The sequence below is a fragment of the Gopherus evgoodei genome, chromosome 14, assembly GCF_007399415.2.
Source record: "Gopherus evgoodei ecotype Sinaloan lineage chromosome 14, rGopEvg1_v1.p, whole genome shotgun sequence".
NCBI lineage: Eukaryota > Metazoa > Chordata > Testudines > Testudinidae > Gopherus > Gopherus evgoodei.
Genome location: NC_044335.1, coordinates 27,154,676 through 27,443,033, shown reverse-complemented (window position 1 = coordinate 27,443,033; position 288,358 = coordinate 27,154,676). Strand labels below are relative to the sequence as shown.

The 288,358-nt window shown below is 45.5% G+C and overlaps 4 protein-coding genes across 6 annotated transcripts in view; 3 read left to right on the top strand and 1 right to left on the bottom strand.

Annotated features, from left to right (window-relative positions):
* Nucleotides 1-6,916, top strand: part of ASIP (agouti signaling protein) — a 19,500-nt gene extending 12,584 nt beyond the window's left edge. Inside the window, exons 3-4 of the mRNA XM_030533433.1 lie at nucleotides 1,992-2,053; nucleotides 6,740-6,916. Coding sequence (XP_030389293.1) covers nucleotides 1,992-2,053; nucleotides 6,740-6,916 — 239 coding nt within the window. The remainder of the gene's footprint in view (nucleotides 1-1,991; nucleotides 2,054-6,739) is intronic.
* Nucleotides 6,917-58,736: 51,820 nt separating this feature from the next.
* On the bottom strand, nucleotides 58,737-109,116 carry AHCY (adenosylhomocysteinase). Its single transcript, XM_030533185.1, has 10 exons — nucleotides 109,009-109,116; nucleotides 102,502-102,692; nucleotides 99,758-99,833; nucleotides 96,321-96,473; nucleotides 82,057-82,169; nucleotides 77,779-77,986; nucleotides 76,872-76,959; nucleotides 75,835-75,952; nucleotides 72,928-73,122; nucleotides 58,737-59,684 (listed from the first exon to the last, which is right to left on the bottom strand). The coding sequence occupies exons 1-10, from the start codon at nucleotides 109,034-109,036 to the stop codon at nucleotides 59,553-59,555; spliced, it is 1,302 nt and encodes a 433-aa protein (XP_030389045.1). The 5' UTR covers nucleotides 109,037-109,116; the 3' UTR covers nucleotides 58,737-59,552.
* Nucleotides 109,117-130,569: 21,453 nt separating this feature from the next.
* On the top strand, nucleotides 130,570-250,304 carry ITCH (itchy E3 ubiquitin protein ligase). Of its 3 annotated transcripts, XM_030533805.1 has the most exons (24): nucleotides 130,570-130,700; nucleotides 163,231-163,321; nucleotides 176,400-176,541; nucleotides 191,218-191,342; nucleotides 192,683-192,820; nucleotides 197,545-197,587; nucleotides 200,737-200,906; nucleotides 202,622-202,856; nucleotides 209,673-209,768; nucleotides 212,072-212,246; nucleotides 219,822-219,888; nucleotides 223,194-223,278; nucleotides 225,170-225,298; nucleotides 226,115-226,187; nucleotides 228,159-228,230; nucleotides 232,410-232,498; nucleotides 233,627-233,786; nucleotides 234,072-234,205; nucleotides 236,401-236,541; nucleotides 238,266-238,386; nucleotides 238,988-239,092; nucleotides 243,403-243,499; nucleotides 243,947-244,019; nucleotides 247,694-250,304. In XM_030533805.1, exons 2-24 carry the CDS (start codon nucleotides 163,252-163,254, stop codon nucleotides 247,791-247,793), a joined length of 2,640 nt encoding a protein of 879 aa, XP_030389665.1. In that variant the 5' UTR covers nucleotides 130,570-130,700; nucleotides 163,231-163,251; the 3' UTR covers nucleotides 247,794-250,304. The 3 variants fall into 3 exon arrangements, with proteins under 3 accessions (XP_030389665.1, XP_030389666.1, XP_030389667.1); XM_030533806.1 differs by lacking the exons at nucleotides 130,570-130,700; nucleotides 176,400-176,541 and having other exon boundaries at nucleotides 163,254-163,321; XM_030533807.1 differs by lacking the exons at nucleotides 130,570-130,700; nucleotides 163,231-163,321; nucleotides 176,400-176,541; ... (4 more) ...; nucleotides 202,622-202,856; nucleotides 209,673-209,768 and adding an exon at nucleotides 223,369-223,435 and having other exon boundaries at nucleotides 212,221-212,246.
* Nucleotides 250,305-274,089: 23,785 nt separating this feature from the next.
* On the top strand, nucleotides 274,090-281,662 carry DYNLRB1 (dynein light chain roadblock-type 1). The gene is made up of 4 exons (XM_030533413.1): nucleotides 274,090-274,190; nucleotides 278,531-278,606; nucleotides 279,972-280,139; nucleotides 281,117-281,662. Exons 1-4 carry the CDS (start codon nucleotides 274,188-274,190, stop codon nucleotides 281,158-281,160), a joined length of 291 nt encoding a protein of 96 aa, XP_030389273.1. The 5' UTR covers nucleotides 274,090-274,187; the 3' UTR covers nucleotides 281,161-281,662.
* Nucleotides 281,663-288,358: the final 6,696 nt, after the last annotated feature.

The window sequence follows — 288,358 nt, the reverse complement described above, 5'->3', positions numbered from 1 at the left end:
CTATTAGTTATTGTACACGGGCAGAGAACTCATAGGCCATGACAACAGTGTATAATAATTAGAATGTGCAGCAAGCATCACAACACTAATAGCTTCATTAACAGACAGTGTTATATTCATCAATGTATACCAAGTACCACACAATTCCTGAGAGACCTCCAGACTTCAGAGCCACGTAGAATACAATCCACCTCACCACATTACTGCTGGCTGACTCTTAAAATGCTCTTCCCTAAGCCACATAACTTCACTCTGAGCTCTTCTAATGGACCTTGTGTCTGGCTGTTCAAAGTCAGCAGATAGCCACTCCACCTCTGCTTTCCACACCGGAGGCAACTTGTCCCCCTTTGCCTCACAGATATGCAAGATACAACAGGCAGCTATAGGCATTGGGATATTTTTCTCACTGAGATCCAATCTTGTCAGTAAACACCACCAGTGGCCCTTCAAGCTACTGAAAGCACATTCATCTGTCATTGAATGTTTCCTCGGTGCTGTCAAGCTGGCCCCTGTATGACTTCATGAGCTTGGGGAGCAAGAGATAGGTTAGATCCCCCCAGAATCACTACGGGCATTTCAACATCACCAATGGTAATCCGCCAGTCTGGAAGGAATGTCCTGGCTTGCACTGTTCTGAACAATACTGTGTTCTTAAAAATGCAAATAACATGCACCTTCCATGACCAGCTCACACTGATATCGGGGAAGCATCCCAGTGATCCAACAATGGTCACACTTTCTGTTGACAGTCAGGTGGACTGAGGCCAAAATAGGGATGTGCATACAAGCCATCTATCACACTGCTGCTGTTTAGGAACCCCATTGCTGCAAATCCATGCTCTGTGTCCTGCACATTATTGAGAGTCACAATCCTGTGTAGCAGAAGATGATTAATGGCCCTGCACACATGCATGACAACAGCCCCCACTGTGGATTTTCCAACTCCAAAATGATTTCCCTCTGACCAGTAGCAATCCAGTGTTGCCATTCCGTTCTGTGCAGTCAGAGTAGCTCTCATCCTGGTGTCCTTGTGCTGAAGGGCTGGGACGAGCTTGACACACAGATCCAGGTATGTGGCCCTTCTCATCCAAAAATTCTTGCAGCCACTGCTCATCATCACAAACTTGCATTACAATGCGATCGCACCAGGCAGTTCTCATTTCGCAGGCCCAGGCATGGCACTCTATCTGCAACTGCTCCATGACCACCACTGACAACCTTGAACTGGTTTGCGCAATGTCCCAAGCAATCTGTCCTCTGCAAAATGGTCAGTTCCCCATTACTGTGGTTGTCTTCTTGCAGCTCTGAATATACTGGAGGCGCATTCACCCTGTGTTTGCAGGGCTCGTGACAATAGTGCAGAGCTGTGCGGGATCCAAGCTTCAGTCAGAAATGTTTCCAGCAAAATTGCCATCCAGGTTTGTGGGACTTTTAAAAAAGATGCAAAAATTATGGGCTATGGATGGCATTATGGGATGGAGAAAATGCATGATGGGAACTTGACCCCTAGCTCTCAGTCACCCTTGTATGCCTAGTTTCTGTCCCACCATGCACTGCAAAAATTTCCCAGAAGACAGTGCACGAAACGATGGTGAGTTGCACACTGGGATACATAGCCACTGCACTATTCATTGACAAACACACTTGGTGAGTACATGCTGCACTGACATAACCAGCCAGATATGCATGCACACAAGCGATATACTAACTGGCACCATATGCTGATATAACTTGCATCGATCACAGTTTGTAGTATAGACATGGCCTCAGAGCTCAGACCCACTATGTTTATATAAGGATGGCTCCTACAGAAGGGCTTCCTGAGTTTACAAACACTGTGCTCTGAGAAGATAAGTTAGTGAAGCTACTTTATTTCTTATCAGTAAAGACATCAGCACAAAACAGTGTTCTATATCTAAATTAAACAATCACATATGCCTCACAGTAAATATACACTTAACTTCATGCTATGTTTTATTTTCTCTTTGAAGAATTAACCAAAACATCCCGAAAAGTAAGCAGGAAAGAGGCAGAGAAGAAGAAAGAATCCAAGGTGCGTGACTATTCTCTTAACACTGTAAGACAGTGGTCTCCAACATGGTGCCCATGCACCATGGCGCCCACTGGGGCATTTATGTGCGCCTGCCTAGTGCCCAGCAGGGGAGAGAAGCCACAGCCCCGCACCTGACGAGGACAGAGAACTCAGGCTGTGAGCACGGTGTTCTCTGTTCCCAGCAGGCACAGGGCCCACCCAGTGCCAGAAGGGAGACAAGCCGCGGCCCCACGCCTGATGGGGACAGAGAACTCTGGGGCTGCAGGCTGCGGGCACTGGTGTTCTCGGCTCCTGGCAGGGGCAGGACCGCGGCTTAAGCTAGAGAGAAGCCATGGCCCCACGCCTGCTGGGGGCAGAGAACTCCAGGGCTCCAGGCTGCGAGCGCTGGTGTTCTCTGTCCTTACAGCTTCTCTCCGGCTTCTCTCTTCTCTCTGGATTCATATATTATGTTATATTAAATATGATGTTTTTCGTATTATTTAATGTACAAATACAAAATAAGCCTTGAAAAATTGTTGGTGCCAGCCACACTCTTCGGAAAACATGAATGTGCTACTGGCCACAAAAAGGTTGGGGACCACTGCTGTAAGCTTATTATGGCAGAAGTAATAACTCTATACTTTTCCTCATTGTATGTTTTTGATAGATATCCGTGGCTCCTGACGGTACTAAATAAAGTCAATTCAATAATTGTACAAAACCACTAGTACAATTCTAAGTAAATTAAATAAATGCAAGAAGACAACACAGATAAAGGAGAAGTATTATATATTATTTCATAACTTTTCACCGTTTTTAGAAAAAATATTGTGCAGTTAGCACAAGGTCTAGGAGAAATTAAATCATGGCACAAAGGCTACAAAATTAACAGAGAGAGAAAATGTAAACTTACAGTTAATACATGTGTGTGGTGCACAGTTGTTCTGCAGCCCCCTTCTGAGAAGTCCAAGAAAGTTTAAAATATATATATATATATATATATATATAATATATATTATATATATATATAGATATATATATATAGTATATATATATATATATATATATATATATATATATATTCTATATATATACAGTATATATATATATATATATATATATATATATATATAATATATATAAAAAAAAAAAAAAGCAGCTTACCCAACCAATCACCACAAGTCAAAAGGCAGAAAGCCTGGTTCTGGGAGCTTTTAACTAACGCTGATTCATTGAGCCAATCAGAAGGTCGTTACCAACCACATGGCCTATTGTGGAATCATATGAATCTTAAACTAGATCATGTTTTCCTGAGCCAGTCTGAAGAGTTTTCTAACCCCATTTTATGGAATTATACATTGCAGCATATTACGGTATAATACTGGTATTGTTAAAACACCAATCTAAAGAAGCATGCAAATAGATTTTTTATCAAAACTTTTCAAAACCTATGTAATTTAGCAGTTAGACTTATTTATTTATTTTATTTCTGGACCAGGAATCAAACTTCCTTTTCTACACAATTCCTTTAGCATTTGACCTTAAAAACAGGTAGACACACCCAGGCCTGCCAACAGGGGCGGGGGACGACGACAAAGGGGGCAATTGCGCAGGGGCCTGGGCGATTTAAAAGGGCTCTGGTGCCCCTGGACCCTTTTAAATCACCCAGGTGGGCCGCAGGGCTCCTAGGCATGCACAGGGTGGTACTGGCAGCGGCGAAGGCAGCCAGGTAGGCATGTTAAAGCACTGGCAGTGCCAGAAGAGCGCACCCAGCAGGCCCATTGACTGTTCTGCGCTGGGGCCCAGAATTGCTGTTGGCGGCCTGGACACACCCTAATGGAGTTATATGCCTAATCTTTATTCCAATTTCCTTTATTCCATTTATAAAAGCAATGTATGTCTTCATCATTTTTATATTCATTTTAAATTAGTATCAATTGACTTAAGCTGTATAAGAGGACTGTTAATTTTAGTAAAGCTTTGCTTTTACTGTGATTAATCAACAGCCCTACCTCAGATCCTAAACTAAACCCTAACTCTGATGTAATCTCCAACTGTGAACCATAGCCTAACCCTAATCCAGATCGGAATAGCTCCTCCTTGGCCTATCTCTGCCAAGAGCCAATTAGCAGGTGTAAACTTAGTTCGGTGCATGAATTGATGTGCCCAAAGGTTTTCAGCAAGGTATAAAATTCACATCCAAAATTAGACCCATATCCTGAGACAAGCTGAGCTGCTGCCACTTAGTCCAGGGCATGTGCTCAGCATCTCTCAAGATCAGGCCCTTACAAAGGATTATTTTTAATGAAAAATGCGCACTTCTATAAACTTTGAGGCATGGGAGAGGATGTTAGCTACTAGGATATTAACAATAAACAGGCTAGTGAACCATTGGCTCTCCTCTGGAAGGAATCAGAAATGCTCAGCTGCGTATGATAGCCCCTATATGGCTAACAGTTTGAGGGAATTTATCTTTCACTTAGGGCTCAAGGAATTTTTTTACTTTCATAACTGACGTGACAAGCCCATAAAGCACTGGCTCAAACCACGCACAGGTTAAAGTTAATGTTGAGACTACAGCTCTGTTGCTAATTAAGGTAGCCTGCCCAAATTACAGGTGATTAGGAATTAAGCTCTGCCCCACAACATAAGGTTACATGAAACATTCAGTAAATTTTAGGATGGCAAAACTTGTTAATTTCAACAAGCAAACAAGAAAGTAGATAAAAATAGTTTCAATATACAACTCCTAATCCATAAAATACATAGGGATGTATTCTTTCAGCCAGCGAGGCTGTTTAACCTAGGGCTGGTTTAGAAATTTATGGAACTATTCTAGAGGTGTCATTCTCAGATAAATTCTGTGCAGTCATTGCACACATGCTCTCACACATGTGTGTGCACACACTCACCACCCAGAGTGAAAAAAGCAAGTGCGAGAATGCCGAGGGAAAGGCATCTCAAGCAGCTCGTCCGTGGTTGAAAAAATTAGCCAATGGTTTTCTCATCGCAGCTGATTAACGTTGATGGACTTGCTGCTTGGCTGGAGGTTCCTTGCTTGTAAATGTCAAGTCTTAAATGTTGGACATTGCTGGATACCTACACCTCAGTGGTAGCCAGGAGGAGGGTAGAGAAAGGACAGGCCTCTTTAGCAGGCATGATGGCTTTTCGTGGCATAGAGGCCAGAATGAAGCTAGGGTATTTGCTTTTCCTTCCGTTTTTATGAGTAGTGGCCTGCCTGGTCCCTCCCCCTTGGAACGTCTCCTCAGGGGTTTGTTGGTGAATTCTTGTGATTTAACTCTGTCAGTTAAGTCTTTTGCCTCCTAAAAATCACAATTTGGGGGGTTCCATTTTCATATGCAGCTCCATTTCCTTTCCAGAGTCAGAGCCATCCCTTGGATACCATGAATCAGGGCGATCGCCCCAGGCTCATGCCTCGAGGGGCCCCAGGCTTCAATAAAATTGTGAGGAGGTGGGCGGGGAAGTGAGGTGGGAGGTGGATGGGCAAGCATGGTAAAGAGGCGAACGGGGAGACCAGTGGCAGGCAGGCAGGCAGGCGAGGGGAGGCGAGGAGGAGCCCCCCTACCAGACCTTCCCCTCCCTTCCCCCAGCACATCCTGCCCACCAGCAGGCCCCGCCAATCAGCACCTCCCCGTCCCTCTCAGCGCCTAACGCCTGCCGCGGATCAGATGTTTTGCAGTGTCAGGAGGCGCTGGGAGGAAGGGGAGAGGAAGGAGGGCACAACTCGGGGGAGGGGGCACAACTGGGCCGGGAAGAGACAGGGCAGGGGAGGGAAGAGGGGGCAGGTGTGGAGCGGGGGTAGGAAGAAGCAGGGTGGGGATTGGACCTTACAGGAAGGGAAGGAATGCGGGAAAGGCCTAGGTGGGGGTGGGGCCTAGGCAGAGCCGGGGGAGCACACACCCCCGGCAGATTAGAAACTTGGTTCTTATGTTCCGGGTCCTGCACCCCTCTAGGGACAGCCCTGCTAGAGTAAATAGGATGTAAGCTCCTAAATTACTTAGGCACTTCTGAAAATTATACCCTCAGTCTTAGCTCTCTGAAAAAAATTGAGGGTTAATAATGGGAATGCCACTTGTTATGTACCTGGAGCTTTGGGGTCCCAGATGCCTCCCCACTTTTGCATGCTGGGACAGAAAGATTCTGCTTGTATTGACTCATAGACAAGAGGAGTTCTGCATTTGCAAAATATCTCCACAAGTAGGCTAGAAGATTTGCAAGAGATTTTGTCTGCTCACCTAAAAACTTGCATTTGTTCTTGCAAATAGGGGTTTCCATGCAGGAATTGGGTGCATACTTGACTAGCAGTTTGCACATGCCTACATGCAGGGTGGTGGCTGTTTTTTTACCCTGCTCTTATGGAATAATTTTAGAAGACTAAAAATATAGCTCTAAAAATTGACAAACTCTCTTAGAGGGGCGGTTAGATTTGTGCTTAAAGCACCAGTTTAGGAGTCAGAAAAGCTGAGTTTTATTCCCAGGTTTCACTTCACCTCTCTGTGACTCAGTTTCTGTGTTTATAAAACAGGGCTGATATCAACATTGTGAGGTTTGAAACATATTCTCAGATCTTCACATAAAAAGACATTGTAGATGGGCAAAGTATTATGAGCACCCTCAGATATGATGCTTTATTCATGATCTAGGATTGCTGTAGAGTTAATAAAAGTTTTCGTTTCTGTCTTGCAGAGAAAGACCCAGAAAAGAAAATCCCGCAGGCCCCGGCCCACACTCCCAGCTAATTGTGTGGCTACTTGGAAAAACTGCAAGCCACCCTCTCCCCCGTGCTGTGATGTCTGCACCTTCTGCCACTGCCGGCTTTTTCAGACTGTCTGCTACTGCCGAGTAGGAAATCCAAACTGCTAAACCCACAGCAGGAAGGCAGTGCTGGAACTCTGTCATAACTGCTCCAGAGTTTGTTTCAACCTGTTTTTCTTGTGTGTATGGCAAGCAAAGTATAGAGTCTTTGAAGCTTTCTCGCTGGCTTTATGTTCCCCAGACCTGACTGAACGCTGGGGTTTACCTCATGGAACAAGCACTGTGGCCCACAAGTAAATCATTACAGGGAGTGTGAGGGAGGGGAGAAGGAGCCTGAGGGGCTGACAGAGTATGTAAAACAGAACTGAAGGGGAACAGGTTCCAGTTCAAGGAAAATTTGTTTCTTTCAGAAATGTGACATCTCACCACAGGCTGCAAGTGTCTGTGAGGAGGACTCACGCTGAATGCCCTAGGTTGTCAGTGTCCATCTACAGTATGAAACTGGCCGCATTAAAACAAGTTTGGTTAACACAACAGTGGACCTAGTGTTTATAACATAAGAATGGCCACACTGGGTCAGACCAAAGGTCCATCTAGCCCCGAATCCTGTCTTCTGACAGTGGCCAATGCCAGGTGCCCCAGAGGGAATGAACAGAACAGGTAATCATCAAGTGATCCATCCCCTGTCACCCATTCCCAGCTTCTGGCAAACAGAAGCTAGGGACACCATCCCTGCCCATCCTGGCTAATAGCCATTGATGGACCTATCCTCCATGAACTTATCTAGTTCTTTTTTGAACCTTGTTGTTGTCTTGGCCTTCACAACATCCACTAGCAAAGAGCTCCACAGGTTAGCTGTGTTGTGTGAAGAAATATTTCCTTTTGTTTGTTTTAAACCTACTGCCTATTCATTTCATTTGATGGCTAGTTCTTGTGTTATGAAGAGTAAATAATGCTTCCTTATTTACTTTCTTCACACCAGTCATGATTTTATAGTCCTCTTCATATCCCCCCTTAGTCATCTCTTTTCCAAGTGGAAAAGTCCCAATCTTATTAATCTTTCCTCAGATGGAAACCATTCCATATCCCTAATCATTTTTGTTGCCCTTTTCTGAACCTTTTCCAATTCCAATATATCTTTTTTGAGATGGGGTGACCACATCTGCACGCAGTATTCAAGATGTGGCCGTACCATGGATTTATATAGAGGCAACATGATATTTTCTGTCTTATTAGCTATGCCTTTCTTAATGATTCCCAACATTCTGTTTGCTTTTTTTGACTGCCGCTGCACACTGAGTGGATGTTTTCAGAGAACTATCCACAATGACTCCAAGACCTTTCTCTTGAGTGGTAACAGCTAATTTAGACCCCATCATTGTATATGTATAGTTGGGATTATGTTTTCCAATGTGCATTACTTTGCATTTATCAACATTGAATTTCATCTGCCATTTTGTTGCCCAGTCACCCAGTTTTGTGAGATCCCTTTGTAGCTTTTCATAGTCTGCTTACCACAGCACCATGTTGTTTACCTGTGGGGATAGCACCACATGTTATATTAGAACCAGGATACCATGCTGTAAGTGGGTTAGCCAGTTCTCCACACATGGAGCATAGACCAGGGAGTTTGGAGTAAAGCCGGGATATAACATGGTTTTGGTCCTATCCTCCCAGCTAGGACCAGGCAGTGTTATGACACTACTCAGCACCAGCACAGCCAGTTCCAGGGATCCCAGACTTCTGGGGATCTTACTTACCAGCAGTAGTTCAGTGTAAGGGGAACTCCTGTTTAGCTTTTGATCTTAGAGATCTTCCTAGTCTTCGTGTCTTTTCTGGTGACACTCAGCAGCATAATGCTGTCAGTGGGGAATCATCCTCCCCCATATCATCAAGGATAGACCTAGGAAGTCATGGTGGGGAGAGGGAGCAGGGCTGGAAACTGGTTTTAATCTGAGGGTGGTCTTCACCCCACCTCAGCTCTCTATGTCCACCCGCTCTCTTCTCTGACTGCAGACTCTATGTCTTCCACATCTTTGTCTCTTTTCTGCAGCCCTTTCCCTCCTCTCATGGACACCGACAGTCATCAATGGACCACTGGTACCATTGGCCCAACTAACACTACCAGGGCTTCCCCCCCGGCCCCAAAGTGCTTGTATGAGCAGTCTGTCAGCCTGCTATATCAGAATGCAGGTCCGTCCAGCATGCCTCACCCTCGCCTGCCTGCCATGCCTGCTTTCCCCAAACATATGACAGCTGCCTGGAGAGGGTCCTATGCCTACATCTGCTCATTATCTGCCTAGATGCCAACAGGGGTAACATTACTCTTTTTCAGCCAATATTGCCAAATACAGGGCTGAATGATGTTCTATGGCAATCAGAGAAAACGTGAAAGACATAGATGTTCTCTGAAGCCATCCTGGCAACATCTGCTCATAAATTTTTGCCTCCCTCTCCCAACCCGAACTTAAAAATCCAGAGCTCAAGACACAGGACAGGTGTTGACAGAGAGCAGGTGATTAGTCTGTCAATCTGTCTCTCTATAAAGTTAAAAAAGAGAAAAACCTAGGAGAGGTTAAACGGAGACAGACCAACCCCCAGGGTGCATTCCTTCGCCTACTGGCTGCCATAAATCTTGCAAGGTTGGAGTCTATTAAAATGTTCATAGTTGTTTCTTTTAATCTGATGTACAGCTTCAGGAGTTTATACACAATTTGGGCATGGAAAAAAAGGAGTCCAGAAAAAACATACATACTAGATGCAGGCACATAGGGCCAAATCCTGGCACCCTTACTCACATAGAGGATTACCTTACTCTGCTATAGACCTACTCAACGTAAGGTTGACAGAATCTGACCTATAATGTCCCTAAATGGTATTCCCACAGACCAGAAGAAAATGTCCTAATTGGCCATTACAACCACAGTAATGGTCAGATGACATTTTGGAATGTGGAGTGCAAAGAAAATGCTTTTTTTGAGTGCAGTGCTCAGATACAATGAGAACTTGACAGAGCCTTCACCCAGAACTTTTACTAAACCATATCTACACAGTAAGTTGCTGTGCAGCAAGCCAGGATCTGAATGTACAGCACACTACCTTGCCACGCAGTAACATCTTGTATGGACACTGCTAGAGTGCAGTGAAAGTCCTGCAGTGCAGCTTGGCTCACCACGCTTTCAAGGAGTAGTTAGCCAAGCTACACTCCAGGACTTCCATTGCACTGCAGCAGGGTGCACATGGGATGTCACGGTGCACCAGCTTGCTATGCAGTATCTTCACAGTGCAGCATAGACACCAGTTTGATAAAGAAATGTACATGCATGTGCTTCTTGATTGTTATTGTACCTTTTATTTACATTTTAATACTCTTGAGTGTAGATTTCCACAAAAGGCCAGGGTTAGAAACTAATTGGAAAACTATGCATATTTTCCTCTAAAAATGAGGAAAGACATGAAATCTATATTTATTCACTTATTTTTAATGATTCCCAAAGGATAAATTAATTAAAATGGTTTCAAAAAATCCTCTTTTTTAAAAAAGGAGCTGTATGGTGCCATAAAGGTATATTTCCCAAAATGAAACCAAGAAGCGCTGGAAAATTAAGAAAGGGTAGGAGAGACTTCCAGCAGCCCACACCCATATACAGCTACAGTGTACCCAAAGGACAATCCACATTGGGGGTGGAAAAAGGGCCTTATGTCTCTCCACGGTGCCCCTTCGGGCTGATTAAGGATGCACATTAATGGCTCTGAAGGGAGTCCATGTGGCCCTTTGGCTGAAGGATGATGGGTGACTGCCCGAAGAATGATGGGTGCAATACAAAATGCACTGGTATGGAAGGATGAAAAACAGGGAAAGTAGAGAACATCCAGAGCTTTAACAAGGAGGCTGAGGTTTCACCATACAAAATCTGATGGCTGATTTATGATCTCCCCAGAACCTAAAGCTGATCGGAAAGCCCACTGTTTTTCCTATGAAAAAAGTTAAAGCGTGAAAAGTGGCTTTACTCATTTTCACTCACTGTCTTCTAACTTTCAAAAATTGAAAAACAATAAATATGTATTAAAAATGGGTATCCCCTACTTTCACACACTGTTTTACCTTTCATCCCATTTTTCTGGGGGGGGAGGAAGGGGAGGTGAAAAAAAAGGAAAGGGAGACAAAAATTCAAAAACCGAAAACCGAAAACAAACTTTCTGAGTTTCCAAAAACTGAAATGATATTTCAAATTGAAACGAAACACATTTTTCTGTTTTAAATGCTGGAAAAATCAAACATTTTTGTCTAAATTCATATTTTCAATGTAAATTAAACCACGTTTTCTAACAGGAAAATTTTTCAGTTGAAAAGTTTTACCACCTCTAGCAAAACCCAAACATGGAATTCTGACATTGTAATCTGTAGCTGCTTATTTGTGGTTAGTGGAAAGGTAAAGGCTCATATCTTATGCATAGTTGTTTGTGTATGTATGTGTGTATGCATACTTTATAACAAAGTATTTACAGTCATTATGACAAAATAAATAGCGGCTTGATTGTTTTTATTAATGGCACAAATGAACTTGACAATGTAATAATATTGATTGTATCAGCCTTAATTACATTACTCTTTCAGCAACTGCTCACATTGAATGAGCATTTATAGAGTATGGAAACGAATAAAACACATACCTAGCAATTACTTCCCATTTCTTTGAAAAGCTTTTTTTAAACAGGGAGGAGGGAAATTAATGCCATTTTCTCTGGGGTGGAGGAGCCTCATTCATAAAATGAAGAGACCAGAGTGGGATGTTTTGAAGACACATGGATGATAAAGTTTGTAGATTGACAGAGGGTTAGAGCTGTAAATCAGCCTATCTCCTTTGATTTACACCTGCTGAGAATCTTCTCCCTGACGCAGAGGGCAGGCAGGGAAGTTGTGCTTGAAAATCCTTCTGGAGGTCTTTCAAGATCTGTGCCATGCCAAGTAGAAGGAGCGAAGTACAGCTTTTCAAAGAGTTTTGACCAGTTTTGGCCAATATTGGGGAAGAGTTAAATGAGATTGCTCAATGGAAAACTAGTGGGGAGTCACAAATGGACTATTTTCAAGGTGGAGGGGCAGTTACTCCAGGACACTGTTTTAGGTGGATTGTTACATGCAATTTGGAAAAGTAGCCAAGTTTGGAGCTGATACAGAAGTTGGAGGCTAAGTGAAATATGAAGAAATAAGGCTCGTATACTCCAGAGAAGTGGTTCTCAACCTTTCCAGACGACTGTACCCCTTTCTGGAGTCTGATTTGTCTTACATACCCCAAGTTTCACCTCACTTAAAAACTACTTGCTTACAAAATCAGACATAAAAATACAAGTGTCACAGCACACTGTTACGGAACAATTGCTGACTTTCTCTCAATTTGTCTGTATAAAATTTTAGTTTCTACTGAGCACTAGTGATTTTTATGTAACCTTCTGTAAAATTAGGCACATAGGTAGATGTACCCCCTTGAAGACCTCTGTGCAGGGCCACCCAGGGGAGGGGGGGCAAGTGGGGCAATTTGCCCCGGGCCCTGCAGGGGCTCCCACGAGAGTTTTTCGGGGCCCCTGGAGCAGGGTCCTTCACTCGCTCTGGGGGCCCCGTAAAATTCTCATGGGGCCCAGGCCCCTGGAGCTTCTTCTGCTCCAGGTCTTCGGCGGTAATTCGGTGGCAGGGGGTTCTTCTGCTTCGGGACCTGCCGCCAAAGTGCCCTGAAGACCCACGGGGGGGGTCCACACTGGGACTCGCCGTCGAAGTGCCAGGTCTTCGGTGGCAATTCGGCAGCAGGGGCCCCCCGCCATGGGTCTTCGGGGCACTTTGGCAGCGGGTCTCAGAGTGGAAGGACCCCCCGCCACGGAATTACCGCTGAAGCAGGGGCCCCCCGTCGCCGAAGACCCCAGGCCGGCGCCCTGAATCCTTTGGGTAGCCCTGTCTCTGTGTACTCCCAGGGGCATGCACGCCCCTGGTTGAGAACCACTGTTTCAGAGAATATGATTTTGGGAGATGACTCAGCTTTTCTTTCTAGCAATTTCCTCTTCCCTTTGGTATGCTCTCCCATGCTGCGTCCAGCTGCATGGCTTTGAAAAAGTCTCTACTTTTCTCTGTTCTATGTTGCTGCTAATTCTTTGGCTGCAGAAATGGGATGCACAAAATTTGTGTCACCTCTCATCAGTCTAGGCAGATATATTGCCAGATTGGTTTATACAGAACCCGTTAGATACTGGGTGCTTGATGCACCACTGCCTCCCACTTTGTGATATCATTTAAACCAGTGCAAAGTGCGTGCAACGTGCCACCCTTCTGACTTTGCAGCATTTGACATCCACTTTACATTCTATAACATTGCCAACCTCAGGAGACAAGTTTTCCTGAGACAGGTAGAAAAAGATCCCAAAATCACCAGTCAGCAATATTGCATTCACTTTGCACTGGTGTAAACAAATGGCTAAGGTGCAGGGCAATGGAGGATGTTCATTCACTGTCTGGGCTGTTCCCTCTTATGTCTACATTGAAATCAGGGGTGTGACTGCGGCATGTGTATTCAGACCCACGTTAGCTTTGCTATATCCGATCAAACCTAGCTCAAGGAACCATAGCCGTGGAGCTGTAGGAGTAAGCTGGCAGCCACACAAGTATGTACCCAAGGTTCTGGGGAGGCAGGGCTAGCCCATGATGCTGCAGCTTCACTGCTACTGTTACTGGGGTTACCTTGGATCTCGCTAAATCAAAGCAATCGTGGTTATGTCTACATGCGCTGCAATCACACCTCCCGAGGGTGGTGCAGCCAGCCCCAGTTACTAGCGTTTTCTGGGTAGTATTGGGTTTACAATGGCACCACTGGCAACGGGCCAATACTCAAAAGGAGCCCGGCCCAGCCTGCTCCACTTGCGCTGCGCCCAGAGCAGCTGGCTCCTCTCTACCCCCTGGCTCCTGCCCCACCCCATCCTGCCTCCCTCCTCTCGACCAGCCAGCCAGGGCTTCTCTCTCTGGCCCTGCCCCTGCCTGCCAGCTCCTCTCCACACCTTGACCTCTGCCGCCTGCCCACTGCTTGCTCCTTTCAGCTGGCGGCTAGCTGAGGGCTCCTTTCTGCCCTTGTCATTGGCAGGCAGCCGCAGGCAGAGCCGGGGCAGAAAGGAGCCCTCAGCTGCTGTTGCTCCAGCTGGTGACCATCCACTTTGGGCTCCCCAGGGGTGGGGCCCACCTCTCCCTGCTGCTCTGCGGAAGCAGCGGGCTGATGAAGTTGGAGGCTGCCCCCCGCCCAGGCAGATAAGGAAATGCCTCCTCCATCGCCAGGCCCATCAGCGCCAGGTGGATAGGTTTGGGGGTGGCCCCGGGGGATGGGGCCGCTCTCTGTTCCCAAGCTTCAGCTGTCCTGCCCCCTTGCACCGTGCTGGGAGGGGGGATCCCTGCTCTGTGCTGGCTCAGCAGGGCACGGGGGCTGTGATGTGAAAGGGTGGGAGGTGCTGGGCAGTGGGGAACGATTGTATTTCGAGGTGCTAGGCGGGGGTCTTGGGGGGGCACTGTGCAGTTGTGGTGCAGCTGTGGGGAAGAGTACTGGGCAGTGGGATGGGGCAATGTGTGCGTGTTAGAGTGCCGGGTAGGGAAGGGTCTGTGTGGGGTACTGGGCAACTGCGGTGGTGTTCAGGGCACTACGCATGTGTGTGGGATGGTGCTGGGCATAGCAGGTCCAGGCATTGAACCCACCCTCACGGGGAAGGGGCACGTTGGTGGCACAGGGCTGGGTGAGCCAGTGTGCATCTGGCGACTGCCAGCTTGTAAACAGTGCCCTCGCAGTGGGTGGAGCAGGGCAGCCCCATTGCCCCAGCTAGCCCCTTGCTCCAAGGACCCACCTCCCCACACCATGTTCCATTGCCCCCATAGGGGTGCACGAATATATTTGGAACCACGCCCACAAAAAGTTAACGTGGCCTGGTTTCTGCATGAGAGGCAATAGCTGTGCCACGTTTCCCTCTCTCACAGGAGTAGCTGGAAATCCATTGGGTGTATTGTGTTCATCATAGCATTTAAAAGGACATGATCCAATAAGTTATTTGAGAGAGCACAGAAATGGTATGACCCAAATAAAGAAGAGGTAGAAGAGGTCTAGAGAAAGGCAAGGACAATGACTAGAGAGCTGGAACGGCTTCCTTATGATGAAAGAGTGAAGAGATGAAGATTGTCTGCTTTCAGGAGGAAACGAATAAGAGAGAATATGACAGAGGTGTACAAAACAGTCGGGAGAAGGGAGCATACATTCCTGATCACTCCTCATTAGCAGCAAGAACAAGAATACAATCAATGAAATCAAAAGGCATTTATAAAAACACATTGCCTGTGGAACTCATTGACACAAGACACCAGTGAGGTCAGAGATTAGTAAGATTTGAAAAAAGGTTCAGCACATAGATAAGCACATCTGTACTTACATTGGACAGGATAAACACATTGGGGGGTTATAAACTCTCAGCATGCAGGGCACAAGCCAACCACTAACTGCCTAGAGGCAGGAAAAAAAATCCCCTATTGTTTGGTTATTCCACACTGTCCATTTATGCTGGTTTTCACCTTCCTCTAAAGTACCCTGGTCCTGGTCCCTGTCATAGGATACTGGATTAAATAGGTCATTGGTCTCATCCGGTCTGGCAGTTCCTATGTTCTGTGGTAAGTTATGTCTCCATGAGATGAGTAGGGAAGTGAAATATAATATTCCTAAGCACTGCTGATCATTGCCCAGTTGCATTTGCTCTGTTAAGTAGAAATATACTCCTTCCTTTCTTATTTTAAAGACACTTCGGGCTTTCTTTCATACACTGTCTCAGCAATTTACGAAAGATTAAATTCTCTTCCTGCCTGGGCCATGATTCTGGAAAGCATCCCTGTTCAAGGCAGTAAATAAGTGCACGGTAATCTCACTGAAATTAATCACATTTCAGCATGAGTCTTGCACTTATGTACTGCCCTAAACACACGCTGAAGTGCTTTTTCCTAGTCAGCTTGTGTGTGTGTGTGACAGAGTCATCTGCCACTGGGTACATGAGTCTGCAAGGAGATGTGTTGCCCCTTTTTGACTCAAACAGCTAGTCAAGCTCAGGACTGTTATGCAATTGTGTGTTGGAGGGCGGGGGTAGTTTATCAGTAGAAAGGGAGATTGGCAATGGTATTTGGAGCTGTGTTGGTGGATAAGAGCACCTAGAGATAGTGTGCACCGGGGAAAAGGGAAGACACCCACTCCAAAAGTAGGCATGGCCTCATTTTGCACTAGCTCCAGCTTCTGCCAATGGTGACTCTAAGCAGGGCCAACGCACTTTCCTGGAGGTGACAAAGGCATGAATAATTCTGGCAAAGTCTATGGTCACAGTCTCTGGGCAGTAAAGCACACTTCAGGCCTTCAATGGTCTCTGGAAATCCAGACATAGAGATGAACCGAGTAAAACTCCAAGACAAAGCCTTATTCTGCTCCCATTGAGGTGAATGAGTTTTGCCATTGCTTGACTACAGTTGGAGTTGGATTAGGCCCAAAGAGTGGGAATGCCCTTTGAAGAGAGGGAATGCTCATAGGTATGTCTCCATCTCTACCAGATGTGCTGTCCTGGATTTAAACCAGATGCAGTAGATTCCATCCAGGATCCTAATTAGCTTGGCACTGGGGAAATCATGAGACCAGGAAATCTAGCCTCAGTGGTAAAGACAGCAGAAAGCGCATGTAACAACCATCCTAATGGTCACAGTAGCTCCAAAGGTCTTGCAGGTTTTGCAGCTGTAGCAAGGAACCCTGCCAGTCACCACATGGGAGAGGCCAACAGAAGATTGAGCAATTTCCCATTTCATCCTTCAGGATCTTCTCAGAAATGGAGTCCATGGAGTCAAGATGCAATAATCCCTGCTAAGCCCTGCAAACGAGGCATCGTCTCTTGTGCAGTTGCATCAAAGGCTGATTTAGGGTGTAATAACCCACTGTCAGAGGGATAGGTCAGGCACAAGACAATATGGAGGCCTGCAAGGCCAAACGGAGGAACCTAAGTGGCCACTTGTATAGCCTGTGTCCAAAACTGATCCTGAGGAAGCTCTGTTTTATGGTGGCTAACTGCCTCCCTCCACCTCAATGCACATGAATGTGGCCATCATATAGGACATCTGGGACCCAATCAAGATTTGGGGCTTCAACCCTACCCCCTCCAAGAATTTTGATTCCCTGGGTTCCCTGCACTATGAAGTCTCTGTTCACTGATGGGTTCATCCAGTCTCAGAGTCACCTAGCCATCTCCATCAGCAGCTGCTTTCTCCTACACATTAAAAATAGCTGTCTCTGAGACAGCGTGGTGATTTTTCCCCTAATGACAAAAACAACCACCAAAAACACCCCCCCACAGTTCCCCTCAGTGTAAAACCATCCAACACATGGTGTGATAGAAAGAGAGCCTGAGACATAAGCCCTTATATCAGAGGCCCGGAGTGAGGCCTGAACTAAAGTAGTGGTCAAGCCTGCTAATATAAAGCAAAGAAGCAAAGCAAGCAGAAGTCAGGCTCTGCCTGCCTGCAGGCTCACAGAATCTGGCAAGAACAGGGCTCATATTGCAAAAACACACATTCCTAAGAAGTACTGGGCATAGGACACTCATGTAAACACATTCCAGAAAGATGGTACTAGAACACCCCAATACCAAGTGGGTACAAACACATTCCCCAGAGATAACAGGAACATATTGACCCCTGTTGAAGATAAAGTCAGGATGACAGTGTGATGGATAGAGATATTTTGATCAAACCAACACGTACAAGGCAGAGGGTGGTAACTGACCATGTCAGAGGGGCAATACATAACTTGTTTGTCTTGGTGTATAAAATGGAGTCTCAGAGGAAGTGTCTTTGGCCAGGCTAGGGAGCAGTGGAAAGTCCCGCCACTGACTGAGCTGGTCCGTTGTGACGAGCATACATAGTCCTGTAGAGTCTTTGGGATACTAGGACCGTGCTTTGTTAACAATAAACCTGACCAAGTTCCTTCACTACTACAGAATCTGTGGTTATTGGGCAGCTCGAACAAGGTCTGCTGTGCCAACTACCTGCACAGAGCTGGGACAGCATAGAGGGGACACACACAGGCAGACCATCTGATGACAGATGGCACATTGGAGTTCACACGGCCGGTCTCATTGGGAGGTGGCAGTCAGGTGCCAGTGAGGCCATGTATGTTCACAGAACAATAGCTCCATATCCAAATTACTGGAGTCTCTGCAGAGGCATAAGGTTCTCTGGCTGCTCTAACTGTGCATTTCATTACATGTATTTATAATAAATTCAGCCTTATCTCCAAATTCCTTGAGTTTGTGCCACTTGTTTTGGGCATAATTACAACAACCTTGTAATATATTCTACCCTAAATTACTGATCTGGCTTTCAGCCCTAAATCCATTTTAATTTAGCAGTCAGACTGGGAATAGAAAAAAAAAAATAAAGTGTCCACATAAAAATGTGTCATTGTGGCCCTATTTCTTGCACGGGTGGTGGCAGAAGCAGCTCTTTTGGAGGTACGTGAAATGAGATGAGGTTTTGTTACAAGTTTAAGATTTAAATATCTGACACCATGAAAATCAAGATTTTAAAAATGCTATGACCATGAAATTTACAAAAATGGACCGTGAATTTGGTAGGGCTAGGGTTGCCAGGTGTCCAATTTTTAAACGGAAAGTCCAGTTGAAAAGGGAACTTGGCAGGGTCTGGATAATGCCGCTGACCGGACACTAAAAGTCCAGTTACGTGCAGTAACCACCTGCCTCCACCACCAGTGGGCAGGGCAGGAAGAGCAGCAGTTGCTGCTGGAGCCTGGAGAAACAAACACTCAGCAATGACTCCAGCAGAAAGAGGTACTGGCTGCTCCCGTCCTGCCCCAAGAATGGCTCTCCCTCCGCTGTCCTTCCCCAATTACCCCCCACCTCCAGAGTGCATCTCCCCCATCTTGCCCCAGTTACTCACCCTAGGAGCATGGCTTTCTCCAAAATCCTGCCCCAGTCACCCCCCCCGCCCCTTGAGCCCTGCTCAGCTGGCCAAGTGAGGATGGTGGAGAGAGCAGCGAGTGACAGTGTGGGGGAAAGAGGAGCGGGGGCAGGGCCTTGAGGGAAAGTGGTGGAGGCCTTGGGGGAAGAGGTGGAGCAGTGGGTGGGGGAGGTTTTGGCAATCAGTGTCTGGTTTTCACAAATTAGAAAGCTGGCCACCCTAGATAGCACCCTCGCTAGAGTGTGCTGAGAACCTGCTCACGCAGCCAAGTCACTCCCTGTCCCAAAAAGCTTCCAACCTAAGATCCTGAGGTCTTCAGAACCTCTCAGCCGAGCACCCCCAATGCCCATTGATTTCAATGGGAGTTTAGGGTACCGCGCACGCTAAAGTTAATAGGAATGAAAATTGCTCAGCCCATTGGCTCCTAACCAATATCTCCATACAATAAAGGGGCGGGACAGAGAACTTTCAGTCATGCATGAGGGGCGAGTTTAAGCCCTTCTATATATCACTTGACTCTCCAGAGCCAGAAATGGGAGCTTTCTGCCTCTTCTGCCCAGGCTTGTTCAGCTGCATTCCAGGTGCTAAACGAACCCGGCTTTATAAGACAAGGGATATGAAAACCAATCATATATTTTGTAACTAAAATGTTCACCAAAAGGTGTCATATACAGATTACACAACACGGTGGTATATTCTGCATAATGGGACTACACCACCATGTATCATTCATTTAATGTACATAAAGACAGAGAAACATACATATGTATTCACTAATGGCTCAATCCAACTCCCACTGAAGACAATGGAAAGACTTCCATTGATTTAATGAGCTTTGAATCAGACCCTAACTGACAGCTGTATTGGATGGACTGCACTCACTTATCTTTAACAATTTTTTAGGGTAAAATCTGGTCAAAAGCATTGGTAATCTCATGACCTTAATTTCTCCAAACTGACAGTGCAGTTTGCCATCCTCTGGGAATTTCCCAAGTAAACAACCAGTTGTGGGAATCAGGATTTGAGGGAGCTAGGGACCTTGCACACATGAATTCTCCATTACCACCTACATCCAACTTAAGGCAGCTCTGCAATTCTCAACCACTGAGGAGGAAATACACTGTTTGCTTTAACTGCAAAACATTCTAACGGTGACAATGCAAGATACTTATAGGCTATTTTAAAACCAAGAGAGAAAGACAATAAAGCAACTCAGTTTGGTCCATTAAAAAACAGTGTAGCACAGAAAACAATGGTGCCTGTAACATGGCATATGACATATTCACATTTGACAAAACTGCAAGCAGTCATGGAATTTACATTGACTCACACGTGGCTTGTAAGTGTTTACCAATTAGTCCGCTATATGTAATAGTAACTGTGGACTAAATTTTGCCTTGACTTGCACTCAGAGACTATGTCTACACTGCAATATGGCTACACAGTGGCTGGCCCAGGTCAGCTGACTCAGACTCACGGGGCTTCGGCTCCGAGGCTAAAAATTGCAATGTAGATATTGGGGCTTGAGCTGGAACCTGGGCTCTGAAACCCTACAAGGGGGCTGGGTCTCAGAGCCTAGGCTCCAGCCTGACCCCCAGCTCAAGCATCTACATTGCTATTTTCAGCCCTGCAGCCTGAGCCCTGTAAGCCTGAGTCGATTGACCTGAGCTCAGAGAAATTGTTTTGTATTGCAATGTAGATGTACTTTCAGTAGCCACACTGATGTCAGTGCAGTGTATGTGCTTCCTTTGATGCCCGACATGAGCCGTATAAATCTGGGTTGTGATACAGACATGTTTAGTCATTGTTTCAGCATCAAAACTACACTGCCTTCAAAATGCCATACCCAGATTTATTAAGGGTCACTCTGTCCAGGGAATTCAGAGAATTCTAGGGGTCTGGTTAATTTCAGCCGAGCCTGGATATGAGCCAACAGATTAGTGAAAAGGAGAGCCCAGAGCCCTGTCCTCTTCATTAGCCATCTTTCCCTGCCTGACAAGGTGTGCTACCTACTTTGGAGCAGCAAGAAAGAACACATTCAACTAAAATTAAACTCTGGCTAATGTGCTGTTCTTTCCAAAGTGTGCCTTGCTTTAGCAAAGGATTTAATTAGCCTTGCTTGCAGATTATAGTGATCTGAGCCCAAACCCCCTGAAATGCAATTCCTTCCAAGTATATGCTCAGTTGAGACATAACTTGGTGTGCAACCAAATGTAGTAAGAAGAGCACGGAATGGATTTTATTAGCACTACTGGTGACTTTTTTTCTGAATGTCACTGTAAGTGGCAGTGAAAGTCACTAGATGTGTCACTGGTCACTTATTTTCTCACTAGGGAAACCAAAAAGTCACTAAATCTAGTGACAAAGTAGCTAAATTGAAATGCACCGCATTTCAGAAAGCATTACACAGAGTTCAGCCTCAGGGTCATTGTACAGAGAACCTTGATAAGTAGGTGTTAGTAGTTCCCAGTGAACTTCAAAGGGAGAGTACCCTACAGCAGTGCTTCTCAAGCTATCTGATGTGGGGGACCGGCAATTTTTTTTTTTCCAATGTGCCAGGGACTGGTGCTATATTATTATCCTATTCGACGCTCTTATGAGGAAACTTGTCACGGACCAGCAGCCGATGGCTCGCGGACCGGCACCGGTCCGTGGACCACCACTTTGAGAAGCACTGCCCTACAGTTTCTTTAGTAAAAGAAATGTTTCCTGCCTACAGAAAACATAGTAAATAGTATTCAGAATACTATGAACAACTTTTAAACAAAAATTATTAGATAGTAAATCTTCTGGTGTTCCTCATACGTACTCCCCCCCTTCCCCTTTGTTGCTGTCACACACTTCAATTTTCATTGGAAGGGTTCCATGTAACACTTACACTTCTGTGCTTTAGCACATATAAACACATTCCCCTCTGATCTTCCCTCTGAGATGATTTCTCAGGCTTCAGCATGACCATAAGACTCATCACCTGGACTCTTCAGAGCTTGAGAAAAAAGCAGCATCTCAGGGCAGCCTTTCAGACATTTCAGAACCCTGCTAGCAAACAAATGCTACAGTGAGTAGCATTCCAGCCTTTAGGAGAATAGCTGACTGGTCACTCCATTGCTAGTGAAACAGGAACTTGTAGCCTGTAGTCAAAGTGGTACAGGGATTGGGCTCAGTATATAAAATACATGTTCCCTGGATCTCTATAAGACTCTTGCTCTGTAGGATGCTATCTTCATCCCATAAGGGTATTTTTACACAGCATCTGGGAGGGTGCATTCCAGCATGGGCAGACAATACAAACTAAAGACAGCAATGTGACTACAGAGGCCTGACAACCTGGGTATGTATTCAGGCAGCTAGCCTGAGCCACTGCCCATGCGGCCTTGGCCACACTGCTATTTTAAGCATGCTAGCTCAAGCAGAGCTAGCATATGTACATCTACCTGAGCTGGGAATCACTCAGGTAGATGTACATAGACTTCTACTGCTGCATAGACATATCCTGAGACCAGGTAAGGCTGTACAAACCCTTCCTTGCTCAGCTCTGCCTGGTCACTTTAAGACCGAATCCCAGTTTAAAGCTATTGGCCAATAGTTAAATGTATGTTCCACAAGCTGAGTAGTTCCCAGGACTACATCTAAACCACAAAACTGCAGTGAGTCCATGGTAGCACAGGCTAGCTTGCCCAAGTACATATCCAGGGAGGATTATACTTGTGTGACAAGGCCGGGGCTGCTACCATGCTGTTATTGTAGCATACTTGTTTAAGTAGAACTAGTGCATTTGTCTTCCCCACTGGGCATTATACCTCCCCAACGGTTGTGTAGACATAACCTAGGATTGACATATGCTCCCCTCCCAACTCTCCCTCTAGGTACATAAAATACACCACAGTGGACCAAACATTAGCCTAAAGGAGAGCTTCCCTTAGGAAAGCTGGAATGACACTCACTTATATCCAGAGAAGTACAGGCATTGGGAGCCACCCCTCACAGCAGACTCATTTCTTGGTCCTGTGTGGACCAGCCACTGAACCCACAGAAAGGTCTGTAACTCCTATTAACCTTTCCCACATCCATCACTACTCCTATGCTCTCTGACTGGCTCAGCTCTCGGAGGGTGATTGGGTGTGACCTGCCAAGTGGATTGTCCACAATGAAAACTTTCTACAGCGCTTCAGAAACCACTACTGAACACATCCAGTAACTGCCATGCCTGACTTCTATATGTTTCTGGGACCTTCTAGCTTTCTTGTTCTGTCCTCTGCACATGTACAGAGATGCAAGGATTCTAGCCTGGAAAATTGTGTCTCCTTCCTGCTGCTTCTTTCCCTTTCCTTGAGGGGGAAAAGAATGAATCATAAGAACGGCCGTACCGGGTCAGACCAAAGGTCCATCTAGCCCAGTATCTGTCTACCGACAGTGGCCAATGCCAGGTGCACCAGAGGGAGTGAACCTAACAGGCAATGATCAAGTGATCTCTCTCCTGCCATCCATCTCCATCCTCTGATGAACAGAGGCTAGGGACACCATTCTTTACCATTCCTGGCTAATAGCCATTTATGGACTTAGCCACCATGAATTTATCCAGTTCCCTTTTAAACATTGTTATAGTCCCAGCCTTCACAACCTCCTCAGGTAAGGAGTTCCACAAGTTGACTGTGCGCTGTGTGAAGAAGAATTTCCTTTTATTTGTTTTAAATCTGCTACCTATTAATTTCATTTGGTGACCCTTAGTTCTTGTATTATGGGAATAAGTAAATAACTTTTCCTTATCCACTTTCTCCACATCATTCATGATTTTATATACCTCTATCATATCCCCCATTACTCTCCTCTTTTCCAAGCTGAAGAGGCCTAGCCTCTGTAATTTTTCCTTGTATGGGACCCTCTCCAAACCCCTAATCATTTTAGTTGTCGTTTTCAGAACTTTTTCTAGTGCTAGAATATCTTTTTTGAGGTGAGGAGACCACATCTGTATACAGTATTCAAGATGTGGGCATACCATGGATTTATATACTGGCAATAATATATTCTCAGTCTTATTCTCTATCCCCTTGTTAAGGATTCCTAATATCCTCTTTGCTTTTTTGACCGCCTCTGCACACTGCATGGACATCTTCACAGAACTATCCATGATGACACCAAGATCTTTTTCCTGACTCGTTTTAGTTAAATTAGCCCCCATCTTATTGTATGTATAGTTGGGGTTATTTTTTCCAATGTGCCTTACTTTACATTTAGCCACATTAAATTTCATTTGCCATTTTGTTGCCCAATCACTTAGTTTTGCGAGATCTTTTTGAAGTTCTTCACAGTCTGCTTTGGTCTTAACTATCCTGAGCAGTTTAGTATCATCTGCAAGCTTTGCCACCTCACTGTTTACCCCTTTCTCCTGATCATTTAGAATAAATTGAATAGGATTGGTCCTAGGACTGACCTTGGGGAACACCACTAGTTACCCTTTTCCATTCTGAGAATTTACCATTAATTCCTACCCTTTGTTCCCTGTCTTTTAACCAGTTCTCAGTCCATGAAAGGACCTTCCCTTTTATCCCATGACAGCTTAATTTACATAAGAGCCTTTGGTGAGGGATCTTGTCAAAGGCTTTCTGGAAATCTAAGTACACTATGTCCACTGGATCCCCCTTGTCCACATGTTTGTTGACCCCTTCAAAGAACTCTAATAGATTAGTAAGATATGATTTCCCTTTACAGAAACCATGCTGATTATTGCTCAACAGTTTATGTTTGTCTATGTGTCCGACAATTTTATTCTTAACTATTGTTTCAACTAATTTGCCCGGTACTGACGTTAGACTTACCGGTCTAATTGCCGGGATCACCTCTAGAGCCCTTTTTAAATATTGGCGTTACATTAGCTAACTTCCAGTCATTGGGTACTGAGGCCGATTTAAAGGACAGGTTACAAACCTTAGTTAATAGTTCCGCAACTTCACATCTGAGTTCTTTCAGAACTCTTGGGTGAATGCCATCTGGTCCCGGTGACTTGTTAATGTTGAGTTTATCAATTAATTTCAAAACCTCCTCCAGTAACACTTCAATCTGTGACAGTTCCTCAGATTTGTCACCTACAAAAGCCAGCTCAGGTTTGGCAATCTCCCTAACATCCTCAGCTGTGAAGACTGAAGCAAAGAATCCATTTAGTTTCTCCGCAATGACTTTATCATCTTTAAGCGCTCCTTTTGTATTTCGATCGTCAAGATGCCCCACTGGTTGTTTAGCAGGCTTCCTGCTTCTGATGTAGTTAAACATTTTGTTATTACCTTTGGAGTTTTTGGCTAGCCATTTTTCAAACTCCTCTTTGGTTTTTCTTATTACACTCTTGCACATAGGCTGGCAGTGTTTGTGCTCCTTTCTATTTGCATCACTAGGATTTGACTTCCACTTTTTAAAGGAAGTCTTTTTATCTCTCACTGCTTCTTTTACATGGTTGTTAAGCCACGGTGCCTCTTTTTTAGTTCTTTTACTCTGTTTCTTAATTTGGTGTATACATTGAAGTTGGGCCTTTATTATGGTGTCTTTAAAAAGGGCCCATGCAACTTGCAGGGATTTCACTTTAGTCACTGTACCTTTTAATTTTTGTTTAACTAACTCCCTTATTTTTGTATAGTTCTCTCTTTTGAAATTAAATGCCACAGTGTTGGGCTGTTGAGGTGTTCTTCCCACCACAGGGATGTTGAATGCTATTGTATTATGGTCACTATTTCCAAGTGGTCCTGCTATAGTTATCTCTTGGACCAGCTCCTGCGCTCCACTCAGGATTAAATCTAGAGTTTCCTCTCCCCTTGTGGGTTCCCGTACCAGCTGCTCCATGAAGCAGTCATTTAAAGTATCGAGAAATTTTATCTCTGCATTTTGTCCTGAAGTGAAATGTTCCCAGTCAATATGGGGATAATTGAAATCCCCCACTATTATTGGGTTCTTAATTTTGATAGCCTCTCTAATTTCCCTTAGCATTTCATCATCACTATTACTGTCCTGGTCAGGTGGTTGATAATAGATCCCTAATGTTATATTTTTATTAGAGCATGAAATTTCTATCAATAGTGATTCTATGGAACATGTGGATTTGCTTAAGATTTATACTTCATTTGAATCTACATTTTCTTTCACATATAGTGCCACTCTTCCCCCTGCACGACCTATTCTGTCCTTCCGATATATTTTGTACCCCGGAATGATTGTGTCCCATTGATTGCTCTCAGTCCACCAGGTTTCTGTGATGCCTATTATAGCAATATCCTCCTTTATCACAAGGCACTCTAGTTCACCCATTTTATTATTTAGACTTCTAGCATTTGTGTACAAGAACTTTAAAAACTTGTCCCTGTTTATTTGTCTGCCCTTTTCTGATGTGTCAGATTCTTTTTTATATGACTGTTTATCATCTGATCCAGCCCTTACATTATCCTCTTCCATCCTCTGTTCCTGACTATAACCTGGAGATTCCCTCTCATCAGACTCTCCCCTAAGAGAAGTCTGTGTCCGATCCACATGCTCCTCTGCAGCAGTCAGCTTTCCCCCATCTCCTAGTTTAAAAACTGCTCTACAACATTTTTAATGTTTAGTGCCAGCAGCCTGGTTCCACTCTGGTTTAGGTGGAGCCCCTCTCTCCTGTACAGGCTCCTCCCATCCCAAAAGTTTCCCCAGTTCCTAATGAACATAAACCCCTCCTCTCTACACCATCGTCTCATCCATGCATTGAGACTCTGAAGCTCTGCCTGCCTACCTGGCTCTGCGCGTGGAACTAGGAGCATTTCTGAGAATGCCACCATAGAGGTCCTGGATTACAGTCTCTTCCCTAGCAGCCTAAATTTGGCTTCCAGGACATCTCTCCTACCCTTCCCTATGTCATTGGTACCTACATGTACCATGACCACCTGCTTCTCCCCAGCACTATACATAAGTCTGTCCAGGTGCCTCGAGAGATCCGCAACCTTCGCGCCAGGCAGGCAAGTCACCATACGGTTCTCACGGTCATCACAAACCCAGCTATCTAAGTTTCTAATGATCGAATCTCCCATTACTAACACCTGCCTTTTCCTAGAAACTGGAGTTCCCTCCCCCGGAGAGGTAACCTCAGTGCGAGAGGCAACCCCAGCACCATCTGGAAGGAGGGTCCCAACAATGGGAAGGTTTCCCTCTGCTCCCATTGACTGCTCTGCTTCCCTGGGCCTTTCTTCCTCCTCAGCAGCACAGAGGCTGTCTGAGCAGAGGTGGGACAATTCTACAGTGTCCCAGAAAACCTCATCAACATACCTCTCTGCATCTCTTAGCTCCTCCAGTTCTGCCATCCTGGCCTCCAAAGTCCGTACGTGGTCTCTCAGGGCCAGGAGCTCCTTGCACCAACTGCACACATACGCCACCCGCCCACAAGGCAGGTAATCATACATGCTACACTCAGTGCAATAAACTGGATAGCCCCCAGTCTGCTGCTGGGCTTCTGCCTGCATTGTCTCCTAGTTAATGAAAGGGTGGTTTAAAGAAAGGGGCTTTGGAATATGGTTTGGATTATAGGTTTTAAGGGGACTACAGGGGAACAGGTAGGACTGACAAGGGACCCCCGCTCCCTTCTCAACTCCCTTGCAAAACTCTCTGTTAGCAGCCCCTGGTTGCAAGCTCCCTGGTCGCTTGTGCGTGGCTTTATAAAGCCCTGGCCTGAGTTAACGCCCCGCCCACTGATTAAGGCTCAGCCAATTACCAGAGGCTTCGAGCTTTCAAACCTTCCATTGAAGCTCATGGCCTCCAACTGCCAGCCACAACACAAGGTCCTCCAAACAAACAGACTGACAAACACAAGCTCAGCACACAGCAAGTAACCCCCAAGCACAAACGCACACACACACTACAGACAGTCACTTACCCCACAGATGCTGTATTTGCTCCTCCTTTACCTGGAGAACTCCCTTGCAAAACTCCCTGTTAGCAGCCAGTGCTGCAATATAAAGACATGTGGGTTACATTTGGAACTTTAAACACTAAGGGTGTTTAGTGCACTTTTAAGATCTCAAACATCCCGGATGCTGAGCTCAAAAAACTTTTGTCAGTTGGAAGCAGCCACAGCTGAAGCTGGTTGAAGACTGAACCCATAAATTGAGACTGGATGTACTGTGTAAATGACCAGTTCTCTCGGATTATAATTGGATCTTTTTTGTAGTCTGGATTTATTTTATTATTGTTGTTATACTGATCCAATTAAAGTCACTATAGGTAAATTAAAAAGCACAATTAGATTTTTTAGAGCAACTCTTAACTGTCATTTTCAGGATTTATGCACTTCCCCACTCTCAGCCTGAGGTGTCTTCCTAATGATATATTTCCTGTGGCTTCTTGTATACCTGACTCATCCCTAGGTCATAAAACAATAGCAGTGTGTCTTCAGCATCTGGCTTTAAAATGAAGCCATATTCCTTATGCTTCCCGTCTAAACTATCTTTCTTTTTCTGACCTGTTCCTCATTTCTCTGAGTCCATGGGGAATCATCTTCCTCTCATTTCCTCCTTTTGAAATGAACCTATATGGTCTCAGCAGTTGAATGAAAACATTTTCATAGGCCTGTCTCCAGCGACTGGTTTTACTATATGTACTAGCAGCCAGCTGCTGTGTTTCTCCACAGCATAAATCTGGCACTCTCAGGGACGTGTTTCCATCTCATTTTCATCCTGGCTATAGAGGGTTATTGTTGAAGTACAGGATTGTAATTGTTCGTCCTTTGTGTGGGCTCTCCAGTGCTCAGGCACATCGTCCCTTTAGTTTTAGTGCTGGTGGTGCACAGGCACCTGCAAAGGAAGAACAACCTCGGCAACAATTCTGAGGTGGAAAAGGGGCAGGTCAAGGGGAGTCCTCTGGTCCAGTTGCTGCTGGAGACTCCAACAGCTGATCAGGAGACCCGAGTGATCTTGAGGTTATCTGGAAACTGTGATGCCTACCCTTTATCTTCCCTTGACGCAGTCCCTGATAGCAAGCCAGGTGCATCACAACTGAAGCAAATGCTGGAAATCCCAACATTCATCCCACCAACTGTCTTCCACACCACACTCCTCCTAGGGTCCCACTCTGCCTCACCCCACATGACCCCCTAGCTGCTGCAGAACATTCCCCTGCTGGTGATCCATCATCCTCCCGAGCAAGAGGGAAAGAGCAGCGGACTCACCACACTGACCTCTGCTGACTCCTCACCGTTCAGTGAGGGTGATAGGGAGTCAGCTCTGATTCAAGCTTTGTTTTCTTCTGGCTTCTAGCCCTGGGATTTCCAACTTTAAGTCAGTCTGTCTAGTGGGCTGCTGAGGAGCCAGGCAGGCACGCTGGCAGGAAACCAGGCAAGTTTCCCATGGAATCCTGGCAGGCAGGGCTTTGTCAGAACTTTGGCAAAATCAAACCTTCTAAAAAATGGTTTCAAATTCAATGAATCTGAAAAATCTCATGAAAAAACCTGATGGAATTTTTCTGACCAGCTTTGGTTTACTGCCTAATTGTTTGGATGAAGAAGTCATTTGAAAGTATTCCAAATACTGTTTGTCAATGTTTGTGTATGTATTAAATGTTTGTTCACTAAGGAATTGTATGGAACTCTCTCCTTGAGGCTGACTGGCCGTTGTTATTAACACTTACATTCAGGGTTTGGCATCCCATAGCTTTGAGATTTAACTCCATGTTCTACTATTCTCAAAAGACAGAACGCTAAGCTGTGCTTCAGCAGAGAGGTGAGCTGACGGGGAAAAAAAGGGGGAGTGACAGGGGTATGCATATCACCTCAGCATCACTCTTGTCTGTTACATCCTCGAGAGCCTGGTTACCATCCAATTGGAAGCGTAGGTCAAATGGTTCCCATTAGATCTGAGAAGGGACGACAAATGCACAGAACAAGAGCAGAAAGGCTTTTGGTTGGAGCAATGGGTGTAAGTTTGACCAAACTCCCATATATGCCTGTGAACAGTTTGCTAGTGAAAGACATGAACAGAATGAAAAACATGTTCAAGGAAAGCAGAGACTTGGTGTTAATCTCTGTTTCAAAGCACTGTCTCCAGATATCTGCAAGAATTTTTAGCAGGTCTTTAAACCAGCAGATTCTCTTTAGTAGAGTGGTCTTGAAGTGCACAAGTTTCCTGCAGATTTTCCTACCCATCTGGACTGAGATAAAACATTGTCAGACTGGTTAGCCACACCCCAAAATCTGACTCCCTGAAATACAAGCAGCCAAACCGTCCAGAAAAATGAAAGCATTTTGCAGAGTTTTGCCTGAGATATATAGAGAGGCCGTAAAACCAGGACTGGGCCACAGGGCAACTGGGCGTTTGCCTGGTCCCTAGAATGGCCAGTGTGGATCCCTGCTGAATAAATGCAATACTAGGCCTTCCACACCAAAAGCACAGACCTCTACCATTTTTGCTGAAGACAAACTCCTTTATCTCTACAAAGAATAGCAAGCAGCATACCTGCTGGGATCAGCCCCTAGACTAGGGAGCCAGCTTCACTCACACTAGGCCAATGCATTATTATTACAAACATGACATTACTACCAATAAATCCCTACACAATAGTTGCTGTAGTTAGTATAGTTAAAAATACAAACTTAGGTCTACGTATACTTACACAAACCTACCATGTACCCAACACACTTTGTAACATCAAACACACCAATTCAATTTTTATAAATATTCTTCCCCACAATGAGGAACCCTACAGAACTCAGGTGTAACCTAATACATCCTAAAGCTCCCCTGCTTGCAAAATCTACATACTGAATAAACAAAATATAAACTCAGTGGTATCTGGCTTCTGGTATTTATTACTGATGGAAAAACCAGCTCAGAAAAAAGAATGCTCCTCGACACAAACACACATTTCCCAAAAGCTTAAAACAAACCAGAAACTGTTTTTCTTTGCAAAACCATTGAGTTACGCAACCATTGAGTTAACTCTTTTCCAACTCCCCTTATTTGTAAGTTGCTGTGCCTCTGTGCTTCTAGATTCCAGCTGGGAGAGGAAGCAGAAGTGTTAGAAGATGAAGATTTCTATCTAATCCACTGGTTTTCAACCCCAGGGGTCCACAGACTAGGTCTAAAATTTCCAAAGGGGTCCGCACCTCCATTTCAAATATTTTAGGGGTCTGCAAATGAAAAAAGGTTGAAAACTACTCATCTAATCAATTTCTACCACACCTTCAATATAGCAACCAAGAACTAAACAGATACATTACATCAGCATAGTGAAAACCCTATTCTTGTAGACAAACCAACTCAGTATTGATGACCCCACAAAGGATCAGATAGGCAGTCACAACTTTTTGTTTTGGATCATCCTGTTCTTTTGATATTTCCCAGTATTTAATTGCTCAAATGATTTAAGGCTCAGTTTTCAACTAATAATCAAAAGTCTTTAAAACCTCTAATTTCCAGATGTTATTCATAGGGGTGACATATTTTTTCTTGACATTTTAATATGCACTCACCAAGAGCAATGATGTTTTTCTGCCTGTATTGTTCAGCTGGCCCTGACTACATTGTATTAGCCTCACAATAGTGCTCACTCCTGAGTGTGAAACTAGCTGGGAGCACCATAAACCTGACAGAAAAGCTGTGGGGGGTCATTGGTTTGTGACACTATTTTCTGTTAACTGCACCTTTAAAATGTAGAAAAATCTGCTAGATGCAGCTGCCATTTTGATTTCAGTTCAAATACAGCTGCTACAAAGGAGATACACATACTGTGCTCTCTCCTGGAGACCTTGCTTTCATTCTCTCTCATTTTGTTGTTTTACCTTAAGCTGTTTTAAAAATCACAAATACTGACTCGTTGCTCTTTGTGTATGGGAACACACTACAGTTCACACCATTTGTTTGCAGGATGGAGAGGGGAAGTATTTCCATTACTTAAATTAGGACTGAACAGTGAATCTATGGGGGCAGGATGGTGGAAGCTAGTAAGGATTTGCTATTGAATGTTGGTTACAGATTACAAATGGAACTCTTAATGAAGACAGGTGCACTCTTGACAATAAATTCAAGTCAAGTGACAAGATTTGTTGACCTCCCATTATTATGGGCTGGAATGCCAATTAAGATGTTAGTAGAGATTCAGGACATGGTGAGAGAGAACAATTGTCTTTTCAACAGAAAACAGCTGCTCTTCCAAAGACTGTATTTCAAAGTTCTCTCTGCTCTGTAAAGCTTCTGGAACACAACTGGGGTCAGTGAGGTGGTGTCAGCGTGAAAATAATTCAAAATAACCCAGGAAGAGATGGCGAGAAGCACATAACATTCAAGTTAAGAAACTGAACTGTGCTGCTTCTGATTTATGGTGGCATGATACTGGCCAGAGTGCAGACTGCTTGCACTTATTTATACAGGCAACAACGAGTGGGAAGGAGGGAATCAGCTCTCAGGGGGAGCTGGCTGGACCTGAAGCACAGCACGACGCTGGCTTGTGTGAGAGGGCAATTTAGTCTAAAGACTTTGTTAGGCAACACAGGCTTTAGCTCAAGAGATTTTAGTGATGGCAACTGCTGCAGTATGACCTGAGGAGAGAGGCATCTCCTGGGTAAGCAAGTCCTCTAAATCATTTGGGTTTTATGGGTCAAACCCAACCATTTACATGAACAAAATTTGAAGATACAGGATACAAAATTAAGAAAAGGCAAATTTAGACTAAATAAAAATCCTGAGTCAGTATCTAGGGCCCTAGATTAGACTAGACTGTTAAACTATGAGGATAGTTTCCCAAGAGAAGAGGTAGAAATTTCATCCTCAAGACATTTGAAACTAGACAAAGCACTAGGAAAGAACTAGATAAATCACTGAATATTCTACAGGCTGATCAAATATACTAGCCGCTATCAATGTACGCCATACTAGGTTACTACAATAGATACTTCAAACAGACTGTACATTAGCTGGTCTTTCCATCTTTAACTAGTGTAATTCTTAAATTCTGTGATACTTTAAATATTTGTTTCTATGCAGGCTGAGGAGCAGGGTTTGAAAGAAGCGAGGGATGAGGAGTTCCCCCACTGCGTTTCCAGACTGTGCCAAGGACCTGGTAGAAAGAGGTTTGAACTGATGAAAGGAGACTTCTCCTGTGGTGAGGACAATGATTTTTCCTGTGCAAATCTGATGGGAAGAATTAAACTGACTGGGATAATGCAAGGAAATATCTTGATGCTAATTAATTACTTATGAAAAGAAGCTGTTTATGTCTGGCTCCGTATTTGACCCTCCTGGCCTTTAGTGCTTAGCCATTGGCTGTTTGGGAGCACCATCCCAAAAGCCCTTGAGGTATGAAAGAGGCCATCTCATTCAAGAGCACATTTTCAGAAATCGGGGCAAAGTGGAGAGGAAACATGGATTCCTTCACCCCATGAGAACTGCAAAATTAGTTTTAGCGCTAATGGTGCATGGGCACCTGCAAAGGAAGAAAAACCTTGGCAACAATTCTGAGGTGGGAAAGGGGGAGGTCAAGGGGAATCCTCTCATCCAGCTGCTGCTGCTGGAGACTCCAGAATCTGATCAGGAGACTCAAGCAATCGTGAGGCTATCTGGCAAATATGATGCTTATCCTTTATCTGATCCTATAAAGGGAGAGGCCTCATATGAGGCTGGGAGCTCTCCACTGAATGATTTGAACTGTGGAGCCAAGCTTTGGGTAAATAGGGTATAAAATACTGAGAGGGCAAGAATATTGGAGTTAGAAAACATCCAGGTTTCTAAAACTGTGCTTACTGGTGTTTCTTTTCTGAAAAAAATCTCTCAATAGCTGGATGACGCCTTTCCAGACACCCCAGAGAACCAGGATGGCATTAGATCAATACACAATCAAAAGGACCAAGTTGTTTTTTCTAATTGCCTAGACAGGATGTTACAGAGGTCACTGAGAGCAAAGCTGAGGAGGGATCTCTCTAGGGAGGGTAATAGCCATAGAGTTATCTGAGTCTGAGGGTATGTCTACACTACGGGATTATTCCGATTTTACAGAAACCAGTTTTTAAAAACAGATTGTATAAAGTCAAGTGCATGCGGCCATATTAAGCACATTAATTCAGCGGTGCGCGTCCACGTACCCAGGCTAGCGTCGATTTCCGGAGCGTTGCACTGTGGGTAGTTATCCTGTAGCTGTCCCATAGTTCCTGCAGTCTCCTCCGCCCATTGGAATTCTGGGTTGAGATCCCAGTGCATGATGGTGCAAAAACAATGTCGTGGGTGATTCTGGGTAAATATCGTCACTCAATCCTTCCTCCATGAAAGCAACAGCAGACAATCATTTTGCACCCTTTTTCCCCTGGATTGCCCTGGCAGACGCCATAGTATGGCAACCATGGAGCCTGTTTTGCCTTTTGTCACTGTCACCGTCACCGTATGTATACTGGATGCTGCTGACAGAGGCGGTACTGCAGTGCTACACAGCAGCATTCATTTGCCTTTGCAAGGTAGCAGAGACGGTTACCATCCCTGTTGCACCGTCAGCCATTGTAAATTGGTGATGAGATGATGGTTATCAGTCATTTTGCACCGTTTGCATTTGGAAATTGGCGATGATGGTTATCAATCCTTTTGTACCGTCTGCTGCTGTCATGGGTGCTCCTGGCTGGCCTCGCTGAGGTCGGCCGGGGGCGCATGGACAAAAATGGGAATGACTTCCCAGGTCATTCCCTTCTTTATGTTTTGTCTAAAAACAGAGTGAATCCCGCCTAGAATATGGGGCAAGTGTACTAGAGAACCATAGAGCACAGCTGCTCCTTGTCAGAGCCCCAGAGATCCCACAGAAATAAGCTGCATGCCATTCTAGGGGGTGCCCCTGCAACAACTCCACCCGTTGCTTCCCTCCTCCCCCAACCTTCATGGGCTACTGTGGCAGTGTCCCCCCATTTGTGTGATGAAGTAATAAGGAATGCAGGAATAAGAAACACTGACTTTTTAGTGAGATAAAATGAGGGGGAGGCAGCCTCCAGCTGCTATGATAGTCCAGGGAGTACAGAATCTTTTCTTTAGACATGAAAGGTGGGGGGGCTGATGGAGCTCAGCCTCCCGCTGCTATGATGAGGATGATTACCAAGCCATTTGTACCATCTGCCGGGAATGACCAGGAGTCATTCCCATTTTTAGCCAGGCGCCCCCGGCCGACCTCACTGAGGCCAGCCAGCAGCACTCACGGGATGATGAGGACGGTTTTCCACCATTTTGTACCATCTGCCATCAGGAAAGGAAGGGGAGGGGATGCTGCTGTTCAGCACCACGTTTACCAGCAGCATGCAGTAGACATACGGTGACATTGAAAAAGGGCGAGAAACAATTTTTTTCCCTTTTCTTTCCCGGGGGGGGGGGAGAGGGCGGTAAATTGACGAGATATACCCTGAACCACCCCGGACAATGTTTTTGATCCTTCAGGCATTGGGAGCTCAGCCAAGAATGCAAACGCTTTTCGGAGACTATGGGGACTGTGCAATAGCTGGAGTCCTCAGTCCCCCGCCCCCCCGCCACCTCCATGAGCATCCATTTGATTCTTTGGCTTTCCGTTATGCTTGTCACTGTGTAGCCTGGAGATTTTTTTCAAACGCTTTGGCATTTCGTCTTCTGTAACGGAGCTCTGATAGAACAGATTTGTCTCTCCATACAGCGATCAGATCCAGTATCTCCCACATGTTCCATGCTGGAGCTCTTTTTGGATTTGGGACTGCATCGCCACCCGTGCTGATCAGAGCTCCACATTGGGCAAACAGGAAATGCAATTCAAAAGTTAGCAGGGCTTTTCCTGTCAAGCTGGCCAGTGCATCTGAGTTCAGATTGCTTTCCAGAGCAGTCACAATGGTGCACTGTGGGATACCGCCCAGAGGCCAATACCGTCGAATTGCGGCCACGCTAACCCTAATCCGACATGGCAATACCGATTTCAGCACTATTCCCCTCATCGGGGAGGAGTACAGAAATCGGTTTTAAGAGCCCTTTATATCGATATAAAGGGCTTCGTTTGTGGACAGCTGCAGGGTTAATTCGGTTTAATGCTGCTAAATTCGGTTTAAACACGTAGTGTAGACCAGGCCTGAGCCTGTGTCGTGCAATGAGCGTAAGAGTTACGCGGTCTATCGTGTATGTTTCTTACCATGGATACTTTTACAAAGGGTAACCTTAAGCACTGTCTTACAGAGAAGCTTTTGGAAGACTGTGAGGGGGTGTTTTGGGGAGGGATAGCTCAGTGGTTTGAGCATTGGCCTGCTAAACCCAGGGTTGTGAGTTCAGTCCTCGAGGGGGCAATTTAAGGATCTGGGGCAAAATCAGTACTTGGTCCTGCTAGTGAAGGCAGGGGGCTAGACTTGATGACCTTTCAGGGTCCCTTCCAGTTCTAGAAGATATATGGAGATATACCTATTAGACATGGCAGAATAGCAGCATCAGGACTGCAGTTTATATTCTCTGAACTGCAGTTCACACAAACGCCAGTGTCTTTGTGCTGAACTGTGCCTGGAAAGCTTATTAAATGTTTGTGCCCCTCAGAGCCCCTCCCACCATAATCTAACTCCTATCAGGTCTGACACACTCACTACCCCAACACGCTCTCATAGTCCATATCAAAAAGTGTCATGTAAAGTAAACTGGTGTCATGCAGGTCCTGAAAATCATTATATGATGCATGTACAGGTTACATACAAAGAGTTACATTTGGGCTGGAAATATGTTCTTAAAATGTGTTTGGGAGCCAGTGCATAAACTCAGCCTGCCCAAGACAAAGGAATGCAGATTCACCTGCGTGACTGGCTTGATTACAGGCTGAGGACAATGAAAGTACAGTTACACAGAAGGTAAACAAAGCAATTACCAGCAGTGTAGATCTTGATGCTGAGCTCACTGGTAGAATTGGCAAAGCAACCAGGAACTATGGTCCTTTGCAAGACAGAGCCCGGAACAATAACAAATTGTCAACTAAAGTGAAAGTCTGTATTTATGAGCTGTGTGCTATCTACTTTTCTACATGGCTCAGAAACACAGACAGCTTACATCAAACATATCAAAAGACTAAACAGCTTTCACATCAGATGCGTGCATAAAATTCTTCAAATAAGATGGCAAGACGGTGTGACAAATGTGGAAGTGTTAAATCATGGTGGTATGTCATTCATGGGAACATTGATTAGTAAGAAGAGACTCAGATGGCTTGGAGATGTCAAGTGAATGCCAGATTACAGGATCCCAAAGAGTGTGCTGTACTCTGAAGCTCGTGAAAGGTCTAGAAAGAGAGACAGACCACTGCACAAATTTCAGGATGCTTGCAATGATGATTTAGTATCCTTTGGAATCTCTGTTGATGATTGGGAAAGGAGTGCAGAATGCCACGCTGGTTGGCGGAGTCAGCTTGTAGATGGGGCGAGGTGTTGTGAGGTGAACTGGATCAGGCTTGGTGATGACCATCATCAGAGGAGGAAAGAATCTGCTACTCGAATTCAGAGCACTGCAACTGCGTGGGTGTGCCTTACCTGGGGATGGGACTATCATTTGCCCATTGGACTCAGCAACCATCAAAGAATTCAAAGAGCTCTGTAAAGAGCAAATGTGCCACTGATTGATTGAAATGAAGCAATCAAGCTAACATGCAACAGAGGAAGGAGTTCAGTGGAGGTCCAAGACTGCATCCCCAGGAAGTCTTCCTGACTCTTGAGACAAAGACAAAGGACTTTAACTATGGCATGTGTTTAATGATGTTTTGAAAAAAATATGTTTTAAACAGGCTGCAGCTGGGTTTGTGTAAAAAACATTAAAATAAGCATTTGGGGGAATACTGCTAAAATTTTGCTTGCTCATTAAGCTAAAGACAGTTGAGGGAACCAGAAGAAACATGTATTATGTCTTTTTCCTGTGGTAAATTTCTGAAATGTTACCCTTTCAAAAACACTTGAACACATGCACAAAAAGTAAGTTGGTTTATTGCCTTGTTTATATAATGTGCGCGTGTGTGTGTCCATTCCAGAAAGGAGGGGTATGTGTTGCTTTTTCAGGGGCTAGTACAGTGTATTGATATTACATTTGCTTTGCTGTTTTTCTCTAGTACAAAACTCTAGTGATTCATCCCATTTTAGGGTAAAAGTGTGTAAAGCAAAGGAGCTTTTTCTTTCTTTCTTTCTTTCCTTCCTTCCTTCCTTCCTTCCTGTGTGGGGGAAATGGGGGAGGGGGAATTGTTTGCATGTTTTTGATAATGGGTGTATGGGGAAACATGTCAGTATTAAGTGCCTGTCTGTGTTTTGGAGAAGCATTGTTGGTTGGGGTGGGGGGCGGGGAGAGAAGATGGTAACCTACCTTTCGTAAGTGTTGTTCTTCAAGATGTGTTGCTCATGTCCAATCGAATAGGTAAAAACAACGAGGAGTCCGGTGGCACCTTAAAGGCTAACAGATTTATTTGGGCATAAGCTTTCATGGGTAAAAACCCACTTCTTCAGATGCATGGAATGAAAATTACAGATACAGGCATTAATATATATTGGCACATGAAGAGAACGGAGTTACCTTACAAGTGGAGAACCAATGTTGAAGCCCAATTCAGTCAGGGTGGATGTGGTCCACTCTCAATAAATCCAATAGGTGTGTGTGCGTGCGCCATGTGCACGATTGTCGGAAGCTTTTACCCTAGCGGTACCTGTCAGGTCGGCTGTAGAGCTCCCTGGAGTGGCGCTTTTATGGTGGTGTATATAGGTCCCTGCCAACCCGCTGCCTGCTCAGTTCATTCTTGCCGGAATACTCCGACAGAGGGGAGGCAAGCAGGATTTGGAATGGACATGAACAACACATCTCGAAGAGCAACAGTTACAAAAGACAGGTAATGGTCTTTTCTTTTGAGTGATTGCTCAAGCCCATTCCAATACATGACTCCCTAGCAAATTTGATGGAGGAGGGGTCAGAGTTCACCGAGTTGCTGATTGCAGTACTGCAATGCCAAAGGCTGCATCATCCCTTGTCTGTTGGGTGATGGCATTGTGCAACAAAGGGGTGGATGGAAGACCACGTTGCTGCCTTGCATGTGTCTTGGATAGGGACCTGTGCAAGGAATGCGGCAGATGATGCCTGCGCTCTTGTGGAGTGCACCATTAACGGCAGGGCTGGAATTTTAGCTGGGTCATAGCACGTTCTGATGCAGGACGTGATCCATGACGAAATATGCTGGGTCAAGATGGGGAGCCCTTTCATCCTCTCAGTGATTGCAATAAAGAGCTGTGACTTATGAAATGGCTGTGTGTGTTCAATATAGAAGGCCACGGCATGCCTGACCTCAAGGGAATGGAGTGCTTGCTCTTTGTTGCTGGCATGAGGCTTAGGAAAGAATACCAGGACATATTTCTACTGATTCACATGAAAATGTAGACTACCTTAGTTAGGAATGCTGGGTGTGGGCGTATCTGCACCTTGTCTTTGTAAAAAACCATGTAGGCGGGCTCAGAAGTAAGTGCTCTGAACTCGGAGACCTTTCAGGCTGAGGTTATGGCCACCAGAAAAGCCACCCTCCAGGAGAGGCAGGATAAGCGGCAGGTCACCAGTGGCTTGAAAGGGAGGCCCATAAGTCTGGAAAGAACCAGGTTAAGGTCTCACTCGGGAATAGCCTGCCTCACCTGGGGATAAAGCCTATCCAAGCCCTTAAGGAACTGGCCCATCATGGGATTGCCAAAGACTGACCTGCCCCCCACATCCGGATGGAAGACAGAGATAGCTGCCAGGTGCACCTTAATAGAAGATATAGCCAGTCCTTGTTGCTTCAGGTACAAGAGGTAGTCAAGCATAAAGGGAACAGAGGCTTGTTGCAGGGTGGGGTGGGGTGGGGGATGGGGCTGTTATCTTTCTGTAGAGACCAAATGCAGAAATGCTTCCACTTTGCCAGGTTTGTTGTGCAAGTGGAGGGTTTCCTGCTTCCCAACAGAATTTCCCTGACCGAGTCCGAACATTGGAGTTCAGTTGGGGCTGAAGTGCAGACTCCATTAAGAGGACCTTGAGGCAATAGAGAGAGAGACACAGACAGACTCTTACTTCTGGGCTTGAATCCTCTGCAAGTGGTGCATTTGTCTTATAAAAGGCCCTCTCCTAAACACTTCAGACAAGCAGCATGTGGATCCCCTTTAGGCATAGGCTTACCGCACCTCTTGCACAGCTTAAACCCCTGGGGCCGCAGCGTGCCCCGGTTGAGGGGGGGAATATTTCGGGGGGGGGCATGTCCCCACAACTTAAATGTACTAATAAAACTGACTAATGATCTAGTGAAAAGTAATAACTATATACACAGAAAAACGCTAGGAAACAAGCAAGAGACTAGTTGCTCCAACAACCATCATTGGCGGTAAGAAGGAACTGAGCAGGCAGTGGGTCAGCAGGGACCTACATACACTGCCATGAAGGCACCACTCCAGAGGGCTCCACAGCCACCCCGACAGGTACCGCTACAGTAAAACCTTCCGACGATCGTCCACGCAGAGCATGGACACACCTATTGGAATGGACATGAGCAATCACTCGAAGACAAATGGAGACTGAATAGGCATTCTGGTTTGGGTACATGTACGCTAGGAATATACATTCAGGTTAGCTAACATGATGTACACCCTAGAAGGTATAAAACTGTGTCTTCACTAGGGAAAAGAGCAAAGCTCCAGCAAGGCAGCTAACGTCAATGTGCATTCCTAGTGAAGTAAGCCCTTGGTGCCTTTTATTCCAGAGGTGGTTAGGTGCTGGATGTCAAACACACTCAAGTGGTTCAGTATTTAGCCCCAAATCTCCAGCACAGAAAGGGGTACAGTAATGAGCAGCCCTTTTTGAACAATGTGACTTTCATAAAGCAGTTAAAAATAAAATGAAGAAAACTACTGCACAAAAAGAAGTCTTACACAAATGGATTGCAAAATGCCCATATTTGGGCTACATATTTGTGCTCTGGGACTCCTTTGACTGGTTAGGACGTACAGCTTCTCCTGTAATGAATGCAATTAACAACTTCTGTTCAAGGAAGACTTAAAATATCTTAAAATCCTAGTAGAAAAACAGAGGAGAAAAATATACAGGAAGTGGAAGAGGGTTTGAAAAGTAGAGATGAACAAGTCACCAAAGTATGTAAGTGTAAGTGGACGCAGACTCACCCGGCAGCGCCTCCTGCTGGTCGTCTGTGGGAATTAGCTCACCAGCCCTCTGGGGCACCCTCTGTCAGCCAGTGATCTGCTACCACTGGACTCCCATGTCCCTCCTGGACCTCAGTGCCCCTTTCTCTGGGTTGCTGCCCCTCTGGCAGTACTCCCACACTCTCAGGTTCTGGGTTTCCCCACCCAGTGGAACCCCCACCCACTAACTCCACCTCGCCTCAGTCTGGGCTACTGCCAGCCACCATCTATCCCCACTCCCTGGGGCAGACTGCAATATAAGTCACTAATCACAGGCAAGGGGGTTCGGACCTGCTGCCTTCCTTTACCACCCAGTACCCTTTTAGGCTTAACTAGGCCGTGCCGCCTGGGGAGTTGCCAGCCAGGAGCTCCCCTGCTCCTCTGGCTTTCCCCAGCCCTACTTCACTCCCAGTACCTTTTCTGCTAGGCAGCCAGGCCCTGCTCCCTCTCACATCAAAGAGAACCTATGTGTCTGCCCCTGGCTTCCCTGCCTTTATAGGGCCAGCTGAGTCTGTTTGGGGCGTGACCACAGCTGAGGCTGCCTCCCAATCAGCCCAGCCTAAGGCTCCAGCCCCAGCCCTCTCCAAGGGCTGGCTTTTAACCTCTTTCAGGCCAGGAGTGGGTAACCACCCCGCTACAGTAAAGGAGCCAAGGGCACGAAGTGACAATGCTGTGTAAGCGAGTCAAAGGAAATAAAGATCTAAAAAACAGCAAAAGGAAAGTTAGTGAAGAAAACAGCAGTTCTAGAAGATTTAAAAGGTGAGGAGCTAATGGCACCAGTGCTGCGAATGGCTACAGAATTTGCGCTGAAGAAAAAGAACTTTCTGCAGAGATGTTTGTGGCTGTAACTGGGGAGATGAGGAACAAATGGCAATACCACAGATGAAAGAAAACCAAAATAAATCCATAGCAAGCTACAGTCCAGATAAAATGCATCTGAATATCAGAGGAAGGCACAGACTGAAAATAAATCATGGGCGACGAGAGCTATTTGATCAATGTAAAAAGAAGTAAGTGTGTGTGTGTGTGTGTGTGTGTGTGTGTGTGTGTGTGTGTGTGTGTGTGTGTGTGTGTGTGTGTGTGTGAGAGAGAGAGAGAGAGACACGCACACACACACACACAGCCTGAAATAGATTTTGCATAGCAATACCTTTTATATGATTTTAAACAGCAAAAATTACCCTAATTAATACTTTAATTTTAAATTTTACAAGCTGGTTATATTGTTGTGACATCATCCACAGTATGGTCAAAACAAGAGAGCTCTTTAGACCACAGTGTTAATATGAAAGAAAGTAATCAGAAAAGGAAAAGTCTCTAGCCCTATCGGCTGAGAGACCATCAAATACTAGTAAATATATTTTGATTGATTGTTTGTCTGCATGGTTTTGTTTTTAAGCAAAGAAGTAGAGTGTGGAGGAGGGGGGCGTAAGATTAGGGAGTTGAGCTTTTTCTGGATTTTGAAAAGCTAATGTTTTATACTAAATTGGAACATCTCTGTTTCCTAATCAGTCCTGAGTAACTCTCCTAATAGCAACATAGTTGAAGCTCCAGAAACACCAACCAAAGACCTGGGAATCCACTGAGATGCATAACACCACTGTCACAAAGAAACAGGAGAGCACAGACAGAAAATCAGGACAGTTCAATGCTCAGCTAAATCAAGCCATAGGACAAAGCAAAAGAATCCCAGTATAAAAAATAAAAATAAAAAGACAATGCAAACCCAGCTCCAGCTCCTCAGTGGTCAACACAGCACCAAGTCCTGCCAAAGTGGAGGGTGAAACTCTCAAAAGCTGCTATTCCAGAGCACTTGCTTGGAAGATTGTGAATTTAAAAAAACCAAGGTCTGAAAGCTCCCACGCTACCAGAAACGCTACAGCTATGGCTGGCTATAACATTGTTGAAACAATGTCTCTTTTAATGGTTGTTGAGTCACTTGTTAATACTGGTTGCAAAGATTATGAAAATTGGAAGCAAAATTTTATAATGGATGTTACCTGCTTAAGTACAGGCCCTTTGCATGAAACTGAGAAAGTGCCCAAGCTACCAAGGCTATGCTGGCTTCTGTAAATAAAGAAATAAAAATGAATGTCTTTTGTGATGGGAGCTGGGAGCTCTGAAGAAAAGCGATCATTGTGGAAATCAAACAAACAGTCATGGAGAAGGGTTGTAAGTGGGGTTCGAACATAAGCAGGCCCACATGTGATTTGAGAGCTGAATGGGCTGAGGGGAGAGTGAGGAAGCATAAACCTTGTGGGGAAAATAATTCAGGTAAGAACAGGGATTTAATGTTATTGGGGAGTAAGTGGTTTGTAGGTAAACAATTAAGGGATTGGGTATTCCTAAAAGTTTAAAAGGCTAAAAAAAATGCTAAAAAGTTCGAGAGAAAAAAAAAACTAGAGGTCCTGTAAAGTGACACCACACAAATTGCCAGCGTAGCAGAAACTGACAATATGTTGTCTGAACCTGATGACCTGGGGCCAGGGAGGATGCGTGAGGGGATTATACATAGGCACAAAAAGAGGTTATTGATGACCTGGTGGAAAGAGAGCCAGACAGTCCAGAAAACATGAAGGCAGCAAATCCCCCTGAGGTTATTATGGAGCAAATAGAGCAGGCATAGAGAATCATGAAGGTTTAGGGCCACTTTTGTATTATTTAGAAATTTTGCTTTGTTAACTTGGATCATTCATGCAGGCTCTGGAGGCTGTTCACAGGAGTTACAACCAGTGCTTGGTGGTGTAAAAGCCTAGGTAGAAGCAGATGATTTTGTACAGCTGTATTTGAACAGGGGCGGATCAAGCAATCTTATTTCCAAGGGGTATGTCTAGACAGCATGCAGCAGTGAGTCTCCCTGCCCAGGGCAACAGACTTGGGCTTGTGCTAGCGTTCTAAAAATATCGGTGTCGCTTGAGTCCTGGTTTCTTACTCCAGTTCCTGGCCCTCTCTCCTGCTCCAACCACTGGACCTGGCTGTCCACATCCCAGGCGTGATGTTTTCACCATGGCTTATGTAGATTGCCACATACTTTTACGGGCGAAAGAAAAATGCAGACCTGTTATTTACCAGGCTGCACGTGGCAATAGACTGTATAGGTAAGGGATGCAAGGAGGGTCTGGGTCACGATGCAAACTGCAGGCACGCACACAACTAAAATTAATTAATTTAAAGTTTTATTGGGGATAGTTACAAGGGGTAGGGGAGCAGCGTATGATTAACTAATAGGCTTAATGGAACTTAAAACATACAATGGCTAAAGTATTTACTATCAAACAATGTTTATAAACAAAGATGCAGTAAACAATATTTATAAACACAGATGCAGCATTTAGTAATAACCAATACTTACGAATACAAACCAACTCATAACGACCGGCAAACGTAGAAACTCTGCTTAAAACACGTGAGCTGAGAGAGGCTTCGAGGTGATCAGGCTCGGTTACGGGTGTGCACAAGGTACACAGGATTCGTTTTTCTTTCTCCTCTTCTGCCTGCACATGGCAGACCAGCCTAAAATACCCACTATGACATCATAGAAGTGTCATAGGGGATGGGGCCCAAAAACTGTGTGTGTTCGTTTCTGATTGGTACAGGCAAAGTTTACATCAAGTAGGGGAGCAGGTGCCTGAAAGTCTGGCTTCGCCCCCAAAAGGTAAGGAAATGCATATAGTTCAGAATGCGTTTAACACTGAATGACAAAAGAAGAGGCCAGGACAATACCGGTATGGGCAAGTTTTAGGATGCAGACAGGAACTTATCTTAACAGCCTACATGTGTCTACAGCTGTATGACTTGTGAGACAAGTTACAGAAGAGCTGCCTGTAGCATGACACAGACTCTGTGATATCTGAGAGTCATGAGGGGGGAGGAGAATCTACCTCCAGGTTATTAGTTAGGGGAGTAACAAGGGAGGTTTCACCAGATCAGCACACCATGGTGTTTGTGTCAGCAGGGCTAAAAAACCTATAGGTACAAGTTGCCAGGGAGAAAATCCTATATGAAAATTAAGAGGGATGCACTGAATGTGAGGACTGGTGAAAAAATTAACTTTGTACGTTCGAAAGATCTAGTCCAAGGGCGGGCAAACCTTTTGGCCTGAGGGCCCTGTCTGGGTATGGAAATTGTATGGCGGGCCATGAATGCTCACAAAATTGGGGTTGGGGGGCAGGAGGGGATGAGATCTCTGACTGGGGGTGCAGGCTCGGGGGTGGGGCCAGAAATGAGGAGTTCAGTGTGCAGGAGGGGGCTCTGGCTTGGGGCAGGGGGCTGGGGTGTGGGAGAGGGATCAGGGCTGGGGCTCAGGGGTGCAGGCTCCGGGTGGTGCTTACCTCAAGCAGCTCCTGGAATGTCCCCCCTCTGGCTCCTACGCGGAGGTACAGTCAGGTGGCTCTGTACACTGCCCTGTCCACAGGGGCCACCTCTGCAGCTCACATTAGACTCTATTCCTGGCCAATGGGGGCTGCGAGGTGGTGCTGGGGACATGTGCAGCATGTGGAGCCCCCCAGATACCCCTAACCATAGGAGCCAGAAGTGGGACATGCTGCTGTTTCCAGGTGCCTCAGCTTGCATACGTGGAGCAGCCTTCGACCCTGCTCCCTGGCTGGAGCATGGGAGCAGGGCAAGCCCCAAACCCTGCTCCTCAGCAGAAGCTCAAGGAGTGGATTAAATCAAATGGAGGGCCATAGTTTGCCCACCCCAATCTAGTCCCTGTTGCCTGGACCCTCACAGGTAAGATAGTAATGCAACAACAGTCTATTGTCTAGAACAAAAGGCAGTGGTTGATAGAAACAAAAAACACTTTAAAAAAATCCTAGAAAGTCACTTATGCCAAGAGAGTCACCACTGAGGGTAATACTCAACAGGATTTTAAAAGGGACAGCTGTTGGAAACACCCTTTATCATTTATTCTTATGGGGCCCAGTAACCATGGGAGGAAAGTTTCTTCACAAAAACTTACCGGAAAATTCCAGTTGAATGTAATCAGTTGTGCCTGAGAATGACAGCTGGTGTTGCAGCTGTCAGCTGCCTTTGTGTCAAGAATTTCTTTGTAAGTATTCCTTTACCAAGGGTTTGGTTCTCTAATGCTGATCAGCTGTTTGACTGTGAATGTGCTGGAAAGTGAACAGGTGAGCCAGCCTTCTGATCCCTTAGGTACCAATTAGATTCCCTGGAGATGGCTGACTAGGGGGTTGATGACACAATTAGCCATCAGCTGATGGCTATAAAAGAAGAAACTAGATGATCATGGCTTAGACTAGATCAGCAGTTCTCAAACTGTGGGTCAGGACCCCAGAGTGGGTCATGACCCCATTTTAATGGGTTTGCCAGGGCTGGCGTTAGACTTGCTGGGGCTCGGGGCTGAAGCCTGAGTCCCACTGCCAAGGCCAAAGCCCAAGGGCTTCAGCCTTGATAGAAGGCCTGAGCCCTGCTGTCTGGGGCTGAACCCATTGGGCTTTGGCTTCCCCGTCTAGGTTGATGTGGCTTTGGCTTTGCTCCCCCGACCCAAGGCAGCAGGACTCGAGTTTTGGACCTCCCCTTCTGGGGTCGTGTAGTAATTTTTGGGGACATGGTGCAATGAAGTTTGAGAACCCCCTGTACTAGATGATCATGATGGCCTCTTCTGACTTTGAAGTCTATGAGGTGAGGGAGGAGAGAAGCAGGTTAGCTGAGCCCAGTATACTTTGAGATCCCAAGGGAGAAAGCTCTGTTCCTCTCTGACCCTGTGGGAAAGGGCAAGAACCCACCGAAATACTCTGCTGTACAAGACTGTACTGGGGTTCATGGCAAGAATGTAAATAAATAACATGGAGGCGCCACTCACTGGAGAGTCCAAGAGGTTTCTCGGCACAAGAGCATAGGGACAGTCCATTACACTGACCAGCTAAGTCAAGATGATTATTGTTGTTGATCTGATGGACTTTGCTCGTGACAATAATGAAGTAGAGGAAACCCTTCACAAAGTATGTGTCACACTTTATGGCACCTGCACCTATATTTCCCCTCAGTAGGCGAGCAAAGGCACCTACTTTCAGGCTTTTGGCTACTCAACTGTTTTTCTTCAGTGGAGACATGCATCTTTCTCCCACCTAACCAGGGTATTTCCAGGGTGGTCAGTAGTATGCCCTCATAGTATTATTCCCAGCAAGAGACAGTCTGGCTAAGCAGGCCTGTTTGTTTTCTCTTCAGAGACTAAGACAGTTGTAAGTGACACCACAGTTCTAAGCAAGCAGAATTGATTCTTAAGGTGAAAGCATTACAGAGAAAACAGCAAAAACAGTACAAGAACCTGAACACAATAAACTTACTAGAGAACATGGCAGGAGCAGTCCCTCACAGGATTTTCCTAGGGTTTCGAGTTCATCACACCATTTGCACAGAACAAGAAGAGAGTTTTATAGGGCTTCAGTAGGCCGAAAGTTATCGGTCCGTCCTCTGTTAAGTTTTGCTATCCAAAAATGATATTTTTAGACTAATTGATAATGGAGTATGCAGAAAAAAGTGTGCCAGATGTCTGGCCACCAGCTGGAGCAGTTAAGGGCTTCCCCTCCAATGGAGAAAAATATAACTATAGTAACTTACTTACTGGATGCTGAAATAATTAAATCTGTCCTTTGGAGAATATTCTTTGACCACCTTAATTGGCTCATGCTCCTGATCAGGCTTATGAGGAGACCTAGATTGAGAACAGCTGGTGTAGAGAAGCATAAGCAGGAACAGAAGGGATCCAGGGGTTGTCTAACCCCCATAAGTAAAAACAAACACCTGTTTTGCATACCTTCTGTGGCAGGGTCTCAGGATACAGCCATGGGTGTGATTTCAAGACCTATCCCAGCATTTTCTATCCTGGAAGAATTGTGAAAACTGGCTGACAGCTCTACAGCAAGTAGCAACAAACTGAATCCACTGTAGGCCAGTGTAAAGATTCTGGTTATCAACCCCCACCAGTAAATCCACACAAGAAACCTCCAGGCATTTCACTAGGGATGGAGCAAACGTCAACCCTTCGGAATGCTTCTCCGTACCAGTCTGGACTGGGCGCTCCCTACGAACAGACTCCCTGTGGGATTTCCCACATTGGCTTGAAATCCCAGCAACAGCAAAGCGAATGATTACGTTGGCACTCTCCCTGGATTATTCTGGGGCTAGAAGGTTTGGTTTGGAGAGTGTTCCAAAAATTTTAATTTGTTTTTGAAAGCTAAAAATGACTAGAAGACAAAGAAAAAAGCTTTGAAAACACCTACCAAAAACCACACAGCAGTAAACAAAACTATTAGGAGAGTTTGTTTGCTGTGTTTGTCCCAGGACATTAGAGACAAGGTGGATGAAGTCATATCTTCTATTGGACCAACTTTTGTGTAGCTCAAAAGCTTATTTCACTAACAGAAGCTGCTCCAATAAAAGGTATTACCTCAACCACCTTGTCTCGCTATTTTGAAACAGGCAATTAACACCCTAACATTAAGTAAGCCACAAAATCATGGCACTTTGTTCCCAAATAGCTGCATCATTAACACAAGGCGGCCTGTTTGAGTAGTAGTAGTATTGCTTTTTATGCTGACATTGGGGGTTCCCAGAAGGGGCACAGGATTTCAGAAGGGATAATTCAAACTTTTTTGTTCCAGGAAATTTGAGAGGCTGTTCCATGGGAAAGTGCTGTGGACTGCTATTTATCAGAAAGTGCTGACATCCATTCACTGGGGGCTGCTTAGTGGTTCTCCAACCTCCATATTCAAACATGGGCAAGGAGGCCATGCCAACGCCTTGGTTAATGACTTAACAACAAGACCACCTGCTTTTTCCATGATTCAGTTACATTTCAGGGCTCAAAACATCCCAGCTGCCAAACCCCATGACTCTCTGAATCCTCCGTGGTTGATGTAATGGAGTAGTTACAGCATGAAAGGTCTTTCCTCACCCTGCACTGATGATGCTCCATCTCTCCTGCAAAGAAGTCGGGCTGCAGGACAAGGGCTCTGTGCTGTGAACCTCCTGGGGGTGGGCTGCCACCCAGGGGTGGGCAGCTGGGATAGGGGAACCCAGGCCTTCCCTACTCCACTGGGTCCTAACCCAGGACCTTATCAGCGGTGATCGTATATGCCACCAAGTCAGCGGGGATCTCTCTGAAACACATTGACTCTGTTCCTGGTACCACAACCAGATCAATATCTGGTCTCCCTGGGTTACTTCCTACCTGGTTTTCCTGCTCCATAGTCCACAGGTCCTCAGGTTCTCTGGGGTAGTTGGAAGGCAAAGTTCCCAACAACACCTTTCCCTCATGGGCTTCTGTGGACAGCTGAATATTCACCTGGGTCTCGGTGTGCCTGGCCTCTGAGGTCTGGGACTCCCAACAGCTTCCGGGCAGGAGCCTGCAACACATGCCTTCTCTCCTCCTCAGTCAGGCCAGGCCAAGCTGCCCCCTTTATACTGTAGTTCCAGTAGGACCATGCCCAGCTGGGAAGAGGGGGCATGACTTCCTCCCTCCATAGAATGGGGTTAACCCCTTCCAGCCCAGTGCAGGGCAGGTGTACCCTGTCACACCCCTCTATCAGGACTTTGCCACCTTCTGAGGCAACCTCAGTGCCATAAGCATCAGCACCAGCCCTGAGGTACCTGCATCCCGGCATTCATGCTTTGATCAGTTTCAGGTGATATGTTAATTAATTTAACATGGATCCAGCCTGCCTCCTTCCCTGGCTCAATGTGCTTTTGCCTTCTCTCAGTCATTTCAAGCAGTGAATTGCTTAGAATAGGGGCCCGGGCGCTGTCCTTGTATGTAACAAAGCATGAACAACAAAACATTTCCGATTTCCTCACTTTTGCAGTGCACTTTCCTCTCTGCAGGTTTTCATCCTGGCTATCAGCAGGGGCTGAACCAGCATTTCTTATTGAGAGACCTAAAAACCATCGTACTACCCTCACTTTTTAAAAAAATATCACTGACCCCCAGGAAAAAGGACAAGACACAATGTAAAAAATAAAGGACAGCTGATTTCTCCTTCACCCTTCTGTGTTCCTTGAATACACAGGGAGGCAAAGGCAACTTCCAAGTAGCACATCAGCCTGTGACCTCATTAGCTTTCCTAAACTAAGGGACAGGCCTGGCCATTGCTTGGGACAGAGCCTGCAGAGTGGAAGTGGTATTGGCAGCTCAGCATACAGTATTTCACACCGCACTGACACAGCAGGGGTTGCCTTCTTCTAGTAGAGAGAAGACTTGGGCCACTTCTGCTACCATCAGAGCCAGCTGGACTCAGCACTTTATGGCTGCCAGTAGGAATTCAGGAAAAAGGAGCGCTGATTTGTTTAGGCATGGTGATGATCAGTACTTGTTTCTCGCCCATTACACATACACCATGACCTTTAGAAGCCATGAGTTAGTAGCTATCATGCTGAGAAATTAAACCTGGCTAATCTAGACACGAACAACAGGGAGAAGCTCTATCAGGTTTACTGTTATTGCTTTCTAAAGCCCTAAGCCCCCAGAACAGTAAAAAAAAAACTGTTACCTATCTTTTCATAACTATTGTTCTTCGAGCTGTGTTGTTCATGTCCATTTCACATTTGGTGTGCACATGCTGCGTGCACGAGTGTCGGAAACTTTTCGCTTAGTGGCACCCATCAGGCCGGTGGGGCCCCCGCCTGAGTGGTGCCACTGCGCCGTGCATATATACCCCCACTGGCCCGACCTCCTCCAGTTCCTTCTTGCCAGCAACTCCAACAGAGGGGTAGGAGGGCGGGTGGTGGAATGGACGTGAACAGATCTTGAAGAACAGTTACGAAAAGGTAGGTAACCGTTTTTTTTTTCTTCGAGAGCTTGTTCACATCCATTCCACATTAGGTGAATCACAAGCGTACCATAGGAGGGTAGGAGTCATGGAGCAATTGATTGGAGGACTGCCATGCCAACTGCCACATCCTCTCAGGCCTGCTAGTTGACCACATAGTGGGTCGAGAAGGTATGTATCGATGACCAGGTGGCTGCTCTGCAGATCTCCTGGACTGGGACCTGTGCCAGGAAAGCCGCTGAAGCTGCTTGCACCCTGGTCGAGTGGGCTGTTACCGCCGGGACCAGAACACCTGCAAGGTCATAACACGCCCAAATGCAGTCTGGGGTTTGGGAAAAAACACCGGAAGACAACTGTCCTGGCCTAGATGGAATTGTGAGACCACCTTTGGGAGGGACTTGGGGTGTGGGCAGAGCTGCACCTTATCTTTATGAAATATTGTATATGGCGGCTCCAAGGTGAGTGCCCTCAGCTCAGATACCTCGGCCAGAAGGGTAACGGCCACCAGGAATGCCACTTTCCAGGAAAGATGGAGGAGGGAGCAGGTAGACAGGGGCTTGAACAGGGGCCCCATGAGCTTCAGATACTGCATACAGATGTGGTCTCATCCCAAAAAAGATATACTGGCACTAGAAAAGGCTCAGAAAAGAGCAACTAAAATGATTAAGGGTCTGGAGAGGGTCCCATATGAGGAAAGATTAAAGATGCTAGGACTCTTCAGCTTGGAAAAGAGGAGACTAAGGGGGGATGTGATAGAGGTATATAAAATCATGAGTGATGTGGAGAAAGTGGATAAGGAAAAGTTATTTACTTATTCCGATAATACGAGAACTAGGGGTCACCAAATGAAATTAATAAGCAGCAGGTTTAAAACAAATAAAAGGAAGTTCTTCTTCACGCAGCGCACAGTCAACTTGTGGAACTCCTTACCTGAGGAGGTTGTGAAGGCTAGGATTATAACAGCGTTTAAAAGGGAATTGGATAAATTCATGGAGGTTAAGTCCATAAATAGCTATTAGCCAGGATGGGTAAGGAATGGTGTCCCTAGCCTCTGTTTGTCAGAGGATGGAAATGGATGGCAGGAGAGAGATCACTTGATCATTGCCTGTTAGGTTCACTCCCTCTGGGGCACCTGGCATTGGCCACTGTCGGTAGACAGGATACTCGGCTGGATAGACCTTTGGTCTGACCCGGTATGGCTGTTCTTATGTTATGTTCTTATGAAAGGACTAAGTTGAGTTTCTGTGGAGGGACTGTGGGGAATAAGGGAATACCCTCTCCAGTCCTTTAATGAACCACTCCACCATTGGGTGGGAGAACACCAAACCCCCTGAAAACCCTGGGTGGAAGGCGGAGATGGCCACCAGATGCACCCTGATGGAGGACGGGGCCAGCCCCTGCTGCTTGAGGTGCAGTAGGTACTCTAGAATGGTGGGCACCGGAGCCTGGCATGGCTGGACCTGTTGGGGCCCACACTAGCATGAGAACCTTTTCCACTTGGCCAGATTAAGTCGCCCTGTAGAGGGCTTCCTACTCCTACTACCAAGTAGAACCTGCTGCACAGAGAGGGAGCACTGGCTCTCCAAAGCGTTCAGCCACAGAGCTTCCACGCAGTCAGATGCAGTGATTGCAGGTCGGGGTGGAGGAGCCGCCCTCCATCCTGCATGATGAGGTCCCGGTGCGGGGTTACTGGGGCTTCCACTGATAGCTCCAGGAGCGTGGTGAACCAGTGCTGGTGGGGCCAGGCCAGGGTGATGAGGATGACTGCCGCCCCATCCCTGCGTACCTTGAGCAGGACCTTGTGCACCAGAGAAAGCGGGGGGAAGGTGTATTTTAATTCCCCTCCCCACGGGATCACGAATGTGTCTGCTATTGAGCCCGGGCTGCAGCCCTGGAATGAGCAGAAGTGCAGGCACTGGGCGTTGCCCCGGCGGCAAACAGGTCTACCCAGGGAAACCCTCACCTGCAGAAGAGCGAATTCAAAATGTCCACTCTGAGCGTCCACTTGTGCATGCGGTACGACCTGCTGAGGTAGTCCACTAGTTCGTTCCACACCCCTGGGAGATGTGACGCCTCGAGGTGAATGGCGCGGGCTATGCAGAAGTTCCAGAGGAGGAGAGCCTCATGGCAGAGCGGCAAGAAGCAGGCTCCACCCTGCTTGTTTATGTAAAATATGACGGTCGTGTTGTCCATCAGAACTGTCATGCTGTGTCCACTCAAAGTGGCGTGAAAGGTCTGGCAGGCTAAATGAACCGCCCTGAGCTCCTTCACATTGATATGGAGCAACCGCTCCGCTCCCAACCACAAGCCATGAGTCTTGAGGTCTCCTAGGTGAGCACCCCATCTGAGGTCTGATGTATCTGTCACAAGCGTCGGTGGATGCCTTCGCAAACCACGGTCTGGGACAGCCAACACTGTAGAGAGTCCAACACTTCCCTTGGAGCTGTCACTACCAAGTCCAGGGAGTCCCTGCCTGGGCGGTATACACAGGCAAGTCAAGCCTGCAGTGTCCTGAGTTTCAGTCTGGCATGCCTGACCACGTGTGCATGCTGCCATGTGGCCCAGCAGCCTCAGGCAGTATCTGGCCGTTGTAGTGGGAAACTGGCACAGGGAGTTCACTGCTTGCTAGATGGCCAGGAATCGCAATACTGGGAGGCTCACCTTTGCCTGTACCGCATCTAAAACGGCTGCTATAAATTCCACTCTCTGTGTTCGAATGAGGGTGGACTTGGGGATATTGACCAGAAGCCCCAGCATGCAGAATAATCTCAGGGCCACTTGCACGTGGGACTGAACCTCCTCTTTGGACTGGCTCACCAGGAGCCAGTCGTCAAGGTATGGGTAAACTCAAACCCTCTGCCTCCGTAGGAAGGCTGCCACCACTGCCATGCATTTTGTGAACACCCGTGGGGCCGTAGCTAGGCCAAAAGGGAGAACTGTGAACTGGTAATGTTCTTGGTTCACAGTGAAGCACAGGAATCGGCGATGTGCCGAGTCGATGATGATAGGAAAGTATGCGTCATTCATGTTGAGGGCAGCGTACCAGTCCCCACCAATCCGAAGAGATGATGGTGCCCAAAGAGACCATGTGGGACCAAGTCTTGACTAGGAACTTGTTGAGCCCGCACAGGTCCAGAATGAGACGAAGGCCTCCTTTGGCCTTGGGAACGAGGAAGCAGTGGGAGTAGAACCCTTTCCCTCTTAGGTCCTTTGGTACCAACTGTACTGCCCCCACCTCTAGGAGCGTGTGAACCTCCTTTTCCAGGAGGTGTTCATGAGAAGGGTCCCTGAAGAGGGACAGGGAAGGGAGGTTGGGGATAGGCAGTGAGGAGAACTGCAGCCTGTAACCGCTTTGCACTGTGTGTAACACCCAGTAGTCTGACATAATACTGGACCACACACGGGAGAAGCGGGACAGGTTGTCCAGGAAGCAAGGGGATGGGTCCGGCGATTGGTCCAGTATGCTGTCCTCAAGCGCATCTTCAAAAGCCTGCTTTAGGGTCAGGCTGAGACTTGTGGCAGCAGGTTTAAAACAAATAAAAGGAAGTTCTCTTCATGCAGCGCACAGTCAGCTTGTGGAACTCCTTACCTGAGCAGGTTGTGAAGGCTGGGACTATAACAATGTTTAAAAGAGAACTGGATAAATTCATGGTGATTAAGTCCATAAATGGCTATTAGCCAGGATGGGTAAGGAATGGTGTCCCTAGCCTCTGTTCATCAGAGGATGGAAATGGATGGCAGGAGAAAGATCACTTGATCATTGCCTGTTAGGTTCACTCCCTCTGGGGCACCTGGCATTGGCCATTGTTGGTAGACAGATACTGGGCTAGATGGACCTTTGGTCTGACCCAGTACGGCCGTTCTTGTGTTCCTTTGTTTTATGTTCTTATGTGTTGGCCTTGGCTCCAGCCTGGCCTATTGGATCTATTATTATTATTACACTGCCTCCTGTTATCCCCATTTTGCCTGCAGTAGGGCTTCTGCTTGAGACGAGGTTGGTAGTGATGCTGAGGAGGCTGCAGCTTGAAGGGCTTTCTCTGGGTTGCCAGGGTGTGCATACCCAGCAACTTGAGTGTGGCCCTCGAGTCCTTGAGGCTATGCAGCTTTGCATCTGTCTGGTCCAAAAAGAGCCCAGGCCCTTTGAAGGGGAGGTCCTGGAGCGAGTTCTGAACCTCAGGTGGCAGAGCTGACTCCTGCAGCCACACCGAGCATCACACGACCATGCCAGACGCGATTGTCCTGGCCGCTGCGTCTGCCGAATCCAAGGACGCCTGGAGAGAGGTCTTCGTCATGGCCTTGCCTTCGTCCACCAGTGCCGTAAGCTCCCGTGGGAACTCTGCAGGAGGCTGTCCTTAACTTCCCCACTGCGGCCCAGGAGTTGAAGTTATGTCTGTTGAGGAAGGCCTGTTTAGCAATCCTCAACTGGAGGCCCCCTGAGAAATACACCTTCCTGCAAAACACGTCCAGGCTCTTCGCTTCCTTAGCCTTAGGGGCCAGGGCCTGCTGTCTATGGCGCTCTCTCTCGTTTACCACTGAGACTACCAGGGAATATGGGCTTGGGTAGCAAAACAAGAAGTCATACCCCTTTGACGAGGCGAAGTACTTGCATTCCATACCTTTGGCTGTTGGGGCACTGGAAGCCGGGAACTTCTGGCTCAGGCCCATACAGCTAACCCTGGGGCGGCACCGGACTCAGTGCCAGTTTCTCCGGTCTCTCACTCGGTGACGGCGCAGGCAGTCTGGATGCCGTAGCTTCCAGCACAGAGGAGCGTGGGTGCGGGGACTGGGACCAGTGCACCGAGTAGCTGGCCCTGGAGGGAGCCCCCTGCTGCTGGTGGTAGGCCCAGGGGGTCCAGAAGGGCCAGTGTCCCAGAGGTCCCCATTGGGCTTGCCACCCAGCCAAGTGTTCTCTGCTGTCCGGTGCCTGATGCAGGTAACTGTACTGGCCCGAGTCAGCAATGGATTCTGGCGACACCGAGCGCAAAGGCCACAGCGGTGCCATCGATCTGTGCTGGCGGGAGGTCGACGAGCGGCTTCTTGCCGATCAGGAACAGGACCGGTACCGCTGCTCATGGGACAGGTATTGGTGCTCCTGAGACCTGGACCGGGACCAGTGACTTCTGGAAGACTTCGGCGATGGCCGGCTCACCTTCTCTTGGTGCCGGTCTCTGGAGGGTGCCAGAGAGCGTCGGGTCCCTTGTGCTAACTCCGTGGGCTGACTTGTCTCTGGTACTGAGGCTTCCCTCTGCGTCAGGGGTAACAGAGTCAGCAGACTTGACGCTCGACCGGGACCAACACTAGGAGCGATGCCGGGACGGTGACCTCAAACGGCACACCATTGCTGGCTTTCCCCTCAACAGCACCACGGGCCCAGGTGTCAGAGGCTTCTACCTGATTGGGAGGGGGCTCACTGCCAACAACCCAATGAGGTCCTTTTCCGCCTCAGAGGTGTCAGGCGCGCAGAGCTGATCCATTACTCCCTCAAGCCCGTTGTCCTCACTGAGGTCACTTATGACCGGACTCAGAAGGACTTGTGGCGCTGGTGCCACTGGTGCCGACCCCACTGGTGCCGGTGCCGGTACAATGTCCATTCTGCTCTTTCCAGTGCCCGGGCCCTTAGATGGTGCCAGTGTCCTTTGTGAAGAATGTCCATGCCCTTCTTTTGGTTTGGCCTTCGGCTGCACCAGGGAGGGTAAGTGGTGCTGGGGCATACTTTTCTCCGGGGCTGATGGCTTGCCGTGCTTGTTCAGCACCTGGTCTCTTGATGAGTCCAGGGCACTCCACACTGAGGAGGCTGGAGCAGCGTCTGGTGCTCTGGGCCAGATGGCTGCAGTGCTGCCTCCATCAACAACTGCTTCAAGCAGAAGTCTCTCTTTCTTTGTTCTAGGCTTAAACACCTTGCAAATCTTACACCTCTCTGTTTGGCATGCTTCCCCCAGGCAACATAGACAGGGGGTCACTAACCGGCATAGGCTTGCGGCACGTGGCGCAAACCTTAAACCCGTGGGCCTGCGGCACGCCCTGCAGCCCGGGGCAGGTTCTGGAAGCCTCCAAGCACCTAATCTACCAAGTGTCCACAACAATAGAATGCTAAGGAACTGATAGCAGCTAAGTACTCTAAAGCTAAGGGATTGCTTCTCCTACGAGAGCAAGAGATTGTTTCAGCGCCACCATGGACAGTAAGAAGGAACTGGAGGGGGTCAGGCCAGCGGGGGTATATATGCACCGCGCAACGGCACCGCTCAGGCAGGGGTCCTGCCAGCCCGATGGGTACTGCTAAGGGAAACGTTTCTGATGCTCGTGCATGCGGCGCGCGCACACCTAATGTGGAATGGACGTGACAAGCACTCAAAGAAGTATGAGACTCTACCTGTACTTTTCCAGCTGCAAGATACGGGTACCTAAGGTAACCAAGGTTACAGAGAAACCTCCAAGCTAAGAGCAGAACTCAGCAGGCCCTGGATGCTACAATCCAGACTGCTAAATCATACCACTCATCTTGAAGTTGAGGCCCTGGCTCAGTAAAGCACTTGAGCAAGGCAGTACTCCTGAGCTTTAAGTTAAGCATCTACTTAAAGGCTTCGTTGAACAAAGCTCTATGTTTTTAAGTGGGAATAATTAAGACCCTCCTCCTTTGAGATTTGTCAAATGCACACAATGGCACAGGCTTCCTCCAGGCCCCAGGGGTGCTCAAGCCCCTGCTCTGCCCCAGCCCCCGTCCCCACCCAACCTTTTCCCCAAGGCCACACCCAGCCCTCCCCCCCCAGTTCCCACCCCACCTCTTCCCACCCCCTTCCCTCAAGCACACCCCACTCCTATTCCTCCCTCTCCCATCCAGCACCTCCTGCATGCTGTGGATTGGCTGATTGCAGTGGGCGAGAGGCACTGGAAGGGTAGGAGTTTATTGGCAGGGCCGCCAGCAGGTCGGAGGTGCAAGGAGGGAGGGAGCTAGCTGCCAATGGATGCTAAGCGTCCATTAACGTTTTTCTGTGGATGCTCCAGCATTATTCTATTCCATACAAACCTGCTGGTCTTGTTTCCTGCTACTGTAACATGCAGATTCACAAAGTTGCAGAACCTCATGCAAGAAATGAATCCTGTCCGTGGTGATCTTGGTTTTGAGGCTCTATTTCACATTTGGCCTCTAAGCAGAGTAGGAGCTGAGATTATGCATAGGAATCCAACCTTACCACCTTTCTGTGGTGGATATTCCCTCCCCTAGGAAGGCACTGTGCTGGAGGGCTGATGTAGGTTTCTCTCTCCTGCACCTTCGTGAGCTAGGAGTCACTGATTTTAAGAGTAGATAACCCTAGCATGTTGAGCTTGGTTTGTTACGGTTTATTTAGGCTCTACCTTCCTATCCTTGCATTTAGGAAAGGACTGTTATATAAATGGTGTAGGAATATAAATGTGGAACAGTCACAATAAAGCACAAACTGGGAGCACTGAGCACTTGTAATGAGAAGATTAAAAGGAAGGGTGGCCAGCACGTCCCTCAGCCTGCGCCACTTTCTGTAGCCCCCATTAGCCTGGAGCAGTGAACTGCGGCCAGTGGGAGCCGTGATCAGCTGAACCTGGGGACGTGGCAGGTAAACAAACTGGCCCGGCCCAGCCCAGCCCACCAGGGGCTTTCCCTGAACAAGTGGCGGCCCAAGTTTGAGAACCACTGCTATAGGAAGGCTTGCCTTGGCCAACAGTGAGCGAGCAGGTCTCATTCTCCAGATTCATACATCTTCTGGGAAGATGCAACGGGTTAAGGGCAGCAGTGCTGAAAGACTTACAGCCAGGAGCAGCAGCTCCGGCCCAGCCACCGTGCTGTGGCTAGCACCGTGAATGGTTTGAGTTAGTTATGATGAAGAGCTAACAAGAGTACCTGCAGATGCACACTGACACAGGAGTGAGAGTGGGTTGTGAGGGCTGCGTGACGCAGTGCAAACAGACAAAACAGATGCAGCCATGGCACAGAAACAGACCTCTCCCTCCCGCAGCGCATGGACCAGAATGATATCAGATCACAGTTGTGGGTTTTTCATAAAAGCACTTTAAGACACCATGACAGGCACAAGATACATCAGACCTCATCACTTCACAAAACCAAATCAGGGCAGGAGCACACTACTGGTGGTTTCAGAGAACCAAATATCCTCCCCTCCACCCACCCCTTCGACAGCCTTTCGGAGCCAATCACATCACAAATGAAAAGGCTGCTGAGTCACCCACGCCCCTCTAGAATTACGAGGGAGGCTGAATACAGAGGGATGGAGGCAGCTGGACCAGACCCAGGAAATCAACTCCCAGACTAACATCTTTGATTAAGTAGACAGGCTGCTTCCAGAATAAGCGAACCACGAAGTGTCACGCTAACCTCAGGGGACACAGAGTGCTATGGAATGCCCCAGGGCCCACTGGGTATTTGTCTCATCCATCCAGCTTTCATGAACTACTGCACAGAACCAGAGGACCGTCTCTGTTACAAGTCACTGCTTAACCCTCACTATTATCGGTTAAGCCTGTTCCCATATCCAGACTGCAGGTTACTAGCAGTGCACATCTGAAGGACTAGGAGCCCTGTTTTAGAACTCCCAACCCAGCCCCCCTCACATTACAAGGCAATACGAGTGTGTATGGGATCTGCTCGACTAATGCATTAGCTAAACAACTGGTTCAAAGAGAGGATGATGCCTTTACTAGAAAGTCTCCATGCCTGAGTGGGTGTGTGGGGAGAGGGGGAAGGGGAACAGCTTGTTCTCAGAATCCCAACACACGGGTGAGAGCTTTGGAATATTTTTATCCCTGCATTGTTCTTTGGGTAGCACTGGCTGCTCAGTATCTGTAGTGGTCTGGCTTGAAGGGCCCTTCTTTCGGCAATCCCAGGTACTTGGCCTGCTTGTCACTCAGTTTTGTCAGCTTCACACACAGTTTATCCAGATGAGCGGCTGCTACAGCTTCATCCAGCTGAAAGACAATAAGAAAACATTAATCTCAGGAGGTTCAGCCCAGTGCTGAAGGCTGGTGGAGTCCGTGAAGTGGTGCCCACTGGTGGCCATCACACCAGGGAGGCCCAACCACCAACCCTATGGGTTAAGTGTAACAGGATCTGCAGAGAAGTGAGAATGAGACAGTCCTGCTCTTCTCAGGTTCCCCTGTGTCCTGAGTACAGTGACCTCTTTACACCAGAGCAGTCAGTAACAAAATCATTCAGCTGCAGCTTCCCCCACATCACCTGGGTCAGTCAATCTAAAGTCCAAGCAGGAGACAAGAGATTAACTTCTGGCAGACTTTTCTGGACTATGCATGTTTGAACCCAATGTAACATTCACGCATTATCTCGAGCAGGGGGCAAGCTAGTCAACTAAAAGCAAAAACAGAAAGTATCCAGCCTGGTTGTGGTAGACAGAAGAAAAGTTAGGCTGGTAAAGCCAACCGTGCTGCCAGCCTCTCTTCCCCTGGCCCTAACAGCATTTCAACAGAGTGCTATAGTGTCCCGGGGGGAGATTTCAGATAAGCCATAAGACTCACAGAAGAGCTCCCCAAAGAAAAGACAGTTACCTACCTTTCATAACTGTTGTTCTTCGAGTGTTTGCTCATGTTCACTCCAATAGGTGTGTGCACGCACTGCGTGCATGATCATCGGAAGGTTTTACCCTAGTAGTATCAGTCAGGTCAGCTGTGGAGCCACCTGGAGTGGTGCCTTTATATAGGTCCCTGCCAACCGCTGCCAGCTCAGTTAATTCTTGCCAGAATACTCCGACAGAGGGGAGGCGAGCAGGATTTGGAATGGACATGAGCAAAACACCTTGAAGAACAGTTACAAAAGGCGGGTAACCGTCTTTTCTTTTTCTATTGATTGCTCATGTCCATTCCAATAGATGACTCCCTAGCAATTTCGACAGAGAAGGGGTCAGAGTTCACCAATTTGCTGATTGAAGGATTGCCATGCCGAAGGCCGCATCGTCCCTCGTCTGTTGGGTGATGGCATTGTGCAACGTAAAGGTGTGGATGGAAGACCACCTTGCTGTCTTGCATATGTCTTGGATAGGGACCTGCGCAAGGAATGCGGCAGATGATGCCTGTGCTCTTGTGGAGTGCGCCATTAACGGCGGGGCTGGAATTTTAGCTAGGTCATAGCACATTTTGATGCAGGACATGATCCATGACTAAATATGCTGGGTTGAGACAGGGAGCCCTTTCATCCTCTTGTCTTTGTGAAAGACCAGGTTGCGGGGCTTGGAAGCAAGTGCTCTGAGCTCGGAGACCCTTCTGGCTGAGGTTACGGACACCAGAAAAGCCACCGTCTAGAAAAGGTAGGATAAGGGGCAGGTTGCCAGTGGTTCGAAAGGGAGGCCCATAAGTATGGAAAGAATCAGGTTAACGTCCCACTAGGTAACAGGCTGCCTCATCTGGGGTAAAGCCTATCTAAGCCCTTAAGGAACCGGCCTACCATGGGGATTGCCAAAGACTGACCTGCCCCCCACGCCCAGGTGGAAGGCAGAGATGGCCGCCAGATGCACCTTAATAGAAGATATAGCCAGTCCCAGTTGCTTCGGGTACAAGAGGTCATCCAGCACAAGGGGAATAGAGACTTGCTAAGGGAGGGGGGTGGGGGACGAAGGCGTACTTTTCTGTAGGGACCAAATGAAGAAGCACTTTGCCAAGGTACGTTGTGCGAGTGGAGGGTTTCCTGCTTCCCAACAGAACTTTCCTGACGGAGTCCAAATACAGCAGTTCAAGCGGGTTCAGCAATGGAGTTTCAACACCATGAGGTGAAGGGACTCCACGTTTGGGGTGTTGCAGTCTGCTGTGATCCTGTGTGATGAGTCTGGAAGCGTGGGGAGGGCCACCTGGGAAGCACCACGCTGGAGTCCTGCCTATTATTCTTGGCAGGGGAGCGGCTCCACTCTGCTGCCTTCTTCTTGTGCAGCACCGGGGATTGCGAATGGTGCTGCACCAATAAGCCAATCTTCCGCGCGGGGAAGTGGCCTTCAATGATCCTTATGAGAGTCCTTCCTCGGTGCCGAGGTGTCCCGCACAGAGGCCGGTGTGCTAGACACTGAGGCTTCCAGTGCAGACTCTTGAACCAGTAGGGGCCAAAGAGCGGACTTCATTAAGAGGAGCTTGAGGTGATAGTCTGTGTGTCTCTCTCTCTCTCTCTCAGTTCTGCGTTTGAATCCTCTGCAAACAGTGAACTTGTCTTGCAAGTGGCCCTCTGTCACGGAGTCCCTGAGGCAATGCTCTGGAACTGCTCCCTACGAAGCCAGTCAGGACTCTGGTGAAGTCTCCTCTCTGTGAGCAGACTGTCTTCAGGGCAAGAAGCTCACATGGCTTCCACCTTCCTGGGTCTGACGTTGGAGCATTCAGCTTCCTCTGCCCCTCCGTGTCCTTCCCACAGCGAGTCCGCCCAGGCAGGGTCCTGGTAAAGCCAGAGGGTCCTGCACCCCAACTTCGCACTCAGACGTGACTCTCAGCCAGCCAGTAAAACAGAAGTTTATTAGATGACGGGAACACGGTTCAAAACAGAGCTTGCAGCTACAGAGAACAGGACCCCTGAGCCAGGTCCATTTTAGGGGGCAGTGAGCCAGACAACCATGTCTGCACTTCACTCCACATTCCCAGCCAGCTCCAAACTGACTCACTCTCCAGCCCCTCCTCCTCTGCGCTTTGTCCCTTTCCTGGGCCAGGAGGTCACCTGATTCCTTTGTTCTCCAACACCTTTAGCTATCACCTTGCAGAGTACAAGGGCCCAGGCCATCAGTTCCCAGGAGACAGTGTTGGCCATTTATGTACACGGGTCCCTTATCCCACCACCTAGAGACTTAACAAATGCATAGGGGAAACTGAGGCAACCCAACAGTATTCAGAAGAAACATTAAAAGCAGTCCCAGTTCGTCACACCCTCTCCTAAGCACTTCAGACAAGCAACATGCAGATCCCCTTTGGGCATAGGCTTACCATACCTCTCTCATGGTTTAAACCCCTGGGGCAGCAGCATGCCCTGGTGATGGGGGAATATCGCAGGGGGAACCCTCCCCCCCCAACTTAAACGTACTAACTAATAAAACTAACTCAAGATCTAGTGAAAAGTAATAACTATGTACATGAAAAAACACTAGAACACACTTGCAAACAAGAGACTAGTTGCTCCAACGACAGTCACTGGTGGTAAGAAGGAACTGAGCAGGCAGTGAGTCAGCAGGGACCTATATACACCGCCATGAAGGCGCTGCTCCAGGGGGTTCCACAGTCGCCCCAACAGGTACTGCTACAGTAAAACCTTCCGATGATCGTGCATGCGGTACAAGAACACAACTATTGGAATGGACATGAGCAATCACTCAAAGACAGAAAAAGACTTAATAGGCATTCCAGTTTGGGTACATGTATGCTAGGAATATACATTCAGGTTAGCTAAGGTGATGTACACCCTAGAAGGTATAAAACTGTGTCTTCACTAAGGAAAAGACAGCGAAGCTACAGCAAGGCAGCTAACGTCAATGTGCATTCCTAGCGAAGTAAGCCCTTGGTGCCTTTTATTCCAGAGGTGGTTCCAATGCTGGGTGTCAAACACACCCAAGTGGTTCAGTATTTAGCCCCAAATCTCCAGCACAGAAAGGGCTACAGTAATGAGCAGCCCTTTTAGAACAATGCGACTTTCATAAAGCAGTTTAAAAAAAAAGAAAACTACTGCACAAAAAGAAGTCTTACACAAATGGATTGCAAAATGCCCATATTTGGGCTACATATTTGTGCTCTGGGGCTCCTTTGACTGGATAGGACGTATAGCTTCTCCTGTGATGAATGCAACTAACAACTTCTGTTCAAGGAAGATTTAAAATACCTTAAAATTCCTGGTAGAAAAACAGAGGAGAAAAATATATAGGAAGTGGAAGAGGGTTTGAAAAGTAGAGATGAACAAGTCACCAAAGAATGTAAGGGAGCCAAGGGCGCAAAGTGACAACGCTGTATAAGAGAGTCAAAGGAAATAAAGATCTAAAAAAGGACAAAAGGAAAGTTAGTGAAGAAAACAGCAGTGCTAGAAGATTTAGAAGGTAAGGAGGTAATGGCACCAGTGCTGCAGATGGCTACAGAATTTGCGCTGAAGAAAAAGAACCTTCTGCAGAGATGTCTGCAGCTGTAATTGGGGAGATGAGGAACAAATGGCAATACCATAGATGAAAGAAAACAAAAAAAAATCCATAGCAAGCTACAGTCCAGATAAAATGCATCTGAACATCAGAGGAACACACAGACTGAAAATAAATCATGAGCGACGAGAGCTATTTGATCAATATAAAAAGAAGTCCTGTTTTGAAGGAAGAACAAGGAGTCAACGGGCTAATCAGCCAGATGTATAACCTGTGCAAAGCACTAAGCCATAAGGTAAGGGTTTTAATATGGGAACATTTGGAAGAAATGCCTCTGAGCACCAAGTGTGAGTTTTGAAAAATGGATCTGCTTGGCATGTTCCTGGAAGCAATTACCCTATTTTAGTCTAAAAAGGAACAGAGTCATACAGAGTAACACACTTCATGAATTCAGCAACAGCGAAACTCCACTTGTAACGAAGTTGGACGTGACACCAACCTTGTTTCACACACTGCAATGTGCAAATTGCAATACCAACCACTGGGAGCCCCAGCTAATGGGGAAAATGTCCATTGTAAGGTAACCATGCTCCCATTTCCGTAAGACAATTAATATCACATAAAGGAATTCTGAAATCAGGAATTATAGATGAAAAACTATGTGGCGAGTATCGAAGTAGTGAACAAACAAAGAACAGAGTGATCAATAAAAGCAGGGATAGGCAATGGAGAAAGATCAAGGGGTACATTTTATGGACCTACATTCAGATCTAGATTTTCCCCAGAGAAAGGAATGTGTACACACACACACACCCCCAAGATGCAGAATGATCTTTGAGTGAGGAGCACAGTAAGCTATAGATCAGAGACAGGCAAACTACAGCCTGCAGGTCACATCTGGCCCATGGGACCCTCCTGCCCGGCCCCTGAGCACCTACCTCGTGAGGCTAGCCTCTGGCCCCTCCCCCCGCTGTTCCTCCTCCCCCGCAGCCTCAGCTCACTGCACCACCAGTGCAATGGTCTGGGCAGCAGAGCAGCTGCAGAGGCGCAGTCTGACCCAGTGCTTCATGCTGTGCGGTGGCGTGCTGACTCCAGTTGAGCGGCATGGCTGGCAGTCCTGCTGCTCTGGGCAGCACAGCCGTAGAACCGCCAGCCACCAGTGCTCCAGGCAGCGCAGTAAGGGGGCAGGGAGGGTTGGATAGAGGGCAAGGGAGTTCGGGGTGGTGGTGGTCGGGGGTGTGGATAGGGATCGGGGCGGTCAGAGGGTGGGGAACAGGGGGGTTGAATGGGAGCAGGTGTCCTGGGGGGGCAGTCAGGAAGGAGGGGGGATTGGATGGGGCAGTGGGGGGCAGTCAGGGGACAGGGAGGAAGGGATGGTTAAATGGGCCAGGGGTCCTGGGGGGCAGTCAGGAAGGAGAGGGGGGATTGGATGGGGCAGCGGGAGTTCCAGGAGCTGTCAGGGGACAGGGAATGGTGGGGTTGGATGGGGCAGGAGTCCCGGGAGTGGCCGTCAGGGGGCAAGAAGCAGTGGGGGTTGGATGGGGGGGGGCGGGCCACGCTTGGTTGTTTGGGGAAGCAGCCTCCCCTAACCGGCCCATCATACAATTTTGGAAACTGGATGCAACCCTCAGGCCAAAAACTTTGCCCGCCCTTGCCAGGGCTGCCCAGAGGATTCAGAGGAGCCTGGGGCAAAGCAATTTTGGCAGCCCCTTCCATAAAAAAAATTGCAATACTTTATAATATTACATTCTCGTGGGGGCCTCTGCGGGCCCAGCGCAAATTGCCCCACTTGCTCCGCACCCATGAGCGGCCCTGGGAAAAATAAACCTTCTGCATCTCGGCACACACCCAGTTTTGAGAAAACTTCTTTACAAGATGTCAGACAGATACATAAGAATTAATAGAACAGAAGTACTTCATATCTCTTTTGCCTGGAAAGGGTTAACAAGATCAGTGAGCCTAGCTGTCACCTGACCAGAGGACCAATCAGAGGACAGGATACTTTCAAATCTTGAGGGAGGGAAGTTTTTGTGCTGTGCTGTTAGATTTTGGTTGTTGTTCACTCTGGGGGCTCAGAGGGACCAGATGTGCAACCAGGTTTCTCTCCAATCTCTCCAATGCAGGCTCTTATAAGTTCAGAATAGTGAGTACTAGGTAGATAAGGCAAGTTAGGCTTATGTTTGTTTTCTTTATTTGCAAATGTGTATTTGGCTGAAAGGAGTTCAAATTGATATTTTGCTGAAAAGATTTTAATTTGTGCTTGTATACTTAGGCTGGGAGGGTATTCCCAGTGTCTATAGCTGAAAGACCCTGTACATATTCCATCTTAAATTTACAAGATAATTTTTACTGTTTTTTCTTTCTTTAATTAAGAGCTTTTCTTGTTTAAGAACCTGATTGTTTTTTTTATTCTGGTGAGACCCCAGGGGACGGGGTCTGGATCCACCAGGGACTTGGTGGGGAGAAAGAAGGGAAGGGGGAGAGAGAGGCTAATTTCTCTCTGTGTTAGGATTACTGTCTCTCTCAGGGAGAGTCTGGGAGGGAGAGAGGGAAGGAGAGGGGGAGGTGAATTTTCCTCTGTTTAAAGATTCAAGGAGTTTGAATCACAGTGATCTTCCAGGGTAACCCAGGGAGGGGAAGCCTGGGAGAGGCAATGGTGAGGGAAAGGGTTTACTTTCCTTGTGCTAAGATCCAGAGGGACTGGATCCTTGGGGGTCCCCGGGCAAGGTTTTGGGAGGACCAGAGCGTACCAGGCACTGGAATTCCTGGTTGGTGGCAGCGCTACAAGTACTAAGCTGGTAGTTGAGCTTAGAGAAATTCATGCTGGTACCCCATCTTTTGGACGCTAAGGTTCAGAGTGGGGAATTATACCATGACACAAGGTATCACTGGTTCTCAGCATCAGCTAGTGCTAAAAGGTACTAAAGCTCATTAAAAGGGTTGGACAAATATTGTTCGTCAAAACTTTTTCTGGATCAAAAACTAGGGGTTTTTAAAAAGCAGAAAAAAAATCACAGACAATGTCTGCTTTCCTTCAAAATTTGTTGTGGTTTTTTTTAATTAAAAAGCTGAAATTAGTCTGCCAAAACCTGAATATGGTTTGGGGTTTCAGAAGTGAATGGCCAAATATTTGCTGCTTGCTGTGTTTGATTGTTTACAGAAACAATAAAAAAAATTCTGCTTAAAAAAAATCCAGAACTTTTGAACCACCTCAGCTTGTGATCAAATGTCTGCCCATCCAGTCAGAGATTTTTCCAGGTTTCTGATACTCTGCTGGGGCTTCCTTGACTCTCATCTGTCTCCATAACTTTGGGTTCATTTAGGTTAGAACATAAGAACAGCCATACTGGGTCAAACCAAAGATCCATCCAGCCCAGTATCCTGTCTACCGACAAGGGCCAATGCCAAATGCCCCAGAGGGAGTAAACCTAACAGATAATGATCAAGTGATCTCTCTCCTGCCATCCATCTCCACCCTCTGACAAACAGAGGCTAGGGACACCATTCCTTACCCATCCTGGCTAATAGCCATCAATGGACTTAACCTCCATGGAGTTATCTGTTTCCTAGAGACTGGCTCCATGGGGTCCCTCACAAATTGGAGATGGTTACTGTGGGTTTGTCTTTAGTATAGATTATGTACATACTCCACGAACTGAGCATTTGAGCTTGTTCCAAATCTGGGATGAGCCTATGTTGTGAAAACTGAAATGCTCAAAATAGCACATGCATGTGAATGGACACAGGGTGCTAAAATTAAATTAACCCAGGGGTTCTCAAACTGGGGGTCAGGACCTCTCAGGGGGTCACAAGGTTATTACTAGGAGTCGCAAGCTGTCAGCCTCCACCTCAAACCCCGCTTTGCCTCCAGCATTTATAACAGTGTTAAATATATAAAAAATATTTTTAAATTTATAAGCGGGGGGGGAGGTGTCACACTCAGAGGTTTGCTATGTGGAAGGGGTCACCAGTATAAAAGTTTGAGAACCACTGAATTAACCCCTCTGGAGCCTCAGAGACTGTGGGTGGGGGGGGGGTCTCCCCTGGTAGCGTTGGGAAGGATATTGCTCTTCTCATGCGATCCCTCCCCCAGTGGCTAATTTTAAAGGAAGCTACCCTCCCCTGACATGAATCTCTCTATAGCACTGAAATTAAATATAGACTATAATTTGGCATTTGAGAAGTGAAAGGGATGGTAGCCCTAATGGAAAAGCTAACAGCTTGGCTCTTCTGCAAGCCTCAAACTGCTGAATGAGCTTTAGGGTAGGGAAGGCTGTGCCTCCCAAACAGCCTGCCCCTGCCCCCTATCCAACCCCCACCCACTTCCTGCCCCCCAACTGCCCACCCCCCCCCTCAGAATCCCCAACCCATCCTGCTCCTTTTCCCCTGACCGTCCCCCAGAGAACCCCACCCCAACCACCACCCCGGGACCCCACCCCGTCCCCTATCTACGCCCCACTGAGTCCTGACAGACCCCTAGAATGCCCACAATCCAACCCCCCCATTCCCTGTCCTCTGACCGCCCCCTGCAACCTCTGCCCCCTCCCTGTCCCTGGGACTCCCTGCCCCTTAGCCAACCACCCTGACCCCTTACCCAGAGCCTCAGTGCATCCAGGAGCTTCCCTCCACAGCTGCAGCGTGGCTCCGGCGGGGCCTGAGCTCCACCCCACTCAGAGACGCATGGTAATGGGGGGCTGTGAGCTCCACGCCGAGCAGAGGGAGCTGAGCTCAGCCTGGAGCTCACAGCCCCATCTCCTTACCACGTGGCTCTGGGCGGGGCAGAGCTCAGGGGCCCCGCCGGAGCCACGCTGCCGCTGTCCCGGGAAGCTCCTGGATGCACTGAGGCTTCAGGAGAGGGGTGGAGGAGGGGTCGGGTTGGGCTGGGGCCGGGGAGGGAGCCTCAGCCATTCTTGTGGGGGCCCCTGCAAAGCCTGGGGCAAATTGCCCCACTTGCCCCCCCCCCATGGGCGGCCCTGGCCCCTGCTATAGGTAGTCAAATAAAAATCAATACTAATTAAAGGAGAAGTAAGCAGCCTGGACACAAAATAGAGACTGCTGCTTTAACAGATTTAGAAGAAACTAGTTTGCAGCATGAATCCATTGCAAAAAGCAAACGCTGCTTGGTGATGAGGTAGCCTGCCTTAGAGCTAGGCCGCGGGGGGTCTTTTGCTCCTGGTGCCATCCCAGTGCCAGACGGTCCCGATGCCTCTCAGTGCCAATGGTACCAGGGCAGATTTGGCAGTCGGAGACTCCCCATTCTTAGGAGATTCTGAGGCGATGAGTGAGACCACTTTTCTGTGGCCTTCTGTGGGACTGAATCCTTTGCAGCTGTTTTTGAAGAGGATCCCATGTCTGATGCAGCTGCCGGTGAGTGCTCACAGGGAGGTGTCCTGTGCTTAGAATCAGAAGCAGGTCGAAGGGATTTCTCCAGCATCTTAAGTTTGGAGATCCCCAGCTTTTCTAGTCCTCGCTGTCAGCTCTTTGCAGTGGTGGCACTTCTGTGCGATTTGTCTCTGTCCCAGACAACAGACACACTGCGAGTGACCATCTGAGACTGCTAATGACAGTCTACAGATCAGACAGCGTTTAAAACCTGGAGAACCAGACATGTCAGAGAGGCTGTTCAAAAAGAAGGAATGGGAATAGTCCCTTCCGAGTGCCTCTGGGCTGTGAAGCGCATGGCCACCTCAGGTGGGGGAAAAGAAGAAAAGGTTGGTTTTTTTCCTCAAATAGAGAAAAAAACAAAGGAAGAAGTAAATGAAGAAGGATAAAAGTGCAAGGGTTGAACTAAAGGAATAGCAACGTTTTGAGGGTGCTGCTGTTGTTCCGACCAAAGCCAACGGCGATAGAGATGGAACTGAGGGGTGGTTGGCTGTGCGTGCTGGGTAGCCGTTTGGAGCAGTGCGAGATGGCTGCCTTGTGTGCCCAGCCAACCAGGTACCACTACTGCAAATCTCCAATTAGAAACGCAGGGGCGCACAAACACCTGAAGTGGAGCAACCACAGGGACATTTCTCGAACAACAACAATTGGCACACAGCCCTTGTTAAAGCAGGCTCCTTTCCCGACTGCAAGCAGACAGGTTAAGGTTCACATTCGAGGTTAGCTTTGAAAGCGTTGATTTCAAGTTATTCTAGGGGAACTGATGCACCCCCACTAGATAAAGACACACTTGCAAATATCATTATGCTACCAGCCGAGATATAAAAAGTCTGCCCTCTCTTGCCACAATCACAAAAAGGATTTTTTTAAAAATGTCTGAACAAGCTAACAGAAAAGTTCTCTCTGGATGAGAGAGTACTTTTGTTGATTACACACAGAAATTCAACCAAAACATGCACTAGATAGTCTGTACAAATCTTTCCAATGTTCCTATCAGTAATACTTTAATTTTACCTACATCTTTCTTCTGTTCTGGCACATTAATGCCAACTCCCATTAACCTTCTTGAAAACCTTCCACTACCAAATGCCACATTTTTTAACTGGGGTTTCTGGTACCAGGCACTTCCCTAAATCAAACACTGATGCAAATTAGTCCTATCTGACATACATAAATGAACTGTGTGTTACTTAGTAAGTGGTTAGATCATCTCCCTTATTCAACCCGTTTTACTGGATTTTATTACTAGAAATAGTATCACAGGGGGCTTGAAGTTGTGTATTGAAGGGCGGCATTAAAGTAGCATAGCCATTGAATGACTTCACATAAAGGTTTTTTTCCCCGAAGGGGAACGACAGAGATGCATTCCCCCACTCTTTAGCATGATTGATCCCCACAAATCTCCTCCAAAAACACCTTTCTGGCTCATTTTAACAAGGGGCAGCGGGAGCTTAGAAGTCCTTCAGCAAACCCTTCATAAACAATTCCATATCTGTTTAATCTATTGACCAAAGGAAAAACCTTTTTGCATTATCACTTCAGGATCTGGTCACATTTCAAAAGGTACGAGGACTTAACAGCAGAATCTTTCTCAAACAATGACAATCTTGCCTAATTTGCAGGCTTGTTTACGAAAATTGAGACCAGATGACAGTTTCTTTTGTAAATTTACGACAGTTGTGATACAATCCAGATTTCTGCTCCCACCAAGAACAAAGAATCATTTTAAGTTTAAAAGAGAAAACCCAGGAGAATTTGTAGCAAATCCAAGTCAGACAGAGTCTGCGGAGATGTGCTGAACATTTAGGCAATTAGGACCAGATTGTGGTTGGCTCTGCTTAGGTGCGCAAGGGGGATGGGAGGGCCGGAAGTTTTCCCTCTCCCTTCCCCATTGTGCTCCTCATAGGAGCCAGCTGCAATCACAGACTCATATCACTAGCCAAAGAAATATGGGAGAGCAGGACCGGCGCTAGCGCTTTTCGCGCCCTAGGCGCACGGCCATTTCGCCGCCTCGCGCGCCACTCCCGCGGCTCCAGTGGACCTGCCGCAGCCATTTCTGCGGAAGGTCCGTTGGTCCGCGGCTCTGGTGGAGCAGCCGCAGCTGTGCCTGCGGGAGGTCCCCCAGAGCCACGCGGGACCAGCGGACCGTCCGCATGTATGCCTGCGGCAGCTCAACCGGAGCCGCGGACCAACAGACCCTGCGCAGGCACGACCGTGACAGGTCCACCGTAGCCGCCTGCCACCCCCCGCCAGCAAAATGCCGCCCCCCGAAAATCCTGGCGCCCTAGGCGATTGCCTAGTTCGCCTCAATGGAAGCGCTGTCCCTGGGGGAGAGTTAGCATGAAGCCAGAGACAAAGCCCTGCTCCACTAGCCACCAAAGCTGGGCAGACACAGGAGGAACATGCTATGAATACCTTGACGTACACAGCATGAACAATTCTACATAAGCTAGCTCCCAAGGCATCTCACACTCCAGCCCCAAAATACAGATCATTGATTTAAACCATAGCATGACCCGCAGAGTTCCTTTCACAAGTACTGGTCCAACTCTGTTGTGAGCAACATGCTGGCTACAAGAGCAGCCCTACTTCAAAGACAATCAGTGGTGTATGTTTAGCACCCTTAAAACCAAACAAACACTGATGCAATGAAGCTCCTATAAGCAAATACTCGATAAAAGAATTAGCTTGTTCATAGGTAAGATGCCATCTGTAAACAAGATGTCTGCCTCTTGATGGATCCATTTTATCAGATTGTTCACTGCTTCAGGCAATAGAAACACTGACCTCACAAGGCAACTTGTTTCTAAGAATCCCAATCAACATTAATTTAGCCTCAATACCTGTGAGAAAGTGTTGCCCTGCTCCCATTTAACTGCTGGCGAAATGGAGGTAGAGGTTACCCAAGGTCACATGGCAAAACTAGCTCAGAGCAGAATTGAAATTTCTCCTTTTCTTTGCAGAAATGTCATAAAACAAGTTTTGAAGTTTCCAAAACCCAAAAGCTGTCCAAATCAGAGACAACCCACCCCTCATGAGACACACAGCTGGAGTGAATGTATCCTACCCAACAGTCAGGATACCACATGACAGGTAACTTTTGATTGGGAGCAGGCTGTGACAACAGCAAATTTAAAAAAAAAAAACAAAAAAAACCTTGAAAAATTAAAAAAATAAAAAAATCCAAAACCCACCACTGTTAAAACATTTGCAAAACGCAAAGCACCAAAAATGTTGAAATATTGCAACTGAAGTTTCATACAAGTGAAAACTTTTTGTGGACATTTCGTTTTCAAATTTGTGATTTTGGTGCCAAAAGGTTTGAAAAATATCAAACTAGCTCTAGTTGTAGTTAGGCCTAACTGGATAATATTAACGAGAGGAAAAGGAGGCAAACTTTAGAGAGGAGAAATCTCCCTAACAGTGAGTTGGTAGATTGTGCAATGGCCTCCCAAGGAAAGGTGTAAAGCCTACAGGTTTGGTGATTTCACTGAAAATTACCCAAGACTGGAAGATGTACTATGGAACAACCTTGCACTAGCCAGGCCTGGGAGAGGTCTCATCCACCTTCTGCTTTGTACGGCCATTTTGTCAGCTTCTGAATGAACACACGCCAAAGTTGGACTTTAGCACTCTAAGCTTAGGTAACTTACGAAAGTCTACCTGAAGGACTGGGTTGGGTTCATCTGTGCAAGTATATAGAAATAAGATAAAAAGATTGCACCCTAACCCACCTTCTTTGGCAGGATATGGACTCCCACGGGATACTTGTCAGTATTGGTCCACAGCTCAATCTGTGCCAACACCTGATTGGTGAAGGAGTTGCTCATAACAAAGCTGGGGTGACCCATGGCACAGCCCAAGTTGACGAGTCGGCCTTCTGCTAGAAGTATGATGTGGCGGCCATTCTTCAATGTATATCGGTCCACCTTCACGAGAAACAAAACAAACACCAATGAGACAAGAGCATGGAGGCAGCGTATTCCACCCAAAGTCTGGCAGTCCCATCCATCCTGCACAGATGACCAGCAGTTAACATGCAACAGACTTTGATTGTAATTGAGCTTGACACCATGCACTATCCAAATCAAAAACATTTGTCTCTTTGTAGGCTGGTCTCACCTAGCATGGAACCTAGGAGCTGCTGCTCACTTGGATGGACTTTGAGTTGATCATTTATCCAGCCCCCAGGTTTCTGCATGTCTACTGACATTGGAGGGGGACTACTCTGGGCTACCTAACAGCACACATCTGACACATGCAGAGGCAGAGTGGTTCTCTGCACACAACCAAACAGGTGCATCTATGTAGTGCATCAAGACATCTGCATACACCTAGTCTGCCCTCCCTCCCCAGCACACGTCTCACTACATAGACAAGAAGGCAGTTACATTTTAGATTGCTTGGTTTTGCTTTCCAAACCCCCCACCTCACTCCATCTTTCAATTAGATGATGTGGTCTGCCACAAGTCTCTCCACAGAAACAAGTGATCTTGCAAGTTCCTCTGCCGAGAGGAGTGAACAGTGAGTGTAAGATTGACTGAGATGACAAAGGGGGTCTCTGAGCCTGTCTCCAAAAGAATGGGCAAAATCCAGGACTCGTATATTTGTCACGTGCTTCTCAATGCAACAGTTTTACTAGGTTCCACATGACAGTTTGTTCAGGCATCTAGGGCACAGGCTAGTCCTGCTATTCATTTCTGCATAACACATTGGCCCCTCTTTCCTACTGCTTTACCACATCTGGGAACTTACTCCATTAAAGCCAACAGTGGAATCCTGACCAATTCTGGATCTCAAAGTTACACTCATGTCACTGCTCAGGCCTTCTGCCGAGTTATTACAGAATAGATTGGATCTTTGGTATTTACTTATATCACATGTTTGGAGGGACATTGCCTATGCTACTAATAGCTTAAGTTATTCAAACATAAAGACCAAACACAGTTTCTTGATACTTATGCTTTTTAAAATCTTTGCCTTTCACTCAGTTTGCACATAGAACACTCTCCATTTTGATCCAAGTGCTACCGTATTTGAGTTTCAGGCCTTGTAAGGAACAGAGTTAATTTAAACACAACTGTTCTCTGGGGGATTTTTAAAATTTGAAGAAATATTTCTATTGAGATTTTTAAAAAGCTTGTTTGTACAAAATATAAACTTTGCACCAAATTTAAACTAACACGGTCTCTCCCTTTTTATACAAAGAATTCCACAGGTCGCACTAAAAACCTTACTGGAAAATAGTCATGTAGCTAGGGCATTCTCTGGCTGTGTTTAAAATACTAGAGATATTCCCACTTCAATGCTTTTGTGTCATTTATTTTCAGCATGGTTTGTGTGTAAAGTAAATGTAACTCCCTCAAACGGAAGCCCTAAACAGACTGGCTATAAATCTACCTTCCTACTCCAGTTAGGCTGGGTGGAATTAGCAAGACAGTTCTCTAATGCAGCGATTCTCAAACTGTGGGTCAGGACCCCAAACTGGGTCACAACCCCATTTTAATGAGGTCACCTGGGCTGTCACTACATATGCTGGGGCTTGGGGCTGAAGCCAAAGTCCAAGCCACACCACCCAGGGCTGAAGCCCTCAAGCTTTGGCACCCCACCCAAACGGGAGAGACAGGTGGGGAGAAGAGGGGCTCAGGCTTCGGTCCCCCTTCCTGGAGTCTTGTAATTTTTGTTGCCGGAAGGGGGTCATGGTGCAATGATGTTTGAGAAACTCTGCTCTAGTGCATAGCTGCAATGTTCCCTCTGGGACGGTAGTTCTCCAGGTGCAATTCGTGGGTCATCTCTGGTGAGCAGAGCCCTTCCTGGAGTGAAATATGGGGGTGACTCATGCGGAGTGGCCAACAGAAGAGAACCGTTTACAAACTGCTGTAGTGCAGAGAAAAGGATCTCTTCTGGCACTTGCCATCCTGGTGCCAGGCAGAAGCTACAGGAAACTGATAAGTACAAAGACAGATGTAGCCCCATGGCTGTACATTCCTCTGGCTTTAATAGAGACAGCATTTCAGAGGAATCTGGTAAAGAGGCAAAGTGATTTATCTCAGGCGCTAAAAGCAATGTTTTCAGAGGAGCTGAGCATTTGTAAAGATCTCGCCCTAAAGCATTTCAAGTTAGCTAATTGAAAACACAGATTTATCACATTCTTCACCACCCTCTCCTAGTGGCCACTCTACGCTCCAATGGCACTGCAGCAAGAATGGTCACCCAAGCAGTTACTGGCCTGCAGGCTCCTATTGCACCTGGCATAGGATCCAGGCCACAGCCTTGGCAAACTGCAGCAACAACAGGGTAGAGCCTGCAACAGTTACTGTCATATTGCTACTGGGCTCTATTCATGAGTCTTCAGCTCTGGCTGTGAGACCTCCTTTCCTCAGAGACCTAGCCAAGCTCTCCTAAGCAAAACTTTCCATGAAGGAGCTTCACTCTGGATTTTCTGCCTTTTAAACTGCTTTTCTCCATCTGAAAATAGATTGGATACATGACAACTTCTCTCCTCTAAATGTCCAAGTGCACCTTGCCTACCATTGGGTTTTCTTTCTGCTCTGAGGGGGAATCAGCCCTCCTATGCATGGGATATTGATTCTGATTAGCTGCCTCTCCCTCACGCTAGGTCCTGCTGAGGGACGACTCACCTGGGGCTTAACATTCACTGTCTCCACCGCGTTATCGTTTAGCCACTTCGCATCAACTTCCACATCAAAGTGGCCAATGTTACATACGATGGAATCGTCCTTCATCTGCTCGAAGTGTCTGCAACGAGAAACCAGGCTCTGTCACGGAGCAGGCATCAGAGGGTGATGTTCCACTTCACGCGTGCTGACTGACAGCGCAGCGTCACACAGGGAGAAAGGGGGAATGCAAGGTGAATCCTCAGAACATGGGTCTCCAGAGGATGCCATCAGCCCAAGAGTGGAACCTTGTAAGAGGCCTGGGTGGGGGAGTCACCTCAACACCTTATCAACCTCCCCTTGTCAATTTTACCTTATGATGTCAATATTCACAAGCACAAACGCAGCAAGAGGGCAGTGGGACTGCTCCAGATGGAGGGACTGCAAGCTGGTACGTGAGGGGAGGGGCCACCAGAGTATGTGTCCGGCATGACAGGGGCGATGAGCTTGTTTCATTAGCTCAGACGGAATCTCTCTCCTGAGAGCCACGGCAAGATCCTGCGACAGGCAGGAAGTTCCCCTGAGCCATCACTAGAGCAACACCTTCGACAGAATCAGTTATGTCTCTCCTAACATTGGGGGCAAGTTTAGCAGCGACAGTCAAACTTAAGCCAGAGGTTCTGGCCCAGCTTCCTTCCCCAGCTCTGCCTGTGTGCCTCAGTCCTGACTTGCACACCCCTCCTGTTACTCTGGTCCTGGATTCCCCCACACCCTTCCCCACAATCTCTGCTAGTGTCCCTCACCACCAACCCCTAGCACTCCCTGATATTCCATTCCAGTGTTCCCTATGGCTCACCCCTTCCCACCTTGCACCCCCTAAGAAACCATGATTGGGATGTACAAAAATCTCCACTGGAGACCAAAATCCTGACCACCTACGAACAAAACCCAGCCCCACAGAGCTGAAGAGCCAGTGCACGAACCCCCACTGTGCTGCCAAGCAGAGTCATGCAATATCTGAACACTGGTCAGTTTGCACTCAGCCAGGGGATGGACAGTACCTGCCCTGCACGATGTCAGTGCATCCAGTGGTGGTGACAAAGATGTTCCCTTCTTTGCAAGCCTCTTCCATGGTCGTAACCTCATAACCTGAAGGTCAAAAGAAAATTGTCGTTCTCTGTCCTGGCAAGAGCCTCCTCTCCCAGCCAACGCTGGTAAATGAAGGTAAGAGGCCCAGTTCTGATACTAAACAGGAACTCCCACCTGTTACTCTTTCATCCCGAGTGTCTGTGCGATGCAATTATTGACATAATGCCTCACTGGGCCACATTCTCAAAGGAAGAGGCACTTGCAATATTTGCAGGCTCCATGTTCGTGAGAGCACAAAGCCCTGCACGTGCATGGACGCATGCACAGAAGTAGGGTAACTGCACGAGTAACAGCCTGGGATCATTGAGTCTGATTTGCTTCCTTGTCACGCTATCAAGCAGGGCTTCACAAAGGGCTTCACATTCCTTAAGCAACCTAGAGCATAACGGAGATGGATGCTTCATATTCTCAAGCGGAGAAAGTCCATTGAAGTCTTAACCCAGATGGAGGTTAGAGCTGTCTGAACAGTAGGAGCCTGTTCAGGAAGTGGGCTACAGCACTACGAAGCAGAGAGGGCCTACCCCAAATGTTTCAACTATGGTGCAACCTCAAATCCAGGTAGCTATTTGGAGAGGATAACATCAAGCTTTCCAACAGGAGTATGTAGTTTAAGCCATTAATGACTCCTCTCCCTACAGTTAGAAGGGAACAGTCCACAATGGGCATCATCAGATTGCAGGAGTTGGCCCTATCAGAGGACTAGGGCTATTCATCTTCCTAGTGACTAACATCACTTAGTACTCTACAAGAGACTACACAACCCACCAATGGATATACCAAGTTCTGAATCCCTCACCCCAACAATCCACAGCTGCTCACCTTCCATGGCTGCCTGCAGTGCATTGATTGGATCAATTTCCGTGATGATGACTCTGGCTCCAAAGTTTCTCAAGGCTTGAGCACAACCTTTGCCGACATCACCGTAGCCTGCCACGACGGCCACTTTCCCAGCGATCATGACATCCGTGGCACGTTTAATGCCATCGATAAGGGACTCTCGGCAACCGTAAAGGTTATCGAATTTACTCTGGTGAGGAAAGCAGCCATTTCAGAAGAGCTGAAGCAAACGCTAGGAGATACTCGTGCTTCCTATTTAAAGAGAACCTAGATGAACTTATTAAATATCATGAGGCTGACAGTTATCTAAATACCTTTAACCACATCAGTGCAAGATAGGTCTAACTGAATATAGGTTTAGTTGCATTCCTTTCACTGGCTTTTGAACCTGGCCCAGATAGCTATAGCAGACATCTGCTGTCAGAAACCTCCTCATCCAGGAGTACTCTAATAAGAGGCATTTCATGTGTGTATTGCACCTGTTGGTTAGTTCTTGGGCACCTGAAAACAGCCTCCATGGGATTACTAAAAGTGACCAACAATAGAATAAAGCATGGGAGCCTGTCACATACAGGGGCAAGGATAGCAGGAGGCATGTCTCATACGTACACAGCAGGGAGCTGCTGTTCGCTCAGATTCCATGTTAAACGTTTGCTACAGAAGCCTACAGACTGTTCCAAGTGTCACGGCCGGATACTGAACAGGCAGCTGTAACAAGATAGTTAGCATCACGGGTGCTGGAACAATTTTTATAGTGAGGGTGCCGAGAGCCATTGAACCAAACTGTAAAGCCTGTATTATAATGGAAAATACTTCAAGCCAGGGGGTGCTGCAGCACCCCCATGTAGTTCCAGCACCTATGGTCAGCATGCATGCAGATATTTATAACTCTGCTATCTTTGCAGCAACATCTTTAGGGAATGCACACGCACGCTCTAGAAGTGACAAACAGCCAACTGCCTGCATGCATAACTCCAGGATTCCAAGCCACCAGGTCCCAAAGCTCACAAGATACATTCCACTCACAGCTCCCCAACCATCTGCAATGAGCTGACGTGCCACATAGTCACCTCAGTGGATACTCAGCCAAGGATAATCAGAGTAAAACTGCTCCAAGGTACCACGCATTCAAAGCAGCGAACCCTGGATTTCATTTCTCGCTCTTGCCTTACAAATCAGTGACACAGGTATCTTGGCTGTGAGCAGCCCAACTCTTAATTCAAAACTCCACTTAGAAACAGATGCCAAACATAATGGGCATTCTATGTTTTTATCCTCCTGAGCCTAGGGGGAATTTCTCATTGAAATGTCTTTCCCTCTTTATGCTCTTTACCTTTTACTCCCCACCCTCTGGCTCTGTTTTGGCAGGGAAGATGTGAAACTTAATCTGGGCCCTAAAAAAATCTATAGATCTCAATCTGAGATATTACAGGATGCCCAGGAAAGACACTGGCTGCTGAAGTTTTGTTTTGCTTTATAGGATATGAATAACGAAATCACAGACGAGAAGACAGAGCCAATGAGAACAAGCAAACTCCAGTCTCCAAGCCTGCCCTCAATAACACCAGCAGGGAACGAGAATGCAGTGACCAGGTTGAATGGCTAGAAGAACCCAAAAGAGGAGATGCAGCTTTTACAATTGAATACACACCTCTAGCTTGGCCCCTTTGTGTGTGCACATCATGCGGGGGATCACACACCAAATACTACACTATTATTGTGCCTTGTCACCTTAGAGCTCAACTTACCATCAACATATGAACTATGATCTCACAATTTAATGTATAGGCATTATAAACCACAGGGAACAGACATGACATTGTGCGTTTGGGAGCACAGAACAGGTGGCTGTTAGCGGAATAAAATCAAGAGATAAATCTGAAGAAGCACCGCGTTTTAGGATGGAAACTATCTTGCAGCCTTAGATATGGCAGATACTATTCACTATATCAGAGGAACATTGTCCTGAAAGGCAAACGCCAAGTCTGAGTCTTATTGAAGACAAAAATACAACTAAGTAAAAGTTAAGAATTGTCTGTAACTTACTGCAGCAAGATCTTCCTGCTCAGAATGTTACAGTTAATAGCTGTGAACAAATGGCGTAGAATTGAGCAATTCAGATGACAGACTAACCCACTCTGGCAGACTGTGGATCTTTGTCTCCCTCTAGTAGCGTCTCACACCCAGCTAGGGATGTAAATATTTGTTACGTGCCTGGATGCTCTGCAAGGACGAGGCCCACACACACAGGTGAGTTAATTGGCTTTAATGAAGGTTAAGTGACACACCCGCAACAGGGACTCCACGCGTTGCTGCCACTGGCTTGGGGAGTCCAACGTCCGAACAGCTCGGTCAGGTGCGAAGTTCAACGCGCAAGCTCCAGCCCATAGCAATTATAGCATCATGCTAATATCATGCAAAGCAGCCTCTACATATGCAATGGGGGACTTTCCAACAGCAGTGGCCGCCTCCCCTGGCCTCGGGCCAGGGACTTTCTGCAGTTCCCCAAAACACCGGGGCTTCCCACACAGGGCAGTTCTAACCGGTTAGAAGCAGCAGCTGCTAGCAACTTCTGTCCGCTAATAACCTCTCCTTGAGAAAGCGCAGGCCCTAGCTAGACCGTAACAATATCTTCCGGGGTCCCCTACAATATTGTTTAAAAAAGTTAACTGGTTAATGATTAAAATTAGATCATTTAACCACTGGGGCTGCAGTTGCTCCAGCCAGTCTTTTGTGGTCACCAGGATGATGGAGGCTGTTCTTCAGTTGGGACAGTGGAGAGAAAGTGGGCCAAGTAATAGTTAAGGGAAGAGGGACTTAATGCCCCATAAGACAGCAAGTTAAGGTCCCAGTTCAGCCACCTAGATGGCAGCAATTCAGTCAGGACAGTGGGAGAAGAAACTCCCTAGGGAAACCATATCTATGTGGCTAGTACAAAACTCTATTTTTCAAACTCTCCTGAGCCCAACGAGAAGCTTCTCCCCTCCCAAGGGCAGAGGCACAGATGGGGACCCAGCGACACAGCCAACGGGTAGAGCGGTGCTGACATACAGAGTGGCACTTGGCAGTGCCATTTCTCATGGACAAGCTACAAGTCAAAGACTCTCTGCCTTGCAAACACACACACTGGGACAGAAAACCAGTAAGGGCAAGATTTTCAAAGTGTTCAGGTGCCTAATGCACCTCACTCCTGATTTCAGTGGGAGTTCAGCACCTAGGCATCTAGAGTTTTCAAAAGCGCCTACCTGCATCTTTAAGTATTTAAATACCTTTGAAAAACTGGCCTCAAGTTCCCCTCCTCCCTCTAGAGTCACCACAATACAGCAAGAAATGAAGCAACATGCACTCACCCCGCAACTCAACGTCACTTCCAGAAATGGCAGGACAGCTCAACTCCCTTGCCCGACCCTGAGCTTGGGCAAGTGACTCTCCTTTGGGAGGTCCATGGCAGTAGGCAGCAGAGAGACAGCAAGGTGATCTAGTGGAGCTGGCACTGGACTGGGAGTCGGAAGACCTGGGTTTTATCCGCAGCTCCTCCGCTGACCTACAGTGCCACCTTAGGCAAGTCTCTTGACTTCCATGTCTGTTTTCCCTCCCACCCTTTATCTGTCCTATCTGTTTAGATCAGTGGTTCTCAACCTGTTTACTACTCTGGGCCACACATGCAGCTCTCTGTGTTATGTGGGCCGCATCCACAATATATACACACACTACCTGTACAGGCCTAAGGATGTCACATAGGCCGCAGCTGTGTGCTGATTGGGCTACAAGCAGCCCACAGGCTGAGAACCACTGGTTTAGACTGTAAGCTCTTTAGGGCAAGGATGGTCTCTCACTGTGTGCTGGCACAGGGACTAGCATAACGGAGCCCTGAACTCCACTGACAACTTTGCGTGCGGCTGTAATACAAATAAATATGGAGGAACGCAAATTCTTGGACACCGGCAAGGCACTGGTGCTTTATTCTGCACAATTTTTTTTGAAGTTGCAAAAAACACAGAAAGGTCCATTAAGATGCCACACTGCACTAACTCACACATGTCCCAGGTCCCTTCCACAGCCTCAGCCCACCCACCCCATGTCAAAATTGGTTAGCCACCAGGCCTGAGAACAATCAGCACCAGTCTGCGAGTGGTCTAGCATAGCACGCATGCACGCGCCCAGATGCGGTGCAGAGCAGCAGACTGCTGTGGCACTAGCAGATTGCGTCTCAATAGGAAGGGGGGGAGAGGGAGAGTGGCAGAGTGCTGGCTGCGTTACCTTGGTGACAGAATCATTGACGTTGATAGCTGGCACTTTCAGGCTCCCATTAGCTTTCATCTTATACAGGTTGTGAACACCGGTAGTTGTCTCCTCCGAGATGCCTTTAATTCCTGCAGGCGAGACCAGAAGAGCCATGTTGCAAACTGAAATGTCCAGATACTGTGACGGGGCCCAGAGTGGCCTCTGGAGGAATTCTGCCAGTGGGGAGGGGAAAGAGACAAGAACTCCTCTCCTATGGGTCTGTTTGGGGCCTTTAAGCTCCAGGTTTACATCCCCCTGTTTACTTGATCCTCTCCCAATGTAAACAGCTTCAGTACTGTCTTCAGGGGGCAGCAGCGCTTTTAGCACATAAAGAAGTTACCAAGAAAATAGCTTGAGAAAGTTACAGCTCCCCAAATGCCCTGAAAATAACTTTGCAGATGCCAGCCAGAGATCTCAAGCAGCTACAGCATCATTAATGACTTCAGTCTCAATCCCCCTGTGAGGCATTATCCCCAGTTTACAGATATGAAAACTGAGGCACGCAGCAATTGCATGACTTACCCAAGGCGTCAGAGAGAGTTTGTGGCAGAGCTAAGAGTAGAACACAAAATTCTCCAGCCTTCCAGTCCTGTGCTTTAGCTACCAGACCAGGCTCCCCATTGTCAATATTGTACATTTCATACAATTCATCCTACAGTACTTTACGAACCCTACGTGCACAAATCCCTTTACCCACCACTGAAATGAAACTGCCTCTGGGGTTGGAACATGGCAGCTGTTTAACTTATCACAGTAACACTGCACCCTTTAAGACAGAAAGTGAAGAAGAGTACCATACCCAGCTAAAACGGCAGGCGGGAGTTTTAGGGAAAAAGAAAATGATTTCACATATTGGACAGCCCTACCTTGTGAAAAAGGACTAACACATACATGAAGTATAAGGAGGAGCGAGTTAACGAGAAGCTGGCGGAAATTTTCCTATTGAAACTTTTTTCCAGCCAACATGCAAGTTTACGAGAAAAGAAACAAACCAACCACACCACCTTGCATATAGCTATTTAAAAAACATTTTGAAACCTTTTTGCAAAGTTTCATTTATGAGGTGTCATAAAAACAGTTTTGCAAAAAACATTTCAAGTGAAAACTTTGTTTCTTTAAAGAAGTTTCTTTGCAAAATATTCTTTCCTTTTTTGGCCAGATCTACGTTAACCTGGCTGTAAGTATCCCAGGTGAGCTCCTAAGGACCTGGAATAATCGATAGCCTGCACTAAGAAAGTTGCTCATGACACCTCCCTCTTTAGAGTTGCCCCTACCATCTCTCCAAACACAATTACCTCCGTGCCTCTGGAGCCTTATCTTCCTGCAGTGGAGTTGGGGCAGATCAGCGGTGTAACAGAGACAGGCACTATGTACTGAAGGTAATTCTACACCATCACCATGGTATCTGAGCACCCCACAGGCTTTATGTATTTATCCTCACAACACCCACGTGAGGGAGGGAAGTTCTCTGACCCCCAGTTGACAGCTTGGGAACTGAGCATCAGTAAGATTAAGGCTACGTATACACTTCGCAGCTTTCAGCGACATGGCTGTGCCACTACAAGGCGCAGTGTAGCTGCTGTCTGTAGGCAGGGGAGAGCTCCCCTGCCAACAAAACATTTCCACCTGCAACGAGAAGCATTGGCTCCTGCCAACAAAGCGCTGGTCACACCGGCACTTGTCGTTGGCAAAAATTCTGTCTTTTGGGGGTAGCGGTGTTATTTTTCTTTTTAACATCTCAGAACGACAGAACTTGCGTCTTCCACTTGCCAGTGCAGACAAAGCCTAAGTGATTTGGCTGGGGTCACACAACAAGTGTGGGCCAGAAAAGGGAACTGAACCCAGGTCTCTGGAGTCCCAGACTAGCACCCAATGACTGAGTGGCCAATAATCTGATTCAGGACATGAGTGGCGCTGTCAGCAGGCCCAAGTGATGGAAATGTACTATGGGCAGGTCCTTGGGCGGCCAGTGCAGTCACTTCCTCAGGTGGCCCCCTCCGTGACTGCTGCCACCTGCATGACAAACACAGATTCTGTGACTTTCTGCAATCTCTGTGATTTCTGCAGAGGTCAGTGTGGCTGACCTCAGGGCTGCCCAAGCAGCTGGCTCCAGGTCAGATGCTCGGGTGGCCTGGGGCCAGCCACAGCGGCCTCGCAGCCAGCCGCTCCAGCCGCTACTGGAGTGACCCCAGGGCCAGCTGCTCCGGCTGCTGCTAGAGTGACCCCAGGGCCAGGCGCTCTGGCCACTGTTCGAGAGGCCCTGGGCAGCTAGCCCCTTGGACTGTCTGAGCAGCGGTTCCCAGGCATCCAGTGCAGCCGCTGCCAGCAGCTGTCCCTGTGCGGCCAGTGCAGCCGCTGCCAGCAGCTGTCCCTGGGCGGCCAGTGCAGCCACTGCCAGCAGCTGTCCCTGGGCGGCCAGTGCAGCCGCTGCCAGCAGCTGTCCCTGGGCGGCCAGTGCAGTCACTTCCTCAGGTGACCCCCGGCGGCTGGCCCTCCCTTCCCACTCCTCCCAGCAGCAGCCGCTCCGGCTGTCCCCCACCCCCAGCAGTGGCCCCCTTAAGATTTAGTGAGAGGAATTTATATATAAGTCATGGACAGGTCACAGGCTCGTGAATTTTTGTTTATTGCCCATGACCTTTCCATGACTTATACCCTAAAAACACTCATGACTAAATTGTAGCCTTAACTAGGGATAATAAGGAACAGCTTTATTTTGCTCCTTTAAGTTGTCCATATGGGAGGGGACCAAAAACTAAAGTCTATGGGGCAACTGGCACCTCACATCCCCAAAAGATGGATTCCCCAGGTGACCCGCAACAGAGAAATACAGCAGTAAGATGATATGATTCCATCAGGATGGGCCTTGTATTGCCAGGTTGTAGCCCTCCGTGCAGTGACCTATGCTAACTAGAGCAAAACTAGGCAGATTTCAGACTGGTGCTCTCTGAAGCTCCAGTAGCCATGCAGAGATGCTACTCTCACAAGCTCACCAGCCACGAGAACATTCACATGGAGCATTCACAGAAATGGCTTTAAAGAACAGGATTCTTGAGGGAATGAATCCTGGAGTCAGACAGAGTTATTTTGAAAGGCTGAAGGATGGGACCTGTTTTCCTAGCTGAAGTTCACTCTGGGACAGAAATCTGGATTCACTTAACTCACTGGGATTAAATTTGTTTAAATCAAATTGTTCTCCAGGGCAGCACACACATGTTCGCCTGCTGTGGAACCATGCTCAGGCATTGGCAAGAGGGTCATGCTGGCAAGGGCAGTCCAAAGAACATCTCAATTCTATAGGAAAATAACCTAGCCCTTCTTAAGCAATTAAACAAACCAGTGGCTGGCTGGCAGGAGGGACAGTCTCACATGCACTCTGGTGTATCCACAAAGGCATGAGAAGTGAGCCAGCAACACTCCTTGCCCAGGCAGCTTTCTGATAGAGATGGTATGGTCTTTGAGGTTTTTGTTGTCTCTTCTACCCCACTTAGAAATTCTTGTCCTACGTGCATCCCCCCTTCAAGTAAGTGTCACAAGGTCCTTCTGGGGGTGGGAGGCTAATAGCAAGCCCACCCAGGCCTAGTGAGGAGAGGTCCTGGTAGGTAGTGGGAGCTGGAGAATGAGCCCACTCCACACTCACTCCCAGACAACAGCCCCTGCATCCCAGGGGCTGGGCTGGGCTCGGCTCCCCACTCCAGGCATACAGGGGCGCAGCACCGATCAGGCTTGGCCTGGCTACACCACCATCATGATGATAGAGGGGTAGCCAGTCCAAACCAAAGAAGCACCGTGACTCGGCAGGTCAGGGGTTTATTGTTTTATTTTGGGGTTTTTTAGAACGGGAATCTACCCAGCACCAGTCAGGTCCTTGTGCCTCTCTGATACCCTCCTCATGGCCCAAAGTTTCAAAACTCTGCTCAACTGGACTGATTCCCAGGCCCCTGCTCAGGAATACCCAGGTTCTAACTTGTTTTGCCACCAATTTAGTGGCCGTGCTCTAGGCACCTAACCTCAGTTTTCACTTGTGCAAAGAGGAAGACATGCCCCATAGTGGTGTTTCTAAGGACTGGCTCAAGGTCTTGGAAGGTGATTTAAAGGGATAAAGTGCTATGCAAATGCTAAATATTCCAACTCATCCTTAACACAATTCAAATCAATGAATAGGTCATTACTCATGTTTCCTCAATAGAAATAACTGAGTTCATATGTGTCAGAACCATAGTGGCCTTTTCTTTCCCTACAGACTTGAGCTACCTCACTAAACATCAGATCCTTTGGAATCATACCCAAAGGCACAAGACCAGTTTAAAGATCAACACCAGCAGGCTCTATGAGCCACAAAGTGGAACATTTCCAAACGCACTCAAGTCACTTAGGAGCTTAAGTTTCATTGAAAGTCAATGAGACTTGGGCTCTTAAGAGAGAGGCACTTTTGGAAGTTTTACCCACAAGGCTTAGATTTTAATTTGAAATTTCAAGCTAATTTCAAGACCGTGGGAATTTATTATTATTATTTTTTTTTTTTAATTGCGATGTTCTAAAACCCTGGGGAAAAGGAATTCTGTGAAGTGAGATTGACAAGCCACTAGTGCCTGGGAAAAGAATTCCATCTAAATGAATACATCATGGAGAGCAGAGCATGGAACCGTAGACAGTCAATATGATTGCCGCTGACCCATGAAAGAAACTGTGCTTTGACCACTGCTTATCCTGAGGCCCAGGGACCAGCAATGGCAGATTTACAGAGCAGCACAGACTCCTGGAAGGGAAGTGTAGCCAGCGGTCAGACTGGGAGGGGGGGTGGGGAGAGGAAGTGGTACTCTTCCCAGCTCCGCCAACAGGGAACTCCATTCACAGTCCATTGTGGAGACAGTCACAATACGGCCGCATATGTTCTCTGGGCTCCCCCTCATGGGGGTCCAAATACATTCATGGGCTTTGCTGGGGTGCTCAGGCTAAGCCCTCTTGGGCTTTCAGGGCATGGCTCACCTGTGAAGGAGCTCAGATAGCCCACTGGCATGGGCAGTGGTGAATATGCTGTTGTGGAGGCTAGCCAGCCCTCGGCCCCTCCCTCTCTGCCCGAAGCCCTGCCCCTTCTGTTCCCCTGTCGCAGCCCAGAGCACTCCGCTCTCCCCTGCAGCTGCTGGCCCCACAGGCAGCGCAGCCAGAGCACTCCCAACCCCAGCGCTGGGCAGGTGGATGGCACAGCTAGAGCGCCCCCAGCCCTAGTGTGGTCTTGCACATCACGGCTCCCAGCCTGCTGGCCGCAGCCTCTCGAACACAGAAGGGAGCAGCAGGCAGGGATGGGCCTGGAGGAGCATGGGTGGGGCCATGCTAGGCTGTTTGGGGAGGCATGGCCCTGCCCAAGCCCACTGGGCTCTGCTAGGATCCTTAAGCCTGATTGTTTCTTCACTCAGGCTGAAAACAACAACTGTGCCCTCAAGTCCACTCTCTGGCGGTGCCACAATGAGCATTTGCTCTCAGTAGATTGTGCAGATCCGTACAAGAGTATCTTCCTTTGCCACTCAGAGATGCTCCAATGAAAGAGGGGCCAGCCGCACAAGACCAGCTGAATCCGAGCCAGGTGGAGAGGGGAGGAGAGAGCAGAGATGTAGCAGGAAAAGGAAGTGAAGAATCCTAGAGCATTCCCAACAGAATTGACTTAAATGGGGCATCCTTCATGTAGAAGAACCCCGTGTTTATATGCAAGATCTCCATGTAGTTCTCTTTAAGGGGGGATGAAGTCAATGATACATAGCCCAATTGCTGGCACTGTAGTTTAGACCAGCAGCAATAGGTCTTCTCCTCGCTCCAACATCTGTGGAACACCTGTTAAAACTGTGAGGTCAGATATTCCCTGGAGTACTCCCCATCGTCAAAAGAAGGAAAGCCAGTAGCTTAATAGGCATGTACCTATGAAGTGGAAAATTCTGCCCACAAATCAAATTTTTCACAGAACTCGTTTCTGCCTCAAACGGAAGTGAAATTGCATAAAATCAAAATGCATTGCAGATTTCCCCCTCACTGCAATCACAAGGGATTCATATAAATCAAGACTGGAAGCAGCCCTACCTGAACCTAGTCTGAGCCACAGCTCAGCAGACACCGCAATGGGAAGTGCAATGCTGCCCTCTAGGGCCTGGCCTACACTACAAGTTTAAGTTGAATTTAGCAGCACTAAATCGAATTAACCCTGCACCCGTCCACACAACGAAGCCATTTTCTTCGACATAAAGGGCTCTTAAAATCAATTTCTGTACTCCTCCCCAACGAGGGGAGTAGCGCTGAAATTGACATTGCTGGTTTGAATTAGGGTTACGTGGAAGTAATTCAACAACATTGGCCTCCAGGACCTATCCCACAGTGCACCATCGTAACCACTTTGGACAGCAACCTGAACTCGGATGCACTGGCCAGGTAGACAGGAAAAGCCCCAGGAACTTTTGAATTTCACTTCCTGTTTGCCCAGCCTGGAGAGCTGATCAGCACAGTGACCATGTAGAGCTCATCAGCACATGTAACCATGCCGTCCAAGAATCGAAAATGAGCTCCAGCATGGACTGTAAGGGAGGTACTGGATCTGATCACTGTATGGGGAGAGGATTTCGTGCTAGCAGAACTACGTTCCAAAAAACTGAATGCCAAAACATTTGAAAAAGTCTCCAAGGGCATGATGGAGAGAGGACACAATAGGGACTCACTACAGTGCCGTGTGAAAGTTAAGGAGCTCAGGCAAGCATACCAGAAAACAAAAGAAGCCAACAGACGGTTCGGTGTAGAGCCGCAGACATGCCGTTTCTACGTTGAGCTGCATGCAATTCTAGGGGGGACTGCCACCACTACCCCACCCTGACCGTGGATTCCGACGAGGGAGTAATCTCAGCCATTCCTGAAGATTTTGCAGACAGGGAAGATGAGGAGGACGACGACGACGAGCTTGGCACATCGTTCTCCCCAAGAGCCAGGATCTTTTTCTCAGCCTGACTGAAGTAGCTCCCAACCCTCCCAAGCCACTATCTCAGACCATGAAGTCATGGAAGGGACCTCTGGTGAGTGTAACTTTGTAAATATTACACATGGTTTAAAAGCAAATGTTTTTTAATGATTAATTTGCCCTGAGGACTTAGGGATGTCTGGGGATGGAGCGGAAATCCTACAGGGACATCTCCACGAAGCTCTCTTGGAGGTACTCCAAAAGCCTTAGCAGAAGGTTTCTGGGCAGGGCAGCCTTATTCCGTCCTCCATGGTAGGACACTTTACCATGCCATGCTAGTAGCAAGTAATCTGGTATCATTGCATGACAAAGCATGGCAGCGTATGGTCCCAGTGTTTGCTGGCATTCAACCAACAGCCGTTCTTTATCTCGCTGTGTTATCCTCAGGAGAGTGATATCGTTCATGGTAACCTGGTTGAAATACGGGAATTTAATTAAGGGGACAGTGGTGGCCATTCCTACAGGGCTGTTGGCCTGTAGCTGAAAAGAAATCCTTCTCTGCAATTAGCCAAGCTGAGGGGGGGCCATTGGTACTGAGCTGTTTGCATTTGGCTAGCAGGGATCTTCCCTGATACCAGCCTTGTGGTGGGGGGAGGACTAAAGTGATCATCCTAGTGAAATGGATGTCTGCTGTTGCTTTCACAGAGGGGAGGGAGGAAGGAAGAGGGAGGGGGCCTGACGACACGTACCCAGAACCACTTGCAACAATGTTTTTTGCCCCATCAGGCATTGGGATCTCAACCCAGAATTCCAATGGGCGGGGGAGACTGCGGGAACTAGGGGATAACTATGGGATAGTTACCCACAGTGCAACGCTCCAGAAGTTGACGCTAGCCTCAGTACTAAGGACGCACACTGCCCAATTTATGTGCTTAGTGTGGCCGCATGCACTCAACTTTATACAATCTGTTTCCAAAAATCGATTTCTGTAAAATCGGAGTTTAATCCTGTAGTGCAGACATACCCTAGGGATCCTTTGAAGAGGGACTTTTATCTTTTTGTGGGGGGTGGCGGGGGAGCAGAGGGCAGGGGGGGGAGGTTAGTGTCAAAAATACACAAAGGTTTGCGCAAAAAAGTTCAAGACTTTGCCAAATGGCTTCAGACCCCACTTGCACGTATGATGGAACAAGAGTTCTCACACACAAGTGCCTCCAGGGATGCAACCTTACATTTATGATGTTGGAGACATTAATGCAATGACTCATCTGTCATGACTTCACTGGAAGATCATGGAAAGAAAACATGCAAATAGGGAGAACTCCTGCTTAAACACATATTTTGGTAAGCAAGAGTGACCAGGAAAATTATGGAAGGAAGTGAGCAACAAAGAATTTATGATGCAGGTATGGGTTTCCAATGCTTTCCCCAGGGAGAAAGGACCAAACTCTGAGGAGTCCAAACAAGTCTAAATCAAGGAAGAACCTAAAACAGCATCCACTAAACATTGAGGGGACTGGAAGATAGTATATTTATACCACTTTATGGCTCATTTATATCAGCAAGTTTCACCAGTTTAACTTCAGGTGTTCTTTTCAATCCATCAATCTTTTCAATCAGCCAAAGGGCTGCATCGACACTTGTTTTGGTTTAAACTAGACTTATTTCTAGTAAGTTTAAACAGATCAGGAATTGCAATGAGCGAAACCAAAATAAACCGCTCTAACCAAAATCAGAGCATCTGCACAGCTGTTCGCACCAATTTCGCTAAACCAGTTTGGAAAATGACGCAAGTTAAACTGTTGTATGCAGAGGCCTTGGACTCTCCCAGGTTCAAATTCAGAGATGATGCACAAGTTAGATCCCCTGGCATCAGACTAGATCCACCTACAGCTGAAGTGGAATGAATAACTCCCGCTCTTTCTATGGATTTCTGGCTGATGTACACCTTGTCTGAAAGATACCATCTCACTTCATATCTACACCAACGCCAGGTATGAGGTCCTTACACCTTAATCCTAGCATTTCTGTTCCCACACTAGCAAGGCTATCAGAATCCTGGCTTCTTTCTGTGCTACCCTTATCCTTTCATGTTCCCAGGGACACTTTGATTTAATTGTGGTGTCAGGGAGTTGAAGCATCTGGTGCAGCCTGGAGAGAAAATGGATGGGGTGCCACCTAGTGGCTGAGCTTCTGCAGAAACTCTCTACATCAGTGTTTTTCAAAGTACGGGTCACAACCCAGAACTGGGTCATGGAATGTCAGGCACTGGGTCACCTCGCTGATTCAAATTCTAACATTGCCACGCATCTGCTCTAAAGGGCTGTGCAGCAGGGATCTGGAGAGAAGAGAGATAGGGGGTAGGCAGGAACTGGGGAGGGGAGTAAGTTAGGGTTTGCAGAGCTGCTGCGGGCTTCTCCCTCAGCCCCGGGGCTTGCGTGCTTGCTGCTGCCGGGCAGTGAGAGAAAGAGAGGCCCCTCCCCTGGACCTAGCTGCTGCCAGCGGGGAGAAGGCTGGGGGGAGTCCTCTGGCCCCAGCCCTGGGGCAGCCTGCCTGCACCCCAAACTCCTCATCCCTGGTCCCACCCCATAGCCTGCACCCCCAGTTAGAGCCCTCCCCCCCCCCGCCCACATTCCAACCCTCTGCCCCAGCCCTGAGCCCTCTCCTGCATCCTGAACCCCTCATCCCCGCCCCTACTCCCACATCCCAACCCTCTTCCCCCAACCCTAAGCCCCCTCCTGCACCCTGAACCCCTCATCCCCAGCTCCACCCTAGAGCCCTCACCCCTGCACCCCACCCCCTGCCCTACCCTGGGCCACCTCGCACACTCCTTACCATAGGCTTACTACAGCTAGTGTCTAATGTCAGTTATGTAAAGTGGTTTAAGCTAGAATGTATTGCAATATTATGATTTTATGAAAACTCCAGTCAAAAGATATAATTATGTTGGGTCACAGGCATCAATAATTTTCTTCAACTGGGTCACGAGGAAATAAGTTTGAAAACCACTGCTCTGCATAGCCGTACGGAAGGGCTAGGACTGAAGCTAGAGGATAACCTGTGCACAGCCCTAAATGCTGCAGCTCTGGCCAGTTTCCTACAAAAAGCTGTTGGAGTTTGCTCTCAAGTTCAGGTGGGACCTTTTCCCTCTTTGCAGAATGATTTAGACCCAGTGTATTAATTACTGCACATTTTAATCAACGTGCCCATCACTGTGTTCTCTATATTAATGTGGCCCCTAGGTATGTATTGTCTTCATCTCCGCTAGTACATTCTGAGACCCAAAGAGCAGCTGCAGTAGACTTACAGGTTACATCTTTTAGTAAGGCTGGTATTTCTAACTTTCACAAGTTTCCCAGTCATCTGTAACCTCCTATCCAATTCTTAATGTACCAAGTACCTCTGTTACACTACTCAGTAGGCTCCTTCTCCCAGCAAAGATCTGCCCCCCTCTCCAGACGGCATCATATTTACACCTGAGCTAGACGACACGGAAGTCCTGCATTAAGGTTAAGACTTACTGCCACCTTTCCAGGGGTTAACTGAGCTCTTACACAACTAACTAAACATAGAAGAGATAATAGGCTTCCCTCACAACATTGTCATAAAAATGCAATTTAAACTGAAAAAACACCTTCCTGAGTGCTTAAGGTTGGAAGGGCTTGACTGTTTCCCCTTTTGTATATTTCTTCACCAGGGCATATGTCTCTCCTTTCAGAACAGCCACCCGGCCCTCCAGGGAGGCATCACAATGCCATCCTTCCTTGAATTGCTTCATGAAGTTTATTCCTTCTCATGTTGTTCCGTTACTTGTCGGGTTTTACTCATTCCATTTTAAGGGTAGATTGAATTGTTTAGATTAACATTCAGCTAGTGGCTTGAAGGCCATGTTGACCTCTAACTGCACCATTGATGAGTGCAAGCAAATTACCTGCAGGGAGATTCTCTGGGAATGCCTATTTGTCTCTGACAGCAAATGCTGCAGCACGAAGCCTGCTAAAACTTGTTATTGACGAGCGAGAGAGTCTCCTCTCCAGCTGCTGGTGACCCCAGGCCATCAGGTCTGAACTGTGTGTTCTGTACTCAGATTGCTTTTAATTAAGCCAGGAGAGGACAATCCTCTCTTGGAATTCAGTTTAAGGCTTGCAGCACTAGGAAGAGTTCTGCCCAACCCCAGCCTACCCTTATGAGCAGCAGTCACTTGATGATACCCTTAACGTCAGTGGCCATCACTTTGGACAACAGAGGTCGGTTAAACACTCGCACCTTCCCCTTTCCCAGGGAGAAGAACAAGACGTAGGTCCTAGCAGATAGCAGCGCCAAAGAGGGCATGTCACATCATATCCCTTCTCTTCCTCAAAAGAAGATCAGCCCTCACAATAACACACACGAGCTACAGGACCCATCTGCAGGAGGCAGAAGTGCTCTGCTGATGAATGGGAGGGAACTATCCCCCAAAAAGCAAGAGTACCCTACAAAGAGATTGCACCCATGCTTCTTCCATAAGTCCAGGTGCCCTTTTGACCCTTTCATTTCTCCAAGTCACCCAGACTTATTTACACTTGGACTTTTGTTCTCTGCCTGATTCATTCTCTTCCCCAGGTCAGAACGGCATTGTTTGCACTGAGACATGGCACTACCGCTGCAGTTCTTTTAGCCAACTCCTCCACATCTTTCTGTGGCTCCTCAGGTGAAGTAGTCATGACTGGCCTCCAACACTCTCCTTTCATCCTTGGAGGCTGGCACAGATATCTACATCGAGGAAAGAAGGGGCTTACATAGCCGATCATAGGATCGGCCAGACCAGACCATACTACTGGCCCATCTACTCCAGTATTGGATCTCTCATGGCAGCCAGCACCAGATGATTCAGAGGAAGGTGCAAGAAATCCCATAGTAAAAGGACCTCCCAGTGGGGGAAGTTTATTGCTAAACATCTTCAGTTTGCAAGTGGCTTAAGCTCTGAGGGCAGATGCATCAGAGCTACCTCGGCCACAGCCCTGAGAAGACAAGTCTAGCAGGAGGACATAGAGCTACAATATGAGTCTTGCTCCTTCTTAGGGTCCCTGCATGTGGAAATGATTTATCTGGAAGCAATGAATCACGTTAAAAATCCTGGCATTGCCCTTCATGTCAGACATGGCACAGAAGTACCAATGCATGACCTGTACAGGCAGTGCCTTGCTCTGTCTTTTGGAGACCTCAAAACAGCAGCACAAGCCCCTGTGATCACAAGCCTCTGTTTTCATGATTTGGGGGGGAGAGGGGGAGGAAGGGGACATTTCATGCAGCTCCCACTGAATGTCCTACAGCAGTAAAGAGGTTAAGTGCAGATTTCTGTTCTGGGAAGTGAGTTCAAGGCACCTAACGCTGAGTCAATGTACATCTTCCAGGAAAGCTCTCCTACTGTTTAGTCCAATGCTCCCTGGAAGTACAATGGCCACAGACCAACCCCATTAGAGTTTCCACAGAGACCAATCTTTGGTTAGTGAGCACTGACCTCCTACCAGGAGCAGCGCTGGTACAGCGGGTTACTGCAGAAGTCTCACCTCTGAGGACCATGACAAAGGGAAATGAATTGAATCGTCTCAGTTTCGCCCCCAAGGAACACAAACCAAAGGCACCAGAGCATTTGGCACAATGGGCAGGTTTCTAAGAGGCAGAGGATGGAACGGCAGCAGAACTGTCGGAGGGGCTCTCTGGATTGAGATAGCACCGCGTGTTGCAGGTACAGAGTAGCTGTGTTTGCATAACTGCAGAGAAGACACTGACATTTTACTTCCATGGTGCAGTGTTGTCAGCCTGTCATTTCGATGAGCACTAAATTCACTGGTCAGATAAGCCTCCTTCGGTGGTTATGAGTCATTAGCTACCCCCCGCATTAGCACCACCCACGTTAATCTATCATTTCTATGGCATTAACGCAATCAACTGCTCTGTCAGTTTGATTCTTTACTACATGATCTTGATCACTATGGAGTCCACCAGTCCTTTTGACTGCTGATATTAATAGGGTAAGAGCCTGTCCCCTGTACTTTACATCTTGCAGAAAACTGATTTCAGCATCTTTCTCTGAAGAAAAGCTGCAGGTGGTCACGGCTTCATCCAGTGATCCCAAACAGAGGAAGCAGAAACAATGTATTAAGGTGAAAAAAAAAGCCCACAATTGCAGGCAGCAACTGCTAGATATAGGGGGGAAGGGGAGGGTGCTTGAACAGCAGGCTATGCGATGAGAGGTACTCCCCATGCTGGTTCGGAGAGGGTGGAATTCGGCCAGCTGGGCCCAGTCAGCCAATTAAGCAGCAAATGAGGGTGATATAAGCTGTGTGGAGGGAGCTTATTAGGAGGTATCTCACCCGTGAAGGAAGAAGAGGGGCCCTGTATAAAGCCCAGGAGCTCAGAGCAGAAAGGGGCTGGAAAAGTCTGCAGTCACTCCCTGGGAGAAGATAGGAGTGTCTGGAGGTTGTAAAGACTGTCACTCCCAAGGAGGGAGCTAAGAGGCTGGCAAATCTGGGCAGGGAGTGCTACATGGTAAGGAAAGGTCTCAGGGAAAAGCAGTAAGGTCTAGAAGGGAGCAGACCTTAGCTCTCAACTAGAGGGTCCCTGAGCAAGAACCTGGAGTAGAGAGTGGGCCTAGGCTCCCCTGCCAGTCAATGAGGACATGGCACCATGGGGCAGAGAGGGGGAAGACTGCCTAGGACCGAGGAAGTGCAATGAAGCAGTGAATGGGAACACTGCTCAAGATTGCTGAAGAATGACTGATACCCAGGAAGGGGAAAACAGGTATAATGACCTGCCTCTTTGTGACCTGGCTGGAGGGCCAAGTCACAAAGAGGCAGCAGCAGCAAGAGAGGGGCTGCAGCCGGACTGAGAAGGATGCAGAGATGGTGTGCAACCATGGGAAGGGACGTCGACCTGGCAAAGCCAATCCCCAGAACAGCTAGAAGGGGGCACCACACTGCCGCTGAGTTGAGCACTCTGTCACAAGCTAGAGGTCAGCACCACCGAAAGCTCCTATGACAGGTACCCATGTCATTTCCCACTCCCAGTGATAGGGGCACAGGGAAAGGGGGGACAATACAGAGCAGAGCTGAAAACAGAAATGTGTGTCAGTAAGAGGCTAAAGTCCTGAATAACCTTTAAACAATTTAACAGGCTAGATCAGAGCCTATTGGCACATATCTGTCCTGCCCAACTTGGAGCCACAGATTCCCACTGAAATGGAAACAGTCTTATTGTCTGGATGGTGTAGAGTCAAATGTGAATGTTTTTCTCCTTTACAACATCTAATCATAACACAGGGCATAGTTACCTTTCAGGAGTTGTGGGTGTTTGGTATGCACCAGGTTGGTGAGGTCCCCACCATCATCTAAAATCATGTTCAACGGCTGCCCATCCTTGAAATAGAGGGTCTGCTCGATGCACCACAAGTATTCCTCGTCCGTCTCCCCTTTCCAGGCAAACACTACACCGCAATAAACAGAAAGCGTAATTAGTCGGGTCTCTTTCACAAGCATGTGTGTCCATATTAGAGTGTATAAATCAGATCTCCATCAGCAGCACTCAATACCAGAGCCAAATGGTACAGGTTGCCCTAGTAGTCAAGAGCAATTCAGTCTGGAGGCAGTGATAAGAAATTACTGTGTTTGCAGCTGAAAATGGAAGCATCTCAGAGCGAGCAGGATAGAACTAGCTTTGCCTCAGGTTCCAGGACACAAAATTACGGGACCTTGGCCAGAGCTTGCCAGACACTACTTAGCAAACGCAAATATGACAGAAAAACAAAGCTGTACAGACACTCGACCATTCCCCATCTTCTCCCGATTTCAGAGCCACTAACAGCTCCTGTTCCTTCCTATGCATTTGTGCACTTGGCCTCATACCTCACTAGGCACCCCAAGCATTCAGCTATTGAAGAGGTGCATCCAGTAATGTTTACGTCTCCTGCCACAGGACATGTAATACATTGCAAACTCATGTGCTCTTCTTTGTTCAGTACAGGCAGGCAAGTTCATCTCGCTACCTCTCCTTCCGCAGATGCACTCAGCGAAGCCACACGTGAGGTGCCATATCTCTATACACCTTGGGGTCAGGGAGGTTCAATATGCAAAGCACAAGCTAGAAAACCCAAAGAGGGACTTGACCCCACAAAGAAAGAAAATTCAAGGTGGAAGCCAAGCAGTGAGGCCAGCACCACATCCTTAACTCGCTCTCTGGCAACGGGATTCAACTTCCTGAGATGAAACTGGAGGAGGAGGGGCCATTTCAACCTTGGAGACTCTGACCATGGCATGAGTGACATTATATGCCAGAAAACCAGACCATGCCTCCTGTCTGAATTCCTTGGCATACAAGGACAGGACAAATTAAAGAGAAGGACTAGACAGTTTTAAATTGCCACAAACGAACAAAAAAACCTATCTGAGAAGCCTGACCCCAAATGGCCCACTGGGAGTTTCATGGTAACAGGCATTACAGCAGGAATGAAAGAATCCCTTCACAAAGGGAGGTAGAAAATGGATTTGGCCATTATTACAGCCTGGTCTCATGCCACGGAACTACCAGCACGCACAGCCATGAGATTGTACAATTTTTGACTGACAACTAACTCCAGAATTCTGTGACTTCCCTGTCACACACAAGATGCCACTATTATGAAAAACACAATGTTATAGAAGGACAGTCAAACTGCTTTTGTTTAGTTCACTTCTCAGGCCTGGTCTCCACTACAGACCTGTATCGGCATAACTATGTCGCTCAGGGGTGTGAAAAATCCACATTCCCGAGCGATGTAGTTATACTAACCTAACCCCTTGTGTAGACAGCACTATGTCAGTGGGAGAGCTTCTCGGAGACGTGCTTTAACTATACCAATGGAAGAGCTCTCTCCCATCAGCTTAGTCTCTTCATTAAAAGCACTTCAGTGGCGGTGCAGCTGTGCCAACGCAGTGTTTTAAGAGTAGACTCGCCCTCGTTGGGGGATTTAAATCTGGCCCTTAAACATCATTTCCCTTGGGGACAAAGCAACCATAAGGGCAGATGATCAAACGTTCCCTGCAAGTTTTCAGCAAACCTTTGCTGCAAGGTGCCAACATATTCAGAGGATCTGAAAGACTTTATAAAAGTGAATATCACCCCCACTTTAGAGATAGGAAATAGGCACAGGGCGCTTACGTGACTTGTCTTACATGCTGCAGCAAGTCATTGGTGGAGCTGGGAAGAGGACCCAGAAATCCTGCTTCCCACTGCTCTGCTCTAGCCACTAGAAAATGCTGCTCTGTTTGATCAACAGCACTGGCTGCATTGCCCTTTTCATCACCACCACCACAGTCTGTGTGAAGAGCTGCTGACAAATCACATTTCTGAAAAACACTAAACCGAAACGATTCTGCTTATATAGCACTTTCTCTTTTAATATTTTACTGCTAAAGGCAGTTGCATAAGTATAGGCGCCACGTTCCTCAAGAGCTCAGGTTCTGTTGCTTCTCCTCCTTAGCAAAGCCTTCATCAGCTGTCTGTGAGACACAGCCACTTCAACAAGAACCTACTGTGACCTCAACCAATTAGGTTCGCAGGTAGGAAATAAGCATCAGGAATGGATGAATATTTAATGAGTGTCTTTCTTGTGTCATTGCTGGAGAAGAAACAGAGATAGCCACTCCCAACAGATCATTCATTCAGTTTCCCACTGGACACCTGCACTAGGATGGAGGACAATCCAACAGGCCAGGGGTGGGAAATAATTTTTGCAGGGGGGGCCACTCCGCTAATTTTGGTAAGTCGTCACAGGCCACACATTTCTATTATATTAATGGAAGGGGTGCGAAACGCCTGAGATTGTAGCATCAACCGCTGCTCTTCCACAAAAGAAGAAAAGTTACTTAAAGCAGGGACAACTCCAAAGCCTGATAAGCCTTGGTCACACTAAGGTGTCTTCAGAGCACGTGTTTATACGGATACCAGAACTTTCAGCTTCTATCACCTTCCAACCTACAGCAGCAGCAAAACAGCAGAGTTTAGCTGCTAAAGAGCTTTGGGGATGGTAGTCTGCAACACTGCAGGCATAGCTTTGGCCTCAACCCATCTCAAATGCTGCCATTGCAGCCAACCGGAAAGACCACTTCATTGAATATTTTGGGGCCAGCATGTTCCCTTTAGCCAGTTAGCCCTGGGTCTTCTGTAAAGCCCCAGACACCTCACTCCATAAACACCATATGCAGCCTTCATTTTTATCATCTCTGACAGTTTAATCACATTAGGGTTTGTCTACACTGCAGCTGGGAGGGATCCTCCCAACCTGGATAGACAGGCTCACCTGAGCGCTGCTTGAGCTAGCACTAGTGTGTGGATGTTGCAGCTCTGGGTGGGCTTCAGAGCCTGACCTGCTGTCTGAGCCACAACCTTCATGCTGCTATTTTTAGTGCACTCGCTTCAGCTGAGCTATCAGAGGTTGTCTACCCAAGCTTGCTCTCAGCTGCGGTATAGACAGCCTTAGTGAACAGAATTAAGAAAGCTGGTAACCTAGATCCTTGAGCTTGTATTGCAGAATCAGTCAGTCATTCTCAAGGTACATGGATTGCTGTCAGACAACCCAGCTTAGATTAAACTCCCTGTGGTGTAACAGACACTGCTTCAGAGGGTTATTTCTATCCTGGAATTTATTCTTAGAGCTTGATTTGCACATACTTTGATTAGCTAAAACAGGCAGCCTAATCCACTCAGAGTCAAATGAGACCACAGAGGACTTACCAGGAATACCGGCTTTAGCAATGGCAGCAGCAGCATGGTCCTGAGTGGAGAAAATGTTGCAGCTTGACCACTGTACCTGGAACATAACCCAAGAGTAGTTTTACTTGTTGAGCAAACTCCCTAAACAACAGGCAAAATAAAAGCAGTCTTTGTTCTAGTTCTAGGCGCTAAATGAAGAGGAGCTAGGAGCAGGGAGGAGAGTAAGTCAGCCAAAATTCCTGCCTCATTCAGAACATCTGCAGAGGTTACTGGAGAGACGAGGCAACTAACTAGGACCACTAAAAAAATCACTCAGGGTAGAAGAGCCAGGCTGTTTTAATGTAGGTTCCTTTTCTCAGTGATCAAAACCCACAATGCATCACATGATCAAACCCTACCACATGTAAGAGATTCTTCTGGACACACATTCCACTGCATATACTAAGTTTAGACAGGGCCCTACCAAATTCACAGAGGTGAAAAATGTGTCACGGACATCGAATCTGGCCTTCCCCATGAAATCTTAACTTTTGTGTAATTTTACCCTATACTATGCTACAGGGTGAAAGTATACAGAAGTACAGTGTTTCTCAAACTGGGGGTCCTCACCCAAAAGGGATTGCAAGGCTATTAAGCGTGGGAGAGGGGGAGGGAGGGTCATGATATTGCCACCCTTACTTCTGCACGGCCTTCAAAGCTGGGCAGCTGGAGAGTGGCAGCTGCTGGCTGGACGCCTAGCTCTCAGAAGGTACTGCCACCACCAACAGCAATGCAGAAGTACGGGTGACATGGTATGGTGTATTGCCACCCTTACTTCTGTGTTGCTGCTGGTGGCGGTGCTGTTTTCAGAGCTGCGTGTCCAGACAGCTGCTCTCCAGCCACCCAGCTATGAAGGCAGCGCAGAAGCAAGGGTAGCAATACTACGACCCCCCCCCTTTGGTCGAGACTCCCAGTTTGAGAAATGCTGACGAAAGGGCTTTACATGTTTATATTTTGCTGTTTTTAAATACATATTCTCGCTTTGTTACTACACTGTGAAATTGAAGATTTAAATATCTGAAACCATAAAATTCAAGTTTTTAAAAAATTCTATGACCAGGAAATTTACAAAAATGGACCATGAGCTTGGGAGGGACCTAGTTACAGATGTTCACAGAATGCAGACTAGAGCAGGGTACTAAAAGTTTAGGTAAAGTACAAAGTGGATACATCTGGAATAGATTTTCAAGGAGCGCCTGTTGTGTTGAGCACAAAACAAGGCAGATGCAGAAACTTGGAATAGCCAGAAATGCAGCTGAAATGCCATGTGCAGCTGAAGAGTTTAAAATGTTGCTCACCCAGCTCTTCTCTGTGCTTTTCCTGCTGGCCTACTTGCTTTCCACACACAAATCTCGTAACTAGGTTCAGGCACCTAGAAGTGTACCATAACGTAGCGGGGTTGCACTGAACAGAGTGTGTGTGTGCTTATTTTAATGCACCAACCTATTCTAGAATCTCTTTTGCATAATGCAGACACAGAAGCTATTGCTGAAAGGGCTGTTTGCTTGTATTCTTATTGCCCTCCCTAACAAGCACAGTGGTGGGTTTCTGCATGCTTATTCAAACTAATTAGCTCATTAAGGGAAGCAATCCTTCAATTCTTACACAGGTAGTCCCATTAAAGTCACTGGAATGACCCATGCAACTAAAGGCTGCAGTATCAACCCTTAAGTGTCTCCATATTTGTGCCTACACAGCAGCTATCTGCCCCTGAACACAAGCACTCAGATGCACATGTGTAGATGGTATGTATGCACCACTTTTATGCACGTAATTGGAAGCATCTTGGAAAATATGGCTCATTTTCTTTCATCAAAGAGTTAGTTCACCCAGCCTCCTCCTCAGTGCTTTTCTCTGAACTCACTCCAAATTTGTCAACATCTTCCTGGTACTGAGGGACCCACAACCCATGCATGATATTCCAGGTGTCTCCAGTGGGTATGTTAACACTTGGAGAAAAACTCTTACAAATAGTCTGCAGGTCACCTTACAATTATGCACCCTTTGCAACCTGGAAAAAAAAAATCACAACACAGTTCTCCGTTGGAGGTATTTGTATGGTCCCTGTTACCATGGCATCAGCTGCTCAGAATCGAGAACATATATTCAACACCCCATTGATAGAAGGGGAAGTGCTCTTATCTCCATTTTACAGATGGGGAAACTGAAGCACACAGAAACCAAGTGACCTGCTCACGGTCAAACACGGAATTCAACCTAGGCTTCCAGAATCCCAACCTAGCAGTGTAAACACTGGATTCTCCTTTCCTCCCCAACACTGTTGTGCCCAGTTTGAAAGCCAGAGGCTGCACTCAGATGGATTCAGAAACTTGTTTTGCCGATCTTCAAGCAACATGGACTAGTTTTTAATGCACTGCTTTGGAGGCAGCCACTTGAGGTTCTGATAACAGTGCTGGGTGTCGTGGCTCAGGACCCAGATCTGACAGCAGCCTTTGGCCTCACTCTCCATGGTGGGGACATGATTGCTCTTATACCAGAATGGGTTACTGCGACCACGAGCACCTCCACCTGGCTAAAATGGCACTAGGATTCTAGAGGAGAAAGGCAATGCTTCATCTGTTTGCAAATAGCAGCATAGTCTCCTCAGAAGGGATTGCAGCTGTTTGCTAAGATTCCCTGGTGTATTTACATAAAACAAAACCAATATTCATGCCACCATGTTACCTAAAGGCACACTGAAGAGGAAACCAGAGATATTACTTTACCTCAGCACCCAGAGCCACCAGAGTATCTATCAGAACTGCGGTCTGCACAGTCATGTGAAGGCAGCCTGCGATACGCGCTCCTTTCAGTGGCTTCGATGCTGCGTACATCTCCCGCATCTTCATCAGCCCTGGCATCTCATTCTCTGCAATCTCAATGGCCTTGCGACCCCATTCTGCTAGGCTGATGTCAGCTGCAACAGAGGGATGACAGGTGGTTGCGTTGTGGCTCGAATGCATGAAGCCACAGTATCCACTCACTTGCAGGTTGGCATTGGCTGAAACTGCTATGGAGCCATCAAGCAGGACATCAAGTAGTAGCTGAGAGAGAGGAGGCCCAGCCCCCCCTTCAGCTTCTCAAGTCTTTTCATAGTGTTGTGGAGGTCTTTATGCAATGAAGCCTCTTCAGTGAAGTTTTAGAACCCCCACTTTCAAATGTACCTAAAGCCAAGCACTTAAGGCCCTTATCTATGCATGCAAATTAGAAGCAACAATTTTTTAATATTACCAACCCTTTTCACTTACAAGCTTGCCTGTAAGCACTTGCATTCACAAATTTCAGCCTACGTATCTAGAACTGTGTGCACAGATTTATTTTCAGAGCATAAAGATGTGTGTGTGTAAGAATACTTCATGCACTGAAGCCAAACGAGTTGAAAAGGGCCCAGTTCCGCATCCCTGATGGCTGTTATGAACAACTTCCCCATTCAAGAAAAATAATAAGAAGATCAAGCCTAGGCAGGATTACTAGACCCTTTGAATCAAAGGGATCATTTTCCAAGTCCTACAATAACAACAAAATGAGTAATTTACTCAACTGTGCAAAGAAATTTTATACTAGAGAGAGAACTCATAGAAGTTGGGACCATGAGTTCTTCTGCCCTAAGTCCATGGGTAGAGAACAGGGCCTCAAACAACAAAGCTCTGGTGCCAATCTTGCCTATGGAGACAATTCTCGCCATAACAAATCACTTCAACGGGTTATTCCTATGTGCTTTACATTGTTGGTCTATACAGAGTATCGCCTGCCACCTTGTTATCCAGTTACCTGGCTTGTGTCAGGCTCTCAAGGAGCTCTTCACAACACTCCTTAGTTTCAAGTCTTGGTTAACTTAAAGAATTTTGTGTCATCAGAAACTTGCCACTTCTCTTCCTCCTTCGGTTAGTTAATATACAGATTCCTAGATTAAGGTCAGAAGGGACCATCGTGATCACCTAATCCAGAGGTTCTCTCAACAAATTTTTTGATGGCCTCGGTGTCCAAACTTAACTTTGTTTTTCCTAAATAAATATGCACATATACACATCCAAATAATTGTAATTTATTTATGTAGGGTAGGGTTTTTTTGGCAGATTCAATAATAAAAATAATGCTGTGAAAAGTGATATTTGTTTGTTAATGTCACTTTTCACAGCACACTTAGTAGCAAGCTGGGGGCTGTGATAAGTGATACAGTACTTGTCACAGCTAGTAATACTTTCATGTTCCTTAGTATCATTTTTCTCAGCAAGCCCCAGGACAAATTAAGCCCTGGGGGGGGGGGGGAGAGCGCAGGAGGCAGCAGTGGCCTGGGGTGATGGATATGGGGCTTTGGGGAGGCAGTAGGGACCAGCGCCTGCTACCGCATGGCTGGTGTCAGGGGGCCACATGGCTGGAGCCGGGGATCAAAGCCTGCTACAGCGTTCTCAGAGCCCCAGGCCAGAGTCAGGCAGCTGGGGCCAGAGGTCAGCACCGGAGGCCAGTTCCTGCCACTGGAGCTTGGTATTGGAGCCACATGAGATCATCTAGTCCAGTTCCTTGCACTTATGGCAAGATTAAGTATTATCTAGATCAGTGGTCTCCAACCTTTTATGCCCAAGATCACTTTTTGACCCTAAGGGGGGTCTATGCCGCCCCTTCCCGAGGCCCCACTGCTTCCCCAAGCCCCGCCCCAATCACTCCATCTCCTCTGACACTCGCTCTCTCCCACCTTCACTCACTTTCACCAGGCTGAAGTAGGGGGTTGAGGTTCAGGAGGGGGTGCTGGCTCCTGGCTGGGGCCAAGGGGCTCGCAGTGTGGGAAGGGGCTCTGAGCTGAGTGTGGGACAGGGGGTTGGGGTGCAGGAGGGTGTGACGGGTGCAAGCTCTAGGTGGGAGTTTGGGTGCAGGAGGGGGCTCTGGGCTGGGCCAGAGTGTTGGGGTGCAGGGGGGGTTCAGGGTGCTGGCTTCTGGGAGGGGGGGGGTCAGGGGCTGGGGCAGGGGTTACAGTGCAGAAGGGAGTATGGGGTGCTGGCTCTGGGAGGGGGCTCCGGGCTGGGGCAGGGGTTTCAGTGCAGGAGGGAGTACAGAGTGCTGCTTCTGGGAGGAGGGTCAGGGCTGGCACTTCAGGTACAAAAGAGGGTTCAAAGTGCAGAAGGGGAAATGGGGGGCACATGGCTCCACATGCTGCCCCTCTCCGCAAGCACTGCCTCCACAGCTCTCCCTACCAATGGGACCTGCAGGGGCGATGCTTCCAGGCAGGAGCAACGCGTGGAGGGAGACCCTTGCCCCTCCACCCCGGGACCATGCTGGCTGCTTCTGGGAGTGGCATGGGGCCAGGGTAGGCAGGGAGTCTGCCTTAGTGGCAGCCACACAGCACCACTGAGATCACGATCGACTGGGAGAGACCCAGTCTAATCCACTCTGAAAAAATCTCCAAATGATGGAGATTCCACAACCTCCCTGGGGCACTTTATTCCAGTGCTTAACCACCCTGACAGTTAGGAAGCTTTTCCTAATGTCCAACCTAAACCTCTCTTGCTGCAATTTAAGTCAGTTGCTTCTTGTCATGTCCTCAGAGGTTAAGGAGAACAATTTTTCTCCCTCCTCACTGTAACAATCTTATGTATTGTGACAGACCCAGACCAGTGAGGCACAGAAGTCTGGTAGAGGGCAAATATACTGGTCACTGGATGAGTAGTTTTCTGTTCCCTGAGTGACCAGAGCAGGGGCTGCACTAGAGTAATCAGGAATCTGCTAGAACCAATTAAGGCAGACATGCTGATTAGAACACATGCAGCCAATCAAAGCAGGCTAATCAGGGCACCTGAGTTTAAAAAGGAGCTCACTCCAGTCAGATGAAGAAGAGCAGAAGTGTGTGAGAGGAGCTGGGAGCAAGAGGCACAAGGAGCTGAGAGTGAGAGGGTGTGCTGCTGGAGGACTAAGGAGTACAAGTGTTATCAGACACCAGGAGGAAGGTCCTGTGGTGAGGATAAAGAAGGTGTTTGGAGGAGGCCATAGGGAAGTAGCCCAGGGAGGTGTAGCTGTCATGCAGCTGTTACAGGAGACGCTATAGACAGCTGCAATCCACAGGGCCCTGGGCTGGAACCCGGAGTAGAGGATGGGCCCAGGTTCCCCCTAAACCTCCCAACTCCTGATGAGACACAGAAGGAGCTGACCCAGACTGTGGGGAAGATCACAGAGGTGAGCAAATCTGCCAATAAGCACAGGACCCACCAAGGTAGAGAAGGGACTTTGTCACAGTACCTGAAAACTGTTATGATGTCCCCTCTGTCTTCTCTTTTCCAGACTAAAGAAACCCAGTTTTTTTCCATCTTCCCTCACAGGTCATGTTTTCCAGACCTTTAATCATTTTTGTTGCTCTTCTCTGGACTTTTTCCAAGTTGTCCACATCTTTCCTGAAAAGTGGTGCCCAGAACTGGACACAATATTCCAGCTGAGGCTGTATCAGACTAGATTAGGGTGGAAGAATTACTTCTTGTGTCTTGTTTACATCCCAGAACGATGTTGCAAAAAATGCAAACAGCATTACACTGTTGACTCATTTAGCTTGTGGTCCACTATGACTCCCAGATCCCTTTCTGCAGTACTCCTTCATAGGCAGTCATTACCCATTTTGTATGTATGCAACTGATTACTCCACTGAGAACGGAAAACTCTGCATTGTCCTTATTGAATTCATCCTGTTTACTTCAGGCCATTTCTCCAGTTTGCCAGATCATTTTGAACGTTAATCCTAGCCTCTAGAGCAGGGGTGGGCAAACTTTTTGGCTGAGAGCCATATCTGAATATAGAAATTGTATGGAGGGCCATTAATGCTCACAAAATTGGGGTGTGATGTGGGAGGGGGTGAAGGCTCCAGTTGGGGGTGCAGCCTCTGGGGTGAGCGGCTGGAGCTGAGGTGTTGGGGTGCAGGAGGTGCTCTGGCGTGGGATTGAGGGGTTTGGAGGCAAGAGGATCAGGGCTGGGGTAGGGGCACAGAGGGACGCTCAAGGGTGCAGGCTATGGGCAGCACTTACCTCAAGCCGCTCCTGGAAGCAGCAGCATGTCCCCTCTCCAGCTCCTACATGGAGGCAGGGCTAGACAGCTCTGCTGCGCGCTGCCCCATCCACAAGCACCGCCCCTGCAGCTCCCATTGGCCACAGTTTCCGGACAATGGGAGCTGCAGGGGCGGCACTTGGGGCAGGAGCAGCTTGCAGCATGGAGCCCCTGGGCTGCCCCTACACATAGGGCCGGGGGGGCCATACCACTGCTTCTGGGAGCCGCGCAGAGCGACCCTTGACCCTGCTCCCCAGCAGGAGCTCTAGGGCCAGATTAAAATGGCCGGCAGCTTTAGAGCATTTGTAACCTCTCCCAAATAGATTGAGCTCCTCGAGTCTATGACGGTACGGAATGTGTTCCAGTCCTTTAATCACTTTTGTGGCTCTTCTCTGATTTATCAGCATCCTTCTTGAATTGTGGACACCAGAACTGGACACAGTATTTCAGCAACACCAGTGCCAAATAATATACCTCAAGGTACTTAATTATTTTCTCACTCTTCCTGGTATTTATATCAGTTCCACTCCTTTGCCTATTCCTAAAAGATGCAAAAGTCAGCTCATACCTCTCCTGTGGTGTAGCAACAATTGTGTTTAAAAAAAACTTCCATTCCAGTTCATAACATTACATTCTGTCTTGTTAAAACGGCCCCTTCACTTTCAACTGTGGGTGCTTTACTTCATGTCCCATCCTAAACTGCTGCTGTCTTCCACCCGAAAGTGACTGCTGTGCAAAGGTGATAAAACAGTGTGTTGCATTTATTAAAGCAATCTGGCCTCCTTCAGGATGAAAGGCACTTGAGACTTGTAGAGAATCTCATTCTTCACAGAGGAATGCCAAAGCCAGATCATTTCCCTACCGTTTGGATCCAAGACGGGGGGAGGGGGAAGGGGAGTGTCAGACATGGCTCTAACCTTACATGTTAGGACCACAGCTGCTGCCGTTCTTCAGTTCCTTCTGAGCTAGCACACAACCACCTTCCTCTCCTGCTGATTTCATGCAATTAGCTGTGCTAGAACAATTCGTACAGAGGGCATGCTGAGCGCTACTGAAACAAAGTGTATATGCCTGTATATGAGGGACTGGCCTGCTAAACCCAGGGTTGTGAGTTCAATCACTGAGGGGGCCATTTAGGGAATTAGGGTAAAAATCTGTCTGGGGATTGGTCCTACTTTGAGGAGGGGGTTAGACTAGATGACCTTTTGAGGTTCCTTCCACACCCTGATTTTCTATGAAGCCAGGGGGTGCAGCAGCACCCCTAATTCCAGTACTTCTGCATGTAATTCAGTAAGTTATGGGCGAATCTCACCTATCTCCGCTTTTCTTACCCTCCCCCGCTATCCTGTCCCAGCCTCCCTCACGCAGCAGCCCGCCGCAGCTTTCCCAGGAAGCGAGCAAGACACGCAAAAAGAAACCCTCCCACGTGCCTAGTAAGAGTCAGTCGCCTGTGTGGGGCCCGCGCGCGGCCAGGTGCACCCTGGGAACTGTAGTGTTTCCGAGGCCAGCCGGACACCAGGCAGCGCGGGGGAGAACTGCAAGTCCCACGAGCCGCCCGGAGCGGCAGGAGGCACGTGGAGCCTGCTCCGCTGCTCCACGCGGATCGCTCCGGCCACTGCCCGCCGAAGGAGCGCGCGCTCCGGAGCTACAGGCGGGCCGGGGGCTGGCTGGGGAGCGCTCTAATGTCTGTGAAAAGGCCCCACCCCACACCTGCAGGGGGTCTGGGGTGTGTGTGTGCAAAGCGAGGGGCCTCCCTTACCTGCAGGGGCCAACGGGGAGGTGAGGGTGCAAAGCGAGAGGCCTCCTCCAGCCGCAAGGGGCTAATGGGAGGGGGGTTACAAAGTGAAGGGTCTCCCCTAGCAGCAAGCGGCCAATGGGGGGTGCAAAGCGAGGGGCCTCACCTATCTGCAAGGGGGGGTGCAAAGCGAGGGGCCTCACCTATCCGCAAGGGGCGAAAGGGGGGTGCAGAGCGAGGGGCTTCCCCTGGCTACAAGGGAGGGAAGAGCAAAGCGAGGCGCCGTTTTCAGAGCTAGCACCACGTTTCCCCCGGATGCAAGGAATTGACACGGGGGCGAAGGACACTGCTCTATCCCTTCCCTTGCCACCGAATCGCTCCTATGCAGCGCGGGGCTCTGCCCCCGGCGGCACCGGTTTTCATGGCCCCGCGGGCCGCGGATCGGGCCTAGCGCAGGCTCAGGGAACCCCCCACTTACCGACTTTGTAGGGCAGTTTGTCTGACATGCTGGGGCTCAGGCTTTGCAGACAGCGAGGGCAGAGCCTCAAGGGAGTAACAGGACAGGAGGAGGCAGTGACGCCAACAAAGGCTTTAAATAGACTCGCCTCCTCCTGCATATGCATGAGGCTGCCGATGCCCATGTAGGGCAGGGGGTGCCCGCCCCCTGCTCAGCCTGCTCAGGTTGTGTAACGGGGGCGGTGCTGCCGTACAAGCATCAGGTGTCTAATATAACGGGGGATGGGACTGAAAGTCCCTGATCCCCTACTGAGTGCCATGTTGCTGGACCCTGAAATCACTGGATCTCCGCTAGGGTGACCAGATGTCCTGCTTTTATATATTTCCTTCTTATTATTTAGGCTTCTATTACGCCCAAACCTGTCTTGATTTTTCACGTTTGCTGTCTGATCACCCTAATCTCCACCCAGATGTATGGGCAGTGATCAAATTATCATGGGGCCCTTACTAGGTATAGGAGCGGCCTCCCTTTCCTCTGGTGGCCCCCTTAGTTGCCACTACTGTTTACATTAAAGCACCTCACTTGACAGGACTCACTCCACACACACTTTCCCCCCATAAGTTCAGCACTGTTGCCAAAATTGGCTCCCCTTGCAGGAGCGGGACCCTCAGGGAAATAGGAATAAATTAAGCTCCTGCATAAGTGACTACAGGAGCGGGGTCTTACAGCCAGATTTTTAGTTCTAGCTATCTACCGGGCCAGTGCAACCATTCAGGCAAGCTAGGTGGTCGCCTACAGCGCTAGGATTGGGGGGGGCATTTTCTTTGGCAGCAACAGCGGCGGCCGAATCTTCGGCTGCCCCGGTCGCTGCTGGCATTTAGGCAGAGGGAGCTGGGGCAGGGGAGTGCGGCGATGGCCACCTGCAGCAAATGGGGGGGGGAGCATGCAGGGGAACTCCCTGCCCCAGCTCACCCCTGCCCCCCCTCCTCCCTGATCGCGCCGTGGCTGCTTCACTTCTCCCGTCTCCCAGGCTTGCGGGGCCTAAGCTGATTGGCACCACAAGCCTGGGAGGCAGGAGAAGTGAAGCAGCAACTGCATGCTCGGGGAGGAGGCAGGGCAGAGGTGAGCTGCTTCACTTTTCCCGCCTCTCAGGCTTGCGGCTCCTAAGCTGATTGGCGCCACAAGCCTGGGAGGCGAGAGAAGTGAAGCAGCGATGGCATGCGCAGAGAGGGGTGAGCTGGGGTGGGGGGTGCTTCAGGGCAGAGGGTGGGGAACTGCCACAAGGGGGGCGCCTTAGGGCGAAGGAGGGTAGCTGCCGGGGGAGGGTGCCTCAGGGCAGGGGGGGGGCACAAGGTGGAAGTTTCACCTAGGGTACGAAACATCCTTGCACCAGCCCTGGCTATCTAGATTATATAATGCCTGCACCTGTAACTTTCATTCCATGCATCTGAAGAAGTGAGGTTTTTAACCCACGAAAGCTTATGCCCAAATAAATCTGTTAGTCTTTAAAGTGTCACCGAACTCCTTGTTGTTTTAGTTCTAGGGATGCAAAGAGGGGCCGGGGGGTTAGGTTAGGTGCCTAACTCCTATTGATATTTTAAAAAAAGAAAAAAAAATCCTGCAAAAATTTATGCACTGAATGAATGTAGGTAGTTACAGGGTTAGGCAGCAACAGAGCAGGAGTTCTGTGTATCACAATGATGCCTAAAACCAGGATTTAGGTGCCTAAAATCTTTTGTGGATTAATGCTCAAGGTACACATCCTGTATAGGTGCTTTTGAAAACCCCTAGGTACCTATCTGCACCTTTACACACCAAAATACCTTTGCCAACCTGGCCCTTAGACTGTAAGTTTTAGGGTGCCTCTATGTGCAGCACCTAATACAATAGAGCCACAATCCTGATTGGGGCCACTGTAATACAAATAATATTTAAAACTACTACAGAGTATTAAGGTTGCAAAAGTCAACCATCCAAAAGTTGTGAAATGATAGACTAAAGGTCATCTGGGTTGTTTTCATAGTCTTTCATTGTAGGATCACATGCTCTTTTTCCCCCACAGGATCCTGTTTCCTTAATCACAAGATCACCTACCTGTAAGGGCCTGGAATGATTATTAATTTAAAAAAAAAAGGGTTAAAGGGAAACACAGAATAACCATAAAACAAAGAGAAAAAAACATGCATCATACACACAAAAACAGAAATACAATTAATTATTAATAATCATAGAATATCAAAGTTGGAAGGGACCTCAGGAGGTCATCCAGTCCCACCACCTGCTCAAAGCAGGACCAATCCCCAGTCAGATTTTTACCCCAGTTCCGTAAATGGTATAATAATAGAGCAGTCAAAGGTTAAAAGGGTTAAAGTACAAAATGCCTCCTGCAGATGAAACAGAGTTTAAGTTCAAATATTTTAAACAAAACAAACAGTCCAAAAGAGGCCATTTGATTAGTTCCCGGTCCTGCAAAGTTTATGTAACAAACTTTATGCACTGCGAGCCATCCCGTTTACATCAACTGGACTATTACACATATGCTTAACTTTATGCACTGTGGAGTCTCTACAGTATGATGGTCTTCATTTACATGCCAATGTCAATTCAAAATTTAAAAATAGTAAAAACAAACAACCCCCCTCCACACACAAACAAACAAATCATTCAATCAAAATTGTGGGGCCAACAAGATGTATGCCAGACTGTCACTTTTAAGCTTTGCTTTTATATTCTGTACATTCCCGCACCATTCAGCTGTTTATATTGTCTAATTTGGGGTATGTTTACACAGCAAAAGGTGTGCACAGGTTAGCCTATCTGAGCTAGCTTCAATCCAGCGAGCGCGGGTAACAGTGCAACATGAACTTCAGAGCAGCCTAGCGAGCCAAGTACATACCTAGGGCCTGTTCCAGGCTTGTACTACCAAAGCCCCTACTGTGCTGTCTTCACTGCTATTGTTACCCAACCTAGCTCAATCAAAGCTTGCTCACACACAGCTTTTGCTCTGCAGACATTTAGGGTACATCTACACTATAGGATTATTCCGATTATACATAAACCAGTTTTGTAAAATAGATTGTATAAAGTCGAGTGCACGCGGCCACACAAAGCACAATAATTTGTTGGTGTGCATCCATGTACCGAGGCTAGCATCAATTTCCGGAGCTGTCATGGTATAATTCCCCACTGTGAACCTTAGTGTCCAAAAGATGGGGTACCAGCATGAATTCCTCTAAGCTCGATTACCAGTTTAGGACCTGTAGCACTGCCACCAACCAGGAATTCCAGTGCCTGGTACACTCTGGTCCCCCCAAAACCTTGCCCAGGGACCCCCCAAGACCCAGACACTCTGGATCTTAACACAAGGAAAGAATACCCTTTCCCCCACTGTTGCCTCTCCCAGGCTTCCCCTCCCTGGGTTACCCTGGAAGAGCACTGTGATTCAAACTCCTTGAATCTTTAAACAGAGAGGAAAATTCACCTTCCCCCCTCCTTCTCTCTCTCCCTCCCAGACTCTCCCTGAGAGAGACAGTAATCCTAACACAGAGAGAAAATTAACTTTTCTCTCCCCCTTCCCTCCTTTCTCCCCACCAATTCCCTGGTGGATCCAGACCCAGTTCCCTGGGGTCTTACCAGAATAAAAAAACTATCAGGTTCTTAAACAAGAAAAGCTTTTAATAAAAGAGAGAACAAACAGTAAAAGTTATCTTTGTAAATTTATGATGGAATAAGTACAGGGTCTTTTAGCTATAGACACTGGGAATACCCTCCCAGCCTAAGTATACAAGTACAAATTAAAATCCTTTCAGCAAAATACAAATTTGAACTCCCTCCAGCCAAATACACATTTGCAAATAAAGAAAACAAACATAAGCCTAACTTGCCTTATCACCTAGTACTTATTGTTTTGAATCTATAAGAACCTGTATCAGGGAGATTGGAGAGAAACTTGGTTGCATGTCTGGTTGCTCTCAGAACCCAGAGAGAACACCAATCAAAAACTAACAGCACACACAAAAACTTCCCTCCCTTAAGATTTGAAAGTATCCTGTCCCCTGATTGGTCCTCTGGTCAGGTGACAGTCTGGCTCACTGATCTTGTTAACCCTTTACAGGCAAAAGAGAGATGGAAGTACTTCTGTTCTATTAACTCTTACTTATCTGTTTATGACAGGAGCGTTGCACTGTGGGTAGCTATCCCATAGCTATCCCATAATTCCCCCAGTCTCCCCCGCCCGTTGGAATTCTGGGTTGAGATCCCAATGCATAATGGTGCAAAATCAGTGTCACGGGTGATTCTGGGTAAATGTTGTCACTCATTCCTTCCTCCGTGAAAGCAACGGCAGACAATCATTTCGCGCCCTTTTCCCCTGGATTGCCCTGGCAGACACCATAGCATAGCAACCATGGAGCCCGTTTTGCCTTTTGTCACTGTCACCGTATGTGTACTGGATGCCACTGACAGAGGCGGTACTGCAGCGCTACACGGCAGCATTTATTTGCCTTTGCAAGGTAGCAGAGACGGTTACCAGTCGTTCTGTACCGTCTGCTGTGCCATTGTAAATTGGTGATGAGATGACGGTTATCAGTTGTTCTGTACTGTCTGCTGCTGTCATGGGTGCTCCTGGCTGACGTTTGCTGAGGTTGGCTGGGGGCACAAAGACAAAAATGGGAATGACTCCCCGGGTCATTTCCTCCTTTATGTTGTATCTAAAAATAGAGTCAGTCCTGCCTAGAAAAGGGGCAAGTGTACTAGAGAACCAGTGTACCAGAGAGCACAGCCGCTCCGTGTCAGATCCCACAGAAATGATGAGCTGCATGCCATTCTAGGGGATGCCCCTGCAACAAGCCCACCCATTGCTTCCCTCCTCCTCCAACCCTCCTGGGCTACCATTGCAGTGTCCCCCCATTTGTGTGATGAAGTAATAAAGAATGCAGGAATAAGAAACACTGACTTTTTAGTGAGATAAAATGAGGGGGAGGCAGCCTCCAGCTGCGATGATAGTCCAGGCAGGACATTAACGGTGGGGGGGGGAGAGGAGCCCCAGCATCCCGCTGCTATGATAGTCCAGGCAGTACAGAATCTTTTCTTTAGACATTGAAAGGGGTAGTGGGGGGCTGATGGAGCTCAGCCCCCAGTCACTATGATGAGACGGTTACCAGCCGTTCTGTACCATCTGCCTGGAATAACTGGGAGTCACTCTTATTTTTACCCAGGCGCCCCCCGGCAACCTCACCTGAGGCCAGCAGGAGCATTCATGGGATGATGACAAGGACGGCTACCAGTCCTTCTGCACTGTACCGTCTGCCACCGCGGAGGGGAGGGGAGAAGATGCTGCTGTTCAGTGCCACAGCACTGCGTCTACCAGCAGCATGCAGTAGATATAGGGTGACATATAAAAAAGTCAAGAAACGATTTTTTACCCTTTTCTTTCATTGGGGGGGAGGGGAGGGTAAATTGACGAGCTATACCCTGAACTACCCCAGACAATGTGTTTGACCCTACAGGCATTGGGAGCTCAGCCAAGAATGCACATGCTTTTCGGAGACTGCAGGGACTGTGGGATAGCTGGAGTCCTCAGTCCCCACGCCCTTCCTCCATTAGCGTCCATTTGATTCTTTGGCTTTCCGTTACGCTTTGTCACACAGCACTGTGCTGTGGACTCTGTATCATAGCCTGGAGATTTTTTTTCAAATGCTTTGGCATTTCGTCTTCTGTAACGGAGCTCTGATAGAACAGATTTGTCTCCCCATACAGTGATCAGATCCAGTATCACCCGTACAGTCCATGCTGGAGCTCTTTTTGGATTTGGGACTGCATCGCCACCCGTGCTGATCAGAGCTCCACGCTGGGCAAACAGGAAATGCAATTCCAAAGTTCGCAGGGCTTTTCCTGTCTACCTGGCAACTGCATCCGAGTTGAGATTGCTTTCCAGAGCGGTCACAGTGGTGCACTGTGGGATACCGCCCGGAGGCCAATACCGTCAATTTGCAGCCACACTAACCCTAATCCGACATGGCAATACTGATTTCAGCGCAACTCCTATCGTCGGGGAGGAGTACAGAAACTGGTTTTAAGAGCCCTTTATATCGATATAAAGGGCCTCGTTGTGTGGACGGGTGCAGGGTTAAATCGGTTTAACGCTACTAAAATTGGTTTAAACGCGTATAGTGTAGACAGTCTTAGGGAGTGATCCTGCAACCATTTACCAGAGTGATCCCAGTGAAGTCAGTTAAACCACTGCCCTGAGCAAGGCGATATGATTGAGTCTTTAAGCTCTGATCTCCATAGGATTCATAGGTTTTTTAGGCAGGGGGCCATTATGATCATCTAGTCTGACTTCCTGCAGAACACAGGCAAATCTTGCAAAGACCTATGCACAAGCTTCAATTTTATACATTTTTGTACATGTGCGTCCCACTGAAGTCAACAGGAATACTCAGATACATAAGCAGTGGCGTAGCCAGCATGCGATATTTGGGGTCCCAACGCAGGGTGGGTGGGCAATTACGGGGGGGGGGAGTGAGGGCTGAGAGGGCAGGAGGGACTGGAGCCACACCTCCTCCCACCCCCTGCATCAGGCCTTGTTGGGAGCGATGGATGGACCCTCTGGCCAGGGGTTCCGCGGAGCCACAGGCACACACCCAGCTTCTGGATGACACTCCAGCGCACATGGCTCACAGCTCCCTTTCAGGTCCCACTGCCCCACACAAGGGCCTGGCTCCCCCAGGCGGGGACCTACCTTTTTTGAAGATCTCCTCTACCACTGCTGGCCGGCTGCCCGCTCACCCTCCTCCTAGTGGTGGATTAGTCACTGGGCCAAACCCAGGGCCTGGGGAAATGGGCCACCCCGTGCCCCTACCCACTCCACCCACCTGGTGCTCCTGGTGGGGAGCATGTTGTGAGCACGGGGGTTTGCTCCACTCCGCTCGCCCCACCAGTGTTCCAGCTTACATAAAACTAAACAAATGCAAAAATATTTGCAGGAGCAGTTCATTGATTGTAAGCTCTTGAGAACATGGGCTTTTATGTCTGTAAAATACCTCACATGCTATCAGTACTATATAAGGCCTTGTCTACACCAGGAGGTGTTTTGCTGGTATAATTATACTAGTATAGTTAACTGGCAAATCCAGCCTAGTGTGACACAGTTACACCAGTAAAACTGTGCTCATACCAATATACCTTACAGTGGTTCTCTGAGCAGGCATAAAATATACTAGTGTAAGCACAGTTACGCTAGTATAACTATATCCACAGTAGGACTTTTACCCCAATAGCTATGTCAGTTAAAAAAACAACACACCTAACCAACACAACTACACCAGTATAATATTTAAATGAATGCCAGGCCTAAGTAATACGTCATAATATTATTATATAATTCCTACAGATCCAATGGGGTCAAGTGGCACAAACAAAGCAAATCAGATTTATCTTTTCAGAAACTCCTGCCTCTGAGGAGAAAGCACAACAGCCGCCTTCCCATCTCTTGATTTTATTAGTATGTCTAACTAGCTGATCTATCATACATTTATACCATACTGGTGACTGTTGATGGATCACCCATGGATCAAAGGGTTTCATTAGTTAAAAAGCCAGAGACACTCCAAGAATGCTATTCGGCAAGTGATGAAATTGCAGATTCGACAATTGCTAATGGCTGATCTGAAGGCATGCAGATTAAGTCACTGGTCTGTTCTAAACTTTAGACTTGGTTGTTATGTATTTTAATTGACTAACCTATTATGAATGAGTGTGTTTGCAGAGGAGATTCAGGGACAGTCAGTACCAGACCAGATCATTGGTCCTCCTAGCCTAGGTTCCTACATTCATTAATGGCCAATGCCTGCAGCTCTACAGGGGGACAAAAAGCCTGTAATGAAGCAGGCCAATAGGCAACATTGTGCATGTTTACACTGGCTTTGCTCTTGTTCCCCTTTACCTTGCTCTGTGAAATCCGCTTTTCACAACCATCAGAGGTAAAGCTGAGAGAATAGATCACAACTAATATTTTATTGATAGATTTAGCCTCTTTTTTCTGTTTGTGAAATAGCTGCAAGCAGAGAATATTTCCCCAGATGTGTTCATTTTTCAAAAGCTTTTGCAAACTTATGTGCTATTTTTATTTTTTAAATTTTTAATTTAAATTTTTAAATTTTGTTAGTTCCCTATGAGAATTCTGGATCAGTGTTTGCTGTCAGAGCTGCAGCGGATACTCCATGATTGGTCGCTTAAGTCATAGGGTTCAGTTTCAGTTCCCTGATTGGTATGAGCATGCCAGATCTCTCACACAAATCCCTCTGAGACATCCAGCCCTTGCCTTCCCTCCTGCCCCAATGGAGAATAAACTGGTTTATATCTGTAGCAATTAGAACATCCCTGTGCTGGTTCAGCTTTACAACAGGGGGCTGGAACAATTTTTATAGTGCTTAGAGCCATTAAACCAAACTGTAAACCTGTATATAATGGAAACCACTTCAAGCCGGGGGTGCTGCAGCATCCCCCACACCCCAAGTTCCAGCACCTATTGCTATCAGGCTAGCAAAAAGGGAGCAGAGCCAAGTCTGTGACAATTCCCCATCCACTCCCGCCTACCTACTCTTGGAGTGGGACAATAGCAGCCACACAGCATCTACTTCTGTATGCCGGATCCAAGATCTGGTAGCCTGTGCAGGGGCATAAGGGACTCTCCCTTATGTTGTGGACACACAACTGTAACTCATAGTCCACCTATGTCTAGGATTGGCCTTGCAAGTCTTCTAGCCCCAACCTCCCCAGCAAATATCCGAGTCTGTCAGTCAATTATTGTTTAACAAGTGTCTTGTGAATTCTCCCACGGGACCCTTATGCATGGAATGCTCTCCGTGAACTAATCGGTAAGGCTAGTAGACTGACATAATTTAATGCATCTTTGTTCCTTCAAATTCCCGCATAGTCCTCTGGAAGAAATGAGTCTGTGGAGAGATTACCCAACTGATGAAGCTACCAGCTCCATCTGTTATAAAGGTTGTCTAACACATTCCATTATAACACCCTAGTTTTCAGTAGCTTAAAATTGCTTATAAGGGGCATGAAGGACATTAAATTCATACACCCCCGCATTCGGGTGACGAATGCTTGACACTGTCCTTGGCAGGTTCATCTAGCGGTACTTGCCAGTACCCCTTGGGTTAAGTCTATGTGAAATGAACGTGGGCACGTCCCAACTTCTCCAATAGCTCATCGGTGCGCGGCACTGGACATTGTCCGAACGAGTTCTGCATTTAGCTTACGGTAGTCCATGCAAAAGCATATTTCACCCATCTGGTTTGGGTACCAGAACCACTGGAGATGCCCATGCACTGGTAGATGAGCGTATTATAACCATCTGTAGCATGTTCTGGATCTCCATTCTATAGCAGCTTGGGCGTGAGGAGACCACCGGTAGGATGGGGTTCTAATTGGGTGAGCATTACCTGTGTCAATGGAGTGGTACGCCCGTTCATCCGTCTTGGGGTGGCTGAGACCAATGGGGCAAAGCTAGTGCCACAGCTCCTTGATTTGTTGCCGCTGCAGACATTCCAGGGTTGTGGAGAGGTTCACCTCTTCCACGCCACCGTCTTTTTTCCCTTCGTAGTAGACACCTTCAGGCCACTCAGCTCATCTCCCTGGACTGTAAACTGACAAACCTGTAAGTTTGTGGAATAGAAAGGCTTGAGAGAATTAACATGGTACACTCTGGGTTTTAGAGAGGAATTGGGAAATGCTATGAAGTAGTTAACAGCTCCCAGGCGCTCTTGGACCGTGAATGGCCCTTCTCATGATTCTTCCATCTTATGGGCCTGTTGCGCCTTCAAGACCATAACCTGGTCTCCTACCTTGAAGGAACGTTCTCTGGTATGTTTGTCATACTAGGCCTTTTGCTCTTCCTGAGCATTTTTTAGGTTTTCTTTAGCAAGGGCTAAAGAGCGTCGGAGGGTGTTTTGTAGGTTGCTTACAAAGTCCAGAATGTTAGCTCCTGGAGAAGGCGTAAACCCCTCCCATTGCTGCTTCAGCAACTGTAATGGCCCCTTAACCTCATGGCCATACACAAGTCTCAAACGGGTGAAAATCCTAAACTGGGATGTGGTACAGCCCTGTAGGCAAAAAGCAACTGTTGCAACACTAGGTCCCAATTATTGGAGTGTTCGTTGACGAATTTACGTATCATGGCCCCCAAGTTCCATTAAACCTTTCAACCAGGCCATTGGTTTGATGGTGGTACGGGATGGCAACCAAGTGATTCACCCCATGAGTTTCCCACAGCTCTTTCATGGTCCCGGGCAGGAAATTTGTCCCCGAATCTGTAAGGATATTGGAGGGCCAACCTACCCTGGCAAAATGTCAGTTAGGGCCTGGCACACAGCTTTAGCCCTGGTGTTGCCTAGAGCTACTGCTTCCGGTCATCGGGTAGCAAAGTCCATGAAAGTCAGTATGTACTGCTTTCCTCTGGGTGTCTTTTTTGGGAAGGACCCAGAATATCCACAGCTACTCGCTGAAATGCGACCTCAATTATGGGGGAGTGGCTGGAGAGGGGCCTTGACCTGGTCTTGGGGCTTTCCCACCCTTTGGCATACCTCACAAGACCGGACATACTTGGCAACTCCTTGCCCATCCCCTCCCAGTGGAAGGACTTCTCCCCAACTGGTCTTTGGTTCTGTTCACACCAGCATGGCTACTGGGATGATCATTGGGCTAAGCTAAGAGCTTTTCCCCGGTACTTAGTTGGAACCACCAACTGTTTTTGCTGATGCCAGTCTTCCTGGTGTCCACCGGAAAGAGTCTCCATGTATAAAGTCCTTGTTTCTACAACAACCAGGATAGATTAGAAGAGCTGAGAGGTGGTGGGGTGCTCCGTGCCATCGCCCAAGCTTTCTGAAGGCTGTCATCTGCTTCCCTGCTCAGTCTGGAACTGTTCCCTTGAAGCTGGAGACACCAGTTCTCACCTTAGACTGTGGACTTGGGCTTGGTCCCTCTGGAAGCGATGTAGGTGATGGGGTTGTTTCCGTTGCTGGTGAACTGCTCTCCGCTGGTGCACCAGAGAGTATTTTCAGGCTCTGGCTGAGCCTCTTGGGTGTGGTGTCTGCTGCTTCTGCCAGTTAGGCTCGCTGGCGCCCTCTGGCGTTGGGGTTGAAGATGGATTTGCAAGCACTGTCGTCAGTGCTGGCACCGGTTCTGGTGCTGGCTGCTTTTCCAGTTCCTGGTCTGGGACTGGAAGCAGTGTGGCTGTTTCCGTTGTTGGCAGGGGATCTGGGTCCACTACCTCTGTCTGGGTCTCTTGTAACACCGACGGGGCCTCAGTGGACGGCTCAGGAATAGGGATGGGTCTGGAAGCTTGCCTGGTTTGGCTATGTGTAACCATTCCCACTCTCTTGGCCCGCTTCACCTGGTTGGCCAAATCTTCCCCCAGTAGCATGGGGATGGGATAATTGTCATAGACTGCAAAAGTCCACATTCCTGACCAACCCTTTGTACTGGACAGGCAGTTTCAGCTGTAGGCAAGTCTACAGCTTGTGACATGAAGGGGTAAATTGTCACTTGGGCCTTTGGGTGATGAATTTGGCGTCTACGAAGGATTGGTGGATAGCTGACACTTGTGCCCCCGTGTCTCTCCACGCAGTAAACCTTCTTTCGCCTACTCTCAAAGTTTCCCTTCGCTCCAAGGGTATTTGAGAGGCAATCTGGGCCTGGGGATCATTGGTGTGATGGTGGTGTAATGAACTGCACTCGGTAGGGTTCTTTGGGCAGTTGGCCTTTTATATGTCCCAGTTCATTACACTTAAAGCATCTTCCAGCTGACTGGTCACTGGGTCGAGGCGGGTTACTGGAGACTGGTGAGGTGGAAGAATAGGGCGTCTGTGGCTTTACTTGGGTTGTAGGTGGGGTCTTTGGCTGTCCTCGGTTGTAGGGTTTATTGTCAGTGTGCCCCCTGGGGTATTCGCTCCCCTTGACAGTAGCTTTTTTGCTTTCTGCCACTTCCATCCATTTGGCTCCAATCTCCACCGCCTTGGTGAGATTTTTGGGTTTTCCATCTTGTATGTACCGTGTTATGTCCTCAGGAACACCATCCAAGAACTGTTCCATTTGTACGAGGAGGTGCAGTTCGTCTAAGGATTTAACATTGTTTCCTGATATCCAGGCCTCATAATTTTTCCCAACGTAGTAGGCGTGTCTGGGAAATGACACATCTGGTTTCCACTTTTGGGTTCTGAAACGCCGATGGGCATAATCCGGGGTTATCCTCATTCTGAATCTGGCCTTGGTTTGAAACAGTTTATAATCGCTCATTCTGTCCTTTGGCATTTCAGCCGCCACCTCTCCTAAGGGTCCACTGAGCTGTGACCTCAGCTCTACCATGTACTGGTCTTCAGGGATGCTGTACCCAAGACAGGCTCTTTCAAAATTTTCTAAGAAGGCCTCAGGGTCATCACCTGCATTGTAGGTGGGAAATTTCTTGTGCTGTGGAACCATAATTGGCGAAGGGTTGTTAGGTTGGCTGTGTTCTGTTGCTTAGCCTTTTCTAATTCCAGGGCCTGCCGGTGGGCTTCCCTCTGGAGTTCCAGCTGTTTTTGGTGGTCTGCATCTTTGGCTGCTTGCTCTCTTTTGTAGGCTGCCTCTCTTTCTCTTTCTCTCAGTTCCAGCTCTTTCTGTTTTATTTCTAGTTCCTTTTTTTTTCCATATCTCGCTTGTGCTCTGCGTCTTCGATTTTTTCCTCGGCCTCCATTTTTGCCTTAGAAGTCATGGTTCCTGTTTTCTTGTGTTGGGGTGCCCTCTGGTGTTTATTGTTGGAACTGCTGGCTCTCTGTTGCCTCCTGGGGTCTGCCTAGCAACAGTGCCTTTTTTTTTCTTCCTCTAGCTAATCTTTTAAATGTAAAGTAAACCAGAAAAAACACTTTATTTGCATGTGTATTGTGCTGGGTACTTGACTCTCAATCGGAGTGCTATAGTTTAACAAAAGACCCTTTGTCAACCTTAATAGTTCCTTGCTTAATATGCAAGCCAAACTGCAACCAGAGAACAGAAAAAAAATTATCTCTGGTTCTTTTTAAAACCACCCTTTCTCTCTGCATAAAAGCCCTAGTAGAGAAAAAGAAAATAATATTCCTACTGGCTTCTGGATTCTTATCTTATCCCACACCACTGCCACTCATGTCATAACTGTCCTACTCAGATATGAACCTTAGAGTCCAGAACATGAGAAGCTAGCATGAAACCTCCAAACTTAATTACCAGCTTGGATCTGATATCGCTGCCACCAGCCAGAATTCCAGTGTCTGACTCACTCTGGTCTCCCCAAAACCTTCCCTGGGGAACCCCCCAAGACTCAGATACCCTGAGTCTCACCACAAAGGGAAATAACCCACTTCCCTTCTCCCTCTTCCCCTCCAGGTGTTCCCTCCCTGGGTTCCTGGAGAGATATACAGATTCAAGCTCCGTGAATCTAACAAAGGGATTCCACTCTCTTTACCTCCTCCCAGATTTCCCCACCCTGGTTACTCTAGGAGATTCCCTGCTTCAAGTCCTTGAAACACAAGTACCGAGAGATCAAATCTCTCTCCCCCCTCACCCAGAGGGTATGCAAAGTCAGGCTTAGTAAATCTAACACACAGAGATTTTCCCCCTCCCTTTGTTTCTTAGCCTTAACCAGTGAAAAACACTCAAACAGGTCTTAAAAAGAAAGCTTTATATAAAAAAGAAAGAAAAAGGACATAAAATTGGTCTCTGTATCAAGGTGACATTATATAGGGTCAATTGCTTAAAGGAAAAAATGAATAAACAGCCTTATCCAAAAAGAATACAATTTAACACATTCCAGCAACTACACACATGTAAATACAAAAAAACAATATAAACGTATTGTCTTACTATCCTTGTACTTACAACTTGGAAACAGAAGATTAGAAAGCCTGGAGATTCCTGTGGTTACTCTCAGAGCCCAGAAGGAGAACAGACCAAGAACAAAGGACTCACATCCAAAACTTCCCTCCACCCAGATTTGAAAAAGTCTTGTTTCCTGATTGGTTCTCTGGTCAGGTGTTGTTTGTTACCCCTTTCCAGGTGAAAGAGACATTAACCCTTAGCTATCTGTTTATGACAAGCTACCAGCTCCATCTATTATAAAGGTTGTCTAACACATTCCATTATAACACCCTAGTTTTCAGTAGCTTAAAATTGCTTATAAGGGGCATGATTTGGGGGTGGGGATTGGAATAGAAGGAGACAAGAACAGGTTCCAAGTGGATTGGATAAAGGCAAGGGGAGGTAGGGATAATCATCATGGAGAGATGGACAGTAGCAGATGAGATCTGGGGCAGGAGCCATTGGACAGTAGATAGCAGCAGACAGGGACTGGGACAAGAGTCCAGGGGACAGGAGCAGAAAGGTCTATAACCACTCTAGAGCCCATTCCTCTCCAGAACCTGAAACCAAACTCAGGATTTCTATGCCTCAATATTTTTGTGCTCTGTGGCAAACACCTGTGACTCTCATTGGCGGAGTGTGTCTCATTCTGCTCTAGTGGTTGAGTTACATATAGGATAACAGCCTACTACTGCTATCAGTTACTCTATTGGCTCAAGTGGCAGAGACCTGTACTGTGAATCTAAAGATCCCAACCCTGCTAATGACTGTGAAGATCAATAGAGTTCCACATGATGAACTTTCTGGGTTTTTTAGTTTGCTTTTTAAACAATTTAGGAAATTAATTTTTTTAAAAACCGATGTTAAAAGAATATGATGGTTGCAAAGTTAAGCACTCAACACTTAGAAAATGCTAAAATTAAGGTTATCCTGACAACTCTAATTTGGCTTCCTTGTGATTCATTCATAACTAACTAGATTTTAAAGCTGGAAGGGACCATTAGATCATCTAGCCTGACCTCCTGTATAACACAGGCCAGAGAATTTCACCCAGTTACCCCTGTGCTGAGTGCAATGACTTAATTGACTAAAGCATATGGCGCATGATGTGCATTATAAGAAACATATTGTGCATTGATAGTCTTTAATGACATAAACATACACTATTTTTTTCCACAGGGCCCCTGCCTCATTCAGTGCACAGGACTGGATTGTGCTCTGGGAGCGAATCAGGGTTGTGTAGTGAATGAAGCAGTAATATAGACAAGATGGTCTCATGACTAAGGCAATTAAATGCCACCCACGAGAGCTACCATAGAGTTCCTGTGTGATGCTGGGGAAGTCACTTAAACCAGAATCTGCACTGGGGGTCACTAATTGGGTGTTCCTCGTTTTCTGGGTGCCTGTGTTGAGACATCTGGGGCACGCAACATTAGTAGACACAGTTGACCTCACTCTCTGTGCCCCAGTTCCCCCTCCGTAAAAAGATGATATTAATACCCCCTCATCTCATGAAGATAAATTCATTTATTTGCATGGCACTCAGATATTACAGTGAGAGCAGTACAGAAACGCACATAAGAAAATTAATAGTTTTGTACTCAGTGCAGGGTTTGGATGAGGTGCAGTAAATAAGGTTAGTTAATGCAATATTTCCTTTTATCCAGTGGACACACACTAAACAATTAGGATAAAAGGAAATATTGAATAGCAACCGATTCAGTGAGAACCATCCATCCTTTGCCCTGAATGAAGCAGGGGTTCTCTGGTAACACTACTGTCTGATCAGCTGATTAAAGAATATTATAATGCATACACACAAAGGAGTCGAATTTATGTTGCACGAGCACCTTAGTTCTGGCATTTCCTAAATTATAAGTGCTTGACTTTGCACTCTTAATGTTATTTTAACTCGGTGCTTTGGCATATAATGTATTATGTGCACACAATACTGTATTCACAAAAGTATTTAATGTAATAGTTCATATTTTGAATATACCCATCTCCAACATCCTTCATATGTTGTTTATCTTCTTAAGCTGTTAATTCTTCTGGCAGGAACTGGAGCTTGTATGAGTTTGCACAGATCCTCACAATGGGGCTTCAGTCCTGACTGGGTCTTTTGGGTTTTTCAATATAAATAACATAAGTGACCAAACTTTGCTCTGAGTTACACTGATGCTAATCGGCAGCACTTTCTCCAGTTTCATTGCCGTTAGTCTGTATTTACACTGGTGTAAAAAGTAACATTTGCCCCAATTACGTTAAATTAGGTACAAACCTGTTGCCAAATGTAATTGAAGCTGGATTTCACCACAACCCACTTGATCAGGACTTCTCTATAGCACAGATCCCCAACCACCAGATTCTGATTCTGTGTGCGTGTTTCTCAGTAGCTGCTGCTTCCCAACAGTAACTCCCCAACAGATGGCAGAGGTAACCTTTGTTTCAAAGACCTTGTAAGAGAGGACTGTCTCCAATTTACATAAGAGCCTTTTTGCTCAAAACACTTGTCACTTTCTCTTTTATGCCACTGCCTGTTACAAGCAGCAGAGGTGATCCAAGGATTAAAAAATGGCTGGCTTTTTTTGTTGCATATCCTCAAGAGATTCATTTCTCATATCTAGGGACTTGCAGCCTGTGCACCCACTGCTTCCAGCTAGTGAAACAAGAACCAGAGGAGAATTCTCTGCTGGAGTCAATGGAACTAGTATCAGGGTTAGTTCAAACCAATGTGAAATCCTCAGCAAAGGCATTCAACTGGGTTCTGGTCTAACCTCCGTACATTAGAGCAGCCCTCTTGCACCAGGGGCTGGTTGGTTCCTAGCCAGCCCCAGGTTCTGGGAAGATATAAAGGTGGCTTAGAACCATCTCTGCTCACAGCTGTGCCAAGCATAAATTCAGTGAAGCTGAGGATTAAACCTGGGGTGGCAAGTTTAGCCTAATATGGATATTTCCCTAATCCAATCTGGTAAACTGTGAGCACCACATCTGGTATGTTAAGAGCAGATGCTGGGGCAAATATAACAGCTCACTCTTCCCTGGCAACAGTACTGTCTTAACTCTGTGATTCAGTATCCAAGGTATTTGCTGTAGAACCAGCTGCTGCCCCGAAAGAAGTTAAAGTTGGATGGGGAGAGCAAATTGTGCAGGGTTATAAGGCGCTGGGAATGGGCTGGATCCCTGAAGTGTTCATTTCCAGACAGTCTAATACTTTAGGTTTAAAAGGTGAAGAATATTTGTTCAGAATTTGATATTATTATTTATTAATTGTATTACCATAGCTCCTAGGAGCCCTGATATATGTTGAGTTTTGAGGTGTTAGCTGGACTTCAGTGAAACACACTTTCAACCTTAATTTTTTTTTTTAAATCAAAGTTGATACATTTTGCATCATTTCCCTGAACTTAACTGGATGTTTTAGCCTTTTGGAATGTAGATCATTTACAGAAAAACAAACCAAGGAACTGCAGGCTTGCCTGAGGCAGAAATCAATAGAGGTCTAAAATGAAATAAAGTCTCCCTCCTTCCATACCATCTGCATTTCTAAAGCACATCTCACTGTTTGCTGGGATTTTCAAAGGGGCCTAATGGAGATAGGCAATGATCCCTTATTGAAGTTCAAGGGGATTTGGGTGCTCCAGTCCCTTAGGCTTTTTTGACAGTCCCAGCTACTCTGTCTATGTTCTCTTTAACAATAGAAAGAGTAAACGTATTGGTGGATAAAGATGCTGGATTCACAGCCTGGTAGAGTGAAGCCCTCTGACCACACAGACTGGACAGAGGAAGCTTCTTCACACCAATTTGCCTCCAGTTTGACCAGAAAGAAGCATCTCCAAAGTGGGAATGAGTTGTTTCATCTACTTCGCTCATTCAGGCCTCAATTTCTCTGCTCAGGATGCCAGCAACCATATCAATTAGCCAGAGATGCTGATGGTTTCCATGCTATGACCATGTCTTATGGCCTGAGCCTCATCTCCCCTAAGCCTCCACAGAGTCATCAGGCAGCAAAGCTTTCAGAGATTTAGTTTGTGTAATGTTTGTGATCACTGTGCCAGTGAGGTTCAATTACTTACCATTCTTCAGCAATGCCCCATCACCCTGGCTTTCCATTTGCCTTGCAAGTCAGTGATTCTCAAAGGTCTTGAGCCTAGGGCTCATTTGTCATCTGCTCCCACTTCCTTACCAAATTCAGGCAGAGCAGGTTGAAAATTTAAAAAAAACTTTTTTTAAATCAGTTATTTTCATTTGACAAATTTAGAAAAGGAAAAAAATTCTATTTAGTCAAAGTTTTTATAAACATTTTTATCAAACATGTTGATTTTTTCCTCCTTCCCTTCCCTTATTTCTCCCCTGAAAAGGGGGTCAGAAGAGGGGACAGAGGAAAATAAACTAAAAAACTGACTTTTTTATTTGCCACTTTTGTCAACAACACAGAAAACATTTGGAAAAACAAATTTTTTTTTTTGCAAAAATTTCTAATTCCAAAAAGGGTAATTTTTCTAACCAAAAAAAAAAAAAGCCTGAAAAATATCAGCTAGCTCTATTCACAGCCCCATGCCTGATGCTTTCATGAATGCCCCATGCATGATGCTTTCATAAATGTCAGTAAAGGTACCCTCTTCTCCTTCTAGCTTGCTGACGCTGCTGCAGTTGCTCAGGCTCTGGCTTGACTTGTCTCCCTGCTCGCGGCCCTACAATTCACTACCTCCCTAAGGTTAAAATGCATATATTTAGACATGCAGGTTTGAGAATTCTGGCCATGCTGTACTGCTGAGGTTCCTAAGAGAATCTACTATACAAATGCTCAGTTACAGAACAGACAACATGTCTCAGCACATTACTGTAACTGCATGCACTCTCTGACCTGATTTGGCTCTAAAAAGGCCTCAGCAGAGCAGTGATGTTATGATTTTAGGTCCCATTTCATATGGAGAAAAATAATGCTTCACTTCCTGTGCAGGGAGGTAGGAAACAATATTTCCAAAATACACAGTGTCCTTCTGTTTAAAATACATTCCTTTCTTGGTGGTGTCATTTCCTTCCCTATGCACCTCAAAATTCCTCTGATTGTGCATTGGGGAGCAGTTCAACAACACAGCAGTGTTCAATTGCCATACATAATAATTACTCATGTTAGTTTCGCCCCATTGGTTCTCCAGGAAATGATAGTTTTTCATGTCCCTTGAAGTCTTTGATAATATTTTCCAACAATCAGGAAACCAAGTATCTGTCCCTGCTGATATCTAGATCTTGAGTAGCCAAGGAGGATTTCAAATGATAATTAACAATTAACATTCACCCACTTCCTTGTGGGACGGCATTATTCCATCTTCAGGGACAAACTGAGTGTGTTCGGACTCAGAAAGAATGGCACATGAGAAATTGTTATTACAAATGCAAAATTCAAAATCACATCGACAATAGTAAAATGTTAATCAGTTGCCATAATAATTATCTACCTAACAAAGAAGCTGTAAGACTCAATAAATGTTAATAAAGTGCTTTGAAATCCTCAGGTGAAAAATGTTGTGGAAATATAAATATTACTATTCCTATTCATCAGCAACTTTCCAAAGTCTGAAAGCATTTGAAAGTGCTAAGTTGCTATTTAATATTTAGACTAGGTCAGCAGTAAATGAAAATAGGTAAGATCTGATGACTACTCAGGAGCTTATGTGATATTTGCTTGGGGTTTTTAGTCCAATGCCCCAGTAGACAACTGTCTCCATTAGGAAAATTGCTTCTGTAACTGGAGGGCTGCAGTGGTCTCTTTGGAGCAGGGACCATTGTTTTGTACTGTTTGTACAGCAGCTAGCACAATAGGGTCCTGGTTCATGACAGGCACTCTCAGGACTGGTCTACACTACCATGGCAAATCAATCGAACTTACGCAACTTCAGTTATGTGAATAACGTAACTGAAGTTGACATAGTTAGATCCACTTACTGCAGTGGCTCCAATTAGTTCACTCTCCAATTAGTTCATTAAAAAAAGGATTCTACTGTACTATTCATTGACAATCTTGTTGGTGCTCTCATCAGAAGACGAGGATTAACCAGACCATGGAGACTGGACTATCCTCTCACTCTGATGCCTTGTTTACACTTTCAGCTGTCTTAAAATTTCCCATGATTGCACTACCAATGGTATATCTCCATGGGTGATGGGCAGGAGTGCAGTCAGTCCATCGGTGTTTTAATTACTGTGCTCCAAAGAGAATTAGACAACAGCCTAAATGTCAGCAGTGCTCCCACTGGAACTAATGCAGTGATGGGAATGTGAGTGTAGACATAGCCATAGAGACAACCCACTCCTCCAGGGGAAGGTTGTGGTACAGTGGTGTAGCAGGCAGCGTTTGAAGGCTGCCCTGCTTCCCTCCTTCTGTAACAGACCTGTGGATGAAAAGGACTTTAGTCTTCAGGGCTGTAAGTGCATTTTATTCATTCTTTCTAATGAGGTACATAGATCCATGCAACACAGAAATCTCTTTTTGAAACTTTATCGTGTTTCTATCTCCATTCTAAGGTGCCGAGTGTTGCTATATTTTATACTGGAGCTGGTTAGATCTACACACTGAAGATTGCATTAGAGATTTCACTATATTTATTGTCATTTTCAGCAGCACCTAGAAGCCCCAATTGAGGCTAGATTCTGCACATACACTGTTATACAGACCACCTTAAGCACCTTGCCAAAAATCGATCCAGATGGCACTTGATTTGCAAGGAGGCCATGTTCCTTTGAGATTTGCCATTAATTGGGCCTTTAGAGATTACAAATGGAACCCTTCAATGCCACTTTTCACAGAATAACTGTACTCTAGGGCAGTGGTCCCCAACCTTTTTGTGGCCAGTAGCACATTCATGTTTTCAGAAGAGTGTGGCTGGCACCAACAATTTTTCAAGGCTTATTTTGTATTTGTACATTAAATAATACAAAAAACATCATATTTAATGTAACATAATATATGAGTCCAGAGAGAAGAGAGAAGCCAGAGAGAAGCTGTGAGGACAGAGAACATCGGTGCCCACAGCCTGCAGCCCCCAAGTTCTCTGTCCCCGGCAGGCCTGGGGCCATGGCTTCTCTCTGGCTTAAGCCACAGCCCCGCATCTGCCAGGGCCCGAGAACACCAGCACCCACAGCCCTGGAGTTCTCTGTCCCTGGCACATGCAGGGCCATGGCATCTCTTCAGCTTAAGTCGCAGCCCTGCGCCTGCCAGGAACCGAGAACACCAGTGCCCGCAACCTGCAGCCCCTGAGTTCTCTGTCCCCTTCAGGTGCGCGGCTGTGGCTTCTCTCCCCTGCTGGGCACTAGGCGGGTGCACATAAATGCCCCGGTCGGTGCCATGGTGCCCGCGGGCACCACGTTGGGGACCACTGCTCTAGCATCTATGAAAAGCGTCAAAAGCCCTTCTGAACATGCCTACAGAGCCCTCTCCCGCCAGATCCCGCTCTCTGGAGATCCCACTGCCCACACAAAGCCCCTTTTCCAAGATCCCTGTCCGGAGGTCCCCATGGCTCAGCCCTTTCCTGCCTCCGAGGGAACCAAATCAACGTCCAAACCCCCAGGGAGATAAAACACATGCAAAAATACAAGCGGCGTAAGCCGCCCGCTCCTACCCCACCCACGCAAGCGCTTGTCCACTCAGCGCACATGCGTGATACCCGCGGGGCACGCTGGGAATTGTAGTTTTCACCCGCCTCCGCCGTCGCCAACTTTGCGCATGTGCAGTGTCCACCCGACTTTGGAAAGTCGCTGCCTGAGGTTGGGCTCGGAGTGGCTGCCATCTTGGCGGAAGGATTGAGGAGCTGGCACCGCCGCCCTAGCCGGTAAGGAGCCCACCGTGGCGGAGGGTGGCAGCGGAGACTGGGCTATATCCCTCCCGGTCTCCCCTCGAAGGGGCGCTTCGGCTCCGCCGCTGGAGAGGGGTTCGGGGCGGGGCAGGCTTGGGGGAGCCGCCCCCTCCCCGGGGGTCACAACATGTGTAGTCTGGGAAGGGGGAGGCATTTCGCTCCTTGCCCCCGGGGCATGGGATGGGGGCAGCCCCCCTGGCCAGCCTGCCTCCCGCAGGACGTCTGGCCACAACCCCTCCCCCGTGCCGACCAGCCCCCTTTGGCTGCTAAACCCTGATCTCTGGCTACAGCCCCGCCCAGCCCCCTCTAGCTACCAGATCCAGTGCCCTGATCACCGCCCTCTCCCTGTCCTCCCACCCCCTGACCAGCCCCCTCCGGCTGCTAAACCCTGATCTCTGGCTACAGCCCCGCCCAGCCCCCTCTAGCTGCCAGATCCAGTGCTCTGACCACCGCCCTCTCCCTGTCCTCCCAGCCCCTGACCAGCCCCCTCCGGCTGCTAAACCCTTATCTCTGGCTACAGCCCCGCCCAGCCCCCTCTGGCTGCCAGATCCAGTGCCCTGATCACCGCCCTCTCCCTGTCCTCCCAGCCCCTGACCAGCCCCCTCCGGCTGCTAAACCCTGATCTCTGGCTACAGCCCCGCCCAGCCCCCTCTGGCTGCCAGATCCAGTGTCCTGATCACCGCCCTCTCCCTGACCAGTCCCCTCTGGCTGCTAGACCCCGGAGCTTTGATCTCTGGCTACAGCCCCGCCCAGCCCCCTCTGGCTGCCAGATCCAGTGCCCTGATCACCGCCCTCTCCCTGTCCTCCCAGCCCCTGACCAGCCCCCTCCGGCTGCTAAACCCTGATCTCTGGCTACAGCCCCGCCCAGCCCCCTCTAGCTACCAGAGCCAGTGCCCTGATCACCGCCCTCTCCCTGTCCTCCCAGCCCCTGACCAGCCCCCTCCGGCTGCTAAACCCTGATCTCTGACTACAGCCCCGCCCAGCCCCCTCTAGCTGCCAGATCTAGTGCCCTGACCACTGTCCTCCCACCCCCTGACCAGCCCCCTCTGGCTGCTAGGCCCGGGAGCCCTGATCTCTGGCTACAGCCCCCCTCTAGCTACCAGATCCAGTGCTCTGACCAAAACCCGCTCCCTGTCCTCCCACCAGCTCACTCTGGCTGCTAGACCCCACTGCCCTCACCTGTGGCCACAGCACAGTCCTGGCCTGGGGGTGTTCATAGGCTGCCCAGTGGTTCTGCATGATTAATTGATTTATCTTGTTAGACTGACCTCACACTTGGTAAAGCAACCCCCATCCTTTCATGTATTTATACCTGCTTGTGTATTTTTCACTCCATGCAGCTGATGAAGTGGGTTTTAGCCCATGAAAGCTTATGCCCAAATAAATGTGTTGGTCTCTAAGGTGCTATACGGACTCCTCGTTGTTTTTGCTGATACAACCTAACACAGCTACCACTCTGAAATCTGCATGATTTGCCAGCCCTGGGGGGTTTGTCTCCTCTGCTAGGTTTTTCTCTCCCACAGGATGCCCATTTTATTGAGTTCCTCTGTCGTCCCCCACCGATCCTCCAGATGTTTGTCTTGCGTGAGCTGATAATTCTTTCCCTCCAACTCATTCCTCTCATTTTATTAATCCTCGGGCTCAGCCCCTTCCCCAGACCTTGGAATGAGCTTCCTTTGACTAGTGCCTTCACTCTATCCTGGTGAGTCTTGTTAGAGCCTCATTGGTGCAGCCATCTCACTGGCGTTTACTTGCTTTGTCCTATAAAAAATGCAGTGTCATAAAGTAATGGTCCACAACAGTAAAGCATAAGTGAGTGTGACTGCAGTGCGTGTGGTTATTACTATATGGTATTGTAAAGTCACTCCAGAATGGCGGCTTCGGTGCCCTCACTTTTAGTCTGGAAACATGGATAGGTCTTAGTTACTTAACCCTCCAGTATCTAAAGTGCCACCACTGATCTTGTGTGACAACAAAATCCAAATGGTAGGTAGAGGAAGGTTGAAATGATGTGGGAGTCATCATTTAACTGGGTCTGAAATTTTCTGCCAACTTTTTTTTCAAGATTCAGCTTGTTTAGATAGCTATAATTTACAATAAGGAAAACCGCACCAGATATGTGAGAGGCAGAAGTAGCAAAGGTGTAGAATGAGGGGCCTACCTTGTAATTTGGTATAGTGAAACGTGTCTGTTACTCTTTGAGTTGGCAAAAGCCTCTCATCAGAAACAAACTTTTATTAGACTCCAAGAAATTAGAGCTGGGAAAGGTCTTTTAGGTCATCTTTTCCATTCCTTTGCCTAATACTGGATTGTTCCTTAGAGTGTTCCCCATTGTTTTGTGTAGTCTTTATTACTCTGTCCCTTCCTCTGTTTTCCTTTTACTGGCGGTAATCTTGCCATTATAAGTGTAAAGGCCAGACTAGAAGTGATGAAGGAATGAGGGCAGATTAAACCACTGCTGGTTTGCACTATTTGAAAAACAAGCTTAGAAATTTAGGAATAAAGTCCCACATTGGCTCCATCTTCCTGTTCAGATCTCATGAGGGTAAGACTGAAAAATTGCTTGAAAGCAGTGGATCAAGTTCTGCTCTCTCATCCAGCTGTGAAAGTTGAGAGCTGTTCTACTGACTTTATTGTGGTTACGTTGGTTTGTGCTGCTGTAAAAGAGCCGAACACATTGTAGTTTGTGTTCTTAGTTGCAGTTTAACAGTTTTAACCATCTCTGTGAACAAGTTCACTTTGAAGTTACCAGAACAATAGCTGCATTATGGTTCAAAGTGAATTTTCTTATATCTTTAAACAAAGATATGGTATAGTAGGTATGAAAGAAGTTGAACTGATGGAGTGGAAAATAAGTGAGGCTTCTGAATACTAACGTTGAAAGCTCCTTACAGATTAATCAGTTATCACAGTGTTTAAAGATGGAGAGAGAGTGGGGGGAGATTATTTATATGAATAAAACTATTAAGCAATATAGTTTTTTTTTTTCTCTCCTGTTTAGATATTTATGTTCCAATTGTTCATGGTGAAGTAGCCATGAGAATTTATATTTATTTACACCTCTACGCTGCTATTACACTGTCCTCAGGAGCCAAAAAATCTTACCGTATTATAGGTGAAACTGCGTTATGTCGAACTTGCTTTGATCCGCCGGAGCGTGCAGCCCCGCCCCCCTGGAGTGCGGCTTTACCATGTTATATCCGAATTCGTGTTATATCGGGTCACATTATATCGGGGAGAGGCGTACTTATTTTATAGATTAGACATCTTTCCCAATATTTTAAAAGAAGACATGAGATTACCAAATGTAGTTTAAAAATTACAGACTTTAAAATATATCAGGAGTCTGCTTAAGTTTTAAATCGACCATTCCATTTCCTAGCGAAGTTAAACTAAAATAATTCCGAAAACAAATTATCCACTTCTGGTGAGGCCTATAAAATCCATTTTTTTTTTCCATCTTCTGAGTCATCCAATGGTTAATCGACAGATGCTTCACAGAGATGTGTTGATATCAATTAGCAATGTTAGTGCACAGACAAATATATTTTATATGAATGGATTATAATGCAGTGAATTTGTTAAATAACACTATTCATGTTAACTTAAATGCCTCACATGCTGGTGGTATGCAAACAATAAATAATTTCACTTTCATTCAAAACAAAAGAGGAAGACTATTTTTTTATACACAGCAGCTGAAAATGGTTGTAATGAAATGTATAGATGTGCTATAAACTACACTATGGACATTGTGCTTCTAAGTTTGCCTGTCCAGTTCTGTGCTTTTTCGTGCTCAGATTTGTCAGTCTGCTGGTCTGATTTACTTTGTGATGGATGTTGATTGTAGTTTGTGTGCCCTCACACTTCAGAAGGGAGTGACATTTAGCACAGCACATGTACTGTAGCTGGGAGAAGAATATTTTCAGCTGCTTACTGTAAATGAATTTTGCCCACATGCTTGCTCCAGAAGGCAAAATAGGCAAACTGTGATTACATCCTATCTATCTTGGAAGTGTTCTTTCTGTTTTTCCAATATCTGGCACAGAATCAAGCAAATGTGTTGGTTGTTATTTTGCTTTTTTTTTTCAAAGGTTCCAGACAGTCCATCTGTTTGGCAGTGTTCATTTGGTTATGTTTTGTCAGGCATCTGAACTAATTTGGTGCCCATGTTTGGGAAAAAAAAGGGTAGTCTGCATCCCACTTTTCTTCCTTCTTGAGAAGAAAGTAAATGATATTCTTGCTTCTTTGTGTTGTGTTTAGAACTTGGGTTGCAGAGGAGAGTTATTGCCATGTCCAAGGCCTCCAAAGGGATTGTTTTATTTATTTTAAATCTATATTGAACAATCTGTGTGTCTGTGTGGTTTTTTTTCAGGAAGATTCACTGTAAACTGTAAAAGAAACCTTTGAAAACCTGAAAATGAGGTTCCCATTCTTGGAAAATTTATTACCAGCTCTATACAAACTTTTGAAAACCTCCAACATTTTTCTATTAAATTCTTAAATTATAAATGGAATTTCTACACTAACTGTAGTTAGTTCACAGAACACACCAATAAAAATATTGAGGACATAGGTTTTCTCTGAGGAAACATGATATGGGGACATTGACATCGGTTATTCATTCTAACTATTTAAACTAGCAGGCAAAGCTAATTCAATGCCTTTTGGAATTTTCACAAGTAGGGCATTTTCTTCCAGTTCTTTTGTCCAGAAACACTACTGGCTTCTTCCTCACACCTATTTGAGCTGTTCCAAAATGTATAACTTAGGATGTGTCATGGATAGAGTTGCTAATGTTTGCATTTAAATAATTGGTCCTGAAACAAGCATCTTTAGTACATGTGCTCCAGTTAAGCGGAGGTAGACCTTGAAAAATTCACCCACCATTTACCATTGAGAAGTTGGGGGGAAAGAGTAAATGTGCCTTTTCTTTTCCATTGGTTGAGCAGAACTAGGAAGTGTGGCATCAAATTAGCCAGAACATAATATGAAACCAGGTGCTTCTGAGCAGGATCCATTGACACACTCCTGTTAAAATTTTTTACTGCTCTCCTGTTTGTCAGCAGTTAGAAATTGAAGGGAAGTCTGGGCATCTCACCAAAAGGTTTCACTTAGGTCTCACTGTTTTTTATTTCTCTTTTGTGTTGGTTTCTGGCTAATGGATGTTTAGCAAATTTTTAAGCCCTGGACTGAGAAAAGGTAGCCTGCTCTGTGTTTCAAAAGGGCTTGAATGAGGAGGGGATAGGAAAAATTAGCATTCCCACTCAAATAACTTAATCTGGTTATGATCTGTTCTATGAATTTGATTAAATTGATAAGCATACAAAATGAAACTTTATCATTGAAGGAACAAAATGAACATTGTAGAATCAAGCACGTGGGTTTATTATACACAGCTCTGGCGGAGTGTCACTTTGCTTATTAGGCTCAGAGACACTACCAAACAATTGATTACAATGGATTATATGTAATTTTCAAGGATGGAGGAAAGTGATGGGGTAGGAGGTCCTGAGCCCCTGGATAGGTTCTGAGCAAGACAAGATAAGCACAGTAGCCAATAGTCTGAAGATTACATAATGTCTCCACCCATGGTTTCAGGTTAACAAATAACATACTGTTAGTACACAGGTGTTTTCCTTTAAACAATGTATAAAATATGTATGTTGAATTCTGATTTGGGGTCCATAGGAATGAGGTCGCCCTTCTGGTTGTCCAACAGGTACATTCCTGGGGGTTAAAGCAAAAAGACATTGAAAAGTACATGGCAATAGAAATTGTTTTTCAGTTTGCCCATTGTGTTTCTAAAGGCTAACATTGGTATCTGGGAGGGATGAGGGAGGATGTCATATCTAATACTGACATGCTTGAACCTCTTCCATGAACTCAAGATTGGTATGTGGGAGAGCATGTCTCTCTCTTCCTGGAAGAGGAGTGAAGAAAGACAGACACATGGCCCCTTTCAATCCTTTGGTCTGTTGCAGCTTCAGATAACAGTGCCAGTTACTCCTCCCCATCTGGCATTTGCTGATCATGCTTATCTTAGTAAAAAGCAAGGTTTGTGTCTTTTGTTCTGCTTCTCTTGAGAATATTGTTCACTGTTTGCTAGGCCTCTCGGTCTCTTGACCAAACTCTGAACTTTTAGCCTGTAAAAAGTTGCTGACATAGCCTGTGTTAGGATTTTACATACACAGCACATGGATTTTGGCCCTTCAATCGTCAAGAACATTTTGAATTTGTGAATATCTCAGAGAATTAGCAATTTATTTTAAATAAACTGAAGTATTGAGACAAGCTGCTTGTGATTGCTTCTGGTTCACAAGTCTGTCACGGGACTTGTATCCTGGCTATTATGATTACTGAGTGACTTTGGGGCAAGTCACTTATAACATCTGTATGGTTGTATCTCTGAACTGAGAATGTGGCGTTGAGCTGCTAGCAGAGCATCTAAGGTTTGAGCTTTGTTCTTTCAGCTTCTTTCATTTTATTAGATAGAAAGTGAGCTGCAGACTGGTAAGTCAGCATGAACAGCGCACATGAGACATGCTGAACTTCCTTTGAGAGAGTTTATTTAATTAAAACCCTTGGATGTATTTGTGGTGGTTCCTGTCTCAGTTTTTTCAAAGAAAGACTTCTTAAGCACATTCTGGTAACCATTTCCCCTGGTGGGCGGTTGGAGTAACTCAGAATCCAAAGATTTCAGAGTAGCAGCCCTGTTAGTCTATATCCGCAAAAAGAACAGGAGTACTTGTGGCACCTTAGAGATTAAGGGCTTGGCTACACTCAAAACTTCAAAGCGCTGCCGTGGGAGCGCTGTGAAGTGTGAGAGTGGTCGCGAGAGCTCTCCCAGCGCTGCACGTACTCCACCTCCTCATGGGGATTAGCTTGCAGCGCTGGGGCACTGTTTACACTGGCGCTTTACAGCACTGTAACTTGCTGCGCTCAGGGGGGTGTTTTTTCATACCCCTGAGCGAGAAAGTTGCAGCGCTGTAAAGCACCAGTGTAGCCAAGGCCTAACAAATTTATTTGAGAATAAGCTTTCGTGGGCTACAGCCCACTTGTTCGGATGCAAAAATTGGGCATACTGATTTGGTCACTTTAAAACATATAAAGCTTTAAACCAGCTAGACTAGGGGTAGGCAACCTATGGCACACGTGCCGAAGGCGGCACGTGAACTGATTTTCAGTGGTACTCACACTGCCTGGGTCCTGGCCACCGGTCCAAGAGGCTCTGCATTTTAATTTAATTTGAAATGAAGCTTCTTAAACATTTTAAAAACCTTATTTACTTTACACACAACAATAGTTGTTATATATTATAGACTTATAGAAAGAGACCTTCTAAAACCGTTAATGTATTACTGGCACACAAAACCTTTAAATTAGAGTGAATAAATGAAGACTCGGAACACCACTTCTGAAAGGTTGCCGATCCCTGAGCTAGACCATGGTGCCTCAGACTCTCTCTACCTTGGTAATATTACTGCAGCAGTTGAGATCTGAGAAACATGAGCTAAGAATCTCCTGGTTTATTCACAAGGAGCCTAGACAGACTTTTCTTGGTGAGGAGTCCTCAACTGTGAAATCTGTTTCTTGCCTTGGTTAGTCAGGGTCTAAATCTGTTGACCTCAGGTCCCATTGGAAGTCTCGCTCTTTCTCACAGGGCTTTTCTGTACAGTTTGTACTGCTATAACTGTATTGGTTTGGAAACTGACATAGCTGAAGTGGTATAACCCCCTGATGTGAATGCAGTTATTCTGGTATAAAGGTGCTTATATTAATCTAGTTTAGCTATACCAATATAGCTTTGCCCACACTAAGGAGGTGTACTGTTTTAATGTTTTAGAAACCAGCATAGTTAAAGTGGTACAAAAACTATATGTAAACAAGACTTCAGGTTTATCTTTCGGCTGTATACTATGAATAAGTGGCTGGCTTGGTGTGTGAGCCTTGTGAGGGGAATCAAATTGGATTGGGTTGGAAGAGATGTTTTTTCCATAGGTCCAAATTGTTTATTTTGTGAATGCATACAGGGTACTGGATGACATATTTTTAAACAACTGAAATAAAATAACATTATTTATTTTTATTCATTGGAAAGTGCATAGGGTATGCCTTGTTTATATCCTGTAACCATTCTCTCTCTGATCAGTCCATTTCCTCCTCCATAGTACTCAGGCACTGTTCATGTTGCTGAGCATTTTGCAAACACTTCTCCATGGTATACGGAACCCTTTCTGAACAGGTGCGTAGTAAACCCTGTGTGCTGAGCATTTTGGCCCTCTGCACATTCCCTGAACCTTCCCTGTCTGTTTCCACACCCAAGGGTGTTGCAAATTTGTTAGTTAATCTGTGCTTTGAAGACAGAAAATGCTAAATAGTATTAATATGTACAGTTGACTTTGTTAGCTGACTTTTAAATGTAATAAAACTTTGACTTACTATTTTAAAGTTGTACTTATTGCATTTAACTTTTTTTAAAAAAGTTCCATTGGTGTATCTTGCCTTTGAATTAAAAAAAAAAAGGGGGGTGGTGGTAACAAAAAAGGGGTTAACCAGACCCTTTTTTATATCCCTAAAAGCATATTATATAAATATGTCACTCAAAACACAGGCATTTTACCTAGATAATCTTCCCTCAATATGTTTTCAAGTCTACTTTCTGTTTAGGGAAGGAGGAAGCAAATAGTCTTATCTGTAAATATGTTTACTCCAGCATAGTGTTTAGTGTAAAGTGCACGTGCTTAGCAAATCCATTCTATCTGCTAACCTCACTTTTTAACCCAGTAAGTTGGGGGTGTTTATTTTTCTGTTTTGGTATATCATACCATAGCAACAAATTCACATATAAATGAATTCCTTAGAGAGAAATCATTCTAAATAGTGTTTAGAATGATTCCTCTCTCAAGGTATTTTTATTTGTACCTCTGTATACTGTATTCTGCAGTAACACAAGGAAAGCAATTTGAAAATACTCATGTTGTTAACTTCTTAATTTTAAAAATTGCCCCATTTATACTTGATGTACTGTATATTATGATTAAATGAGGGTTTTTGAACATTTGACCAATTGTAATGACAGCTATTTATGAAGTGTTTCTTCATAAGTCTATGAAAGGCAGAGCAGAACAGCTTCACAAAATTAGTTTAAAAACAAGTGTTTTCTCTTTATATGTCAAGATTTATGTTTAGATTTACTAGCACTTGTTATCTGGGAATCCGTGTAGATCATTTAATCAAGTATAATAAATTCTTATATAGTTTTTTTTGTTTTAAGGTAGTTTCAAAAGAAATCGTCAGTGCAAGAACAATCCTTTTTTTTTTTAGAAGCATCTTTTGATTTAGAGGATTTTTACAAGTTCTCACAGAACGAAATGAGTTTCTTATAAACTGGCAAACTCAGAGGAATGGGCAAACTTATTCTTGTCTTAAGAAAATAATAGTTATGTCTCCAAATAAGTCTTTAAAAAGTAAAAAGTCTGATCTTTTTCTAATTTTGACTTTTCCCTATTTTATGAGTGTTGGGCTTAAATGTATTTGTGTGTTCATATTAAAAATGTTGATTGTAAATTTTAGTGCTCTTGAAATGTGTTGGATTTGTAGCAATGAAGACTGTAGTACGCTATTCATAGAGCAGGTCCAGCTTGGCAGGAATGCTGCAAGTTTTCATGCAGTACCCTGCCAGTATTCTTCAACTCTGATTTGGAGGGAACAACTTTAGGGATTAGAAGTTATTGTCTCCATGTTTGCTCAATCCTTTCTCCTCTTCTGAGAGTGTTAAAAGATGCCAGCTGTGATGAAAAGATATGTAAACACATGTCCGCTAGGAGCTTAACTGAGATTGTCAAATCATAGCTAAGACTGTATTATTATGGTTGTCACAAACTGAACACAAAGTATCCATCTTTCTTTGATTTCTAACTACAAAATGCACATCTTCATAACAGCCATATGTGCCTACATTTGCTGTGGGAAAATATGCAATTTTTATTTAAAAAAAAAGAGATTCAACTTTCTGCCACATTTTCACTTACTGCATGCAAAGAGTACTGTTAGGTGCACATGTGATTAGATGACCAATTTCACTTAAGCAGGAGTGCAGGTGCCTGTAGCTGGAGACAGCTGACTTGCTCTTGGACTCTTTGGCTCTGGCTTCATTAGGAAAAAAGATGTGTTAACTTGAGTTTGCTAACTCAAGGTAAAAGTTCTTATGAAGACAATGCAGTTCATAGTTTTTCCCTGAATTAGCAGTTTGATTTGGACTTTAACTGGCCCTGCAAACTTGTGTGAAAACTGCAAGCTATTTTCACTAGGATTTTACCTTTAATTCAGAACACACTGTTTTCTCCTAGTGAAGATACATGTCTTAGCTAGCACTTTTGTCAGTAAAACTTTTGTTGGTCAGGAGGTGTGACCAACATGAGTTTCACCGGCCGAAGCGCTGGTGTGGACAGTGCTATGTCTGCATAGGGTGACCAGATGTCCTGATTTTATAGGGATAGTCCCAAAATTTGGGGCTTTTTTAAAATATGGGCTCCTATTACCCCCCCAACCCCCTCCCGATTTTTCACACTTGCTATCTGGTCACCCTATGTCCACGGGAGATGCTCCCCTGTTGGCATAGCCACCGCTGCTTGTTGGTGGTTTAATTATGCTGATGTGAGAGCTCTTCCCCATTGGAATAGAGTGCCCACATGAGACCTTACAGTGGCACAGCAGCAGCACAGCTGTGCCCCCATAAGGTCTGTAGTGTAGCTATAAACTTAGGCTGCTCTTGCAGACCAGATCATTCAGAGCAGTAGGGAGAGAAGGGAAAAGAAAAGAAAGGAGTTTGGGAGATAGAAGGCCAACAAAATGGGGCTGTGTTTTGGGAGGAGGGCCAGTCTGCCTTCCTCTTGTGTATGTCTCCCTTCCCCATGTATTACTGTTAGTAGTTTAGGGCTTGTCTACATCAGAAAGTTGCAGCGCTGGTGAGGGAGTTACAGCGCTGCAACTTAGGAGGTGTACACATCTGCAGGGCACCACCAGCGCTGCAACTCCCTGTTTGCAGCGCTGGCCGTACTCCCGTTTTGTCTCGGGTGTAGAGGATCCAGCGCTGGTGATCCAGCGCTGGTAATCAAGTATAGACACTTACCAGCGCTTTTCTTGACCTCCGTGGAATAAGCAGGTATCCCAGCATACCTGAGGAAGCCTCTGGTAATCAAGCTGGTCTCCTTCCCCGGCTTGCTCTCGCGTTCCCCGAAACCCGAGCAAGCAGGTCTCCTTCCCTGATGTTTGCTGGGTGGTTCCGGGAATGCGAGAGCAAACCGCGGCGAAGCTGGTCTCCTTCCCCGGTTTGCTCTCGCGTTCCCCGAACAAGCAGGTCTCCTTCCCTGCGGTTTGCAGGGTGGTTCGGGAACGCGAGAGCAAACCGCAGCGAAGCTGGTCTCCTTTCCCGGTTTGCTCTCTCGTTCCCCGAACCCCGAGCAAGCAGGTCTCCTTCCCTGAGGTTTGCAGGGTGGTTCGGAGAACGCGAGAGCAAACCGCGGCGAAGCTGGTCTCCTTTCCCGGTTTGCTCTCGCGTTCCCCGAACCCCGAGCAAGCAGGTCTCCTTCCCTGCGGTTTGCAGGGTGGTTCGGGGAACGCGAGAGCAAACCGTGTCGAAGCTGGTCTCCTTTCCCGGTTTGCTCTCTCGTTCCCCGAGCAAGCAGGTCTCCTTCCCTACGGTTTGCAGGGTGGTTCGGGGAACGCGAGAGCAAACCGCGGCGAAGCTGGTCTCCTTCCCCGGTTTGCTCTCGCGTTCCCCGAACAAGCAGGTCTCCTTCCCTGAGGTTTGCAGGGTGGTTCGGAGAACGCGAGAGCAAACCGCGGCGAAGCTGGTCTCCTTTCCCGGTTTGCTCTCGCGTTCCCCGAACCCCGAGCAAGCAGGTCTCCTTCCCTGCGGTTTGCAGGGTGGTTCGGGGAACGCGAGAGCAAACCGCGGCGAAGCTGGTCTCCTTTCCCGGTTTGCTCTCTCATTCCCCGAACCCCGAGCAAGCAGGTCTCCTTCCCTACGGTTTGCAGGGTGGTTCGGGGAACGCGAGAGCAAACCGCGGCGAAGCTGGTCTCCTTCCCCGGTTTGCTCTCGCGTTCCCCGAACAAGCAGGTCTCCTTCCCTGCGGTTTGCAGGGTGGTTCGGGGAACGCGAGAGCAAACCGCGGCGAAGCTGGTCTCCTTTCCCGGTTTGCTCTCGCGTTCCCCAAACCCCCCTTGAAGCCGCCCAACAGCGCTGCAGTGTGGCCACATCTAACACCACTTGCAGCGCTGGTTGCTGTAAGTGTGGCCACTCTGCAGCGCTGGCCCTATACAGCTGTACTAATACAGCTGTAACAACCAGCGCTGCAAAATTTTAGATGTAGACATGGCCTTAGTCTTTAGTGTGTGTTCCTTATTTCAGCTGTCTGAATGGGGCTAAAGCACTCAGTAATAGGAAAAAGGAGAGAAAACATCAAATTGAGGAAGGTGACTTGGCTCTCCAATTCACCAGTGAGAACAGTGCCATTAAGAGAATAAAGCTCCCAATACACTAAAAAATGAATGGAAATTCTGCGGGTTTTCTTGTACTAATTTACAATGAATTGTTTAGTCAATATGGACCATTTATCATCTTTCGCCTCTACTCAAAAATGAATGAAGTTTTCATAATCTAAATATGTAGGGGAAAAACTTATGCTGGTAGACAGTTGGTGCATTCTTTTAATTGAGTGCCAAATAGAATTGTCAGGAAGAAGTTATTATTCATTTTCTTCTGAACCTGTTATGGATCTTTATTTCTGCAGTAATTAAAATTTGAACAGTTAATATCCTGTTTTCTAATTTCCTAGTAGTACAAAAAATGGAAGAGATAAAAATTAAAGCATACTTGGAATTAAACAACTCTGTTAATTAATGAAAAACATCATATGCTTCCTACCTTCATGAAATAAGTGAGACTGTTTTCTTTAGCAGTAATTGCCATTTTTTGGATCAGAATGGCAAACTTCCAGAGCAACATTACATTTAACATTTTAAAGCAGTGGTTCTCAACCCTGGGATGCTTGTGGCCCAATCAGCACACAGCTAAGGTGGCCACAAACTGTCTGCCTGTCATTGTGCAGGCAAAAAATGCTTATAAATATGTCTCTATGTTAATGGGTTTTGCATAGGTGGAGAGAGATGCTCCAGTTTAACAGAATTTCTTTGCATCCTTTCCTATAGGATTTCACATCCTATTCTTAACATAATTTATTCCATACTTTCTCTTGTATAACTCTAATCCTCCTGCCCTGCAATCAGAGCAAATTCCTGGTTATTTACAAGTTAAATTAAAAATAGCAGCAAGCAAATAAAGTTTACAGGTAACGTTTTCAAAAGTTCCCAAGTGATTTAGCACCCTCAAGGTTTGTCTGTACAAGAAAGTTTTACCAATTGTAATGATATGGTTATGGCTGTACAACCTCCTGAGTAGCCACTTGTTATGGTATGAACACAATTTTTCAGTTTAGCCTATGTAAAAAACCACTCATACTGGAATAATACTGTCAACAAAGGGAGTTGTACCGGTATAACTGGTAAAACTTTCCCATGTAGACAAGGCTCAGTCAGGTGCTTTTTGTAAACTTTACCCTAGACTTGTTTTGAAGTGGTCAAGGATCTTTGAGTGCCCAATATAGCATAGAAAGAACTTTGCAACGTTATCAAGACAAATCATTACTACATTTTAGAAAGTTCCTCCAAAAGGGCCCAGTCCTGCTGATAACTTGGTTGTATGTTGGTACTGGCTCTGTGGACCAAAAATGCAAGTCCAGTAGCAAATAGCGGACGTGAGCAAAAATGAACTGATTTCATGTTTTAAAGCTAATTTAATGTATTTAAATTATCTCATTTTAGCCAAGTGATGCAATTGTTTTATTAAATAAAAAAATAGATGGAATAGCAATAACGCAAAGGGAAGACTGGTCATTCTTCAGAGCAAATACAGAAGCAATTAAAGATACTGTGCTTAGTGATGAGTGACTGAAGATCATGGCTGGCTGATAGGCAGTGTGTAGTTATAGCCTTGTGTGGGTGAGGCTGGGTTTCTTAGTTTGAGAGCTGTGTATAGAGCTGGGTGAACAGAGGTGTTTATGAACAATTACAGATAATGAAAGGATAGAGTAGAGACAGGTATAAAGGCATGTGTCTAACCAAACTTTGGGCAGTAAACAGGAAGAGAAGATAATAGTGCTTTGGAGGGATAACAGAATCAAATACACATACAGTAGTACATTTACCGTGGTGAGTGAATGAATGAATGAATGAATGAATGAATGAATGTTGCTTGTTCTAAGGCTTTTTGCTTGAAAGCTGTCTGAAGGGTGTGTGAAAGCAGAGGTGGTGGACCTGTGTATTTTTTCCGTGTGTGTGTATAAACATCTAAATTGGTATTTAATTTTGCAATAAATTAGATGGTCACATGAAATACAAACCCAGCAGCTTTTCCTCACACAAATTAACAAGTCAGATTTATTCAAACTCAAGCAGTACCCCCTCATCTCATGTGCAAGTGCCAGCCTTTATTATGCTTCTCCCTCACCAAAAGCCTGGGTAAACAAAGAGGGCTTGCGGTGTCTTGCAGGTTAATGATGAACTCAAGCTGTTTAAAGTAGAAAACTCAATGCAACCTTAATTATGGAGCCATTATTGCACCTCCATAATAACTGATTGGTTGAGCTGAAGCATGCATCAAGACCTGTGAACGAGTGCACCCTGAGTATGTTTTCAGTGCAAAGTTAACATGGGTGATCAGCACCTGTGTCTGAACATCTGGGTTAACCTAGCCTGGGTGTGAGGAGCTATACTGCAAATGCGACATTTGAATTACTGAGTCCTCACTGGTGCTGCGTTCTCCTTTGTGGGCTGCTAGGAGTTTTGGGGGCATATCTCTTGATTCTTCATGCCAGTAAATTGAGCCACTCTGCTTATTTCTCAGTGACGGGTAGGAGAGCTTGTCTGTCCTTGTGAGCACATGGGAGAAATGTTGTGAAGCCATTGGATGGTTATCAGTACTCAAGTGGTCTAGCCTGCGACTTCACTGCAAAGTGGGTGGGGATTACAAGCCTGAACCCCAGGATGGTCCAAGTAGCTCAGATTGAAAGCACCACTAAACTCTCATTGGAGGCTTTTGAGGGTAGAGGAGAGCTGGATTCGGGGCAACACACAAGTAAGAGATTGGAGTAGAGACATACCCTGTGTGTGAGAAACGAGTGCAGTTCCAAGAGGTAGAAGCACCTAGATACTGACAAGTAATAAAATGTGAAGACACCTTCTTGAGTAAAAAAAAATCAACCATGACACTAAAGGACTCTTCAGAGAACAGATTGTGCAGCTTGTCTGTAATCTTAGAGTATTATATGAAAGTTGTGTATGGTTCCTTTTTAAGAACAGATGGCTACATGTGCATGGTGACTTCCTTTTCTTAGAGGGACTTGCTGCTGTTGAAGTCACTGAGCTTGTCCAGTGGGGACAGTATGTATAACGATACTGACCTCCTATATTAAAGCACTTTGAGATCTGTGGATGAAAACCACTATATAAGAACTAGGTGCTATTAGTGCATTTTAGAGATTTTTACTTCAGGTTAATTGATTGATAACTTGAAATAGTAAACACCTCTGTGAAGGTTAGTTTGGACACTAGACATTTGATCAAATCTACAAATGTTTGCTGATCCTTATGGTAAAAAAACCAATCAGTTAACTTGGGGTAAAAAAGCATAGTGTAAATATGCCCATTGGAATTGAATGCAAGCCCTGGGAGAAGCTGAAAAATCAGAAGAGAAGACATCGTCCGGGACCTATTGAGACAACACTTGACATAATTATGGAGCAAGAAGAAATATGGTGGAAGAATAAATGAAGTGAGCAGAGAGGGGATCTCTGGAACCTTTAACCTTATCTTGTTTTATTCTGCTGCTGTGAAGGAGCAGACTATGAAGCAACCAAACTCTAATAGTAGCTCAGTTGTGAAAATTAAATTGGAGTCTCTACTTGCCTCCTTTTTGTTATCTTGATTAGTAACTTCATAGAAGAAATCTGGCACAAGATATAGTGACCCAGATAGACAGCAGGATGCCTGAATAATTGTGACAAAAAGGGTAGATTGTTTCTTAGGAAGTCTCACTAAATGTAGTGCACATGGAAGCAAATGACACGCTACAGGGGATTCAGTGATCTCGGTGATAACTTCAAGAATCCGTTGAGAAATAAATATTAGTGTGACACAATCTTAGCCAATGTCCTTGTTGTACCTAGGATGAGCAAAGAAAGAAGCCTGATCTCAATGGATGCACCAGGCTGCTGAGAGGACTGGTTTAGTAATGAAGCAACTGTTTGGATTAAATGATATCCCAACCAGTTAAGAGAGAAGTGCTATTTGGACTACTGTGCTTCTTTCTTTCCTTCCTACTCTTTCTGTTCAGAACCAGTGGTTCTCTGGTCCCACTCAGCCCACTTACTCAGTTTAGATGTGTACAAAATGGGAACATGTTAAGGGGTGGCATAGTATGTCAGATGGTGATGGTGAGAAGATACAATTGAGAATTCGTAACTGTGGAACAGGGCTGGGGAGGAATTCCATAATGAAGACACAACAGATTCACACGAGTAGTAGGATGTGCTCATTGTGGTTTGTGTGGTTTTTAAAAGATCTGAATGTAAAAAGAATCCTGTTCTGGAAATGAAGAATGGTGAGGTAGCTAAACAAGAAAATCCAGTCAGGCAAGGCTTCCCGTGAAAGAGGAGGCAGCAAGAAAACAAAATGAGTTAATGCAAGCTGAAGGGCTTTTACAAATGTTTTTTGGGAAAATTTCTAATATTAGAAAGTAGGCTTGTTAATTCCTGTTTAAAAATCTGTGCAACATGAAAAATGGGGGCAATTTGAAAATAGTGGACAACGTCTTCGTAACAATAGCTATTGTAAAGCAAATAAAGAAATACTTGAACAATCTGAATATATACAGATAAAAGGTCTGGAGGACAGTATATCCTGCTGTGCCAAAAGAATTGGCCAATAAATTTACTAACCCTTAAGTTAATTTTGGAAAAGCATAATGAGTAGAGAAGTACTAGAAGAAAGAGTAATCTTGGCAATTACACTCTAATTTTAACTTCAAAACCTGATAATCTGAATATTCATACTATTTAAAAAAAACACTAAACGTATAAAGAATAATGAAACCATGAGTAACAAGGAGCAGGGGATTACAAATCTTGTCAGATGAAGTGCTTTCTTAGCTGGAACTACAGACTTAGCGGAAGGAGACTTGGTAGATATTATTTGGAATTTCAGTAAAGCTTTTGTCTGTGTTGCATAAAATCATATTTACAGAATTCATTCTGACTGGTTTGGGTATGTGAGCACTGTCCTGTAGATTGAAAAATGACCAAATCACTACAAAAAAGGTAGTAATAAACAGCAGTGGAGCTAGTTATGGATAAGGCTTATCTACACTTAAAATGTTAGTAACACAGCTGTACCACTGTAGCACTTCAGTGTAGACACTACCTATGCCAGCGGGAGGGATTCTCCCATTGGCATAGGTAATCCACCTCCCTGAGAGGCGGTAGCTAGGTATCAACCTAGTGCTGTCTACATGGGGACTTAGGTTGGCTTATATATGCTGCTCTGAGATATGGATTTTTCGCTCCTCTGAGTGATGTCGTTATCCTTCAAGTGTAGAAGTGGCCTGAATCTATGAGGTGTCACAAGGGAGAATCTTACCTATGTGGGAAAAGTGACTGGAATAGCTGTCATTGACCTAATGCTGTAGTGTACGACCATGCCTCAGAGCTATTGTTTTGGGCTGTATTAATCTCCATTGGGTATTCTTTTTGAGCTGAGAACACCTTATTGAGATGAATGGGGACCGCTTAATATCTCTCTGAATCTGCAGCTTTGATGTTTGAAGCCCACCTTGGGCAGCAATCTGAAAATGAACTGTAAGCATTTGGGAAAAATGTCTATCAAGGTTGTGTTTGTTCTTTGTTTGGAGAAATGTAATGAGAGTACAGCAGAACTGTCAGAAGGTCCTCAAACTATTTTTGAAAAGAGAATAAATTACCTTTGGGAATGCTCAGTGAGAGGGAAGGGATGGTTTGGGGTGCAAGAGTAGGTGGTAATAAGGGAAGAGGGGCTTGGGCCTGCAGAAAGAGATGAAGGTGTTATGGGGAGAAGATAAATGGGAATGTGTAGTAGGGGCTAGGGTAAGGGAGGAGGGGGTGCAAAGGACAGGAAGAGTTGGAGAATAGGAGGGGTAGCAGAGGAAGTGTGATGTCCTGGTCATCCCTGAATTCTGTCTTCTGTGTGTGTGTGTGCTAGGATCTAGAAGAGCTTTATCTCGAGGTAGGGGGGAGGAAGGGGTATGAGCCCCTTTCCTCATCTGCTCTATGTTCTAGGATTTGAGTGATCCCACTCTTCTTGGGATTCTGAGTCCCCCTCCCTGCCCCTCCATGTGCACAGGAATCTATGGTGGGAGGGACTGAAGGTAATGCAAACTTAAACATCTGAAACACAGAAAACAGTATTCACGTAACTCCTCTTTGAGGTGGGGGGCCTGGCCAGAGTGTCTGGGGGAGCGGTCCGGGTACCAGGAGGAGGCGCAGACTGGCACAACTCTCTATTTGTAAAATAGGGATAATAGCAATTACCTACCTTACAGGGTTGAGGATTAATATCTTAAAGATCGTACGGTGCCCAGATACTGTGGTAATTGGGGCCATATAAGTACTTAAGATAGATACATAGGTGTGGAATGAATTATAGGGAAAGTGAGAAGGGACCATGCAGGGAAAGTTGGCTGCACAAGATGTATTGCCCACCAACCCGTTGTTGCTGTCATTTGTATCTGAACAAAAATATGTAGAATAATTGGATAAAAAGCGCAGGGAAAGAGAGCCACACCTCATTTCTAACAGTATATGCTGAGGAGCATAATACAAGTGCCCAGGTTTATATATTTTTTGTCCATTACCCCAGTAGAGATCGTTAATGAGAGTCCAGAGCTGTCTGTCTTCTATGTCCAGGTCTTAACACCAAACTGCGTGAGGAGAGGGAAATCTGAGGATTCCTGGAGGTGCCAGAGTTGCTTTAACATCTTCCCAAGAAAGGCAAGTGGAGGGACATTGATGACTGTAAACATTGTTAATGTCAAGGGTGACTTCTTGAGTGTACATTGAACAGTCTCTATTGAGAGACTGGTATTTTGACCTCTTGAAAGGAATATTGACAACATCTCATTATTAATCCCAGTGTCCTCTCCAGCTAGATTTAACTAATCATAAGGGTAATGAGTTTAATTTGTAGGTTGCAGCCCCAATCCTGCCTGGAGCATCTGTGAGTAAATTTGCTGAAACTCAACAAGAGAAGACTTCACAGTTGTGTGTCTGTCCCCAAAATGGATCCGTTTTCATGGAGCCTGCTTTTGTGTAAATCTGATGAGTATTGTGTGATAAAGTAGGTAGAAAACTTCTTGTAGGAAGAAATGCTTAACTTGCTTCTGCATGAAGACAGACCCAATTCCCTCTATTAGCAACTGACCTTGATATGTAGGCTCCCTGTCATTGTTCCTTGGAAAATGGTCTCCTCCTTTGCCCTTCATAAGATGGATTGAAGAACACAAATCCTCACAGATCACCTACCATACTTATCTGCATATTGCCAGAGTATAGCAACAACGCAGCACTTTCAGCCATCCTACAGTAACCACTGGAGGGTACGTCTAGGCTGCAGAACAACCCCCCAGATCCAGAAAACCCCCAGCAGCAAGTCTGAGCCCAGGTCTACAGACTTGGGCTTACACTGCAGCACTGAAAGTAGCGGCGTAGGCTTTACCATTCAGGCTGGAGCTCAGGTCTGAGTCCCAGCCCCCTCACTGACTTTCAGAGCCTGAGCTCCAGCCATACTGGGGGTCCTGTGAGCCTGAGTGTGTAGACTTGAGTCTGTGCAAAGGTAGTTTGCGACCTGATGTGGGAGGAGTGACGTGCTCACTTTCAAGTGCTCTTTCCACCCCAGAACTAATGTTACTACTGTCATTGCAGTTGTGCTGAAAATGTAAGTACCTTCATGGAAGCTTTGAATTTGTGTTTTAAAATTGGTCTCTGCTTTGATTGAATACAATCATTGTGTGGCAATCTTGTTAAAATAATATATTGTTAAGACTGGAATGGACCAATATGATCTAGTCTAACCTCCTGAAAAACAAAAGTCATAGAATTTTTTCCCAATAATTTCTTCATGACTGCAAAAAATTTTGATTGGTTGTTGCTGCACAGGGTTCAGTTTAGGTATCTTTCTCCCCTCCCACTCATGGCTTTGATCCTGTGCGGCACTTCAGCATTTGGGTCTGGATTGACATAATTTGTTTTTTAGTTGTCATTTCAGAACTAGTCATTTTGAGTATTGTTGTCATGGTGAATCAATTATAACTAAGCTGTTTGTGTATTCAGTATTATGTTCCTTTCTAAATGAATTGCATCATGATGAGGAAACAACTGAAATAAAAATATACATGCAACAGTCTGTACCCCTGTGTTCATCCTTTTTACAAGACTGATACATTTTGTGTAAAGTATGCCTTGTGAGGTATCATTTGAAAACGCATCATCTGCTGAACATTATTGTCCCAGTAAAATATGTGGCAACACTGTACGTGACATTATAAAATTTTTCTGTATGATACGTTCCAAATTTAGAAAACCAGGCACAAACCAGTTCCTCAGAGACAAGTGGCAAACTGATGTCTCAGCTGGGTGTCAGCATAATCAAATGGACTATCGCCTGGTTAAGTGGCTGTTCTTTGGCAGAAAGAAGGGCATGAGCAAGAATTTTATATCTTGATAATAGAACAGCTGGAGGTTCCTGGGCAAAACAGACTGTGCTGCCTGAACCCCAGCTGAAGATTCTCAAAGAAGAAGGGAGAGAGATTACCTCTCTCCCCTCATCTGTACTCACGGCATCAACAATACTGGAAAGACAAAGTAAGCTTCTTTGAACTGGGGAAAGGGGGTGGAGGAGGAAGGGTTCTGACTGAAAGGAATCCAGCCAGACTGCTGTAAACATATGATGAGAGAAACCTTTTTGCTTTAAATTCACTTGGCTTGTTAAGTTAGTTATTAGTTTGCATTTTAACTTTTATTTCTTTGTAACCAATTCTGACTTTTATGCCTGATTACTAGTAATCACTTAAAATCTATCTTTCCATAGTTGTTAAACTTGTTTTATCTAAATCTATTTGCGATAATAAGGTTTGTGCATATAATTGTTTATTAATAAAATGATGGATTATGTATGAGCTTGTATTGTCCAGAAGAAAAGAGCTGGGCAGTACAAGGCGCACATTTCTGGGGACAAGTCTGGGACAGGGAATTTGCTGGTGTCACTCTGCAATATAATTCAGGAGCAGCTGGTTAGAGCACTCATATCTCAACTGGGAGTGATGTACATGCTAGAGGCTGTGCGAGAACAGGCCAGGAGTAGTTGTTCTCATGGCAGAGTAATGTAAAAGGCACCTCAGGAGAAAGGAGGGTACACAGCTGTTCAGCAATCCAGATTGTACTCTGGGGAATGTCACAATACAATTTTTGTTTTCACAAATGGCTTTAATTGTTTTGTGCAGTGCTTTCCTTTGCCAGGCTTCAAAAAGCCAACTCTCTTAATGCTATACATGAAAATTGTACCTTTTCTCTGCATTAACATATGTGAAAATCTAATCAGAATGAGCACCCTTTTAACCCTTTAATTCATTAGCTGTTAGTTTCGAGGTACAGAAAATAAATTATAGGCGCCAAATTAGTTTCTTATCCCAGAGTATGTGTGTAATAAGTGTTGCATTGCCCTTTCCTTCCTTCCTTCCCTAATTTATCCACATTGTCTCCCCATGAGCAGTTCACTGCTGGATGATGGTATTGTGCTACCAAGAGGATATCATCTAGTCATCATTTCTCCCTTATTTCTCTTCTGTTCCTTTCTTTCCTCTTTCTTCCTCTTTTAATGTTGTATGTTGCAGTTCTAATGGTTAAAATACCTTACTTCTAAATTTTTACTCAGACCAAATCATGCAGATCTATAGAAGATGTAATTCATGTCATGTGACCTTGTCCTAATTGCATGCAAGCTATAGAACTAGTTTTCTGTGCATGGAAATGTAAATTAATGAATATTACCTAGGTTTATAACACAAGCTGTTGGATTCAGGAAACTTGTAGTCATCAGCAAAACTTTTATAAGGGTATCTTTCTCCAGGCATATAGAGTTGGTTGACCAGTTTTACTAATCTGTATAAGTTGTAGAGAGAACATTTCTGATCACTAGGAATTTAGGTCAAAAGTAATGTCACTGAAGTATTTTCTTTGTATGTTTTGTAAAGAAGGGCAGGATTTTTTTTCCTTTTTTGGTAGCCAGGATATGCATTTTCCCCCCTTTTCCTTATCCATCCCGTCAGCTTGTTCTGGGTTCAGAAAGGTTTTCCTGTTCTCACATCCTCCTCTTCAGGTGGGTGTGAGTGTGGAAATTCAGAAAAGCGAAGAAACTCTTGATAATGACAATCTTGCCAGGAATTGATACTTTTTAGGTAAAGTTGTGGAGAAGGTGAGTATGGACCTGCAGTCTCAACTGGAGTCTGTAAGCTTCCTTGATCCTTATCAGTGTAGTTTTAGATCTGGGTATTACTCAGACAATACTGCTTATTTTGGATGATCTGTTGCTAGTGATGAATGCCAGAAAGGTGTCAGGCTGATGCTTTGATTTGTTCCATGTATTGCTTGCTTACTGGTTGGTGGAAGAAATGGGAACAGAGATTCAGCAGGTGTATAAAGAACCAGACCGTCATCAGTCTTATCCACCACATACAATTGGGTCAACTGGCTTAAAGGAGAAGTTGCTGTGGTGTATAATGTGACATTACACATTGGAAAGGGGGAGGAAAGCAAGACCGGTAGGTAGGCTGATCAAGGTGAAGGGACTGCCACCTGTCTCAAAACAGTAGGATGACCCTGTCTGTCTGAGAGAGAGGTAGAAACGCTGCTACTCTTGAATTAGCAACCTCTTTTCAATACACATTCCTAGGAGTTGTTAAGATGTATTTTAAAACATCAGATATTTCTTCCATAGGGAGTACACAGTTGGGGAAAGTGTGGGAAGAGCTGGGCAGGTTTTCACCATTTTTCTTCTGCTTCATACTCTCTCCCCTTTTCTCCACATCACAGTCACTGTCATCCTGAATGTGAGTGCCCTTTTTTTTTTTTAAATAAGCACAGGAGAGTAACTCAAAATTTTCCTCTTTTTCTCACTAGTACTTTATTATGTCTCTGAAATTACCAGTGTTGTTTTTGAAGCTGCACCTGACTGATTATACCAGAAGAGTAACGTATATGTTGACTCAGTAAGCAGAGTTAAACTATGGTACTGCTTTTCTGTACTGATTTAAAAAAATTCAAGTATTTGAGACATGTTTTTAGTTTCTTTCATAGTCAATGCTGAGTTGTACCTGTATATAGACACTGTAATAGCTGGTTTTATTTGTGCTTATTTCTGAAAGGTGATGTTTTCTTCTAAATTACCAGATATAAATAAGTCTTAATTCTAAATTCAGGGACCAACTGTTGTGTAATAAAACACCAGTTATCTTACTTCTAATGCCTCTAATTTTTTAAAATTCATTTTGGCTTGAAAGTGTTCTGGCTTCATCTCAGATGAGAATTATTTTTTAAAGTTTGAAAATTTTTGAACTCCCTTGTTGAATTACAGGGCTGTCTCCTTTCTTTGTTACACTGAAATCACACTAAGCGCTTTTTAACCACTTACACTGACCTCTTTTTGGCTACTCGTAACTTCAGCATCTGGATTTTAGGTTTTAACTTGTAGCCTTTGAGTACTAGGGCACAGGCTACTTTGAACAAAATAGATCTGTTTAGAAATTAAAACTGATTAACTGGCTGACTGTTGTGGCAGTGTATTGGTTAAGTGATGTACATATGAAGGTGTGTGTGGGGAAACTGGACGGGCCCCATTTTGCTGTAAAAGCCCTTCTTGATCCTTTCACTGACCCCAGTTATAATCTGATGCAGAAACTCTCCTGAATCCTATTTCTTTCTAAGCATCTTTTTAACCCTTTTAGTGCCAAACCACCTCTACCTCCTGCTGTTCCTAGCAGCTAACTTTCAGATTGAAACAGTGCATTATACAGGCTGCTAAACAGTAGTGGCACTTGTATAGTATGAATAAGACATAATGCTCTAAGATTATAGACCAAGAAGTTGATGTCACATTACACACAGGATATTTTTAAAGCATATTTATCATGCTCATTTTGGTCCAGCTCTCTCCTCTGAGTTGTGTCTTCATCAGGAGCATTGTGTGTATTATTTTCTGTCCATTGTGACTGTGAACTCCAAGGGGGAAGAACTATGTCTCCCTGGGTTTTGTACAGTTCAAGCAGCACACTGTCAACACTTAATGTGGAGTAATGTTCTGGATATTCACTCTTTCCTAGAATTGTATGCTCTGCGTACAGTTTCATCTCTTGCTGTTTTTAGATCACCCCGAAATAGAGAGACTGTTAAGTAAAAATTTAAGAGCACATGTGACTAATTTCAGAGTTGATTTTTAGCATATGAGAATGGCCCATTTTAAAATGTGATCAAAAAAACTTGTGTACCATTTGACTAAATCGAGGAAAAAGTGACTGTTGGGGATTCTAATGAGGGTGTGCGTTGAGGATGAATAGATTAAAAGATTGTAAAAGGCACTCAACTACTATGGAAATTGATAGGTAGAAGACATAATGTCAAATCTGTTTTTGTTTTTCTTAGTATTCTGGTAGTGGCCCTCCGCTTTCCAGCTACCCTTTCCATCTGGGCTCTCTGCTTCTCACTTCCCCCTTTTTCCTCTTAAATGAGAAGTGGCTCAGAAGCTGCTCTTCTCATTTCCTGCCCATTATGTGAAAAGAGGAGTAGCTAAGAAGTCACTCTTCCCTGCCTTCTCCCCCTCCTGAAAAAGAGTTAGTGGTGGGGTGGCTGCTCTGCTCTGTTCCCTCTTAGCTCTCTCTCTTCCTGTCAAATTAGAATCAGAACTTGCGGTGATCTGGTCCCTGCCTCCTTGCTACTCTCCAGAGAAGGAGCCAGTGGTTCAAGGCCAGAAGTTCAGCTCACCCTGTCTGAGTTGGTTTTTCAAGTTCCGATAGCACTTCTGTTATGGAACTTTCATCTTCAAGCACTTCAAACTTCAATCCTCCCAATTCCTATTGCTTAGGTAAGTATTAGCACCATTTTATAGATGGGGAAAAGTTAAGCAATGAGGTTAAATGACTTGCCCAAGGCCACAGAAGGAGCCAAGATTAGAGCTGGAATTAAAACAACTCTTGATCGTGTGTGGGTGGGCGGACCAAGTTCCTTTCCCCTTTGAAGTTATGGCATTTTGCACACCACATCGAAGAAGGGTGATATGATAGATTGCATTTGATATACATAAGATCACATGGAATTTATGGAGCTACATAATTAGCCACAATTTGCCTTTTTGTCCAGATATTGCATACTTCTATAAAAATGCTGCTGCTTTGTGCACCTGAGGCCTGGCCTACGCTCGAGGGGGATGGGGGGGATCAGTCTAAGTTACGCAACTTTAGCTACGTGAATAATGTAGCTGAAGTCGACGTACTTAGATCTACTCAGCGCGGTGTCTTCACTGTGGTGAGTCGACTGCTGCCGCTCATCTGTCGACTCTGCCTGTGCCTCTCATGGCGGTGGAGTACAGAAGTCAGTGGGAGAGAGCTCGGGTCGATTTATCGAGTCTAGACTAGACGTGATAAATCGACCCCCACTAGATCAGTCGCTTCCCGCTGATCCAGCGGGTAGTATAGACATATCGTGAGTGTCATTGACAGCCATTTTGATTGTCCTGCCCTCTTCTGCTTTTTGGTCTTTTCCCCATGCTAGAGAGTTTAATGAATTCCCTGTATCTGCTCCAGCATTCTGCCCGCAAAAGGCAGCAATTTGATAAGAGGAGGGGAGTCTTTTCAGACTGTGAACAGCAGCAAGCACAGGAGAGTAGCAATATCAAGCAATCACTCACTTGCCTAAAATTTCTGTAGTGGGAGTTCTTCTTTGCATTTTATCATTTGGTTTGGTTTAGCAGAGGCATGAGGTATCACTTTACACAACTCCACACAAGTGGGGCTAAGGAATTCTGCAGAAGGGGAGACTGGTCGTTTAAAGGAGTGAAGCAGCAGGGCCAGCTAGCAGCAGAAGACGCTCCAATACTTGTGCCAAAGACAGGCTTACAGGAGTTATGTAGGGCTTTTGAATCTCACTGGATCTGCTAGCCTCTTGTTCTGCTGCTTCCTAAGCCTTGCGTGACAGAACACTGTCTTCGAATAACCACCTCCAATATTAACTCCCAGCCTACTTAGGCCTGGGCTACACTGGCGGGTGGGGTAGGGGGATCGACCTAAGAAACGTAACTTCAGCTGCAAGAATAGCGTAGCTGAAGTTGACGTATCTTAGGTCGACTTACCTCACGTCCTCATGGCATGGGGTCGACTGCTGCCTCTCTGCCATCAGCTCCACTTCTGCCTCTTGCTGCGGTGGAGTACAGGAGTTGACGGCAGAGCAATCGGGGATCGATTTATCGTGGCTACACTAGATGTGATAAATTGATCCCCGAAAGATTGCTCACTACTTACTGATCCGGCTGGTAGTGTAGATGTACCCTTACTTGAATAAATGTGAACTTCTGAAGGTGAACTGTTCACTTAATGTACTTTTATCTTCTGAAGTTAATCTTGAATAATGCATCTACTGCAATTACTTTCTTTCCACAAACCTCTTACCTAGAGTCTAACAATTCCTGATTCGTTATTTGTGTGAATTTACACACAGGATAAAAAATGAAAGCTGTCTGTGAACTCTGGAAGTTCCAGAAAATGTTAGGCTGCATAACATTGAAGGTTGTCAGATGGTTTAAAATCATTTAGCATTCCTTCAGAATTCAGTGCATCCTATCTGCCTCTACCTTAGGGAGCAGTGCAGCATAGTTTATCTAATATTCCACATACTGCAAAGGGCATGGGTCATGAAGATGAACTTCCTGGAGAAAATCCTTAACTGTGAGAGGTCAAAAACAATCACTGATATTACCCAGTCAAGCACTGAATTATTATTTCTGCTGGATGTCTAAAAGCACTGATTCCCTGATTGTCCTAATGTATCCTTCTGTATGCCAGACAAGACTTAAGTGCTATGTTCTTCATTTTCAGTTTTTAAGAAATATATTTGATTTTGTAGCACAACACTCAGCTGATTTACAATGAAAAGTTTCCTAAATTTGTACCTTTTTATATCATGGAGTCATAGTACATAAGTGTTTCAAAGCAAACAGGTGTCTGTTTCAGCTGTCACAGACCCTGGAAAATATTAATATTTTATAAAAAATTAAAAAATGGTGTCGTCATTAGTAATTGCAAACGTGAGGGGCTAGTCACATTCAGTTTACTTAGGGAATTGTTAGTTATTGATTTAAGATTTTTTTTTACCTGTTTTGTTACAATTAGCGCATTTTAAATATCCTAGGCTTTGGTAATTAAGCATTGGAGACAGCAAGAAGACACTCAGATACTCTGGAATGCCTGACTGGTATAGTAAAGTAGCTCTATGCAATCTTTTAAAAAGAAAAGAAGTTAAAGGAAACTCAGTTCTTCTTAAAACATTAATCTAAATAGTATTCTTCCCTACTTAAATCTTCTTCCTTGTGTATATTTACTCATTAGTGGAAACATGAAACACTAGAAAACATGCCTATGAGGGAAGATTGAAAATATTGGGTTTGTTTAGTCTGGAAAAGAGAAGATTGAGACATAAGTTTTCAAGTAAGTAAAAGGTTGTTACAAGGAGGAGGAAGAAAAATTGTTTTTCTTAACCTCTGAGGATAGTACAAGAAGCAATGGGCTTAAATTGCAGCAAGGGCAGTTTAGGTTGGACATTAGGAAAAACTTCCTGTCAGGGTTGTTAAGCACTGGAATAAATTGCCTGGGAAGGTGGTGGAAATCTCCATCATTGGAGATTTTTAAGAGCAGGTTAGACAAACACCTGTCAGGAATAGTCTAGATAATCAGTCCTGCCACGAGTCCACTGGATTGGACAAGATGACCTCTCGAGGTCCCTTCCAGTTCTATGATTATTTGCTCACTTCAGTGGTAGGAAGTTCTTGGCTCTTTTATGGGTAAAAAGTAGCATGACAGCTAGAGAGGAGTGATCTGGATTCTATTCCTTGTGCATCAACGGGATTGTTTATGGAGTTCAATTCAGTTACACCTGTGCAACCCTACTGGTTGCACGGATGTTACTGAGGGCCTACTTGTTGGCTCATAGAACCTTCACTATTGATGATGATCCCCAAGATGGAAAAGTCTGGAAAGACTTGCAGGGTGTTTTGTTTTTATTTTGAAAGCATGTTTTTGGTTGTATTTCAGAGTGTTTGATACAGAAAACATTGATACAATAACATAGAGTTCTATGATGTCAGCTAAGAATGTGAACTGCATTCTATATTCCTTTAGCATCCATCAATAAAACAATTTAGTAAGCATGTGTCTACATGAGAAAATTGTACTGATTTTAACTTATGTGATTTTTAAAGCCCACAGGTAAACCAGTGCAGAAGGCTTATGTAGAAACTTGCTTCAGATGGGACTAGAGTTATTTCAATTTAGCTTAAGTCAATTGAGAACTTAGTTGAGCTGTTCCAAAAAAGTGCCATGCAACCTTTTATACCTGTTCAACTATACATTGATTTAAAAACAGGTTTCAGTTAAACTGTTGCAACTTGTGTGTAGACTAGACCTAATTTCTAGTCAGTTACATTTGGGCATACCCCCACAGATTGTGCGGCTGCATGGTTATCAGCGTGCTTGTGGAGTCTTTATTACTGGTGGCGATGTGTGAGATGGAAAAGAACTGAAGTTGACTTTGCAAGGCTGACAGTCATCTGACTACTCTTTAAATATTTGGTATGGTTATCACTTAAACCAGTGGTCCCCAACCTTTTTGGCTGGCAGGTGCCAGCCGAAGGACCACTGCGGTGGTGGAGTACCCGCCGAAATGCTGCCGAATTTTGGCAATGATGCCTCTCGATGACGTCGCTTGTCGATGGCAAGCGGCGTCATCGAAGGCGTCCCTGCCGAAATTCGGGAGCGACACCTCTTGATGACGTCACTAGTCAGCGACAAGCATCGTCATCAAGAGGTGGTCCCGCCAAAATGCTGCTGCGGCATTTCAGCCGGTGCTCTCCTGGGGGCCAGGACGCAGGCGCATTAAGATGCTCCTGCGGGCACTGCGTTGGGGACCCCTGACTTAGACAATAAACATATAACCTTCCTATGCCGCTATTAGTCATTTTTCAGAATAGCTCATGCTTTAATTGGTAATAAGAAAGTGTTCTTATATCAGTTAAAATAGTTAAACAATTAAAATGTAGTTAAAAAAATTAAAATACTTTCCTCTGTCACTCTTTAATTCTTAATATAGAGGCTTCACACATTGATTGAGGCACTCAACTGGTATATTAAGTTAATAAGGACATTTTTCATGGGTTCAAGATTCTACGTGAACAGAACGGCTTGCACAATCCTGCAAACAGATGCAGGTACAGATCCTTATCTCTATGAAGATGTCAAGATCTGTAGTGCACCTGTTTGTAGGAACAGGCTGAAATTTTGTATCTAGTTTTGGCAAGCAATTGAAACTTTTGCAAAAGTTGATGTTACCTGTTCATCACTGAAAACACGGTTACAGTAGAAATGAAAATATTACAAGGCATAATTAACCTACCTGTCTCAAATCTAATTTTTGAAATGTTACTGTTTTGGATTTGTTTCCTTTAGGTCAGGGCAGTGATTCATAGACTTAAATTATACAGCTAACTTGTTGTTTAGAACAAAATGGGTGGGAATTTTTATTTTTAATTAATATATTTAATTTGTACCAGAGGTGTTATGTGCTTAAAAAAAGTCTAACTATTGCAGCCAGCTGGGATATGTATGACTTGTGAGTTTTTGGCTTTTTTTTTCCCCCCCTTCTTTCTTCAGAGGCTGTTCATTAACAATTATGGATTTTTGAGAATTTCATTAGGTTGATTATTATCATTTGTTTTCTAATTGAGTAATGATACTTGATTTGTGGTATGTCACCCACATGCAACGACAGACCAGTGGATTGTAGGAAATTTAGAAAACATCCAACAAAAGTATCCCAGGTTTCAGATTTGATTGACAGAGCCACCAAAAACTGAGATTTCATTGAAGTTTGGAGAACTACCCAATATACAACAGACTCTGATCTGTCATTTTTAATAATAATAATTAATGGAATTATAGCCACCTGAAACTCATCAGTTAGCAAGTTGCCTGTAAAAGTTTTAGGTCTTGCGCTTGAAAATACTTATACATGTGAATAATCCCATTTAATTAAATAGGACTACTCACTACTGCTTTCTACCATGCACCATATTGTAGGTGAAAATGAGGTCACATATTTTGAATCCTTTTAATACTTAGTCTTTTCCAAGCCTCTAAATTAAAAATTGCGATGAGAGAGATTTTAGGATTACGTTTTTATGCTTTATGTACTTACTGTCTTTGAATTCAAACATCAGGTAATTATCACATTTAGTAGAGACGCATTATGTGCATGGAAAATAGCAGCTTCACTCTAAGTGCAAACACCTCCAAGCTGTCTGGTGTGTCTGCTTTGGTTTAGACATTTTGGTCTGCTACTTTCTTAAAGTATACAAGATACCTAGGTTTTTAATTTTGCTAGACTTAATCGTTGTTCAGCTATGAATGGTGCTGCTCTATAAATGTCTATTAAATGTCTTATCTAATTTAATCAGACTTGTTTTTAAATACTTACATTAAAAGAACTCTCACAAGATTATTAGAAAGATTTGATTCATAACTAGTAAAACAAATTAATTGCAGTAATAGCAGCATATAGTACTGTGACATACAGCATTGTTGTAGCCATGTCGGTGCCAGAATATTAGAGAGAAAATGTGGACCAACAGAAATTGGTCCAGTAAAAGATATTCCTTCGCCCACCTTGTCTCTCTGATATTGTAAAGTCAATGGTACGTTAATATTTCTGCTTTGTCATACTTCCCAGTAGTGAACACCCTCTAACTGTTACATTTGTGAGGCGAATTACCCATTTTTCCTTTTTTTCAAACAAATGTGGAAACATCAATTTCACATTAATTGACGAAGTATTTGAAAATTCACTTCAAACTGTAACTTTCAGGCAAGGAAGTTCATATTTTTATATATTTAGTCTCCTTATCCATATTCTATGCTGCACAATACATAATCTAAAATCTTTATTGAATAGCCATACTCATGTGTAGTTGACCCTGCTTGGACGGTCCACTAAAAGTGAACAAACCTGGAACCTTTTGCACTAAGTGCATAAGCATCCACTCCTAAAGGTTTACATCCCTTTGCTGGAAGCTGTGGTAGACTCATTAACATTATGTGTATGACCTAGTCACTTGAGGAGGGACAGATACCTCCTTATCACTTCAGATTTAATGGTGCACTTTAAAATCTCTGGGAGACTAGCGTAACTGGACATTTCCTTCACATCTTCCACTTTTTATTAAATAAACACCTCACATTTATCCCTTAGATCTGTTGGCATATTAGAGCCACTGATCTGATGCATTGTTTTTTTCAGGATAGGTACTTTGTCTTTAAATCAATGGTTTAAGGAGAATCTCTCTCCACTCCAGTGTGCGCTGAGAGTAGACAGCTGAGAGCCCAAAGGTTGAAAGAGCAAGGGAAAACTGTACTGGAGTTGTGATCTAAATGGAGGGCATCTCCACAGCATGAGAGGAGACTGCTTTGTTTGCTCTTTGAATAGTGCTTTGTAGAGCCAGGAGCAACAGCTGTAGACTGGACCCGATTTAGTACAAACAAATCAAAATATTTGTCTTACAAATAAAAATTCATTGGAAGTTACATTAAATTTACAGGAAAAATAGCAAGAATAATCTTGTTTTGGGAGTGCAGAGGAAGGGGAGGAGCAGCCACTCTACTTGCTCTGCCTCTTAATACTCTTAAAGTGTTTTCCACTGAACTTGATTGTTCAGGATTTCGAAGTACGTATCGAGGGTGGAGATTTCTATACGTTAGATGGGTGGCACCCTTCTGAGGATTAGGAGAACCTTCTCTTTGGGAGTAGGGAAGTAGAGAGGGATGACCACATGAATGATAACAGCCAGGTGTGATAATGTAACCCTGGGTACTATGTGACTAGCTAATAAATAGAGTTAATCTTATATGTAGGCAAAATGGAAACATAGTTGCAAGGAAAACAAGTGTATTGTATTTATCCTCAATATATTGTATATGCATGCCAAAAAATGGAGAATTTGATTTTAGACTTTATTATTGAGTTTTTAATGTCTGCTTTGCTTCCTCATTCAGATTCAAGGCCCAGCTCATATTATGGCTGGCAGTGGGCCAAGATCAGGAACTGTCAGTGGATTTGCCATGAAATCACAGCTTCAGATTACTGGTAAGTCCTTTAAAAGATTAAATGTTTTCTCCTGATTCCTGGAGCGGGTGCAGGGGAAGTAACAAACAAAAAAGTTGTGTACATAGTTAAGTAATAAGATGCTACAGGCAGTATGTTGTGTTTCAGGAAGTTTTGGATGTGAAGAGGACAAGACATTCAACTTTGTTCTGCAATGAAACCAATAATGTTGCTGTAATTCCCTGACAGAAATGCCATTTTATTAATTACATATTTTGTTAGATTTTAGGAAGGAAAAGATACATCTAATTGATAACATGGTAAAAACCAGATGGGAGAAATTTCTTTATTTTTCTCATATTCCTCCATACTCTTATTTAAAGGGAAAATGTTGGGTTAAGAATTGTATACATAAAATATTTTTCTTACTAATAACACTTTAAAAATTGAAAAATGATTAAATCTTAATATTTTATTGCCTTTTATAATATACTCTGTACATTTCAAGTTAGGCAAATTTATACTGCTCTCTTCTAGTCATGTTCAATTGTTTGTTCTCATGCAGTACTATGTTATAGCTGTAGGGCAGCAAGTACTATAGGGGAATATTTAAATACAGGGTTTCACATTTAAATTTGGGAATAATACTCTGTTTAAGTACTCATAAAGAGAGCACACAGCAGTGGATTTGTGTGTGTTGCTCTCATACACAATGCCTCCCCCACAGTGCTGCAATTAATAACTTGCCAATTCAGCTTCATTGCTCTAGCATGTCTGACAATAGTGCTGAAATGTCATAAGGCAAATTCTGCACCATACTCATGGATGCAGAAGACCTTGCTGATGGAATTGGTGTGGATTCTCTGCAGAGTAGAGTGATATATAGAGCCCTTTTCTTTGGGTGTGCACCTCCATGTGCACCTGTGAGGCTCATTGTACAACATGTTCAATGAGGATTTGGAACAGAGACTCTGGTGGTGGATCTGCCACTACACACGTTCACTGGCAATCCTCCCATAGAGATGCTACAGGCCTGGAGGTTACTCCAGCCATGAAACTGGAGGAGTATCCATGGAGCAGTAGCTGCACCTATGTAACCTATGGAGGAGTATTCCTCTCCACAACCACCCACCTTTTCCCAGAGAGATACAATCCAACTGCCTGATCTGGGATTATGTGCAGAAGCTACACAGATTTGAGTTTGGGGAGGATGGAAGGAATAGATTGAAAAAAGGTGAAAAAGGCACACAGAAATAGCAAGGAGAATGACAAAAGAAGGAACAGCAGGAGCTAAAGGCAATGCATGTTAGATTGGGACCAATTATGGCCCCTTACTGAGTGGGCCAGCAGGAACTGGGAGGAGTACTTCGCCCTCTGCAAGCTGACTTGAAAAAGCAATGACGACAAACTTCAGAGAGTGCTATATTCACTCTTCCATCTGGTTAAGGAGAGCACTATAAGACCATGGTATATGGTTTTTGGAAGGGAGTAAAGTGTTACGGTCAAAAAATAGAGCATCCACTCACCACCCAGAAAGGGGAGCAAATTGATTAAAAAAAAAGAAATGGATGAAGACTGTAGTGAGGGGTGAGAACTTTTTTTTTATATGTAAAATATCTTAGTTTATCAGAATGTTAAGGTTTTGAAGTCAAATACTCAAAAGTTAGGAAATGCCAGAAATAAGTTTTCCCAGTGCAACCTTAATTCAGACCCCTTCTGAATATGCATTATGATAGACTTAAAATTGCATGCTGTTTTTTGTTTTGTGTTTTTTTTGCACAAGGACACCTGCTCATTCTCAGATCACACTCCTTCCTCAGACTGCTGTATGTAAGACCCTTGCTTCATTTGTTGCAGAAGTTGAAAGATGTGTTGTGAATGAGGCAGGGGACTGCAGGAAGAGGAAAGGATGGGCTCATGGTTAAGGCAGTTGAACGCCAACCAGAAGAACTGTAATTTATCCTTTCCTCTTCTGCAGAGCCCCTATTTGGTACTGGCAAGTCATGTAAACCAATTTTTTTGTAGATGGCCACTGTGTTCCTCATTGTCTGGATACTCAACTTGGTTTACAAAAGTATTTGGTTTACCAGATGTGGTTGTCCCATCTCAAAAAAGATATATTGGAATTGGAAAAGGTTCAGAAAAGGGCAACAGAAATGATTGGGGTATGGAGTGCCTTCCGTATGAGGAGAGAGTAATAAGACTGGAACTTTTCAGCTTGGAAAAGAGACAGCTAAGGGGAGATATGATTGAGGTCCATAAAATCATGACTGATATAGAGAAGTAGATAAGGAAGTGTTGTTTACTACTTCTCATAACACAAGAACTAAGGGGTCACCAAATGAAATTAATAGGCAGCAGGTTTAAAAAAAAGGAAGTATTTCTTCACACAACGCACAGTCAGCCTGTGGAACTCCTTGCCAGAAGATGTTGTGAAGATCAAGACCATAACAGGGTTCAAAAAAGAACTAGATAAATTCATAGAGAATAGGTCCATCAATGGCTATTAGCCAGGGTGAGTAGGAATGGTGTCCCTCGCCTCTGTTTGCGAGAAGTTGGAAATGAGCGACGGAATGGATCACTTGACGATTACCTGTTCTGTTCATTCCCTCTGGGGCACCTGGTATTGGCCACTGTTGGAAGAGAGGATATTGGGCTAGATGGACCTTTGATCTGACCCAGTAGGGCCATTCTTATGTTCTTCAGCACTCACAAAAGTGGCTGAGGTCAGTGAGCACTGTGTTCTGAACTTAAAGTGCTATAATATGCTCATTACTCTGAAAAATCAGATGCCAGGCATCTACAATTGGGCACACAAAATTCATGGACCCATTTGACAATTTTAACTTTAAGGAACTGAGACACAGCTATTATCTGTCAGTTGAGGATAATACCATCATCCTCTATCACATGGTAGTGTTGTAAAGATAAGTTTATTAATTCTTGTGAAATACTAAGATGTTACTGTGGTGAGTGCCATGAAAACCCATGATGAAATCCATAATTCTGTATTCAGTGCAATGTTTGAATGGTATGTAGTAAATAAAGCTGTGGAAAAAATAGCTTGTCATCATGTCATTAAAGACTATATGCATACAATCCAATTAAGAGCTGAATTAAGTGGGAGGGAGAAGTGTGTGCAGTGGAGTGCTTCCTTATGGATTTTTTTTTTGTAGTAAACATATAGCAATGTGGAACTAGATATCTGTTAGAGAAGGCAAGGTCAAAGAAATGCACCTGGCTCTTAGAGCAGAATGTGGTGAGGTTTGTTACAGCCCTTAGTTCCTGTGGGGGAGTTCACTCCACATTCTCGGACCAGCTCCAGAAAGCTCTGTCTTCTGAACAGGCAAGCCTTATCCTCATTGTAGAATGTCGTCTTGTGCTGGAGGAGTGAAATTGTTGACAGCCATCTTCAGCTGGGGGACTTCCATGATCTTTTAGATACCCTGGGCCATTGAGAGAAGATAAGGACTCAGACCTTGAACTTGATTTGATATCCTGAGGGAAACTAGTGTAGAGAGTAGAGGACAGGTTTGCTAGGATTATGCTAGCTTGTGTTGCTGAAATGTGTTGGCAGTGTTCTGTATTAGGAGTTTCCTAAGTGCTAAAGATCGGGCTCAGCCTTATTGTGTTACTATAGTCCAGCCAAGAAATGACAATGGTCTGAGATCAGGCTGAGGTCAAACCATCATTTGCCAGGATGGGGTCCCCTCGCCAACCAGATATGATAGCAGCATTCATGAGTAATGCTTTCTATGTGAAAGTTTTGCATCAGGGAGGGGAATCCAAGAGCATTCCTAACAGGTGGATTGAATTGACCAATTGTGGGAGTGTACTTTTAACTGGCTGCACTGTAGCTGCAAACTCTTCAAAATGCTTTCCTCTGACACCCAGTACCACTTTTCCAGTTGCTGGGTTCAGTGTTAATCAGCTGTTCTTCATCAACAAGCTGATCTTGTCCAAGAATTGGGCCATCTTGGGAACAGTATGGTTGTATGTGGTTCAGGATAGGTAGAGCTGTGTGTCATTGCATATTGCTGGCTGCCTGTAGCTGTTGAATAGGACCAGAGAGAGAATTGATCCTTGTGTAGGACTCTATAGTAGAGAGGTCTGCTAGTGAAGAGGCAGTTTCCCATTATTACTCATTGGATGTGTCCCTCCATGAAGGATTTGACCCATTTTAGCATATTAACCTGCAATGTATGGTTGAGAGTGTCAAATGCTGCTGAGAGGCTCAGGAGAATGAGAATGAATATCTTCCCTCTAGCCACTGACATCAGGAGATCATCCATCGGTGCCACTAAAGCAGTTTCAGTTCCTTGTCCAGGCCTGAATCCAGATTGTTAGGTCTAGGATATTGGCTTCAATGAGATGATCTTGAAGTTGGCCTTTGATTAGCTTCTCATAGAATTTGATCGGGAATGGAATGTTTGACACTGGGCAATAGTTGGCTATAACTGATGTATCCAGGTAGGTTTCTTCATTGTTCCTCCATGCCTCCAGGAGGAAGGAAAGATTTCTTCCCTGAATCAGCGCTCTAGTTGTGCCAGAATGCCCCAGAACACTATTCCAGCACTTTTTTCGGAGCTAGAATTGTGTTCCAATTAGGACTGTCAATTAATTGCAGTTAACCCATGCAAGAACTCAGAATTAATTGTGATTAATCAGTTTTAATTGTACTGTTAAACAATAGAATACCAATTAACATTTATAAAATATTTTTGGATGATTTTTCTACATTTTCAAATATATTGATTTCAATTACAACCCAGTATACAAAGTAGACAATGTTTCCTTTTTTTTATTACAAATATTTGCACTGTAAAAGTGGCAAACAAAAGAAATAGTATGTTTCAATTCACCTCATACAAGTATTGTAGTATAATCTCTTTATGGTGAAAGTGCAATTTACAAATGTAGATTTTTTTTTTGTTACGTAACTGCACTCAAAAACAAAACAATGTAAAACTGTAGAGCCTACAAGTCCACTCAGTCCTACTTCTTGTTCAGTCAATCACTAAGACAAACAAGTTTTTTTACATTAATGGGAGATAAAGCTGCCCACTTCTTGCTTACAGTGTCACCTGACAGTGAGAGCAGGCATGTGCATGGCCCTTTTGTAGCCGGCATCTCAAAGTATTTACATGCCAGATATGCTAAACATTCGTATGTCCCTTCATGCTCCGACCACTATTCCAGAGGACATGCTTCCATGCTGATGATGTTCATTAAAAAAAAAATGTTAATTAAATTTGTGACTAAACTCCTTGGGGGAGAATTGTACATCTCCTGCTCTGTTTTACCCACATTCTGCCATATATTTAATATTATAGCAGTCTTGGATGATGACCCAGCACATCTTGTTCGTTTTAAGAATGCTTTCACTGCAGATTTGACAAAATGCAAAGAAGGTACCAATGTGAGATTTCTAAGAGAGCTACATCACTCAATCCAAGGTTTAAGAATCTGAAGGGCCTTCCAAAATCTGAGAGGGGTGAGGTGTAGAGCATTCTTTCACAAATCTTAAAAGAGCAACACTCTGATGCAGAAACTGTAGAACCCAAACCACCAAAAAAAAGAGAATCAACCTTCTGTTGATGGCATCTGATGAAAATGAACATGCGTTGGTCCACAATGCTTTGGATGGTTATCGAGCAGAACCAGTCATCAGCATGGACGCATGTCCTCTGGAATGGTGGTTGAAGCATGAAGGGACACAAATGTCTTGCACCGCTGGCTACAGCAGTGCTGTGCAAATGCCTGTTCTCACTTTCAGGTGATGATGTAAACAAGAAGCGGGCAGCATTACGTCCTGCAAATGTAAACAAATTTGTTTGTCTGAGCAATTGGCTGAAGAAAAAGCAGGACTGAGTGGATTTGTAGGATCTATTGTTTTATTTTTGAATGCAGTTAGTTTTTGTATATAATTCTACATTTGTAAGTTCAGCTTTAATGATAGAGATTGCACTACTGTACTTAGGTGAATTGAAAATTATTATTTCTTTTGTTTTTTTACAGTGCAAACATTTGTAATAAAAAATAATTGATCACTGCACACTTTGTATTCTGTGTTGTAATTCAAATCAGTATATTTGAAAATGTAGAAAACTTCCAAAACTATTTAAATAAATGGCATCCTATTGTTTAACAGTGCGATTAATTTTTTTAATCACTTAACAGCCCTAGTTCCAACATTTCTGCTGGTCCTAGGCCACGTGTTTCCATTCTCTCCCCAGCTGCAGAGCATCATCAGAGCCAGCAGGTGTCAGTGCCAGGCTTAGGTGGCAGTGGGTCAGCATGGAGGGAGCCAGGAATGCTACCGCTGTAACCAAGTGTGTGAACATGGGGCTGGAAGCCTAGGGCAGAACTGGAGCCTGGTATGTCAGAAGCAGGGTAGTGGGGCTGACTGGACAGTGGAGCCTCTCATGGGGAGCAGGAGCCAGGGACAGGATGGGTTCTGTGCGGAGTCACCTCCTTTTCCCCTGGCCTCTCCCAGCTCATCTGCTGCCCCTGGCTTTCTCCAAGCTCCCCTGTGCTCCTTCCCAGTTCCTCCCACTGCCCTATGTTCCAGCACTTCTTTTTTTAGGACGCCAGCACTGTCCTGAATGAGATATTGGCTGTTTTGCTCATGAGTGACACCAGTTGCTCATGACTCTTTCATAAGTCATATAGAGCATGCATCAGATTCAGAGGTCTTGGGTTCAGATTCTTTTAGGGTATACAGAACTTCTTCATGAGTGAACTCTGAGAATGTAGGCTTGGTGGAAGCAGTTGGGGCAAATCCAGGTTGTATTGAAAGTGTTCCTGAATGTGCATGGTCTTTTCAGTGAAACAGAATGATAGTTCACAGCATTTGATGCTCAGTTCCAGTACAGACTGTAGACAGTTAGGGTTGATAAAGTAATTTAGTTTGCGGCAGGTTTACTAATGAAGGCTGAAAGGAAGATTCTCTTGGCCTGTAGTACAACCTCTGGATAGGCTTAGAGGAATTCCTTATGTTTCATCCAATTGTATCAGCTTTTGTTTTCTGCCACTGATTGTTGAGTTTCCATATCTCTCTCTTCATGTGGCACAGGGTGTTGGAAAACTGAGATCTCCTGTGGGGGCAAAAGGGAGGAAGGGGCCATTGAGGGACCACGTATTGATGGTCAAGGTTAACATACAATGATGATGATTTGCCAGATCCTTGACTCCTTGTCCTATGAGTGAAGTGCTATTGTCCTTTAGCATGTTCTAGAATTTGGTGGAGAGCACATGTCTTTGTGATTGAATCAGGATCCTGGGTCTGTCTTGTTACCTGGGAGTTGTAAGAACTCTGACTACTGCGTTAATGAGGTGGAGGCCTGACCAAGACAGTGACTGGTTTATGGTGTCCTTGATATTGATTTTTTTAGCTTATTTTTGAATGCTTGACTTTGCAACCTTTAACATACATCTGACAGTTCTTCTGGTATTTAATTTCCTAAACTTAAACCAAAAAAAAACCAAAATCAACCCCTGAAAAACAGTGCATCTTGTGGAACTGTACTGAATGCGTCTCTTTCCTCCCCTCCTCCCCCCAATGAGTCAGCAGCGGGACTGGAATCTTTTAGGGCAAACAGAATAGACCTTTGTCATTTGAACGAACTATCTTGTAGCTGTTACAGAAAGCTGTTATCTTCTAGTTGGATCAGCCACGGGAGGAGAATGAAATGCACACTTTGTCCGTGGGTTTTATAGCTATTTGTTAGAAGGCAAAGGAACGTTGAGACTCAAAAATCCTGAGTTCAGTTTCAGGTTCTAGAGGGAAATGTGCTCTCTAAACCCTCTTACCTCTTAGTTCTCCTCTACCCTAAGCCTGCCCTCACTTCCAACCCCTGGCCTTTTTCTATCCCTGTCCCCCTGCCTTTGGATCCTCATGTGTGCGTTAGTCAGGCAGTCAGCTTTCTCATTCTCTACACTTCTGGGCACCAGCAGGGGGAGGTTTGAGAGCAAAGGAGAGAGAATTTGTCTGCCCTTAGTTCTGATGGCCCCTTGTAGCTTGGAGGGGCAAGTGCATGGAAGTCCTGCTCAGCCTCTGCCACCCTAGGATGGCACATGCTCAATGACTCTGAAGTGCACACATGCTCATCCCCACAGTCAGTAGGTAGGAGCTATGTTGATTTGACATATGATCACTGCATATGGAATCTTTGGATAATTTAGCTACCAAACAAGCCTCTATTGTGGGAACTGCTCTTTTCTGGACTTACAACTTGGCCAATTTGGGTGGATTTTCACTAGGACAAGGAAAACATACCCGTGACAACAGTGTGACCCTTCTGTCAAATTCCAAGTCCATGCTCCAAAGCATAGCAGTGGTAGAGCTCAATGAACAGTTGTAAGATATTTAACAAGAACAAAACACATTTTCCTCTATCTTTGTGCTTAGAAACAGCTGAACTGTGGTTCAGCCTAACATCTATTGTCCCAACATTAAATCATGATGACTGGTTTGCTGACTTTGACCTTCAGGATGCTTATTTCCACGTAGCAATTTTCCCAAGCCACAGGATGTATCTCCAGTTTGTTGTAGTGGACTGGCACTATCAGTACAATGTGCATCCTTTTTTGTCTGTTTTCCACTCCCAGGGTTTTTATCAAATGCATGATTGTGGTGACAGCTTACTCAGGAAGAGCGGAATTCGTCTTCCCGTATCTGGATGATTGGTTACTGAGTTCAGAGAAGTCCTCTATCATGTTCAGTTCATGTTACGCTTACTGAGTCATGTAGGTCTTGTCCTAAACAATGGGAAGTCAATACTGGTTCCAACTCAAATAATCAAGTTCATTGGTACCCTGCTAGACACTACAAGTTCAGAAGTGTTTTTGCTGACAGACCAGTTCCACATGATTTGCCATCTATGCCTAACTGCAGTCTCAACCCTCAACTACAGCCCAAGTATGCCTGAGGTTACTAGACCATATGTCTGCATGCACATATAGTCCAATATGCCAGGTTGCGCCTTCGTCCTCTTCAACTGTGACTGAAGTGAGTCTGTCATCCGAATTATCATCTATTGGACAGACTTATTCGATTTTGTGCACCAGTTCTGGAATTCTTTTGGTGGACAGCTCAGGGCAGGGTGTCCCAGGGTGTTCCCTTAACTCAGTTCCCACTGACGAGAACTGTTGTCACTGATGTCTCCCTAATAGGTTGGGGAGCGCATATGGGGTTGCTGAAAGTTCAAGGCCTGTGATCATAACAGGAAGCTTCTCTGCATATCAATGTCCTGGAGATCTGTGCCATCTGCAGTGCCTTTTGGGGCTTTTGAGGTCACATCAGGGACTCAGTGGTGCTCAAGCTTACCGACAATACCACTGTGATGTATTATGTAAACAAATAGGGGAGCACACTCCAACATGCTGTGTCAGAGGTGATAGGGCTCTGGGATTTTTGCATCGGGGAAAACATTACCCGTGTAGTGGATTAGTTACCTGGGTTCCAGAATCACCTGGTATGTCACCTCAGTAAAAACTTGTCCCTGAATCACAAGTGGTCTCTGAAGTCTAGTGTCCTACAGTCCATCTTTGCAGTTTGGAGCATCCTGAAGATTGACCTCTTCACCACAAGAGACATCAATAAATGCAATCTGTTTTGCTCTTGAGAGAATCTCAGTCTGGGCTCCCTGATGGATGCTTTTCACCGGAGCTGGGAAACGGCACTCCGTATGCTCTTCCTCCAGTTCCAATCATCCCACTGTCATTCTCAAGATGAAATTGGATTGTGCCAAGTTGATTCTCATTGCTACAGTGTGGCTGAGACAATGTTAACAGGGAGTCCGGTGGCACCTTAAAGACTAACAGATTTATTTGGGCATGAGCTTTCGTGGGTAAAAAACCACTTGCGTCTGAAGAAGTGTTTTTTTACCCATGAAAGCTTATGCCCAAATAAATCTGTTAGTCTTTAAGGTGCCGCCAAACCGTTCGTTGTTTTTGTGGATACAGACTAACACGGCTACTCCTCTGATACTTGAGACAATATTGGTTCTTTGACCTCTTCACATTATCAGGTCAGCTCCCATATCTCTTCCTTTTCACCCCCAACCTCCTGACTCAGCATCAGTCAGATTTTGCATCCGGCGCTCAATTCCCTGCATCTCACAGCATGGATGTTGCATGGTTAGATGAGATGGAGGAACAATGTTTGGAGGTGGTCTGGCAAATCTTGCTTAGTAGTAGGAAGCCCTGCGCTAGAGTGGTCTGTTTGGCCAAGTGGAAGTGGTTGTCGATGTGATTGCTAGCTCAGTGAGTTCAACCAAAGACGGCTTGTATTGAGAACATCTTGGACTACCTGTGACGCCTTCAGTCTTTTTGTCTTGCACTTAGTTCATTGATAGTGCACCTGGAAGTGATTTTTGGCATTTGATCCACTCATCCATGGAAAAATCAGTGTGTTCAAACTGCAGGGTGGTGAGAGCCTTGAAAGGGAAATGCTTGTCTCCACCTGTTGACTAAAGAACTGGTTCCTTTGTGAGATCTTAATACTGCCTTAGCAGCTTTTATGGGACCTGTGTACAAGCCTCTGACAACATCTTTCTCCCTTCTGTGTCAGAAAACTGTTTTCCTTGTAACAATAACATGTGCAAAGAGAGTTGCTGGCTTTGATGGCAGAGCCTCTTTTACATGTAGTTTTCCAGAGACAAAGTAACCCTGCAGCTGCACCCCAAGTTTTTATCTAAAGTGGTTTCTCAGTTTCACTTGAATCGAGTTATTTATCTACCAGTGTTCTTTCCTAAGATGCATTCAACCCCAGATGAGCAACTTCTTCACACATTGGATGTCAGGCGATGTTTAGCTTTTCACCTGAATATAATCTTTCTGTTCTTCATCTCGTCTATTTGTTTCATATGTGGACCGAATGAAGGGGCAAGTAGCAGCTCAGACTGTGCCTCCTCAAGGGTGTGAGCTTATTCCACAAAGGCCAAGGCAACGTTGATGCCATTTCTAAGGGCTAGTCTGCATTGGAAGCGGTAGAGTGTGCTGCTGTAGTGCATCTGATGAGGCTGATGGGAGAGAGCTATCCCGTCGGCATAATAACTCCACCTCTGAGAGAGGTGGTAGCTATGTCGGCGAGAAAAGCTCTCCTTTTACCAATTGCGACTTTCTCTCCCCTCTGGGCGGGGCGGCAAAAAAGCTGGAGCTGGTCCTGGAGTCACCTATATGGAATTCATGGCTGCATTTACTCAGAGGTTAAAAAAAACAAAACAGTTACATACCTGGTCTGTAATGATTGTTGGTCAAGATGTGACATAGACATGTTATTTCACCACACATCCTGTCTGCACTCTTAAAATTCAGTGTGAAGGAACTGACTGAACACAGAGGGAGCACACGCAGCCAAACATCTTGACTGCACAGGTTTGGGGTGACACGGTCCTTACAAAGCCAGGATAGGGGCTAGGGCCACAGTCTGTAAGCCAGGCCTCTGCTGGTACTGCCAGGCAAAGTTCTCCAGCTTTGGTGTGCTGGATGCGCTCACTTCTACATGGAATACACATCTGCATTTGTCACAACCGGAACATGGACAGTCTGACTTAGTGCTCAGAGCAGGAGTCTGGCTGGATCAGATACCAGGAGACAAACTTGAGAGTGGAAACACGGGTTGATAAGCAGAGTCAGACCAAGTCAGGATACCAGGAAATCAAGCCGGGGAGCAGGAAGTACAAGGCACATAGTCCAGAGCAAGGTAGGCTCTAGTTGCATGGACAACTTCCCATTCCCAGTTTAAATAGGAACTGTAGACCAATCAGAACTCCCAGCATTCTGGCAGTCAGCTTCCAGGATTGAGGTCCTCGGTCTGAGTTCAGCTCCTATTTTGCCAAAAGTTAGCACATCCCGGGTGATAGGTTGAAACTTGCTGGCTCCAAAGAGCCCTGTGGACCAGGGTTCAAGACCCAGGTCCCTGATAGCATCACATCTTGCAGCACAGCAGATACAGTACAGGTAAGTAACTGGTTTTTATCTGAATGCAATGGAGTGACATTAATTCCCTTTGAATAATTAAGGGTAAATATGGGTTGCTGCACAGCTACTAAATGTTGTAGAGTTTAAACACTTAAGGATTCTGATTATAAAGTTTCCTATATAGAAGATTTCGCGTGCCTTATTTCATACTTTAAGGGACCCCTCTGATCTTTTGGCTAACCAAGAGCTTCAGTCAGTGAGCTTCACATTCAAATAGTGGAGTCCCATTGTCAAAGTAGTAGACTAGAGGAAATATGGATGTTCAGGTAATGAACTTGCAGATAACATGAATTCATCTGTTCCTAAGTGCATACAGGTCTTCAAGTCAAATCGTCTCTGAAGAGATTGGCATTGTACACATATGCATATCTAATAATGTTATAAGGAAACTGACAAGCTAATAAAGTGTTTAATAATGTGTAAACAGACTGGTAAAAGTTAGTGCAAATTTTGTTGTTTGTTCTAATCACAAAGAAACCTACTTGTCTTTGGATGTGCATTTTAAATGCACGAGTGAAATCTCTACTGTAGTCCTCCTGAGCAATTACCAGTGCCATCTTATCCAGACAGGGTAGGATGAATCAAGGCAGGCAGCAGCAGTATGAAGCAGGATCTGAACATTGCAACCTCTTCAAAGAGGGCAGCATGCCCCTCCCTAACTAGTATGTGCTGGAGACGCCACATGCGTTAGCTTCCCGGAGGTCAGCTGTAGCTCTAACCTTCTAGCCATGTTAGTGTGAGAAGACTTTCATATACTCAGCTAGTGTTGAAGCACTGATCTTTCTCCTCTCAGACCAGCTGAATTCTTCAAATCCAGTGTCTGCATCAAATTCTTCTTTGATTTGAAATCACAGTATGCAAGTGTGGTATATCATACTAGTGAATCTAGTTCAAGGTAAAGATAATTCTTGTGCAGTAATCTTGTGGGGTTTATTTTATTTGAGCTGTATTACATGTCCGTGTATTTTAGGTTGTTACAGCCATAGCTACTTCCTATACTAAGGAGAACAATGTTGTATGCTTTTTTTAACAAATTAGTTTGTTACAGGAATGCAGCTAGTTTTCAAAGTGCATTTTTAACTGATAGCTTATTGAATAGAATAAAATATTCATTGTTTTCCCCCTTTTTTAACAGTTATCTCAGCAAAATTAAAAGAAAATAAAAATAAATGGTTTGGACCTAGCCCTTATGTGGAAGTCTCAGTAGATGGACAGTCAAAGAAGACAGAAAAATGCAACAATACAAATAGTCCGAAGTGGAAGCAACATCTTACAGTGTAGGTTTGGAGCTGTTTTTGCTTTATAGATCAATATATGAAATTTAGTAATTATTACGTTATAGGCAATTAATGTAAAGCCTCATTTCTAAACTGTGCTCTGTTCTTTTCATATTAAAAAAAGGTGGTACTGTGATACGACTGCTATAGTATGGAGCATTTATGTAAATGCTGTGTGTTAACTTATGTGGCATGGAAGGGATGCACTGTTAACACAGGAATACATTCCATATTAGCACACCTGATATGCCAATAAATCTGCTTTTTGACATGATCTATCAAAAGTAAGGAAAATCTGTGATCGAGCTGACACTATCCCATGTTCACTTGTTCAGTACATATTTACTGGTGGTGTGGGGGTTGTCATCTCAAAATTCTGGACTCTGGTTTCATTACACAGCTATTCATTGTGTCATTAGTTTTATAGCAGGTTATATTTTAAAGCATGCTTTACGGTGACTCCTACTTGCAAAGATCCAGCCTCCAATGCAAGTGTGAAATTCCTTGTGTACCCGCAAAAGAGAACTTCTTTATCTTTCATGAAATCCAGTTCTCTAGAAATGCCCCAGAATGCATAATTTGGAACACTGGAATCAACAGAAATTGTATGCAGCTGTTAGTATTTCTGATAGCACTTATGTTCCAGAAATATTGCATTATAAGGCCCCTTTAGAGAACCTGGGAACACCCTGCTTAGTGGGAGAATATTCCATATCTGTGCCTGACTCAGGATGCAAAGTTAATTTTTTCCCTTTATTTGGTTTGTACCGCAGCACTGAAGAGCCATTCTTAAGAAAACAAGACCTGTTTGTTTTATGTACATTAAAACACTAAGACTGCAGGAGCCAGTTGTAGAGCAGAATCTGTTTTTTGTTTTTTAATCTTGACACCCTGCTTTTTAAAATACAAGATGCAAAGTATTTTCACTCTCCAGGTCTGCCACCCAACACACATCAATGCATGAGCATTTCTGCACATTGGCCCTGTGCAGTCTACATTGTATGCAGATCCACTGTACTTGAATTGTAAACTAAAACTACTGGTAGAGCCGGGAAGAGAATAAATAACCTGTTTTGTGTAAGTTTTTTGAAATTTCAGAATTTGATTTAGTTCCAATTTGGAATGAAAACCAAAAATCTCTAAATTATCTGTGGAAGGAAATGGAGCCCTGAGCAATCTGCTTGGTGGGCTGTCCCAGAGCTGTGGACCCTGGGAACCCTAGGGTTCCCAGTTCTCTGGCAGTCCATCTGGTGGGCTGCCCCAAAGCTGTGGTCTCTGGGAGCCTGGGCTGCTGAGGACTTGGGAGTTGGTGCTTCCAGGATGTTGGGCCCCCATAAGACATGCTGCCAAGGAAGCAGGCAGGCAACTTTGCAGGAAACTAGACAGTTTTCTTTCATAATTCTACTGGATCCTGTCAGAATTTTGTCAAAATGGAACAGTCTTTGTGAAACGTTTAGATTACAATGAATTGACAAATACTGATGAAAAGGTGTTTTTCTGGTCAGCTCTAACTGCTAGTTTGCTGTGGTAGCCACAAACGACTTTTTTTCTCCTTGGACGTTCTAAAATAGGATGACCAGATGTCCTGATTTTATAGGGACAGGCCCAATTCTTGGGTCTTTTTCTTATACAGGATCCTATTACCCCCACCCCCATCCCGATTTTTCACACTTGCTGTCTGGTCACCCTATTCTAAAACTAGTAGAAATGTGTGCAGTTTAATTGTTCTCTTCCATGCTACCTTAGGGGAGAAAAGAGGCCAAAATAAGCTGATAGTATTTTAATGTTACTTAACCCCTCCTCTAAAGAGCTTCTGTGCTGCTGTTATTTCAATAGAATGTGAGTGGAATCAGTAAAAAGTTAAGGCATGACCACATGAGCTGGAATTTGTATTGAGGTGTTCATAGTGTTGTAAGGACCTATAAAAAGAGCATGTCCCTTCCTCCTAAGAAATTAGTCTACATCAGACCAATAGCACAGCAAAAATGACATCAGGCAGTAGTGGGCAGAAAGGACGACAAAAAAAAATGTTAGACTGCAAGAAGTATAAGGAGGTGAATTCTGTTTTGCCAGGGTAACCTACCTCTTATTATTTTTTTTCCCCTCTCTTCGCCCAGAGAGATTAATGAATGAAAAGTTAACTTGAAAGGACACATTTGGAGGAGAGCAGAGTTGCTTGGGAATAAATAATATCACCTCTTTTGTAAAGCATTTTCAGAATTACTTATGAAAAGTGCTATATAACAGCTAGGTATTAGTCTTACATAATGGAACAGAGACTGTTCCAGATCTAGGTGGCAATGTGAAGAAAAAACTGTTGTAAGTGGGAGGAAGAGAGAGAGAACAGAGGCTTAGGCAGAGTGTAGGACATAATCAGATTATGTGGAAATAGCATTTGAGATTCAGAAGTCACATTAGCACTGTGATATTAGTGGTATTATGTGTGTTATCTATACCAGCAAATATAGGACCCATAATTCAGCAATGTAGGAGGTGGCAGAGCAGGTTAGAGGATATGATGGTAAAATTTTATTTAGACTGGGAACACTTTATACAGTGCCTAGCAATATCAGTTGGGGCGTCTGTGCTGCCATACTGCAGATACATAAAAATAGCCAAGTTCTCTCTATATGTCAGTCTCCACCATTGCCGATGCTGGTAGAGGAGCCTTGGTGAAGAATTCTGGATCTTAATTTTCTTATGTTAGATTGTGCCTAAAGAAGACAGCATAGTAGAGCCTTGCTGGAGAAGAGAAGACTGAACATGAAGTGGAACAAAGTATAAACAATTGATGGAATTAAGGGGAAGGGGTGATGAGTAGCAGGATAGGTAGACCTTATTTATTTTATAGCAGTGGTGTTTTTTGAGTGGACTAGACGGGATAGGTGAGTACCAGGAAGATGAGTATAGTAGTCAGGATTCACATGTGAGTTTTAGCAGTAGAAACAATGTCAAAGTATTTTACAGAGGTTAGCAGGAAAAAGCCATGATTCTCAGCTCACCCTCACAGTGTGGAATATGACAGAACAATGCTGAAAAAATCAGGCCTCTTAACGTACACACCCTCACAAAGGGAATTCTCCCTCCTTATGGAAGGAAGGCCAGTAGTCCAAATCAAAGTTAGAGAATCAAGTATTAAAATATATATGTAGGCAAAACTCCCAAGCAGACTCTTTCAGGTATGGGTATACAGAGTTTGGTAAATTGAACTTAAAGGTCTACAGATGCCCTAGTCAAGCTATAGGCTCCACATATCCCTCTGTAAAAGACTGGGAAAGTGTCAAGTTGTCATTCTCAGTTGCTGTGGATTACTATGCCCTAATGTCCAGGTTATTGTTCCTAGATTCTGTAGCAAGTTACAGTGCCTCTCCACTTCCTCCCCTCTAGCAAGTGGCTTTGGAGGGTAGAGAGGGATAGCATTACAAATGGGAAAGAACCAGCAGGCAGTAAGGGTCTCTTGACCCACTGTTTATTTATTTCTGTCCTCTCCCTTCCCCTCCCACCCCCTTCCATTCATAAAACCAGAAGGTTCTTCTTTGAGTGCTTGCTCATATCCATTCCAGTTAGGTGTGCGCGCCGTGCGTGCACGTCTGCTGGAAACTTTTTACCCTAGCAACTCCAGTGGGCCGGCAGGTCGCCCCCTAGAGTGGCACCACTATGGCACTAGATATATACCCCTGCCGGCCCGCCCGCTCCTCAGTTCCTTCTTACCGCCGTGTCGGTTGCTGGAACTGTGGAGTGCAGTTCCCTGACCTCCACGTCCCTAGCTCTCCTCGTCGTTTGGCTTATAAAACCTTTTTTCTCAGTTAGTATAGTTACCTTTTCAGTATAGTTGTAGTTAGTTAAGTTTTTGTACATAGTTCTTGAACATTGCCTGTGGGTGGGCTGTTACCCTCCCCGGCACCCGGCACCGGGCCCATGCCTGGCTCGCCGGGGTTTAAACAGTGCTCGACTTGTAAGAAGCCGATGCCTACTAGCGACCCCCACGACGCGTGCCTGAAGTGCCTGGGGGAGTCGCACATTAGTGACAAGTGCCGCATTTGTAAGGCCTTTAAGCCGCGCACAAAAAAGGAAAGAGACCAACGTCTCCGCGCCCTTCTCATGGAAGCGGCTCTGTCTCCGGCACCGGCAGCGCAGTCCACCGCTTCGGCTTCGGCACCGGACCGCGCCGGCACCGGCAAGACTCCCCGGCACCGACCATCTCCGGCACCGGGAGCAGACCTACGTCCCTTGACGTCTGTCTCCACACCCAGGCAGACCCGAGTGGACCGCCCGGCTCCTACCTTAGCCGTGGCACCGCCGGCAGGACTGTCGACTCCAGGCCCGAGGGTCCGTCGAGTCCAGCTCCTCCTAGCTCCCCAATACGATCAGGGGTCGAGCTAAGGGTCCCGTCAACGCCGGAGACTTTCGCCTCGGCTCGGGACTTGATTGCTCTCACGGAGCCAACTCAACCACCCACGGGACGCATGGTCTCCACGGGCAAGCCGATGCTTCATCCATCCTCTCCCGCGTCCCGACGCCGATCACTCCGATGGCGTGACCGCTCACGCTCGGGGCACCGCTCGGAGTCCCGGCATCGATCGCCTAGACGGTGCCGGTCGTACTCACGGCACCGATCACCATCTGGCCGGTCCCGATCGGCTTCATCTCACCATCGGCACCGAGCCTCCAGGAGTCGTTCGGCACCGCGGTCGACCTCCCGGCACTGAAGCGGTGGCAGGTCCCGCACCCGGTCGACCTCCCGGCACCGCGCTGGTAGTAGGTCCCGGTCTCCATTGCCGTCTCGGCACCGGGCCTCCAGAAGGTCGCGATCTCACTCCAGACATTGTCATCGCTCGCGCTCCAGGTCGAGATCTCGGCGCAGGTCATCACGCCGCTCTCGGTCTCGGTCCCGGTCCCGGCCCCGGTATGAGTCACGGCACCGGAACCCGGCACCGAGGGCAACGTCAGTCGCGGCACCGGCGGCGCTATACCATTCCAGTTCAGCGCCTCCCTGGCCTGCTCCGGAGCCCTCCATCTCCTCCCTCGATGATAGTGCTCTCGACAGGCACGAAAACCGCTTCCCGGAGCAGGATAGAGGACATCCGCAGTGGGGATTCTGGACCCCGTGGGCATACGCCCAGGCGCAAGGTTCTCATCAGATCACTCCCCGTCCATTGGCGGAGCGTAGACCACCGGAGGCTACAGTGTCCAGGCCACCCCTCTCTCCACAAACGGAGGACACTTCCCGGGACCCGGAGCGCCCTCAGGATACCGAGGTGCAGCCCCTTGTGCAACCCCCCGTCGATACTCTGTTGCCTGGAGTCTCCTCATCTTCATCCCCGGATGAGGCGGTGGCCGGTACCTCTTCCTCCAGCCCCCCACCATTGGATTTAAGGGCACATCAGGATTTCCTCCTCCGAGTGGCTCAAAATCTAAATCTCCAGGCGAAGGAGGTAGAGGAAGTGGAGGACCCAGTTGTGAGCATCCTGGCAGCCGATGCACCAACCAGGGTTGCCTTGCCCTTCATAAAGACCATACAAAATAATGCCAATACCATCTGGCAGTCACCGGCCTCCATTCCCCCGACCTCTCGGGGAGTGGAGCGGAAATACATGGCTCCATCGAAAGGGTATAAATATTTGTACGTTCACCCGACTCCCTGCTCTCTAGTGGTCCAGTCGGTGAACGACAGGGAGCGCCACGGACAGGAGGCCCCGGCGCCTAAGTCAAGGGAGGCCAGGCGCATGGACCTTTTGGGCCGCAAGGTCTATTCGGCAGGGGCTCTACAGCTCCGCATATCCAACCAGCAGGCTCTCCTCAGCCGCTACTCCTTTAACACCTGGGTAGCGACGGAGAAGTTTGCGGAGCTCTTGCCACAGGACGCACGCCAGGAGTTTTCCACCATCCTGGACAAGGGCAAGAAGGTGGCGAGAACATCACTCCAGGCCTCCCTTGATGCCGCTGACTCGGCCGCGCGAACCCTGGCTTCCAGGCTCACCATGCGGCGCCTCTCGTGGCTGCAGGTCTCCGGCCTTCCGCCAGAACTCCAGCACATGATCCAGGACCTCCCCTTCGAAGGCCAGGGTCTGTTCTCTGACAAAACTGACCCTAGGCTGAAGGACTTAAAAGATAATAGGGTCATCATAAAGTCGCTCGGAATGCATATTCCGGCGACCCAATGCAGGTCCTTCAGACAACAGAACCAGCAGCAGCAGCGGCGTCCATACCCCCCGTTCCGCCCGAGACAGGACCCCTCGTGACGCCGGGGCAGGAACAACCGCCGCAGGCAGTCGGGAGGTCAGGCGGGACAAAATCAGGGTCCCGCTTAGGCCCCCCCAGGGCCTAAGCCCTCATTTTGAAGGTGCGCCCGAGGGCGCAGTACCAGCCTCCCCTACGGATCCTTTCCTGCCGTTTTCTAACCACCTTTCCTCTTTTCTCCCGGCGTGGTCCCAAATAACATCGGACCGCTGGGTCCTACGCACCATACAGGACGGTTATCGCCTACAGTTTTCTTCACCCCCACCCTCCCACCCCGTCCCTCTTCAGGGACCCCTCTCACGAGCAATTCCTCCGTCAGGAGGTGCACACGCTCCTGACCAAAGGAGCCATAGAGGTGGTTCCGGAGAACGAGAAGGGCAAAGGGTTTTACTCCCGCTATTTCCTGATCCCCAAATCCAAGGGCGGTCTCAGGCCCATCCTCGACCTGCGGGAACTCAACAAGTACATCGTGAAGTTGAAGTTCCGCATGGTGTCCCTCGGAACTATCATCCCATCCCGGAGACTGGTACGCCGCCCTCGATATGCAGGACGCCTATTTCCACATTGCTATCGCCCCCCATCACAGGCGTTTCCTCCGCTTTGTGGCCGACCGCCAGCACTATCAGTTTGCGGTCCTCCCATTTGGCCTCTCTACGGCCCCACGAGTATTTACAAAATGTATGACAGTAGTCGTCGCTCACCTCAGACGATGCCATGTCCACGTCTTCCCCTACCTGGACGACTGGCTGATCAGGGGTACGTCAGAGCAACAGATCAGGGATCATGTCACCAGAATCAGCTCCCTTTTTGCAGCTTTAGGCCTCATAATCAATACCCACAAGTCCACTCTACTCCCCACGCAGCGGATAGAGTTTATCGGAGCTGTTCTAGACTCTACCCTCGTCAGGGCCTTGCTACCCCCGCCCAGGTTCCGGGCATTGTCAGACATTATTCTCAGGTTGCAAGCGGCCCCGCTGACCTCAATCCGAACGTGTCTGGCCCTATTAGGCCACATGGCGGCCTGTACGTTTGTAACGGCGTACGCCCGTCTCCGCATGCGGCCTCTTCAAACATGGCTGATTGCTCAGTATCGACCAACGAAACGGTCCTTGGATTCAGTTGTCACCATCCCTCAGGCGGTGCTGGACTCTCTACACTGGTGGCTGGACCAATCCGTGGTGTGTGCGGGGCTCCCGTTCCATCCTCCCCAGCCTTCCGCATCCCTAACCACAGACGCTTCCGACCTGGGCTGGGGAGCTCACTGCGGCACCCAGAGGACTCAGGGCTTGTGGACCCCGACAGAGATCAACCTCCACATCAATGTAAGGGAGTTGAGAGCTGTCCGCCTTGCTTGTCAAGCATTTGTCCATCTCCTCCACGGTCGTTGTGTTGCGGTATTCACCGACAACACGACGACCATGTTCTACATCAACAAGCAGGGCGGCACCAGGTCCTCTCCCCTCTGCCTGGAGGCAATACGTCTCTGGGAGTTCTGCATGGCCCATTCTATTCACCTGTCCGCCTCCTACCTTCCCGGAGTGCGGAATACCCTCGCGGATCGGCTGAGCAGATCCTTCCTCTCACACGAGTGGTCCCTCCGTCCGGACGTCGCCCTCTCACTCTTCCAGAGGTGGAGTCGTCCCCGGATAGACCTCTTCGCATCCCGGGTGAACAGGAAGTGTCGAACATTCTGCTCCTTCCAGGGTTGGGAGCCCGGGTCTCTCGCGGATGCATTCCTGATCCCTTGGACAACACACCTCCATTACGCTTTCCCGCCGATTCCCCTGATTCACAGAGTTCTAATCAAGGTGCGCAGGGCAAAGCCCGATTGATTCTAATAGCCCCGGCATGGGCCAGGCAGCACTGGTACCCCGTGTTGTTGGACCTCTCAGTGACCAACCCCGTTACCCGGCCTCTTCATCGGGATCTCATCACGCAGGACCGCGGCAGGCTCCGTCATCCGGACCTTCCGTCGCTTCACCTCACGGCGTGGCTCCTCCATGGTTGACTGACTCTGAGCTGCGGTGCTCCACCCCGGTCCGCGAGGTTCTCTTAGGCAGCAGAAAGCCTTCCACCAGAGCGACTTACACAGCCAAGTGGAAGCGCTTCTCCTGCTGGTGTGTAGAGAAAGCTCTTCGTCCTATGGAGGTTCCCGTCTCCACTCTTTTGGACTACGTCTGGTCCCTTAAGACCCAGGGGTTGTCGTTGTCGTCCCTACGAGTTCACCTCGCTGCCATCTCCGCTTTTCATCCTGGCGTGGACGGCTGTTCTGTTTTCTCTCACCCCATGGTGGCGAGATTCCTGAAGAGGCTGGAGAGGCTCTATCCCCAAATTCGCCCTCCGGCCCCCTCATGGGACCTCAACCTGGTCCTGTCCCGACTCATGATCCCTCCTTTCGAGCCCTTAGCTACCTGCTCCCTGCTTTACCTCTCATGGAAAACCGCCTTCCTTGTGGCCATTACCTCAGCTAGAAGGGTGTCAGAGCTGCGGGCCCTCATGGTGGACCCGCCGTATACGGTCTTCCACAAGGATAAGGTACAGCTGAGGCCGCACCCTGCTTTCCTTCCTAAGGTGGTCTCAGCTTTCCATGTCAACCAAGAGATTTTCCTCCCAGTTTTCTTCCCTAAGCCCCATTTGTCCCGCAGGGAGCAGCAGCTTCACTTGCTAGATGTCCGATGGGCACTAGCCTTTTACATGGACAGGACAAAACCCTTCCGTAGGTCCCCTCAGTTATTCGTGGCAGTGGCAGACAGGGTCAAAGGGATACCGATCTCCTCTCAGAGGTTATCATCATGGGTTACGTCCTGCATCAGGACCTGCTACGACTTGGCCCAACTCCCGTCGGGCCGAGTGACTGCTCACTCTACCAGAGCACAGGCATCCTCGCTGGCCTTCCTCACCCAAGTGCCCATTCAAGAAATCTGTAGGGCAGCGACCTGGTCATCCGTTCATACATTTGCTTCGCATTATGCCCTGGTCCAGCAGTCCAGAGATGATGCTGCTTTTGGATCTGCAGTGCTCCAGGCCGCAACCTCTCACTCCGATCCCACCGCCTAGGTAAGGCTTGGGAATCACCTAACTGGAATGGATATGAGCAAGCACTCGAAGAAGAAAAGACGGTTACTCACCTTTGTAACTGTTGTTCTTCGAGATTTGTTGCTCATATCCATTCCACACCCGCCCTCCTTCCCCACTGTCGGAGTCGCCGGCAAGAAGGAACTGAGGAGCGGGCGGGCCGGCAGGGGTATAAATCTAGTGCCATAGTGGCGCCACTCTAGGGGGCGACCTGCCGGCCCACTGGAGTTGCTAGGGTAAAAAGTTTCCGGCAGACGTGCACGCGCGGCGCGCACACCTAACTGGAATGGATATGAGCAACACATCTCGAAGAACAACAGTTACAAAGGTGAGTAACCGTCTTTTCCTTAGCGTGCACTTATCAAAATTTATGCTGGTATCGCTACTTGAGATAAATGTACCTATTTTTCTGGTGGTCAGGGACTCATAGTTTCTAACTGGGAGAGATTTTTATCTGAAAGAGTAGCCACCTAACTGTATCGACCTTCACAGGTAGCCAAGTAAAGGCAGGCATAGTTTTCATAATTGAAATAGGGGACTGAGACAATCAGGGGACATTAGGTCAACAATATTAAATACATAAATATAACGTTGCTGGACAGTATTCAAGTATGGCCCCTCTCAACCTAAAAAGAAGAAAAAAAAAATCACATGGCCTAAGGGCTTCTCCCCGAGTTACAGGAAGGAGTAGGGGCATGCAGATAACCTTCCTTATTATCCTATGAATGGAATTAATAGAATCAGGCCCTCTACAGAGGAAACAAGGCCTTTATTCCAAACTGAGCCTAGTCTCCTTCCCCATCTCCCCAAAACTAAAAAATTTCAGAAGGCCACAGAACAGTTTTTGACCCTAAATATCTCAATAGATCAAGTAAGAAATCAAAATTCAATATGGAGAGCTTGAAATCCGTATTGACCATCATCAGCAAAAGGAACTTCATGAAGAATGCCTATCTCATAGCTCAATTACCGTTTCACATAGGCACCTATGTTTTGTTTTTGAAGCACAGTACTACCAGTACAGGTGCTTGTCCTTTGGTTTAGCAACAAAAAGTGTAGTAGTGTTAATAGCTGCTCTCAGGCGGGAGAGGATCCATGTCTTCCTCTTCCTGGACAAATTTCTTATCTGAGCCTTATCCAAAACTAGGGTTATGGATAGCACCACCCTGACAATAAGGGTGCTGCAGACTGAGTCAGTTAACATTAGTCTCAGCAGATTCCCCGTCATAGAGTGGAGACAGACAATGTCCTCCACAAAGTTTTTTGTTGCAGGAAATATGGGAGAAGCTAAGGAGTATTATCAAAACCATCAACTGCTTAAGGGATGTATCCATTCATACACTTCAATGGTTTCTTGAAAAGACATTCTTAGAGGGCCAGTGCTCACATGAGGCCACTACAGGGCTTCCTCTTATACCTCCCTGAACTCTCTCTTACCTTCACTGAGAGATGGGTATCTCTCCCCAGCTGCATTTGCAGGTAATTCAAGTGGTGAATGAGTCCAAACAAATTAAAGTTGGGCTTCCCCATTGGAAAGTTACCACCACTGTGCAGGCCTGCAGAGATGGAGTGCTCATGTGAGATCAAGAAACGTGGTCCAAGTAAAAGAATGAGCACATTATAAACTGGTGAAAGCTCATGGCTATCCAATATGGTGTCAAATCTGCTCCCATATCTGGACTCCCTCCTGTGCTCATCATAACAGGCAACACGTCAGCCATTCATACATCAACAGTTATAGCAGAACAAGGACTACTGCTGGTCAAAGAGAAGCTTATCTCTTGATAACTTGAAAAGGAGAGAATCTGCAACCAATTCACTCCTTTCTTATCCAAGGGAAAAAGAATCATAGCCAACTGGCTCAGCACGCAAAAATGAGATAATGTAGAATTGGATGTATACCCAGAGGCATTTAATCTCCTGGTGAAAGAATTTGATCTTCTAGCAACAAATTTGTTTACCTCCCACTTAAATCACAAAGTTTCTGTGTCTTCTCTTCTTGGCCTGGCCTCCCCTCCCCTCTCCTGATCGTCTGTAGCATTTCTGTGAGTTGCAGCACTGGAGTTCTGATAGCCCTGTATGGGGCAAGGAGGTTTTGGTTCTCAGACCTCCTCAGCATGACACAAAAACCTCCCATACTCTTTCCATCTGGATGGGATCTGATATTACAAGGGCCAATCATGTATTTGAATCCAGACCGTCTAAGCCTAACTGCATCGCTCTTGAATGAAGAGTCTTAAGTCAAGAAGGTTGTTCATGACAGGTAATATGCACACTTTTATTTTCCAGAAAGAAATCTAACTCAATGAATTCAAGAGCGTGGTTGAGCTCTATCCCTTGCTGCCAGGACAAGGGTCTCACCCCTATATGACGTGTCTCCATCGATTCTCTTCAGGATGGACTTAGATTAGGCCTTGCAGTTCTGAATTTCAAACCTCAAGGTGCTGCTTTGTCTAGCATCCTTAGTGCAGTAGGCAGGTAGTAGATTTCATCTTACCCAGGTGCCAAGACTTATTTTATTTTTTTATTTTTTTTTATTTGAGAACAGCATCTCTTCTACAGCCTCTTGAAGAGGAGCACAGAGTTATTTCATGGGCTTTTAACCTGGTTCTCAGTGCCAATTGAGACCTTCCATTTGAGCCACTCAGGAATGGGTGTCATTACTTTCTAGCCATTAAGGTAGCCTTTTTGATAGCATCCATGTCAGTTCATGGGGTGCCTGAGTTGGGAGTTCTTTTCCTGGAATCTCAATGCTGCGCCTTCCATAAAGATAAAGTAGTACTCAGAACTGACTCTGCCCTTTATTTCCAAAGAGTGATTCCAGGGTCATAAAACACAAGAAATTGTCATTCCTTCCTTCCTTTTGCACAGCTCCATCTCACCCCAAAGAGAAACTGTGATATACTTTAAAAGCAGCAAAGAATCCTGTGGCACCTTATGGACTAACAGACGTATTGGAGCATGAGCTTTCATGGGTGAATACCCACTTCGTCGGATGCATCCGACGAAGTGGGTATTCACCCACGAAATCGTGCTCATGCTCCAAAATGTCTGTTAGTCTATAAGGTGCCATAGATTCTTTGCTGCTTTTACAGATCCAGACTAACACAGCCCCTCTGATACTTGTGGTATACTTTGAGAACTCTATGGGTGTTCCAAGTAACATATCCACTGCACAGCTCAGTAAGGCAAATGCTTTTGTGTATTGCTTTATCATTCAGTGTCAAAAGGGAAAGAAGGCTTCAAAATCTTCCATTTCCAGGTGGCTAAACTATTGTATATCAGAAGCATGCAGAGGAAAAAGCGTAACTCCATCTTCCAAAATCAGAGCTCACTCCCTCATAGCTATGGCAAGCTTATGGTCAAAAAGATCATATGCCTCATACGAGGAAATCTGTAAAGCAACCAGCTGCTCATCTGTTCATACCTTCTCCAAATTCTACAAGCTGGAAATCCAGTCATCTGATGCTGCTTTTGGTTGACGGATGCTCCTTGCTGTAATATCCCAGTGACAGTTAGGAAAGAGTTACCCTCTTTGACATCACATAACTGATATATTTTAAATACATACCTGTAACATGTGTCTATCATTCCTCCCTCCTCAGCTTGAGTGGATGCTATGAAAATCCCAGTGTCATTTCACTACAGATAAGAATAGAAAAATGTATCCATGCCTTATCTGAACATTTCCTTTCTTAAAATAATGAGGTCCACAGATTAAACCCACCCTGACTGAGCAGTAAATTGAGGAAAGACATGGGATTATTAATTGGCACTCAACTTTGTTATTCATTGATCTGTGGGAAGATTGTTCTATTTAATCTTAATACTTAATTTTCCTTTCTGATATAGAATGTTTAGACATTTCCTAGGCTTATAGAAGTGTCTGAGCTGGCAGTTTCACAGAGGTAGAGTCACATCTCCCCTGTCATTGATTGAGAGGTTTGTTCTGCCTCCGGGGCTACATAGAGTGGAGGCCCCAAATGTCATGGCTCTGTGGACCTCATTACTCCAAGAAAGGAAATATTTGGTAAGGCACAGATAAATTTTCCTATTGGCAGCACATTGTGAGAAAAACTTGCATTGCCACTGTTGGTGCTGCATCTTTTCTGTGGTAAACTTTTTTGTCTCCAGGGTTATTAATGTAGCACTTTTCATGAACCACTGGATTTATTCAGTTTTTGTGTATGCTTTAAAAAGTGGATTTCCTTTGTTTTGCTCTAAACAGTCTTTTGGGGAGGGAGAGGGGAACAGGTGAGAGTGAACAGGCAAATTGCTCACTACATTCTATGATTGCTTTCAGATTGCTTTAGACATTGTGGCAGATGCTGTAGTGACCATTTGTATTCTACAGTGGGAATTACTTAGGAACTAGGCTTGAGATCCATACCCCAAGGCCAGCAAGAGCTTAGAATGCTGTAAAAGCAATACACTCACTCCACTTCTGGGAATTTTGGGAGAGTGAATTTAGGGTTAAGTGTATATCACTGTCATATCAAAGAGAAGAAGACCCTGTTCATGAAGGTTCCTACTATTACTCAGAAAGGGATTCTCCTGGTAACTTTATTTCATTTTGTAGTCAAAAGCATGGTAGTGCAAAATACTATATCAGTTTATGGCAACCACTTTTCATAGAGTCCCAGTTCCTTTCACTTTCATCACAGCAATGTGGACTAAATATGTGATAATTTAGACCTTTGCATTTTCACAGAAGTGCACATTGGGACATAATCACTTGAAATCTAGTCAACTTTTCAAAATATTAAAAGTAGTTTTGAGTACTAACCTTCTCTTGCAGGCCCCTTGCCAATGTTAGTGTTTTACAGTGGCTTTGTTCTCTGAAAAAATATTCTCTCCCCTCTTGCTATATGAAAAGTTCACACAGGACCGTGCAAGGTAAACATTAAAACTGAACCTACATAAAGTTTAAAAAAAAAAAAAGTGGAATAAAAAATATTTTTCTCTTAAATTTTGGTTATAGCAATTTTAGGTGTTAATTGTAATAGTTAATAGTCAATTTTCACACAAGTATGATTAAGTTGATTGTTTCTGAGCATAGGGGGCATACCATCTCCACTTTCTGACCCAAGCATGAACAGTTTTAGTAACCATTTTGACTTCTCTTTCTCTTTGGTATCTTGCTTTCCCATCATCCACATAACAAGAAAATTAATGCATTTTAAGCTGTTATAATTTTAAAAAATCTTTGAAGTTTGGTGTGTCAATTAAATAATATCATTTTTATTTTCAATAAGCTTTGTTTTTTAAATGAAGGCTGATGTGTATCACAGTCTGGTTGTGATGCTTTACCCCCCAGTGTTCACTATTGTCCTGCTCTCTGTACGGTTTTTTTCCCAACAGAATTGTCACTCCTGTCAGTAAATTAAACTTTCGAGTCTGGAGCCATCAGACGTTGAAGTCTGATATTCTACTGGGTAGTGCTACTCTGGAGGTTCATGAGACACTGAAATCAAACAATATGAAACGTAAGTATGTAACTAAAAAAGTTTACCTTGTTTATATGAAATTTGCCATACTTCCATTATGTGGTAGTTCAAGGTGCTATGTTTAACCCTTGTCAATAATGTGGTGATTTAAAGAATATATCTAAAGTATAATTGCTCTTTTGTGTCTACTGATGGTATTTAAGAGCTTTCTCTTGCAGTTTATTTCATTCTGGCTGATCATGCAGTGTAGTCTTACTTTATAATACACTGTTTTTATAGTGATATTACAAACATCGTTTTTTACACTTCACTGGTGTGGAGTAAGAAGTGGAATGTGGGACTGAAAAATCAAACTGAAGATTAGATGACTTAAAAAAAAAAAAAACCACAGAAGATAATTATTTTAAAGTTAAACACTGTCTGAGTCGTGTTCCTGGCACCAGACACACACACATGCATATGAAAGGTGTTTTTGCTTGCTTGCTTGCTTAAATTGATGAGATGCTGTATCATTTCACAAGACTCAAATTTCTTATGTAGCTGAATATGTGCACCTTCCACATTGTTTGGAAAGAGAAGCACATTGAGTACTGTGTTACAGAAACCCTCCTCAGAGAATCCACATTACTATTGCACATACCTTTGCATTGGCTCCATTTTGTTCTGGCCTTCCAGAGAATAGTTTGTTTTGGTTCTTTCAACTGTCTGTACTGTAATTGCAGGACTTATTGGTACCCATGAAACAGTGCTAAAGTTGGAAGAAACTTAATCTAGGTACTCTTGCTATATGTAACATCAGATATTCTGTTGTGATATTGCAAAGATATTTTTCTGAAACTGTGTTCCATTGTGACTAGATGTAGTGGCTTAGCCTGTAAAAGTAAATTCCCTTCCTTCTGTAGATGCAAGAGAGAAAAGCTCAATGTTTTTAAATATAATTTTTTTCAATGACTGGATAAATATTCTTGTCTGTATATAAAACTTGTATATGCACTTCATGAGGAATATTATGAATTCTGGTTCTTAAAGGTGTTTTGGAGGTCAGCTCTAGAAGTTGTTTGAGAGGTGTGGTCCAGTAGTCTAAACACAAAACAGCCAGAAACTCCAGAATCCTGACCCCAGTTCTAATACTGGTTCTCTCTGTGTTCAAGCCACTTCACTGTTCTGCTTCAGTCTCCTATCTTTAAGGGAATAATACCTATTTACAGGAGGTTTGGGAGGACGATTTACAAGAAGCATAAATATTATTAACATTATTCCTATTGGGATTCAGAGCTATTCTATTTATTTCCTGTAGATTTATGATAATTTCTTTAATAAAATGTAATAATATGTTAACATAAAGGAGAGCTTCTAATTTTCTTTACGTTCTGTTCTAGTGGAGCAGGTGGTTGTGACATTGCAGCTTGTCGGTGACCGAGAACCAGCAGAGGTGATAGGAGACTTGTCTGTTTGTCTGGATGGGATGCAGGTAGATCCTGAGCTCCTAACTAATGGTGATGCCACAAGTATAAGAAGTGAGTGTTTGTTCAAGTAAATAGGGTATGTAATCTCTGCTTATCTAAAGCTGTTTTCTGGCAGATAGTACAATTTATTTATAATAATTACTTACAGCACTTATATTGCACTCTTGTAAAGACTGAACTCTTCCATTAACCTTTCTGTTTCTTTTGAAGTTTGAATTTGTGATCCATAAAATAAATGGAGTGATAGGACTTCAAAATATTTTATTTCAAGATTCATTCCAATGTTCAGTCTGACTTTCCTTTCTGTGTCATCTGTTTCATTCACAGTTTTCTGAATTCTTTGTTGTTCCATTTTTTAAAGCTGAACAGATTATTACAGGCTCATAGCCAAGTGTACTAGTTATTTTATTATGCAGCTAGTGTCTGCATGTTTATAGAATATCAATAAATGAAATGGTTTTTTCCCTAGGAACTAACCATTTAGGCACTCTGGGTTTCTTATTTCCTCCCAAGGCTTTTTATTTATGTGTAGATTATAAAATCAGCTGTTTGGGTGTCTGGAGTTGCTCTCTTCTTATTCATAGATTCATAGATTCTAGGACTGGAAGGGACCTCGAGAGGTCATCGAGTCCAGTCCCCTGCCCTCATGGCAGGACCAGATATTGTCTAGACCATCCCTAATAGCCATTTATCTAACCTACTCTTAAATATCTCCAGCGATGGAGATTCCACAACTTCCCTAGGCAATCTATTCCAGTGTTTAACTACCCTGACAGTTAGAAACTTTTTCCTAATGTCCAACCTAAATCTCCCTTGCTGCAGTTTAAGCCCATTGCTTCTTGTTCTATCATTGGAGGCTAAGGTGAACAAGTTTCCTCCCTCCTCCTGATGACACCCTTTTAGATACCTGAAAACTGCTATCATGTCCCCTCTCAGTCTTCTCTTTTCCAAACTAAACAAACCCAATTCCTTCAGCCTTCCTTCATAGGTCATGTTCTCAAGACCTTTAATCATTCTCGTTGCTCTTCTCTGGACCCTCTCCAATTTCTCCACATCTTTCTTGAAATGCGGTGCCCAGAACTGGACACAGTACTCCAGCTGAGGCCTGACCAGCGCAGAGTAAAGTGGAAAAATGACTTCTCGTGTCTTGTTTACAACACACCTGTTAATGCATCCCAGAATCACGTTTGCTTTTTTTGCAACAGTATCACACTGTTGACTCATATTAAGCTTGTGGTCTACTATGACCCCTAGATCTCTTTCTGCCATACTTCTTCCTAGACAGTCTCTTCCCATTCTGTATGTGTGAAACTGATTGTTCCTTCCTAAGTGGAGCACTTTGCATTTATCTTTATTGAACTTCATCCTGTTCAATGTTTATTGAACATTCATTCTTGTCATTTAACTGTATTTTATCCATGTCTGTCTTTCCCTATGGTTCTCTTCCCCCCCCCCTTTTTTTTTATGGATCTCAAAGAATGAGCAGCTGACACAGTACTTTGAGTTGGAGCTGCTATCTACTGCATAGAGACTTCAGATGGACTCTGCCCTCAGCATCTGATAACAATCTGCAGTTTAACTGAATTAACTATGACTTTTTAAACTCTGTTCTTTGAACTAACAGCATATTCCTGTATTCAGATGAGCACTTTCAAGTATGCACTTTCTACCAGAACATAATCTAGAGGCTTGAATTGTGAAATCAGTGTAGCAATATTCATAATATGTTGTTTTAAGAGTTGGAGGTTAGCAGAATTTTTTATGCTTTTTCAAAATGTGGGTCTGCCCTAAAATGACACCACCTTACTCTGCAGATCTACTTCCTGTGTGTATTTAGATTCAAATTGTCTCACTTTTGTGATGAAATAAATTCTCTATTTTTATTTTTTTTTACTCCTTTAATCCTACAGAACCTGTAAAGCTACGATTAAATGAGCTGGAATCTCTTCCATCTTATGCGTCATCAGTGGAACTGTAAAGTTCCAAACAGTTACACCAATGTCAGTAGTAAAATGAGCAAAGTCCTGTGGCACCTTATAGACTAAGATGTATTGGAGCATGAACTTTCGTGGGTGAATACCCACTTCGTCGGATGCACAAGTGTTAAATATTATTGCTATATAAGCTGGATAGCCCAGGCTCAGTTTGCAGGGCTAGCAGTCAAAAAAAAAATAAAAATTATTATACTTTTTAAGTGGAGCATGTTTGTTACAGTAAGTAAACATGAAGCCCATGATGCCACTTGAGTCCTTTATCAGAGTTAGGTCTTCACTGTACAAACATTATCTGTACCATAGCGTTGGAGTTGATCTGCCAAAACAGTCTTCTAATGTCAAGTCCGCCTTGATTAACTTGGTGGCGCTAAACTCTTTATATAGGGCTATATAAAACTAAGACTTAGCTGGCTCATTCTACCAAAGTAATGAGACTAATACTGAGTTCTCAATTCTGAAAGAGATTTCTGCTTTCCTAAGAAAAGTTAGAGCCTAGATTTAGAACAGTGAAGACAAGAGGAAACAATGGGTCTCAACACTTCTTGAGATTTCATGCATGCCTTTTCATAACTCAGCAAAAAATACCTTTAAAAATAGATGCTGTTGACATTCATTTTCCTTCTTGTTTTTGGCAGCTATTCCTTCTGGTTATTGCTCCTTACTCGTTTGTGCTCTTCTTCACAGCTGTGCCTTGGTCATGTGTGAATGAATTAATTGAAGCGGATTCATTGATAGAGAATCTTCATTATAGTTTTCATTTAGGTTTCTTTTTTCTTCAAATTAGAGTAAACAAACTTTGTTTTGATATTCTTCATAGAGACAATGCATTAACTATTCAATCTTTTTAGACAAGTCAAGCATAAAATCAAGGATTCTTTTCAATGTTTTAGAAAGTCACCTCATGTTATTGGCAGACTTCAGCTATCCTATTCTTAAAGGCTTGCTGGGAGGAGAAAGAAGGAAACAAATATCTAACGTGCTTTACTTTGTTGATTGATTTTTTTTGAGATTTTTTTAAAGACCTCTAACTTAAAAAAAAATGTTTTATAAATGAAAATGCATATATCTTTGTCTTCTACTTACTGTTGTAACCCAGGTTTACAGACTGTGGTGCTCTGTCCCCCTCTAATAGCTGGACCATGCATATAGATTTTTGCACTAAAGGTTTTGAGCTAACAGACCCCGGTCTTTTATCTCAGGCAGTGGAGGCTCGGGTCCCAGGTTTGACTTCCCACCCGCTCCCCACAGGCATCAAGATGCACTATTATTTTGGATCTTTCCTTGAATAAAAGCTCTTCCCTCTACTTATCCTGCAAGAAAAATAGTCATCCTCCTGCTTATCTCCCAGTCCATAGACCTACAGGTGACTTAAGAAGTTACACATTCAGTGTTATAACTTCACTGCAGGATCAAATAGGAAGAGCCAGGCTGTAAAGGAATAAGCACTTGTTTAAATACAGATATTATTGGAAACTAACAAGATAAAAACAAAAATATGAAGGGCTGTTTTTTGAGGGGAGGGGGAGGGGAATAACCAATACATTCTTATTGTACACTGTAAGGGAATAGATATGTATGTAGTTGTGGGAAGTACTTGCAATATTCTATATATAAAGTCATGGTTTTTCCGTTCTTGCAATTACAATTGCTTGTTTGATTGATCTGATTAAATTAATATATTACCTTACGTATGTGCTTATTTCTACCTAGATTTTTTTTTATATTGTTCCCATCATAGTGATATCTGAGCATGTGGTTCATATTTCTCTGTGGAAACCAGTCATAGACTAATGTGCAATTCATAGAATCTCAGAGTTGGAAGGGACCTCAGGAGCTCATCTAATCTAACCCCCTGCTCAAAGCAGGACCAATCCCCAACTAAATCATTTCAGCCAGGGCTTTGTCAAGCCTGACCTTAAAAACCTGTAAGGATGGAGATTCCACCACCTCGCTAGGTAACCCATTCCAGTGCTTCACCACTCTCCTAGTGAAAAAGTTTTTCCTAATATCCAGCCTAAACATCCCCCAACTCACAGTACCACAAGTGCTGTATTTTGAGGTCAGATTTGTACAAGGCAGTTGAATGAGGAGCTACAAGGAACTCTGGAGTTTAGGCTGATATGCTACAGTTCTGTTTAAGGCCACAAGAAACTGCTGGTCTGCTTGGAGAGTAGCCAGCTGCTAAAGCTACCAACGGTTCCTCTGTTCTCTCTGAATAACCATACAGAGCGATGGAGAAAGAGCCCAGTTTGAGAGTACCAGAGAGCTGGCCTAGCAAAAACAACCCCACACCTGTTATCACCAAGGGAGGAATCCATGAAGCAGAGGAAGGAAAAATTCCAGAATTGCAGCTTTTTTTCTGCTGTCTTATCCTGCCATCTGGAGAGCAGAGAGAGAAGAACATTAAAAATAGCTCTCTACAGGGTGGAGTTTGGCAGTGGAAGGCTGCTTGAGTCTGTCTTGGGGACCGGAAACAAAAGTGATTTCTCATGATTGATGAGCTTGTGCGGTTGGCAATATCACACAATAGCTGAATAATATTCAGAATCTGTGTTGTTACACCTTTGAGGGGAAAGAATGCATTACTGCTCTTTTCTTGGGCTCCTCAGTAATAATAGCTTAAAATGTGACTGGTACGCAGATTTGTGTGAAAGAAGCTTTCACAAATAGGGAGGTGCTCTTCAATCAACCTCAACGTTAGAAATGAATCTGAGCGTTGAAGTCTATTTTCTACCTTGAAGTCGACACTAAATAAGTTTCTTTCTTTTTCTGGTATTTAAGGTCCCACACAGAACGATGGTTCCAGAGCAAGAAATGACACAAGGTAGGAGTTCATTTCTTGCCTGAGTTGTTCATGTACTGCTGTTAGATTATTATAGCAGTGCAGCATCACCATTATACTTAAGCTTGCATTATGACTTTTGTTTAAAGATCAACCTCTCTAAGTACTCTAAAATCAGTATGCTCAGTCAGATTCCTTTGAAGTTAAGTGGACTGCAGGAGAGTGCAGGGTAAGGTTAGTAGTCCAGATTTGAGGTCATTTGAGGTAGGGGTTGCAGAGACAAATCCCCCCCACCCCCAATAGCCATTACTCTAAAATTTTCCATTCTATGTGGGATTTTTCTGCACAGAGCTAGAGATCAAACCATTGATGTGATATGGGTCAAAATGGTTTCAGTGTGTTGAGTTACACCCAGGGTAGTACGTGTCATCCATAAAAGCTTTGGGAGACCCAAAATGAGACTGGTATTTAAGAAAAAGTGTATTTTTTCTGTATATTGTTTTCACCAATACAGAAAAATGGCTAGAGAGTTTCCATTTCTGCCATTATCCATGCTTTAAAGCTCTACTCTTGTAAATGCTCTAGAATCCTAACAGTTACTATTTGGTTTGTCTAACCGAGGTGCGGTAGCGTTAGTCTTTTCAGCTTGGAAAAGAGATGATTAATGGGGGATATGATAAAAGTCTATAAAATCATGCCTGATATTGAGAAAGTAAATAAGGAAGTGTTATTTTTTACTCCTCATAACACAAGAACTAGGGATCACCAAATGAAATTAATAGTCAGCCGGTTTAAAACAAAAGGAAATATTTTTTCACACAACACACAGTCAATCTGTGGAACTCCTTGCCAGAGGATGTTGTGAAGGCCAGGACTATAACAGGATTCAAAAAGAACTAGATAAGTTCATGGAGGATAGGTCCATCAATGGCTATTAGCCAGGATGGGCAGGGATGGTGTCCCTAGCTTCGGTTTTCCAGAAGCTGGGAATGGGCGACAAGATGGATCACTTGATGATTACCTATTCTGTTCGTTCCCTCTGGGGCACCTGGCATGGGACACTGTCGGATGACAGGATACTGGGCTAGATGGACCGTTGGTCTGACCTAGTATGGCCGTTCTTATTAGTTATTCAAATTTGGATTCATTTGACCAAGAAGTTCCTGAGTCACAGCGCCCTTCCACCCCCGTGCCCCCCCCAAAAAACAAAAAAAAAAACCCAAACACCAAACCAGGTTTCCTTCTGCTGCCTTGTACTGTTAAACTGATAAGTACTTAATGACTGACTGAATTCCAGACCTTGCTGAGATTAATGGTTGTGAGATCACAAGGCTGTGCCTGTGTAACCGATTTGGTCAGTTCTTGCTCCTCCCAGGTCTTGGGCCATGTCTGTACACAGACCTGCTCTGGTTTAACTAAACCAGTTTATTTAAATCAGTGCAAACCTGTGCTGATATTCTTAATTTGGTTTTAAAATGTTTATTTTGGTTTCGTTTAATCCTGCTCCTTTTTGATTTAGCTTAAATTGAAATAAGTGTGTCCATTGTTCCAATACAATACAGTTCTTGTAGGATGCTTTGATCTTATTGAAATGATCTCTTTCAACATCTGGGGCCAGTTCTGTATCGGCTCTGAAAACAAAGAACTGGAACTTTGAACTTGACTGTGTTCAGTAGGCAAGCTACTGCATTTTGAACCAGTCAGATGCGTAAAGGATACTTTTTCATTCTTAGGTACCAAGGGTACTTTTCATCCTATCACATGTTGAAAGCCATCTCTGCTGCTGAGGCAATATGTTCTGTATACCCCCAAACAGAAGGACCTCTGTCCTCCAAGAGCTATTTTTTCAAATACTGTATGTATATGAACATCTAAATTACTTATACAATCTCCGTATCCGCTACAATTATATGATGCTCAGTGAGAGTTTATCTTGGGAAAGTTATGTGTTGCTTATATAATGAACCGATTCTAGAATGTGTGGGTAGCGTAGGTGTTCCTATATATCAAATAACATTTTTATATACATCATCTCCCCACCCCCTGGCTGATTTTGATAATATATGCAAGAGGATAAAATATAATGCTCTTGACCTTAATGTTCAAAACCCGAGTAAGATGTTCTGGGAGTGAGCAAAAACTAGGCTTTAACTCTAGTAAATTTCAAATCACTGTTGATTACCACATGATCTTATTTTCACTTATTTTTAAATTCTTAGGGGGCAATAAGACATAATAACTTAAATTATCATGAGCACTGTCCCTGAGGCAGAGCAAAAGTAGTGCTGTATATTTCGGTCAAACATATATGTAATTGGGCTTGATTCCACATATCTTGTGAAATACAACTTCTATTCCTAGCCTCTTTCTTATTTTGAATAAAAAAATTCCAAGTGTACAAATAGTATGTTTATTACAGAGTTACTTGGTTATGATTCCCTAGATGAGATTTACAGTGGACCACTAGTTGCAAACTTATTCTGACCCATCCACAGTGATCAATGAACAATGTACCTGTACAGAATTTTATTTTCAGAAATGTAGGGTCTGATTAGTTTACATGGCAGCAATTCTAATATCTGATACAAAAAAGTAACATGCAAATACTGAAAATAACTCTAAATTGTGCTTTCCATGTATTCATTTCCCTTTACGTAAACTCGTATTTAATTCGTAAGTATTTCCTTTACTGTTGGATTACTTTATTTATTAAGGTTATGCTGAAAACTCTCATCAGTATCATAGTACAAATCTGTGGTTTTTATGAGATGCGTTCGTGCTGATATGAAAATCATTTGATTAAAAAATAAGTTTTGAAAGCAAACTGAGAATTTTATACAGATTTCCAATCCCCATCTCTTCTGCTCTTTCCAGTATTCCTGTTCCATCCTTCCAAACATGGCCTCTTGCTTTTCTTCACCTGTTTAAACTCATCTCTGAATGCTTCCTGTTAGATATATTGCAACCAACTTAAAATCTGTATAGTTGTATGTCTGTTCTGTGAAGAGGTTTATTACTATAACAAATATGTAAAGATATTGTACAAAAACTACAGTATCTGTTTTGTATAATGTTTATAACCTATAAGATTTTCAGAATTTTCTCTATTTAAAGCCGTAATAGTTAACTTTTCAGTTGTAATATCTTCTATAAATTCCTAAGGGTTCTTGTTTCTATTTTTTCACATAAAGGGCTAATGCAAATGGCCTTGAAAACTATGAGGATGCAGGATCCAGTGAAAGCAGGACTGTTAATGGCAGTGATTCTCCATTACTCACAAATGGAGTCTTCAAACCTGCTAGGCCTCCCAGGCCCTCCCGACCACCTCCACCCACTCCTCGTAGACCCTCTTCTGCAGCTGGTATGTATTCCAGTGCCATACAGCCATTTAAAAATTATAAGTTACATTCCATTTGAACAGTCATGGCCATTTCTAATATCTTTTCCTCAGATGTACTGATCCCATTTTTTTTAGCAAATTCTTTAGAAATGCTCTGCTACAGAGAAATTATCTTGCTTCCTGTCTTGGTACATTCTTTCTTAATTGCTGTTTTTATCTTGAGAAATCTCTCATTTCATGTCTGTGAAAGAACAGTGGCTATATGGCAGTCACTAACAGAAGTGCAGAAAGCCCCCAAAGGTCTTGATCATGCAAATACTACCAAGGATAGTGCTTACTACCGTGACATGTCCAATTGGCTTTGATATGACTACACTAAGTAGTAAGCGTTGGAAAGATTGGTGTCTAAAACAGCCTTCCTGAGTAGGTAGCAGCATTGGCTCTGGTAGATTACAGTGGGTGTTTGTTACAAATCCAGCCATCTACAGTGTCAAAAACTGTCATGTAATAGCAAAAGGCTGACAAATTCTTAATATTTTTTTTTGCCTTAATATAAGAGTAGATGTTTTTGTTACTTTTTATCATCTGCCAGTTGCTAACAAAAGGCCATGACATTCAGACTTTTCTGATTAAGTTTAAGTGGCCTCCTAGAGTTTCTTAGGAGACATTATCTTGAGCTGTGGACAAGTATGGGTAGTATCTATGAAATGTATATGATGTATTACACAATCTGTATTCAGATATAGAGTGCTTAGAAAACCATATTTATAGGAAAAAAATACGACTTTTTCTTAAAGGACATTTGTGGGAGTCAGTTTCCTCATCAGAGCAAAGGCCAGGCCATCACAGCAGCCCACTGAGAAGTGGGAATAGTATTTGATTGAATAGTCAGGTGCAGCATGGAATAGTCTCAGGAAAGCATCTATAGCAAATGCTGGCCCCCACAGAGCTCAGGAAGTAGACTAAATCAGGACTTGGGTTCTTCTTTTTCATCACTAAACTACACTGCATCCCTCATTTATAATATTTTAATATAGCTACATGGGCAATGCAGCTCTCTTATCTCTTACAATGCTGAGATGATTGTTAAAATATTATTGCAGTGTTTGTTTAAAAAAAAATACAGCAATGTCCATCTCAACTTTTCAAACCTACTTATCTTGGCCAAATCAAACACAATTTTTGTTTTCTGTTTTTTCCTAAATAATGATATGCTGCTGCTGATCAAATTGAATTTTAAATGCTTCCCTTTAAAGTTTTCCACCCATTGTGTTTTTTTTCTTTCTCTTGAGTGACATTTCTTTTCAGATAGATGTCGTCTAATTTGCTTTTTTGGAAATTGGCATAGTTCATTATTAAAATAAAAACTAAAAAAATGTTTAACTGAGCAACATAAAAAAGGATTCATTTACATATCTCCAATATTTATTGAAAGTAGGCAACTTGCTATTTTAAAGATAATGAATGTTCCATCATAGCTTTTACATTTCTATCTGCTAGTTCATGGCAGTACGAGGAATGTAGCATTTCTGCAAGGTAGGAAAGAACTGCCTATGAGTTCCAGTAAAGTAAAATGTGTGGTTTTACACCTACCCTTTTTTTGACAGACCTATTTTACTAGCCTTTGTTTTTTGTGGATTAACAATTTCTAGAATAGATTTCTTGGGTTTTAAACAATAATAAGAGAAAACCAACTAAGAACCTTTCTTCCATTTTTGTTTTCTCTGATTTCATAGGTTGTGTCAATGGTCCTTCATCTATGTCCATAGAAAATGATGAGTCCAGTGCAGGATCCTCACCAAGTACAACTCCAAATGCACCTTCAGAACAGAGCCCTGAGGGGGCAACAGCTGGAACAACAGTTCCTGCAGCTTCTGCTTTGACCACGCCTCCTGTATCCAGACAAGTCCAGCCAGTAAATCCTCCATCTCAGCCACACAGTACTGTCAGTCAAGGTCCTCTTCCACCTGGGTAGGAGTTCAGTTCTATTGTACCATTTAGTTCTGTTTTATCTCACGTACTGCAGACACCCATAGCTTCTGTGTTTTGCCCGGTAAGACTATCTGTGTAGTTTGATTAGTTTTTAGGCATAGGTTATGCAAGTAAGAAATTAAATTTGTTGATATTTCTGTTCTTTGGTAACATGCCCTCAAATTATTGAGCTTTTATTCATCTGGCAACCTTTGTCTTCAAATCAGGATGTGATCACGTAGTACGATATAGGTCGTACTGAGCTAACATTGTTATTTTGAGGAAAGCAGTCATTGCTTGGGCTAATCAGGATCTAGAAGCCATCCTAAAATCCTTAATTCCAAATAGCCCAAGTCCTGTGAACACTGTAACCATGATCCTATGTAGGCTTCAGTTGTAGAATTTGCCAGAGAATCAACCCCTTGCCAGAGAATTGTACTTCTGAATGTAAGCGTTTTTTGTTTTTTTTTTAGAACTGCATGTCTAAACTTCATGATTGTGGAGAAAACCTTTCCAATGTGACCAGTGTAATTTATGAAGTGTTGCCGGCATTAATCTGTAGGCAGCCTGAAACAGTAGCTCTGAGGAGTGTGAACAGCCCCATTCATCATACTTGCATTTAAACTCTGAAATCAAACGACAGAATTGGAAATGTCAAACTCGAGTATTTCACTGCTGATAATTTCAGCAGAAACATCAAGCTATTGTACTTATTCCCCAATACCAAGTTGACTCATTCTTCAGATGTTAAAAGTCCCAAATACTGTATACCCAGTTACAACTGACAACTTCTGTGATGCAGATATACACTGTCTGAAAAAATCTGTGGCAAATTAAACATTTAGGGACTTAATAACATTGAATTTAATGACAACATCTATAACATAGACTCATAGACTCTAGGACTGGAAGGGACCTCGAGAGGTCATTGAGTCCAGTCCCCTGCCCTCATGGCAGGACCAAATACTGTCTAGACCATCCCTGATAGACATTTATCTAACCTACTCTTAAATATCTCCAGCGATGGAGATTCCACAACTTCCCTAGGCAATCTATTCCAGTGTTTAACTACCCTGACAGTTAGGAACTTTTTCCTAATGTCCAACCTAAATCTCCCTTGCTGCAGTTTAAGCCCATTGCTTCTTGTTCTATCATTGGAGGCTAAGGTGAAAAAGTTTTCTCCCTCCTCCTGATGACACCCTTTTAGATACCTGAAAACTGCTATCATGTCCCCTCTCAGTCTTCTCTTTTCCAAACTAAACAAACCCAATTCCTTCAGCCTTCCTTCATAGGTCATGTTCTCAAGACCTTTAATCATTCTTGTTGCTCTTCTCTGGACCCTCTCCAATTTCTCCACATCTTTCTTGAAATGCGGTGCCCAGAACTGGACACAATACTCCAGTTGAGGCCTAACCAGCTCAGAGTAAAGGGGAAGAATGACTTCTCGTGTCTTGTTTACAACACACCTGTTAATGCATCCCAGAATCATGTTTGCTTTTTTTGCAGCAGTATCACACTGTTGACTCATATTTAGCTTGTGGTCCACTATGACCCCTAGATCTCTTTCTGCCATACTCCTTCCTAGACAGTCTCCTCCCATTCTGTATGTGTGAAACTGATTGTTCCTTCCTAAGTGGAGCACTTTGCATTTATCTTTATTGAACTTCATCCTGTTTACCTCAGACCATTTCTCCAATTTGTCCAGATCATTTTGAATTTTGACCCTGTCCTCCAGAGCAGTTGCAATCCCTCCCAGTTTGGTATCGTCCGCAAACTTATGGGGATCAGCTGTATTATTGTATTATTAATTTTTAAATTTAATTAAATAAAAACTTCCATTTTTTAATTTACCTGTTGTTGCCATAAAATTTACATCCAGTTGGCCACACATACACAAGAGCCTATTTACTGTCTTTTATTGCACCAACATCACAGGTGTGTTGATGCTTAAATACTGCTCAGAGTAGCTCCAATTTAAGGACTTGACTCCTAAGGTGCTTTCTTTTCAGGATTTATTGCCTGCAGTGCTTTTCCCATTCATCAAGTAGCTCCCAAGATGCTGGCTAAGAAGTGCAATTTTGCTAGATTCCCAATCTCTGAAATTTCTAGCATTTCATAGGTGAGGATTTTATTGAATTTCACTCTGTTGCCAGTACACTAAAACATTTAGTAGTGGCCTGGTACAAGAGTCCTCATACCCCATAGAATGGCTGGGGAAGAAGGGAACAAACAAATAGGAGAGGATTTGAAAAAATGTTTTAATCTCTGGGCACTTTAGTCTTTTCAAGAGTTAAATCCTTTTTGGTTCTCCAAATTGAGGAAAAGTTACCAAGAAAACTTGGGACCCTGCCTCTTTGTTCCTGTCCCTGCCCCATCATTGACCGCTTTTTCAGTTACTCTTCCTCTCACTTCCCTAGTCATCATTAGACCTCTGCCAAACAGCAGACAATGTCACATGCGCTCACTCACATTTAATCACATATCTGGCAGCTTCCTCTTCGTCATAGAGATGCTTCCTAGCTCCATGCCACAAAGTGTTCATCTTTGGTTCGTTCTGCTGTGAGGTATCCACTCATTGCCATGCTTTAGCATGAACAGAATGGGAGAGCCATCTGGGAGAGGTGAGCAGGTTTCAAGCCAAAAGAAGATGGTGTGCAGGATTGGACTGTCTTCACAAAGGGTTTCTGAAGCTTCCTTCCTTAGCCACAGAGGCACCCTCTTTCCAGACTTCGCCACAACCCGAGGAAACTAGCCAGTCCTGAAGGCATAAGGCAGCTCAAGACTAGATGGTATCCATAGGGTCAAAGAAACATCTTTAGTGTCTTACAGAATGATAAAGCAGTATTTGTGCTATATGTCTTCAATGTAATTTTACAACTTGCTATTTAAGTTTGCTGCACTGCAGCAAATAACTAGGTGTCTACATTATGCTTATCTTACAGCCTCAGCATCTGAGCTAGAATAGTTTTCCCTACAGCCCTGAACCATTCTGTTAGTTTACTGTGGATAAACTGAGCTGTATGCAGTTTGTCATTCTTTTCTATTTCCTGCCATTTTGTCACCCTCCTATTCTTTCAGGTATTTATATTATCTTGCTGTGCATATGGAAAATTAGTGATAAAGTACACAATTTTAAAATACTTCAGCTCCTAATTACAGTGTCTGCAAAGTTTTATTCAGGTTTATGTGCCAGCTTGTTCTTTTCATATTATGGACCCAGTGCCACTGACATCACGTGGATAAAAATTGGATTCAGATTAATTGTTTCTAATTGGCTGCTGTCATCTTTGGAGCACGTGCTTCAGAGATGGGGTGTTAGCTCCCTTAGTACTTAGTGGGTAGAATTCCATCCGTAGCCTATTTGGAATTTGATTGCTATTCATTCTGCTTTTAAAGTGTTTGAAAATATTTCCTTTTAAATTCCCCTTTTAAGTATTATGTTGTACCACTGCCTCCTGTACACAGTTTTAATAGATCCGGTGAACGAGGTACTAGTTATAAAAGTGCTTTGCAAATAATAAATACTTTATACAAAGTAACTATAGCATTTCTGTTAGCTTTAAACTGCAAATGCATGATTTGAATAGTTTTCTACCTGAAACCAGACACAAACTGTTGTTGTTCTTCGAGTAGTGTCCATATGGATGCTCCACTTCAGGTGTGCATGCGCCCCAGGAGCCTTTGATCAGAGATTTTTGGTGGTAGTATCCGTTCATCCTGCACATTTGCCCTACATATCCTTATGCCTGGTACCAAAGACCTAGGGCTGTATGGGCAAACCACCCCTCAGTTCCTTCTCAACCAGCTCAGCCTATGACAGAAAGTCTAGCATCTGCCACTTGAAGTTTAGCTTTAGAATCTACTAGTTTTTAGTGTAATTTAACGTAGTTATTTACTTCTAGTTTAATTTATGCCTACACTTTACTTTTTGTGTGAAGCTTGTTTTATGCTTATTTTACTCCTCAGGGTTCATCTCCGGGATATGTCAGGATCTCCAGGATTTAATTGCTGCCTCACCTGCTGGGAGTCTGTTGGACATTCCTGGTGTATTCGCTGTTTGAGGGAAACGCACTTCCCTGAAAAGTGTAGTATTTGCTCAGCCTTTAAAAGCAGAGCTAATAAAAACTGGGAGATTAGAGTCAGATTCCTAGTGATGGCCTCAAATCCAGGCCAAGAGAACTCCCGGTCTGTTCATAGGCCTCCAAGTGAGCATAGTGCTTTGTCAATCTCTGCATTGCATTCACCCAGGCCTTTGCAGGACAGACCAGTAGAGGTGACTGGAAAGACTCGTAAAAGGAAGAGTACTAGTTCTCCTCTTAAAGAGCCTATTTCAAAAAAAGCTGTTGGAGATCTCGGGTCCCAGGCTCCTTTGATGTACTGTATCTAGGGCTGTGAAGTCTTCCAGAGATCACAGTACCAAGCATGCCTTAGTACTAAAGGCATCCTCTGCACTGCCCAAGAATTACCATACTACAAGAGAATCTAAACCCTGTACCTCTAGAAAGGCAGTACCTACAGACCCCATGCTACCAAGTCACCCAGGCTCCCTTGGTAACGATGAAGAAACAAGCATCTCACACTATTTTGGCACCCCCCCAAAGCAGTCATCTTTGATACCAGCAACATCCACCAGATGGGACCTGCCAAAGCAGTTTCAGCCAGGGCTTTGGAGTGGAGCCCGGAGCTGGAGTGTGGAGCAGTGGAGCTGCAGATTTTTTCCCAGAGCTGGAGCAGAGCTGTAACGGTTACTATTGGTGCTAGAGCAGAGCAATTCAAAAATGTGATTGCTCCAAATCCCTGGTTTCAGCCCCTGATACTGACACTAGAACCGTGCTCCTTTTTGGCACAAATGTACATCAGTCATCATGGGAGAATGAGGTCCCTCATTCTCTGTACCAAAGCAAATAAGTTATGGAACTCTGATGTATAGCCAACCATATCCTCATTTCAGCCTCTTATCTTCCATGCATACAAAACATCATGGCAGACTATCCCAGTGGATGTTTTTCCTGTGGTTATGAATGGGAACTGGTCTTGGGGCTTCTCAATCACATTTTTCTGGCTTGGGCAGTTCAAGACCTGTATGCTACCATTGCCAATGGGAAATATAAAAAGCTCTGCTTGAGAGGAAGCTTTGGCCTTCACTCCCTCGGGGATGCCTTCCTTGTTCCTTGGAGGAGAGGTCTCCAATGCCACCGTTCATTGAACAATATCAAATGAGACTGAGCCAAAATCATATTGATTGTCCTAACATGGGTAAGACCAATCTAGTACCTTTATCTAATTTGTCTCAGTTCTTGTCCGGCATGGAGTCTTCTGGCCATTCCCTGTCTGCTATCTCAGGAGTTTGGTCAGGCTCTTCATTCCAACCTGGAGATTCCTCGTCTGAGTTTGGTGGTTCTTGGATATAAAGATTTTCTGTTCTGCAGAGGTATGAAAGGTACTATTAAATAACAGAAAAACATCCACACAAAAGTTATCTTCAGAAATGGAGGAGATTTCATCACAGCTTTCCATTGTTCACTCTCCTCTCTCTGCTGTCCTTTCCTTACCTGTTGGAATTAAAAAAACCTCAGGACTCTTTCAGTTCTGTCAAGGTTCATTTAGTGGCTATAATAACCTTTTATTCCTCAACTGAGGGATTCTCAGTGTTTGCTCATCCCACAAAAGTAAGATTCCTTAAAGAATTGATGCACCTTTTCCCTCCAATTAGGGACCCTACTCTGGTATAGGATCTAAACTTGCTCCTTAATTGTCTCATGAAAACCCTCTTTGAGTCCTCCTTCCCCTGTCATTGAAAGTGCCATTCTTGTTGGCCATTGTTTCTGCCTGAAGAGTTGGGGAAATGGGTGCTTTAATGGCGAACCATCCGTTTACAGTTTTTTCAAGGACAAAATTTCATTGTGGCCATATTCTAAATTTCTACGTAAGATGTCTTCTGTATATCACATCAACCAAGTCAATCCATCTTCCAGTTTTTGTCCCACAGAGAAATCGGACTGATCAGGATGCTACTTTCCATACCTTGGATCTCAGAAGGGTGTTAGCTTTCTATCTGGACAGAATCAAACCATTTAGAAAGTCTCCCAAACTGTTTGTTTCAATTGCTGACTGAGCCAAAGGATCCACAGTCTCCACCCAAAGATTCTCAGGGTGGATCTCTGGATGTATTATCTCCTGCTGTAAATTGGTCGGTGTACCACGCTCCTTAGAGAATGGGCTAGCACTCTAAATCGACCTCTGTGGCATTAGTCATACTCACTGGAAATCTGCAGTGCTTCAACCTGGACCTTGATACATACTCTTTCCAAAAATTATGTGATGGGTTATTCCTCTAGAACTAATGCTGCAGTTGGTAATGTAGTCTTATCTTCAGTATTAGATTCGCCTCCAAAGCTCCTTCATCCTGATGGGGATACTGCTTGGAAGTCATCTGATATGGAGCACCCAGTGGGACACTACTTAAAGAAGGAGGAGAGGTTACTCATCTTGTGCAATAACTGGAGTTCAAGATGTGTGTTCCTATGGGTGCTCCGCTACCCACTCTCCTTACTCTCTTTTTTAGTGTCTCTTTCATGGGACTTTGCAGTGGTGAAGGAGCTGAGATGGTTCACCTATGCAGCCCTGTATGTTCTTGGTAAAGAGCATGAGAATGTGTAGGGCGCATGAACAGATTGAACGTGTACTGCTACCGAAAATCTCTGATCAAAAGTACATGGGATGCACACACCTGAAGTGGAGCACCTATAGGGGGATGCATCTCGAAGAACTCCACTTACTGCACAAGCTGAGTAACCTTTCCTTTTTTAATTCTAGATGGGAGCAAAGAGTGGACCAGCATGGACGGGTATACTACGTAGATCACGTTGAAAAAAGAACAACATGGGATCGGCCGGAACCTCTTCCCCCAGGGTGAGTCTGCAGAAGACATCTAGCCTCCGGTGATATGTCTAGGCTATACTTTAGCTGAAGTTAATTGATTATTTATTAACTTGAGCTAGCTAGCACTTTTTTTTTAATAAAAAATAGTCTGGATATTACACACTTATTCCAGGACACACACATTTGTGGTTTGCCCTAGGCTGAGCCCTAGAGTAAATACCAAACATTAGTGGAATGTCCAGACTAGCAAGTATAAACATGTTGGCTAGCTCCCGTTAAAAAAAATTCTAGTGTAGCTAAACCCCAGGAGACTTTGTGACCCTATTAAGAACTTGCACATGCTGCTTTGGACCATCTCTATCCCTATATGAGTGGCACATGCTGGTGCCTTGGAGATGAGGCGTAGCCATTTTTTCTCTCTTTCTCCAAAGATTTAAAAAAACAAACTATATGCATTGTATCTGTTGTTTAGGGTTGAGGGAGAGAGAGAAGGTATAGGAAAAAGAGGAGTGGGGAAGTTTGTACTAACAGTCAGACACCAAGCAGCTGTGCCTGCTTATAAAGAAAAAGGGTGCTCAAGATCAGTCATGGTAAAAGAAAATAGATTGTTAGTCTTTTCCACCCTGGGGAAAGGAACCAGAACTGAAAAACCACAGCAAAGGTTACCACAAATAACCAGGGCCAGCTCCAGGCACCAGCTAAAGAAGCAGGTGCTTTGGGGCAGCCAATACCAAGGGGCGGCTCCTCCCGGCCTTCAGCGGCGGGTCCCTCTCGAAGCGAAGGATGCGCTGCTGAATTGCTGCCAAAGAGTGGAGCAGTGCGATTGCATTGCCGCGGCTCTTTTTTTTTTTTTTTTTTTTTTTTTTTTTGGTCCACTTGGGGCAGCAGAAAACCTGGAACTGGCCCTGAAAATAACAGCATATGAGTCTTAGCCCCCAAAAATACTAGGTTCACTAGCCAGCTCTGAATAAACGCTTCCCTGATTAGCTCTTTCTCCTGAGATCTCTGGTTTCTATCCTGTTACCATAGCTCAGGTTCCCATCTGCTAATCTTGCTACACACCTGCACCTTAAGCAGAGCTTTGCCATCATACCCTTCCAGTCATTACTAGCCCAGCAGCCCAAAGCATTAACTTTTACACAGGAGCACACATTTTGTATATTTGTCCTTTTCCTGGTTTTCTGGGGACACTGCATCTTTGAACCAAAAACAGTTTTTTTCCTTCACGCTTTATTCATATCACATTCACACTCTCACTTCTGTTACACACAAAACAAGAAAATGTAGAACTGCAGAGAGAACTGATCTCAAAGGGGAAAATACCCCTGCCCATCCATAACAGAGAGACCAACCTGTTGCACTAGACTTTACGGCTTATACACTGATAAAGTGGAGAGAGTTTATCAGGTATTGATCAATACAGATATTGCAACAGACCTTGCTCAATACCTGACCACTGCTCATTTGAGTTTTTTGGTGAATGTCATTTATTTCAACTTGATATGAAGTGGAAACCAAGTAAAATGTGGGCACTCTTGGTTTTCTGAGGTTAGACTAGAAGTGAGCCAGAAAGAGCATGAGTGTCTTGAGTTTTGCAGTCAGAGCTGACAATGTTACTTTAATTTTTTTTTAAAGAAGCCAGTAGACTGCAATTAATTCACGCGTCCATCCCATCCCTCAGATATAACTAATGTATAACAACAGTAGTGACTTACGCAGAGCCAGCCAGATGTGTAAAGCAGCTCTTGAGCACCATTTAAAAGCACTGCAAGTGGGGTGACTGAGTAGGTGGTGAGATTATGGAACAAAGTGAGGCTATGTTTACACTACTGCAGTAAGTCAACCTATGCTACGCAACTCGAGCTATATGAATAATGTAGCTGGAGTTGACATATCGTAGGTCGAGTTACCATAGGGGGTTGATGGGAGAAACTCTCCCATTGACTTACCTTACTATTCTCATTGGGAGTAGAGTAAAGGGGTCAACTGGAGAGCGATCTGCTGTCAATTTGGCGGGTCTTCACTAGACCCTCTAAATTGATGGCCGGTTAATCGATCTCAGAGTGTCGATACCGCCTGTAGTATAGACCTGCCCTGAGAATAGTTCTCTCATTTTAGATGGCACTTTTCTCTAGCTCTTTAGATTGTTTCGGCAGGAGCTGTAATGGGGAGATGGGTGCAGACCACATTGCACTTTTCATTTAACAAAGCACCACGTCCAATTCCACATATATCTCCTGCTTGCCTTGCTTCTTGTCTGACTCTAAAATGGTTCTAAACCTTTGAGTGCTATGTGCTGCTTGCAGTTGAGACGCCTTGTTTGCATTGTTTAGCTGGGAACGACGAGTTGACAACATGGGAAGGATTTATTATGTCGACCACTTCACTAGAACGACAACATGGCAGCGACCAACATTGGAATCTGTCCGGAATTATGAGCAATGGCAACTTCAACGCAGTCAGCTTCAAGGAGCTATGCAACAGTTTAATCAGAGGTTCATATACGGGGTGAGAAATCTATTTTGATATAGAGAAAAAATGTATTATGGAGGTGCACCCTCACTCCCAAATTCCACCCATCCACCTCCACTACAAACAAATCAAACTTCCTTCCCCTTCTCCTGCATCCCTTCTGCACAGCTTTGTGAAGGGGAACACACTTGGGCTTAGCAAGGGGCTGCCAAAAGATTGTACCCTGTAAGGATGCCAGAGTTAAAGTTGTGCATTCTTTGAAGTGTATGGTGGCTGTGTGTTTGTGATGAGGTGTGTGTCTCTGGATGTGAGAATAGAGGGTGGTATGTACAAGTGGTAGCCTTAATTTATTTCCTTGAGTTTGTTATGTATGGCACAACTATAACTGACAAATGGTAGTGTTTGCTGTATTGTATATAGCTTGTGAAATATTTCTCATGTAGCAAAGTCCACTGATTTACTGAGAAAGGTCAAAATGGTTAGAAAATGATTCAATATCTGCTATGATTTAGATGTTGTGGCCAGCTAGCAGATGTAGTGGCTGTTCATGCTGGTAATGTTTGGAAACTTGTTCAGGTTAATTCTATTTGTATTCAGTCTTAAATGAATTCTAAATCTTAATCACTTCACTATGTAGTGTCTTCTCTTGATTGGCCAAAGATTAGTATGGGAAGTTCACCCAGAGGAAGCAATTGAGGGATTTTATGCTTCTAAAATGCAATTATAGCATGTGAATGGGAGGAAAACAAGGGGAGTTAAGCAATCCAAAATCCACCAAATACTAGTGAATGGTAGACTTTGACTGGACATCTCCAAATACAGCTAGCAGTTAGTTTAGCAAGACAGGTGATGCAGGTTTTTAGTTGCTATTTACACACCCACATTAAGCTCCAAGAACAGAGCAGTTTGTTCTCTGATTGTGTTAGGCTTTCATGTATTGGATTCTGAGGCTATGTCTACGCTAGCACTTTTGTCTGTATAACTTATGTCGCTTGGGGGTATGAAAAAAACACACCCCTGAGCAACATAACTTACACTGACAAAAGTGCCGATGTGGACAGCGCTGTGTTGGTGAGAGAGCTTCTCCCACCAACATAACTACTGCCACTCGTGGAGGTGGTTTTATTATGTCGATGGGAGAGTTCACTCTTGCTGACATAGAGCAGCTACATGAGCGATCTTACAGCAGCACTGGTACAGCTGTGCTACTGTAAGCTCACTGGTGTAGACATGGCCTGAGACTTGTTTCCTTTCTGTGTAAGATGGGGCACTTTCCAAAGAAGAAAGTTTAATATTTAATCCCTTGGCATTGCAGTTAGTTAACTATGCGAATTGCTGCAAAATATGTTAATAGCACTACTCTGAGCCCCTAGTTCGAGTGCTTCTTCACATCGATTCACATTAGGGTGTGCGCGTGCCACGTACACAGATGTCGGAAACTTTTCCCCTTAGCGGCTCCCGTCGGGTTGGCAGGGGAGCCCCCTAGAGTGGCTCTTCCATGCCAGTGCAGATGTACCGCTGCCGACTTGACCCCCCTTCAGTTCCTTCTTACCATCCATGACAGTGTTGTAACAAATCTCTCTCGCTTGCGAGTGATCCCTTAGCACAGATATAGCAGTTATCAGTAGTTAGCACTTTTTTATAATTAGATAGTTACGCCTCCTTTGTTTTAGGTGTCTGGAAGTTGTTTCCAGCACCAGCCCTGGGCTGCGGGGCATGCCGCATGCTCATGGGTTTAAGGCTTGTGCCATGTGCCGCAAGCCTATGCCCGTCAGTGATCCCCATGACTCTTGTCTCCGTTGTTTTTGGGAATCGCACCAGACTGAGTGCTGCAAGGTCTGTAAGATTTTTAAGCCCGGAACCAAGAAAGAGAGAGACTTTTGCCTCAACCAGCTGCTCACAGAGGCCACGCTGCAAACTTCGGCCTCGGACCATCTGGCTTCGGCGCTGGCATCCTCAGTGCAGAGTGCCCCTGTGTCAGTCCGTGATCCGGCGCCGGTGGGGCACCGTAAGCATACGGCAGCAGGGCAGGCCCTGGCACCACTCGACCTCTCCGGCACAGTCAAAGGGGCAGCCAAAAGGTAACAAGGGGTGCCCTTGTTATAGGAAGGTGGTGCCTTGCAAGGGACCGAGCACTCAGAGGGACAGTGCAGCCCCAGGACATACACCGGCACTGGTGGCTTCGGTGCCGCAGGGCCTGTCGAGCCCCAGGCTAAGTGTTTTGAGTGCAGAGAAAGGACTGCAGGAGACCCTAGACTAGCCCTCCATGCCTGACACCTTTGAGGTGGCGAAAGACCTCATTGAGCTGTCAGCGGCAAGCCCCCTCCCTGGCAAGGAGAAGCCAAGGATGCCGTCCAGAGGCAAGCCGGCAGTGGTGCACTGCTCGAGGTCACTGCCCCGGCACCGCTCCCAGCTCCTGCCAGACTCCGCCGCCGTGGACTCCCAGATGCCCTTAACTCTGCGAGACTCGATGGCACCGGAACTGAGCCAACATATGGCACTGGACCTGTCGACACACTGCTTCCCAGCACAGTCGCTGAGCCGGAACAGGTGGGACATAAAGCCAAAGTCCTTGGCCCTTGGCAGAAGGCAACGATCCCAGTTCCGAGAGCATCAGTACCAATCCCGGTCAGTGAGGAGCTGTTCTCCAGCCTCCCGACGGCACTGAACCATGGCACCACCTTGATCTTCGAGGTCGGCGTCCTCAGAATCAGAGGTCGACTCAGGCCGCTCCAGCTATAGGATGCCGACTAGCAGGGAGCCCCAGCCCGCGTGGCATCCCCAATGGGGCCTGCCAGGACAGTGGCCCTTTTGGACACCATGGGCATATCAGCAGCAGCAAGGGACCTCCTCCAGAGCTTCAAGGTCCGGCTATGCGGTGCATTGGTCCCAGTCCCCGCACAGGCACCCCTCTGCACTCAAGGAGGCCACAGTGTCAAGGCTGCCAGACGCTTCTCCAGAGCACTGGCGAGCGGAAGTGGCACCGAGCCCAGTGGTCTCCTGGGGACAATCAACCTGACAGGACCCAGATGTGCCCCTGTCCTGTGAGGAGGGGCAAGAAGGGCAGGTGGAGGAGACACAGCAGGCCCTCACCTTCTTATCATCCCCAGACGAAGCTGTGGCAGGCACTGCAGTGTTGGGGCCTCCTCTGACTGCAGTGCGCACCAGGACCTGCTACGCAGGGTTGTCCAGAACTTGGGTCTACAGTTGGAGGAGGCGATGGAGTAGGAGGATCCTACGGTGGACATCCTAAGCCCTTTAGGTCCCTCCAGAATTGTGTCCCATTCATAAAGACAATCCCGACCAACTACAAGATGGTCTGGCAAACCCCGGCCTCCAGTGCACCGACCTCAAAGGGAGTGGAGAGGAAGTACTTCTCCCCTTCCAAGGGCTACGAGTTCCCCTTTTGTCATCCGGTCCCCTATTCTCTTGTTGTCTCAGCCATTAATTAATGGAAGCGTCAGGTCAGCAAGCCCTAGCCCCGAAGGCCAAGGAGGCTAAACATTTGGACCTCTTCGGAAGGAAGGTCTACTTCTCTGGGGGCCTCCAATTGCAGATTGCTAACCAACAGGTGATCCTGAATAGGCACAATTTTAACTCCTGGGTGGCAGTTTCAAAATTTAAAGACTCCTTGCCCCAGAGCTCTCAGCCTGAGTTTACGGCCCTCGTAGAAGAAGGAAAGGCAGTGGCTAAGACCTCTTTACAGGCCTTTCTGAACTCGGCAGACGCAGCAGCCAGAACGATCACCTCAGGTGTGGTGATGCAGCACTTGGCGTGGCTTCAGGACTTTTGCCAGAGGTCCAGAATACCCTCCAAGACTTCCCCTTCGAAGAGTCTGACCTCTTTTCCAATCAGACAGATACCAGGCTGCATAGCCTCAAAGACTCCTGGGAAGTCCTCAAGTCATGGGAATGCACAACCTGGTGACCCAGAGGAAGCCATTTAAGCCCCAGCCGCTGCAGCAGTGGCAGTACCAGCCTCGTCCCTGCCCTCCTTTGATTAGGCTCTTACCTAGGACAATAGACGTAGGCGGAACAACACACCTAACCAGTGCCAAGGCCAGGGCAAGCCCCATCCTGGCAATAAGCAGGGGTTTTGAAGGTGTGCTTGAGGACAGCGTACCAACCTGGCTCCCAGATCCTGCCCTGTGTTTCTTGAACCGCTTGTCCCACTTCTACCATGCGTGGTCCCGTATAACATTGGACCATTGGGTCTTACGCATGGTACAAGTGAGGTACATGCTGCAGTTCTCCTCCTTCCCTCTTACCCACCGCCCCCCTCGTCCCTCTTCAAGAATCCCTCTCACGAGCAACTCCTTTATGCACGAGGTTCAGTCGCTCCTCGAGGTGGGGGCGGTGGAGGAAATCCCTCAGGAACTAAGGGGGAAAGGGTTTTACTCCTGTTATTTTCTCATCCCCAAGGCAAAGGGGGGGCCTTCGGCCCATTCTAGACTTTCACGAGCTCAACAAATTCTTAGTCAAGGTCCGCTTCTGCATGGTCTCCCTGGGCACTATTATCCTATCCCTAGATCCAGGCGATTGATATGCTGCCCTCGACATGAAAGACGTGTACTTTCACATCACCATTCACCCCACTCACTGGCAGTTCTTGTGGTTTGCCAAAAATCAGCATCGTTGCCAGTTTACGGTCCTCTCATTCGGCCTGGCGGCAGCCCCCCACATGTTCACAAAATGCATGTCAGTAGTGGAAAGAAGAGAATAAGAGTATATCCATACCTGACAATTGGCCCCTCATCAGTCGGTCCAAAGAGGAGGTCTGCTCCCATGTGACGGTGACTCTGAACACATTCCGCAGGCTGGGTCTCCTCGTCAACGTGCCCAGGTCTTCCTTGATACCAACTCAAGGGCTGGAGTTTATCGGGGCAGTGCTGGACTCAGTGCAGGGGTGAGCGAGCCTCCCAGAACCCAGATTTTTGGCCATCCAGTGCGTCATAGACTCGATGCTAAGGTTCCCCACTACTACATTCGGATGCTGTCTGCAGCTCCTAGGGCACATGGCGGCATGCACTTATGTGGTCAAGTACTCTCGGCTGCGGCTCAGGACTTTACAAGCGTGGCTTTCCCGGTCTTATCACCTGGGCAGAGATCCCCTAGACCTTATCTTTCACAGTTCCTGCCCAGGTGTTGGACTCCCTGTGCTGGTGGCTGAATCAGCTGGTAGTATGCGAGGGTATCCCCTTTGCCGCGCCACAGCCTGCTCTGACTCTAGTGTCAGACGTGTCAGACCTCGGCTGGGGAGCTCACTTGGGGGACCTAAGGACACAGGGCTTGTGGTCCAGGGCCAAGGTGTTGCTCCACATCAATGTGAAGTTGCTCAGGGAGGTTCATCTAGCCTGCCAAACCTTTCACGCTACTTTAGAAAGTCACAGTGTGACATTTCTGACTGACAACACCACCGCCATGTTTTATATAAACAAGCAGGGCGGAGCCCGCTCCTCTCCCTTCTGCCACGAGGCTCTTCTCCTGTGGGACTTCTCTATAGCCCATTCCATCCATCTCGAAATGTCATACCACCCAGGAGCACGAAGTGAGCTGGTGGACTGCCTCAGCAGGTCATACCGCGTGCATAAGTGGTCGATGAGATCTGACATTTTGTAGTTGGTCTTCCAAAGGTGGGGGTTTTGCCACCAAGGACAACAGCCCATGTCCGCAGTTTTGTTCATTCCAGAACCACAGCCCGGGTTCGGTTGCAGACGCGTTTGTGATCCCTTGGGGCAGGAGTCTGAAGTACGCCTTTCCTTTTCTGCTGGTCATCCACAGAGTCCCCAAAGTTCACAGGGACAAGGCAAGAATAATTTTGATCGCCCCAGTTTGGCCACATCAACACTGGTTTACAACCCTGCTAGAGCTGTCAGTGGCCGCCCCGATTGCCCTGCCTCTTCACCGGGATCTCATCACGCAGGACTGCCGGGCGCCTGCTCCACCCGGATCTGCAGTCTCTGCATCTCATGGTGTGAAAACTCTGTGGCTGAATGCTGTGGAGAGCCAGTGCTCTCTTCCGGTAAGACATGTTCCCCTTAGAAGTCGGAAACCCTCCACTAATGCTAGCTACCTAGCTAAGTGGAAAAGATTCTACTGCTGGTGTGAGCCTAAGCAGGTGCAGCCACTCCAGGCCGCCATTCCAGTTATCCTAGAATACCTCCTACACCTCAAGCATCAAGGTCTCGCCCCCTCCTCGATCAGGGTACATCTGGTGGCCATTTCAGCATTCCTCCCAGGGGAATCCGGGTGTTTGGTGTTGTCTAATTCCCTGATAGTGCTGTTCCTCAAGAGGATATTCCCTTACTCATGCCCTCCAGTCCCACCCTGGAGCCTGAATCTGGTCCCCTCCAAGCTCATAGGCCCTTCGTTCGAGCCCCTCGCCTCTTGCTTCCTCCTCCCCCTCTCCTGGAAAGTGGCATTCCTGGTGGCCATTATGTCTGCAGGGAAGGTGTCCAAATTGAGGTCCCTCACCTTGGAACTGCCTTATACAGCCTTTCATAAGGACAAGGTGCAGCTCAGGCTGCGCCCTAAATTCCTCCCGAAGGTAGTCTTGCAATTTCACATGGGCCAGGACATTTGTTTGCTGATGTTCTTCCCTAAGCCACAGGTGGACTCAAGTCACCGTAGCTTACACACTCTGGATGTCAGATGGGCCTTGGCGTTCTATTTGGAGCGGATCAGGCCTTTCCGCAAGTCATCACAGTTGTTTGTCGTCATAGCCGACAGAATGAAAGGTCTTCCACTCTCGGCGCAGAGTATATCGTCATGGATTGTGGACTGCATTTGCGTCTGCTACGAGCTTGACGAGGTTCCAGCCCCGGCGATCATCGCCCACTCGATCAAGGTGCAAGCATCTTCAATGGCTTTCCTGGCGCAGGTCCCAATCCAGGAGATTTGTAAAGCAGCCACCTGGTCCTCGGTACACACTTTCACAGCCTACTACGCGATCAGTCAGCAGGCCAGAGATGACACGATAGTTGGTAGGGCTATTCTCCAGTCAATTGTTCCATGACTCCTACCCTCCTTCTATGGTTAGCTTGTGAGTCACCTCATGTGGAAAGGACGTGAACAAGCACTTGAAGAGGAAAAAACGGTTACCTACTTCTTGTAACTGTTGTTCTTCGAGATATGGTGTTCACATCCATTACACTTCCCACCCTCCTTCCCCTCTGTCAGAGTCACCGGCAAGAAGGAACTGATGGGGAATTGGGTCGACAGGGGTATATATGCACTGGCATGGAGGCACCGCTCTAGGGGGCTCCCCTGCTGACCCGACAGGTGCCGCTAAGGGAAAAAGTTTCCAACATCCGTGCATGTGGCGCGCACACACCCTAATGTGTAATGGATGTGAACAACACATCTCGAAGAACAACAATTACAACAGGTAGGTAAACATTTTTTTCAAGTGGTCAAAGAGCCCAAATGAATAATCAGTTTGTAATAAATCTCTATCTTTTCTGTGGAAAAAATCTTTTGGACAGTGATGCCATATGTAGCCCTAGCAATAATGAATTTGCTGTAGTGAGTTATGACTAAATTAGAAGTCTGGAGAGAAAATTGGGGGTTGTGCGGTCATGATTAATGCACCATTTTTGTGTGTGAGCTGCAGAACCAAGATGTTACCGCTGCACAGAATGCAGAGTTTGATCCTCTTGGCACCCTGCCACATGGATGGGGTAAGTCTTATTCAAACGGTGTTTTATAACGTAACTTAAACATTAAAGCATACTTGCGCCAAATTATTTTACCAAATGTTTTAGATCGTACTTTGATTTTTTTTCTTTTATGAAATCTGAATTTAAATCCACTTTTGATTAAATATAATCAAAAGTACTGTTTAAGAACCAGCTCCTGATACGATGTGTATGCAGTTCCATAAACAGATTAAAAAGTACACAGTATTATTGTGTTACACTTCTAAGTTGCAACTGACTTTTTTTTTTTTAGTGTCCTTTTCATACAACATGGACTTTTTCCTTCTGCTGTTACTGTCTTAACTATTTTAGTCATACAGATTATTTTGTGTTGTTTCTGGTAGAGAGCCAGTGCTTGGAAAGTTTTTGTTGGTCTTGAAAGCATTTGTATAGGTCTGCCAGTCCCTTTGTGAAAAATATTTCCAGCATAATTTCAGCAGTCCATATTGAAGGAACAAAATGGACACCGTGTAGAATCAAGCACATGGATTTATTACACACAGCGTTGGCAGAGTGTCACCTTGCTTATTAGGCTCAGAAACACTGCCAAACAATTGATTACAGTGGATTAAATGGATTTTCCGTGGGCAGAGGGAAGAGACAGGGCAGGTAGTCCCAAGCCCCAGGATAGGTCTAACAGTAAGATAAGATAAGCACAGTAGCCAATAGTCAAAGATTACATAATGTCTCCGCCCCTGATTTCAGGTTAACAAGTAACATACAATTAGTACACAGGGGTGTTTGTCTTTTAAACAATGTATAAACTGTATTAGTGAAAAATATATATGGTGAATTCTGATTTGAGTCCATAGGAATGAAGTAGCTCCTCTGATTGTCCAACAGGGACATACCTTGGAGTTAAAGCAGAAAAACATTGAAAAGTATATGGCAATAGAAATTATCTTTCAGAGTTGCTCGTTTGTGCTTCTAAAGGCAAATACGGGTATCGGGGAAGGGGAGGAGGATGCCATATCTCATACTGACATGCTTGAACCTCTTCCGTAAACTCAGCGATGGTGTGTGAGGAGAGCATTGTTACCTCCTTTTGCAGAGGAATATACACAGTGCCCCTTTCATTCCTCTTGTCTATTTGCAGCTTCAGATAAGAGTGCCAATTACTGCTCCCCATCTGGCATTTTGCTGACCGTGCATATCTTAGTAAAAGCAAGGTGGTCTTTTGTTTCTGCTTCTCTTAGCTAATATTGTTCCCTGTTTCCTGGGCCTCTCGGCTTCTTGACCAAACTATGGACTTTGGGCCTGTAAAAAGAGCTGACATAGCTTGTATCAGGTTTTTACATAAACAGCACATGGATTTTGGCCCTTCAAATATCATTGCATTATTTTGTTTGAAAGATAATATAAAAGTTGTCAGGACTTGTCTGCACTACAAACGTTGTCGTCATAGCTATAGTGGAATAGCTATACCAGCAGAGCGCCCAAGTGGAGATGCAGATAAGGTGACAGAAGTTCTTCTGCCAGTATAGCTAAGCCACCTCCCCAAACGACAGTAACTATGCTGACAGAAGCACTCTTATTGTTTCTGCTCCGAGGGTTTTGCTGGCATAACTTTGTCAGATGGGGTGTGATAATTTTTTTTCCCCCACACTCCTAAATGATAGAACTATACTGGCAAAACTTTTTGTAATGTAGGCTAAGCCTTGTATTCAGCTGATGGGGTGGAGAAAACAAGATGGTAATCAGAATGATGTCATTTTAAGGTTGAATACCTTTACTTGGCAGAGCTAGACATGGATTTTTTTATAACTTTAAAAAATTGCAAATCAAACTTTTGAAAAGTTTGAAACATTATTTTTTGAACTTCCTAGCCTTGGAGGTGTATGAGATATCAGTGCATTAAACTGACAGGCCCACATGGTGCCTTTTTCTACACGTGTGATATTTCAAAAAACACTGCTAATTAGTTTGTTTGCTCCCTCCCTCTCCCCCCCAAATCAAATCTCCATGTACAGTAGAATTCTGCCACTTTATAACCTCCTTACAAACATGCCTCTGCACATGGGCATTTCCTTTAGAGCTGAACTAAAATGCTTATTTCCTGCCATGGCCTGATTTCAGGGCTCTATGTTTCTCCTGCGACACCTGAAACATAGCGAGGAGCTCATATTCTGTACTAATCTTATGTTGTCAAATTGCAGAAGACTGAATCTTGGTATTAGGTAAAGGAGAAGTGTATTTTCAACAGCATATGTGTATAAGTGTGTTCATATGTGCCTACACATATTGTAACTGTGTGGGATAATAAACATCCATATTTATTTACTGAGGGTGTAAACATTTTTCTTTTGCTGTAGTTTTGGCTCATATTTGAACAGGGGAACGGCTTTCACATTCACGTGCTGCCATACTTGTAGACATGTCTGGTGTACCCAGGCACATTTCTTAATTTGTCCATTAACCTGTTAAACTATATTTGAGGACCTAGGGAGTTGGGATTTATAATGGCTTGTGATGGAAGATGGTTTTCCTGTGGAGAAAACCACTTCCATTTTTATCTCTCCACATAAAAATTCTTTGTTTGTTTTTCCCTCTCTGAATGGGAAAATAAATAGTATAATAAATAACTGTACATATGTGAATGTTTTTAAGTATAGTTTTTGTTAAAGATGGAAGGCTCAGATTTATTTAAAAATAAAAAGATCAATGTTGGTATTTTAATTTTTAAACATGGGAAAAATATCTGCATGAGCATTCCAGAACAACCAGCAAAAGTAAGAAAAATTCTAATTAAGGTAAAATGCAAATCTGGTTCTTCTGTGATAAGTTATCTTCCTGTGGGCATCTGCCGAAGAAACCCGTTTTTAAAATAATGGGAGGGGAAAAAAGCTTTTCTACTGTTGTTGTTGTTGTTGTTATAATTAGTCATAGTTAATATATTATGCTGATGCCCAAAAGCCCCACTTGGGTTTGGGGCCCCTTTGTGTTAGGTGCTGTACAAACACACAAAAGAAACAAGTCCCTAAAGAATATCAGATGAACACCCTAAATGTTGTTTTTCACAGAGGGTAGGTTATGGTACACTTCTAAACATTCCACTAGTACTCGCATTAAAATAGATTTCTGGTGCTGAGAAACTGGCAAGAAATGATGGGGTTGGAGAGGGGATGATGTAGAATCAGATATGTTAAATTTGAGATTGAGGTGCCAAGAGCACCTAAAAAAAACAGACGCTGCCACAATATGTCCAACTCATTGGTTATTTGAAGCATAGTTAGTGTGAGGAGTAAATTCCTGGAATTTATATTTCTTCACTTTTTATTTCTCCTTAGAAAAGAGAACTGACAGCAATGGCAGAGTGTATTTTGTCAATCACAACACACGTATCACTCAATGGGAAGACCCCAGAAATCAGGGGTAAGAATTTTTAAATCGGTTAAATAGTTTCAAATGATTTTTAATGTGTTATAATTATTATTTTAACTGATTACTAAATTCCCTCTTAAGTGCGGCCATGTTGCAGGCTCTCAAGGACTGTGCATGCATGCAGCCACCGGACCTGGAGAGCACAGAGGTAGGAGGTGGGTGGGTAGAAAGTTGGATCGTGCAAGGCTGTGGTGGGAAGAGGCACCTCTCCTCCGACCCCATCCTTGGAGCTGCCGTGGAGAGGCAGGGAATGACGCTCACCCCCCAGCCCAGGTGCTGCTGCTGCTGCACGGTGAGAGGGCTGGGGGGAGTCCTCTCTACCGGCTGCAGCCCTGAGGAAGCCTGCATCCCAAACTCCTCATCCCTGGCTGCACACCAGAGTCCTCACCCCCAGCCGGAGTCTTCAGGCCCCAGCCCCTCGTGCACTCCATACCCCTTGTCTCTGGGCCCATAACAGAGCCCTCACCCCCCTGCACCAGCCCTGAGCCCCCTCCTGTACCCCAAACCCCTCATCCCTGGTCCCATTCCAGAGCCCTCAGCCACCGCATTCCAACCCTGAGCCCCTCCCCTCACTCCGAACCCCTCAGCCCCATCCCTGCCGCACATCACCTCCATATTGGTGCACATAACAAAAATAATTCCACACGTGGATGTAAAAAATTAGAGGGAACATTGGTTGAAAGTGAGAACTAAGAGGCATTTCTGACAGCTGAAGCTTGGAGTGTACCTTGCTGCCCTTTATCGGCTTTTCAGACAAGACTCACTTAAAATGTAGAAAGTGATACAGAACTAAAGCAGAAATTATTAAAAGGAACATTGCAACCCACTTTGGGGTCCTGACCCACAGTTTGTGAACTGCTACACTAGAGCATGAGAATCCAAAAGTTAAATGTACTTGTCTTTTTTATTATTTGTTTATTGTCCAAGCTGAAAAAGCTGCATAAAGTAGACAGGCAGCATAAATAACAAATGTTAATTTAAAAAAAAAAATCTGTCAGATTATTAAAATGAAGGTAGAGTGGAACTGAAGTTCCCTTAAAGAAAGTGGAGTATTTCTGTATATACCTTTAGTTCATGAAATGTAGAACTTGAGGGAAATGTGCACGCCTCCTGCTAGGAAATAATACAAACAAATAATAACTACAAACTACTGCTCAAAAGCTCTTGGCCTCCTGGTGAGGCATGCAATACCTTCAGAGTGACTGTGTGGAAACAATATGCTCTGAGAGCAAGAGTTGCTGCAGGGATGTTACCATTCAGATCCTCCAGTTACATCCTAGGGACTTCCAGCAAAGTATGAAATAAGAACCCTTGATATATTTGATGGTTACATTTACCACACAATGTTTGAAGCTGTCCTAAGTGATAATGGGTCAGTATAAAAGAAACGGTATTATTTTTCTTTTGCTTTGAAGTTATCTTATCATTTCTTGGCAATTTTTCAAAGATCTATGCAGACATTAATGGGGTGGTGATATCTCTGATATGCTATGTCTTTCCGCTTTCTGACTGCCATAATTATATGAATAATACCAAATGCTATTTAATAAAATTCCTGAGAGATTTTTTAAAATGTGGTTACACTGTCAAACAAAACTGTGCATGTTGAGGAGAGAAAACATCCAGAAACTTTACTAGCTTTCTTTGGATTTCTATTAGCTATTGGAATTTATCAAGCTGATATTGATTATTCTCAATTGTGGTATCTGGCATTAAAATGTAAGAGTAAAGCCAAGTAGTAACAAAACAAACAGAAAATTCCCCAGAGAAATCACCACAATTTTTCCAGAATTTCTGCTAATTTATGTTGTCCCTGTCCATGATCAGTTGACAGAATGTATTAACTTGATCAATTATCTTTGTATTTTCTTGTGTCCTATAGTCAATTAAACGAGAAACCTTTGCCAGAGGGCTGGGAAATGAGATTTACTGTGGATGGCATTCCCTATTTTGTGGATCACAATAGAAGAACTACAACATATATAGATCCCCGCACTGGAAAATCTGCTCTGTAAGCTTTTATTCAAGAAGACAAACTATATTACACTGAGCTTTTTTAGATATGTGTCGTTTAACAGGTATTACCAAGTATATTTTTTTTTGCAGCAGGTTTTTGACATACCAGTAGAGTTTTTAATTTCCAGTTATTTCTTCTACGGAGGATCTTCAGCATTCTTGAATGTTCTCTTCCCCCTACATATGTCATATTTTGAATGCTTTACAATTCTTAATCCTTGAGGCCCCTCTGATAGCTGTGATCTTTCCAGCCAAGTACTAGATAAAACTCTTTGGCCTCTAGCTAAGCCACTCAGTCAATAAAAGCTATTGTGCATATGCTGTGTCCTCCCTTCTCCTTCTGTGTTTCACTGTGCAGGTAGATGCAAATTCAGGCCTTTAATATATTCTAACATCCTGAGAACCAGGATTTGGATGTATGTAGAATTGACATGCTAACTTATGTCAGGTTGGGTGGAAGTAGATTGGAAATTGGGGTTGGCATTTAGTTAATTTATTGAAAAAATTTTCTTGTTAACTTTGGTCAACAAGACATCATTTTTTTAAAAATAGCATGTGAACCCAGAATCTTTCCAATAGGCACATTTTGAAAGTTAAAAAAATGTAAAGTAAATTAATCTTAAAGATGTTTTTTTAAAAAAAGAAAAAACCTTTTGTGAATGATGGCCTTTCCGAAGCATTCACCCAATTAGAAAACTGGTTTGTTTAACCAGCCAGGTAAAGCACATGGCTTCATAACTGTAGTATTTTGAAGCTGTTAGCTTGAATTTCAGCAGTGTTTCAGCAGCTTATTTTTTCTTCCTGTTTCCAGAGACAATGGGCCCCAGATAGCCTATGTGCGTGACTTCAAAGCGAAGGTCCAGTATTTCCGGTTCTGGTGTCAGGTAAAAAAAAATTAACCTTGGGAAATGGCTTTGTTGAAATGCATCCTCTAAAAGCTGCATCCAAATGGCTTCAGCTGGGACCATTTTAAAACATAATTTGAAGCAATTTAGACTAATACAGTTGGCCAGCATGGACTGGCGTAAGCTTTAAAACTCAGTAACTGCTAGACTTCAGCATGGTTTAAAAATTTTTTTTAAACAAAGAAGGGTTCAGTTTTGTCTTCATCAGTGATTTTTGTGGTAACATTTCCAAATGGCTCAATAGAAGAGCCTATTTCTGCTTTTCTTGTACAGAAGTTTGCCTGAAGGCATTTAATGGATTTCAGTGTAGAGAATTTGGAGTTAGTTTCTGCTTTAATTCCATGCTTATAAGGCAGGAAGTGTAAGTCTTTCTAAGTATATTTGTACTTTAATATATCCTTGAAGCGTCAAACAAATGTACTATGTGGCAAAATTCTGGTAATTAGATATGCATTTTGATATGCAGGTCTTTATACTCCAAACCTCCCATGTATCAAGAGAATAAATCCCTTGGTCTTTAGCAGAAGACCAAGACTATGTCTACACTAGAGACCTTACAGTGGCACAGCTGTGCCACTGCAGCTGCACCACAGAAAAGTCTCTCGTATAGCTGCTCTATGCCAACGGGAGAGAGCTCTCTTGTCGGTATAATTAAAGCACTCGAACGAGCAGCTATAACTATGTCAGAAGGAGAGCGTCTCCCACTGACATAGTACTGTACGCACTGGTGCGTCTATTGGTGGTGAAACTAGGTTGGTCAGGGTTTTGTTTTGTTTTCACACCCCTGACCAACAGAAGTTATACGGACAGAAGTGCAAGTATGGACATGGCCTTAGGCCAGGTCTACACAACAGAACTATATTGGTATAACTTGCTCAGGGGTGTGAAAAATCTGCACCCTGAGTGATGTAGTTATACTGACCTAACCCCCCTGTAGATTGCCCTATGTAGACAGGAGAGCTTCTCCCATTGATATACCTGCCGCCTCTGGGGGAGGTGGATTAACTATGCTAATAGGAGGAGGTTTCCCGTAGGCATAGTAACATCTTCACTAAAGCGCTACAGTGGTGCAGTTGTGCCACTGTAGTGCTTTAGTGAAGACAAGTCCTTAGGCCAGTGGTCCCCAAACTGTGGGATGCACAGGGGAGCCAGCCTCCATGGCGGGGTGGAGAGGGAGCACCACCCAACTCTGTTCCAGCCCCTGCTCACAGCCCCAGCTCTGCTCCCGGTCCAAGCCCTGCTCCCGGTCCAAGCCCTGCTCCCAGCTGCAGCTCAACCCTCCACTCTCAGTTGCCAGTTCCTGGCCGCAGCCCCCATCCTGGCCATGACTCTGCTCCCAGCCCCAGGGGAATATGGACACATTCCATTGGGGGCGGGGAGAGGGTAGAGAGAGGATGGAGACACAAGAGGAAAAGTTTGGGCACCACTGCCTTAGGCTCATAAGTCACTCAGAATCTACTCTGAAAATTAACAGGGACATTGGCATCAATAATTTTGCTGCTTGTATTTTTTGTGAGGAAAATAAGTTTAAATATAAATCAGTTTAAACTGTGAACAACTTTCAATAAAATTTGGGAGAGAAGTTTCTCTTGTTGAGAAGGGATTATAGATCTACGAAAATTATCACATTGTGCTAGGTTATTATATTAGAACCTGTTTAAAACTATGTCATGGAATCATCTATGTCATAGTGATATCAAAAGCATATTATTTATATTACCGTAGTGCCTTAGGCCCCATTGTGCTAGGTGGTGTACAATGAACAAAAGGACAGTCCCAGTTCCTGGGAATAAGTTAACTCAAAACTTTGATTTTGTTTTTCTGTTTCATACAGGCCAGACAGATTCACCAGTCCCTTTTCTAATTTCTGTTAATTTTGTTTGAATGTTTATTCAAAACACTTATTTAAAAGCTGTATATATTTCACCTTTGAAACATTTTGCATTTCAGCAACTGGCTATGCCACAACACACAAAGATTACAGTGTCCAGAAAGACATTGTTTGAGGACTCATTTCAGCAGGTATTGGATTGTTAACATATGCTTGCTTACTTTGTGTACAAAGTGGTACAGGGCAAATGTTTTCAGCTTTGTAGCTGAAAGATAACATCACCCGTAATTTTTCGATGTCTCATTAATGATGGTTAAAGTGATGATTAAGAAAAACAACACTCATTATGCTGTTCCTGGAGCAGATTCCTAATTGGATACAAAAGGCAATGTTAAAAACTTAGCATACAGCTGATATCTCTGTTTGGTGCTTGTGTGTGCGAAAAGATTACATCATAATTGTTAGCCTCTCTGCTGCTGCTCTCACAAGAACACATGTATCATTAACTGGTGTTTTAAATATTCAGGTTTGCTATGCAGAAAACCACAGTCTTTAGTTGGAAATAATTCCTTTTAAAGAATATTTAAAAGGCTTTTAAGAAAAATAAATCCTCCTTCGAATGATAGTGCATATGGATTCCACTTCTGGTGTGCATGCAGTTTCTTTTGGCCAGCAGTGTCTGTAGGGGCCAGACCTGCATCTTAGACAGCCTTCCTTCCCTCTCCCCTGGAAAAAAACACTTGATGGCATAAAGGGCAGAGAGGGCCCAACCATCCCTCAATTCCTTCTTTCTGCCTGTAGTAATGAGACCGAGCTACTGCAATATCTCCTGCTTGATTCACTGCATTTTATTTTTCTATTGGGTAGTTATCAGTTAGTACAGTTTTCCTTGTTATAATGTCCAAAGCCATTTAAAAAAAAAAAAAAAGCAAATGTTTTTTCTGTTAAGTTGAGGGACAACACTTGGTACCAGGGTCTAGCTGTGATAAATGAAACAAAGTCTCCAGTATTCAAAATCTGCTGTTCTTGTGACACAGCTATTCTGCTGTAATGGTGGGCACTGCAAGTGCCTTTTTGCCATGGAGAGGGGCACATCCCCAAAAAGTGCTTGATCTGTCACTACTTCTTCTCCAAGAGACCACAGAAAGCAGGAGGTCCATCTCAAACTTTTTCTTCTAGAGTGCTCAGTGAGTGCCTTCTCAAGACTTGGTGGGCCCTTTCTTCTCAGCTTCTAAGAGTCTTCTTCATTTAGCACTCCTGTTAGCAGTAGCTCAGCTCCAAGCTCCTTGGTTCACCCTTCATTGAAGAAATCAAATCCTTTAGCTGCTAAGACCTCTTCCATCCAGTCATCAGAAAGGGGAAGGAGGGCAGTGAGTGCAGACCTAGGTCACCATCTCTGGGTACCTACTAAAAGGAGGCAAAAAAATTCACCAAGCCTCTGTTTCACCTCATGCTGCAATTCACAGTCCAAATTGAGTCTCTCTGATGCCTCAGCAAGATCAGTCTCAGAAAGTACCAGTTATCTACGGTACTACTTACCCTAGGACTCCAGACAGGGTATCACCTCTTTTGGAGGAAAAACTTCCTGTCTTTCTGAACATAGCAAGGAGTTATTCCCCATCCATTCACCTCACAGTCACTCTTATGAGCCATGCTGGTCTGAGAGGGAATCCAGAACTCTCCATTACAAACATAGACCCCATGAGTTTCCTGGGGAATATTGACCATGTTATCCAACCCTATCGCCTCCAGCCCAGTACCTCTGTAATATACAGTCTTTCTCTTATTGGACTTCTAAGGGTATGCAATTTCCTCCTCCTATAAGATGTTGTAGGTCTGCTCAAGAGGACCACTTTGTACAATCCCATGCCCTGCACTGGCAAGATCATAATAGCAAGAAAGAACACTTGCAGGATACAGAAGGGCCATTGATTCCACTAGCAGCATCCTTTTCCTTGCCAGACAAGGCAGTAGTCTCTTCTATTCCTAGCAAGCCTGATGATTTTAAAATTTTTCCAGGACCTTTATGTCATATGGCAGAGATCTTGGAGATTCCTGTGGAGGTAGTTCAAGCAAATCCCAAAAATTAATGGACATTCTGCACTCCTACATACCTGGTAGACTTGCTGTGCCTGTTAACGAAGGGTTATTGAAATTGGCAAAAACAAAAAACAAAAAAAAACAACCCAACTGTAGCAGACCACAGAAATTGTGGTATCCATGTCTTAAAGAGCAGATAGATCTTGTCAGATCCTCTCGGAAGGGGTTGAATATTTCTACATCCACCCAGTTCCAAGATCCCTGGTAGCGGTGGTGGTGCACAGGGGGTCCATAAACTAAGGACCTCCAAAAATAACACAAAGAAAGTTGCTTTGTTTGAAAGGATGACCTATTCCTCTGCAAGTTTGCAGGTGTGCATTTCAAACAATCAGGCACTTCTGTCAGTACATGACTACATCAGTTGGGACAAGGTATCACAATTTTATAGGACAGCTCTCACAAGAATGTAGAGAGGGTTTGAAATCCATTTTGTCTGAAGGTCAGCCCAAACATTCCTGAGGCCGTTATGTGCTTATGATACAGCAGCATGTTCACGTGGCTACTTCCATCACAGTGCACAAGGCTTCATGGCTCCGTTCTTCTGGAATACCAAACAAGGTCCAAACAATGATTGAGGACCTCTCATTTGAAGCTTTGTGACCTATTTAATGCCCATACTGATGAAACCTTGCATCCTTTGAAGGATTCAAGAGCCGCTCTCTTCTCCTTGGGACTACATGCCAGTGTCTAGTAGGAAACAGCCAGATCTCAAAGCTTCATGAGACAGGCCCTCTGGATATTTGCTACAATCCAGAGAGGACTCTGAAGCCACCAAATGGGAAGCAGATGATCCAGTGCAGGAGCCCTTCTGCCTCTTCCTTCTCTACTGTTTGCCCCATGTGTACTTTACAGCAATAAGTTGCACCCCATTGTTGAGACCTAGTCAGAACCATTCCAAGATCTCTCTCTCTCTCTCTCTTCCCCCATTTGGCAAGTGCCATTTTATTTTGGGAAGCCTGGACTCTGATTACCTCAGAAGAGTAGGTCTTAGAAATTATAAGCAAAGGGATATTCTATTCAATTTCAGTCACTTACCACCCCTACCCTTTTTCCCCGTCCATCTTCACGGATCCCTCTCAAAAGGCATTATTAAAACAAGAAGGACTCCTTTCTAAATTTCAAAACGGTGGAAGAGGTGCTTCTGGAATTCAGAGGGAAGAGGTTTTACTTCCATTACTTTTTAACCCCAAAGAACAAGGGGGATTGGCACATGCTTCTAGATTTGAAAGGTCTCAACAAGTTCAACTTCACTTCTAATTCAGGATGGTAACTCTGGCCACCCTAATTCCCTCCTTAGATCTCCAAAGTTGGTTTGTGGCTCTTGGTCTGCAAGATGCCTATTTTCACATTTTGACTCACCTGGCACACAGAAAGTACCCCGGATTCTAAATAGGAGCCTCTCACTTTGGTCTTTCAGCAACACCAAGAATTTTCATTAATAGCAGTTGAATTTTGTGGAAGTATAGAATTTAGCATCACAACTGCCGACAGCTAGGAAAGCTTTTAAAAAAAGGTTTTCATTCCAAATTCAGGGTCTCATGGGAGAGCAAAAACTGGTTGTCCTTGGACAGAGATTTATATGAAGTCACCACATCAACTGGATTGTTGTGAATGTCTGCTGTCTGACCAAATCAGCACAGTCACAAATTTGGTATTATGCCAAATATAGCACTAAGGAAATTGCTTTTTAGCATCCAAGTTTCTTCTTGGTACCAGAAATAAATATGGCCTGTGTGCAAAGATTAATTTTATCTTGAAAATTATATTACATCTACTTGTGGAGGAAACTGTGGAATGGAAAATGTGAATTTATAAACACATTTTAAAGAATTTATTTTGTGGCTTTTTTAGTTGTTTAACATGTCTGTTAGAGACTTCTCTCCTATTCTTCCTGGCTAGCTTACCATTTAGTGTGACATTTTGGGGGTGCTCAGTAGCCCTGTGTTTTTGTTTTGGATTAGCCACTGATTTGGGGTACAGATTGTTATCCTTTTTATAGCTGAAAGACTATACTTGATAGACTAATACATTCCATTTAACAATTCTTCTGTTCCTTTTCTGTCACTTGTACACCTTTCATCTTCTAATCTGCTAGATAGAAATATGTTTCTGCCAATTCCTCAAACATTTCAGGAAATGTTGCTTTATGCACTGTACCTAGTTCACTTCATGGTCAATGAAAATATAATTTCCACACTATTGGATAGCAAATAGTAATATTCCGAGACCAGCTGCTTTTATTCTTCATAACCATTTTTTTTTTCACTAAGATAATGAGCTTCAGCCCTCAGGATCTGCGAAGACGCTTGTGGGTCATTTTTCCTGGAGAAGAAGGTTTAGATTATGGAGGTGTTGCAAGGTAAACAAAAGAAATGTGTGTGTCACATAACAGATCAGTCTGAACACCTCATTCTATGAATATTTGGTGTGAACGATTCTCACAAGGAGATTCTTTGTTTGCTGTCTTTTTAAAATGCCAATGAGAGTTTTTCCCCCCTCTCTATATATGATCACTTCTGCAGTCCTAAACTGCATTGTCAAAACTATTGTAGGAGGATGTCTTCCTGTGTGAATATATATTAAGTTTAAAGTGCCTCAATAAAGTTTAGAGCAAGCATTTATGTAATTCTGCACAATAACTCATAGTATTCTCAAATTTTGTTCCATGTGCAAGTCTTTTTATAGTACTTAAAATGAATATGCACCCAGTACTTGCAGGTCTGTTTTTGCTATACTTTTTTTTCATATGCAGTATTATGAATTAACCTTATATTGTCAACGTGTTGTAAAATGCAAGATGATAATATTGTGAGGGGAAAGACAGAAGTATATTTCATGCGATTCACTCATTAGCCTTGGGATTATACTTGAATTTTAATTTGCAAATAAATATAAAACATCCATGCTTGCCACCAGGAAATTCTAATTTGTATTTAGTCTTAAGGTTAAAAAGTGAATTCTTGAATTTACACTCCCAGCAAAGAATTGGAACCAAGTTGTAGTATAATATGGATACCTGTTCCACAAAGGGTGATAGTGATAATTTTTTTTAAATATGAACCTGTCAGAATTGATCTCTGCCAGATTTCCTGCTTCTCTTAGAAAAGCAGCCTTTGTAAATACCTGCCACAGAGAAAAGAAATGAACTTTCTAAACCAGAAATGCTCGCTGACACCCAGGCCTATGTTAATTGATACAATAAACTACATCTGAAGCTTAAGTCAGTGATCACTTCATTTGAGAGCTAGCCAACTGTGGACGTTAGACATACTACTTTTTTGAGCTGCATCAGTTAATCATGTAGCATACTGACACCTACTGTGCGCTAGCAATAGGCAGCTTAATAATTTTCTAGATAGACGAGTGTTAACAGTTGAGCACTAGCCAGTCCCTAAAATAATTTTTAGCATATGTAGTAGTAAGGGTACTTTCTAATGTCATCCTGTTTTCTTTTGAAGTGTTCATGATGTTTTTTGTGTGGTTTCAGGGAATGGTTCTTTCTGTTGTCACATGAAGTGTTGAACCCAATGTATTGCCTGTTTGAATATGTAGGGAAGGATAACTACTGCTTACAGATAAACCCAGCTTCTTACATTAATCCAGACCACCTGAAATACTTCCGTTTTATTGGCAGATTCATTGCTATGGTAAGTTCAGATAATCAGTACACATCCACCATAGTGTGTGTTTATTTTTAAATGTCTAGTTTAAAACACAGCAGTTGGTTCAGATCAAGAGATTTATTGCCAGAAGGCTGGCTGTAACAGCCAATACATTCAGATCACATTTTGAGGTGTGCCAGTAGTAGTGATGGTATTACAGAACATCTTACAACACCTTTGGGCTCCAGGGTATACTTGATACATTATATTGGAATATTAGGTAATCAAGCATTCTTTGGATCATGCCTTGTCTGTTTTCATGTTTTTTAGGCTTTGTTCCATGTGAGATTCATAGATACAGGTTTCTCTCTGCCGTTCTATAAGCGTATCCTAAACAAGCCAACAGGACTCAAGGATTTAGAATCTGTTGATCCAGAGTTTTACAACTCTCTCATCTGGGTAAAGTGAGTTTCTAACTTTTTCATTCGTTTTTGAAATAAAAATCCAGATGTTTTTGAAGTTTCATTTTATTTATTTGTGTAATTTAGATATAAATTTGAAATGTTTTGCAGACAGATATTGAATAATAGAACTGTATAAATTGCAGACCAGCACTGTACTACTTGCATTTTACTGTCATTCCAACATACATGTTCAGTAGTTTGGTAATGCTAAGATTAACTGTCCTCCATAATTCACTGAATATTGCACAAACTAGCATTCCATTTCTGTTTATTTTCCCTTTGAATTCATCTAAGTGAATATAAGCAGTCTTACACATTGTTGGAAATAGAAATGTCTGAATAGATAATCAGATATTGTGTCCCAACGGTAGAGTCAATATTAAAAAAAAGTCTTTAGTGTAAGTTAATGTAAAAGGTGTTTCAGTGGAGTCAGCTAATGCCCAAGCCCAGTATTACTTTCTTTTAAAAAAATTCTTTCCTTTTTGTGAAAAAAACAAAACCAAAAATACACCAAATATTATGATATCTGAAATGAAGAGTTAGTGGATCTCAGCTTATTCCTCACTTCCCTCTAATCCTTCACAGATCACCCCATCCAAATTCTACTTGTCTCTTAAAATTTGCAAAAAATATACTCCATAGTGTTTTAAAAAAAAAAAGTATTTCTAAAGCAATTAAAGCACTTCAAAGTTTAACTTGATTAAAATCTCTGCCTTTTCTTATCCTTGACTCCTGTGCTTCCTTGCACCCCCGCCCTTGACTCCAAGACCGTTCACATCTTTTCTCTCCCATCTGTGCCCTCTCAATATCGTGTCCATGCTCTATGTACCCTTACCTCATAGCTTTCCCCTACCTTGAAATTTGGACAAATTTGGAGTTTGTTGGCCCAAGTCACTTTGGAAAGTTGAGTAAAAACAAATTATAAAACTTCAGGTGTATTTTGAAAACATCATAACTTTAAAATGTATTTTTTTAGGCACACTTCCAGAAAAAACTACTCTTGATTGAGGCGTAATATTAAAAATTTCACTAAGATTAATTACTTTCCGGGGAAAGTAGAGGAAGATTTGAAAATAATGCTTAAAATGGAAAGCTAGATTCAATTCTGCCTAACAAGGAGCTGATCCATAATAATACAAATATAATAGAAAAATGGGCCCTGTGGATGTGATCAGTAGCAAAAACTATAGAATTGTTGTTCTTATTTATAAAGCACCTGCATTGCTGGAGCACTCAAGATGCTTTATTTTAAAATAAAATAATATTAGGAACATAGTTTTAAAATGCCTTATAAGCTTAACAAATAAAAACAGGGAGGAATCTCTTTAAAAAGAAGGAAATGGAAACTGGGAGTAGGAAACAATAATTACAAATGTAGTAATGGTCAAATTTAAAAACACTTTTTGGAATAATAAATTATAATAAAAAGACAATATTTAGTTCTACTTGAGTGCAGGAGACTGAACTAGAAGGCCTCTTGAGGTTCCTTCCAGTCCCATGTTCCTATGATTCTATGACATTGAGATATACTGAAATCTAGTGAGAAATTGATTGAGATAAATTTTAGAAAGAAGTCTCACACCTGCAGACTCACCACAGAAAGGCCCAGAGGCCTAGCAGCTTAAGACTGAGTGAAGGGAACCTTAGCTAGTAATTGGGGTTTGGGCAAAGGTATCCATGAAACTGAGGCTTAGAAAGTAAGTATAATCTCTAGAGTTTACGTGTTTATGGGCTTTAAAGTCCAAAGTTCCATTGTAAAATCAGCTTGGTATATCATCATCAGCTAAAATGGGGAGGCGGGAAATGCAGGGATGCATTTTTTGATACAGTATGATCACATTAACTCCAGACATCAAATGCTACATTCTATACAAGCTGAAAATGACAGAAGAGCACTGCTGAAAGACCTACAAGAGGGAAATTACAATTAACAATCCTTGTAATCATGAGAGGGCATGTGTTGCTGATGCAGTCATCCAACTAAATTACTGTTCGGCCTGCACACATTGTGCAAGTAGAAAAGTGTACATGTAACATCAGACACACAGCTTTTTTTGAAAAGCCTGTAATCAAAAGTGATTCTTGAGTCATGAACTCCGAAAAAGTTTGCTTAATAAGACTCTTGATTAAAAACCTCATCTAGTTAGCATATGACCTCTTGGCAGTTATTTACAATACATGTTTGTTACTTGCAGAGAAAACAATATTGAAGAATGTGGCTTGGAAATGTATTTCTCAGTGGATAAAGAAATTCTAGGTGAAATAAAGAGCCATGATTTGAAACCTAACGGTAGCAACATTCTGGTCACAGAAGAAAATAAAGAGGAATATATTAGGTAAGAACAAATGAGGGGGTTTTTTTAATCTATTCCTTTACCTCCATCTGTTTCTTTCCCTAATTAAAGCAAAAGTTGAATTTATCTAGCTTCATAATTTAAAGCGCCACAGAAATCCTTTCAATGAATAACTGATACTATTAGCAGCAAGTGACTGTTTTGGATGTCATTTCTGAAGAGTGACTTTTAAGAGAAGCTGAAGAGCCACTCTTGTACTGAAGATGTTCAGGCTTAATGTCCAGTATGCTCTGATAGTCAAAAATCTGAACATCAGATTATAAACCATTTCAGAGTCCACTGAGATACTAGCTACCACTTTTATACTGTCAGATTTAAAACATTTGTTTACATCTCGCATGTTTTTTAATGTTTTTCTTATTGTCTATCCAAAAATATGTTTAAAAGTTGTCTGTTAGCTGCACGTGCAGTGCAATCAAAATGCTTATTTTGTGATGTCACAGTCATAGCCTGGAAAATATTGTGATGTCATAAATATGAGATTGACTTCCCTACAGAAACATTCTGAAGCTGTGTTGGGTGGGAGGGATCTTTTATTTAAAAAAGATGCTGTTATCTTGAATACTGGCAAAGAGAATGCAGGAATGTATGGGCCAAATAAACTTGTTAATATTGAAGTCAATTCCACCATATTTGCTGCAGTATGAATACCTTACACTAATGATGAGTACTGGAGGCACAGAATAAAGTGAATCTCACTTTTTCATTTCTAAATTATTTATTCTGTTAAGATTAGTGTTGGTTGGCAGGTCTTGGTATAATTGCCTGAATGAGCTGTGGCAAAGTGTCAAACTGTATCGAACGTTTCCAAATAAATAACACTATGTCACACAAAGGGTAACACATTAGATAGGGAGCACTTTTATATTTTGGAAGATATTAATAATAGAAAACCTCCTGAATAGAATCTGCAAAAAACAAACCAAAAAAAAAACCCAAAAAAACCCCACCTTCTCTTTTAGCTTTCAGCAGCCCAGGTAAAGCTCGGATTCCTATTGCATTCCCAATTTTCTGTCTCTTCCTGTGTCCTGCTTTGTCTCCTGAGTTGCTAGGATTGATACCAGAAATTAGCCTTCTCTCCTCTAGACTCCAATTCTCCTGACAGGTTAGGCTTGAATTCAGCATAATATCTGCTTCTCCCTGGGTTCAGGTTCTCCGGGTCTCCTGCCTGCTTTTCACCCTTTTATTTATGGAGAGTGGAATTTCTGCCACAGAGCAAAGTTTCATGATTAGCAGACACAAATATGGAACTTTCCAAATGGACATAGTCGTTTCTTGGTAAGCTAGCAGTCCTCATTATCTTCACCAGTACAATTTGACCTAGTTTTACCTTTTCTTGGTTAATGACTGAGATTTCTGGGGAAAATATTGGACAAAAAATAATCTTTTTCTTTTTTCTCAAATACCTAGGGACTGCTGTGCACTCATTAGTATAATCACTGGATAGATACTGCCTCCTCTTTGATCATGTAAGCTTTTTCTTAGCGGAATGGTCAGAAATGGAAGGTTTTAACTTCACTTTAATGCTGGTTTGTGCTATATTGAGATATGTTACAAATTAAGTGGTGTTTTGTCCTCAGAACTTTCCATAATATTCTTTAACATAGTTCACAGTTCATCACAAAGTAGGCTAACAAAAGAAATGTGGATCTGGGCAGCATGGGACAGTTTAAATGACAGATTACCTTATCTTTTTCCTTTTCCAGGCTGGTAGCAGAATGGAGACTCTCCCGTGGTGTTGAAGAACAGACACAAGCTTTCTTTGAAGGCTTCAATGAAATTCTTCCACAGCAGTACTTGCAGTACTTTGATGCCAAGGAACTAGAGGTGAGGGACTTACTTGGGTACGAGTAGGCACAGTTGATGTTAAAGTTAACAAGACTCAGGGGGAGTCTAGCCCTCAATTTGCAAAGCAGGGCTGTGTGATTGTTGAAGAAACTGTTGGTTAGTGGTGAAAATTTTTCCTAAACAGTTTCTGGGGTTAACACATTTCCCTCTAGGGAGCATTTTTTATTTCAAAACAAAAATATGGAGAAGTTCTATACACAGAAGAGAGCAGTGTTATGGTTCACACTCAGTAGTCAAATTTAATATTTATTTTAACTGAGCTCTATATTTGAGGTTCAAAAACAAGCAGTTATTCACCTTTTCATTAGGGAAGATTATCCCATTCTATCTGCTTTCTTCATAATCAGTGATTACCCTTTCCTGTAGCAGGTCTGAATAAAGCTCTGTGTCCGTGAGGTCACCAGCATTACTGCTTATTGATTGGTGGAACCAAGGAGCTACTTGAAAATAAAATAAAAAGTGAATATACAGTCATAGTAGGTGTTTCCAAGTGCAAGCACAGATGTCCTTTGCTGCCACCGTATAGAAGCCATTGAAACAAAATATTAGCTTATACCTCTATATTTTCCCCCCAAAAAAGGTGCTTTTATGCGGAATGCAAGAGATTGACTTAACTGACTGGCAGAGACACACCATTTATCGGCACTACACCAGGACGAGCAAACAGATTATGTGGTTTTGGCAGGTTTGTGGTTGATTTTTTCCTTTATTTTTAAAAATAAGAATTACAGAAGGGGTGGGACGATGTTACAGCACGATGAGCAAAAAACAAAATCACAAAACAAGCCTGTGCTACCATAATATGTCCAGTGCCACTGTATTTGTGCAAAGTAATGAACATTGGAAAACATAATCCCAATTATACATTCAAAATGATGGAGTCTAAATTAACAGTTACCACTCAAGAAAGAGATCTTGGAGTCATGGTTAGCTCTCTGAAAACAACTGCTCAATGTGCAGTGGCAATCAAGGAAGCTAACAGAATATTAGGAACCATTGGGAAAGGAATGGATAGGAAGACAGTAAATATCCTAATGCCACCATATAAATCCACACCTTAAATACTACGTGCAGTTCTGGTCACCCCATCTCAAAAAATATATATATATATTAGAATTGGAAAAGGTATAAAGAAGGGCAACAAATTTGATTAGGGGGATGAAACAGCTTCCATATGAAGAGAGATTAAAAAGACTGGCTGTTCAGCTTAGAAAAGAGACAACGGGGGGGTTATGATAGAGGTCTATAAAATCATGAATGCTATGGAGAAAGTGAATAAGGAAGTGTTGTTTACCCCTTCACATAACACAAGAACTTGGGGTCACCCAATGAAACCATTAAGCAGTAGGTTTAAAATAAACAAAAGGAAGTACTTCTTCAGACAACACGGTCAACCTGTGGAACTCATTGCCAGAGGATATTGCAAAGGTTAAAACTATAATGGCATTCAAAAACATATTAGACAAGTTCATGGAGAATATGTCCATCGATGGCTATTTGTCAAGATGGTCAGGGATGTAACTCCATGCTCTGAGTGTCCCTAGCCTCTGACGACCAGAAGCTGGGAGTGGACAACAGGCTGGATCATTCAATTGCCTGTTCTGTTCATTCCCTTTGAAGCACCTGGCATTGGCCACTGACAGAAGACAGGATACTGGGATAGATGAATCATTAGTCTGATTCAGTGTGTTCGTTCTTATGTTCTTTATGTTAGGCTATTATGCAGCCAGACAAAATGATCTGGCTGACACGTCCTTCGTTCTCCAGTGGCCAAACAAGCAAAACAAAAATACCAGGTTCCATCCCAGGATTTGAGCAGTTCTATCTACATGCAATCCTGGCTTTTTAGATGTCGCCACAGTGAATGAGAGAATTTGTCAGGGCCGTGCTAAGGTCACCCCATGACAAAGGCACTAAAAAGCTTGGTGTTTTTGGCGGGAAAAAAAGACACCTTCCTAGGACTTGAATTTGGTGTTATCTATGTTTATGGGCCCTCCTTTTGAGCTGTTGGCATGCTCTTTTCTGCTCCTGTCATCAAAGGTAGCATTTTTTTAGTGGTCATGTCCTTTGCCAGGAGGGTAGGTGACCTAAATGGGTTGGTCACAGATCCACCTTGCACATTTTCTACAAAGACAATGTCCAGCTTAGATTGCTCCCTCAGTTTCTCTCTAAAGTGGGCTCTGACTTCTCCATGAACCAGTTTACCTGCCAGTTTTCTTTCCAAAGCCACATATGCACAGGGATGGAAGGAGACTCCAACACCCGGGACATTTGTGTGCATTGACTTTTTACTTAAATAGGACAAGGCCCAAAAAGGCCTCTTCCCAACACTTTGTGTCATAAGCAGAACATACAAGAGGTCCAAGAACAGCTCAGAGGCTCTCTAAATGAATCACTAGTTGGATCATAAAGGTTTATACTGCTAAGGGAGTAACGCCTCCTAATAGTTTCATGACACTCTTGACTCGAGCCCAGTCAACCTTGGCTTCATTTTGGCGTATGTTCCAGTTGTAGATGTTTGTAGAGCAACGGCATGGTCCTCGGTCTGTACTTTTACCAGACATTCAGACTGTTGCTTCAAGGGAAGATGCAGACGTAGGCAAGGCAGTCCTACAGTGCCTCTTCTGAATAGATTTGGGGCCCCACCTCCTGAAGTAACAGCTTGAGAGTCACTTAAAATATAATGGACATATGCAAGCACTCCAAGAAGGAAAAACAGTTACTGACCTTTTTGTAACTGCTGTTTTTCAAATGTATTGCATGTGTCTGTTACACGACCCACCCCAGTGCATCAGAGTCTACCACTGGGCTCTAGTGCAAAGGAACTGGAGGGGGGTGAGGCTTCTCCGCCCTTTCCGCCCTCCGAGGAGCTGAGCAGTGGGCAGGGCTGCCCAATGGGTACTGCTAGGGAAAATTCTCCAGCACCAGTGCAGATGCCTACAGTGTAATGGACATATGCAACACAACTCAGAACAACAGTTACAGAAAGTAAGTGGTCTCTCTCTCTAAGAACTTGCAGCAAAGCCCATCCTTCTATCATGTGTCTTTATTAATAAGCCCTACACAGATCAGGAAACATGCTACCTGCTAAAAGAAAGAAATGGCCATAAAGTGCGAAGAAGTAGTTGTCCTAGCAATGCTGATGGTTTTCAGCTTTGATAAAGCATTCCACAACTTCTGCTGGGGTGGACCTAAGATCAGAGAGGCTTGTTTCCTCCTAAATTGAGGAACCCTGTTAAAACCTGCCTTGTCGGGGCAGGTAGCAACTGGCACTACTGACAATTCTGAACCCCAAAACACTAAAGGGATTCCAGCATCCTGCCCAGCTGTCCCTTTGTATCCCCAGGGCTTTATTACAAATTGTGAATCTGAAATAGCATTAGTGATGCTATTATCAGTCCCTGCATACAGCAAGTCTGGAAATACATATTCTCCTGCAGGTGCTGGAGACATTAATTCCCTTATGACTGCCATGATGCTTGGAGAACTAGATGTTTGGCTGTTGGTAATAGGCAGTACAGTTCAGTTTATCCAACCTGAGCATAATTTTTCTGTTATCAAAATTACATTCTACTCTCTTCCCTCCTCCCCTAATATTAATACTGCCACCAAAATGGGAATATATTCCCAAGAAGGATATGTTCCTTGTTACACCAGTAGAAAGGCAATCTTCCAGCCAGACGTTAGCAGTAAATAGGATGAAATTCAATAAGGACAAATGCAAACTACTCCACGAACAATCAGTTGCACATACACAAAATGATAAATGACTGCCTAGGAAAGAGTACTGCGGAAAGGGATCTGGGGGTCATAGTGGATCACAAGCTAAATATGAGTCAACAGTGTAACACTGTTGCAAAGTAAGCAAACAACATTCTGGAATGTATTAGCAGAAGTATTGTAAGTAAGACACGAAAAGCAATTCTTCCGTTCTACTCCACTCTGATTAGGCCTCAACTGTAGTATTGTGTCCAGTTCAGGGCGCCACATTTCAGGAAAGATGTGGACAAATTGGAGAAAGTCCAGAGAAGAGCAACAAAAATGATTAATGATCAAGAAAACATGACATATGATGGAAGATTGAAAAAATTGGGGTTGTTATAGTCTGGAGAAGAGAGGACTAAGAGGGATATAACAATTTTCAAGTATATAAAAGATTGTTACAAAGAGGAGGGAGAAAAATTGTTCTTTACCTCTGAGGATAGGACAAGAAGCAATGGGGTTTAAATTGCAGGAAGGGAGGTTTAGGCTGGACATTAAGAAAAACCTCCCAACTGTCAGAGTGGTTAAGCACTGTAATAAATTGCCCAGGGAGGTTGTGGAATCTCCATCATTGGGGATTTTTAAGAGTAGGTTGAATAAACACCTGTCAGGGATGGTCTAGACCATACTTAGTCCTGCCTTGAGTGCAGGGGCCTGGACTAGATGGTCTCTCAAAGTCCCTTCCAGTTCCATGATTCTATATCAAATGTTGGATACTGAGTGTTTGATGTTCAAAATGGAGAGTAGAACAGTGTAGTATTAAATGATCATCTCTTGAACAGTATTTTAGAACATTTTTCAGAAACCTATTTACTGTCTTTCCTAAAATAAAAATAATTAGGATCTATCTTGATGCACTCCAGAGAAAATTCTGATAGTCACTTATGCAGACAGAAACCCAACATGTTCTTAATTCTGAATAAAGAGACCAAATAACTTAAATGTAACATAATATGTAACTTTTCATCTTCCTCTTCACCTAACTCGTGTTCTTTTGGGCAAGCAATTTAACCTCTCTGTTCAGTGCCTTATTTGTGAAATGGGGGTTATAATGTTTCCCTACTTTGTAAGGTGCTGAGAGATACTTTATTAATGTAAACTATTACTGCTCCAGAGGCTTTTCACAGTAATATAAGTAATTGGTTAATTTATGGTCACTGATGTTCTTTGTGAAAATAATTGTGTGTGTAGAAGGTGCACCTACATATCTGTTTGATATTCATTCCCTTTCAGTTTGTGAAAGAAATAGATAATGAGAAGAGAATGCGATTACTCCAGTTTGTTACAGGAACATGCAGATTACCGGTTGGAGGATTTGCTGACCTCATGGGTATGCAGAATAATCCTTCTAATGTATTAGCTCATTTTTGAAAAGGACAAAACTGTATTTTGTGATTGTTTATGAACAGCGTTTTTTGCAATGAATCAAACCAAATACATTTCACTAGCTATTCTCATAATTCCCCATTATATTTCAACTATGACAGGGTGGAGAAAAACATACACTGATCTCAAGTGCCCCCAGACTTCCTTCAAGACCATTTCTTTAAATTTGTGCGTTTCACCATGAGCTGGCTGGAGATGAGTGATTGGAGACACACTTCTTTATTCTATCACCCATAAAGATCTTGTCTTTCTGAGGTGCTTTAGATTTGATGTGTAGTAGGAGGTGAAAAAATATTATCTACTGCATTAAGGAAAGCTAGCTATATCCCACACTTACCCATATTTGCAGCTGGCATGAGAATCACTTTAAAATACTTGATTTTTATTGCAGGGAGCAACGGACCCCAAAAGTTTTGTATTGAAAAAGTTGGAAAAGAAAACTGGTTACCTAGAAGTCATACTTGGTGAGTACTCATTAAATTAGAATATTATTTTCCTTCTAATAATCCTTTGTTACTGATAGACTACTTTAATCTTTTAGCAAGGGTTAATACAGCAGCATTTTGTCTTGGGACTCTAAGCATAAATGATGCTCAGAAATATCTAGGGGTCCAGAGATTACAAACAAAAATTCACTCGGGCCTGGAATCTGCTTTACAGCAATAAATCACCCTGTATTCTGCAAGTCCTACATTAGCTTTAGCTAAAGTGGAGAATACCCACGACCTTTTGGAGTCAGGCCCTAAATAAGTATGGATAATCATTTTAAACTGAATCGTAGTTTAGTGTAGTGCCAAAACAATTTTATAGTTCTTACTCTAAACCAGGATCAGCAACCTTTCAGAAGTGCAGTGCCGAGTCTTCATTTATTCACTCTAATTTAAGCTTTTGTGTGTCAGTCATACATTTTAATGTTTTTAGAAGGTCTCTTTCTATAAGTCTATAATATATAAATAAACTATTGTTGTATGTAAAGTAAATAAGGTTGTTAAAATGTTTAAGAAGCTTCATTTAAAATTAAATTTAAAATGCAGAGCTCCCCAGACCGGTGGCCAGGACCCGAGCAGTGTGAGTGCCACTGAAAATCAGCTTGTGTGCTGCCTGTGGCATGTGTGCCATAGGTTGCCTACCCCTGCTCTAAACCTTAGTGAGCCACATATTTGTTTCCAGTGGGTAATCAACCTTATTTTTAACTTGGTCTACATTTTTTATTACCCTCCACGTGTTTTTCTGGCCAGCTGTAGCAAACAATACCCTCTGCAAAAGTGGAACTGCCTGTAAAAGAAACTGATGAGGATCACACAATCCTAGTTATTTTCCTTCTACAGCTAGATCCAGATATATAGCATTTCTTTTATCACTGGTTGTGTCCCAGTTGATAGTTTGGTGCTTGGCATATTTTGATGGACATGTTAGGAGCCAAGTATTTATATTGCATGAAACTTATTAATGCTTTGGAGTATGGCAGGAAAGGCACAAATGATATACACTACTTTTAGGAGTGTGGTAAGGGGGATACATTGGACTAGTGCTCTGCCGCTGAGATGGGTGTTTCAGAAAAAATCAAGTATTGACACACAAAATGGAGCCAAGATAGTCAGAAATTATGCATAGCTGTAACTCTTGATTTCAAGTTGTTTCTTGTATAGCAATTTCTTCCCTTCTAACTGCACTTTCTATAAATAAAACTTTACTCTTAGCTCACAGCCAGCTATCTTTTGTAAGAATATCCTTAGGCAAGTCACCTGCAGTCATTGAACCCCGAACCTCCAGATCTAAAAGCGTGAGCTTCTACTGCTTGAGCTAAAAGATAAAATCTGTTACCACAGAGGCAAGGACCCGTAACTCTGTCTATGTGGTGCAGTCACTATCAGGAGACAGAGTCATGCCTAGTGTGGGTTACATAAACATCTGGCCAAAGGAATGTCTCAATTAATTTCCAGTTTCGAAAGCTGTAAGGGCCCTTGTGGGAATTGTTTCCTACTGTAGTAAATCTTATGCAAAGATGATTGAATGCCAACACAGTCTGACTGTTGCCATTTTAACATACTAAGGGTATGTCTACATCTACAATTTTGCAGCGCTGGTTGTTACAGCTGTATTAGTACAGCTGTATAGGGCGAGCGCTGCAGAGTGGCCACACTTACAGCAACCAGCGCTGCAAGTGGTGTTAGATGTGGCCACACTGCAGCGCTGTTGGGCGGCTTCAAGGGGGGTTCGGGGAACGCGAGAGCAAACCGTGGGGAAGCAGGTCTCCTTCCCCGCGGTTTGCTCCAGTGTTCCCCGAACCCCCCCCCCCCCGCAAGCAGGTCTCCTTCCCCGCGGTTTGCTCCGGTGTTCCCCGAACCCCCATGCAAGCAGGTCTCCTTCCCCGCGGTTTGCTCCGGTGTTCCCCGAACCCCCGTGCACGCAGGTCTCCTTCCCCGCGGTTTGCAGGGGGGTTCAGGGAACGCGAGAGCAAACCGCGGGGAAGCAGGTCTCCTTCCCCACGGTTTGCTCTCGCGTTCCCCGAACCCCCGTACAAGCAGATCTCCTTCCCCGCGGTTTGCTCTCACATTCCCCGAACCCCCGTGCAAGCAGGTCTCCTTCCCCGCGGTTTGCTCCGGTGTTCCCCGAACCCCCGTGCAAGCAGATCTCCTTCCCCGCGGTTTGCTCCGGTGTTCCCCGAACCCCCTCCCCGCAAGCAGGTCTCCTTCCCTGCGGTTTGCTCTCGCATTCCCCGAACCCCCTCCCCGCAAGCAGGTCTCCTTCCCCGCGGTTTGCTCTCGCATTCCCTGAACCCCCGTGCAAGCAGGTCTCCTTCCCCGTGGTTTGCTCCGGTGTTCCCCGAACCCCCGTGCAAGCAGATCTCCTTCCCTGCGGTTTGCTCTCGCGTTCCCCGAATCCCCCTGCAAACCGCAGGGAAGGAGACCTGCTTGCGGGGAGGGGGGTCGGGGAACGCGAGAGCAAACTGCGGGGAAGGAGACCTGCTTGCACGGGGGTTCGGGGAACGCGAGAGCAAACCGCGGGGAAGGAGACCTGCTTGCTCGGGGGTTCGGGGAACGCGAGAGCAAACCGCGGGGAAGGAGACCTGCTTGCTCGGGGGTTCGGGAACGTGAGAGCAAACCGCGGGGAAGGAGACCTGCTTGCTCGGGGGTTCGGGGAACGCGAGAGCAAACCACGGGGAAGGAGACCTGCTTGATTACCAGAGAGGCTTCCTCTGGTATGCTGGGATACCTGCTTATTCCACGGAGGTCAAGAAAAATGCTGGTGAGTGTCTACACCTGATGAACAGCGCTGGATCCTCTATAACCGAGGCTCAACCGGGTGTACGGCCAGCGCTGCAAACAGGGAGTTGGAGCGCTGGTGATGCCCTGCAGATGTGTACACCTCAAAAGTTGCAGCGCTGTAACTCCCTCACCAGCGCTGCAACTTTGTGGTGTTGACAAGGCCTAAATGTGTTCCTTCCTCCATCAAGAGAAGCTCAAATTTCTCATGACTTTAAAGTTTAGTTGATTATTGTATATTGTTAGAATCCTGCCCTTATTCACTCCAAAATAACTTGAACCTTTCAACAACCAGAATTTGTCTTTAATGTATAGTACGGTCCCCATATTTTGTGGCATTGTGGTACAGCATACTGAAAATTCTGTGGCAGCTTCATTAAATTTTTTGAAAACTATTGTGAATAAATCATGAGAATCTATCTGTTATGGTATTAAATTCTCCACCTGTGAAGGCATGGGTAGGCAGTTTGGGATTGGGTAAGCATTTTAGCTTTATATTCCTGCTAAAATGGTTGGGTGCCTAGCTTAACACTTTAAAGGGATCTGATTTTCAGTGGATAAGTGCACCAGACGTCAGGAAATCCAGCCTCTTTCAAATGTGTCAAGATTTGCACCCAAAAATAGAGGCATCTGAAATCACTGGTCATCTTTTGAAAATGTGTAGATCCAGGCTATCAGTGGATTTTTTTCTTTCTCCATCTAAATGTAAAATAAATAGCTGTGTAATAAATGTGATTTCTACTCCAGATAGTGGAGAGTTGAGTACCCTGGATTTGTGTTCAAGGCGTATCTGTTAGTAACATGATAGTTTTTGTTGTGTTTTTGATTTTTTTTTCATCCTTATTTAGAAGTTGTTTAATTTTTATTTTCAGTTTCAATCGCTTGGACCTGCCACCCTACAAGAGTTATGAGCAGCTGAAGGAAAAATTATTATTTGCAATTGAAGAAACAGAAGGATTTGGGCAAGAGTAATCACATGTGGGAATTTGCACGCTGAAGAACATGAACTTGTGTGGTGTACGTTCTTCACTTCCTCTGCTTGTTGCACATCTCATTGTAAAGTAAACTTGACTAGGATTTACTTAAATAATTACTAGTGTGTAAGTAAATGGATGTTATCCTGAGACTTTATCCCCACTAACTCTGGATTTCTACAGAGCCCTTCCAGAAATCAAATCAGCAAATTACTCATCTAAAAATGATATCTGACCTAACTAGAGATTTAATACCGCTCTTAGCTCGGTTTTGTTTCACTCTTCATTAATTAGATGTGTCATCCTTAATGACAGTTTTTTTTAAAACTAGTCTTCCTTTCCTTTTTAGTAGCATTTATTTTGCTACTGATGCACTGGAAAGTCCATTGGTAGCTGCAATGCTGCAGCATCCTCATACACCTCTTTACAACAGTGTTTTAGAGCCAACCTGTAACCAGTCTCTGGATACTACGAGCAAATCCATTGCTTGTGCTGTTGTTTCTTACTCACGTGTGGCCTGACTGTTCCCCCCTCCCCCCCGGAGCTTTTTCACATTTCCTCTTGATTCAGATCATTGCTAAGGGGGTGTAGAACTACTGCACATGTCCAGAGTATAGCTTTGGTTTTGTTTTTTTTTAATCCTATTAATTCTGGCATGATAACCTGTCTGAGGTTGTTGCTGTGTTTGAGCACCCTCTCCAATCTCAGAAGAATTTTGATCCATTTCCGTGTAATACACACACTTAATGTCAGATACAATATTAACACTGTGGTACTTCAACACTCATTTTGCAAAAGACGAGACCACCTGGGATTGCAAGTAAATGCACTGAATACATTTGCAAACTGATGTTTCTTGTCAAATGAGTTAATGGAAAGTAGACTTGATGTTGCTGTTAAGTGCCCAATCAAATAGTTCTAAGATTGTATCCAGGAAAAGGGATAGCATGTAACTGGATTCTAAAACGTGGCTATAAAGCAGCCTTGCTTATAATTTTAGTGGAGAACTGATGTGCTATAATTGGCTAAGAGACAGTTAAAGTTTAGTCAAGGATTGTAGACTTCCAAATGTTGCTATATCAGTAAATTCAGTAACTCCGTAGAGGTTAGAACTAATGTGTTCAGACTAACTCAGCCCTGAGTTGCTTCTGAGCAGTAACTTCTGTAGTGTGTTTTCTTTCTGATGTGGATGGATAACACCTTTCGCTTCCCGTTATAGTCTTAGTATTACAATTCTCTAGCTGCATACAATAGTATTTTACATTATTCTTCCTCTTTTGGAATGAATGCACTTTCTGTATATGGTCAGCTCTCTCCCTGGCCTTCCTACCTCCAGATGGTGAAACTTCAGTGGGATGAGCTTCTAACTATGGGAAGAGAGAAACACTTGAAATGGCAGTAGTGCATGTTAATGCCTACGTGCCACTGTCACAATGCCCTTTGGAAGGCTTCTGATATTAGAGCTGGAAGAGGACAGATGGGCACTGTCCAATCAAGCTTCCATCTCGGAAGAAAATGTTTCCTACCATTTATTGTGAGGGCTTTTCTGTAGCAGATCATGCAAAGGGATCAGTTGTTCCTCAGTATGTGCTTGTAAGAAGGGAGAATGGCTTAGACCTCTATAGTGTTTTACTTTCTTTGCCATGCGTAGTCCAAGAAATGCATGTAAACATGTTATTGGTTTTAGAGAAACTGACCTACTTTTATCTTTTCCCTGGTGGATGAGAAGTGAACTGACTCTCTCACCTGGAGGAATGTCTGCCAGCTCCCAAAACTTCCGATGGATATCTTACAACATATGGCGCATGGAACAAAAGCCTGATAAATATTTTCTGTTGATAATTCTTATAATGAAGCCTAGCTAGCTAACATATTTCCAAGAGAGAGATAAGATTAAATGAGATAATGCAAGATTAAGCTATGGAAAATAATTTTTGTGTTCTGCATAATGATTCCTGTAGGGACCTAGAAATATTAATGTATAAATATCACCCAGAAGGCTTTCTGCCCTATATTTTTAAAATAAAGAATAGCTATAATTGAGATAGCCATAGCCCTAGTTCTATAGGGTGTGGCTGTTGAATATTTTTATGGCTGAAATGTTTAGTTCAGGAAAAAGGTAAATGCTTGTATATATTTTTGCAGTCTGGGGTCTCACTTACTCCATTTCTTCCTTTAATTTAAATGGCATGGTTATATGTCTTTACTGCTGTATTAGGGAGGGGGAAAGGGGGCTGGATATCCCAAGCACGAGAAGTCATGTTAAAATATTGCAAATAGGAAATATTCACTGAAAAATGAATATGTAAAATGAAATATTGAATTTTGGCCAAAATGTTAACATTTAAAAATAGGTTTATAGTAAGTGTTAAATTAGCAATATTTCTGAAAACAGAACTAAAAATTGCTTTTAGAATACATTTTGCTTTGTAAGCATTGTAAATGGTAACAAATCTGTTAATTTTTTACAGCATGTTATGTTGAAATAAAAAGGAATTAATATGAGCAATTAATGCACTCTTCTGCTCTTTATGGGGACCTGGGGAAAACATCATGTGCATAAGCACACAATTTGGCATACCACGTGATGGGTAGAGTGAATTTGGACTCCAAGTGATCTTCGGTAGAGATTAATGAACATGTATATGCCTTTCTTAAATTGATTTAGCAGCCTGTAAATTGGAGTAAACTGACACTTTGTCCCTACATAAGATTTACCATAACTCTCTTTGGGATTTTGCTTTATGAAAATGTTAATTTTCTCATAACAATTTTGGTCCACTGCTATTACAGCTAACACAGTCTAATATTTCTGGGTAGTTCAGAAAATGTTAACATATTAATGAAATGTGTCGTAAAAGGGTCATTACTTAAAATTTGCTGCAGTATAAATAGGGCCCTACCAAATTCATGGTCCATTTTGGTAAATTTCACCGTCATAGGAGTTTTAAAATAATAAATTTCATTATTTCAGCTATTTAAATCTGAAATTTCACGGTGTTGTAATCGTAGGGGGCCTGACCCAAAAAGGAGTTGTGGGGGGGGATCACAAGGTGGTTGTATGGGAGTTTTGGTACTGCTACCCTTACTTCTGTGCTGCTGCTGGCAGCTGGAGAGCAGCAACTGCTGGCCGGGAGCCCATCTCTGTAGACACAGCCACTGCCAGCAGCAGCACAGAAGTAAGGATGGCCTAGTATGATATTGCTACGCTTGCTTCTGCACTGCTGCCTGCAGGGCTGGGCCCTCAGTCAGCAGACACCATGCTCCAGCCACCCAGCTCTGAAGGCAGCAGCACAGAAGTAAAGGTGGCATGGTATGGTATTGCCACCCTTACTTCTGTGCTGCTGCTGGCAGGGTGCCACCTTCAGAACTGGGCGCCTGGCCAACAGCTGCCGCTCTCTGGCCGCCCAGCTCTGCAGGCAGCGCAGAAGTAAGAGTGGCAACACAGCAACCCCCCCCAAATAGCCTTGTGATCCCCGGCAACTCCCTTTTGGGTCAGGACCTCCAATTTGAGAAACACTGGTCTCACCTGTGAAATCTGTTTAGGTACAAGCATATAAGACCAGATTTCACTGGGGGTGGGGGGAAGGTTGGGGAGACAAGATTGCAGGTCTGTGACGGGTTTTTGTCATGGCCATGAATTTGGTAGGGCCCTAAGTATAAAATTATATATCTTAATTTATCCAGTTGATAAAAGGAAAATAATTTGTGACCAAATATATTGCAGTTTTTAATATATGGCAAAAAAGCAAACTGTGGTATAACTCACCATTTATTTGCTTCATGTTTTCCTAACACTCTGCACTGGATTTGTAATCTAAACATCTTCCACTCTCTTGGTATCTCCAGCCCCGCTTCCTGTTTTTGTGTTGGGGGGGAGGGTGTGACATTTCATTTTCTTTCAGAATCATAGTTTGTGAATATGTGCTCTAGTGAACTAGTGTATGAACTAGGAGCAGCAGCACTGGATTGTAAAATACTGTACTGACATTCCATTGTTGAATTTTCCTTGAACTGTAATTTCAAATACTCAGGTAACTGTAAAAGTATCTCAGAAAGTTAAATACTTTTATAAAAGTACTTCAAGAGCTGGTCTTCCTGTCATCATTTCCTTTCCTGGTATGAAACTTGCGCTTGTAATTACATGTTCCCTTTAGCAATGGAAGCTGTAAGGTTGGTTTGTTGGCAGTTCACTTCTACGAACGGTTCTGCCATTGTTAATCTAAGAGAAATTCAGCAGTGTGATTACATTATTGTGGGGTTTGTGATGGGACGTCTGGCTGTGATGAAACCAATGTCCTGACTTTGAGGAATGTTGTTTAAAATTTAGTGCTACACCTGGATCCCATGCCTAGAGCATAGTGAGAACAGTGGTCAGGAGAAGCAAGGTGTGGGTCACTGGGCTGCTTGGAGGGAAGAGGAAAGGCATTGGTGGGGGGAGAGGGAGGGAGATAGCTCATTTAATCCTACCATACACCTTGGCTCTACACTACAGAAGTAACCAAGGTGAAATATGATTGTGACCCAACTGTTTATAATTTCTTCTTGCCTGTGTGGACAGGAGGGGAAAAAATCTACTAAGGAACAAAGCTTTAGTATAAGAATCTCCGCAAGGTTGAATCACAGTCTCCCAGTGGGACCACAGCGAGAGTTTATGGTACTAATTGTCATCTGATGCTATCGGTGTGGTGCTCTGCTCTGTTCAATGTTGATATCAGTCGGCTCCGTGCGTGTTCCCTCTGTGTGCTGCCCTGGCTCTGCACAGATAGCTGACACAGCAGACCCCGAGAGAACCCCCAATGACCACAGACTCTAGTAAGGTACGAAGGCACGTTGGCCAGGTTTATTGTCAAACAAAGCACAGTTATAGTTCCCTCTAGACTTTACAGGACATACTACGAATATGTGCCTCCTGGCAATGGACTAGCTTAGTCAGTGGCGGGACTTTCCACTGCCCACTAGGCTGGGCAAAGACATCCACTCAGAGGTGCATTCTTATACAGAGGTACAAACAAGTTACACATCACTCCTGACGTATTGAGGTGCAACCCCTCTACGTAGCAAGGTACAACCGGTGCCGCCTCTCACCTTGTACATGTTGGTTTGAACAAAACAACTCTATCCATCACATTACCCTTTTGGCCCTGTCATTGGGATGGGTCAGCTTGTTGCTTGTTATCTGTGTGGAGTGTATGAGTATGCAAATGTTCTGATATCTTGTGTCCAGTACCTTTTAGGTATGTCTCTTTGCAGCATCAACCCTTTCCTTGCCAGCTTCTGTGAGCAGGGCCTACCTCTGGCTCACAGCGTAACTTTGCTTTATGTCAGCAAAGTCTCGACCATTACTTTAGTTCAGGCCTTAGGCCTCATACCAGGCCCCTGATACCAAGTTTTATATCTCAGGGCCTCCTCTTACTACACTAATCAGTATTTAAACATGGTCACTTCTGTAATGTAGACAGGGCCTTAGTTGCAGCCCACATCTTTATCAAGATTTGCCATGACACATTTTGCTGATGTTTCTGTGACGAAGCCTCTGCTCCATAGATCTTTATTTATAAAAATGAAGTGAAACAATGTTGTTTTAGTGAGGCTAGTTGCCCTTTTTTGTTTTTCTTGCACATAATCACCTGGTTTGGTATAAAAATGGCACAATTGAGTCTCCTCAGGAGTGACCCAAGACCAGAATACCAGGGGTGTGACAGACCAAGTACATATGGGATGAGAAGTGAAGATGAAGACATGCAAGATTGCAATAGGAGAGGGGGGTGCAGTCCAGGATTGAGGTGCATTAGCCTGCCCTAGAGATGGCAACTAATTAATTAGATTCAGTATAATTAGTTAAATTATAATTAGTCTAATTTCAATTAGCTATGTAATTACATTCTTTGCTATGATTTAGCACTGCACTTCTGGGCTGATCAGATGATGAGATTCTTCTTTGCATGATTGCTCATATCAATTCCAATTAGGTGTGTACGCACCACATGCACAGTCGTCGGAAAGTTTTTCCCCTAGCAGCACCCATCAGGTTGGCTGTGGAGCCCCCTGCAGTGGCACCTCCATGGCGCTCAATATATGACCCTGCCGACCCGGCGCCGCCTCAGTTCCTTCTTACCGCCAGTGATGGTCATTGGAACTGTGGCTTCTTGCTTTACAAGCTCTCCACGTTTCCCTAGCTTCTCTTTCGGACTGTTCGTATTTTACAGTTGTTCAGTTAGTTCTTCATTATTGTAGTTCTGGCTAGTAGTTAGCTAGCTGTTGGGCCGGGGGGGTTACCCTCCACTTCAACTGTGTTCTCCTTGGGGGACTTGCAGGGCTTGAATCCCTGGGACTTAGGCATGTAAGTCCTGCAACAAGCCCATGCCAACGAGCGAACCTCGTGCTTCCCTCAGACACTTTAAACAAGTGTCACATCAGTCAGAGAAGTGCAGGCTATTGTAAGGGCTTTTGCCCCCAAACCAAGGAGTGGGACTTTAGATTGAAGCAGCTCCTTATGGAGGCAGCACTTAGACCAAAACCTGCATCGGCGCAGCACGACCCAGCACAGTGGCAGAGGCAGCACACCGAAAGGACTCTGGTAGAGACCCGCAGCACCATTACTCCCTGGCACCGAAGACAGCGGGACTGGCCTGGCACTGATCCCATTCACTGGCACAGAAGCGGCACTGGAAGCAAGGGAGTAGAGGTTCCCCCACTTCAGGACTCACTCCATTGGAGCTGGCCAGTGGGGTACGTCCCAGGAAGGAGCTCCCGGCGGCACAACTTTTGGAGCCTGCACCATTGATTTCGGCCCCACAAGGGGGATCGTCGAGTCCGGTGCAGTTGGACTCCCTGGATCTGGTGGTGGAGGAGGTAGAACTGCCTTCTATCCCAGACACTTCTGAGGCTGCCAGGGACCTGATTGCAATGACGGCACCAAGGTCCCCAGCCCTTCACATTAAGCTTCCAATACTGCAACAGGCAGCGCAGTCGTAGGGAAAGCCGGCAATGATCTGCCCTTGGATTCAGCCTGCAGAGGGGAGGTACTGCTCGGAGTCCCAGTGCCGGTTGCGCATGCGGTGCAGGTCTGACTTGTGGCACCAGTCCAGGTCCCGCCAGCGCTCCTGCTCACGGCGCAGATCGCCTTTCCGCAGTAGGTGCCAGTCTCTGCACCATTCATATCGGCACCGTTCCGTCTGTCTGCGCACACCCTGCTTGTGGGATTGTTCCAGGTCATGGTACCGCACCCCAGCTTTGTAGCACCACTCCCTGGCTCAGCTGCACTCAGCACCGCCATGGCCATCGCGGTTGCGGTCCCCGTCTTTGGACTTGGAGTCGGGGTCCAAATAATCACAGTGGCCCCAGCACAAGTCAACATGGGAGAGACCTGACGTTGGTGCAGGGCCATGGCCAGCACAGTGGCCATTTTGGACCCCATGGGCATACCACGAGGCCCAGGGTGTCCGGTCCAAGGGCTCAGGCTCAGTAGCATCTGAGTCTAGGGTGCCGGAGGCAGCGGCCAGTCACCCCACCCGTAGAGGTGCAGAGGAGTTGGCAGTTGCACCACCTCCTCTGGAACCCACCCCAGTTCCTGAGCCAGACCCTGGAGTGACTGACATGGAGCTAGAGTCGGGGCAGGAGGTCCCCGAGGACCAAGAGGGTCCGGAGGACCCAGTTCCCCCACTAGTGTACTCATCCTCCCCAGATGAAGCGGTGATGGGCCTCTTTCTTGGGGCCGCCCCCTATAGATAGCTGTGCCTGCCAGGAACTCCTGCTCAGGCTGGCACAGAATATGAACATGCAGGCTGAGGAGGTAGTAGAATCGGAGGACCCTAGGTAGACATCCTGGCACCAGCAGGACTATCCAGGGTCTGTGTACCCCCTCATCAAAACTATACAAGCCAATGCAGAGACCATTTGGCAGACCCCAGCCTCCATCCCTTCCACTGCCCAAGGGTGTGGGGAGGAAGTACTTCATGCTCTCCAAGGGGTTCAACTACCTGTTCACACGCCCACAGCCTTGCTCGTTGGTAGGGTTGGCAGTAAATGAGAGGGAGAGGCAGGGTCAGCAATCCCCAGCGCCTAAATCTAAGGACACCAAGTGCCTGGATTTATTCATATGCAAACTTTACTCCAAGGGGGGCTTGCAACTAAGGATTGCCAACTAGCAGCCAATCCTGAGTAGGTACAGTTTTAACACCTGGAACTCAATGCTGACTTTTAGGGGGCTGGTACCAGCAGAGTCCAGGGAGCAGTTTGGAGCGATAGTGGAGGAGGGCAAGGCGGTGGCATGAACCTCTTTACAGGCCTCACTGGATGCTGCGGACTCGGCAGCGCGCACCTTGTCTTCATGGATAGCTATGCAGCATAGTTCATGGCTGCAGGCCTCAAGGCTCTTTAAGCCCCAACTGCCGCAATCGCGCCCATATCCTCAGCAGAGGCAGGATTTTTACAGGCGCAGGGGTAGGAATGGCAGGCATAAGCCTTCCTATCCCTCGGCAGGGCCAGGGCCCAACTAAGCCTCTGTAGGGCTCAAACCAGACATTTTGAAGGCGAGCCCAAGGGCAGAGCACCTGTCTCAATGTCAGATCCTTCTCTGTGTTTTTTGAGCCGTCTATCTCACTTCTACCGTGCGTGGTCCCAAATAACGTTGGAACACTGAGTTCTCCACATGGTAGAAGTGGGATATTCTCTCCAATTCTGCTCCTACCCTCCCTTCCACACACCTTCCCCGTCCCTCTTCAGGGACCCTTCTCACGAGCAACTCCTTGTCCAGGAGGTGCAGGGTGGAGCCTGGTCATTGCCCCTCTGCCAGGAGGCCCTCAGACTGGGAATTCTGTATAATCCACCCCATTCACCTGGAAGCATCACATCTGCCAGGAATCCAGAACGTACTGGGGCCACCTCAGCAGGTTCTTCCACAGCCATGAGTGGTACATCCGGCTGGACGTCATTCACTCCATTTTCCAGAGGTGGGGGTTTCCCCAGGTCGACCTGTTGGCCACTCGGAGCAACAGGAAGTGCCCAATGTTTTGCTCCTTCCAGAAAAGCAGCCTGGGCTTAATTCGGACACATTCTTGCTACCCTCGGGAGGAAGTCTCCTCTACACATTTCCCTCAATCCCTCTTGTGCACAAGATCCTACTCAAGATCCGCAGAGATGGGGCGGAAATAATTCTGGTGGCACCATCATGGTCTGGACAACACTGGTACACCACGTTTATGGATCTATTGGTTGATGCCCGGTCACATTGCTGCTCCTCCCCAACCTTATCACTCTGGTTGGCTTCATCACCCAGACCTACGGTCCCTCCACCTCATGGCTTGGAAGTTTCATGGCTGACCCCCATGGAGCTTCTGTGCTCGGAGAAGATAAGGGAGGTCTTACTTAGCAGCAGAAAGCCCTCCACAAGGGCCACATATCTGGCAAAGTGGAAGAGGTTCACTTGCTGGTGTGACCAATGTCATACACCTCCACTTCAGGCGCCGTTAACTCCATGGTGGGATGGTTCCTCAAGAGTCTGGAACGGCTACATCCCCAGATAAGACAGCCTGTCCCTGCACGGGTCTTTAATTTGGTCCTCTCCAAGTTGATGGGGCCCCCATTCGAACCGCTGGCAACTTGCTCCCTTCTCTACCTCTTGTGGAAGGCAGCCTTCCTAACTTAACATCATCAAGAAGGGTCTCTGAGTTAAAGGCCCTTACCTCCAACCAACCTTATAGAGTTTTCCACAAAGACAAGGTGCAGTTCAGACCTCACCCTGCTTTCCTGCCTAAGGTGGTCTCTCTTTCCCATACCAGTCAAGATGTATTCCTGCCTGTCTTTTATCCAAAGCCTCATGCCAGTAGCCGTGAACAGAGGTTGCACTCCTTGTATGTTCAGCAAGTGTTAGCCTTCTACATCGAACGCACCAAGCCGTTCAGGAAATCAAACCCGTTCATAGTGGTGGCTGACCACATGAAAGGACTACCAGTCTAATCTCAAAGAATATCTCCCTGGATCACGTCCTGAATCCTCTCATGCTACAAGCTGGTCAAGACACCAGCCCTGGCACACTCCGCTAGGGTACAGGCCTCAGTGGCAGCATTCCTGCCCGGGTCCCGATCCAAGAAATCTGCAAGACAGTGATTTGGTCCTCAGTGCATACGTTCACCTCTCATTGCGCCATCATCCAGCACGCCAGAGATGATGCAGCTTTTGGCAGAGCAGAGCTCCAATCAGCGATTCCATAACTCCGATCTCACCACCTAGGTAAGGCTTGAGAGTCACCTAATTGGAATCAATACGAGCAATCACTCAAAGAAAAAATAGTTACTCATCTTCTCATAACTGTTCTTCGAGATGTGTTGCTCATATCCATTCCAAACCCATCCGCTTTCCCCTCTGTCGGAGTGACCAGCAAGAAAGAACTGAGGAGGTCCCGGGTCCGCAGGGTCGTACATAGAGTGTTATGGAGGCACCACTCCAGGGGGCTCCACAGCTGACGCAACAGGTGCTGCTAGGGTAAAAACTTTGACTGTGCAGATGTGTGCACACACCTAATTGGAATGGATATGAGCAACACATCTCGAAGAACAATAGTTACGAGGTAACTTTTTCTCATTAGAGATCTCCATGGCAGACAGCCATTGGTGCAAATAGTTCCTTTAGTTCCAGGGAACAACGGTAGGTCAACGAAAGTACTGGTCCCAGAAAGCTGCGACCTTTTAGATCAGCATTACTTTGTTCCTTCCTGCTGCTAGCACAGCTGCAGTTTCCTGGCCAACAATGCTGCTCAGAATTTGCCGGTCATTTCACAAGGGGGAGCTTCCAACACCACTCCCCTTCCCACTGGTTCTTCCGTGGACTGGTGCCAGCCCCGAGCTCCCCCTGACACAGCAAGCCGATCCCTGGTATCAAAAATAAACACTAATATAGAGTCTGATAAACTCAGGGGAGGTAGTTTGAATGTTTAAAGAGTCAGAGGAGATCTGGATGGAAGTTAAATCCTCGCTCATCTGAAGCAGACCAGTTATAGAACATAGCTGGCATGACGTGTGTCAAGAACCAGTGTAAAAAATCTACTCTGGCCAATACGGAAAAGGCATTAGTTAGTCTATTGTCCAGAGATCTGACCTGGTCATCCATTGGAAGGAGGCAACTGAGATTTTAGAAATCTGATTTGGGTGTTTCAGCTGTGTTAGAAAATATCATCAATGTCATAACAGACATATGATTGCAGTAAGTGTCCCTGGGATTTTGAACTGCACGTTTAAGACCACCATCTCAGCACTGCAGGTTCAGGCCTGATCTGTCTTTTGTAGGGCATAATGAAGGCCAAGTTGCACCCAAATTCTGAATGGTACAACTCTTTTCTTGACCCCTAGCCATTCCAAAGCATGGCTGTCATCACACAATTTGAGAATAAATCTCCTTCCTGGGCTCCTCTTACTGCAGCTGTGACAGAGAGGGCAGAATAAATCCCTAATGAGGAGGTAATAGAATACTGGGTAATGGGGGGGATGCAGTGAACAGCACCAGAAAGCTCTGGATGTATTGCAGTAGGTAGAAATTCACTGGAACAAATCCAAGAGCAGTAGGTCTGGCGTATTGCATGTTAGCAGAGTACAGCAGCTTCCTTGCCAAAGGGTGATTTAAAAAGAGGCCTCAGCAAAGATAATTTAAATAATAGCAAATGGGTTTGTTTATTTAAAGCAGCCCAATGTGTTCTTACTACGCCAGTGGCTGCCCCTGTATAACTAGGGCCTTACCAAATTCACTGCCATAAAAAAAATGTCAGATCATGAGCTCTATGGGAAGGGATACCTCAGAGGTTTGAGCATTGGCCTGCTAAACCCAGGGTTGTGAGTTCAGTCCTTAAGGGGGCCATTTAGAGATCTCAGGCAAAAATCAGTACTAGGTCCTGCTAGTGAAGGCAGGGGGCTGGACTCAATGACCCTTCAGGGTTCCTTCCAGTTCTATGAGAGAGGTATATATCCATTTATTTATTTATATTTTTATTTGTATGCTTTTACCCTATACTATACAGATTTCATGGGGGAGACCAGTGTTTTTCAAATTGGGGGTCCTGACACACAAGTGGTGCAGGGGGTCACAAAGTTATTTTAGGGGGGCTGGAGAGTGGCAGCTGTTAGCCGGGTGCCCAGCTCTGAAGGCAGCGCACCACTAGCAGCAGTGCAGAAGTGAGGGTGGCAATGCCATATCCTGCCATCCTTCTGCTCTGCTGCCTTCAGAGTTGGGCAGCCAGAGAGTGGCGGCTGCTGACTGGCTCTGCAGGTAGCAGGGTAGAAGTAAGGGTGGCAATACCATGCCATGGCATCCTTACCTCTGCGCTGCTGCGGGCAGTGGCTTTGCCTTCAGAGCTGGATCCCGGCCAGCAGCCGCCACTCTCCAGCTGCCCAGCTCTGAAGGCAGCAATGCTGTCTGCAGCAGCGCAGAAATAAGAGTAGCAGTACCGCAACCCCCACCCACCCACCCACAAAATAACCTTGTGACACCCCCGCTTCCACGTGTGTGTGTGTGTATACACACACAAAATTCCTTTTTGGGTCAGGACTCCTACACTTACAACACTGTGAAATTTCAGATTTAAATAGCTGAAATAATGAAATTTATTATTTTTAAAATCCTATGACTGTGAAATTGACCAAAATAGACAGTGAATTTGGTAGAGCCCTACTTAGAACATTGACAGATGTGTCCCCTCACTTCTCTCTATGGAAGTGCACACGGGGTAGATACACGGGCCTTTGCTACATTCATAACCCCTGCCTTGTTCTTCCAATGAACTAGTCTGGGGATGCCAGTCTGGGTCCGTGCCCCAGACTGGGAAATGAACCAAAGAGCCTCACAACAGAGCTGAGTATGTTAGCCTGTGTTCAGGGGGAATTCTCCTCCGATGGTACTTTAGCACAGTCATACTCAAGTGTCATGATCCACCTCTGGCCCCCTATTTTGAGGACTTCAGTAGTGGCTAGGCTGTGTACATGCAGGGTCCCCTTGGACACATCCTGATCTCTGCTCACTGCGCTTGACTGTAGCGCCTCTCAAATTCTAGCTCAGCACCACTTAATTAGCAAGGAAGTAATTCTAATAAAATACTTGTATTTAATTGCAGGAAAACTAATTAATTTACTAGTATTCTGCATAGCGTGTTAAATGGGATTTAAGATGGTTACTCCATCACTTTTGTGACCTCCATAATTGAAGGGATACTATCAGGTTGTTTAGGCCTGAAAGTAGTTTGTAAATTTCAGATTGTTTTAAAATAATGGAAGCTGGGGGAATATCTCATCTCCTTAAAATAAGAATCTCAGTTAAAGAAAAAGCTCCTCTGTATGTAAAATTTACAACTCATTTTGGCTGTGGAGTCAGGAGAGGGGACACACACGGCATTAAATGAATCCCTTGGCTTTAGATCGACAGTGTATTGTCACTGCCTAGTAGAATTGGCCCAGCGTCATCAACCTCATTGGGAATTGCAGGTGCTCTGTTTGGGTTGGCTGATACCGATTGCGAATTGCACGCCACAGGTCTGATTCAGTCTTCGCTGGCCTCTCTAGGGATTGGATCGAGCCACAGCAAAGTACAACTGTTCGATGTAGTGTATAGTCAATCAAGAGAACTCGTTGTTGGAGTGTGGAGGCAAAAATTACTTTTTAAAAGGACTGGATACTTGTAATTTTGCATGTTAAGCTAGTGAGGGTTGTGACAGCTGTTGCTTTGATCCTGCGTGTGTTATCAGGGATGAATCCTCACATGACCCTGCTCCTCTGCCTGTTCTCCTCTTCTATCAGCTGTGCAGCTTTACATATTTGACTGGGTTCATTAGAGGAGATTCCTGTTTCCTCTGAAGCATCGGCTAGTGGCCGCTGCCAGAGGCAGGATTCCAGGCTTGATGGGCCAGTGAGCTGATCTGTGATGGCAAATCCTGTGTTCAGAGTATCCCAGAAATGAAAAGCCCTATTAGGGCTTTACTCTACCAACTGGAACTAGAGCATTGTTCCCTACGCTGTTTTCTCTAGAGTAGAGAGAGGTTGGAGGGTTTTCATCAGCCCTGTTAATTTTAGCTGTTTTTAAAATGCAGGAAAACCCCATGTTAATGATCAGTGCTAAATCATGGAAAGTGTTTTTAAAAAGCAGAATTCCTTGTGACGGAGGAATGGGTCCTTGTGAAAGCGCCGTTTCCAGGTGCCCCCACTGGGACCCCCGCCTTCTAAAAATGCATCGTTCCCTGCCTCATGAACCAGTGCTGGCTTGTTGGTTGATTGCATTGCTGGAGACAGCAAGATGCAGTTCAGCCAGTAGCGCCGCAGAATGGATTCCAAATGTGAGAGAGTCGGGTGAAGCAGGAAAATGGGAGGATGATGTTACCTGAGCTCTGCTCGACCTGGTTTTTGTTGAATCTCCACTTTGTATCCCACTCAAGAAAGGTGACTTCTCTCCGTGGAAGTCCGCCAAGCCCGTTCCACTGGCCATTTCAATATCCTGTCCAAAGGGGAAAGGCATAGAGTGAGCACAGGGGTTATGGAGGGAGACGCTGTACTCTGAAGACTATTTAAACCTTAGTATGCAAGTGAATCCTTCTGAGGGATTTGAACCCTTCAAGGGCTGCCTTTGGAGAGGGCACTAGGGGGCAGTGTGCCCGAATGTACAATACCTGGGCCAAAATCCCCCAGGTTCCTGAGCGCTTACCCTGCTTCCCACAGCTGCCTTGCCATTGTTCCAGGGGGGGCTGGGGCTTGCAGCCTGAGCAGTGGAATGCATGTGTATCCAGAAGTGGCTCCAAGCTCCAGGGTAGGTGGGTTGGGAGTAGAAGATTTTGCACCTGCTTTGCAATAGCTTAAATGGGATCCTGTGGGGGAAGGACTGGCTGGGAAGCAGATGAAGTCAACAAAGAGCAAATAGGTGGGGAGGAGAGAAACAGGAATGGAGTTGGCTCTGCTCTCAGCCCACAGGTCCTTAGGTGCAATTGGTTAAAGCTCAGGTCTTCTACAAGTTAGTGCCTCAGGACTCAAGCTACTGCCACCTCTCAGAACTGGGGTAGGTTTCTCTCTGCTTGGGAAACCAACAGCATCCTGAGACTCACCTAGGAAAACGCCTACATTTGGATGAGGGCACTTGGAACAGACAATGCTACTGGGATGGGATGGAGGCTTTGCCAGGACACGTTGTATCCATCCTACGCCTGGCCTCCCTGAAAACCCCCTGAGCTGTTTATGGAGCTCAAGTCTCTTGGGTTTCAAAGAGGCTCTTGGGCAAAGGGCTGCTTTGCTGGAGCTCCTTCCCCGGGCTGAGCTCTCATATAGCAGTGCTGTGTGGGGTGCAGGCCCGGGAGGAGTGTGCAGTGAGCATGGTGCAGTTCGTGTAGCTGGGTTCGCTGAGGTGAGAGCTTCTATGAAGATCTGGATGAGATTTTATGACAATGACATGTACAGCTAAGTCATCTGTGCATAGGAGGGGGTAAGAAACGGCAGGTGATAAGCCAGTCCAGTGTGGTTTAATCGATGAAACACAGTGGAGACCTGGGTTGTGTTCCCAGCTATGTCCCTGGGTGACCTTGGGGAAGCCGCTTCACTTCTCTGTGCCTTGGTTTCTGTAAAATGGGGGGAATGCTCCTGAACACCTTTGTAAAGTGCTTTATTAGCACTAGGTGGTGGTATTCTTCAGGCTGGTCAGACCTAGTTCCCTCCCTTCCCCTCCAAGCTCTTGATGGGAGAGGTTGGCTTCTATTACTGTTTGTGTTGCCAGGATGGGAGGGGCACTGCCTGTGAGAAACCGGGAAATGTTTCTGGATCCTGATCTCAGGAGGTTTGGGCTGGGTCTTTCTTCCTGCAAATGCCGCACTAACGGCCAGCAGGGATGCCTTGGGAGGTGGGGGGTGTAGAGAGGCAAGCCTGGCCGTGACAGAATCGTGTATCACACATACACATGTAACCCACCAAGAATATTCTGCCCGGACCATGCATTCAGGAGAGCTCCACTTCCCATCCTGTCTGTGCTTTGTCATATGGATGGGCTTCCTGGCGCCCCAAAGTGCCATTAACCTACCAGTCAGTAGACGTAGCATCAAAAGAGTGCTGGAGTTTTCTGGTACCCAGGTCTGCCCCTGGGTGACCTTGAGAAAAAGCTTTTAAAAACAGCTGCCCAGGATTCTGTTCTTACCATAGGGTTGGCTGCGTAACACAGGGGAGCTGTGATAAAAAGCCAGCAGATGGTGCCAGGGAGAGTGGACGGGGCATTTCCATATGAGTCAGCGCAAAATAGCACATCAGGAAGCTGCTTGTACTGATCTCTCCAGCAGGGGTCAGCCAAGCATCTGAACCTAAGCCCTTTAGGGGTATAAAGCACAGGTCTCTACCCTCTGTGTTAAGGGAATATCTCTGTGAGCTGCTGCTAGGGTAGACACTGATCCTCTTATGTGAGCCAGTCACTAGAAAGGACCATATGGCACACACTGAACTGATGGTTTTACACAGTCAACAGTTTGTGTACAGCCTTAAGCAAATTAAAACAAAACAACCCCACCCCCCCTATCTGACACGTGGGACTAACGGGGTGCGGCCAGTTCTTCAGCAGACTCTTTTGCGTGCCCTGCCCTTCATCTCTCTATGTTTAGACTGCATGGCCTCCAAGGCATGGATGTCTCTCTTCTGTGTTCGTACAGCACCCAGCACAATGGGTCCTGATCCGAGCTGCACCCTGGGCACTGCCATAAGATAACTCTTTACTACTAATAAATAACAGATTGACAGGAGCACAGTCCAATTAAAAGCCAGGTGTTGCTGTAGCTGCATTGGTCCCAGGGTCTTAGAGAGACAAGGTGGGTGAGAACCTTTCCTGGAGCTGAGGAAGAGCTCTGTGTAGCTCAAAAAACTTCTCTCTCCCTCCAATGGAAGTTGGTCTGATTAAAGATATTACCTCCCCCACCTTGCCTCTCTAGGCTGTCGTCTGTACATTTTGGTGTGAGTAACACACAAGCTCCTTGTAAGTAAAATGTACTAGAGGGCAGGGCTGGCTCCAGGCAAGCAGGTGCTTGGGGTGGCTAAGGGGAAGGGGCAGCACTTCGGGCTCCTCGGTGGCAATTTGGCGGCGGATCCCTCAGTCCCTCTTGGAGGGAAGGACCTGCCGCCGAAGAAGAAAATGCGCGGTGGAGCTGCCACCGATCGCAGGGTTTTTTTGCCACTTGAGGCAGCAAAAACCCTGGAGCCAGCCCTGCTAGAGGGAGAAAAAACCCTCTATGTTCAAGCTGCGTTTCACAGCACCTTGTGCAGAATCTTTCACACCGTCACCCGTGGAGATAGTCACTTTCTCCTGTTGTGTCCATGGGACAGAACAGCATGGTCTGAATATGTTGGTCAAACCACTGACCCAGACAGCAAGATGCAGGGGCAGGGGCACAGAAAGGAGGGGTAGTGCTTTGCATTGTGCTTTTAAAATGGGCGGTCCTGCCATTGGAAGAAAAAAACATTTCAGATCCAAAGAACAATAGTCAATTTAAGCAAAAAATAACAGCAGCAATTTCCACTACTGTAGAACACTGCCCATTGGCTCCCCTCCAGTTCAGAAGCTGGCCTGGGGCCTCAACACAACTAGCTGCTGCCTGTAACTTTCTCTGACCTGCATTGTGGATGTGTGGTTGTAACTTTACCACACAGGTACAGCACCTTGCAGCTGCAAGTCCTCACTCACTAAGAGGAAAATAAGCATTACAAAGAGTGAGCCGTGCTGTCAAACTGGAAGTAGGTGTGTAATTAAACCCTCTGGGGAAACTCCCCTGAGTTGGCAGCACAGTTTTGCTATATTGGTGATTTTCTTGAAGCCCCAGCTACAGGAGTCATGTGACTGCACGTGACTCTCTGCTTTCTTTTCTTTAACCAGGTAAGTGTTTAGCCCTCATGGTTGGAGAAAAAGCATGCAAATGTGAAGTGAATGCACTGCAAAGACTGAGAAACCAGAGGCAAATCAAAAGCTCAGGAGTTTTAATCCAGTCTTGTGATTTTGGGGATCTGATTCATGATTTCTGAATGCTTGAGGTGGGTGATGCTGTGTGCTGCTGAGCCAAAGGAGTATGGTGCTTCTGGGGCTTCAGCTGGCCTGTTAAGGTACATCTACACTGCACAAATCTTAGGCCTGGTCTACACTACGCTGTTAAACCAATTTTAACAGCGTTAAATCAATTTAACGTTGCACCCGTCCACACTACACTGCTCTTTATATCGATTTAAAGGGCTCTTTAAATCAATTTCTGTACTCCTACAAAACGAGAGGAGTAACGCAAAAATCGATATTATTATATCGGATAAGGGTTAGTGTGGACGCAAATCAACGTTATTGGCCTCATTATTTTACAGTAGCTACCCACAGTGCACCACTCCAGAAATCGACGCTAGCCTCGGACCATGGACGCACACCACCAAATTAATGTGCCTAGTGTGGATGCGCACAATCGACTTTATAATATCTGTTTTATAAAATCGGTTTAAGCTAATTCGAATTTATCCTGTAGTGTAGACATAGCATTACAGCAGCATGCAGAGGACATACACTGCAGCCCCGCAGCACAGGTATAAATAGCACTATGGACACTGAGGTGCTGCTTAGGCAGATAAAGACACACCTGAACCCCATGGATATGTACCCTTCCTCCCTACACACCCAAGCCAGGCCTACTAAGTCTTCACTGCTATTTTTAGCAGCATTATGTCCTGCTGCCTCTCAGGGAAAGGCTCTGGCAGGAAGGAGACAGCAGGAAAAGGCTCCCCCTGTCCACCTGACCCTTTCTCTGATGGGTGTAGCCACACACTGCAGTCTGGACACATCCTGCTTGTCATGTACCCTACACGACCGCACTAGTGATGTGCAGTGCAGACGTAGCCTCAGTGTTACCTAGTAAACCTGGACACTGTGCTAGGTGCTGTACAAATACATATGAGACAATCCCTGCCCAGGAGAGCGCTCAGGCTCAAGAGAAAGCACTCCAAGGAAATCCCTGAGGAAGACACCCCCATTCTCATTTTTTACATGTGTGTTTCTCTTCTTGTGGGTCACTATGGAAGAACTGAGACTGGGGAATCTCAAAGGAGCCTTAGGGAGTTAGGCACTGAACTCCCACAGAAATCTGGATGCCAACATCCCAGCCTGAATCCTTAGCAGCAGCTCAGATATGAAGGGAGGTGGCTTTGTGCACGGGAATGGGCAAGGCATTCCACGCAATGGGTGGGGGGTGGATGGAAAGTGGCACGGGGCAGGAGTGGGCGAGGCAGATGAATGGGGCATTAAGTAATGCATAGAGAACTGAAAGGGCTATTGTGCAGAGCCCTGACAGGCAGCATAGCACTCTTCCCCCACAACGCGGCCAATGGCACGAAGCACTAGGAGGAGACGGCTCACTGCATTTTATTGAACTAGTTGTTATGTCCTCTGGATATGACAGCCTACCAACGGTTACATGCCGCCGGGTGTCTGACTGGGACTCTGTGAACGGTTTAAATGGGTAACTAGGAAGTAATAAAGCCAGATTCCCCTCCCCCTCCCCGCATCATTGATCCCAGATGCTGAGCAGGGCCTGGCCTTGTCAGACTACCTTGGCGAAAGCATGTGCTGCAGGAAGTGGCATGGTGTGAGGGGTGCTGGGCTGTCTTTCAAATAGTTGGAAATCTGAGACCCTACAAATCTGGGATCATCAAAGCCCCTCATGGTGTTTTTTGCAGGTGCAGGATTCTGCCCCAACCCCAGTCTTGGTCAAACGGCATTTTTAGTAGTCACATTCTTCCTGCCTAAAATTGTTTCTGTAGCTTCACTGACTCGATACTGTATTCTTCACTTCCTGTCCTAAAGTGCTGTGTAGCTTTTCTCTAGGCTATTAAATAACTGCTATGTTAACTCCTGGGGGCAGCTACATTTCAGCACTAGGGGCCAGGATGTTTGTGTTTGGAAGTTTGGGACGTGTCAGGTCCAGGGTACAAGTTCTTATGGAGACGAGTATTATTAATAGTTATGACGCCTCTGACAGTCCCTCTGCGGATGGATCACTAGGGGGCAGTATTGCGCTTCAATCCCATTCAGCTGCGTTCACAAAGTGCTGAATGTGTGAGGGCTGCAATTGGTTGAGCCCAGAACCTGCATTTTCCATTGCTCTGGCTGAGCCAGGCCACTGGCCACTCTGTGCCTCCTCCTCCCTCTCTGATCCTTCTTCCAGGCATCCCCTTGTGGCTGCCATCCCTTCCTGCCACCAGCTTATGCACTTCTCGTCTGCCAAACAACGCCCTATGTATTGTGCACATCACTAGCAGCCTGGTGGGCCTTATTGCTGCAGCCCTCGTCCTGCTCCCTCCAGCCCCCGCGTCTGTCGCTGTCCTCCCTTATGTATCAGGGTAGGGACTGCGGACTCCTCTGGGCTGGTCACTGTCTATAAAATGTCCTGCTGCTCCTGTCTGAGCCGAGGCACCGCTAGGCATCAGGGAGATGGATGCTAGACAATTGCTAGAGACAAAGCTTGGAGCTTGCCAAGGTTACATGTGCGCTCTTTAAAGTGTGTTCTATTTTCTGTTTCTGTTATCCCAGGGTTCAAATACAGGCTCAAGCCAACCCCTCTTCTCTCTACATACCAATCATGCTAACCAGCCAGGGCTTAGATCCAGGGTACCAGGCCCCCATGGGGGTGGAAGTGCTGAGCCTGAGTCAAGCCAGAACCCAGGGTTCAAGCCTGTAGTAGTGTGGGACTCACCCCTGTGGCGTCTCCTGCTGGTCATCAGGAATTAGCTCTTCTCCAGCCATCAGAGCGCCCTCTGCAGGCCAGTGTCCCACTTTTTCTTGGCCCCTATGTCCCTCTCCGACCCGGTGCCTCATTGTCTGGGTGCTGCCCCCTGGCTGTAACCCCTCAGTCTCAGGGTCTCCCCTCCCCAGGGAACCCCCACCCCTATCCCCATCTTGCCTCAGTCGTAGGCTACTGCCAGTCACCAACTAGCCCCCGCACCCTAGGGCAAACCGCAGTGTAAGCCACTCATCATAGGCAAGGTTGGGTCTGGACCTGTTACCTATCTTTGCAACCCAGTGCCTCTATGGGGCCTTGCCTGTTTCCCCAATCTGCCAAGGCTTGCTGCTTTCCTAGCAGCAGCCCTCTCACTGTCTCAGCCCTCTCTCAGGGCTGATTTCAAGCCCTTAAAGGCAGGAGCAGGTGACCACCCTGCTACAAAGCTCTATTGCTTCACTTTGTAGAACCAGCCCCACTGGACTTGTGCTCTGAGAATCCACCAAAAGTATCCCACAATCTCATGGGCCAACTTCCTTTGTCCTCTCATTTGGTGGACAGTCACGTTTACCCACAATGCACCATGAACAAAGGGCTTAGAGCAGCCACGTTTTGGGAGGGTACTAGGAAGTCTGGGATATGGCCCACATAATGCAGCTTAGACACTGGAGCCCTAGCTTGGGACCCAGGGTTCAACAATTCCTAACCTGGGGTTACAAATGAGTGTAAATGTTCAAAGCCTAGGTTAACAAACCCAGGGTCTCTTAACTGGAGTTCTACCAACCCTGGGCTTACATTGTAGTGTAGACATACCCCACCAGCATGAAGGTGTTTCAGCCAAAGGAACAATTTCATGCAATTTGTCACCTGTCTGTCCCTTCACACTCACCCTTCAACTAGGGATCTGTGTATGCCTAAAATTGTTAGGTCACTTGGCTGCATGAAATTACATGGTCCAGCATGTAGAATTGCACCTTTTTCCTCTACAGGGCTGTTCTCTGTCTGTCTTGTTGCTTTGACACCTGCAAGGTGAGTAAGTAAGTGAGCCGCAGGCCTCAATGGCACAGCCCCCAGATATGCAGTTTTTCAAAGACAAAGTGGCTCTATAGCTGCATCCAAACTTTTTGTCTCAAGTGGTTTCAGCGTTACACCTGAGCCACGTAATATACTTACCGGTATTGAAACGCAGATGAGCAGTGCCTACATTGGATGTGAGACGATGCTTGGCGTTTTTATTTGGAGAGGACTAAACCATTTCATTTGTCACCTTGATTTTTGTCTCCTATGTAGATCAAATTAAGGGTCAAGTGGTTTCCAGGCAAATGATTTCCAAGTGGATAACTTCCTGAATTACGACGGCTTATGGAGTAGCTCAGACCATGCCTTTACAGAGGCTACGGGCACCTGCAGCGAGGGCCCAACCGACTTCAATTGCATTCCTCAGCAATATTTTGATATTGAAGAAATGCTGGGTTGCAACCTGCTCTTCTGTACATACTTTTACCAAGCACTATGGTATTAACAGCTGCATCTAGATCAGATGCAAACTTGGGGAAGGCAATTAGTTCTATAGTCATTCTTTAATTACACTGAGTCCCATCTCCTACCAATATGGCTTGTGAGTCACCAGAGTGGAATGTACATCTGTAACTACTTGAAGAAGAAATAAATGGTTACCTACCTGTTCTATAACTGTGGTTCTCTGAGTTGTGGGTGCAGATGTGTATTTCAAGACCCATCCTCCGTCCCCTCTGCATTAATATACAATGCAAAGTAACTGAGGGGGGTCAGGGTGGTGCTGCCCTTCAATAGCCATGGGAGGAGGGCACAAGTGCTGTCCCGATGGGTACTGCCAGCAGAGTTCTCTGGCTCCAGTGCGGTAGGTGTGCACACACCTAAATAGAATACACATCTGCACTCATATCTCAAAGAACAAGTTCCAGTACAGGTCGGTAAGTGGCTTGCTTGGGCACTCTGGAGAGTTCCTGATCTGCTGTTTGAATGCAGAGAGGGAATGAGAAGTCTGCTGACACCCCCTCATGCAGTGCAAGGGCAGCCTCTACCCCTGTATCATTACAGGAAATGCTGGGGGAGATGAATTCCAAACGTGCAGTAGCTCAAGGTCCATGCAGAATGTGAGTATCTGTGCAGCACAGTGAAGCTCAGGAGGGGATGACATGGGGCTTTTATATGGTTATGCTAGATTCTGCAGGCAGTTTGATACCAGAACTGAGTCCATTAATCTCTCTATCCCTGGATGTAACATCAGTATTTCCCTGCTCATGGTAGATGGTGGAGGATTTGACTGGAATGTGCTGTGGGAGCTGTGAGAATCCTGATGGCTTAGATGCCTGGAACTGAGCATGCAGCATGGCGCTTTTGCATTCTCTTTCTGTGTTGGAAAAATAATGGCTGAGCTGATCATGTGTCTCCTGACTGGGAGAGTGGATGAATTATTAATTACAAATAATTTCTCCTACGAATTTAGTGGATTTTTATTGTTCATGAATTATGTGTCACCCTGTTGTGATTTTTATTCACTTGCTTGGTGAGAGCGACTGCATTTCAGTCTCTAATCTGTTTGCAAATTAATTGCAATGAACATTCAATATTTGTTATTAGAGCTGATCAAAAAAGCGTGAAAAAATTTTTGCAAAAATATTTTGGATTTTTCATTGAACCTTCTAAGTTTCAAGCAATGTTGCCTGGCTGTGTTTGACATTCAGGCAGTGTGACAGATCTTCCAATGACAGAACAGAAACAATGCCATGTGACCAAAGCTTTTGAAAAAGATGAGCCCCTCTTCTGTTTCAAAAGATCAACGAAATTTACAGTTGTCCTATAACTTCATATTAGGGCCCTGCCAAATTCACGGTCACGAAAAACGGAGTGTGAAATCTGGTCTTTTGTGTGCTTTTACCCTATACTACATAGATTTCTTGGCGAAGACCAGCATTTCTCAAACTGGGGGTCCTGACCCAAAAGGGAGTTGCAAGGGGGTCACAAGGTTATTTGGGGGTGGCGATTGCAGTATTGCCAACTTTACTTCTGCACTGACTTCAGAGCTGGGCAGCTGGAGAGCAGTGGCTGTTGGCCATGCCCAGCTCTGAAGGCAGCACAAAGTAAGGGTGGCAATACCAGACCATGCCATTCTTACATCTCCGCTGCTGCTGGTGATAGCTCTGCCTTCAGAACTGGGCTCCCAGTCTGCATCTTCCACACTCCAGTTGCCCAGCTCTGAGAGCAGTGCCACTGCCAGCAGCAGTGCAGAATTAAAGGTAGCATTACCACAAACCCCCTCCCCCAACATAATAACCTTGTGACCCCCCCAATTCCTTTTTGGGTCAGGACTCCTACAATTACAACTCCGTGAAATTTCAGATTTAAATACCTGAAATCATGAAACTTACAATTTTTAAAATCCTATGGCAGTGTAATTGACCAAAACGGACTGTGAATTTGGTAGAGCCCTATCCACAGTGTAATAGATGGAGCTCTTCAAAAGGGTGGCAGGCCTCCTTTCTGGCATGGTTGTTCTCCCTAGTAGTTATTTGCACTAGTATTCAGGATTCTATGAACAACCTGGTGAATAAAACACTCATTTACAGAAATAATGAGCTGATCCAATCAATGGCAGTGATGGAATGTGGTCAGAACATGAAATAGAATGAGACTTCATAAACTAAACTCAGCCATGGTGAATAAGGCATTTCCCTAGTCAATGGACTTGTATTCCAGAGCTGAATTCTGCCATATGCCCTTTACGCAAAGTAACCTGCCACAGGATAAGAGGGAAGGTTCTCTCATGGATTGGTAACTGGTTAAAAGATAGAAAACAAAGGGTAGGAATAAATAGTCAGTTTACAAAATGGAGAGAGGTAAATAGTGGTGTCCCCCAGGGTCTGTTCTGGGACCAGTCCTATTCAACATATTCATCAATGATCTGGAAAAAGGGGTAAACAGTGAGGTGGTAAAATTTGCAGATGCTACAAAATTACTAAAGATACGTAAGACCCAACCAGACTGCGAAGAGCTATAAAAGGATCCCTCAAACCTGAGTGACTGGGCAACAAAATGGCAGATTAAATTTAATGTTGATAAATGCAAAGTAATGCACATTGGAAAGCATAATCCCAACTATACATATAAAATGATGGGGTCTAAATTAGCTGTTATCACTCAAGAAAGAGATCTTGGAGTCATTGTGGATAGTTCTCTGAAAACATCCACTCAATGTGCAGCAGCAGTCAAAAAGAGACTAAGGCTATGTCCATACTAGAGACCTTCCAGCAGCATGGCTCTACTGATACAGCTGCATCACTGTAAGATCTCCTGTGTAGCTGCTCTATGCCAATGGGAGAGAACTCTCCCATGGACATAATTAAACCACCCCCAACAAGCAGCACGAGCGTGTGTGAAGGGGTGGGGGGGCACGTGTCTTGACTGTCAAGAGGCATGACCGAACAATCAGCCACCAGAATGTCTCACCAGGGCTGTGGTGCCTTTTGGAAGGGGGTGTCTTCCTAGCCATGATACTTGCTCTCACTCGGATGGTAGGACTTCAGGCAGGCTCCAGCTTGGCACTCCGAACTGGGCAAGGCAGGAACTCAGACTAGATGATCCCAGGCCTTCAGTCAGCCCAGAAGTGTCCACAAGGGAGAAACCCTACAAAACAGCCCCTCATGTCCCCCCCAGCCAACAACCCCCGACTAGCCCCCAGGCAGCCCCCCAGACCCCTGTGGGCCCTCCAGCCAGCACCGCAGGCAGCTGACCCCCCAGCCAGCAACCACAGGCCCCTGTGCCCCCCCCTAGCCAACACCGAGGCAGCCCCCCAGACCCGTGGGCCCTCCAGCCAGCATCCAGGCCTAGGTATTCCCCCAGACCCCTGTGGGCCTTCCAGGCAGCCCCCGCAGCCAGCGACCACAGACCCCTGTGCCCCCCAGCCAGCATCCCAAGGCCAGATAACCCCCCAAACCCGTGTCGGCCAACCAGCCGGCACCCCAGGCAGCTCCCCCCAGACCCGCGTGGGCCCACCAGCCGGCACCCCAGGCAGCGCCCCCCAGACCCGCGTGGGCCCACCAGCCGGCACCCCAGGCAGCGCCCCCCAGACCCGCGTGGGCCCACCAGCCGGCACCCCAGGCAGCGCCCCCCAGACCCGCGTGGGCCCACCAGCCGGCACCCCAGGCAGCGCCCCCCAGACCCGCGTGGGCCCACCAGCCGGCACCCCAGGCAGCGCCCCCCAGACCCGCGTGGGCCCACCAGCCGGCACCCCAGGCAGCGCCCCTCAGACAAGTGTGGGCCCCCAGCAGCTCCCCCCAGACCCGCGTGGGCCCACCAGGCAGCACCCAGGCCCCTGTGGGCCCAGCACGCCATGCAGCCCCCCTAAGTCCCAGGTAGCGAAGAAACCCCCAAGGAGTCCCCACGCCCAGCAACCGGGGAACGCCCTCCCGAACGCTTCCGGGGCAACCAGCAGCTGCGGAAATGGCGACACCCGCTCCCTTGGCTCGAGTCGAAAGCCCGTTCGTTGCCTGGCTGCCACAGCTCATTGGCTGGCGTAGCTGCCCATCCCCAGCTCGGGGCCGCGCATGCGTGCTGGGACCGTGACGGGGCTGTGTGCCGCGGGGGTCCGGCAGCTGCGTCAGGCGAAGCTCCCCCAACATGGTGAGTGGAGGGCGGGGCCGCACTCGTGTCCCGCGGCCACCGTCTCACCTGCGGCGGGGGCGGGCTGTACCCAGGGCGGTGGTTCGAGACCCCGTGTCAGCCTAAGGCGCCCCGGGTCGGGGGACCCGGGTGCGGAGTTATGGGCGGGGCCAGGGGAACCTGGAGCAACGCGAGGGGGTTCGGAGGACTGGGGCTGAGGGGGGCGGAGAAGGAAGTGGGGCCTCCCTGGGGCCTCCGTCAATAAGGGGCCGGGGGGTCATTTTATATCAGTCCGGCTTGACAGCACCACACCGTTAATTATGGGGATTCGTTAAAGCGCATTCATGCCCCTGGGTAAGCACCCTCATTCCGAACCAAGGGGCTTAAACTGGGTTCGGCCGATTCACCTCCAGAGTGAATGAAGATAAACTGAATTAAGGCCCCTGTAATTCTGAGGCCTGGTCTACACTGGGGGAGGATCGATCTAAGATAGGGACGTCCGCGGTTCCCTCTGTCGACTCCGCTACGCTGTTCGCGCTGGTGGAGTTCCGGAGTCAACAGGAGCAAGTTCGGGGATCGATATATCGCCTCTAGATGAGACGCGATGTATCGATCCCCGAGAAATCGATTGCTACCCGCAGATTCGGCCGGCAGTGAAGACAGTACCCTCAATAGCAGCAGCCACACAGGGGTTTAATGCGGTTTAGCGCATCCACTTCAAATTCACATCTCTAGTTAATTTGGAGGGATTCATTTTCCTCCTGTGCCAATCTATAGGAGCCCTCCGACGCGTGCTTTAGAGTGCACCTGTGCTGCAACGTAAGCCCAGGGTTAGCAGAACTTTAGTTAGCAGATCCTGGGTTTGTTAATCTAGGTATAGGCACCGACTCTGTGGGTGCTTCAGCCCTGGAGCACCCACCAAAAGCCAGCTCCCGCCTGCCTTGATCAGCTGCTGCAGGGCATGCTGGAAGCTCTGGGAGGAGCAGGGACAGGGCATGCTCAGGGGAGGGAGTGGAATGGGAGGGAAGAGGTGGGGTGCGGGCAAGGGATGTGGCATGGGAGCAGAAAAAGGCAGGATGGGGATGGAGGTTTGGGGGAAAGGGTCAAGTGGGAGTGGGGCCTGGTGTGAAGCAGTGGGTTGAGCGCCTCCTGGGCCCAGAGGAAGCTGAGCCCTATGAATCTAGAGCTTGAGTATTTGCATTTGTAGCCCCCAGGTTAGGAATTGTTGAACCCTGGGTCCTGAATAACACAGACAAGGGACTCCGGTGTCTACACTGCACTATGCTAGCCTGAGTCCGGCCACCCATATCCAGACTTTTTAGCACCCTCCCTAACTGTGGCAGCTCTACCCATTTGTTCATGGTGCAATGTGAGAAAACTTGATTGTCCTCCAAACTTGACTACCCAAAAGACAAAAAAAGTCAGTCCATGGGATTGTGGGATACTCTTGGCAAACTCCCAGAGCACGAGTCCAGTGGGGCTGCATCTACCCTTCAAAGCAATAGGGCTTGAACTCTGGGTCTCAGCTGGACTTAGGATCAGACCCTCCAGCCCCAGGAGCTCCTGGTACCCTGCATCTGAGCCCTGGATTAGCGTGATTTGTATGTAGACTGAAGTGGGGTTAGGCTTGAGTCAGAGTTTGAACCCTGGGCTTACATGGCAGTGTAGATATACCCTCTTGTGGGCTTCCAGAGCCCAGGCACCAGCCCAAGCCTAAACACTTACCCTGCGGTTTTGTAGTCCCACAGCCCAGTGAGCCTTAGTCTGCTGAAAAGGACCAGCCGTGGGTGTTTTATTGCAGTGTAGACATATGCTCAGAGTCCTAAATTTCAAGGCCTGAAAGGACCACAGTGATTATTGAGTTCAACTTTCTGTTTGACACAGACCATAGAATTCTACACAGTAACTCTTGCAATGGAAGAAATTATTCTTACATAATTGAATTCTCTCAAGCTAATAATTTGTGATTGAGCACATTACAAAGAAAGGCAACTGAAGTCCCTGTTTTACACATGGGGAAATGGAGAGGTTCTGTGAATTTTCCAAGACCACACAGGGAGTCAGTGACACAGCCAGGGATAGAACCCGGACCCGTAACTCCCAGTCCAGTGCACTATCCCTTAACTCAGTGGTTCCCAAACTTGTTCAGGGAAAGCCCCTGGTGGGGCGGGCTTGTTTGTTTACCGGCCGCGTCCTCAGGTTTGGCTGATCGCCACTCCCAGTGGCTGCGGTTTGCTGCTCCAGCCAATGGTAGCTGCTAGAAGCAGCGTGGGCCAAGGGACGTACTGGCCACTGCTTCCAGCAGCTCCCATTGGCCACTGGGAGCCACAATCGACCGAACCTGCATGGCGGGTAAACAAACCAGCCCAGCCTGCCAGGGGCTTTCCCCACACAAGCGGCGGAACAAGTTTGGGAACCGCTGCCTTAACTGCATGGCTTCAGGTGAGTGAAAAAAACTCACTTTAATAAATGCCGTTGACTGTATGGCTTGAATGTCTCTTTTCAAATAAGTGTGGGCACTGGGATGTATCAAGTCACCCATGGTGGCTGGTCTATAAGGTGCTTCCCTGAGGAAATATTAGTGGTTGGGAGGGAATGGTTATTGTTGTTTTATCTATTGTAATTCTATTTAAGGAGACACTGAAAGCAAACTTTTACAAAGATCAGCATAGACTGTTTCTGTTTACAAAAAAATACAGCTGAAATATTTTCTTAAAAAACAGATGTTCCCCTGGATTACAGATGGGAACCTGAAAATGAAATAGTCTACAGCTGGGATTTTCAGTTGAGCCCAAGGGAGTTAGGCACCCAAGTCCTATTGAACTGGTGTTTGAGCACCACACTCCCTTTTTATCCTTTTAAAATCTGTCTATGTGAGCTAAAAACAAAAGAGAAACTGACTAATCTCACTTGCTACCCGAGAAGAAATGCAAAATCAGATGTTGTTCTGCACAGATGGATCCTTATATTCAGGCAACACTCTTTGGAAGTCAGTAGAGCCCAGATGCATGGAACAGGTTGCAGGGTTGGGGCTTTAAACAGAACAATTTCTATTAAATCTGAAAGAATTTTTAAAAGTCCTGTCTCCAGCTGTTTATTTTTCCACTTCTCCAGCATAAGACTCATTTGTTACAATCTGCTTTTAGTTACAATCCCCTTTCCTTCATTTTGAAATGTGTGCTATGATTTTCCATGCCTGATAATAATTTTTAAGTAGCTCTTGATTTTCCGTGCTGGATAAGACTAACTGTAGTTTGCAGACACAAAACAAATCCAATGTTACACAGTTCCCATGGTTGCCAGCAGTTAGAACTGCATTGTTTCAGACGTGGTTGCCTAGTCTCCTGTGCAATTGTTTCCTTGTTCCTGTGAAGACAAGCATCTTCCTTTGTTTGTAGAAGTCTGTTTTGCCTGACATTGCTTTGTGGAGCTCAGTCAGTCAAGGTGCTGAGTGCCCCAGCCCCACATTCTCTTTAGTGGGAATTCATAGTGCCCAGCACCTCTCAAGGAGCGCTCAGCACTGTGCAGAATCACACCTAGGCCACTCAGATCATTAGGCTCCATTAGTGAGATCCCAAGTGAGTTGTGATTGAGGTAAGAGCAAGCATTGCTAAGCAAACTTTCAAAATCTTTCAGAGTTGACACCGATTTTACAGAGACAACAAACGGATAATAATATCTTTGCAGATTTCTTTGTATGTTGACTTTTTAAAGCAGTAGAATAAACTGTTGGCAATAGATACCAATAGCCCATCCACCATGAATTGCTTTTGTAGGCTAATGGTTGTAAACCAGACTCTTTCCCCTCATTTGTTTTGTTCATTGCCCTTAGCATATTTTTGATAAATGGAGGGGGAGAGTCTTTACCCCAAAACTTGATATTTTTTTCTTACTTATTTGTAAATTCTGTGCATTTTTTCAAAACAAGTGCTGCAGCACTGTCCTTGATCTAACTGTAAAATAATAATAAAAGTGCTGGCAACCCTATCATAACAAAACTCTTGTGTGTGTGTTTGTGGCCTTGTGCCCATGAGCAAATCTGTGATGAGAAACCAGTATTGCAGTGAGGGATAGGGAGAAAGGGTGAGGGATGTATTTGGGAACAGGTTTCAGGCTTCCAAAGGCTTGTTATGGCAAATGGCTGACAGACAACAACGGGCTTGAAAACAACTAAAAAGGCTTTGGTGATATGATGGTGCCAAAAGTAGCCGTGCTTTGCTCTGAGAAAATGAGTAATATCTATTGGAATTATCTTGGCTCAGTTTTATTTTCAGCTACATTATTACAAAGCATTATTTGAAGGCAGGTTGCACCTTCATGACATCAAGTTGCCTAATCTTTTTGTTGTTTGTTTTTTGCAGGCTGAGGTGGAAGAAACACTGAAGCGAATTCAGAGCCAAAAGGGCGTCCAAGGAATCATTGTTGTTAATTCAGAAGGTATCCTGCCACTCTGGCTGTATTTCCTAAGGATGTGACTTTTTTAGAACAGGGCACTTTAAAGATCAATGAATTTGCTATTTACAAAGAGATTAAATGTCTCTCTAGATATGTTTTCCTCCTTTAGAGAGGCAGGTACGTCAAGCTGCCTCTCTGCAAGCCTGTTGAAGTCAGTGGCATTGAGCAGAGGCACCTGAGAGCAGAATTTGTCCCCATGCATTTTAAGAATAACTTTGCAGCCAAGAAGAAAAATATCAAAATGTATAGAATGTAGAACAAGGCACGCTCATTTTGCCAATACGGTGAAGAGATTTTTCTGATCTGTAGTGTACAGTAAATCTTCTAACACTTAATTTTAATTGAACTGGTAAGTGTCTTAGAAAAAAGACATTCGGTAAATAAATGGCAGCTCTATGGAAGATCTGATCACTGGTGACCACATTTACAAGTCAGCACTTGGCTTGCCCTTCCTTGGTAGTGCTGGTGTCTGAGAACTGAGAGGAAGGTCAAACGTCTGGGCTTGGGGGCATACGTCTTCAGTGTACTTGAAAACCAGACAGATGAAATGTTAGCAATTTGCTGCTGCATCAGTCCCATACTACAGCATACGATAAGTGTGGACTGAGTTTGACTCTTTGGCTTCTGCCAGGGCGCTGGTACTGGAAAGCCCCCTCAGGAGGAGGTTGTGGAGCAGACCAACTGCTACCTCCCCATCCTTACGGATCGGTCCTAGCCAAGGTGGCACACTGATTCAGTGCATCCCATTAGCAGCCTCCAGTGGACCAGTTCATATGGCACCTGGCTGTAAAGCACACCCGCCCCCAAACAGAAAAAATCTTGATGTTACACAAACCTATGGAGTGCTCTGGTCCCAGTGGTGGCGAGCAACTCTGCTCTGCTACCATCTATGTTCCTTAAGAGTTTTTCTTATACCTTCTCTTTTCTGTATCTGTTGGTGGCTCCTAGTGGAAGTTTCTCCTTGTTTCCAGCTGCTCTTTGGAAGGAAGGCTGGAGGTCTGCAGAAGCAGCTGAAAATGAGGGAAAGCCAGCACCATGTCACTGGCAGCCCTCCATGTGCCCAGCTTGGGAATCGTTGCATGACTGTAGTGTTGTTTGGGTTTCCTACTCTGCAGGGCAGTGCCTGCAGCCCAGCTTCACCCCACTTTTCTGCACCAGTAACAGAAGCGTTTCTAGTCATACCTTGTTTCCAAAACTTTTTTTTTAAATATGCTAAATTTTAAGCATAAAATCTACTGAGGTTTAAAGGAACTGGACAGATGTGTCTAGTGGGTAGCCAGGAATTAAGTTAGTCTCAGACGTTACCATCGTTAACTATCTCACCACACGTACTGTCTCTTTTTGCAGGTATTCCTATCAAAAGCACAGTGGACAACTCCACAACAGTGCAATACGCAGGCCTAATGCACAGCTTCATCATGAAGGCAAGGAGCACTGTGCGAGACATTGATCCCCAGAACGACCTGACGTTCCTGCGGATCCGCTCCAAGAAAAATGAGATCATGATTGCTCCAGGTAAAAGTCCATCAGCATCAGGCTTCCAAGCCTCCTGTTGAAATTCCTTCCTCGTGGCATGTGTCTCATCCTTCCCTGTGAAGCTTTCCATGGCACAAAATCTATACAGCCTAAAGAAGTGAATCCTCCCCACGACTGTCTAATTTAGTATGCTGTAGCTGTAGCCAAAGAAGTTCTGGTGGTATACTCGGTTCAGAGCTAGGTCTGTTTCTATTAAACTGAGCCTGCCTCTTCATGATTGGGTGTGGGAAGGAATCAGTTTTCCCATCTCACTGCCAGTCAAACTGTAAATTTGCAAGAAGATTCTCTTGTGTCCCTCGGCCCGCACTGCTTCCAGCAGCTCCCATTGGCCCGGAGCAGCGATCCGCAGCCAGCGGGAGCCGCAATTGGCCGGACCTGCGGACGGGGCAGGTAAACACACCGACCTGTCCCACCAGGGGCTTTCCCTACACAAGCGGCGGTCCCTGTTTGAGAAACCTTGTTGTATAGCAACCTATTTGTGCTGGCACAGAGGCTCTGGTTGTGGCTGCACTGGGGGAATAGCTGAGAGATTTATGCTTATGTGGATCTAGTGATCCGGAATCCCCATGTGGAAGATGCAGAAGGGTAGTGAGAGTTGTTCCAGAATGTAGGAATGTGCGTTAAATTACATCGGCTTGATGCATCCTGTTCTCTAGAGAGGCTGGAACTATTCCCCTACAGTAAGATTAGAGCGACTGGCCTGATTTAGCCATAGGAAATACCTGTCAAGCGCACCTCGCTCACTAATGAACACTTGCTGTCAGGGATTTTAATTTTCTCATACTACTTTAAAGTCAAGGTACAGTTGATGAACATTTAAGTAGGTGACATTTACTGTCACTAGTCAATGTATGATAAACGTGCAAGGTAAAAAGACAAAACAAGAAAAAGAATTTTTCTTAATCTGTGAATGAACATTAGCAATGGAGGAATAACTTCCTTTTTTTTCCTTGCAGATAAAGACTATTTCCTGATTGTCATCCAGAATCCAACAGAATGAGATGGTCCTAAATTAGTCTGGTTTTCCGCCCACTACCGAATATTTTTAATTTAATAGCCAAAAGCAAAGCATTAGTGTTAATTCTATTGTGCCACCTTAATAATGACCAGGAGGACAACCTTGTGCTCTTTTTTTGTTTACAAAGAAGTAAAAGTATCTTTCCTTTGTATCACTAAAATGGCATTCCGTGGAAGGGGTATGAGGATTGAAATCAAGTGACTTGGGCAGTCAGAAACGGACAGTTTTCTTTTAGCGTTCAAGAAGATAACTTAATATAATAGAAATTCTAATAGTGTGATCTAAAAAATAAATCTTTGTGGTTTGCACACTCCTTTCAATTCTGTCTGAAATATGGTTTTTACCTTATTGGTTTTGAATGATTGTAAATACGAAGCTTCGTTACTCACAACTTACCTTCTTGTCTCCTTTTTTTTGCCGCTTTTATGATTTATTTTGAAAAGGTTTTGCCTTATCAAATCAATAAAAGTGTCATCAATGATTATTTTTGTCATGTCTCTATTCCTTCTCTTGTGAAATTTTCAATGGCCCTTTGATGATTGAACTTCTTACTGCAAATCTTTAAAAGCTCTCAACTCTCCCTGAGTCTGTTCCTACCTCACAATGTTCTTATCTCTCTGAATGGTGAATCTTTTAATATCTCTGAATGGTGACTTTTTCAAAGTGAATGGGCTCTGTACTAGTAGCGGCCTGTTATTTTCATCCATTTTCACCCCATACACTTGCCTTTAAACCAGGGACAAGGAAGAAAAATACAGTTGACTTAGTAGGGGTTTGTCCTGACTAAGAACAGCAAAATTTCATCTGTTGGAATTGCCATTCCAGTACAGTCCAATGATCTGTCTAATCCGGTATTCAGTCTTGAGCATAGACTGACAGGAAATGTTTCGGGGGAGGGTACAAAAATCCTTTTCTGACTCCCAGTAGTGATCAGCTTATGCGCTGAAGCAATAGGATTGGTTGCCCTTTGTTTTCAGCGTACATGCAGCTGCTATTAATGGATTTGGTTTGTAAACAATTGAGGCATACAAATTGGATACCTGCCTGTGCAAATGGTTACAGTAACCTGCATACACGGTGTGAATATACAATTGCAGTAATTTTTCAGGCAAATTAGATGCACAAATGCATGTGTCAGAGCATGCCTCTTGTTTTAAAAACAAGGCCCGGAATGTCTAATCAGTCTTTTAAAACCTTGTTTTATCTGCCTCAATACCCTATAGAGTGAGTTCTCATGGTAACTATATATCAATGATTTTATTAAAATGTTGACTTTAGTTTTGCACGTCCTCTTGTCCCTGTATTATGGGAAAGGGTAAATAGGGGCACCTGACTGGACTTCTCTGTACTGTTTATTATTATGTCTGATTTTACTCTTCTTTACAAATGAAATATCCCTGACTTTTAATCTCTCCTATCTGAGAGACCATTCGTCTTCCAGGCATGCATTCACTTATCCTTTTGTGAAGACCTTGATTTTTGTGTCTTCTTGGATGAGGTGACTGAAACAGAAACTATTCAGCATGAAGTTGTGCCAGTGATGGCCATAATGGCCTCGGTAATAGATCCAGTATGTCTGTTTGTTCCCTACCTTGGTCACAGTTTTGGCCAGCACCACCCATTGAATGCTATTTGTTTGTCATGGTGGCAACCATGGTTTGTGCTAGGGGCAATCATATATGTGTATAGACCAGGGGTGGCCAAACCATGGCTCGCAAGCCACATGCGGTTCTTTTATAGTTAAAATGCGGCTCCTGGAGCCTCCTACACCCAACCCTCTCATTCTCCACCTACCAGACTGCAGGGGGGAGCTCAGGGCTTCTGCTCTGCAGCAGGGTCGGGGACTAGAGGCTACTGCCAGAGACAACTGGTACTTGCTGAGAGTGGGTGGCAGAATGTAAAGGTTAAGGGTTGGGGGGACTGGAATCGCACACCTCCAGGTACGTGCCCTCTCTTACCCTCAGTGGCTCGTCCCTGCAGCTTCCAGATGTTAGCTATGCAGGGAGGGGCAGCAGCAAAAGCAGCAGCTCTCCGTGCAGCTCCCAGCTGTTTACTACTGCCTCTTCCCACAGCTGGCTCCAGCAGCTGCCATGCAGGGAGGGGTCCTGGCCACATCATGTGACCGAGTGGAGCTAGCAAACCCTGGCAAAAATCAGGGGAGGGGGCACAGTGTGCCCCAGCTCTCAAATTTCTGAAGATTGTTTGCAGTTTGGAGGATCGGTAAGTTTGGCCACCCCAATATAGATGGTGGGATGTGTAGCAAATTGTAGTTAGTGTGTGGGTGTTTGGATAGATAGGAAGACAGTCTCTGCCCTAAGGAGTTCACAATATAAGAATAGGGTTGCCAATCCTCCTGGTTTGCCTGGGAGTCTCCCAGAATCAGGCTCAATTGGCTTCAGTAGCCTCTGGGAAATCTGGGAGATTTTAGGCCACCAAAAGTGCAGGGAGCTATAGCAGGCTCCCTACCCGCCCTGGCTCCTCACCACTCCCAGAAGCGGTTGGTATGTCCAGCACTGGCTCCCAGGAGGAGGCACAGCCAAGGGATCTCTGCACGCTGCCCCCATCCCGAGTGCCAACTCCACAGCTCCCATTGGCTGGGAATGGGGAACTGCGGCCAATAGGAACTATGGGGGTAGTACTTGCAGGCAGAGGCAGTGCACAGAGCTGCCTGGCCGCCCATGAGCCTAGTAGCCATTGCTGGACGTACCACTGCTTCCAGGAGCCGCCTGAGGTAAGCGCCGCCTGCACCCCGAACCCCAGTTCCAGTTTCAGCCCGGAGCCCTCTCCACACTCCAAAACCCTCGGCCCCACCCACCTAGCCCAGAGCCTGCACTCCATCCCCCTGTCCCAACCCAGTGAAAGTGAGTGAGAGTGGGGGACTGGAGTGAGTGGGGGTGGAATCTCAGAAAAGGGGTTGGGGTTAGGGACTGGCCTTGGGGAAGGGGGAGGGAAGGGGGTGAGGCATGGGTGTTTGGATTTGTTTGATGAAACAGTTGGCAACCCTATATAAGAACAGTAAACATCTTGTTCTTAATGAGTTACTCATTCAGAACCCATCATTTGATAGCAGCCTTCAACTACCTGAAAAGGGGTTCCAAAGAGGATGACTCCTCATTCTTTTTGCTGATACAGACTAACATGGCTACCACTCTGACACCTGTCAACTCTTTTGATATCAGTGATTACTATGTTTCCTGAAGAGTCCCCATCTCCAATGTGCCAGAAAAGAGGGGAGCTTGCAAACAGCTTCATCTTCTCAGCTCCTCAGACCTCAACTGCTGCTCTGTTCTCTAGGCAGCATAGCTCCCCTGTTTGCACTTCTGGCTTCCCCTGCTCCAAAGCTTGAAACTGGACTCTTGGTCTGGCTCCTTGCCCTCCTTGCTGCCTGGTATTAAGGTTGCCAGACATCCGGTTTTCGACCAGAAAGCCCAGTTGAAAAGGGACACTGGTGGATCCAGTCAGCACCCTTGATGCAGCCATTAAAAGTTTGGTTGGCAGCGCAGCCAGGCTAAGGCAGGCTCCAAGCTTGCCCTGGCTCTGTGCAGCTCCCCAAAACGCCAGCATGTCCCCACAGCACCTAGGCACAGGGGCGATCAGGGAAGCTCTGTGTGTTTCCCCCAGCGCTAGCCCCAGCTCTGATTGGCTGGGAACCACAGCCAATGGGAGCTGCGGAGGCAGTGCCTGTGGGCACAGGCAGCATGTACCATATACAGCCTCTGCCAAGGGGCACTCAGGGACGTGCTGGCCGCTTCTGGAGAACTGCGCAGAGCCGGGGCAGGCAGGGAGCCCGCCTTAGCCCCACTGCACTACCAACTGGGAGCCGCCTAAGGTAAGCACCACCCGGTTGGAGCCCACTGCACCTCTGCCGCAGGCCAGAACACCCTCCTGCATACAAACTCCTTTCCTGAGCCCACAACCTACACTCCCTCCTGCACCCCAATCCCCTTCCCCAGCCCTGAGCACCCTCCTGCACTCCGAACACCTCATCCCTGGCCCCATCACAGAGCCCATGCTCCCAGCCAGGGCCCTCACCCCCCCAACCACATGCCCCAGACCTCCAACCCCTTTGGCCCTAGCGCTCACCTCCTCCTGCACCCTGAGTCCCTCATTTTTGGCCCCACCCCAGAGCCCACACTGCCAGCTGGAGTCCTCACCCCCTCCTGCACCCCAACCCTTTGTGCCAGCCCAGTGAGAGTGAGTGAGGGTGGGGGGAAATGAGCAATGGAGGGAGGGGGGTTGGAGTGAATGGGGGCAGGGCCTCAGAGAAGGGGCGGGACGGGGGCTGGGCCTCAGGGAAGAGGGGGTAGGGGTTAGGTATTTGGTTTTGTGTTCTGAGAAACAGGGCTGGCTCTAGACACCAGTGCTCAAAGCATGTGCTTGGGGCAGCACTTTCCAAGGGGTGGCACTCTACTCCTCCCTCCCCCCGGAGCATAGTCCCCTAGAGCTGAGCCTGGGCTGCAGCGGCGAGAGGGGCTCCCGAAGTGTGTGAGGAGCTGGGGAGGGAGGGAAGCGCGGCCCAGGATGCAGGGAGGGAGGAGGGGTCCTGCTGCCGCCACCGCGGCTGCTCTGAGTCTCCCCAGGGCAGCGCGACATTTCCCTGCCCGAGTGGGCTGTGCAGGGCGCCGCCAGGCTGGGCTGGGGGTGTGGATCCCGGCTCCTGTGCTGATGGGGCGAGTGGCTGCAGCCCGAGCTGCCAGGGAGCTACCGCTGCCCCCGGACCCAGCCCGCCGTGCACCTCCCCCGCCTCAGCCCTGCGCTGCTTGCCCTGGGCCCCTACAGTGCCAGGGGCAGGGAGAGGCAGAGATTGACTCTGAGTGGGGCAGCGGGGGATACTGCCTCCCCGAAGGACCCCCGCAGCTCGGGCACCTGGGGGTCTGTGTCCATCCTCTTGGCTCTGCCTACACAGGCCTGGGAAGCAGCTGTCAGCGCCTGCCCTCTCAGCCCTTGCACTCCCATCCCACTCACAGCCTCTTCACTTGTACCTCCCCCACATTGCTCCTTCGCCACACCCCTTCTCCTCGTACTTTCCCTTCACCCGCACCTCTCCCCTGGTACCCTCCCTCAGCCCTCTCCTCCTCCCTCTGCACGTCTTCTGATACCTGCTCTCCTCCTGCACCCTCCTCGAGTACATCACACCTTGCTTCTCTGCCAGTGTAGAGCCCTCAAGCACCCCCCACACCCGCTCCTCTGCCTGAAACCTCTTTACTAGATCCCCATCCCTTTCCGGGTACAAGGTTTGAGGGTAAATCCCTATGCCTTCCATGTGCATTTGGAGCACTAAAGATGGGTTGCAGGGCATGGGAGGGCAAGATTTATACTAAAGTGAAATAAAAATAGGAGAAACGGTTTGATCCCCGCTGCAAGTGTAAACGAGGATTGCTGTGGTGAACGAGGCGATCACGTGGGGTGGGGGAATAGGGCCGGTGCAATCACTTAGGCAAACTAGGTGGCTGCCTAGCGCGCCTAGAGGTTGAGGGCGCCTAAATGTCCGCTCAGGCGAGGAGGTGGAGTGGAGGTGAGCTGGGGAGGGGAGGGCTGCCTGCAGTAACGGGGGTGGGGGCGCACAGGGGAACTGCTCCCCACCCCAGATCACCTCCACTCTGCCTCCTCCACTGAGCACACAGCCCAGCTCTAAGTTTCCTCCAATTAGTGCTGCAAGCCTGGAAGGAGAGGAGAATTAGAGAGGCACCAGCGTGCTCAGCGGAGGAGAGCTGGGGCAGGCTCCCCAGACGAGATTAGCTGCCGCGGAGGGCAGTGGGGTTAGCTTCCGCCGGGAGGGGGGAGCTCCTTGGGCCGGGTTAGCTGCTGTGGAGGGAGGGCTTTCAAGGGAGTGTAGCTGCTGCAAGGGGGGGGGCTCCCTGGGTGGGAGGGTAGGTTAGCTGCCGTGGGGGGGGGGCTCCTCGGATGGGAGGGGTAGGAGGGCGTGGTTAGCTGTCATGCGGGGGCGGGGGGTGGGTTAGGGGGTTGGAGGGGGTGGCGCAAGGTGGAAGTTTCACCTAGGGCACGAAACTTCCTTGCACTGGCCCTGGGGGGGGAGCCCAGGGCTTGGGCAGCAGGGGGTGCAGGTGGAGGGGGAAGAGAGAGCCCAGGGGTGGGGCGGCAGGGGGTGTGGGTGAGAGAGGGCACTGGTGGGGAAGGGAGAGCCCAGGACTGAGGTAGGGGGCAGCCAAATATGTTTTGCTTGGGGCGGCAAAAAACCTAGAGCTGGCCCTGCTGAGAAAGTTGGCAACCCTAGCCTGGTTCTATAATAGCGAAAGGAGCGGGCCCTGTAATTATGTGGGGAAAGGTGCAGGGCAAGAGGTGGTTGCAGCAGGCAGGTCCCTGAAAAGAAAGTGCCAGGTGCCGGGCTGCAGCAAAATGGTGGATTCTACAGCAAAAATGCTGAATTCTGTGATATCTTTGGAAAACTGCCAAATTCAGTGGCTGCAAAAGGATGGAGTCTGTAGAGCTCGTTGCCTTGAGATGACTAGGGTGGTTCACACCTCTCATAACCTTTGTTTTGGGCTCTTTGCAGACTCAGGCTGGCATCAGTGTCCAATATTTGAGATGATCTTTGCAAACACAAAGGCTAGAAACTTTTTTTTTTTTTAAGACAGGCTGCGATTCTGTAGCCCAACACTGCATGAAGGGGCAAATGCTGCAGCAAATTTCATGATTACAGAATACGTGAAGGTCTGGTTTTAGTACTTTGCATTTGACTATGCTGAATGTCTCAACTGCCATGTTGTTGTCTTGCCTAGTTTCTCTATGTCCATCAGCTGGACCTCGTGCACCATAATTCTGACCACACATGCTTAATCTAAATACTTCTTTTAAATCAAATTTTGAATCAGTTGTGCAACTAGGTGAACATTGTAAACAAATGTCTTCTATGTACCCTGTCCTGTCTAGGTAACTTACCAAACATGTTGCCTATTATCTTTGATTCCTACCTAGGATGTGATGGGTGCTCATTTATAATTGGTTAGGAAACCTGGTTGCTAATTATTGTAGAGTATTCCAGTCCTCAAAACTCGGTACCCCTCCTCTTTAATCAGTCTCTGTAGCTTCAACTGTGCATCAGGCAGGAGCTTCATAGATACTGTTACATTACATCTTGCAGCTAGCACTACTCTTAATATACAGCAGAGATTACATAATGCATGTAAATTGTCATAATTTATTTTAATTGAATTTTCAC

Excerpts from the sequence above, each read along its gene's own strand:
- AHCY (XM_030533185.1), bottom strand. The coding sequence starts at position 109,036 with ATGTCAGACAAACTGCCCTACAAAGTCG. Across the intron at positions 96,474-99,757 it reads TGCTAAAGCCGGTATTCCTG|TGTTTGCCTGGAAAGGGGAG; the intron begins GTAAGTCCTCTG and ends ATTGCGGTGTAG. Across the intron at positions 73,123-75,834 it reads CAGTGAATGTTAAGCCCCAG|GTGGACCGATATACATTGAA; the intron begins GTGAGTCGTCCC and ends TTTCTCGTGAAG.
- DYNLRB1 (XM_030533413.1), top strand. Across the intron at positions 278,607-279,971 it reads CATTGTTGTTAATTCAGAAG|GTATTCCTATCAAAAGCACA; the intron begins GTATCCTGCCAC and ends CTCTTTTTGCAG. Across the intron at positions 280,140-281,116 it reads TGAGATCATGATTGCTCCAG|ATAAAGACTATTTCCTGATT; the intron begins GTAAAAGTCCAT and ends TTTTCCTTGCAG.
- ITCH (XM_030533805.1), top strand. The coding sequence starts at position 163,252 with ATGGCTGGCAGTGGGCCAAGATCAGGAACTGTCAGTGGATTTGCCATG. Across the intron at positions 212,247-219,821 it reads ATCAGAGGTTCATATACGGG|AACCAAGATGTTACCGCTGC; the intron begins GTGAGAAATCTA and ends TGTGAGCTGCAG. Across the intron at positions 223,279-225,169 it reads GAAGACCCCAGAAATCAGGG|TCAATTAAACGAGAAACCTT; the intron begins GTAAGAATTTTT and ends TGTGTCCTATAG.